Source organism: Tachypleus tridentatus, chromosome 1 (genome assembly GCF_004210375.1).
Source record: "Tachypleus tridentatus isolate NWPU-2018 chromosome 1, ASM421037v1, whole genome shotgun sequence".
NCBI classification, from domain to species: Eukaryota; Metazoa; Arthropoda; class Merostomata; order Xiphosura; family Limulidae; genus Tachypleus; species Tachypleus tridentatus.
In genome coordinates, this window is record NC_134825.1 from 82187053 (window position 1) to 82447577 (window position 260525).

A 260525-nucleotide genomic window follows, 5' to 3' on the forward strand; every position below is an offset into this window, starting at 1 on the left:
AATAGTGGGATTGACCGTAACTTTATATGCCCCCACGGCTGGGAGGGCGAGCATGTTTAGCGCGACGGGGGCGCGAACCCGCGACCCTCGGATTACAAGTCGCACGCCTTACGCGCTTGGCCATGCCAGGCCCCGAAACAAAACAAACCTACGTTTTTATAAGGTAATTTATACATTTATACTTTGTTTCAAGTGATATTTTGCCTTATGTTTGGACAAACAACTATGTACATTTATATAGTTAAAATACACTTTGAGAACATATACATTTTATTTCTAATATTGATGATGAACACCGACTGTTATAAATACTTAAAATAATATTCAGTAAGGAGATAAACCATACTATAAACTCAGAAACATAACTAAAGGGATTATTTTTACATATAATTTATGCAGTTAACTTAGAAACAGGATTGCAGATGAGAATAGAGAACAGCAAGACTTAAATATTACAATTACAACTACGTTTTTCCAGAAGCTTTATTAAAATCGACAAAAAGACAAATGCATAATGATGCACTCACGATCAAAATGTTAAAATATATATCTTACAAATATGAGGGACAACTATCTCAGTGATTTGTGTGGCTACATTTATGAAGAGTCCACTTGTTAGATGTACAAAATTGACAGTTTTGGACACAGGGTATCATCTAACACATAGCTGCAACACTTGAAATGCTAAGAAATGTTACGAGTTAACTTTCAGAAACCCCCAGACAAAAAAAAATGTTCTTTGTAGTTAACATTACTCATAACAATTCTAAACATGGTTTTCTATTATAATTTAATGTATTACTTTACCCAGTTAATATTATGTTGTCACGCTATGAAAGGTACATAAGTACTCTTGCCTCAGATCTTTCATAGCTATGTGTGTCACTGATTTTATTCGAATAAATGGTTTCATAGTTTTCCAGCGAACAATTTATCATTAAAACCAAACAACAGATGCCACTTTTATAATTAAATAATCATTGTTTTTTCTACTTTGATAGATTGTTTAGGCAGAGTATTCATGATGAAACTTTGTAGAACGGACGGTAAATGCCTGTTGTGGAGACACAAGTGTAGAGGACGACGTTTCAGGTGGACCAGAAGACGAAAGGCGGATGACTTTCGAAACGTCGTTCTCTACATTTGTGTCTCCACAACAAACAGTTGTCGTCCATTCTACAAAGTCCTTTCTACTTGTTTATTTGTGTGAAACATTAGACTAATACATATGATTTAATTTGCTATTAAAGGTTTAATTAAAAAAATATAAAGTGTTAATTTTAAGACGTCAAAAACAGTAGTAGGCTAAAAAAAACAAATAACATACAATTTGCTTCTAAAATAATGTGTATTTAATTTATGAATTCCATAAGACAAACACTTGCCCACATGTGAACTTAGTAGTAAAACACGTGAATCAATAAATTTAAAACTTATGTGTTGTTGCTTATTGCAAAACATGAAATAAGAATGTGAAAAGCTGACGTAACCATTCTTATTCTACATTATGAGAAAATTCTTAGAATATCAATTTTCAAGTCTTTCAACTCTGAAAACCAGCAAATTGTTCTCAGTATCAAACAGTTTGTTTGAAGTTATGCACAAAGCTACATAATGGGCTATCTGTGCTCCGTCCATCACGAGCATTGAAACCCGGTGTCTAATGTTGTATATCCACACACGTACCGCTATTTTAACGTAGATAGATTGAGAGAACCTCTATATTGTTATATTCATACACTGTTTCGTTTATAAGTTTTAAGAATGATGAGTTAACTGCATAGCATATCTTTTGTTTAAACGTAATTAAAAGTAATTTTTGTCAGTGACCAGTTATCTGAAAATAAAATTAATAGCTTGTATGAGAGATAAACAAGAGTGCTGTCAGTGCACCTGGTGACATCGTAACTCCACTATTACTTGCATGTGGCTTGTTATAATACTGTTATCCACACATACAGCACTTTCTATTATACGGGTGTAGCATTCTTAAATACATTTATTTTTCTCAGAGTAATTGGATAACCCTCTCCCCAAAAAAAATACAGCACTAACAGAGGATTAAATTAATATTATATCATGGGATATAGATCTCAAAGATTCATGGTAGCAGATTTGAACATATGAAGGTGTCTCTTCTAGTACATCCCCTTAAACATAACTTTCATTAACCTTCTAAAAGCGGCCAGAGTATTACACAGACTGTATTCTATGACTTGGAACTTTGAAACCCCACTTTGAGCACTGAAAGCAGTTTTCGCTTTGTTCTGGTCACCCAGCTTGACTTTCTAGTACCCAGAAGTCAGGTCTAAAGGGCTGAGTTACTGAGCTCCTTCCGGTACATCCAGATATTTGTCTATTAAATGGTAACGGAGCAATGGGTGTCATACATTCACATGACAGATGCCAAAACAGAACATGCTAAGCTATTCATCTTCCTAAAACTTACTATTGGAGATAACCACATATCTTGTCTGTTTCTATCCTTCGATATTCATTGTTTCTTCGTGTTGTCTATATTCCCTGGTGTTGCAAGATAGTCTGCACATTGGTTGTTTAACTGGATGTGCCTCATCTATATCTCTATGATGCAGTGTTACCGTTGTTCTACAAGTCAGCCATCAAGTCCCACAAATACATCATTAAATTTAATTAACCTGTCACTGAAGACCTGTCACTGTGTTGAGTCTACACGACTGGTGACTTTAGATGAGATGACAGCCAAGTACTTGCTTATGGACGTGGTGTGACAGAAGCAACACTAGCATTATCATCAGAATGAGCTGCCTACATTTCGTTCACCGTTTCGATGAAGATTGCAGCGAGAAACTGGATTGCTAATTTTCCATAATTGCATAACAAAATTAGGACCGTCCCTAGATGAACGTCAATGCCATTTATTTTACGAACAGTTTAAGTTCGGCATTGACTCGACAAGCATGCTACACAGCACAATACATTAAATTCTATCTACAGTTAACCAAGGCAACTCACTTATGTACACACACTGTGATCCCCTGTATAAAGTGTGTACAGTTTCTTGGTTTGTATCAGTTGGTATTAGGTGGTTTTTTCCCACAAAAAGTTATCTTATTACAGTTAAAGATGACAGTTTCTGCAGTACATACACCCCGAGATAGTCAATGGTAAAATTAAGGTCTACTATGACACACTTTGGTTTGTGCAACTTAGATGTGTTTCTTGATCCACATCTCTTGTGTCGCCAGAAGAACGTCAGTATTGATTGTCTAGAGTAGTCGTGGTCACTCCTGTACCAACCATGTACTTTTGACAACAGACCTTTAAAGGCACATACTAAGCTTCACTCAGCTGCGGAAGAGCTAGGCTAATCACCACATCCTTTGGTATGGCGCAAGCTGCCTTCTGTGCTCCACCTAGACAGTTGTCATACTTGACTAAGACCCCACTACTTTCTATAAGCTTAAGCGGGAACATCTATAGCTAGTGGCCGTCTGTAATCGGGTGCTTGGTCTACCTTGACTCTCTAAGTTCACAATAAACAATCTGAGTGTCCCCCCCCCCTCCCCCAGTGGCACAGCGGTATATCTGCGGACGTGCAAAGTTAGAAACCGGTTTTTATACCCGTGGTGAGCAGAGCACATATAGCCCATTGTGTAGCTTTGTGGTTAACTATAAACATTCTGAGTTGTGTTATATATAAGGAACGAACCACAAGTACTTGCGTTATAAGACCTAAAGCTTTTATCTGGACCATGGGAGGACCATTTTAAAATATTTTTTTTTTAAATTTAAGAATAAAAGATCAAACTCAAATGCTTAAAAGAGATAATCTGATGATAGTTTTTTCTATACGCGTACACACACAAATTAACTCAGGTTTTACAAGTACTTCTTACATACATTCACATATATATGGCTGTTTGAATCTGACGTTTTCAGTTGTACAGAATCATATTTGTTATTTATGAACTCCTTCAGTTGATTAACAAAGATAGAATACAAATTACTGAATATTGATCATTTAAATATATTAACATAATATTAATAATTATAAGTTATTCTTGCACGAGAAACAACTGATGTGCACTGGTAACGTAGCCAAACCGCAAACCAGGTACGTAAAATGCGCGAAAACATTTTCAATTTTTTAAGTAAAGAAGGAATGAATGGAAATAAATATTATTTATTTATTTAGGATATTATTTCTATTTTTAGTTCTAGTAAATAATTTTTATATAGTTGAGAGCAATGTATTTATATGCGGTCTGTCACTCTTTATGTCTATAGGTTATTCGAGATTAAGTTCTATTTTGTTTGATGAACCTATACTATAAGTTCGTTTGTAATATTGAAATACTGTAGAACCTCTGTCGAGAAAGAAAAAAAAAGATTAGGCTTATGCTTTCGTTAGTAATAATTATTTATTTATTTAATTTTCAAACGATTTAAGAGTAATAACTTAATGAAATATTACAAAAGAAAGTGTATGTCCATGCACGAGGTTTGATTTTTATTGGTAGTCGACTGACTGAGAAATATTTTAATATAAACCGATTTCTTTCTTCAGTGCTATTAGTTGTGAACATGACTAATGTCTGTTAACCAAACACAAAAGAGCAACGTGACATAACTAATGTGACAGTATCTCTTCATGTTGGGTTTATAATTATACCTAATTTAAATTTCACATAACTTCTTCTAGCTTTCTATCTGCCTATTTTTGTTTATAAACAGGGAAGTAAACAAATAAAACAGATTAGATTCCAACTTTCAATGGCTAAATGAAAAGATTTTATTTTTAGAAAGTAAATATATCGTTTCATTTGTTTCAACTTAACACACAGAACGGATAAAATTTATATAACGTAGCTTGAATTAATACTTGTACAAATAGTATGAACTAGTGTAGTAATATAAAGCACTGAACATTATATTCGATCTGTTGGAGGAAGCATAATCTCATATGTAACTTTTAATCCATTTGTTTGTTAGGTTCTTTGCCAAATAGCGTGAAAACGTCAAAGTTCGGGGCAGTGAAAATCTTGTTGTTGAGCCATTCATTATTTTATACATATTTGATAGTCTACCAAGTTTCGCGATCTGGACTAAGAATGAATCAAACCACCAAGTATACAACTATGTGTCACACACCTGCCACTTACAGACTTACACCGTGCTGACTTCAGCAGAATTGAATTAAAACATTGGTATTATTGCTCAGTGGGCGTGCCGATGGTCGGAAACGTTTACGTCGAGACTGGACTATTTGGAGTAAAGACTTTTTCGTTTTCTAAAAATAAAGTCATCAATCAGAACCATGGGTTCTTCAACGATTCATAGCTTAGAAATTCATGATATTGAAATAAAAATAATTCCAGTGCATATCTCTGAGCTTAGTATTGATTATTCAATGTGTTTTATTTTATCCAAATATTCACAGAAACCTGGTAATATTTTTACTTACTAGCTTCTATAAACAAAATCGTTTTTATTTCACACCCGTTGCTAGTGATGTCCAAGCTAATGCAAGTTAAATGTGACAACCTTATTTAAAACAGTAGATCCGATTCGTGTTAAGTGTTATAGCTGATTTTTTCCACATCTAGATATTCCACTACAGTGCATAAGCTCAAAGAAAAAGACATCAAATTATCATTAACAATCATTACATGTTCTAAGCGTGGTTAAGGTCTGTTTCTTCAAGTTCGCTTTCTTTGCTGAATCGGGATTGTATTATCTTAAATCAGTCTGGGTTACAAAAGCGAGCTGAAACATAAAACCATAGATCAAGTCTTCTAAAACCTTTTTTTTTTCTTCTTCTGCAAACGAGCCCCCAGTGGCTCAGAGGTATGTCTGCGGACTTACAACGCTAAAAACTGGGTTTCAGTACCCGTGATGAGCAGAGCACAGATAGCCTATTGTTTAGCTTTGTGCTTAATTCAAAAAGAAAAGAAATAATAACAACATGAGAGTTTTCAGAAAATAATCCATACATTCAAGACTGAATTATTTGCCCCCCGCTAGTACAGCGATATGTCTATGGATTTACAACGCTAAAATCAGGGGTTCGATTCCCCTCGGTGGGCTCAGCAGATAGCACGATGTGGCTTTGCTATAAGAAAAAAACATAAACTTCTGCAAACTGATAAAGAACCTTCCATAAGTCAAAACATTTATGGGTAGCGTTTGCAAAAGTTCGGACAATAAATGACGTTGAATAGTAGTCCACATTAGGCTTAGTATAAATAATGATTATCGCTGTGATTAACAGTAACGGTTTACCAAATGTGTGTTATCCATGTCCCTCATTAATAAATATGGTTTCTTGCGCGCCCTCTATATTCTTTTAATGAGCGAAAAATATATTAAAACGTTTAATTTTACGTTATTGCACTATTGATTCTACCCTAATCGCTTCACCCCAAAAAGAGATCATTTGGGCCCCACACTTTCGAATAAGCTGTCGTAATGCACAAAATTAAAAAATATGTTTATGCATTATCCATAATGAACTTGAGTTTTTGGTATGTTGCAACAACGTTTCTGTAGGTTTATCCTGTGATATGCAGGCTTTCGAATGTTCAATATCTTAGAATTAATAGTACTTATATTTCACTCTATTTTTAAATTATCAGATAGAAGATCTTCTTTTGATAGTTTTGCTTCAGAAAGTACTGATGATTATATTAATATATAGAGTGGTTACATTTTAGTTGCAATCATCCACCTATAGGGGCGCTGCAAACAAAACCTATTCTTTTTTATGTTAATGTCCTTTAATAATCTCTAAGCGTTCAAAACAGTAATTTCTGATAAGATATTTAAAATAGCTCTAACAACATCAGACTAAAATGTTATCCTGGAATTTAAGATATAAGTTTTCGATCTGAACTATTAAAAATTGGAAATATGATATCAGGAAAACCCGATAACAATACAAATTCAGAAAGACACACATTTTCCTAACTGACTATGCACTTAATGTCTTGTGTTTCTGTGATTTTGTTAGGCTCGAATCCCCTCTTAACATATGTCCCCAAAATAAAAACTCATTCACAGTGGTTACAGCTGTAGTTTTCTATATAGCTTACATAGAAAATGAGCGATTTCGCACAACTTAATTTGTTAGTTCCTTACACGGAGTATTGCAACATGCAAAAACAAGATTGCTCTATCTATGTTATATCTGGACCCCAGCGGTAATGAACGATATATAAACACGTGGCTAATTTCAGAGCTAAAAAAGTTTTGAAAAAACAAACAACAAACTGTAACCTTGATTTATACTTTTCACAGAATTTTTTCGACATTTTTTTGTATAAGTATTAGGTGGTGGAAGGGAATTGTTTCTGAAATGGAGCTCTAGATTTTGGACTGGCGAGCAGGGCTCTTACCAGTATGATACCGCAAAATATTCGTCACATTTTACGCTGTGGACACGTTACAAGAGTGGCAGTCAGTTACTAAAGGAACAAAATACAAGTGTGAATGCATAATTTTCGAGGCAGCGCTTAACGTGGATGACCTAGATGCTGGATATTAAGAGCGTCATTCCACGCGCACGGACTAACGGCGCATGTTCGTCCCAATTACTGCGTGCGCCTGCGGCCACTTATCGTTCACTTTCTTGACCGTGCAAAGAGTTGTAACGACGGTGCGATACGCACTCTTCTTGCCATAAGAACCTGATTTACCAGAACGATCACGTATGTGCACAAGAGGTAACTATTGGGGACTGTTTGTAACCGTTATTCAGACATCTAGTATGTCTCATTGGTTCTAGAACTAGAGAGACGGACCGTGTTCCGGAATACCAGTAATGTCTCAGAAATGTTTAGCTATGTCGGTCTGCGCAAAACCCAGCAATAACCTACAGAATCTTTTCTGTTTCTTGTTAGCAGATTACAACGAAGTAAGGCTTCGAAATAGTTGCTACATTTAGCACTATTTATTGTATTGTGAATCAAAGTAGATTACCCGTGGTTATAGCTTCTTTTGTCAGAAGTGAAACACGGAAGTTTGATTTAGCTGCTCAATAATTCTTAATACCTTCCATCCTTATATTAGTTGTTAGTCACGTTTTTATTCAATTTTAAATTAAAGTTTTTGACAAGTTTACTAGTAGTTAAATATGTACTCTGGAATTTCGGTTGTTAGTTTTTAGAAACGTCCGTTGGAAGTTTGTGATTGAATCATAGACAATCGGACGGCTAAAAAGGCCTGATTAGATATAGATGCTTCCTAATTGACACCAGCCAAAAGTTCAACTGTTAAAAGTACTCCTTAAATAATAAGTCATTTATTACTTCGAGTTTGACAGCTTAGATGTATAATACTTAAAAATCAGCCTGCCTGTCAGAATATACTGATATCAACACAAATCTTGAAACGAATATTACGTCCAAGTTAATAGTTACTCTGTGAAGTGGCCAGAGATTTGTTGTTGTTTTTTTACACATGGAACAGATGACGCTAAGATTACTTCAGTTACATAACCTGCACTCTGCTACAATCTCCATGAATTATTAGCTTCAAATGACTTTTCGATAGAGAAACTGTTTGCAGGAGATAGCCAGCAACTGAAACATGAGCAGTGACGAAAGCCAAACGTCGTCTCCTGACCCGGGAAGTAGCAGTGGCGGAGCCAGGATGAAGAAATACTCCTTAATCCGTCTGTCGCATGAACAGGAGGACTCGTTCACAGGTTAGAAATTCCTTCAGTCATATTTTAAAATACGAAAAAGGTTTTCCACTGTTATGCTTATCAACGTCTGTAAGGTGTAAAGATAAACAAATTATTCAAAACAAATGCATCTTAAAAGTATTTATTGAGCAAAGCAGAAAGTGTTTTCAAGGAGATTATCATCTAATTTAGTAACAATGAAGTAAATATTTTCTAGCTGACGCTCTTAATAAGTTCTTTCATTTCTCAAAATTTCGTGAAAGCTAGGATGCGAGTGAAGACTGCGCCTTTATAACTATGATTAAGAATCGAGTCTTCGTCATCGTTTATAAACATGAAACAGGAAATAAAACAGGATATAATTTTTTTTTCTAAACATGAGATGTAGTAATGCATGAGGCAATATCATGCACAGAAATCAGTCATGTCTTCATATTTTGTCACGTCTTCATAAGTCTGTATTTAGTCTGTTAAGAATTCTACCTATTCATATAAATTTCGATAGTGATATTTAATGATATTTTATTGTTTGAATCAAAGTAAATATGTTCAGTTATGTTCACTTTTCAGTTTCTGGCTTTACTTTTCCGTTATGGGGTAGAACACATAAATACATGTATATTAAAAAATTCAGAGTAAACACATGTACACAAACACTCTCGCATCTACGGAGTGAAATAATTATCTATCCAGCTCTTAAAACTTCTGCGAAAATAAAAAGTACACTTCAATCACGACAAAAATAGTTACAGGTATTTAGCTGAGATTTCTGTTAGTGTGCTTTTTCTGCCAATCTCTCAAGTAAATGGAAGCTGCTGGATATACAGAGGCAGATCAACGCAATACTGAACAGTAAAACGTACTGTCTCCGTTTTCACACGATAACTATCTTTTATGTATTAACTCTGGAACACCAACACCGCTATAGGTTGTTTGTTGTTATTAACTGATAATCATAGCCCTAACAAACGTTATAATTAGTTGAAATTTGATTCTTGCGTTACGTAATTCTTGATAGGTTTTGCAGGATTTCGAAATGGCAGTATCTGTGATTTCTCTGATAAATACAGACAAAAACCAAAGCACAAAACATAAGACAGTAGTCGTCAGATTTGTAATCTATTAGTTTAAAGTATCAGTAGCTAGAATAACACATTTATGTATTCATAATTTAGACTTTTACAAAATGTAATATTCGTCGATGTTTGAAATCCACGTTAGGTCTTAAATATATGATATCATCAAAAGGGAAGTAAGATAGTAATCAATAGACGTGATATCCAAATATCAAAATTACTTTGAAGCTTAACATTCAATAACATTACGTGCGTCACCTTGGAAATTTCTCTGAATGTAGGGAGACCGATTTTAATTTTTTTCTTAATCTCAGCCTATCAGACCTATTTATGAATAATTAAAATATTTTCAAGTCATTACATAATATTCAAGTTTACTTATCATACTTATACAGAGAACAAGTACGTTTATTTGCGAAATTCAGTTAATAGTCCTATGTTATTACTTTTATTATTATTTATTATTTTGTGATAAGAAAATAACATATATATCAATATGTGTTTCATTACAATATTTGGTAAATAGACCAAAATGCTTTAAGAAAATATAATCAAAATTGATGTTTGAGCTTCAATGGCTTTTATTTGTTGTTAAAAGTACACGAAAGATCGTTAGTAAATTTTATTCTGGTGGTTTTAGGCATTTAATTTTATATAGCTACTTTTACATTTCCCTATGACCTTTCGAGTTAACGTTAAACTTATATGGGATTGCAAAACGTAGAAGAGATACATTGTACTTGTTATTTACTTTTCTTGCCACAGTCCGGTTTATTAGTTATTATAAAAGCTAATACTTCAAACATTGTAATAAGCCTTTATAATAAAATTTGGAAGTAGCAGATATGAGAGAGCCGCTTTTAGTTTCTCCACATGCAGACCTCCGCAATCACACGTAAGCAAACAAGTTGTCTGGGAAGTAGCTACTTGAAAGCTCCAAAATATGTTTCAGACAAACAACAAAACAAGTGTAAAATCTTAACAGTATAGTCATCTCTTCTGATTCTTTATTATATAGGTACATAGATAAATTAGAAGTTATAGCCATGCATAACAAGAACAGTACTATTTGTTATTTGTTCAACGTGATTATTCTTGAAGATTTAAGGCCCACTGCTTTAACTTATCACATTAACAGATTTTTTTGCACCAAAACTACTAGTTCTAGAATAGCATCTAGAGTTTGCCGTATACCAATACTGTTTGCAGTTAAGACGACCAATATTAGTCCAGCACCTTATCAGTTTTACTACTGTTTCATCAGTACCATTCATAGCTGAGTTCGTAGTCGCCAAAATCTAGCCACTGTTAGGCTCGTCATGAAAGAATAGTTTATTATTAGAACGTATCAAATACAATCGTTTCATTAGTTTTCTCTTCATTGTAAACATATTATTACCAAAACCATACACGTATCAAAATTCTTTCACTACCTGAACCACATCATCACTTTGAACTGATCATTACAATGTCATCACTTCTAAAAACCATCTCGTTCTTAACTCAGAATGTCAACAATAACAAGACAATACCAACATACTCCTCAATACCAGAATTGTATTTTAGCAGGCATTATTTACAAAACTACTCACAAGATTCCCGTCACTATTAGGACTACATTACCATGTAGTAATTTTCATAATAGTAATTTTCACTGCCATCAACATTTTTTAACTACATAAATAATACTGCTATGAATTACTTTCTAAATATACAAGTAGTTATGTTTATTTTTATGATAAACATCCATAGTTATTTTGAAGTGTAATGCAAATATTCAGATAATGTTGAAATTTCATGCAAATACTGTTATGTTAACATGAATTTTAAATACTTACATTTATGTTGACAATTAATATGAATACTCGCTGTTATTTTTTTAGTATTCAATGTGAATACTCAGTTATGTTAACATTCAATGTAAATACTCAGTTGTATTAACTTCAGTGCAAATACTAAGTCATATTGACATTCGATGTAAAAACACAAATTATGTTGACATTAAAAATAAATACTCATTATACTCTGATATGACATCAACAATTGTGTTTTTTGATACAATGTTTACTGTCATCGTCGTTCTAAAATTTACTCTTGTCACGGTGATGTTTATATTAACTCATGTTTATTTCCATATAAATTGTCCTGTCATTTACTCTAAATCTTTTATATAATTTTCCGCTTCGTCTTCTTTTTCTCATAACGCCTCATATTGCTGATGTTTAGTATAACTGCCTTACTATCCAGGCGAAAGCATACTGCACTCATTAGCCTAAGCATTGGTGTATTTTCTCCTAACAATCAATTTCATAGTCTACTTTCTTGAGTTCCAAAACAGTATGTGCGTAGTAGAAAAAATTTTGAAATGTAAATAGAACTTGTAAATGCAGGTTTGGATAAAGCTAATTTTAAAACGAGGCTAAAAATATTATCCAATTTTAAAGTTAAATTTTTCTCTGTTACAAGATAAAATCTCAGGATTTATGTGTCTTATGTACTGGAAGATATAATGTTTATCAAGCTACATTATGTTTATAGAATAAAAATATTCTTGAAGTTCTGGGGACTTCAATGGTTTCTGGATTATAGAGGTGAAGTGAAACCTTTTAAGGATATATAAGTTTCTACTGTCAGATTATTTTTTGTTATAACTAGGTTTGCAGTTGTGTAACAAACAAGTCTTTGGCTTGGCGAACGAAAGCAAACATACACACGTTTCCAAGTGTATGTTGTACACTATTGAATACTATTCAAAAAATACGCGGACTGTTTGAATTGCGCGGCTCCAGTTGGTTCCAGGGGAATCCGCTTGGTGTCGCTAGGTTCGCACAGATCAGCTGATTACGACGCCATTTCCCGATTGCAGATATCTTCATTTGTGTATTAGCTATGCGGTTTTAAGTGAAGTGCGATTTTTTCGTTTGACGGATTTCAGAATGAATGACCTGAAGGAGCAACGACTTGCTGTGAAATTTTGTGTTAAACTTGGAAAATCTGCGACTGAAACTTTTGCTATGCTTAACACGGCTTACGGTGATGTTGCTATGAAGCGTACGGCATGTTTCAAGTAACATGAACGTTTTAAGAATGGTCGACAGTCCATTGAAGATGATGAGCGTCCTTCCACGTCAACTGACGACCCACACGTCGACAAAATCAACACCCTGGTGCGGGCAAATCGACGTCTGACTGTCAGGGAGCTTGCTGAAGAGTGTGGGATATCAGTTGGATCTTGTTACGAGATTTTGACCGAAAAATTGAAGATGCACTGCGTTGCTGCGAAATTCAGCCCTCAGAACTCGTCAGTTTTTGGCCAAACACTCGATCACTGTTCTTCCCCCCCCTCTACTCACCTGACCTTGCTCCTTACGATTTTTTCTTGTTCCCCAAACTCAAAAGACTCTTGAAAGGAAGAAGATTTGAGACGATTCCCGAGATTAAGGCAAATGCGACGAAGGAGCTGGAGGACATTACAAAAGAAGCGTACTAGGACTGTTTCAACAAGTGGAAACACCGTTGGGATAAGTGTGTGCGTTGGGGAGGAGAGTACTTTGAAGGAGTCCCAGATCTGTAACTTCTAAATAAAGTACATTTTGTTTTATGACGTCAGTCCGCGTATTTTTTGAACAGACCTCGTATACACACTACATCTTTTTCAATTATTTTTATAATATCTGGCAATATTTACTCTGATATAATAAAGAACAGATAAATAAAACTGTCACAACCTTCATTAAGACAATGCTGACCTTAAAATTATCACAACTTACCTCAAGCAAGAGTATCAGTCTAAAAATTGCCACACCATTAGTTGAGAAACAGTAGTAACATTAAAAACTGTCATGGTGTTAATTAAAAACAGTAGTAACCTTAAAAACTAATACTGTTAATTAAGAAACAGGACTAATCTTAAAACTTTCTCAGCATTAATTAAGAAACAGTACTAACCTTAAAACTATCACAGTGTTAATTACAAAACAGTACTAACTTTAAAAACTATTACAGTGTTGATTAAGAAACAGTACTAACTTTAAAACTGTCACAGTATTGCTAAGAAACAGTACTAATTTTAAAAACTATTACAGTGTTAATTAAGAAACAGTACTAAATTTAAAAACTGTCACAATGTTATTAACAAACAATATTAACCTTAAAACTGTCACAGTGTTGATTAATAAACAGTACTAACCTTAAAAATTGTCACAAGTTTTATAAGCAAAAGTATCAACCTTATAAACTGTCTCTGTATTAAGAAACAGTACTAACAGGCCCGGCATGGCCAGGTGGTTAAGGCACTCGACTCGTAATCTGAGGGTCGTGGATTCGAATCCCCATCACACCAAACATGCTCGCTCATTCAGTCGTGGGGGCGTTATAATGTGCGGTCAATCCCACTATTCCGTAGTAAAAGAGTATCCCAAGAGTTAGTGGTGGGTTGTGATGATTAACTGCCTTTCCTCTAGTCTTACACTGTTAAATTAGAGACGGCTAGCGCAGATAGCTTTGCGCAAAATCTGAACAAACAGTATTAACTTTAAAAATTGTCGCAGTATTAATTAAAAAGCAGTACTAACTTTGAAAACTGTCACAGTGTTAAATAAGAAACAGTACTAACTATAATAACCGTCATGATGTTAATTAAGAAAGAGTACAAAGCCTAAAAACTGTCACAGTGCTAATTAAGAAAGAGTACTAACATTCAAAGCTATCATGGTGTTAATTATAACCTAGTATTGATTACAAAAATCACAATGTTAATTAAAACAAATTTTAACCATAAAAACTGCGATAATTTTTATTAAATCGTCTCAGTGTCTTTTAAAAAACGATTCTACAATTATGGTGTATCAGAATATTCGTTTGAGAACAATATTAGCTTTAGAAACTTAAGCAATGTTGCTCGAGAAAGAGTAATAAAATTAGAAACTATCATGTGGAACTATTGTTAAGACTAGAAGCTGCCATAATGTTCGTTGTGAAACAGCACTAACGTTAGAATTGTTGTCATATTCACTACTAGCACTTTTGAAACTTTTCCAATATCATTCACTCTTATAATGTTTACACAACACCTCACTCACCCAGATTTGAGAAAAAGAATAAAAAACGAGGTAATAAATTAAAATCCAAAAGTCCTTATTATGACTACATCAAACTACAATTAGAATAAATAATAACAACTAATTGCTTTTTTCTCTTGAATTTGTTGTATAATTGGTAACACACATTCACCCTGATTCTGACTTCATTAACCCCTGAGTGAACAATTCACACAGTTCAGAAGCAATTGTCTATACTATTATTAACATTTTTCATAACTAGACGCTAGTTACTAACTAGTTTTTATCCCATGTTTTGGTTTCTAATATGCTGCCGTCGGCTTCAGAACAATGTTACAACTTTTACGTTCTTTGTGTACCAATGTATGTTTTTGAGAGATCCACCAGGGAATATGTCTGTATGTCAGTTATTTAAACCATGTTAGTTTTTGGTATTTAGCTTCTTTATTAAATGTTATGGGTATCCATTGTTAAGAAGGATTATAGGGACATGTTTTCTTCCAACTTCTTAACTTATTCGGTATAACAAATTGCACGTTGTGGAAACTAGGCAACCTATGATGCTAGTTTTTACCCTGTTGGGATAGTTTGATTTATAGTCGAAGTATCTGCCAGTATCTCTCTGCTTTGTATAAATTTCTGTGGTATATAAGTTAGATACCTTGGTGACTATCACGTCAAGGAATTGGAGTTTGCTATTTTTTCTATTTCCATCGTGAATTAGGGCGTATAGCGCAGCTGTTGTGAGGGCGTTAACTTCGAAATGCTCCATGCAGGGGTTACTGGGTTGTGGTAATAAGGGTTAGCCCATAACTAGGCCTTCTTGTTGTTAGTAATATTTATCTTCAAGTTAGAAGTAGATAGTGAGTTTTGTTATTGTGGAAACCGACTGCCGAGTATGTTACGTGATAGTTCTGTCTTTTTGAAGCTGTTGGCGGAGTTTCTGTGGTGTGTCAACGGCTGGTTGGTAACGCCATAACTGATCATTGTGTCTTGTGAGGTTACCCTGGTTGCTTTAATAACCTTTACAAAATGTACCGAGCTAATGACATGTAAGGGTGTTTTACATGTTAATGATATCTGCATAATGTTTAGTTAAGGGATGAAATAACCAATTTCTACGAGCCGGAAAGAGTATGTAAACCATATACTTGTGTGGTGGTATTACTGTGTATTTTGTCTCGATAGCAAATTATATAATAAAACATAAAATATGCATACTTCGCAATATTTTTGTTTCGAATACTTCCGTTTTAATATTTGTTCAAAATTTATTGATTATTTCATGAAAATTATTTTAAATAAATTTCAAACAACATTAAATGCTACATAACTTCACACACAGAGGAAGTTTAAAACATACATAAAGCTTTAAGAAAAAATAAAACGGGGAAAGTTTTTCATTGTTAAGTCGGTCTTAAGTAAGTCTTATTTCAGAAACTAAAGTATATCCTGGAAGATACGAAACTGGTGTTCGTGATTTTCGTTTACACGTGTGTATTTACTTATCTGTTTTAAACTAAAAATAATAGACAATTTTAAGATATATTTATAGTTTTATTTTTACCAGTCACTTCCTTCAACAAAATAAAATATACTTGATTCTTGTATATACATGTATACACTAACCAATGATTAGATTTTGGTGTTCGTATAAGACATTAATCATGACAAAGATTAACCCTAACTGTCTTAATACTTGTAGCTGAAGTAGTTATGACTTATTCAATTTGCTAAATGTATTTGATGGCTGAATCGTTGCGGTGTATTTAACAACTTTCGCGCAAAGGTATAGGTATAAAAGGCTGTTTGCGCATAACCGTTCCTAATATGGAAATTATGATAAAAGGGCTAACAGATAATCTACAACAATCACTATCACCTTTTGGGTTACTCTTATTTAACCAAATGTGGTATTTAATTGTCAATTTTATCACGCACTGCAGCCCTAAATTGTGAAGCTTGTTTTGATGGTAACGAGACACGAACAGTGAACTACAGGATTTATAGCCTGGAAGTTCTAACCGTAGGCTACACCTGGCTTTGCCGTTAGAGAAAGTTTAGTATTAGTGTTAGCCTCACCTAGCTGCAGCTGGAACTGTTTGTTTAATACGTTAAATTAATTTGAAATATCTCATTTCCTTAGTTTCTTTGGCACAAAAATACTTTTCTACAAGAAGTGACTTATACAGTTTGCGATTTTTCTCTTTTTCACGATTTTCATGGTGCCAGAGTTATCCATGGTGGGATTGTGTGACGGAGACATGTTGCATGAGTGTTCTTTGTTAACCTGAAGATTAACTAGGAAAGTCGAAATGTTGTTTTCAGCTTTATTAGTAAAAATGGTAACACCCATACTAACCTCGAAACGTTGCTCTCCGCTTTATTAGTAAAAGTTTTAATACCCATACCAGCCTCGAAACGTTGTTCTCTGCTTTATTAGTAAAATAAAGGCATTAATACCCATACCAAGCTTGAAACATTGTTCTCTGCTTTATTAGTAAACGTGTTAATATCTATACCAGCCATTCTGAGATACAAATTATTGTTATATTCAGGTTCTTTAATGATAAAAATATTATATTAAACATAACAAAATGGAACAAAGATAAGTTTGTCGCCTTGATATCAATGAGACATTATTATTAAATAAATGTTGAAAATACAATCTGTTTATATAAGTTAAGCACAATGGGCTATCTGAGCTCATCCTACAAATGTATAGGTATAAAAGGCTGTCTACGCATAGCCGTTCCTAATATTGAAATTATGATAAAAGGGCTAACAGATAATCTACAACAATCCCTATCACCTTTTAGGCTACTCTTATTTAACCGAATAAGATTCTAGCGTTGTAATTCCGCAGACATATCACTGAGCCATTGATATTCATTTATCTCACAGCACAAGTTCATTTAACTGCTTAAAGGTCAAAACAAAATAAAAAAATACATATTTAAACTTTGTACAAGAAATGACTTTTAAAATCTCTGTATGATCGTTCTGTATTTTTAATAGAACATGACACCTTTTTACAGAATACAATAAATATGTTAAAAAAACATGTGATAAATAGATAAACCATTAATATACCTGTGATACTCTACCAAGAATAATGCTATAATTTCATGTTTTCTCCTACTTTAACTTGTATCTGTAAAACATATTGCGTTTACCAGTTTGTCATTGTAATGGTTTAGAGATTCATTGATTCATTGATAGCTCTCAACTTATAAGTCTTCTTTCATGGTAGAAACTGTCAGAATATTATCTAAGGAGACATCGCTGAGAATAGCTACTAGTTTACTGTTCGTCTGCAAACATTGAAAGTGAGAATTATCATAATTTTAGATTAAATTGAAATTAGTCATCACTACTGGTAAAGTTCACACACTGAGTAAATTTGTGTGTTTACCTGTTACAAAACTCAGTGTAACACTGATCAAAAACTGTTTGAAGTTATTCATTTTCTAGGTAAATTTCACAGGAAATTCCATCAGCAGTTTTTGGTATTCACTTGTATTTTTTCTTTTACAGTTTTTGTGATCTATAAGCCATTAGAAACCCTGTAAGAAAGCGTCGTGGACCTACAAGCAATTTGGTGCACAAATAGGTTTATTAAATGTGTTTAAAAAGCTGTATTTTGGCTATTATGTGGTATTTACAAAAATACCATTCTTTCTTTCTCTTTTAGCTAAAATAAGAAAACAGATGTAATTCTCCTAATTGAAAAAAATCTTTATAACTACACGTTCTCGGCACACTTATGGTTTAGCAAATACAAAAGCCGACTACTGGATGCATTTTTTTTTTTGTTTCTGAATTCTCCCATAAAAGTTGTCACCAAGAGCTGTCGTGGTCAAATACTCTGTCTCCTAGTAATGGTGATCGCTTGCAGGTTTTCAAATACTAGTGAATTTTTAGTGAGAGTCCCCATTCGTACAAGCATTTAGTAGTTAGTTCTCTCGATCTATATCAAACTTTGGTTAGAGTTTTTGTTGTCTAGAGCTGTCTCTATTCAAAACAGTTGTGAGTCATAGTGCCCCGAAAATTCGTTGTCTTTGAAGAACTTTAAAAGTTTTTGCTGCATACAAATGATTATCACTTCACATTGTCTTACACTTCGTTCATTTTGTTCATCTCAGTTCAGAAATTCTGTTTAACTCCAATTTGATGACAAGGAATCCACGTTGTGACTGTTAAGGTACAGAGATGGTTTGAATAGATAACAAAGAAATAGTTTATATGTTTAATAAATGTACAACGTTTTGACAGGGTTTTGGGTGCTTGATGGTAAAAACTTTGTACGTTTATTATTGTGTTAAACGTGTATTATGATAATAAAGTTTACTTCGTTATTCATTCAAGTCAGTTGTTCTCCGCATTACAGATTTTACTGTTCCTCTAGTTATTTTACTTTATCTACATGAAAAATATCTGTACTCCATAGATGACCACAATTCTGAGGTTAGGCTACTCTTTATGATAGAAAATTACACAGATATTTGTTAAAAAAGGCGCTGGAGGTTGTACTTTCATAATATAGATTAAAGTTGTACTGGAAGTTGTGAGTGTCATCATATTTCTCAAAACAGTTTTGATATTTATAACTGTCATTAGATTTGTTAAAAAACAGTACCAAAAAAAACCTATTATGATATTCATTAACACAAGTAATTGTAAGTCTGATAATATTTATACCAAACACTAGGAGTGTAAGTCTCATGATATTTCTACCAAACACTAGGAGTTGTTAGTCTGATAATATTTATATCAAACACTAGGAGTTGTAAGTCTGATGATATTTATACCAAACAATAGGAGTTATTATTGTGATAATATTTATACCAAACACTAGGAGTTATAAGCCTGATACTTTTTATACCAAACACTAAGAGTTGCTCGTCTGATAATATTTATATCAAACACCAGGAGTTGTAAGTCTGATAACATTTATACCAAACACTAGGAGTTATAAATGTGATAATATTTGTACCAAACACTAGAAGTTGCAAGTCTGATAATATTTATACCAAACACTAGGAGTTATAAATGTGATAATATTTATACCAAGCTACACTGAGAATTGTAACTTTCATAATATTTGCTAACAAATAGCATTGGGCATTGTAACTAATGATGTTTGTCCAAAAATTGTATCTGTATTAAAGATTATTAAAAACAGTCTTATGGTAACTGTATTAATATTAGCTAACAAACATGTTGTGATTGTTTTAATACGTGTAACTAAACAGCAATGGGAATTAGAAATGTCATAATATTTATCAGAAAATAGGATGGGTCTTGAGATTATCTTAATATTTGTCACTGAACAGAAGTGCCAGGCATGGCCAGGTGGTTAAGGCGCTTGACTCGTAATTTGGGGTCGCGGCTTCAAATTCCCGTCACACTAAACACACTCGTCATTTAAGTTGTGGGAGCGTTATAATGTTACGGTGAATCCCACTATTCATTGGCAAAAGAGTAGCTCAAGAGTTGGCGGTGGGTGGTGATGACTAGTTGCCTTCCCTCTAGTCTTACACTACTAAATTAGGGACGGCTAGCGCAGATAGCCCTCGTATAGCTTTGCGTGAAATTAAAAACCCCCAACCAAACAGCATTGACAGTTTTAATTCTCATAATCATCAGAAAGCATCAACGGATCTATCATAATGTTACTCAAGAAGCTCATATGCAGAGAGGTAAACGTTTCACAGCGTTTGTTAAGAAACATTTAAAAAGTTCCCAAAGTTTGTTACGAGACGCAAGAAGAGAAGAAAGGTTCATGACGCTCGTTGCAAAAAATACCAGTGACCAACAACATTTTGTACAATAAAACCAACAGGATTGATCCGTCGCCACCGTTTTTTTTTTATCTTACTTTTATTTACTTCATGAACTCTATAAAACTCTCGTCCTTGGGTTTGTCGAATGTTGATATAATTAAAGTTGTACTACCGCCTAATTACTTGCTTGAATTTTTCAACTATAACTTACAATAGACTGATATATATCATTTTAATAGCTGTGACGTTTATTGGATAAACCGTAACCATCTGGCTGTAGAAATATGTTTCCGTTGGCTCAAGTTGTCATGTGGATACGTGTGATGTTCGCCATTTTTTCGTTTAAATATGAGTATGTGTGTGTAAAAAATATTCCACCATAGTTTTTCTTGTTGTTAAAAAAATAAAAATATTTTATTAGTAACCAACAAGAGAGAAATGCGAAAAATAATGTGTAATTATAAAATCAATTAAGTAGAACATATAATTAGATATATGTAGATGTTTAACGAGCGTTTGAAACGCAAGGTCTATAGTTCTATCTACTGTCTATTATTGATTGTTTAGGTTTAAGGCTGGTCTGGCTAGTCATGTATTTTCAAGTTAATCCATTTTCTCTGCTTGTACCCTTTGAATGTATAAAATTGTTGTTGTATAGCTTCCGTTCAGGAAATAAGCAATAACAGAAAATGTCGCTACGAAACAAATATTTATAAGTTTAATTCTGATAGTTTTTGTATTATGCATAAATGTCCCCCGCCGGTACAGCAGTAAGTCTACGGATTTACAACGCGAAAATCAGGGTTTCGATTCCCCCCGGTGGACTCAGCAGATAGTCCGATGTAGCTTTGCTATAAGAAAGCACACACATTCGTGCTTAAATATAACATACGCGAAACAATAACGGAAGGCAGAATAAACGGTTTCGATATGAATCAGCATATAATGAAAACTATTAACCATGACGCTGATTCATCTGCCTATTGTTATACATGTTTATGTATATAATAGAAAATCATAAATAATGCTTTATTACATAGTGATAAAATATTGTACCAGTTTTAAGTTTGTTTTGTTTATTTATTAAACTATATGTACAAAGTAATAACAAAGTTTTTATTTAAAAGTCTTTTTTTTAAATTTGTTGCATAACTATTAGAAAACTTAAAATAGGAAAAAAAAACAACTGCATCTCAAGTCTTTCCTGTTGACCAAGTTGTTGAAAATAGTCTGAACGTTTATAACAAACAATATAAAGTTTCTGTATGGACTTTAGACTAGGATGACAATTTGTTATCGATTCGAAGAACAAGCGGACAACCTTGGTACTGTGAACTTGAGAAATGTTCTTACAACAAATTAATGGAAGGTTCATTCAATGATATACAAAATAGAAATTTGAATGTCCCAAAAATATTAATTAAATATTAAAATTTTAAATACTTCGTTTTTAAATACCTTCTTATCTTTCTGCTCAAAGCACTATTTACAATAACATCTACAAACGATGTGCAAGTAAAAAGTAAAATATTCCAAAAAACTAATCATAGAATATTAATCAACGGAAAGTTTGCATACTTTCCCATTTACATTTATTTTTTATGTGCATTGAAAAAGGCCAGGTGGTTAAGGTGTTCGACTCGTAATCTGAGGGTCGCGGGTTCGAATCCCTGCCACACCAAACATGCTCAACCTTTCAGCCGTGGGGGCAATATAATGTTAAGTCAATTCTACTAATCGTTGGTAAAAAAGTAACCCAAGAGTTGGCGGTGGGTGGTGATGATTAGCTGCCTTCCGCCCAGTCTTATACTGCTAAATTAGGGATGGCTTTGCGCAAAATTTAAAACAACAAACAAAAACATAAATATTTAATGTAAGTAAGGGAAACGTATCTACCATCATAGTTTATATGTTAAAAATAATTGTTTTTTTGTAGAAATTCTAATGTCCGAAGTAATTCACTGAAGTTCAAAGTTTTGTAATGTTTGAAACCTGTAAACGTTCTTGGTCAAATTATCTCCTTTTCCGATTAACAAACGTTAACTACAATTATAGCTACTTAGGCCTAAAGTACACTGACTGTAGCTGACCAATAACATTCTTCTTCTGTCTCTTGCTAGCTGCTTTTTATATGAATCATGCGAGACTCTAGAACACTCATCAAAGTTCGCTTGACAGTCACTAGTATTATATACACACCTAGTACACAGTTGATTCTTATGCTCAAGAATCTTGCCAGGCATGGCCAAGCGGTTAGGGCGCTTGACTCGTAATCTAAGGGTCGCGGGTTCGAATCCTCGTCACATACAGTATGGTCGCCCTTAAAATCGTGGGGTTTTATAACATGACAATCAATACAATATTCGTTGGTGAAAGAGTAACCCAAGAGTTGGTGGTGGGTGATGAGGGCCAGCTGCTTTCCCTCTGGTCTTACACTGCGAAATTAGGGATGGCTAGTGCAGATATCCATCATGTAGCTTTGCGCGAAATTCTGCAAAAAACAAACAAGTCACTGAAAAAATATCATTTATAATGCATGATCATTTTTGTTCTAAATATTTTACTATACCTAATCAAAATTATTTAGAAGCTAAAAATACCCTAATACTTTTTCAATTTCATTCTGATATTATTCTGGTACATTAATTCTTTATATATCCAATTTTGGCCGAGTGAGGTCTAGTGGTTTGGCTTGCTGGACTGTTGTGGATCGAAGAATTTGGTATTTGAAAAACATTTTCCCAAAATAGTCTCCATATTTTCAGCTGTGGACACTTGTACACCCCTTCTTAAAATAACCAGTCTCAGTTGACTTATAAATAAATGGTTCGCCATGGCTAGGTGGTTAAGACACTCGACTCGTAATCTGAGGGTCGCGGGTTCGAACCCCCGTCACACCAAACATGCTTACCCTTTCAGTCGTGGGAGCGGTATAACATATGACCAATCCAACTATTCGTTGGTAAGAGTAGCCCAACAGTTGGCGGTAGGTGGTAATGACTAGCTGCCTTCACTCTAGTCTTACACTGCTAAATTAGGAACGGCTAGTGAAGATAGCCCTTGTGTAACTTTGCGCGAAATTTAAAAAAATAAACGAAAAATAAACTTATGAATAACAATACACTATGTTACTTACATTTGCAACTAATACTACGTGTTACTTTATTAATGAAGGACACAACTAAAACAGGATTTTTCACTAAACAAAAACTTCTTCATTGTTATTTAATTTTAACCACAAACTTTGAAGCTCTTTAGTTTTCAAAATCTAATCATGGAGAGGCTAGGCTTAACTATTAATAGCATTTACAAGCGATTTTAGTCACAGAAAGTAGATGACAGTTATTTTATTATGTTATTTAGTTACAACTAGAAAATCAAAGAGATATTTCTTATAGCATAAACTACTTAAGTTATTAATTCATAGTGCTTTCTTGTTGCTCGTAAACCTACAAGCAAATGCAAATGCAACTATGGACGTCCGAGGGTCGCGGGTTCGCGCCCGCGTCGCGCTAAACATGCTCGCCCTCCCAGCCGTGGGGGCGTATAATATGACGGTCAATCCCACTATTCGTTGGTAAAAGAGTAGCCCAAGAGTTGGCGGTGGATGGTGATGACTAGCTGCCTTCCCTCTAGTCTTACACTGCTAAATTAGGGACGGCTAGCACAGATAGCCCTCGAGTAGCTTTGTGCGAAATTCCACAAAAACAAACAAACAAACTATGTACGTCATTTTAACCAAAACCTAAGGACTTATTTATTAAAGTCATCGATAAAAACGTCATCTTAAACCAAAATTAATACTTTTGATCAATCTTACTTTATTACATTATTATTGATTTCAAAGAAAAATTTCCACAAAATTATATCATTGATATGATTATTATAATTAATTATATTTGTAGCTTAGAAAGGGCATTCACACGATAAAAATTGTTGTAACAAATGGTCTATTAAAAGTGTTACGTATTGAGCGCGAGGCTCACGCATTTATACATTATGTCAAGGTCTTACGCTGATATATAAATCTCATGTATTTGACGTGAAATATGTCAAAATATTTTTCGTTAATTAAAAGTTCGAGCTTATTTCTTTCATTCGCCACTGTTCTAACAAATTCACTTATTTCCTTAAGCATAAGTCTATGTGCATTTATCGGCCATATTATCTGGTCAGTTATCAACACTTAACCAATCACAGTCTAGTCTTTGTAGGTTGAAATTTCAATATGTCTGACTCGGGGTGAAGCAGATACTTTGTCGCCAGCTGCTAATAAGTAAAAATAATGGGGCGTTGCGAAGTACAAGACCAGATTGAGTTAATAAGAAATTCCACAGATGTTTTGAAGAATTTCGTAATGAAATATTCTTTGAAAATGTTGTATAAATAAAAAAGTCTTAAAATTGCTCAGAATGCACGATGTTGCCTTTAATTTATCGAATTCATAGATAAATGCCTCGTGCCTACCTGTCAACACATAATCCCATTCTTTCCAAGATTAATCGAGAGCAGGGAAAAAATGTTCTGACAACTACAAATAAGATGTATCTCAACGGCTCGAAGAGATTTTTGTTGAGCGAAACGCGTTGTCAGAAATGTACTATCATACATTTTTTCTTAAAAAACTGCAAGGAATTGAATAAACAATTTGGTTCTTAAAATGTAATAGGCCTAATAGTACTGGTGTCTTATAAGTACATGTTAAAATTATTAAATTTAAGGAAACAAAAATGTCGTTAGCAAACAATCGAATATCGATGGCAGTGTAAACCTAACAATCACTAACACTTTTGCTTATGTTTATGTGTTTTTCTTTAGTGGTATTTTACTATAAGTGTAAAATATTTACCACATACCAAAGTTCAACAGCTATAGAAAATGGCGATCTATTTTTAAAATACGTTTACCTTGTCAGTCATCTAAACAGCTGTCACTCAGTTATAATTTTCTTCTGAAAGCTATAGCATAACGGAGCTCTAACGGCTGAAAACTAATAAATTAATAATTGTGACATTGTAGTGTTAAGGAGTACATGGGTGGTAGAAACAAGATGATTTATAACAAAGAAGTTAAATCGTATTTGTAGGTAAAATGCTAATATTTTGTTCTAGAGTTTATAAATAGTTGCTTTGCGTTGTGGTTAATCTGGCTCTACCAAAGTCAGCCAGTGCAGAGAGCTGCATTACAACAAACAAACAAAGCGCAGTGGTAAAAAGAACAAAAAATATTCATAGTAAGCCTTAAATGACGACCACACTTACCACACTGGTACAGCAGTAAGTGCACGGATTTACAACGCTGAAATTAGGGGCTCGGTTCCCTTTGGTGGGCTCATTGGATAGTTTAATGTGGCTTTGCTATAAGAAAACACACAATTACTTGAACTAGCAAATCACGAAACTTAACACCTAGTCATATTTATACGTAGTTTATGTAACAACATAAGATTAAATAAAATATTAATGTTAACTAAAAGGTTACTGTGTCCATTGCGAGGAATCAAACCACGAATGTTAACACTGTAAGTCCGTAGACTTACTATTGTTCCGGACAGATAAAACTCTATAATACATGTTACTTCTACTCAGGGCTTATAATTCACGATACGTTTAAATGCTAATCTGCTCCTGTCTTCAGGAGGACCATTTTTGTGTTTTTAGTGATAAGGATTCTATCCCGGACTTTCTTGTGTAAGTCTGGTGTGCACTTACTTGATAGGGGCTCCACTGTTTAGAGGTTGTTACTTGAATATTTGTTGAAAAACGTATTCAGGCTTTTCTAACTGATGAGCTAGACTGACCCAATGTGTTCGAAAATAGGAGGATTTATTTATTTTTAATTTTTCTTGTGTGTGGTTTGTAGCCTACCATTTTCGTATTATTCCAATTTAGCGTAAGATCTTCTTCTCTGGCATCATGGATTTTTGCAGATAGATCAATATTATCGAGTAGTGTGTGTCGATTACGTTCCTGTATTGTAACTTTTGTTAGCCGTCTTGTATCTTTAGAGTTTGAGGACCCACTTTGTTGTAAATTATTTATTCCGTAGCTACTGGGTATTTAGATGTGTTGATGAGTGAGCTAACTGTCATCGTTACGGCCTATTTTGTAGAGGTTATTATTAAAGCAACTACAATAACCACATAAGAAACAGTGATCAGGTTTTACGTTTCCAACCTATTGACACATTACAAAAACTCCATCATGAGCTTTAAAATGATAGAACAAACTGATATCTTTATGATAATGGAAAATACAGCATTCTGTGTCAATACTTCACACTAGAAGATAAACACTATCAACAGCAAGAAGGCCTATCCATGAACTCACAGGAGTATTAAGTATTCTCTTCAACATGGAACATTTCGAAGTTCACGCTCTCAAAGAAGACGCCCTGTACGCCAGAATTTGATACAGATATGTTGAAAACACATTCAAAATACCAGATATAAGATTCAGGTATGTATGAGCTATTTGAATGAAATAAAATATCTCTCGATACAATTTACAATACAAATAGATTAAGGTAACAAACTTCCATTCCTCGACACATCTCGTATACAACAGGAAACTTACATATATACTAGTAAATAATTAAACCATAAATAAAATCACTCCCAAAACAGTATAAAAACAGGTGTCATACATTTTCTAGTTTCGAGAATCAACAAGAAGTTTAATCCCGAAGATGTTAAGAAGACGGAATAAAAACATGTAGCTACAATCTTTCATAATGGTAAATACCTGAAGTACTTGATAAAGAAAAGCATCCATATTCCCTTATGTCAAAGCTCTCTCTCAAAACACACAGACTATATGTAAACAATATAAAAACAGAACAGTGTTGAGAAACCACAACACAATACGGTCGGTGTTAATAAACACCAAACCATCAACACACGCACCATTAAAAACATTTTCTGTAAATGTGGATTCTAATTTATCAAAGAAACAAATCAAGCTAGAATTCATTGACAACATATATACATGACACAGTAATACCGAGCTATTTGAACAAGACCTTTTGAAAAGTTGTAATAAACTTAAAATGATAGGATATGAATCACAAATGAAATAAAGAAAGGTGAAAATCCTTCTACATGTTTCTAATTAACAACACATTCATTCAACCGAGTAAAGAAACTAGTAAAACCTAAATATTTTTATTGAAAACATTCAAATATTTAAATTATTTAAGTTTAAAATGTAGGAAACCTCAGTCAAATAGATAGAGCAACAAAATTCCACTAAGTTGACCCAAGATTGAATTGCAGTCACTAAGACCTAGTTCATCAAAGAACTTCCTTAAATACGGCAGCACATCAGTATACGAATTGTGTGATAAAACTAGTTAATAATTACTATCTAGTAATGTATGAAAAATAATTACTTATTAATAATTAAATACTGGTGATTATATAGATTAATAATTAAGAGAAGGATCAATATTCCCTCACCATAATCTTATATTTAACTGTATTTGTAGGTATGCTGAAATACTCTTTGATCAAACTTGTAATTAGTGATCAGTGTACAAAGTATTTAGTGCTCTTTTATATGCTCTTGAATGTAGATTAATATAAGTGTTTAGTTGTGATTTTGTTTTATAGCCAGGTTAAAGTTAGCGCTGTGTTATGGTTTGAGGTCTGTTTTCTAGAAAGATTAATATAGTATCTGTAAGCGTATAGCTGTTATTTCGTTTACTATTCAGATTTAGAGTTGGTGTAAATATTGGGTTTTGACAATATTTTTCTAGCCAAATTGGAGTTTGTTGTTAAGTTTTGGCTGTGTTTTCGACAGATAATTAAAGTTTATATAAACTTTAGTTTTGATTGCACTTTCTAGCCACATTAAAAGCGTTTAGTTTTAGCGTGTTTTCTAGGCATATTCTTCTTTACGTAAGCGTTTTTGTATGTGTGTGTGTGTGTTTTCTTATAGCAAAGCCATCTGCTAAACCCACCGAGAGGAAATTGAACTCCCTGATTTTAGTGTTGTAAATCCGTAGACTTACCGCTGTACTAGCGGGAGGCTAATTTTGGATATATTTAATATATACCTAGTGTAAGCATTTACTTATGATTGTGTTTTCTATATTTGTTGTATTTTATAACTAGGCTAGAATTAGAAAAGCGTTTAGTTTTGGCAACATTTTTTATCCAAATTGGATTTAGTATGAGCGTTAACTTTAACCCGTAAGACTAAATCTACTTTATTTTAGGTAGGCCAAAGACAGTACAGTAAGCAAGTGACTTGGGATTTATAAACTGCTAGTGTTAAAGTGGATGACCTAGAAAGTACCGGTCAGTGATAAATGTTGTAGTAAATTTGATAAAAGAAGCTTTGCTAGATTACGTAGTGGAATGTATTATCACAAAAGAAAGCCAATATGGATTCACCAAAGGGAAATTTTACCACGTTAATCTGGTATAATGTTTGAGGATGGTACTTGTTATCTGAATGATAGAAAGGGTATGTACTTGGTGTTTGGATTTTCAAAAAGATTTTGATGAGGTGCGACACAGTTGAGTAGCAAAGAAAATCACATCACTAGAGATTGAGGAAAGCTAGTTAATTGAATTTTAGGATGATCGTATGTGAGTAATATAGGGTTATTATTAATATACCAGGAAGAAAGGGTTATTATTAATATACCAGGAAGAAAGGGTTATTTTAATATACTAGTAAGAAATGGTTATTATTAATGTACTAGTAAGAAAGGGTTACTATTAATATACCAGTAAGAAAGGGTTACTATTAATATACCAGGAATAAAGGGTTATTATTAATATACTAGTAAGAAAGGGTTACTATTAATATACTAGTAAGAAAGGGTTACTATTAATATACCAGGAAGAAAGGGTTATTATTAATATACCAGGAAGAAAGGATTATTATTAATATACCAGGAAGAAAGGATTATTATTAATGTACCAGGAAGAAAGGATTACTATTAATATACCAGGAATAAAGGGTTATTATTAATATACCAGGAAGAAAGGATTATTATTAATGTACCAGGAAGAAAGGATTACTATTAATATACCAGAAAGAAAGGGTTATTATTAATATACCAGGAATAAAGGGTTATTATTAATATACCAGGAAGAAAGGGTTATTATTAATATACCAGGAAGAAAGGGTTATTATTAATATACCAGTAAGAAAGGGTTATTATTAATATACCAGGAATAAAGGGTTATTATTAATATACCAGGAATAAAGGGTTATTATTAATATACCAGGAAGAAAGGATTACTATTAATATACCAGTAAGAAAGGATTATTATTAATATACCAGTAAGAAAGGGTTATTATTAATATACCAGGAAGAAAGGGTTATTATTAATATACCAGGAATAAAGGGTTATTATTAATATACCAGGAAGAAAGGATTACTATTAATATACCAGTAAGAAAGGGTTATTATTAATATACCAGGAAGAAAGGGTTATTATTAATATACCAGGAAGAAAGGGTTATTATTAATATACCAGGAATAAAGGGTTATTATTAATATACCAGGAAGAAAGGATTATTATTAATATACCAGGAAGAAAGGGTTATTATTAATATACCAGGAAGAAAGGGTTATTATTAATATACTAGTAAGAAAGGGTTATTATTAATATACCAGGAAGAAAGTGGTTATTATTAATATACCAGGAAGAAAGGGTTACTATTAATATACCAGGAATAAAGGGTTATTATTAATATACCAGGAAGAAAGGATTACTATTAATATACTAGTAAGAAAGGGTTATTATTAATATACTAGTAAGAAAGGGTTATTATTAATATACCAGGAATAAAGGGTTATTATTAATATACCAGGAATAAAGGGTTATTATTAATATACCAGGAAGAAAGGATTACTATTAATATACTAGTAAGAAAGGGTTATTATTAATGTACTAGTAAGAAATGGTTATTATTAATGTACCAGTAAGAAAGGGTTACTATTAATATACCAGGAATAAAGGGTTACTATTAATATACCAGGAAGAAAGGATTACTATTAATATACTAGTAAGAAAGGATTATTATTAATATACCAGGAAGAAAGGATTACTATTAATATACTAGTAAGAAAGGGTTATTATTAATGTACTAGTAAAAAATGGTTATTATTAATGTACCAGTAAGAAAGGGTTACTATTAATATACCAGGAATAAAGGGTTACTATTAATATACTAGTAAGAAAGGATTATTATTAATATACCAGGAAGAAAGGATTACTATTAATATACTAGTAAGAAAGGGTTATTATTAATGTACTAGTAAGAAATGGTTATTATTAATGTACCAGTAAGAAAGGGTTACTATTAATATACCAGGAATAAAGGGTTACTATTAATATACCAGGAAGAAAGGATTACTATTAATATACTAGTAAGAAAGGGTTATTATTAATATACTAGTAAGAAATGGTTATTATTAATATACCAGGAAGAAAGGGTTATTATTAATATACCAGGAATAAAGGGTTATTATTAATATACCAGGAAGAAAGGATTATTATTAATATACTAGTAAGAAAGGGTTATTATTAATATACTAGTAAGAAAGGGTTATTATTAATATACCAGGAAGAAAGGGTTACTATTAATATACCAGGAAGAAAGGGTTATTATTAATATACCAGGAAGAAAGGGTTACTATTAATATACCAGGAAGAAAGGGTTATTATTAATATACCAGGAAGAAAGGATTATTATTAATATACTAGTAAGAAAGGGTTATTATTAATATACCAGGAATAAAGGGTTATTATTAATATACCAGGAAGAAAGGATTACTATTAATATACTAGTAAGAAAGGGTTACTATTAATATACCAGGAATAAAGGGTTACTATTAATATACCAGGAATAAAGGGTTATTATTAATATACCAGGAAGAAAGGATTACTATTAATATACCAGGAATAAAGGGTTATTATTAATATACCAGGAAGAAAGGATTACTATTAATATACTAGTAAGAAAGGGTTACTATTAATATACCAGGAATAAAGGGTTATTATTAATATACCAGGAATAAAGGGTTATTATTAATATACCAGGAAGAAAGGATTACTATTAATATACTAGTAAGAAAGGGTTACTATTAATATACCAGGAATAAAGGGTTATTATTAATATACCAGGAAGAAAGGGTTACTATTAATATACTAGTAAGAAAGGGTTATTATTAATATACTAGTAAGAAAGGGTTATTATTAATATACCAGTAAGAAAGGGTTATTATTAATATACCAGGATTAAAGGGTTATTATTAATATACCAGTAAGAAAGGGTTATTATTAATATACCAGGAAGAAAGGGTTATTATTAATATACTAATCAAACTGGGCCCTTGTTAGTCATGCACTGCTTCATGAGTTAGTGCTTGGGTTCTTGTTTTTCTTACTCTTATTAAAGATAATGATGGAGACATTTAGTAAATCAGTTTACTGATGATATTAAAACTTATGCGTGTATAACCGCATTGATAGTGTTGAAATATTACAGAATGATTTGGGACGATTGGTAAGATGGACAGATATTTGACAAATGACCTTTAATCACAGTAAGTGTAAAATAATGCACTTAAGTTATCACTACTTAGATCATATGTTTAATGTTCAAAGTATACGATACAACCCTCTCAATAGTATGGCTAAAGAAAATGATAGCATTATAGTAGATAAGTTATTCATGCCACTGGGGTAATTAATATTCCGTTGTTAGTGAAAAAAGTAATAGAAACTAATTTTGTGTGTGTGTGGATATATATATATAGTAATTTTATATTATATAAAAATCATTAGTTAAGCCTAACTTTCACTACTTTATGCAGTTTTGGATATTTACTTATTGGAAAGGACTCAGAATATGAGAGAATGATCCCGGGGAAGGAAGGGTTATCTTATAGGTTATAACCCTTTTATTTGTTTTCAGTACTAGTCTGGAGATCGAGAGGATAAATATTCTGATTTCTTTATGCTATATGAAGAATGCAAATTGGACGAGAACACAAAAGGCTAAGATTTAAAAAGGCACCTTTATTTTTCTAACAGGGCGATTGCATAACATTATGTAACACAAATTTTTTTCCTGGATAATATGTGTTATTTCTTAATTGCTTATGTTGTAAAAGTACAGAAAATGGCCCTTATTCCCTTCAAACTTTGCTTTTGTGACCTGGATAATGAAATTTAGAAATTAACCTATTTTATATGTAAAAACGACCAAATTTTGATATTTTCATTTACATAAGGTCTGAATAAAACAACATATGAATCAATATTTTACATGTATTTATACTAACGATATATGAAAATGAACAAAAATGTTTAAAAGTGAGTAGTTTTCGAGATTTGCAACTGTAATGTAAATCACTTTCACATATCAACCCCCAAATATAATCTTCCATCATGTTTTCTTTATACGCTCCTCGGTAGCAGCATTCACAGTCTAGCATATCTTGGTGGAAGCGCTCGCCTTGCTCCTCTGAGTATGCTCCCATGTTTTTCTTGAATTTATCGAGATGAGCGTCAAGGATATGGACTTTCAGGAACATCCTGCAGCTCATTTTGCCGTAGTTCTTCACCAGAGCCTCAACCAGTTCCACATAATTTTCGGCCTTGTGATTGCCCAAGAAGCCCGAACCACTGCGACAAAGCTTTCCCAAGCTTTCTTCTCTTCCTACTGAACTTCTTGGGGAATTCTGTGCAATCCAGGATCTTGTTTATTTGTGGTCCAACGAAGACACCAGCTTTGACCTTTGCCTCAGACAGCTTAGGGAAAAAGCCTCGAAGGTACTTGAAGGCTGCAGACTCCTTATCAAGAGCTGTGACAAACTGTTTCATAAGACCCAATTTTATGTGCAATGGTGGGAACAACACCTTCTGGAGGTCCACTAGTGGCTCACATTTGATTGTGTCTCCCCACAGAGAACTCGGTCCGTTGTGGCCAGTATTTTCTGTTGTAGTGCGCTGCGGTGTCCCTGCTGTTCCAAAGGCAAAGATAACAAGGAAACTTGATAAAGCCTCCTTAGAGACCCATCAGGAATGCCACCATTTTGAAGTCTCTGATAATCTCCCAGCCATACTCATCATACTTCAAGACTTCTAGCAAGGTCTTGTATATTCCTCTTTCACAGAATACGTTTTCGCTCTTGTCTTGATAAATTGGCCATATACATAGCAGAATGCGTCTGGAGAATGCTTGTAGTTTCTTGATGCCATCTTTAATAAAACCACTTAGGCAGCTAGAACTAAACTGAAGTGGTGAGTGGTAAGCTCTTGTATATATATATATTACTATGGAAAGTTCTAGAACATTCTAAAAGGTTCTACAATACTCTAGAAAATTCTTGTAACTTCTTGAAATTTGTGTGAGTTTAAGAAAATTCTCTATCAGCTACTCAGCACTGAATCAATTTCGAATGTTCTGGAAAATGGGTAAATTTGAAAATTTTATTAACCATGTCACAAAAGCAAAGTTTGAAGAAAAAATAGGTCTTTTCCATTTACTTTAGGCATAAGCAATTGGGAAATAACACTTTCTGTCCAGGAATAATAAAAAGTAAAAATTTTGTTTCATAGTGTTATGAGAGTTACCATTAGAGTTTAGGAAAAGTAGTCTCTGATCTCCCCCCTCCCAAAAGGACGGGTTTAAATTTCGTAGGAGTGGGTACATAAGAAATTTGTTGAATAACGAAATATTCCACTGTTGTCTCTATTTTATGTTTAGTGCGTAATTTGCATGGTGCTTTAGATTCAGATGAGTTGACATATAAAAATATACAGTGGTACGTCGTTTCTCGAACTTAATCCGTTCCAAAACCGATTTATTCGAAAACCGAATCAATTTTTCCCATAAAAAATACTGTAAATTAAATAAACCGTTACAGACCTCCAAAAATTACGGATTATGAAGCATTTTAAATAAAAATATTGCTTATTTATACCTGTATAATAATACTTACATGCATAAAGTCAACCACAAAAACTATAAACACAATAAAAAACAATAAATGAAAATTTAACCACACTTTACCTGTGCTGAGGAGAGCTGATGGCGTAAGTGAAAGGTGGTGAGGAACGTGGAGAGTAGGAGGGTTATTATTGTTTGGACGGGAAGTCGCCTTCCATAAAAACGTCAGGTAACTCTCCTTCTGGGGTTCATTCTCTTTTTGTCTCTTTGCACCGCTATAACCTGCTTGAGACTCACTGGACCTATTTCTCACTAAAACCTTGTCTAATGAGGTTTGTTTCTGCCTGCATTTTCAAATGTTTCTGAAGTAAGACATGGCATTTTCATTGAAAAGGTTTATGCTGCGGTTTGCTACAGCTTTGTCAGGGTGAAATTTTTCCACAAAACTTTGTAACTCTCACCATTTTCCACACATTTCCTTGATTAGTGAACTAGGAGCATCCTCCCTTCCTTCCTCCTCATCTGAAGACACTTCCTCAGTTGCCTTCTGTTGCTACTCCTTCTAGAGGTCTTGGAGTTCTTCCGTGGTGAGCTCAGTGTTGTGGTCTTTCACCAACTCCTCCACATCATCACCACTCACATGCAAGTCCATACACTTCCCTAGTGAGACAATATCCTCGACAACAGGCTCAGCCTCAAAGTCTTCAAAGTCTCTATCTGCTACTGAGTCTGGCCACAATTTATTCAAGGCTGAGTTCATGGTTCTCAAAAACACTTCCCTCCAGGCTTTGTCTATGATCCTCAAGCAATGGAGGATATTAAAGTGATTTTTCCAGAACTCTCTGAGGGTTAACTCTGTGTCAGAGGTCACTTCAAAGCACCTTTAAAACAGTGCTTTGGTGTAGAGTTTCTTAAAGTTTGATATGACCTGTTGGTCCATGGGCTGAATGAGAGGAGTCGTGTTAGGGGGCAAGAGCTTCACCGTAATGAAACTGTACTTCTCCACCAACCTGTTCTCCAAGCCTTGTGGGTGAGTAGGTGCATTGTCCATCACAAGAAGGGCCTTGAGTGGCAACTGTTTTTCCGTGAGGTAATTCTTTACACTTGGGGCAAACACTTCATGGACCCACTACATAAAAAATGCCTGGTTACCCATGCTTTACTGTTAGCTCTTCACATGACATTTAGTTTACTTTTCAGGATGTTATTTTTCTTGAAAACCTTCGGGTTCTCAGAATGTTATACAAGCAAAGGCTTAAGTTTTAAGTCTCCACTTGCATTACTACATAACAATAGAGTTAGCTTGTCCTTCATTGGCTTGTGTCCTAGCAGTGACTCCTCCTCCTCGGTGATGTAGGTCCTCTTTGGCATTTTCTTTCAAATGAGGTCTGTCTCATCACTTGTTGGTGAATAAAACCCTCAACTTCTACATAGTTCTTAAATTCCCTAACAAATTTATCAGCAGTGTCTTTGTTAGAACTGACACCCTCCCCATGTCTCACCACACTATGTATGCCACTTCTCTTTCTAAATTTTTCAAACCACTCCCCACTAGCCTTAAAGGCATCACTTGTATCAGCACTCGTTCCAGGGGTGTTTTTCAGGAGGTCAGTATGCAACTGCTTTGCTTTCTCACAAATGATGGTCTCAGAAATCCTATCATCCTATTTAACTGTTTTTCGTTAACCCATATCAACAACAGTTTTTCTATCTCTTTCATTGTTTGTGAGCTTTGTTTCGTAAGCACTGTCACTACTTTTGCAACATCAGCTCCCTTGATGACCTCTTTATTTTTCAGTATGGTGCAGACTGTAGATTTCGCTATACCAAACTGTGTAGCAAGATCAGACACGCGAACACCACTCTCATACTTCGCTCTATTGTGGCTCTAAGAACTTTTCTTTTTGGTTTGCTGCTTTCATTATTCTTCTTTGACCCCATGGTGGCTTATTTAATCAGAATACTTTGAAAAACAACAAGAAGAAAATCGAGAACGTTCACAGCAGATTTTAGCGGGGGTGTGGACTTAGCGACAGGTGCGGGTAAAATGTTTTGAACAAGCTTGGCGTGGGCCGAAAATGGTCGAAGGGTCGTTCGGGTCATCAGTCGGGTTATTTCGGGGGTTCGGGCCACGACAGCTTGGTTCGGGAACCGAGTTTATGTTCAACAACCGAGGCATTTTTTTCTCAAACAATATGTTCGAAGACCGAATAGTTCGAGAAGGGAGTCGTTCGAGAACCGAGGTACCGCTATATAAGCACTTAGTTCTTCAAGTACTTTCTAGGACTAGTATAAGCACTTAGTTTCGAAAATGTTTTCTAGACAACTTAATATATTATTTTTTATTTTGAGTGTGTATTTTCAGCCAGAGTAGAATTATTATAAATTTTACGTTTTTATATACACGTTTGAATTGATGTAAGAATTTACAGATTAACTTTAACGCAAGCGATTAATTTGTTTTTTCGTTTTGATAAATTAAAGTTTCTAGACGTGTTTACTTTTGTGTTTTTATAAACATATAAACATTTAAGCATTTAGTTTGCATTTATTTACTTGCTGGATTAGGGGTAGTATTAATGTTCAGCTTTTGTTCTTCTCTTTATAACTAGCTTTTTGTCTCTTGCTAGTACAGCGATAAGTCTACGTATTTACAACGCTAAAATCAGGCGTTCTACAGTGTGGCCCGTAAGTCCCTACTCATCCATATGTTATTATGTTATATTCAATTACGCATGTATTATAAATTTGTTTCTTTTTTTCACAGAAATATGGCCAATGTAAGTCCATGTTGAGGAAAATGTCTCACAGAACATGGCGTCGCATGATATTATGCAGCGAGAATGAGGGACAGCACGTAAGATATATGGATGGATAGGGACTTACGAGCCACCCTGTATTCCCCCCATCTTCGGTGGACTCAGCAGATAGCCCATTGTGGCTTTGCTATAAGAAAACGTAGAAACTATATTGTATAAGCGTCTCTGTTCGTAAAGTAATACTGCTAACAAGTAACAAATGAACTGTGTCTTTTCTGCTAATTTTACTGAGGGTATATCCTAAAGGGTAATTTCTGTTTTGTGTTATTTTTTCAGGATTTCGATTACTTTAAGTTGCTTTTTGGTTACTTGCAAGTTTGAATAAACCTAATAGCGGATCCAGAATAACTTAAAGGAATCATTTAGGACATTTATACGTATATATAACATCAGAAATTTGAATATGGATATCCGCTGTTTAAATCTCACAGAATGATGTAATATAAATTCTGGTTCTAAGACATATTAATGTTACTTCAGCCTGTTGACGATGTTGATGGCACAACTTACGTAGTTAATTTTGCATTAAAATTACTTCTCTTTCTGTGTATAGTAATATTAATTAAACCAGTTTTCTGTTCAGTAACTTTCTAGTTTGGTTGTTTAAAAATATTTATATCATCTAAAAAGTTGTTTGGAATTTCGCACAAAGCTACTCGAGGGTTATCTGTGCTAGCCGTCCCTAATTTAGCAGTGTAAGACTAGAGGGAAGACAGCTAGTCATCACCACCCACCGCCAACTCTTGGGCTACTCTTTTACCAACGAATAGTGGGATTGACCGTCACATTATACGCCCCCACGGCTGGGAGGGCGAGCATGTTTAGCGCGACGCGGGCGCGAACCCGCGACCCTCGAATTAGGAGTCGCATGCCAGGCCCACTATCTAAAAGTCAGAAATAACATTGTTTTATATTACAAGTTAAGAAGTCAAGAAGGTCGTGAAATGTTCAGATTTTGTACGTTGATGACAGTGCATTCTCCAAATCTTTTTTGAAAGAATATAGATGCTAATGGATGGAAGTTGGTGAACATGATATTAGAACATGTATTGTTGTAATTCATAAAATTGTTTACACATTACTCATCTTTGGACGTTATGCAATTATTGTCTACGTACCTTCTATAGAATATTGGTTGAATTCATGTGTTTCTGAATCAAATACTTAAGAATTATCATTTCATTATTTGATTTTGATTTAAAAGATCTGTACCCAAGTTTATAGTCTTTTCTAGTGGAATATTGGGATAATAGTGAGAAACTCTTTATCAAAACTTGTGCAGTAAAGATTCAAATATTTTATTTTTTAAGAAAAATCAGATTTATCTGTAATCGAATAATTGTACAAACTTATCGTTCCAAAAAAATTTAACTAGAAAACAAACAAGAACGTGATTATATCTACTAATGTCAGACGTAATCGATTTAATCGGGCAGCCATTCTTGTGAATTTTAAAAACTCTATAGATAAATCATACTAAAATGAAAACCAGATGACGATATATTGATATTCATCTTTTGTCAATAACCTGTTTAAGTCTCAATAAGTACCTTTGTAATTTACGTTCTTTAGTTTTAGATCCATGTAAACTTTTACAATATAGTTTCTGTTTTAAATTTTTTAACTTTACTAATATAGTCTACTTTATTTAACTTTTCTGTACAGTTTTTTTATCTGGCTGTGTTATTACTAGTGATGCGTTTCTCATTATAGTAATCGATTAGATACATATCTAGATATAGAAGTTTCACTAACAGTTTGTCACAAAGTTTGACAGTCTTGTCTGAAAGGTATTACCTATATTACTAACAGTAGTTTATTTCAGTACTTTACAATGTAAATACCTTTTTCAAATTCTCAAATTTGATCAACTAAGTAGTAGCTGGCAAGAAAAGTAAAATAAAAAAGTTGATATCCATCTATTTTGTTATCGTTAATTTATGTTACTCTGCATGTAATGTTTTTCATAAAAGAAATTAAGACAACATGTAGTAATCAATATAATTTGTTAGAAATTCTGTTGTTTTTTTTCTGTACAAAAGACATAATGTGTACTGAAAGCTTACTACAATTTGTGAAGATACTAAATTCATATTGGACAATGTATTAATACAATCATATCTCAGCTACTTGTATTGTATTCGTACAATTGTAATTATTACCATATTTTTATTTTTAGTTACTTTTTATGGCTTGGAATTCTCTCTTTTATGGCCAAAAGTGTGTGAACACGAGACTATCACACCCATATGTACTTGTTGAACATGTTATTTCAAAACCATGGGCATTAATATGGAGTTGGTCACCTCTTTGCTGCTATAACAGCCTCCACTCTTCTGGGAAGGTTATTCACTAGATTTTGGAACATGGTTGCGGGGATCCGATCCTATTCAGTCATAAGAATATAAGTGAGGTTGGGCACTAATGTTGGGCGAGAAGGCCTGGCTCGCAGTAGGCGTTTAATTCATCCCAAAGGTGTTCGATGGGGTTGAGGTCAAGCCTATGTGCAGGCCAGTCAAGTTCTTCCACACCAACCCGGCAAACCATGCCTTTATGGACCTCACTTTGTGCACGGGAGCATTGTCTTGCTAAAAAAAAAAGGGCCTTCCCAAAACTGTTGCCACAAAGTTGGAAGCACACAATTCTCTAGAATGTCATTGTATGCTGTAGCATTAAGATTTCACTTTACTAGAACTAAAGAGCCTAGACCAAACCATGAAAAGCAGTCCAGAACATAATTCCTCTTCCATAAAACTTTACAGTTGGCATTATGCATTCAGGCAGGTAGCGTTCTCCTGGCATTCGCAAAACCCAGATTCGTCCGTCAGACTGCCAGATAGTGAAGCGTGTTCATCACTCCAGAGAACGTGTTTTCACTGCGCTGGAATCCAATGTCGATGTGCTTTACACCACTTCAGCAGACGCTTTATATTGCGCATGGTGATCTTAAGCTTGTGTGCGGCTGCTCGGCCATGGAAACCTATTTTATGAAGCTCCTGACGAACTGTTCATGTGCTGACGTTGCTTACAGATGCAGTTAGGAACTCAGTAGTGAGTGTTGCAACTGTGGACAGACGATGTTTACGCGCTACTCGCTTCAGCACTCGGCGGTTCCGTTCTGTGAGCTTATGTGGCCTACCGCTTCGTGGCTGAGCTGTTGTTGCTTCTTAGACGTTTCCACCTCAAAATAACAGCACTTACAGTTGACCGGAGCAGCTCTACCAGGGTAGAAATTTGACGAACTGACTTGTTGGAAAGGTGGCATCCTTTGAAAGTGCCACGTTAAACGTCAGTGAGCTTTCCAGTACGACCCATTCTACTGCTAATGTTTGTCTATGGAGATTGCATGGTTATATGCTTGATTTTATGCACCTATTAGTAATGGGTGTGGCAAAAATATCCGAACCATCAATTAAAAGGGGTATCCACATACTTTTGGCCATGCAGTGTATATATACGATGGCTCAGCAGTAAGGCTAAAGGCTTATATTGCTAAAAACTGAGATTCAATATTCACGGTGGGTAAAACACAGCCTATTGTAAAGCTTTGCGTTTATAACTAATAAAAACTGTTAAAAATTAAATAGACAATTCTCAACTTTAAATCTTTATTGATTGGTTAGTTCTAAGCCACGAGTCGTAACGTTTCTCCTTGTCATTTAAACGTAATTAGATTACAATTTATATTGCTGAGATGGTGAACAAAACACATTTTTGAAGATTTTTTCAAACTTAATTTTCTATGTGATTTTTGTCTGCATATTAAAAGTATATTATTATGTATCTAGCCAATTAAACAAGTGGACATAATTTTATTTACTGACTTGCTCTTTTGTTAACGAATACATTTCTTCTAATCGTTGTTTTGTTATTTTTACTTTTGTTTGGATTTTTTAAAAAGTTATTTGAAATTTTAATAATTTATTTTTGAATTGCATATGTTGTTTTCTTTATTTTAAATTGTTAAATAAATCTAGATATAAGTGGTTTTAGAATACGTAAAGCGTAATTTTAAAGTCTTTCTAAATAATGATAATGTAATTTGGTTATATCTGTTGGTTATAATAGCATCAAGAGGTTTTTAAGTTCTAATTATGTTAATATAATTTTCAAGTTACGAAGTGAAAAATTAAATTACCACTTCTTCGTATTTTAAGGAAATAATACGTTTATCTTAACAATGGATGCAAAATTTAATGCAGAAGGTACAGAAGACGAATGGACCATGATGCATTTGTGAAAAACTAAAAATATTAATTGTAAAATTTCAAAATATGTGTGAGTAAATCAAAATACTCAAGGAAATTATTTCAAAAATTAATTTTTTTATAAACCTGTGGCTTACATCACCTCATAGTTTTAAGTGTGTTATTATACAAATCGTTTCATAAATACTTTAATTAATTAAGATTATATAAGTGATATTAAAGTCTCCTTTTCTAATTTATATTAGACCTGATGTAAGTTTGTTTTTAGCTGTTTATTGTTATTTATAAACGTTTATTTTCTGTTGGTTTTCTAGCAAGATTGGAGTTAAGGTGAGAATTTCGTTTTGACTGACTTTTGCTGCCCATAATTAAAGTTTGTGTAAATATTTAGTTTTAGTTGTGTTTCCTATCGTGGTTAGAATCTGTACAAGTGTTCAGTGTCAGATATTTTCTACCCAGAATTGAATTAGAATGTAACGCTGCTTTTGGTTGCATTTTCTGTCCTGACTATAATTACTATAAGCATTTGTCTTTGGTTGTATATTCTAGCCAGGCTAGAATTCTATCTAGGGTTAATTAGTATAAGTGTGTAAGAGTTTTCTTGCTATATTATAAACGCTAGTAATTGCGATTACTGCTTAATTATGATTACCTGTGCTAGTAAATTCAAAGTTTTCAAATTTCTACACGCGTTTTTAGATAAAATGTGCAGTAATTGTACGGATGTTTTACCGAACTAAAAAACGTAATTTGCATTTTGAACCTTTTTTGGAAGATGCAGGTCTTCAAGAAGAGTTCCTCTATATTTAGGCTTACTGTGAGAGATATTGCAAATTCTGCTTTAACTGTTGTATGTATGATGTCACTCGTCTAAGCACTTCCATCATGCACGGCTCATCTTCAGTAATTCTCACTTGTAATTGTTTAAGTATTTCAAACTAATTACTATCACTTTCTTATTAAGAGATGGGTAACAACTTATTGTTATTGTAACGTTATCCTTCGAAAACCTCATAAAGATTGAAAGAAGCGATTGCTGAGAGTAAGAACGTTAGGTTATCATTGATCGTTTTCATAAGTACGCTGTTCTACGTCGTGAGCCAAGATTGATAACACTTGAAAAATCGAATGTATTGAACGTAAACTTCCTATTCTCTGAACGTAATTTCTCTGCCTCGAAAGCTCTATTCCAACAGTTTGAGTGATTCATCTATCACACACGCATCTTAAAACTTTATTTTGTTTACAAACGAGAGATTAGTGTCCATTTTGAGGCTGTCTGTTTTAATCTTTTGCTTTTTAACAGTAAACACAATAAATTTTAAACTTCAATCTGTTGAAAAATTCCTACACTGAAAGAAACTCATCGTAGTTAGTGATTTAGCTCAAAATTAAAAAGTGAGCTATATTCCAAACATTGAAAAAATATACAGAGATTAAGTATGTTATATTAAAGCTATTTTGGAACCTATCCACATTGTTACAGTTCATGTCGTCACGTTTGATCTTGCTGTATATGATTACCGTATATATCTACAATAGCCCTGTAACGTAGTTTCAATTGAAAAAAAATTCCATTCTAAAGTTGTATTATACAAAGTACTCTACTAATTTTTTGTTTATTTTCCATAATCCATCTATTACACTGGGATGATGATCTTTCAGTGCTCGTTTCATCAATTCGATTGCATAGAAAATAAAAACATTTCATTCGGTGATTTAACCAGTATATACTCGTATACAATACTTGAGATATGCGACAGTTCGACTGGAGCTGTGACTGGAAGCCTTATGTTGGAGCACCCACATCCTGTTTACCTCGTTTCTAGATGGAAATATTTCTTGTTTATGCTACGTAATCTGGCATGTGACTTTTGACACTGAACTTTACGTTCATGAATTTCCATCTATTGTAAGACACCACACTTTGCTTACTACATTTGGGGCATGACTATTTGCAGATATCTTTCTCGATGGTCTTGGTGACCCCATTTGATCCGTATTCATTTGCTTCCCGCTGCCACTAAATCAAGGGTTATTCCTGTCTTGGTAACTGTAAATTTCCAATGTAATACAGAATTATGATCTGAATGTATCAGAATTTTACATTGGAAATGACTTTTGCATACTCTTTCCGAAATCGGTCAATTTTTGATACCAAGATAACGTTAAACAATGTCAAAATGTAGTCCTGCTACATGTCGTTCCACCAAGACTTTATATCAGCCGTGGCTAACAAGTGTTTTTCTGATTTACATATTCGAAATCTTTTTAATACAATGTACTCACCTTTTGTGCAGTTTATGTCGCGTGTTTGTTAGTTGAGTAGCTTTCATAAAAGTATGTCTCATGTTTAACCCTTTGATTGCGGCTTCTTTGTATGCAAGCTGTGCATCGTATACAGTGCACTCACATTCAGATTTTGGAGCGAACAGTACACTATACGGAAAAATTAGAAATAAATGGGTTACGATTATCCAACTTTTATTGATTTTTATTTATGAAAATGAATAATATAACTCTGATTAAGAAAAAATCAAGCGTTTTAATACTTATTTTCTTAAACAAATTTTATATGTGAGATTTGTAATTCATTTTGTTCTTTATCTAACTTCAGGTAGCTTTAATAGGCATTTAAGTACATTATATGAAATATAAATCGGTCTAAATAAAGTTTTGTTATGACTACTTGAAATTTGTAAGTTTAAGATTTAACATGGTTTTTTTCTATTGACACTTTACATTTATCGAGAAAACTGAATTTAAAATTGATGAAATTACTAGCTTTCATTAACATATCTATACAGTTGGATAATGAACCTACGTTAATGTTGTTTCTTGTGATATTATTTTAGGAGAAACCGTTTGAGACTGACTTTTGTTTTATTTATTGCTTTGAGTTACAGTCACTATACGGGATTCAAAAAATCTTCACAGTGGAATAATAACTTTCTTGTTCTAAGGAACAGTTTTATTAAATTATAGTTAGCTCAGCTGATTGAGTGGTTTAGCTTAGTAAATGTTGTTGTTGTTTAATTCTAGAAGACATTTTCTAGTACTGTGAAGTTTTCGATTATTGGTTACAAGAAAAATATTTAGTTTTACTACATCTGCTGAAGATTAGGGAAAGAAGAAATGATGAGTCAAGGAAACATTGTAGTCACTCAGTACCAAAGAATCTTTAAAGTGGTATCAGAAATTGTTATGGGAAGACACGGCGTCTGTGTGGAAACACAGGTCTACGGTTTGAGTGATGTGTAATCGATTGAACTCGTGCTAGAAGGAGAGTTTTTAGCTTTGCTGGAGCCCGGGGGTTGATTCAGACCCGATGATCCGACAGCTGCTCGTAATCGCTTTAAGGAAAATACATCTTGCGCTCAAGGAGGATCCTAAAAGTCCATATAAGCAAATACCCTACGTTGATGTGCAAATACCTGGTACCACACATTTTTATGTATTAAGCCTGTTCTATGTTTGTTAGTGTGTGTTGTTAAAATGTATTTTATAGCCAAGAACGATTTTGAAAAAAAATGATTTGTTGTAATTAGGAAAAACATAATTAAACACATATGTAAAAATATAATATTAAGGAAAAAGATATTGAATAATTAAAAAAAAGACTAAGAAAGAACGTAAATAAGCACATCCAGAAAACTTTGTCGTTAAGAAAGATTTCATACAATGCTCGTGTACTAAACCTAATAGTTAAGAAGTATCGCAAGAAAACTTGTGTGAAAATTCAAGTTCCATATTATACGTACCGGGTGTTTGGGATGGAAGGACTTTATGTAGGTTTAGTGACACGCAGTTTTTTTGTACTTTTTTACTGCCAGAATATAGTGATTGAATTATCATTTTTAATGTTGTCAAATAAAAGTTTTATCTTTAAAACAGCATCCTTTCTGAAATACTTTATATGAAACCAGAATGGTTTTTATAAACAGAGAAGACATAAAAACGAAGGAATTGCTGACCAGGCATTATACATTCTACGAGCTACGTATGCATAAATGGAAGTTTTTGCTTTCTTCTGCTCTAGATAGTTTTCTAACATAGAGCAAACTGAATTCACACCAAATAAAGCATGAATTGCCTTTAAAATTCGTCTTGAAGAGAAGAATCAAATCTCAAGTAACCACATGATGATGGGATTTATATTTTTTATTAGCAAAGCAAACTAAGCCAGCACTTTTTAGAAACAACTATAGGAGCTTCCATGTATACTACGATATTTAATGGTTCTATAAAAATATTCTAAGCTAGTATTTAGTCGGTTTCAGCTGAGTGAGAAGCAAAAATAACATAACAATATATGTTTCGAAAAGATATAAAAACATGTAGACTAAAAGCAATACTCACTAGATTATAACGTGTATAGATTATAACAGAATATATATATATATTTCAAAGTTCAATTTACTCCCTGTGGAGATATTATAGGAAGTTACTATTAACTACATTCAGTAATTGTTTGTTTGTTTTAGAATTTCGTGCAAAGCTACACGAGGGCTATCTGCGCTAGCCGCCCCTGATTTAGCAGTGTAAGGCTAGAGGAAAGGCAGCTAGTCATCACCACCCACCGTCAACTCTTGGGCTACTCTTTTACCAACAAACAGTGGGATTGACCGTCGCATTATAACGTCCCCACGGCTGAAAGGGCGAGCATGTTTGGTGCGACGGGGATTCGAGCCAGCTACCCTCGGATTGCGAGTCGAACGTCTTAACCAACTTGCCCATGCTGGGCCACACTCAGTAATGTATATAACTATCGTAGCACATACGAAACGCCAACGTGCATCTCTAACTCCTACGTCTAGGTCCCAATTGAATAAAATATCTTTTATTTATTTCTCCGCTTTATTAGTCGATAACGCAACAAAACTGTATATTTAACTATTCAAGCTGGTAGAAATGCTTGGTTTCAATTTTTTTCAAAATTAACGAGCGATATATGGAGATAATGGTGATTAATTCATTTCAATAAATCTCCGATACCAGTATATGTGTGTGTGTTTTCTTACAGCAAAGCCACATCGGGCTATCTGCTGAATCCACCGAGGGGAACCGCCGATACCAGTAAAGACAAAATAAGTATGAGAACTTGGAAATACAGACTTGAGCAAGTCAATTATTAATTTACTAAGAGTGAGCCGATGTATTCCGGAAGGACATCGATCCTAAACTTCACTCGAAAAAAAAAAAAAAAAAACGGCATTGAAGAAAGTTATAGTCAAATAATTTCTAAGGTTCTCCTTCAAACCTAGATATTCACACAGGTATCTGTCTTTCAATAAATTCTTTAACACTGCAAAAAGTTTTCCTAGACACAAATTGCATTGAATGAAATGGATGAGACTGATAGGAAATAGATTGTGTGAATTAACCATCTTGTTATTCATTGTAGTTACTGCAATCAAATCGATTTGGAGATAAAATTAGAGCTTTTCATATTAATTTACACGTAAATGGGATTTTTTAAGAAAAAACTTCATGTAACTGATCAACTGTTCTGAAAATGATTACTGTTCTGCTGTTCTATTGACGAAAAGATTGATAAAACAAGATCTATTAAGAAATACTTTATGTAATTCGCCATACTGTTCTGAAAATAATCACTGTTGACGAAAAGATTGATTAAACAAGATCTATTAAGAAAAACTTTATGGAATTTATTATTGTTCGGAAAATCATCTTTGTTAAGGAGAGATTATATAATCTTAAAATATTGAGGGTAACGCACTGTATATGAATTATTTGTCTGTATTAATCCAATATTGTTTATCACTTTAATATATTTGGTACTAGCAGATTTCCGACTATTCAATAAAACAATGTCGCCTTGGTTAAAACGTTGGAAAAATGTAGTATATTTTCAAGAAATGATGTACATATAGAGAGCGGGAGCACAATTTTCAAACGATACAAAGCCAAGAGAACTTTCAATGTTTTTCAGGAAAACGAAACAAGTCACAGAAAAGTTCATTTAGGAGAACAGTGATCTTCGAAACCACATCAGTCATGAGCTATGCCTTTATCTGCAAAGTGAAGGCTATGGTTATTAAAAATGCCCCTCCAATTTAAAGGTAATTTCACTGAAACAGAACGTGTATCGTAGCACCATTAGCAAGATAATGAATAAAGATTTAAATGTGGTGAAAGCTCACATTAAGCTCCTTTTACAATCTTAACTTCATTATGGAGCCTATGATTTGTACAGATGCTAATGAATAATTCGTTTCACGTGAAGCTTTTAGGTAATCTTATTTGGCAATTCTTTCCGCATCTTCGGCTAAGCTTTCGTCTTTCCTTCTTATCCTGCTACTAAATTTTGCTTTCAAAATTTTCCATTGATGTGGCGCAGCAAGTTTATCTTTATAAGATAGTCGTCAATGACTGATAGTTGTTACAGGCCTCGACTAGAAGATTGCTTAATGTTCTTAAAGCTGGTCGTTTTTTTAATGAGCAACAAGATGAATAACTTGTTGTTCACTATTCTACCAATTATTTTTCAAAATTATTTTGAACTACGCGTGATATGCCTACCTTGGTACCATTTCATCATAGTTGTAGATCTCATGGACTCTTCAATTCTATATTTATTTTAATGGTATTTGAAGTTGGAATTCTTAGGTGGATGCAAAGAGTGGTGTGGTTGGCTTGATCTTTGAATTTTTCAATTCATTATCCTGGAGTTGATATTTTCTATAAATTCTTCAGTTCTGGTGTTATATTTCTTCTGTATTTCATCACTTTTGCTGTTATAATCAATGTATGCTTCCATTTTTACCTCATCGATGCCCCTTGTATTTTTTCAATGTCGTCATTATAGTCTTTTTGCACATTCCTAATAAATTCTTTGATATTACATAAAAATCATTTTTGTTCTTAATACCTTTTTAAATCTTATATCTCTTTATTTAAACTTCTCTTGTAAAATCCTGTCACTTTCTTCTTTTTTTTTTTAATTCTGTCTGTTTCATCTCGTTTTTCTTTAAAACCATCTGCTTCTTTCTGCTTGTTTTTTTCTCAAGTTTCATTACCTCCAGAAAATTTTCGATCTCACTTCGAGCATGCGTCGTCATCTTGAAGTTTCTCTAGTCTGTATTATATTTTCAACAAAATAATCCCAATTCTAAAATGAATTATGAAATAATATAGTATTTATTGCTCCATGAGACCTGTTTTTTCGATCATTTGGTAAACTTAATGTAAAATCAAATTCAATTAACGATTGAGAAATCGATTTATTTTTTGTTTGGTTGGTTTGTTCAATTTCGTGCAAAGCTACACGAGGGCTATCTGCGCTGATCGTTCCTAATCTAGCAGTGTAACATTAGAGAGAAGGCAGCAAGTCATCATCACCGAATAGTAGGATTAATCGTCATATACAACGCTTTCTTGGTTGAATGGGCGAACTACCGCACAATAGGCCTAATTCACATATAAAATTAAACAGCCACTTCATTGTTAAACTTCCTTTTATAACTACAGCACATTTTAAAAACTAGCTGACTAACACATCGAGTAATCATTCGATAATGTTGTAACAAATTTACTGATTACCTATCTGATTATTTTCCATTAAGCAGCCACATACTCGTCTCCAGATGCCATTAAAATATTAAAAATGTCGATATTGAAAAGTAGAAATAATAAGAGGTTGGGTTATTTTGAAAAATAGTAATGTTATAAAGAAAATTGTAACAAACAACATGTTGTAACATTCGGAAAAATACAGTTGATTATGGTTTACTACTTGTTTGTTTTGAATTTCGCGCAAAGCTACTCGAGGGCTATCTACGCTAGCCGTTCCTAATTTAGCAGTGTAAGGCTAGAGGAAAGGCGGCTAGTCATAACCATCCATCGCCAACTATTGGGCGACTCTTTACCAACGAATAGTGGAATTGATCGTTACATTGTAACGCCCCCACGGCTGAGAGGGCGAGCATGTTTAGTGTGGCAGGGATTCGAACTCGCGACACTCGGATTATGAGCCGACTGAGGTAACCACCTGGCCATGCCGGGTCTGGTTAACTGTTTAAATCAGGGTTCCTCTTATTATTGTTTGTTGTTTATTGGTTCTAGAGAGAAAGGAAATTACATCTGGTAGTTTTTTTTTTTTTTTTACTGGATTAGTTATTATTATTTGCAAAACATTTTTGAAATGAAACATATCATAAGGTTTAACATTTATTTCTTGAAGAATCTGTGCATGAGATCGTAAGTGATACAAACATTCTGACAATAGATTATTAATTAATTAAAAATAAAATAGTCTCTTTCCGTATTTTTCTATATTGATATATGGCGTACACACGAATGTTTCATGTGAAAATCAGGACATCTTTGGAAATATCTACTATTATATGGAATGATCTACACTGAATATGATTTAAAACGGTGAGATAACCAGTTGTTAACTATCATACCTAACTTGTTCTACTGAAAAGTAAATATAGCCGTAACAAATATATCTACCCACTATTTGCGTCGTAATAAAAAAAATGAAGGAACTGTTGAGCAGCAGATGGAGAGATTCTTCAAAAAAATATGAAAAATGATATGGATTATTAGAGCAAAATTAATTTATAGCCATTCTGTTTGATCAGTAGACTACGAGTGAAGCATTATAAAGATGCGGAAGGGAGGAAATTTGTACTTAAATTTTATCAAAAAGAAAATACGCTGAAAAGGATTTTCTTTAAAAATGTAAATGCATCAATGCGCAAACTTAATTTACCATTAGCTTTCCTTTCACTAAATAATAGTATCAGTAAGTATCGAAAGTTTCGGTTTTAATAGCATACGTAAATATTTGTTTACAGATGTTATATCTCATACATAATATATATACAGGACACCTATCAATCTCCTTGTATTTGCAATCAGTATCATTGTTCTTGCCTGTATTTTGTATGATGTTTTTGTATTTCATATATATGAAACAATTTTTCACCAGAATACGATTTTCAAGCACCATGAACTATGTGATTCCTTTACAACGTTGGTTAAGATTTTGATGTTTAGATAAAATTCGGGTTTATCGTTGGGTTTCAAACGAAGCTACTTAAAGATTGTACGATTTCCAGACCAAATACCATTTTTCCTTGAGAGGGGGAGTGAGACGTGTTTATGAGTCTTGAATCTGCCGTCTGTATTATTGCTATTTCAGTAACCTGACTTGAGATTTTGTTTGTGGATTTCCAGTATAACAGGAACGGTAAAATATAGGTTTAACTTAGCAAGATACGGAAAACTGTGTTACAGGAAAAGATGAAGAAAACAAGTTATACTTTTGCACAATATTATTCTGTTTGTAATCAATGTGTGATACATCAAAATCAGATTTTTAGATGTTAATATCCCTGACACTTTCGTCACATTGCTTAAGAATTAAGTATAAAGATATTCTAACAAAAACTAAAATAAGAAGGAAGTTTGCTAGCGACGTCAACATTGGAAGCTAGTCTCATGTGAGGGACGTAGTGATTGTTTTACACACATCTGCAACACTGGGTTCTTACTATTAGCGGTTCATAATAGAACGAGATTTTGGGATCGCATTTCATTATTCACAAGTGAACACTAACTAATTTTCAAATGTGTTTAAAATATATGAACTAGCCAAATAACATGATTTCAACCACCACGTGTGTTAACTACAATGCACATTTGTATGTGTGTATTTATTGATTATTTTAGGCCTTACAGTGTCCGTATACAAGTAGATATTGATCGTATCATCTCAAAGGCTGAAGTTTTAACAATAAGTTTCATTCATTGTGCTCACTTTATTATTACTGACTCTATGAAAGCGTATTCCTGGTTTCGAACCTATCATGCTATTAATATTGGGATTTATTGAATAAATAAGTTTAGATATTATTTTATTTTCTTGACTAAGAAAAGCCGTTACTGTTAATTTAAAAAATGCATAGAATCTTTTGTAGCAAAAAAAAAGTTACTTTTTTCAGGTTCGTTATCAAGGACAAATAGTTTATGTGTTTGTTGTCTTCCAAATGAAATTTCTTCTTTACAGTGTGTTGTGCCAACAAACATTTGTATTTCCGTGTATTGTGCTCTTAAGAACAGACATTTATATTAGTAAGTTTGACAAGTAAACAGTACGCGATATCAATCTGATAAATGTTAAATCAAATTTACACGGACGTGTCAGGATTTTTGATGTTTGTATTATCTCCGAAAGAATGGCGCCAGAAAATCTTAGCTGGAGAACTGTTGAGCTTAGATCAGAGAAAATTTCAGATCACTGTATATATTTGTTATATTTTCAATTAAAGACAAACGTAACTGATTTTCTAAGCATTTCACTAGGATCTGTCTCTGATTTTTACAAATTCTGTTCTAATAAAATTATCACTGACTAATTTCCACTGTAGATCTTCCCCAAGGTACACAGCAGCTTAGAATGTTGAAAATAGCATTTCTTACAAAAGCTATAGAATTTAAATATTTTGTAAATGGAAATAGTGATCATTTTGTTGATGAAAACATCATGATTACGCACGAATAAAAATATCTTGTTTTTATAGGACATATAAACCAGTATTGAGTTTAGAAATTTGATGGAAAAACATATTGTAAATAATGAAGAGTGTAATGTATGGTTTGTGAATCCGAGGATTACAGGTTCGCAGCAACCGACTCTGAAATTTGGGACAACTGATACATTGTAAGAGTGACGGTCAAATATTATTACTCTACCTGATAAAAGCAGACCAGGAGATGGCAGTATGTGATTTTGAGCAACTGCCTTCCATCTAATTTACGTGTTCAAAATTACGGATAGCTGTGCACAGAGAGCCCTTTTGAACGAATATTCGGTAACAAACTGAAAGAGATATATAGTCATGTGAAAATGTTAGGACACCCTATGAAAGCCTGTGTATTTTTGTAACATTTTTGGATATATAGATATTTAATCTCAATTTTAACAATACTGAGAGATTATAGGAATATAACTAAACAATTAAAACTGAAGAAAAGACTTTTCAAGTACTTCTGTAAATGTAATTCTACAAAAATGCATATTCCAACTGAGGAAAAAGTTAGGACATCCCCACATTTATTCCACTTAAAATGGCTCAACTCACACACAGGTGTATCACACCAGGTGCACATGATTAGAAGATCGTTACTCAGCGTTTTAAATGAGGCTTGCCCTATTTAAACCTCAGACATTTAGTTTGGCGTGCTCCTGATCGTTGAAGTGAGTGTGAGCACCATGGTGAGAGCAAAAGAGCTGTCTGAGGCCTTCAGAAAGAAAATTTTAGCACCTTATGAGTCTGGAAAGGGATTTAAAACGATCCCAAAAGGTTTTGAAATCAGCCATTTCACTGTCCGGAAAATAGTCAACAAGTGGAGGGCTTTCAAAACAACTGCCAATATGCCCAGGTCTGGTCGTCCAAGCAAGTTGCTAAAAGAGGTCTCCAAACACCCTAAAATGTCATAACGGATCTACAGCAGGCTCTGGCTACTGTTGATGTGAAAGTGCATGACTCTACAATCAGAAAGAGACTGCACAAGTTTAACTTGCATGGGAGGTACGGGAGGAAGAGAAACATCAAGGCCAGACAAAAGTTTGCCAGAGAGAATGTAGACAAAGCTCAGGACCTCTGGAATAATGTTCTTTGGACAGATGAGTCCAAAATTGAATTATTTGGACACTAGAACAGAGGACATGTTTGGCGTAAACCAAATATAGCATTCCAGAAAAAGAACCTCACACCAACTGTGAAGCATGGAGGTGGAAGTGTCATGGTTTGTGGCTGCTTTGTTGCAGCAGGACTTGGCCAGCTCACAATCATAGAATCCACCATAAATTCTACTGTGTATCAGAGGGTGCTTGAGGATCATGTGAGACCATCCGTAAGAAAATTAAAGTTCAAGCGGAACTGGACCCTGCAACACGACAATGGCCCAAAACATACCAGTAAATCCACCAAGGAATGGCTGAAAACTAAGAAATGGAGAGTCCTGGAATGGCCGAGTCAAAGCCCAAATCTTAATCCCATTGAGATGCTGTGGGGTGACTTGAAACGGGCTGTACATGCAAGAAACCCTCAAACATCTCACAGCTGAAAAATTCTGCATTGAGGAGTGGGGCAAAGTTTCTTCAGACCGATCTCAGAGACTAATAGATGGCTACAAGAAGCGTCTCACTGCAGTTATTTCAGCCAAAGGGGGTAACACTAGCTATTAGGGGGTATGGTGTCCTAACTTTTCCTTAGTTAGAATATGCATTTTTGTAGAATTACATTTACAGAAGAGATTGAAAAGTCTTTTCTTCAGTTTTAATTGTTTAGTTATACTCCTATAATTTCTCAGTATTGTTGAAATTAAGATTAAATATCTATATATCCAAAAATGTTACAAAAATACACAGGCTTTCATAGACTGTCCTAACTTTTTCACATGATTGTATTTTACCCAAGAAATGAAACTCAGTGTAATGTTAGCTACTGGTGTTTTTTTTTTCTTTTCAAATTAATTTAGAGATGCTATTCGAAATATATATTTATCATTGATAATATAAGTTCAGCCTTCTTCAGAAAATTATTTATCAATACCAAATTAGTTTGTGTAAAGATGAAGATCCCAAAGCATCAGTAAACAAAGCAAGTGCTGGATAATTTCGTTTTCTTTGTTCTGTTGTAACGTCAAATCTATTCCATCAAATTATAAAAACATGCGAAGACATGCACATCAAAATTTTCATCTCGCTGAAAATCTGACTTAAAACCTTTACCTAAGCTTATGTTTAAATATTAATATAAATGAAGAAATACATCTGCGAAACCTAATATAAAATAAAATTCTCAAAAAAAATTAAATAAACTAGACAGAAAAGTTCATCATTATTGAACTGTGTAATTAAAATATTAACGTATTAATTATTTACTTGAATTATACAGTCCGCCAGCTGTGTGTGTATGTTTGATTCAGAAGTTTGGCACAAAGCTACAACAAAGGCTATTTATGCGTAGACTAAAGGAAAAACAGGCAGTCAACAGCATCCATCGCCAACTCTTGGACTAACCTTGTCTGACCTGCAATCATAAAGTTCGTAGCGCGAGTTTGCCACGACACTTTCGAATCGCAGCCCAGCACGTTAGCCACTGCAGAACTTGTTCTGCTTCTGTGTTTATATGAACAAACAGGTTCGATTTGATGTAGCTTTCAAGACAGTCCACACAAGAATTACTATTCGTCTGCTATCTAAGCTAGCCCACTAAGTTTATTATGTGGTTGGGGTGATTGTACATGGTTTGCAACGCATGACCGCCTCCAATAGTTTTATTCTTTCATACAAACTGATTAATTGTTTGTTGGCAACGTGAACTTGATATTAGATAAAACAAAGAGTTCTGTTCCAGATAAATCATTAACACTTCCTTCTGCTTCCATGAAAACTTGATTACTTTTCTGAAAAAAAAAATCCGATTCTTGATGAAGCTTTATTTGTCGAATGAATGCATTGATTTTGCAACCGATAAAATCCTACATGAGTGTACCTGTCATACATTGGAACCATAATTTATTAGAACCTTGGATTTAAAATTATCTTACGAATGCAGGTCATTTCCACTGAAATATTATATTTTCCCATAAATCGCATTCCTGAGTAAACTTGAAAGGTTTTGGTTTTGTTAATATTCATTGATCTCTTTCTGATAGTAAAATGCTAACTTGTTTTTATCGGGCAGAGGGTATTAGAGCTAAACTTTTTATTATGAGTAAATATTTAATCGTAAATACTGTGATTTATACTTTTAAAATAAAATAAATTATTAGTTTATAAGTGATAAATAAAATAACAGTACTTAACAAGAACTCATTTACAAAAATAACTGTATCTAGCAAGGTTAGGTGTCTATAGCTTTTAATGTAGATATTATTTCAATGTATTTTTCATTTTATTCTACCTATTCATCGAAATAAGAAATATTCCAAACCTGGCAATCTAGTGATCAACCAATAACAGTAAAAACATTTGATCATTTCAAACCGATAATATCCTCGGTGAGCACACATTTACTGAATTAAAAAACATGTTGTAAGCGGATCTTGATTATGATACATTTAACAGAGAGACTTAAAAATCTCTGAAAGAACAGAATTCGATCGAAGCCAGTTAAATTTCAGAATCAGATCAATGTAAGACTCAGTTTTTTATCAGCACCAAGAATATGATTGATTTTCGAGTTATTAATGTTTAAAGAATATTAGTGTTTTTTCTACCATGCTTACTGAATTTCAACGATTTTGTTGATGTACCAAATGTCATATTACTTATACTTACCAAACATATAAGTGATTTTGGTGAATATTGACTTTACTTTAGAATAGCATTAATTTCAACTCATTAAGCATACTTACTAGATGACATTTAATTTACACGATGCTGGTTTGCTCTCGTTACAGAAATACGAACACCAAAGATGACGGATGTTACGGAAACTCGTGAAGTGAAAGACATGAGATACTGGGTGAATAAATGTAAGTTACCGTTTGCCACCAATACTGATGTTTTGGTTTGCATCGTTTCGATTACGGTGGAAATGTTTTAGGTATTTCTCCATTAGTTTCTGTGCCTGGTTGGTAGAATAGTTTACAAACAATAGAGTATAGAAGGCTTCACAGGAACGTTCTGCTACTTTCATTTATTTAGGATTTTAATGTCGATGCGTTTCTAAAAGTTTTTTTTACATGTCTCTTGTATAGCATATCACGATATGTCAGACTTTTTAACAAATTAAAAGTAAGCCTGAAATATGTTTTAATATTTAAATAAAACCCAAATTGCTAGTGTATTAACAAAATAAAAATTTAAAGATTTTCTTTTTCATTGAGTTTGAAATATTTTATAGCAGAATACGCAGTGTATTCTATTCACTTATAGTTCGCCATGCTCTCAGAACCGTCAGGTTTTCGAAGACTCGCAGAAAGCACAGATATGGTTCTATTGCCTCATCTTACGGTAAGGAAAAACCTATCTTTCAAATTAGCGACATCTTGTGGTAAGACTAACAATTTAGAGTAAAATATAAAGGTTAAGATCACTTTTAACGCAATTAAGCGACACCCTTTGGTAAAAGCTGTATTTTTTAATACAACTAAATCAACTTGTGTCACAACACTAGTAACTTCGAATAGGAATTAGTGAGCATGATGTATCTTCCGTTTTATTCTTTTATTGGCCGATTTCGTTTTCTTGATGTAACTTAGACGGTAAACAATTAATTTATATTAAAAGTTTTTATAAAATCTTTCTCGGCCTTGAACTCATATTTTACGGTATTTTATCTTCTCGTATTATGAAATTCCTACAATAAAACTTATTTTAGCAGTATTGTGTTTGGATCATAAAGATCATGAAATTGTCTAAGTAGGAACATAAAAAAGAAAGAAACATCAAAATAAATGTTTGGAGAGTAAACGAAACGTCAATTATTTTAAAATATTTTCCTTTCATAGTTTATTAACAAAGGAACGTTTCATGTAAACTTTACCTTACATTTTGTACTCCTTAATGAGTCACTGAACAATAAATATTGTGCTTCACAATCCGCTGATTATCAATCTTATATTTTTTGCAGTTCACCCACGGGTTTTTGACCAATATTACAATATTTCTGTTGTGATGCGTTTATAACAGATTCACTTTTCTACAGTGTATTTTTGCTTTTCTATTTAACTACTCTGAAAAAACAATTTATAACTTCCTTCAGAAACATTTAATCTATTTTAATTGTGATTTCTTGAAAATGTTATGGACGTAAGTCACATGACTATTTCTTATGGTTATTAGAAACGTATATTTTTATTATGCTACTTTTTCAGATTGAATGATACACGTGGGATTAATCACACTTTATAAAAACTGTGGAACTGGTAGTCACTGCAGTCGAGCAATATCGACTAAACACTTTCATCGGTTTCAGGGTTCTTTAAACTCCGTTCTTGTAAAGTTAGAATTTCTCAGTTACTTACGTAAAGTATATCCAGTCGTTACAACAAAAGTTCTGACCACATTTCAAAAGTGACACCAGAATGTAATAAGCGATTAGAAATACAAATAAACAGTCGTTTCATTCACCAAGTGAAGAATATCTACCTTCAATAGTAGAATCTTAATAACGTTTTTTAAAATTATGAATAGCAGTTTATGTAGTTAAAATTATTGTCGAGCTATTTCTAAGTTGTTCCTCAGATGATGCTCAAACGTTCACACGAAGAATCAAATAATGTACAATCTCACTCCGAGTCCAACTATTCCAGGAAAAATGTGTCGAATTCTAATTTAGACATTTAGGCAGCAAAATCATGGTTGTGACATATTTGATCAACGTTCTAATGAAAACATAAGATTGTTGAATGTTACTTTGTTCCCTTTTCACGGAACATCGTCGTATTTTAGAGAAGTAAAATGTTTCGCTTTGCTCAAAAATCGTGAAATAAGTAGGTCTTTTTAAGGTGTAATAAGTGGTGAAATAAAATAAATTAATTCTTTATGAGTATGTGTTTCACCTGATGTGAAAGATAAATGGTTGGTTTGCTAACTTGACGAAACGTTACACCTAATTCCTTGATATATTATCGCAACGAAAAAGTACATCATCTTTTGAAATAATTAATTAGAAACTTACGTGGAAGTGTGGTCTTTACAAACATGTCAGTATAATTAGTCACATGTCTTGAAAACTGAGTTTGTGTAGTGACTGTCCAGTTTCTGTTTTTTTATCAGGCTAGTCTGCGACAAGATTCGGTTGAGTTTGAAAATCATAGGTTAAACTTACGATCGGATTGAGTATTTTGCCATTAGGTACTTTCTATACTATTTGATCGTTTATACCTTCTATACTATACTGTTTTGTCATTACGTATTTTTTATACTATTTGGTCATTGAGTATCTTCTATGCTAACGGTCATTATGTATCTTCTACTCTGATCATTATGTATTTTTATACTGTTCGGTTATTAGCTATCTTCTACACTCTTTGGTCAGTACCTTCTGTACTGTTTCGTCATTAAGTATTTTCTATATTATTTGGTTATTGAGAACCTTCTATACCGTTTGGCCCTTAAGTATCTTTTGTACTATTTGGTCATTTGGTATCTTCTATACTGTTTGGTAATTAAGTATCTTCTATACTGTTTGGTCATTAAGTACCTTCTACTGACCTAATTACTATGATAACCTCATCTTCCAACATCAAGAATGAAGTTTTTGTTTGTATAATAAATCTAACTTGATCAGCGTGAGAGAAACAAACAAAATCGAACATTTCTTATATCTCTCTTGATTATTTTAACACATTCGATCAGTCTCCCAGCGAGACAGCCGTACGTTTATGGAGTCACGACGCTAAAATATGGAGTTCGGTTCTTCGAGGTGAACACAGTAGATAGCACAGTGTGGTTTTGTCTTAAATCAGACAAACACATTGTATTTTTAATGAAGATTTTGTCTTAAATAAAACTGAAGTGATATAAAAAATGGAATTAGCGTTGAACAGATACTGGAGTTTTTATGCTGTGGAATATTGGATATTCTAGTTTTGATAATGTGGGTAACTAAATACTCGTGTTTTAATACATTGAAATACTTGATACTTGAGTTTTAATACTGTAAAATGCTAAACACTTGAGATTTAATATTATGGAATACCGGATACACGAGTCTCAATACTGTGGAATACTAGATACTTTAGTTTTGATAATGTGGAATGCTTGATACTATATCTGTAATACTTAAGATATAACACTGTGGAATGCTGGATACTTGAGTGTTAATACCGTGGAATATTTGTACTTAAGGTTTAATATTATGGAACAGATACTTGAGTTTTTAAAGCTACTTTCACTTCCCGTCAACATAGAAACAAAAAATGTTATTTGCATTTTGTCCTTAAAAGAGAGAGTAATAGAAAGTTTTATAGATGCTCAGTGTAGATAAAAATATTTCATTATTCCAAAGGTTTAGCTGTGATTATAAACGAGTCGGAGTTAACATTCAGACCTTATACTAGTAATAAGAATGACATTCTCGTCACATCAAACATGCTCGTCCTTTCAGCCGTCAATCCTACTAGTCGTTGGTAAAAGATAAGACCAATAGTTGGTAGTGGGTGGTGATGACTAGCTGCTTTCTCTTTAGTCTTACACTGCACAATTATGGACGGCTAGCGCAGATAGCCCTCAGACAAACAAGAATGACATCAGAGAAAAACAGAGGTTTTAAAATTTCTTTCAACGAAATATCATTTTAGCTACGACGTGTAATTAACAAACATTAACTTAAAACACTGTTTTCTTACACGTCTCTATGACACCCGTTGGTTAAATCCGGATTATTTAAGAGAAACGTATCTACACTTTAATGTGATTTTTGGCCCGGTATGGCCAAGCGTGTTAAGGCGTTCGACTCATAATCTGAGGGTCGCGGGTTCGAATTCTGGTCGCGCCAAACATGCCCGCCCTTTCAGCCGTGGGAGCGTTATATGTACGGTCAATCCCACTATTTGTTGGTAAAAGAGTAGCCCAAGAGTTGGCGGTGGGTGGTGATGACTAGCTGCCTTCCCTCTAGTCTTACACTCTAGTCTGCTAAATTAGGGACGGCTAGCGCAGATATCCCTCGAGTAGCTTTGCGCGAAATTCTAAAAAAACAAACTAAAACAATTAATGTGATTTTTATCTGTAAACAAACACTAGGCCTATTGGTTTCATTGTTTGCCAGCTCTAAGCGTTTAAAGCTGTAAATCTAACTAGAGTAATTTTAGAACGTATTACCAAATCCAAAATCATGGTTCTCGACTAATAAATGCTTTATTAGATTTACTCTCCATTAGTTTAACAATTATTTGTATAGGTACTCCTTCTCACCTTTTTAAACACTGACAGCGTTTACTTTTGATTCAGTGACAACTATAGTGACTTTTCCTAAACAATTACTGAAAAGAATCAGATCTATTATTTTACATTGATGTGTGTGTGTTTCTCTTTTTCTTATAGCAGAACCACATCGGGCCATCTGCTGAGCCCACCGAGGGGATTCGAACCCCTGATTTTATCATTGTAAATCCGTAGACTTACCACTGTACTAGCGGAGAGCATTTTATATTGATAAAGTATTGTTACGTCTGACTAACTCCATTTCATATATCCTACAAATTACGTCTAATTCAATCTGCTCTTAGTTCACACACACAAATGATAAACGTAGGTTTAATTTTAAAAGGAAACCGAGTTATTGGTTTCTTTTGGCAATTCAGTGTACTTCTTCTACACCAATAACTATTTTAAAACCAATCCTTTTTTATGTCTACCTGTAAGATGACACTCCCCTCATGATTAATCACTCTCTTTAAAAATTTTCATCTAGCTTTCTCATGTTTCAAGATAAATTACTTGCGCATAATTTGGTGATGTTGCATAAGTTTTATTGCTTTTAAATTTCTATAGCAACGAGTATTAATAGATGGCTCTGATACATATTGACTCATAAATACGAGTGAACAAAACTTTGTCTAAACTTAACCGAAGTATTTGATACAACAGTATACAATTTCAGACAAAAGAAAACCACAATGAGTGGTTTGGTTCTTTAGGAAACTTCGGTTATGTACCCCCCTTCTCCATAAACCAACATTTAAATATTTAGTTTTTAATACTGCAACTTTACCTATCTGAATAAAAATTGTTAAAACAATACTTGTTGTACAACGCTACAGTTTTCAACTTAAAAATGGTCTGTGAAAGGTATTGACAAAACATAAACACGATTTATTCATTACTCCGTGGGCTTATGGGCAGCTGCTAACTCTCTTGTTTCATTCAGCCTTTAAGCGTCACTCAGGGGTGACGAATTATATAACTCATCAAGTTTTTCACGAAGTGTTTTATTAACAGGACTTGTTGTTACATCAGAAGAAAAAAGCGACTAGTCTTGTAGTTCGGTGTACAATTCAAAAGTACTTAAGTTTAGAATGAGCGATAAATTCTACAAGTGTTTACAATTTGGTTCGGTCTTCTTCCAATGATTTATTTAAGCATGAGCATACTGCTTCCTTGTGCAACAATCATGTTTAGGTTAATGTTATTTTATTTTCACTTTGTTATTTCTTTTAACAAACTCATTGAAAGTAATTTTTAGATGTCAATCAGATAACGCGTACAAGACTAGAATTGGGATATTAAAGGTTCAAGATCATTTAGTCGATACAAGCCTAAAACTTATCCCAGAGTTCAAAGAACAGTTTGGATATAATTCAGGACAATATGTATTCACTTAGAAAGTTAACATGCTTAAGTGCAATAATTATCATTGAATAGCACGGTCTCCACAAACGGGGACGCGCAGTTTGATTATGAAAACAAGCTTATAATAGATTCGTATTTACCTCATTAGGGCAGAGAATCTTCCAAGAGGAAATGAGCGTCGTTGTGAAAGACGTGTAATTAAATTGAAAACCAGCTACAGACTTCGCACTAAAGGTTTTAATCACTGTTGATAAATTAAGATGTGTTGAAAAATGGCAGCAATAATAACTACTTTAAACCTTAAGCAGTAGACTGTCTAAGTTGTAAAATACAATGTACCTATTTAATATCAGTATTGAACAATGGTTTGTTCAAAAAACTACATAACATCATCATTACCCTTAGTCTAGAACAATAGTACTAATCGTAACATTAGAATTAATTTTAACATTGAGAAAGTTATAAATACATGAAAGTAAAGTTTCAATAGTGAAGTACAATTTGCTAACTTAATACTTCTACTAAGTTGAAAAATATTGTTGTAAAAAACTATTGTAAACAATTGTAGGTGATGTTCGAAATAACCGTAATACTAAACGATAAATTACTAAAAGCTGTAGCTAACCTCAGAAATAATCACAGAAACAATAAAATTATTAACAATCTAATTAACATTAAAATAATCTTATTATTGACAGAATGCAGAATTGACAGTTCTAATTAAAATTAAAAATAATTACAGCATTGGAAAATAAAACACTAAAAACATCAGCTAAGGTTAAAAACACGTTCTTGCTTTATTATAGTTTTAATTTATGTAAGTGATAGTAAAACTTAAAAGGTGGACTTCTTCGTTTAGGGACAAATAGTCAATAAGTTCTAAGAGGATTAATGCCAAAACTAGCTTAGAAAAGAATGTTTTTTTATAAAGGAAAGATAAATCCGAAATGCTGTTTTTACATACCTTTTGTTTGAAATACGTAATCTACTAAATAGGAAAACATGGTAAAAAAGTGTAATAAAAGGACTTGTTAATGGATATTGTAGTGACGTATAGGTGATGGACGTGCGTGAATTATGCTTTAAAGTAACGTTTAATAGGAGAACGGATCTGTTTAAATGAGTAGAAGCAAATGCAAGAGAACTGTAGAAAAGATGTTCTAAAGAGAGATGAAATGTGAAAGTACTGTAAATAAGCGACATCTAGAGACGATGTAGGGAGAAAGAGAGGTGAGTGAAAGTTGTGGTGGAGAAAACAAAGAGAATTGAATGAGTTGGGAAAGTAAAATGGAAGATAACGAAGAACAAGCTGTATTAAAATAAATTAAAGAAATATGCAGAAAAGAGAAACTATGGAGAAATAAAACTAGGAAAATAATAAAATGGAATAGAACGTTAGAATACATAGAAAACGTAAATGAAAAAGATAGAACTTAAGCAAGAAAGAATAAAAAAATGAAAAATTAAAACAGAAAAATATTAGAAAAAAACTAAAAAATTGAAATATTAAAAGAGAAAATTTAGAACCAGAAATTCGAAGAAGAGTCAAAGAAAATCAGAAAGGAAATACAGAGTCAGCTAAAATAAGAGTTGAAAAAAACAGGACTAACGTATAATGGTTTTTCTTTACCGTCCGATGAAAAGACAAACGCCTGGTGAATGGCATCACTGGTTCCACTGCTTGGATGTGGAAACCCGTCAAAACCTCTAAAGTCAGACAAGCAGGTCGATACTAGCGGCGCCTGTCTGTGTCATATCCCCTGTTTAGGTTGTAGTAGTTATACAGGTCAAGACAGAAAGTTTCTCATTTCGTTAATCAGTACTTAAATTAATCTGTTCCCTTTAGAGTTTATTTTCGACAGAGATATTTATTTTGCAAATATTTAATCACATTATTATTCTATGTTTAAATGGTCTGTGTAATATACAAATAAGTTCAACATTTATTTATAACTGTACTGCTCTGTTACGAACGAAAGACATTCGTAAGTTGAATCAAAGTAGGATTCTAGAAGATATGAAAAGTTTTAGTTATGAACGAAATACTTCGCTGAGCTGTTTCAACGATGACATTTGTTTATCACGTTCAGTATTCATAACTAACAAGTAGATTTGTGTTATAACTTCATTATAATTGTTAATTTCATCTTTTGTTCTGTATCCTAACATTCTGAATACGAAAGCCTAGTGTGTGTTATGATTTACATGTTATTGTTGTTTTTGTTTCGATACGTTGTTAAATATTTATTGATAACTTGCTGAAGTCTCTTAAAAATGGTGACAAATTGTTTAAGATTCAAGCAAACCTCAGGTCGCAATACATTTTAGATTTCCTGAATTCATTAGTTTAAATCATGAGTTAATAGATCCTACAAAAATCTCAGCTATCAGTTGTGTTAGAATAACTAGGAAATCGATTAAGGAATTATGTGTCAAGCAGTTGGGGCGCTAGCTTCGAACTTTGAGGGTGGCGGGGTCGAATCCCCGTCCTACCAAACATGCTTGCCCTTTCAGCCATGAGAACGTTATAATATGACAGTCAATTCTACTATTCGTCGGTAAAAGAGTAACTTAAGTGTTGGCGGTGGGTGGTGGGTAGTTGATCTTTCCTCTAATCTTTCGCCGCTAGATTGGGGCCGGCTAATGCAGACAGCCCTCGTGTAACTTTGTGCGAAATCCAGATCAATCAAATAGTATGTGTCAAGTGTAGGAAAAACAACTGATTACTGTACAACAATAAGGAAAGACAGAATAAACAAAAATGATGAAAATAGAGGCATAATGATGTTATACAAAACAGATCTCTCAGTAACATAAATCAGTATGAGCTGTAACAACGAACACGTTACCGTGGATATTCTGCTAATAAATAGAACAAAAGTGACAATAACAGGAATACACTGTTCACCATATAAGTAACTAGACTTAACTTTACTCAACAACATCTTTTCCCACAACCAAAACTCTATAACAATTGAAGACCTAAACAGCAAAAACGTCAATTTTGGCTGCAACTATACAAACAACAATGGAAGAAATCTATTACACTTTATAGACGATAATAATATGGCCCTACTGAATGATAATATCTCCACACATACAGCGTATGTCACTAGAATTAGCGACCACCTATTGATAGGTGGTCGCTATCAACATATTTTGTCTTCGATCTCGCCCTCCATAAAAATATAACCTATAAAAAAGAAAAGTTTGATTACAATAAAACAAATTGGCAAGATTATCAAAAGGAATCAGACAATCAGTTACCTAATAATGTTTTATAAGGAGTAAAAAACCATATAGAACTGGTAACTACTGTCAAACATTAACGGAGTGCCTCACAAATAGCGGCAAATAAAACAATACCGAAACAAAACCATAAAACAACAAATAACACATAAAAACCAAAGACCCAAATAATAACCCTAATCTAAAAACAAAGACAGTTCATGATAACAAGAGATAGAGAAAACAAAACACAAATGAACAATATAAGAAATCACATTAGAGCACAAATAAAACTACAAAAAACAAACAAACTAGTAAAACAAGATAAATGGGATAACTTTTGTTCAAAATTAAACGATAAAACTGACGCGAGAAAACTCTGGACACACCTTAGACGACTCATCAATGACAGGTCAGCCACAAGAAACTATCCTACACATGAGTATAATAATATACTTACAAACACCAACTACAAAATACATTTAAAATATATACTGATCCAGATATGAATACGTATTTTACAAGAAAGTCACAAATTATATACTGAACAATAAAGAACAATTTGAACCAGTTTTCCAAACAAGTATATCTGAGACAAATACAAGACCCATAACCAACTACGAAGATACGATGCTAACGACAGAAATATCGATACATGAACTTCACGAAGCAATAAAATACACAGAAAAAACAACAAATCCTCTGGTGAAGATGAGATACAAGCTATCCTCCTCAAAAAGGGCACTCCGAAATTATTCAACCACTTAAAAGCACTTTTCAACTTATCATTATCCTGTGGATACATACCAATTTCTTATTAGTATGCTATACATTAATGTTTTATAAGGAAGGAACGCCAACCAATAAACCTAATAGCTACCGACAAATCAGCCTGACTAGCTGTGTAGGCAAAATTAGTCATAAACTCTCCACATACTTCTAAATTGCCTGAAGAACAAAATGGCTTCGGAAAGTTTAGACAAACAACTGACCACTTAGTCAAACTAACTTAAGAAATAATAGATAGCTTCAAACAACAAAAAAAAGCACTGTCGCCTGCTTTCTTGACATTGAGAAAGCATTTGACACTGTATGACACAATGGTCTACGGTTCCGTATGCGTGAAATGGGGCTACCGCGTGAAATATTTGCTGGTTATCTAACAGAAAATGTAGAATAGATGTAGAGGTAACTTTTTCTGAGTACTTTACTCCAGACTCTGGGGTCCCTCAAGGAGAGGTGGTTAGCCCTATACTCTTTATCATGTGTGTAAACAATATGCTACTGGAGGATCCTAATCAAAGATTTCCTCACAGTTCGCTGATGATGTGGCAATCAGGAAAAGTGCCCCAACACCAGCAATAGCGGCCACAAACATATAACCACAATTAAATATAACGAGTGAATACTGTTAAAAATATAGAATCAAAATAAATACAGCAAAAACACAATTAGTCGTATATACCAAATTGACAAAACACAAAAACTGCAGCCTGAAATGTATATGAATGGAACTTAAATTTAGACTGCCACATCGGCAAAATTCCTCGATCTAATTTATGACTCAAAATTAACATGGATTAACCATTTAAATGTAATAAAAAATAATGTCTGACAGAAAACAAACTATGCTCGGAGTCTAACTGGCAAGAATAGTGGAGCATCAACAGACAATATACTGAAAATTTACAAAACGTACATTAGACCAGTAATTCACTATTCAGCTCCAGTTTCAATTACTGTAAGTGACAAGATAATAAAAACCAAGCTGCAAACAATACAAAACACACTCCTCACAGCAGTATACATAGTTTCCAGAATCACTTAATCTAACTTCATACACAAATATTCAAACATACCAACCATAGGAGATAAACTCTTACATAGTACAATACCGTATTTCGATAAAAATGTCCCTTCGATGGGCTCAGCATATAGCCAGGTGTGGCTTTGCTCTAAGAAAACACACACACTCGATAAAAATTGGATGAAAAATGATTTATTATGTGAACTTATCAGGTACCGTATACATGACAAATATAGTCCTAAACATCTCTCCTTGATCAACATATATTTTAAACACAAAGATAAACCAAAATAAGAAAAGTAAACAAAAGACATATAGAGAGAGAGAGGGAGGAAAAAGGCTATCATTAAACTAGACTTTCTACTGGTAGAGCAAATCATATGGATAAATATATATGTGTGTTTTTGAACTCCTGAGTCAAGTGTTGTAAATCCGTAGACTTACCGCTGTACTAGCGGGAAACGTCGATAAATGTACGAAACTAGTACATGGACATTGCCATAAAAAGAATCGAAGTAAACCCAGACTACTATGACCCTAAATCAGTAGCCATACCAACTTATTCTGCATGACCATGAATGTGAAGGAAGGAGGAAGAGGTCAAGCGCGCCTGACCCTCCAGGGTATACAAATACCCAAACGAGGAGAGAGAGAGAAATGTCGTGAAAAGATCGTATTGAACCTGGCTCTCCCTGGTCGACAAATTTAGAACAAAATCGCAATAAAGAAAGAGAGAATCGTATTTTTAGTTGCTGTTTATAATAATTATAAATGAAAACCTCACACCTTTTATTTGTTATTTAACACTGAGTTGTTTTTTTGTTGATGTTGTCTATCTGTTCTGGAACTTCCCTGATATCTTATCGAGGATTCACAATGAGCCAATTAATTCTGAGTTGACGTAGATGCAATTCACTTAAGAGGTAGCTAACTAACTCTGTTCTTCGCTCGTCACACGCCGATTACAGGTCGAGTTATCCACCACAGAAGTTACATAATGTCTTCGTAAAAATACTAATGTCCGATGTGAATCTCTTGTAGTTAAATGGTTTGTAACGTTCGAAATTTATAAACGTTCTTGGTCAAATATCTAAAGTTCTTAATTAATAAGCGTTAATCACAATTATAGATTCCGAGGTTTACTGCACCCCAACTACAGCAAACCAATAATATATATTGTCCTCTTGCGCATTGCGTTGATTATATATATAGGTGTAAGTATAGTTTCTCGAAACTTTAGCTTAGGCAACAATGTTTACGTACACATATATTGTTGATTCTTACACTGGAGAACCTTCAATAATTTTAGTGAATAGTCGAGAATTTCACAACATATTTAACAATATAAGTTATGTACAATTCTAAATGTAAATTTAACTTAAACAAACATCGATATTAAATTAGATATATGATAGTAAATACGTCACAATATAAATATTATAAATGACAGGTGAGTAAATCATTGATTACTTACAAAGATAATTTGGTTTTTTAAAGCAAAGCCCTATTGGATTATATACTGTGACAACTGAGGGAAATTGAACACCGGATTTTTGCACTGTAAGTGCTCCCCGCCAGTACAGCGGTATGTCTCCGGATTTACAACGCTAAAATCAGGGGTTCGATTCCCCTCGGTGGGCTGCGCAGATAGCCCTTTGTGGCTTTACTATAAGAAAACACACTAACACACACTGTAAGTTTGCAAACGTATCGCTTTCCCACCAGCGAATTACGAAGGCGATTCTTATAATTCATGTGTAGATTAATATACATGAGATCAAACGCGTCTTTTCGTGACGTTAGGTCCAATACTGGCTTAATGTCATAGTAAATTAAGACTGACGTATAACTGTTACTATAAACAATCTAGTACAGACCTACACGGTAAATTAATATTTATAGATAATTGTTGGTATTAACAATATAGATAATAAATCGTAATTTACCGTGTAGGCCACTACTATAGTGTCTATACCAACAATTATTTATAAATCGTAATCTACTGTGTAGGTCACTACTAGATTTTTTTATACGAATAATAATCTCTAAGCCTTAATTTAACGTGACGGTGAACCAGTAATAAGTTATTTATACCAGCAATTATCCGTGACACCGGTAGGCAAGTACCAAGTTTTTAATAATAACAGTTATCCGTAAACTTTGCTAGGCTAGTACCAAACCTTGGATACCAACAACCATGCGTAAAACTTAATTAACTGTGACATTAGATTACAGTTATGGACATTGTGTGTAAGCTGTCTCATATTTCAGTCATACATACACATACATGCATTTCTATTTAAAAAAAAACAACCGAGACAATCTTATTACAGTAGATTATCAACAAATACTTGGCAATTACGAACATGTTCTTTGAGTAAGAAAACGTAGATTTAAAGATAACGCCGCTAATATAATTATCAAAAGTTTGTTTCTTGTTTTAATATTTGGCTGAGTACCTCTGACCTTGGTAACTGCTTGATATATCAGTGGTGTATAGAACACGAGGGATTGAATGTGGGTTAGGGTAAGTTCCTGATGCCACACATAGATTGGGGATTCTTGCAGAACCAGACACTTCTCAGTTTTTTCTCTTGCTTGCACTTTGTTACCTATTACCTACCGGCAGTATTCAACAGGGTTAACATCTGGACTCTTGCCAAGCTAACATAGTGTCTTAATTATCTCCTTCGAAGATACTTATTCGCCTGGAACAGTAAAATAAAACCTAAGATATATTTTCAATACAATGAGAGTGAAATTTCCTCTTTATTTTAAGTTTATTTTATAAAATGTGTGAATATTACAAACCATTTTAGCTCTGTGACATGGAGTAAAGTCATCCTGAAATGTGTACTGGTCATATTCACTGTTGTGATTCTAAATTGTTGACTTTAACTGGGACTTAAGGATCTAGATGATGTACTTGTCAGCATTTTTTACAACGCCTTTCAGAGAACGGAGGAATCTCACACCCTGGCCAGAGATACATTTCCATATTACCTGACTCTTTAGATGCTTCACAGTTGTCTTCAAACACACTGAATGAAACTGTTCTCCACAATGACTTCGTACAACATGCTTTTCAACAGACCTATGCAGATTAAACTTTGATCCATCTGAATATATTACTTTTTACCGCACTGCTTTAGCCCAGTCAACATGTTCTTTGACCCAGTTGAGCCACACCTTCTATACATTGTCCTTAAGGAGATGTTTCTTTCCTGGTCATTTAGCTGGGAGACTGGTTGAATGTGGGTAAGATGGAACTGTGTGCGCGATGACAGCGACCCCTGCCTGCTGTGTTCTTTTGATATCTGTGGACGCTAACCGATGATTCTGCAAGTTTATGCGTTTCTGAAGGCAATCGACAGTTGTTGTGGAAGTTTTTCTCCTTTCTGTCACTTCACAGCCACTTTCTCCATACATGTCTGTATCGAGTGGCTCACAATAGAATGAGAAATTTTAATTATTCCAGCAATATGTATTGTCAAAAGCCCGTCTTTGCTCGAATAAACAATGTTAACACGCAATCCTTGCGTGTTTTTACCTATTGGTAAAAGAATAGCCCAAGAGTTGGCGGTGGGTGGTGATGACTAGATGTCCTCCCTCTAGTCTTACACTGCTAAATTAGGGACAGCTAGCGTAGATAGCCCTTCTGTAGCTTTGCGCGAAATTAAAAAACAAACAAACAAAATGTAAAGAATAGCCTTATCATCAGTCTTACTTATCATCAGGCTTACTTATCCTTCTTCAATTTAAATTACTCGGGGAGGAAATTATAATGTACATTTGTTTTAATCTCTACGCAAATATATGTCAACGTAAGAATTTATATATACAAAATTCCCCAGTACTTGTATATGTATAAATCTCAGTAGCGTAGGCAATTTCGGGGGAGGCTTCTTACGTACCGTATTACTCACTGTGTAAGACGCACCCCTATTTTCAAGGCTATCTTCAGGAAAACAATATTTTTCACAGTTAAAATTTATTTATTTGTTCAATAGCAGCATAATCTTTCCTTATTCTTTAGAATACTTCAAAAGTAGTGTCCATAATAAAATAAAATTTGGTTGTTTCATACATTTAATTAAAACATTGTTCATTCATTATAAAAAAAAAAAACACCTTCAAAATCTTGTGCATCACTGCGTTCACTGTCACTGATTCTAGTATTCTTAGTACAATGCCTAATGTAAGTTAAAGTCTCCCTGACGGAACATTGTTCTACAGTCGTTTCCCATAATAACCCATTTTCTTTAGCCTATAAGAGAAGGAAAACCGGACGAAGAAAGTGTAAAGGTTGATCACGCTAGTATCTAGCCCTTGCTGGACAAGGTACAGTATAGGGAGGCATTAATTTTTTTACTTTCGGTGTATAGGATTGGGGGGGGGAGGGGTTGAAACATCTTTTTCTGGAAAAAAGTGCATCTTCTACATCGAAAAATACGGTGATTACACCACTGATAAACCTGTTCAGTTTATGAGTAAAGGCCCTTAAAGAGAGCAGCTAATTAGAAAAGAAAATCATTCGTTGTCTGAGTTCCCGGCTTTTGAGATTAAAGTTATTCCATTTTAATTTTGAAACGAAACTTGATGTGAGAAAATATGAGAAATGCATTCAACATAAAATATCATATTCCTATAAAAGCACTGCTCTAGGTTTCATGCATAATTTATACATTCACTAATGGTCGTTGAATTAATTATTTAAACTTGCCTCAGTATTACAATTTTGTTAACCTGGATGTAACATATATTTGTTTTAATCGTAAGCTCTTTCATTATTGTTATTTTTGATGTCTTCTTCCCTACACATCTTCAAGCTTTATACGTGTAGCTTAATTTTCGCATGTTTGCAAATACTTACTGGCATATATAATAAAGTGTGCTTGTGAAAATAATATAACAAGTAACATAGTACTGAGTCTTATTTGTAAAAAATTAAAAGTGTTTTCACACACACATTTATACACATACATGTATTTTGGCAGATTTATTTCACCGATTTCGTAGCATTGAAGAACTTTTTGGTCTTAAAATATATTTAAAAAAAGCTGTACGTTAAAACTAAACGAAATCTAAAAACTAAGAAATGAGGCAGCAGGTTTAAAGTTATATTAGAAATGACATTCAAAATCAACTTTAAAAATATCATTATTTTAAAAAGAATTTAAAGACCAATAAATTTATTTCTTATAATTTTAAAGAAAAAGTTAAACTTTATATATATATATAAAATATAATTATCATGTAAAATAAAGATATTGACATTTGAAAATAATTTTTAAATTTTACAAACTCGAAAGTGTTATCCATTGTTGTCAGTGATTCAGCGGTGATCATTAGGCCTTATACCCTTCAAGTAGTTGATATTTGTGGTTAGAGTAGAAAGCAATGCATGAGTGTAGCTTTGCGCTTTAAAACAAACAAACATTATTTAATGAAAAATAACAACAACAACAACACAACCCCATCTAGTGGCACAGCAGTATGTTTGCGGACTAGCACCGCTGCAAACCAAGTTTCGATAACAAGCAGAGCACGGATAGCCCATTACGTAGCTTTGTGCTTAATTATAAGCAAACAAAAACAAAGAAAATTACACACTTTTGATACTTCTATACACAACTCGATGGAATTAAATTTGATACTTTGTACGTAACGCCCTCTATACAATTAATACTGCGTATCCTAATTTCATTTTGCATTAAATTTCGTAATATTCAGATATTCATATAATAACCTATTTTGTTTATTTGTACGAATCAGAATAACGAAGGGCAAAAATGACCCACAAAATTCATACACGAAGTAAAATGTTTACTTACTGAAAAATTGTTTTTGGTTAACAGATATCTCGTTGTGGCATGGCCAGGTGGTTAAAGCACTCGGCTTGTAATCAGAGTGTCGCGGGTTCAAACCGTAGTCACATCAAATATTCTCGCCCTTCAGCCGGGAGGGTGTTATAACGTGACGTTGGTAAAAGAGTAGCGCTGGAGGTGGCGGTTGGTGGTGATGACTAGTTGCCTTCACTCTAGTCTTACGCTTCTAAAGTAGGGATGGCTATCTCAAATAACCCTCGTGTAGCCTTGCGCGAAATTCAAAACAAACAAACAAACAGGAAATCATGAACTTAACAAACTAGCTTTGTCACATTGCAGAGATGTATCACACCAATTTCTTGTTAGATCCCAGTCATTTTCCATTGTTTTATGAAACACATTAACTACGTATTGTTTAAACAAATAAGTTGCAAAAAACTATTTTTGTAAAAATGTTTAATAATTTTTATTTCTAGTTGTTTTAAAAATTAATTCTGGAATCGATCATTTCGGGGAATTTGATTAGGTAACCTTTACCTTTGAAAATAAATTTAAATTACAAAATAGATAATTTTAGTTTAATCATAGATAATGTATTTTATCATACTTTCTTTTAGAGAAAAATAAGTCGCTACTTTTTACTCGTAAGAAGTATTGCATGTTGGAAAAACGAATTGATAACGATTTTTATTTGTGTTCTTAAAAGTATTTATTTTCTAATATCATACGGTGATAAATATTGTTCAGCTAGTTTGTTGCTGTAATTTTTATATTCCTGCAACAGGTTTCTACAATTTATTTGCTTACTGTTTCAGCAATTTTTAGATTTTTTGTCTTTTCTATTGTTAAAGTTCACTGGCAATACCAAAATGGCAGGTTGTTCAGTTGGTTAATTTATTTTTGTTCTAGTTGCTTGCTGTTTTGGATCATTTTCTACATCAGTGTAGCACAAACTTTTTCGTGGTAAACATAACTGTATAGTAGAGGTGTTTAAAATGTTTACAAAAAGCAGGAGATGTCTGCTGGATGTAACCTCTCTAAATTAGTTTATAATGAAAGGACCAACATTGGCATAAAATTTGAACGTGCTCTGAGAGTAGCGACGATATTTCGTTTATAAATAGTAGGTAGCGCTCTCACTTTTAGCAGATTTTATGGCCGGTTGAGTAAGTTATTCGCTATTCTTTATTTAAGGTTACTTTCAATGACATTATTGATTATTACATTTATTATAACTAATCTTAATTTATTTATTTTTATTATAACGATTATTTCACATTTTAATTTAAAATTGGAAGTAGGACTAACCTAAGTATATTAAAATGACTAAGCCGAGTATAACGTTTACCATGTTTGGTAGTTCTTACTTGGACACACAGTGATAATTACAATACTTAATGTATCTGATTTTATTTATTTTGTGTTATTTTTTACAATGACTATTACCTTGATCTAATTATAATGATTATATTGCGCTGTTAGCTTAGTATAAACATTTAGAACGAACTTAAGCCTTCTGGGAGGGCCTAAACTCTTGAGATATTATGGATTTACATCCGAAAATATCGTTAACAGCAAATATATCCACCTGATAAAACCACGCGTTCTAATCACTGTAATTAATATAGTTTGAAGAGTATAGTTAATTATCTGTAGCAATTAATTGGCATGTTTTTGATTCTGAACTATATTGGTAGCTTATCCTGATCATAAATTAAACTTTAATCAAATATAAAGCTCTTTTTAGGTTTGTAATATAAGCTAAATTATAGTGTTATTTTTGTGTTGTTTTATTTATAGTTTTATTACGCAGAAGAAATGCCAAATACGCAAATGTCATCTTTTCTGTACATCAAATTATAAGTCGGTCAAAATTGATATTAGTCAATTTGTTCTTAAGTTTACTCAATAGATGGCGACAGTTTCCTGTGGCATATGTGAAACTTGTAATGCAATTCTGAACAATAGGTTCTGCATTCAATGTACTGCGGGGAATCGAACCTAGAAATTTAGCACAGTAAGTCCATGAAATGGAGGAAGATGACGATAAAATAAAAAGTAAAAAACAAACAAACAACAACTAACTTCTACAAAGCCACTAACAGAACTATACGCGATTATTTTCCAACAAATAAGAGTTTCTAATATGATAATCACAACAAACTGTGAACGAAAAAATAAAAAATAAACTAAATAATATATTCTAATTATCAGTTCATGATGCTATCAGTTAATTACAATAAACAGAAATAAGCTCAAACATTGATAACTTAAATGAGACTTAATGCGCACTGCACTATGAAATTATAATAGACTCTTGTCACTGTTTATCCAGGTTGCTCTCCAACCTCATTTGATTCTAAAATGTTTTACATAATAAAGGTATCTAATAATCTTGGCTTAGTATGGACTAGCGTTTAAAACGTTGGACTGAAACCCGTCGCCGAACACGCTCACTCTTGCAGCCGTGGAAACATTATAATATGACGGGCAATAGTCATATGGTGTTTGTAAAGAGTACTCAAGGAATTGGTAGTGAGTTATATGTTGTTTGTAAAGAGTACTCCAGGAGTTGGTAGTGAGTCATATGTTGTTTGTAAAGTGTACTCCAGGAATTGGTAGTGAGTCATATGTTGTTTGTAAAGAGTACTCCAGGAATTGGTAGTGAGTCATATGGTGTTTGTAAAGAGTACTCCAGGAATTGGTAGTGAGTTATATGGTGTTTGTAAAGCGTACTCCAGGAATTGGTAGTGAGTCATATGGTGTTTGTGAAGAGTACTCCAGGAGTTGGTAGTGAGTCATATGTTGTTTGTAAAGAGTACTCCAGGAGTTGGTAGTGAGTCATATGGTGTTTGTAAAGCGTACTCAGGAATTGGTAGTGAGTCATATGGTGTTTGTAAAGAGTACTCCAGGAATTGGTAGTGAGTCATATGGTGTTTGTAAAGAGTACTCCAGGAATTGGTAGTGAGTCATATGGTGTTTGTAAAGAGTACTCCAGGAATTGGTAGTGAGTCATATGGTGTTTGTAAAGAGTACTCAAGGAATTGGTAGTGAGTCATATGTTGTTTGTAAAGAGTACTCCAGGAATTGGTAGTGAGTCATATGGTGTTTGTAAAGCGTACTCCAGGAATTGGTAGTGAGTCATATGTTGTTTGTAAAGAGTACTCCAGGAATTGGTAGTGAGTCATATGTTGTTTGTAAAGTGTACTCCAGGAATTGGTAGTGAGTCATATGTTGTTTGTAAAGAGTACTCCAGGAATTGGTAGTGAGTCATATGTTGTTTGTAAAGAGTACTCCAGGAGTTGGTAGTGAGTCATATGGTGTTTGTAAAGCGTACTCCAGGAATTGGTAGTGAGTCATATGGTGTTTGTGAAGAGTACTCCAGGAGTTGGTAGTGAGTCATATGGTGTTTGTAAAGAGTACTCCAGGAATTGGTAGTGAGTTATATGGTGTTTGTAAAGAGTACTCCAGGAATTGGTAGTGAGTCATATGGTGTTTGTGAAGAATACTCCAGGAATTGGTAGTGAGTCATATGGTGTTTGTGAAGAATACTCCAGGAATTGGTAGTGAGTCATATGGTGTTTGTGAAGAATACTCCAGGAATTGGTAGTGAGTCTTCTAATCTATCACTTCAAAATTAGGGACAGCTAGCGCAGATAGCCCTCGAGTAGCTTAGTGCGAATCTTAGCAAACAAACAAACTAGCTCTCTCTTTCATAACATCTCTTGGTAAATAAATTAAGATAACAGTTGTTTTAGGTTGTATACTAAGTTGTATTAAAGCGAATTATCGGATAAAGCGCATATGAAGTTGTTTCTGGTGGCTCAGCAATACGTCTGAGAGTTTATATTTACAAAATAATCGGGTTTCGATAACTGCTGTGCAACAGTAGCAGTTGGAATAATTGGCATCTGCTTCAGAGAATGTGGAATATTTACACTAAGATCGCTTCTTACCTGATTCTTAGAAACTTTTTGAAAATTGATTGTTTCTGTTAATGCTGCTTCCCAATTCTCCGTGATTGTTCAGGAATTTTGGAGTTTCTGCGCTGTTTGGTTTAGTTTATTTGACTTTTCAGGAATCTTCATTGGTTGTGAGCATTTTATTTATCGTTGAAGCTTCGAGGACTTTGGGGCCCGGCATGGCCAAGCGTGTTAAGGCGTGCGACTCGTAATCTGAGGGTCGTGGGTTCGCATACCCCTCGCGCCAAACATACTCGCCCTTTCAGCCGTGGGGGCGTTATAATGTGACGGTCAATCCCACTATTCGTTGGTAAAAGAGTAGCCCAAGAGTTGGTGGTGGGTGGTGATGACTAGCTGCCTTCCCTCTAGTCTTACACTGCTAAATTAGGGACGGCTAGCGCAGATAGCCCTCGAGTAGCAAACAAACAAACAATCGTTGTAAATCCGTAGACATACCGCTGTACTAGCGAGGGGCAATATTTACCTCCTAATGTCAGTACATGTTGATTGTATTCGATTATTATTATTATTATTACAATATATATTTCTTTGCGTTGTTAGTCATACTACGTAGTGGACCTCATACCTTTAATAGGTTTCCTAGTTTGTTTGTTTTTTTAATTTAAAGTTGATCTCTATTGGGAGGTTGCACATTAAACACGAATTTTCCATAAACTGTTTAATGTGCTCTTTATTGCCAAAAGCTATAGAAAGCTAAGTTACAAGCCATTAGTGCTCAAAAGATAGCCCGATGTGGCTTTGCTACAAGGAAACACACACACATTTAAAGCTCTGATTTGTTTATTGTGCGTTGTCCTGGATGACTCGAGGAAGTCGACAACGTACGCAAGAAAAGCTTCGGTTTGGTTATCAATAGTTTTTATCGACTTTTATTGTTTACAAAATATACTTAAGATTCCATTAACTTATTTATACCGTAACATGCATACAAGTATATTTACATTTTCTTTAGGAGAGTTACTTTCTCTTCACATGTCCGTAAATATCCTTAATTTTAATACACTGCTGTCAGATAGTTAAGTTACAAGTCATTAGTGCTAAAAAAATAGTTTATTCCTTAGCTTTGGGACACTAGTGTATTTGGGTGCGTCTGCCTTATGTGTGTTAATAACGGTAATTTGTAATAAATCATATTGTTTTCAGAAGTTGAAGACATATTGTATTTGAGTAGATTGTATCAAAATATAATTTACAAGTTAATAATACAAAATCATATGCAAATACTGAATTTGCTGAATAGGGTCTGTCTTTGCAACGGTTGAAGGTTTTAAAATAATATATATTTATATATATATTTTCCTTCGTATAATTTCTTGGTATAATCCACTTGTATAACCAAGTGAAGCTGTTTCTTAGGAAAGCAAGATAATAGCAGTGGCGGTGCCGGGGGGGGGGGCTTGAGCCCTCCCCCAAATGAACCAAGCCCCCTCAGCCCCCCAATATTGTTACCTACATGTATTCATAAAATATGGAAAACACAATCGTCGTTGTTGCTTAACAATTAACATCAAAGAGACATAGATCTGTAGAACTCAACGTCTTCATTAAGACGGAAGTATGTGTCATGCGTCCCATAGCAACGTACTGAATGCACTGAAAATCATGCGCTGTATTGCCGCTCCCTGTGTAATGCCATTGTATCTTGAGCTTTGATGAAGATTAGACAACCACGTTGATTTCAAGTTACAACAGATCATCAGGGATTTTACTTGATAAACCAAAGGTTTCACAACCCATTAATTTCATTTATCTTTTATTGAAAAGTAAAACATAGCATGTATGTATAAGTGTATTGTGTATAGGTCAAAACTATGAAGCATTTAGCTGGTGTTGTGTCCTCTGTGAGATCATTTTGTAATGTGTATCAGCCATCCAAATTTGTACTGTTGATTGTGGCATACACTTAAAATTGTAACTTACAATCCAATTAATGTTATACTTATGATTAGATAATAACCTTACATGTTAACTGACCAAATAATATTTCTAAACAATTCTAAAATAAATTTTGAAATTGTCATTGGGCTATTTAGAAGTGCCTAATTTAATGTAATGTAGTAGTTACATTATTGTAACAGGTGCTTGTCACACTTATGATGATAAGAACAATATCACAATCACAGTTTGGCCTGTATGAATAATGTGAACTTATGAAGAAACCAGCCTTTCTGTGAAGGTCAACTGCAATTTAGACATTTTGTTTTAGTGCTACTATGACCATTCAATATCCAGGCAGCGGGTTTGCTTTGTTCGAGCGCGCGATTACCGCCTAGAACGCCTTAAGCGTATGATCACCGAGCCGCTGATCATGGTGTACGTTCTGCGTACGGCTAACGATCGAACTCAGCCCAATCGAGATCCAGATGCCAGCCACACGCCCCCCGCTCACTCCCATTAGCTGCCCACAGTTTTACAACATGCCCTATCAAAGCTGTGTTTGTGTTTCCTAATTAGCCTTGTATTTTACATTATCACTACCCTCTAATTAAGTACTTGTGCTGTATGGTTAAATATAAACACTTTCTCTAACAGTATTTCACGGATATGTTCTCGATTTTCATGTGCTATTAATATAACTTGGTGATTTCAATGCCTCAGAGCAGTTGTTCGTAATATTGAACTATGTTTGGTTATTATTTGTTCCTTATTCATGAAATGACCCAATAGTATGTATATCTCTTTCCTAAGATTTCGATGTTTAAAATTAATACCCTTTGTAAGCCCTAATGCTAATATAAGGAGAGAAATTCCCATTCGTTTCATATAAACTAACACAACTTGGAAGTAAGAAGTGGTATTAGCAGTCAGCCGGCTCGGGGGTCACTTTGACGTTCGCGCGCTCTATATAAAAGGGAGTTATGTTTGTTTACGTGGCTGTAGCCATTGTGACTATTCAAAAGCTGTACAAATTCTTCTCTACATCGGCTGTGCATGAAAAATTTCTGAAGGCACAGAAGGAGCTTGAACCCGTGAACCAGCACATAGAGTTGAAGCAACTGTCAAGCACAAGATGGGCCTGCCAACATGCTGCTTGTCTGGCTGTGAAAAAAAAACCCTCCCTGCCATTGTGACAACCCTAAAGCGTCTTGTGGAGGGAGACAATGTCCACAGAGCCACTGAATCAAAGGACCTGTGCATCCTCCTAGGTCAGCAGTTCACCTGCTGACGCTATCACACCACCTCAAGTCGCCTGATAATCACATCTAGAAATGAGAACTGGCCAAAGACTTGGAAGAGTCTGCTGAGGATATATGGAAGAAAGTGGGAATACGCACTGAGACATCAAGACACCTGGAGTACTGGCCAAAGATATGAACCAACACCAGATGCCAGGAGACACACCTTCTATGCCATCATAGACAGGATGCTCAACGAGCTGAATACAAGATTTTTCCTCTGATGCCTGCAGTGTTCTGATGGGTGCAACTGCATTGAACCCCAAACACTCCGCATTTCTGAACAAGCAAGCACTCTTAGGAATGGCAGCAAACTATGGTGTGACAGAGGATGGCCTCGCAGTGGAGGTCCATCAGTTGAACCGGCTAATTGCCAGGAAGAAAGACAAGGGGCAGGAAGTATCCACACCATTGAAGCTTGCAACCATGCTGGAGCCATACAAGGATACCTTCACAGATCTCCACAAACTTGTATGCATCGCTGTGACCCTGCCTGTCACTTCAGCTGCCTGTGAGAGAAGTTTCTCATGTCTGAAGCTTCTCAAGACATACTTGCGCAACAGCAGTGGTTACAACCGCACCAGTAACCTTGCTGTCATATAGTAAACTCCAGGAGGGCAACACAACTCGATATTGATACTGTTATAGACACATTTGCTGCCAATCACCAGAACAGGTGCATTGTTTTGAAGTAATATTGACTATAAACACAACATGGTGAAAGATAGTTAGCGTGATAGTGACCTTACTTTTCTTCAAAGTGTATTAACTTCACATGGGATAATTCGTTTCTGTTATGTAAACTATTTATTTATGTTATATTTCTTTTGATTTGTAGCTTTACTCTTAATGGTATATTAAATGTTCAATCTAAGCTAATCTTGATTTTCTTTATTATTATGTATTACCTTGGGTGGAATTTAGGTGAGCTTCCTCTTTTACATATACGCATATTTTCACAAACAGATTATTTCTATTTTGTAATAATGAATTATTAATCAGAGCATGAGTTTCCAATGAAAACTGCATTGAAAACGCAGTTCAAAATAGCACACCTTTCTGAAATGTACCTTGGTATTTACATTATTATAATTTATCATCTGTACTTCATATTGATGGCATTTTGGGAAGCCCCTCCACAGTTTACCTCAGCCCTCCCCCCTTCCCCCAACGAAAATATCCTGACGCTGCCACTGGATAATAGTGTATTGTCTGACAATTCAGTAAAATCGTCAAGTAGACGTAAAAGTCGGTTTACAGGAAGGGCGTGTAAGAAAATCCTACATGAGAAGTTGTATGTGATATGTCATTATGAAGATGTGGCATATTTCGTTTTACTGATAATGTATTTTAAGTTTAGGAACTGAAAAACACATATAAAGGTTTACTAAGTACTGAAATGTTACAATATTATAAAACTTTATTTGTTATTTCTTCCATGTACGATCGATACCAGGGAAATCTAAGGGAAAAAAAACACATATACAAGTTGATTGGGTACTAAAGTGCTACTCATTTGTGTAACTTATTTTTTTGATGTATGATTAATATCAGGAAAATGTAGCGAAAAGAAAATGCTATTTTATTTATATGTAAACACAAATCAGTGAAAGCTGTCACATTAATAAAATTAAAATACCACTGAGACAGAACGTATCTTTCAAAATTACGCATTCTGACACTAGATGTCGACTGCAGATATGAGTTCTTAAATTATTCAGCACGTGAGATAAAACATTTGATTGTTCTATATCCAGCGGTACGAATGGTTAGTCTTGGTATGAAATTTCATTAATATCAGTTTCATTCTTCAGTGGCTTGATTACGTGACAGTGGAATGGACATGAGATAAAAGTAGTCTATGTACACGTGAATTGTGACTTGGTCCTTTTTGGTTATGTTGTGCTCTTTTGCCTGGAACACTTGGACAGCTTTTGCTATTAACCTCTGTCTTTATTGGTTGTCTGTTGTTTCGGTAGCATCACAACACCTATGAAATGACAACCAATGTCAAAAAGGACTTCTTGTACCTGGCATCCAACCGTGACTTTTCATGGCTGTATTTATCACGTAATTTGGTGACTTGCATATTAATAATAGTTTTTATATAACGTACTCAACGCTCTACAAGACCCAAGAAGATTATAAAAGGCAATATATCTTAATTAAAGCGAAATCTACCTACGCCTCTCTCAAAAGAAATCATCTTATTATACTCATGAAATCAGGTACACCATTTATAGAATAAATAACCCACTTTTGATTTTACGTTTAGTTGATTACAATCGCTTCATTATAATTTGAAATACCGTAAACATTCTGTTGGAACTGGCTGATCTGAAATTTATGTAAGCATGTTAAAGCTCGCAACACTGTTTTATCCTCCTTCGAAAAGCATATTTTATGTATCTAAAAAGTATTTAAAATGGAAACATTCATTCTTGAAGTCTATAATAATGCCTTTTCTTGAAAATATCAATTTTAAAAGTCTTTCGAATGTATCATTATATATGTGTGAATTTCTAAAGTCTGTGAAAATGTTTAAAACTGAAATACGTGTATCTTGAAGTTTATATCTGTTTCTATCGTTAAAAAATGTAAATTTTGAAAGTGTGAAAACTGTCCCTTAAAAAAATGTATATTTGTGAAATTTAGAATGTGTCCCGAATTTGAAATAATATTTTCCTGTATGAAGAAAGTTAAAGGTGTTTCCGATAGAAATAACTATTTAAAATGTGTACAATTAATGAGACCACTATAAAACCCCTGTAGGAAAACATATTTTGGTGCACGGAAAAGTGTCATCAAGGGGTATTTCTTCAATGGCAAATGTTACTCTCTGAAGATAGACAAAAATGTACCATGTTAATCTGTCCCTGTCTGAAGTTCGGAAGAAAACAGAAAAGTTGTATATGTTGATAGTTTGTGTAGATATACTAGGATGTTTGATTAAACTAGAGTGCTTAGGTAGTCTAGTGTTTTCACTTAGATTATGATGTTGTAAGTTTATGAGGGGCTTAATTTTTTTGTATTTCAACTATCAGACGATTATAAAAAGGGTTTTCATGAAGTGTCAATCCATTTAAGTTATGCAACAGTATTTATTTTACCTTTAAAAAAATTTAGTTAGTATTTCTACAATAAAAATAATAGATTAATATTTATGACGAAAGTCACGTAGGTTCAAAGAATTTTTTTTCCCCCACATTCTTCGTAATTTGTCCGTTTGAGGTTTCAGATTTATCTGTAGTCTACCACAATACAAGAATTTGATTCTTACTACATGTAATACTGAATATTTTTAGTTATTCTTTCCATGTTACACATTAAAACATTTACCAGGTCAGTACGTTGTTCAACCAATCACTCCTGTTCTTCGATAATTTCGAATGTTTGGCCATCATGAGAAGTAAAGCATTCGGATGTTAGTTAACTCAATGATTCTGAGAAGCTTCATTCCTTACCCTTATGTTAAGCTAAAACAACTGCGCCTGTATATAAGATTTGTAAGTAATCCATTCATGTATTTATCATACTGAAGGTGAAGCAAATAATAAGTACGTTACCCTAAAGTACATTCAACGCATATGGTTACCTTCGTTGAAATCAAACCCGAAATTAAAATGAATTTTACAGAGAAATGTTATAAAATAATTAAAACGTAATTGTAAATGATACTTAATATATTGTACCAACAAGGTAAGTCTCACGAAATTAACCGTTTCTCATATTTGTTTATAAATTTTGTTCGTTTTTCATATTAATATTTTGTGTTAAGTTCTTTATTTTTATGTGAGCCCGGCATGGCCAAGCGCGTTAAGAGGTGCGACTCGTAATCTGAGGGGCGCGCGTTCACATCCCCGTCGCGCCAAACATGCTCGCCCTTTCAGCCGTGGCGACATTATAATGTGACGGTAAATCCCACAATGCGTTGATAAAAGAGTAGCCCAAGAGTTGGCGGTGGGTGGTGATGACTAGCCGCCTTCCCTCTAGTCTTACACTGCAAAATTAGGGACGGCTAGCACAGATAACCCTCGAGTAGCTTTGTGCGAAATTCAAAAACAAACATTTTCATGTAGATGAGTTTAGAAAATAAATTTTTCTCTCATAATTTTTCTAACACAAATATTCTTAAAATATGATTATTCATTTCTCTATGATATATTTATTGGGATTCACTGACTCTTGGAAAGAAAAAGTTCCAAAAATTATTTTAATTTTCTGTTTCACAGGAAGTATATAAGTAAAGAAAATTGAGTGACAGTTGATGCAAAGTTATACAGTAAAAAGTGAATAAGCGGTAAGAAAACTAATTTTAAGTTTCTGTTAAACTAATCTTGGTTGATAATTTTAAAAAATCGAAATTAGATATTGGTTATTGACGTCAAACAGCCGCCTTGGTTCGCATGGATATTAGATTAGTTCCATGGTTGAAATCATGTATTCTCGAGCTATTTTCAGACAGTACTGCTCTTTCCAATGAGTGATTTAAAATTCGATTGAGGTACAGTGTGGTGAATCAATTGCAAATTGCTAATAACTGCACAGAGAGCAGAGAATTTCATTACTTTGAATTACACACGACGTTCGTCAAGAAAGGTGGAGAAGATATTATTTCAAGTCAGAGAAAGTTTGTTGAATGTAGTCATTATTAGACCGTATGTACTAACTACCGAGTACTTCAAATAAACCTAATTTTACATTCTCACATTCATTACTACATATCGCTACTACTGGACGCTTCTAATTATTTGGTCCGATAAACAGCTAATCGATCAAGAAAGAACAAGATAATACGAATTGGTTTGAATTTTGCGCAAAACTGCATGAGGGCTATCTTCGCTATCCATTCCTAATTTAGCAGTGTAAGACTAGAGGGAAGGCAGCTAGTCAGCACCGCCCACTGCCAATTCTTGGGCTACTCTTTTACCAACGAATAGTGGAATTGACCGTCACATAATAATGCCCACATGGCTGAAAAGGCGAGCATGTTTGGTGTGACTGGGATTCGAACCCGTGACCCTCAGATTGCGGTCCGAGCACCTTAACCACCTGGCCATGCCGGGCCACATAATACGGAGTGTCTCTTCTGGATAATACAAAAGAGAACTGTCCAATTTTACATTATCTAAGAAGCTGTATTTCTTTAGTTATGCACTAAAGATCAGTTAGTCAGTAGTCTTGGAAGCATAAGTACAGAATACGCAAAGCAAAGTGCTAGCTAGTATATCGGTAAAGGTATACGAATATCCCTCAGTGCTTCATATGTTGTTTTAACTCATTTAACAGAAAGAAACGAAGCTTGTTTTTCAAAATCAATCTTTCTTTATGTGTTTCATGTTATGTTTGTATTCAATTTGAACATTTACTTACTGGAACGTGTTCCTTAAGAAATATTCTGTATTTTCACCGAAGTTTATATAACAAACACAAATCCAGGATTGCCTCCTCCAATTGTAATACAAAGCTAACGTTGTAAGTCCTCAGACACACCGCTGCGCTACTGGTGGTGGTGGGGGGAGCGAATATTATGGACACACACGCACCGCAGGATTAAGTCCTCAGTTTGATTTGTCATGTGTAAACTAAAGATTTTTACAACTTTTGAAATTTGTTAAAGTAAAGGCAGAATTTCCAATGGTATCGACAAACCACATGGAGCAGAATATTGTTTACTGATTCTTCGTATTGTGTAGTAAAATAACAACACTTTAGTCGGTATAGACGACTACCAAGTTCAGACCGTAAATTCGTGGGATTATATGAAAATATATAATTCTCTATATTGGCCATTTAGAGAAAGATAAATAATCGCTGAAGAAGGTAGACATTTTTACGAGAGTTTTTAGTTATGATTTTAAGCCTCAGATATTAAAGACGGGCATGAACGTGTGAACAAGAGGTTTCTGACACGTTAACTAAAGCGAGCCTTTAATAACGATAAATTACAAAGAAATATAAATCAGTCATATGTACTTAACGAAATGATACATTCAGTATGACCAAAGCGCTAATAACCTCCTCCTTCAGTGAAGCGTAATAATAAGGGTTATAGAAACTATAATTTTGTGTTTTCTACCGAAATTAATTTTTTTCATGCCACTTAAAAAAAGAATGTCTGTTGGATTCATTAGTTCAGCGATAGAGTTTAGAGCTTGACAGCGTCATTACATATGTAATTATGAACGTGAAGGTAATGTTCTGAAAAGAGGAATGTAATTTTGAACATTTTTTAATTGATATAGATATAAAAATTAAGTAACTAACGGAAACAAATGCTGAGAAGGTCGAACTTTGATAACGATTATGAAACCAGAAAGTTTAATACATCCATATTAACGGAGGTCATAATCCAGTAGTTATCAAAAGTCGGAGAGTTTTAAGGGGTTTGGAAAGAAGGTAATTCTTAATGGGCAAAGTATGGAAAGGTGTTTTTTTTTTTAATGGGTGTGAAAAAAGAGAAGAGGGGTCAGTCTTTACTAACGGATCATAAACATAAAGTTATAGTCTTGTAAATACCATAAACATGAGCTTAGAAACACGTGCGAATATAATAAAGCAATGGTCAAAACTCAATAAACAAGAGGGAATCTTCAACAGCCGCGGCACTTGAAATTCTCTTGGGCAGAATTAGAGTACATAAATATGTGAGATTTGGTCTCGCTAATATATGAGAGAGGATGTGAACATGCTTTCAAACACAGTAGTCACAATATTCCGAAATGGTCCGAGAATACAAAAACTCTTGTGCCAGATTCGACGGGTCTGTAAACCTACTCATAGACTTCTATATATACCTGCACCTCAGTGGCACAGCGATATGTCTGCGGACTTACTAGACTAGAATCCAGGTTTCGATACCTGTGGTGGGCATAGCATAGATAACCCATGGCGTTTCTTTGTGCTTAACTTCAAACAAACGAACAAACTATATATATACCTTGGTTGGGGGGAGACTATGCCATATACATAAACGTCCGCCTACTAAGTTTTGTCCTGCTAGTTCCAGAACTGTAAATGTAAGTTGAGGTAAAAAGTTTAATTATGGAGACGCTCTTATGTTGGAGTGATAAGTTCTAGTTTGTAACAAGAATAACGTTTCATAGTTAATAATCTAGAAAACTATTGATTCAATACATTTACAGGAAGGTTTCCAAGAAAATTTAATTTCTGAAATAAAATATTGCTTCTTTAGTCTTAGACATTTTAAAGAAATAAGGAAACGTTTATGTCAATCTGTGTCAGTGTAAAGTTCTATATTTTTGTGTACATTTATGTGTTTTAAATGAATACGAAACATTATAACATTTTAGTTACGATGTTCAAAATCTTATGAAGGTAATAAACTTGCAACTGAAAAGCGTGAGGGAACGTTTACAACCCAATTGAACCAACCTCTAAAGTTAAGATAAATATTCATCTAGTGTAGTTAAGTTGAGAAAAAATCACAAATTCTGTCATTCACTCATTTATTGATAAGTTTTCCAGCAGTCTTTATCATTGAACACGACCATGTTCAGAAAACAAACAGAAAAAAAATGAAGAATAGCAAGATAAACAAACTTCTTTATAATTAAACAGAAGAGAAAGATAAACAGACTTCTATAAAATGTAACAGGATAGCAAGGTAAACATGCTCCTTTTCAATAGCGTGGACAGACGTCAACGTTTAATTAAAACAGGATACAAAGGTACTGTTGTTTCAGGATTTCGTGTACGTCTACATAAGGCCTATCTGCGAAAAACATGTCGGATTTTGAACTGCTAGAAGCGAGAAGACAGCTAGTCTGATCGCATATTAGTATTTGACTGTCACTCTTAGGAACACACCTAAGGCCTCAAAGTGTGGAGGGAATTTTTTGTGGCAAAGAGTAGTAAACTATGAATCCTTAGATTCATGTTCCAGACACGTGGGTTACCAAACTTTCATGGTAGACAACAACATTTTAAATGAATAAGAAACAAAAATTTATTTGTTTGTTTTAAATTTTGCGCAAAACTGCACGAGGGCTATCTGTGCTAGCCGTTCCTAATTTAGCAGGGAAAGACTAGAGGGAAGAAATCTAGTTATCACCACCCACCGCTAACTCTTGGGCTACTTTTTACCTAGCAGTATTGTAATTGACTGTTACATTATTACGCGCCTACGGCTGAAAGGGAGAACATCTTTGGTGTGACCGGCATTCGAACCCGCAACCCTCAGATTGCGGATCAAACTCCCTAAATCCCTGGCCATGCCGGGCAGTAGCAAGTGTTTGGTAGTTTCAACCTCAACAGCATATCAGGCGACACGTGGGCTAAAAAGTTGGGTTATAAACCCCAAATTCAACAATAATATTCCCTCATTTGGAGCTGATGACCAACAGGATGACAATCAGTCAGCAGTGGAACAACATGATTGACTGTTATTATTATAAAGCACACTCGGATGAAATGACAGCGAATGTTTAGCTGTGTGTCGTGCGCTCGAACCTTGGACATCTTGGTATGTATATTGGTGTTTTAGCCACTGTGTCACGTCCGTCCCGACAACGAAGTAAGAATAATTTTTAAATTACAAAATATTGTGAAAAATACCCTCCTTCTTATCATTCAGCAAAAAAGAAGAAAAAATGTTTTTTGTAATAAACATACAAATAGGCGTAATATGCAGGGTAACAATGTAAGATAATCTCTGAATTAGCAAGGTAAATACCCCTCGTTTTATTGAGCAGGGCGCAGTAAAACAACATTGTGTATGTTTCTCAGTAAACAATAACGGAAAGCATAGACTGTTGGTTCAATAGATGGATTCCATTCTTTGAAAATGCTTCTCCTTTCAGATGTGGGAACGTTATAATGTGATAGCCACTCCCACTGTTCGTTAGTAAAAAACTATCAAAGAGTTGGTGATAGGCTGCGTTGACTGACTAGCTACCTTCCCTCTAGTTTATCACTGTTAAATTAAGAACGGCTAACATAGATAGCCTTCGAGTAGTTTTGCGAGAAATTCAAAATAAGTAACGTATTGCGTGCTCTACGATTAAAAAGAATCACTAATCACTCTTTAGTATGAAAAGACTCCAAGGTAAATAGTGTTATTCAAAATTATATAGAATACTTCAGAAAACTAATTATAGTTTTGTTGCTTTAAATAGGACAAGGAAAAAACATCTTTGACAAATAAACGGGACCAAAAGAAAGTTTTTATAATTAATTAAAAAGTATGGATGTCACATTCGTCATTAGGCAACATAACATTAGAACAATATTCTTTATAAATAAACAAAATAGCATGATAAATAGTTTTAAATTTTCCAGCGTAATAGCTAGAAGAACACGGTTTGGTAATTAAAATCGAACCGTTAGCAAGGAAAACATTTTTTTTTTTGTAATTACACAGGATAATAAGATGTTAGGTTTCTTTGTGATTAAACTTAATAGTAAGATAAACAGGTTTCTTTATGACTAAATAGGATAGTAAGATAAACATAATTCTTTATAGTTAAACAGGATAACCAAATAAACCTGCTTATTTGTAATTAAACAATTCAGTAAGATAAAAAAACATATTTATAATTAAAGAGGATAGCAATATTAAACAAGCTTACTTTCAATTAAACAGAGTAGTAAGATGAATAAGCGTCTTTATAATTAAACAGAATATTAACATAAGAGACTTCTTTGCAATTAAACAGAATAGTAAGATAAACAGGTTTTTTGTTACTGAACAGGATACAAGGTAAATAGGCTTTTTTTCAAAATTAAACAGAAAAGTAAGATAAACAAGATTCTATTCTTTGTTAGTAATAAGAATAATAACTTAAGAATTTTTTTGTTATTAAACAGATAGCGAGGTAAACAGGTTTCTTTGTAGCTAGACAGAATAGTAAAATAGACGAGCTTCTTCGTAATTAAGCAGAATAGTGAGATAAACAAGCTTCCTTGTAATTAAAAAGAAGAGTAATAGAATAGGACGTTTTTGGAATTAAACAGATAGCAAAGTAAATATGCTTCTTTGCAACTAAAAACGATAGTAAGGCAAACAGATGTTTATATAATTAAGCAGACTTTTAAGATAGACAGGCTTTTTGTAATCCAACGGAATAGCAAGGTAAACAAGCTTCTATTTAATTAAACGGCAAGGTAAACAAGTGTTTTTGCAATTCAATAGAATAACAAAGTAAACAAGTTTCTTTTTAATTAGACATATAGTGAGGTAAGCATGTTTCTTTAAAATTAAGCAGAATAGGAAGATAAACAAGTTTCTTCGTAACTAAATAGAAGAGTAAAATTAACAGCTTTCTTTGGGATTAAACGAAGTAGGATTGATTGGTTGTTTTTTGAATTTCGCGCAAAGTTACTCAAAGGCTATCTGCACTAGTCGTCCCCAATTTAGCAGTGTAAGACTAAAGGGAAGACAGATAGTCATCACCACCCATCGCCAACTCTTGGGCTACTCTTTTATCAACGAATAGTGGGATTAACCGTCACATTATAACGCCCCCAAGGCTGAAAGGGCCAGCATGTTTAATGTGACGGGGATTCCAACCTGCGACCATCAAATTACGAGTCGAGAGCCTAAACCACCTGGCCAATGAACAAAATAAGAAGGTAAACAAGCTGCTTTTTAATTAAGCAGATAGTGAAGCAGACAGGCTTCTTTCTAATTAAACAGATAGAAAGAAACAGAATAGTAACATAACGAACTTTTTTGTAATTAAGTGGAATAGTAACATAAAAAGCTTCTTTGTAACTAAACTGATAAAAAGATAAACAGGCTTTATTGCAACTAAAGAGGACAGCAAGGTAAACATGCTTCTTCAAAATTAAGCAGAATAGTACGATAAATAAGATTATTTGTAATTAAATATAATAATAAGATAAATAAGCTTCAATTAAAGAAGATAAATATGCTTCATTTTATTAATCAGACAACAAGGTAAATGTATATTTTTTGTAATTATATGAGATTACGAAGTAAATAGACTTCTTTGTAATTATTCAAATCGCGAGATAAATAGGCTTCTTTTTAATTAAACAGGATAGCAAAATAAACATGTTTTGTGTAATTACAAAGAATAACAAGATAAACAGACTTCTTTGAGATTAAAAAGAATAATAAGTTAAACAGGATAGTTTGTAGTTAAGCAGGATAACAAGATAATCAAAATCTGTCTTCAAAACCATTCCGATAAGAACATTCTTTCTTATCTCTAAATAGTATTTTGTACATATAGTATTTGAATGTAATGAATTTTTGAGCTTTTAATACTACAGTGGTTTGTCTGTTCAATCAGCGCACCACGAGCAGTCTACTGTCGTTTGATGCATCAGTTTTTCAATGATAGATAGGAGAACCCTTTATTTTTTAATGGAAATGGTAATATGACAGAAATATGTTGTTTTTCCGATAGTTCAACCACCCCATGTTCAACTCGTAGTTTAGATGAAACAAACAAATAATACATGCTAAAAACAAAACTGATAAAGATAGTTGGTCAGATCTACAACATTATTTATTTTTCTGTTAGCCAATCAACTAACGTTGACTGTTCCATCATAGCATTTTTCTTATGAGTAGCCGTTGAATAAGTATCTAAGTAATTATTTTATTTTAAAAAAAACAACAACACAACAAAACCACAACACGCTAACAATAAGGTAAACATTTTAGTGTGATGTATATTTCGTGGTTGAATTATTGTAGTAAAATTTTGAAATCAAGGCTATTCCAGCAAGGTATGAATCTATTACTTACAGACCTGCAATTCAATACAATAACTTTAACAGGAAGGTTACTGTGGTACCTCTAATAATGCGATGTAATGAAGTACATTTATTTTCAGTTTCTACAATTTTATAGTATAATTCTTATAACAGAGTTCGCGTTGTTATTTTGTTTTCGCAGTTTATGAAATAACTTTGATAGTACGGTTAAAGGTGTTTTTTTTTTCTCTGCAGTGTTGGGATATAACTTTGATAGAAGGGTTAACGTGGTTACTTTTTATTCTCGTTGTCTTGTGATATAACTTTAATTGCAAGGCTCATGTACTTGAATTCGATATTTCCAGGATTAGGATATAGCTTTTATTATAAAAGTATTATATAGGGTAACTCTGTTGTCTATAGTTTTGTGGTATACATTAGCAAGATTAATGTGGTTAACTGTTACATGCATTAGCATGGTATAGCTCTGACAGCAAGGCGAATATGGTTACTTCTAGTGCTTTCGGCATTGTCTTATGATTCTGTTTATAATGAAACATTAGTATAAAAGATTAATGTTATTCAATCTGAAGCATGCAGTAATGATTTATAATGTTGCTATAAGTAAACAACTGCCGCACAATTACTGCTCCACTAACCTTTTCACTCAAAAGGGGAATAAGTTGAAGTACAACTCGATTAAAGGGAATAAGTTGAAGTACAACTCGATGGTATCATAGGTAAACTGTTTTTATTTATTTAACGTTTTATTTATTTATTTCTTACTTATGAATTGCTATAAGCTCGATAACAGTCACATTAGTATGTACCTTATATTGGAAAGTATATAATGCTTTGTGAAATACAAAATCATGGATATTCGATCAGAATCAAGACTGTAGAATCCAGTCAGAAAAATAATTGCATTTTTTATTCAATAATTTCACCGTAAACAATGTTTTCACGTTATCTTGATGACAAAGGATTCTAACAGTTTAGTGGGACTTTTAAGCAGTGGACATGTTTTAATATAAACGTATATTTCATTACTCACAAATAAATAAACATATGAACAAATATTAGCTAGGTTGCACGAACACATAAACAACTGTCTGATTCGCTGTATAAACAACTTCATAAACAACTTCAACGAGATCATGAACGACCTTCTCCACTCTTTGATGTTGCAAATAACATTCTTCTCTGTTGTACAGAGCAAAAACAGTCTTCTGTTCTGCAACACTATTAAAAAACCTGCTTCGTTGTACAGCGGTATAAACAGTCTCCTGATTCGTTGTGCAGTGCTATGAACAACCTTCGATTTCATTCTGTGATAGATATGAAAAACTTGTTATATGTCTCAAGAACAACCTTTTGACCTATCCTACAAAGTATATGACACTCGTATGTCCGTTTTTACCAGCATTTTACAAGTTTTATTTTCACTTCAGAAGCTGTTTAGAAGTAGATCTTGTGTTTTTGTCCATGTCAGTAATATGTCAACATCAGGAATATGACGTAACATACTGTCTGTATTCTCACATAATACACTACAGAGGTCATTCAGTCCTTATTTCTAATACAATACAAACATGACTAGGAAAACAAAATGTTAGTACAAAACCACATCTACTTCAGTGACTGGCATTGTTACTACAGTTTGACTGGTCTGTTACAAACGTTTATCAGAACTGTTACATAGAAATCATTTGTGTACACAGCAATATAAAAAGTTATATCTGAAAATAAATCAGTGGTAGAAAGAGAGTTTGGATCTGCTTGTATGTACGTTAAAGTAGAATCAATATGTCACAAAAAACCTGTAAGTAAAAGATAGTTCAGGTTTTATTTTTCTATTCACTCACAAGAGAACTGTTATATTGGGAAATAAAGTTTGGCTAGAAACTGTTAAAGATTTACTTAAATGCAGGTAATATAATTATTAAACAAATCAAGAAAGGTGAAGTAATTCGTGATGACGAAAAACCCACTTGAAATAAAAATGTGTCTCAAGATGGCTCGTCTGGGTATTAAATCTTTTACTGAAATAAAGGTTTTAATACCCATTTTGAGACACAAATCAAGAAACGTTCTTGACATTTGCCTGCCTGTAAGTTAATTGATTTTTTGTTTGATTGTTTGTTTGTTTGTTTTGGAATTTCGCAAAAAGCTACTCGAGGGCTATCTGTGCTAGCCGTCCCTAATTTAACAGTATAAGACTAGAGGGAAGGCAGCTAGTCATCACCACCCACCGCCAACTCTTGGGCTACTCTTTTACAAACGAATAGTGGGATTGACCGTCACATTATAACGCCCCCACAGCTGAAAGGGCGTGCCTGTTTGGCGCGACCGGGATGCGAAATCGCGACCCTCAGATTACGAGTCGCACGCCTTAACACGCTTGGCCATGCCGGGCCGCTAGTTAATTGATAGTTATAACTAAAATTTAAGGTTAAGTTATGACTAAAATTTAAGATAAACAGTGATACATTTTTTATTAATCTTTCGAAACCTCTGAGATGATTTTTAATGCAATTTGAACCATATGTGTAAAGTTTTGATTAAGTAATCTGAAACAAAATGATCTTTCAGAAACCCTGAACAGACTGTTCATCTTCGCCACTTAATTTTAAAGTTTTATGTGCAAAATAATTTAATTCGATTTAATCTAGAATGTAAAATATATAATATTTTTTACAAATTCTTTGTAGCAGAAAAACATTCGTTTTTATTGAAAAAGTTGCTTAGATTATATTATAGAACTGACAACTTATCATTTTGTAAAGAACATAAAAAACCAGACTATTTAAAAGTGTATATGTCTGCCAAGAATAATTCGGTTAGCTTAGTGCCTACCGAACTGTAAGCATGTTTAATAAAGAGAAAATACTAGTATCCAGTGAAAATTCTTTATTTCTTAAACGTTTTATCCTATGGCTTAACTGAGAGATTGATACCATACTTAACACAATCCCAGGCTTAACTAAATAAACAGCTGATGTGATTCAAAATGGTAATGTTTCTCTTTACTACGTATTTTTCTGCATGTATTTCTACTTATATTTGTGCCAGTTCTCAAAAGATAGATACCGTAATATGTAAGATTAAAGTGCAGTTACATGTTTTGATTTTTCAAAACCTCTGAAGAGCTACGCAAACTGGTGCATATAAATATTTTAAGTCCAATATATACCGACAATAAGACTTGTACTATAGTCCGCCTTGACAGCACTGCGATATAGAGTTACTTGTGGTCACTGAGGAAAATGAATGCCCTGGTTTTTTACTCTTTTTGTCTCGAGTAATTTTGTGAATCTAACTTATGTTGTTTCGTTTTAGCTTGAGTTAAGAGTCGTTTGATTAAAATAAAGGAAATGGTGTTTACTGACCAATGTTTTGAAATAGAATGGATATTTAGTTGCAAGAGGGCACAATGAGACAACTAAGATAATTAAACATTAAAGGGTGGGATAGTTGGAAATATATATTATATAGGTTTAACAAAGGGCATAAAGAATGAAAGAAAATATTAAGAAGGAGACTGAAAAAAATTAAAGAAAGAATTAACAATAAAGATAATGCAAAGAAGTAAGAAAAGATAGATGAGAAACATAAAGTGAAAGAATGATAGCTTGTAGAATATATACAAGTATACAACAGAAAATAGATGAGCCATAAAGATAACAGCGAAAGAATCGAATGAGTATGTGGAATATAAATCTTATGTAAGTGAATGACAACGAATCAATGAGAAGTAAATACAATGAGGGAGAATAGGAAAGAAAGAATAAATGATAAAAATAAGACTGCTCTTCGCAACTATCGACGTAAGATAGGCTTTTAAGGTCGGCTTTACATGGAACTGAGAACGTTACATTAAACTGATTTTGAAATTCTAACTCAACAAATGACATGGAAAACGCAGATGTTACAAACTTGAGATGGAATGAAATGTATAAGAACTATGTTTTGTCATTTCTTGGCGTTATCTGATGCCACTAGAAACTGATTGCTCATTAGAATGGTATGTAATTACTATCTTCCGATGCAAAATATTCATACACCCAGATCATAAAAATGTGGTTCAGATCTGGGATTTAGAATTTTCAAACTGAGACATGGACTGCAAAAGCGTCGTAAAACTCCTAAGTCGTTTTAATATAACATAATCAACATCTGTAATACAACAGTTTACATTAATTTCAGCTGTAAAGAAATTTTTTTGGAAATGAGTCTCAATAACACTCAGTTTAACTGAATTTTACTTCAACAACGTTACTGTGGCTATTTTGTAAAATAAAATACTTAAACTAGAACAACATGGACTTTTTACACTACAGCATTAAGCTTATTGTATTGTATAGAAATAGTATTTTATATACATTTTTGGTTGTCGAAGGTGACGATTCATGATAATTACAGATGTTTTTTGGGTAACAGTTGATGACAATAAAAAATATCTGAAATGCTGTTTTTACCCACCTTTCATTGGAAGTATATAATGAAGTAATCAAAAATCTATAATGGAGTAATTATAAAAGTTGAAGAAAATCATTAATAGTGAAGCTTGATTTAAATTCATTTTCATTTCATCATCGAATCAGATCGAAGTCACATTTATTTTAAAACATATTTTTAAAACTAAAGCCAAATAAGATAATTTTTATTTATTTTAATAATTCTCTATTTCTATCGTCCGGTCCAATATGGCTAGGTGGTTAGGGCGCTTGACTCGTAATCTGAGAGTCACGGGCTCGAATTCTCGTCACTCTTAACTTGCTCGCCTCTTCAGACGTGGGGTCGTTGTAATATTACGGTCAACCTCACTATTCTTTGATAAAGGAGTTGGCGGTAGATAGTGATGATTAACTGCCTTCCCCCTAGTCTTTTACTGCTAAATTAGGGACAGCTAACGCAGATAGTCCTCGTGTAGCTATGCGCAAAATTAAAAAAAACAAAACAAACATTCTATCGTCTTTTTAAACTAATGCCCAATACAATAGGTGTTGTTTATTTTAATTATTTTCTATATACTGCTTTCAGTGAAACTACAAAAACACACGGTGTATATACTATTCAGAGATCTGTTATATGAAGTAGAATGGAGCCACACGAAAGCTGAAAGACAACAAACTCTGGTTCTCGTTTTTAAGGTAACTTACTTGTCAATCTTAACTTAAAAACTTACATTACAACGAGTTTAAAGTCCTCATAGCCGAATCACACTTTGCTTTGACACTTTGCTGTGTGTTATTTGATAATATGTTTTTGCTGCCTTGTTGAAAAAAAAGTTCATGGTATAGTATTAACAAAGTGCTCTCAGATATTATCTAAGAAACAAAATCATCTGACGACGAGGAAGGCTTCTTTGTTGTCAGAGTAATGGAATTTATAAACCTTGCAAGTAACTGGTGGTCTCAGAGCAAGAATGGAAGTGTAAATATTATTGCAACAAATGTTCTCTACACATAAGTTTCTTATTTGAACACATTTCCCAAACATTATCTATCAAACTAAAAGGATGTCAAACTACCCAATTCTGCCAGTCCTTCCTCGGATTTGTCGTATAGTTTGTTTGTTTTACATGTTAACTTGGAAAATGAAACAACTATGTTTTTCTTACTAGGGTGGTGGATAACACACCAAACTTTCCTCACGACACATTTTCTAACACTACACTAAATATCGATACGACATTTAACAGCCGAAACGTATAATATTGTTGTATCGTGTTCTTTAATAATTTTTTAATAATTTGTTACAATATCTCCAGTTAATTCGTGCTGATAAATTTAAGTTCAGATTTTAATTTGTTACAATATCTCCAGTTAATTTGTATTAGTAATTTTAAGTTCAGATTTCAATTTGTTACAGTATCTCCAGTTAATTTGTGCTAGTAAATTTAAGTTCAGATTTCAATTTCTTACAGTATCTCCAATTAATTTCTGCTAGTAAGTTTGAGTTCAGATTTTAATTTGTTACAATATCTCCAGTTAATTTGTGCTAATAAATTTAGGTTCAGATTTTAATTTGTTGCAATATCTCCAGTTAATTTGTATTATTAATTTTAAGTACAGATTTTAATTTGTTACAATATCTCCAGTTAATTTCTGCTAGTAAGTTTAAGTTCAAATTTTAATTTGTTACAATATCTCCAGTTAATTTGTGCTAATAAATTTAAGTTCAGATTTTAATTTGTTACAATATCTCCAATTAATTTGTGCTAGTAAATTTAAGTTCAAATTTCAATTTGTTACAATATCTCCAGTTAATTTGTGCTAATAAATTTAAGTTCAGATTTTAATTTGTTACAATATCTTCAGTTAATTTGTGCTAGTAAATTTAAGTTCAGATTTCAATTTGTTACAATATCTCCAGTTAATTTGTGCTAATAAATTTAAGTTCAGATTTTAATTTGTTACAATATCTCCAGTTAATTTGTGTTAGTAATTTTAAGTTCAGATTTCAATTTGTTACAGTGTCTCCAGTTAATTTGTGCTAGTAAATTTAAGTTCAGTTACATTTGTTAAATGGTAGTAAATTTAAGTTCAGATTTCAATTTCTTACAATATCTCCAGTTAATTTGTGCTAATAAATTTAAGTTCAGATTTCAATTTGTTACAATATCTCCAGTTAATTTCTGCTTGTAAGTTTAAGTTCAGATTTTAATTTGTTACAATATCTCCAGTTAATTTGTGCTAGTAAATTTTAGTTCAGATTTTAAATTTGTTACAATATCTCCAGTTAATTTGTGCTAGTAAATTTAAGTTCAGATTTCAATTTGTTACAATATCTCCAGTTAATTTGTGCTAATAAATTTAAGTTCAGATTTCAATTTGTTACAATTTGTTATATCTCCAGTTAATTTGTGCTAATAAATTTAAGTTGAGATTTTAATTTGTTGCAATATCTCCAGTTAATTTGTGCCAGTAAATTTAAGTTCAGATTTCAATTTGTTACAATATCTCCAGTTAATTTGTGCTAGCACAGTGAAATTTAAATTTTAATTTATTTTGATGTCTTCCAGTAATAACGTTAGAAGTTATTTCAATCTTGGTTATTAATACCAGCAGCACAATAATGAAACTAGAACAGGTACTTAATAAATTGGACATGCAGTTTTCAGTCGCATCTTCTCGGTCTAAACGTGCACGTACTACACTTAACTTCTTAACGTAGAGATTTCGTAACGGAATATTCTTTAATCTGATGCGTAGTTAACTTTTGTATTCTGGTAATTTTATACTGACAGCAAACTTGCTTGTTAAACTTAGATGAACGTAGTTTTCGTATTGTCCGACTGTGCAACTTGGTTTTAAATATCGTAGTTTATATTACACATGGTACTTTTTCCTCCAACAACGTTTCTCGTATTTCTCGTTAAGAATATTGATGAACTCGGCAAGACATTTTTCTTTCTAACGTACTAACTAGAACTAATTTCTGCTTTCAGTGCCCTGCAAACAACCCAGACCTTCGCCCAACGGTCTTTGTGTCTGCTATTCACTCGGCGCAGCGTTAACGAAGGAAATTAAATCGGCGCGAGCAACAGGCTGTATTCATCAATTTCTTCGTGCGCTATATCACGTGCCAGTCGTGAGCTGGTATGCTGCTTATGTTCAAGCTTGTCCGTAACTTTGGAGTTCACGATAGACTCTCGCGTGACAGACCTTACCCTGACTCTAAACCGACAGGGTAAATCAGTTGTCATCCTCAAACAATCTCGCAAGTAAATGGTGTGTACTTACTCAGAGTGAATAAAAAAAGTCGTGTATTAAATTAGTTTAGTAAGTTTAACAAATACTTTGATTGAGGTCTAATCAGAGAATACCAATAACGAATAACACATTCAGTAAATTTCTGCCCTCGGTGTGCGCCCAAGACAACATCTAACTTCTGAAAAATACGAAGGGATTTGTCTCTTGTCTCCAGTCAGAAACATAGCTTTCGTTGCTGTGTGTTACAGTTTCTCCCTATACCATGTATGGGATGGTGTCTGGTCACTCAGATTCTAAAAGTAATACCAACAGAAGTAACCATCACCGCCTCCGAAGCAACGATAATGTTCATCGTTCAGTTTACCGTCGACTGGTCAGTTTCTTCCGTGAGGCGTGGACTGGCATTAAGATGGGTCTAGGTAAGACTTGCCTTGCGGTTGAGCATGCTTGTTTCAATGTTAGATGTGGTGACTGGTGTTCAGAAAGAAACGGTATTTTCATTTTCGTACCCTGTAACTGATGAATAATTATAATAACTGATGAGTTATTTGTTTGTTTTGTTCTATAGAATGGGTTCATGTAGATACTGGTTTAAATATAAATGCATCTGACTCGTGTTCAGAATCGGTATATTTTGATACTGGTTTATACGAGCAAAAGTACCTGCTCTCGGTGAGTGGAAAAGTTTGAGTAACTGTTGCCTAGTGATGGGAACGTTTAAGTTAATCTATCAATTTAAATTATTTCATGGGCTGTAAAAAGGTTAATTGTGTTACACACTTGGTTTCATCCAGATCCAAAGCTCTGAGCTACTCATATCGCTCGTTGTGATAAGTAATTGTTGAGTATTTCAGTCACGCTTAGAAAAACTCAACAATAACATGGTAAATCTACATTTTTATTGTTTAAGTTACGTCACATTTTGAAATGTGAATCATAGTGTGATTAAAGCATAACAATTTAGTGTAGAATATCCTGATAGCAAAATAACATTTGACATCAACATTATATATATATTCATGCCCCTGTTCTCCCGTCATTTCAAAAGTGAATGTTCAGCTTTGCCTGCTTGCACAATATTTCAAACGGGAGACAGACCAATGCTCTGACAAACACCACAGATCGCAGTAGTTTTAAGATGGCTGGCTGTCTTGTTTTCTTTCATTCTTGAGAATGGGATCGTGTATGTACTGGTTGATATACAAATATATATAGCTTGTTTGTTTCATTCTTTAGAATGGGTTCACGTAGATACTGATTTACATATAAACCTATTTAACTTGTTTCTTCAATTACAAACGTTTAGAATGGCTTGTACGTTCATAGTTTCGATATGGACTCATCTTAATGTTGGTTTAAGTATATAGCGTGATCTAATCCGTTTAAATTTATTAGAAAAGCATATATATTTAAATATTCTAATTATTTAATATAGAAACTATCTATTATGTAATTCATATCCATATAGTGCCTGTGGCGGTGACCTGGGGATGAAATTAAAGTTATACTAGTTGAACTATTATTATGTTAAAAGAAAGTCCCTCTTCCCGTTAACTTATAACGCTAAAATACGAGTGCGGAGGAGACAGCGTAAATAGCCATGATTTAGCTTGAAAAGGTATATTTTTATAAGGGGAAGGAATGTCTTAAACTTTTCATTTTGTTTTTTTCAAATGCAACAAGCCGTTTTTATGATAGAATATTGAAGTCGTTGATGTTATTTTTGATCGAAACATGTTTTTTTCAACGTTTTGAGAACCTAGATCGTAATTACTTTAATTCTGCATTAAAAAACCTACTAACTCGCATAATATTGACACATATTGTCACAATGTTTTTGTTATTTTGAGGATCAACAGAATGTTTTTGTGAAAATACAACTACGTTATTGGCACCCCCGTTTTGTGAATGATTTCATAGCTGTGCAACAGATGTTTGATGTGACGATTATCTGTCCTCTATTGTTAACAATATGATGGTATACTTTTGTGTCATCAAGCGTTCTAGTATTTCGTTTCTGGGAACTATTGATCAAATGAGTTAAACCACTTTTTATCAGTTGCTCGTTAACGAAGCCTAATAGAAGACCAATTTAGAATCAGCCATCTTTAAAACTATTATATTACGGCACTTACACCTTGTGTTTGGGAGTTCTAAGATGTTTTTCTTTTTATTTGTTAAAAGACAAAAAAAAAACACAATAAAAACAATGGATATTTTGGCAGTAACTGACAGCGAATTAGGGTCGAGAAGTACCATAATTTACCAGCTAAGAGCAGAATAAAATTATAAACTTAGTTATTAAAAAGGACTGGGAAAATGAATACGAAAATCAAACTTAAGAATTACCATCATCACCATGGTAGTGACAATCTATGTAATTGTCATAAACGATATAAAATACTGATTTTTGAACATTTCTTGACACTATTGTTTGAAGGATGCGGTCATGTAAGTGCCAACAAGATGCTGGGAAAACAACAACAAGAATGGAACCATTTTGTGTGTAATTCGGCTCTAAAGATACCTGTCAGACTCAGCTGAAAGATGACGTGTACGTGGTCTCATGCTTCTGTTGCTTAGTTATTAATTAAATACATTATAAAAAACACGCATGAATGTGGACAATAGTGGATACGAAGTCAAGTCAGCATATGCTTCAAGCAACGAGAAACTGATTTTAATGATGTTACACAACTTATTCATCTTCTACTCTGAATTATCTTATGACAGTTTATGTACGAATAAATATGTTTTATTACCATTTCCTTCATGTTTTCCATCATGCTCTTTTAATTAGCAGTTATTCTTGACTATGACGAAGAAAAGGGGAAAAAATAATTGCTGCTCTTATACTAAACTGTAAAGTGTGTATCTGATGGGCCAATGAGGAGCTGGTAATCTAGTCTGGAAACCAATGAGAGAGTGTGGATGCTCTGAACAATAACCGAGGCTTTTTTTTCATGTTTGCTCAAGCTGTAGGTTACCAGTATTGTATTCAGAAGAATCCTTAAAGTGAACCTTCTAGGAATTTTCTTAGTAACTCAACTGCTGCGTTCATTTGTTTGAGTTGTGGTTTTAGTCTGTTGATATAGAAGATTGTTTTCTTGGAAAACTGTATTCATCTTCGAAAACGAAGCAAAGACTACAAGTTCTTCAAGCATGGCTTATAGAGCTCAAACGCACGCATAGCAGATATGTATTTTAAATAGAATGTTGTTGATACTTTTTTTCTGATATAAAGACAGAATGTTTTCGTCGAAGGCAGTAAGCACGGTGTATTAATTTACATGTTACTCTTGCACAGGAGACTAACCTAGTTTCATAACAATATGGTTCTAAACTAGGGTAAACGAACATGCAAGAATCAAAATGCCTGTTAGATCAAGTGTACTGGAATACGTCTTGGACAAGTGTGATGTAGATGCCCATTCAAATTATTATAAAATCTTAATTACAGTCAATGAAGTACATGATTTCAGTACGAGGAATGTTTGCTTATCAAGAACTGAGTCAAATGAGCTGGGAAGTTAACTTGGTACTCAAATTATAATAAGAGATTGTCCTTTTCTGGTAAGAGGGAATTTGTACAGTTCTTCTGTTGTCCAAGTATTGGAGATAGTTGATGATATTTTCTGTTTCCTTACTATTAAGAAATATATTGATTATTGGTTTCATACTTAGTCTTTAGCTAAGCCCAAAACCAAGAACTTCAAAAAATGTATTTTCTTCTAGTTCTATCAATAAGTCTATCAATAACATTTCAAATTCTCTGACATTTTCTGTTTATTGACTGTCGATTCTTTATTCCTGATTTGACTAAGAGATTAATGTTAATTTTACTTTTCTTGGATAACAAAACGCAAGACCTTTTACTGTAATTGTAAATTTTTATTTGATGCGGTATTGATGGTTGGTAATTTAGATGCGTTAATCAACAGTAGTTTTAGTTTTAAGTTTGTGTTAGATTTCAAATGATACTTTACATGGTTTCACTGAATAACACAGATTTAGTTATTGTTCAAGTAAGTGTCAAAACATTCTGTTAGTAAGAAGATTATATAGGGTACAATGTTTGTTTGTAGTTAAGCGCAAAGTTATAGAATGGGTTATCTGTATTCTGCCCATCACGGTTATCGAAAACCGGTTTTTAGTGTTGTAAGTTCGCTATGCCACGGGAGCGGGGTCACTCAGAAAGGGTTTGTATGCTTGGGTTTATATTTAAAATGGGTTCACGTATAAAAAAGCTTACATATTTAATTTATGTATTCGAATGGGGTTCATTTGTAACGTAGTTATTTGAAGGGGTTCAGTTTATAATGAGCTCATACATAATATGTTTTACACACATAACATATTTGTGTAAGAGAGTTTATAACAGTTTGCGTATCAAATGTGTTTCTTTGAATATTTAGAAGTTACAAATCTGTCAATAGATACTACACCCATGTATATATAGTAGGTAATACCGCATGTATCACACATTTTAATATCTACCAGATGATAATTACAAAGTTATACATTTGAGTCACACGTGCCGCTTTCTGCAACATAACGTTACGCGTGACAAGTTTAAACACGGAGTTTGGAATATGTTTTGAGGTGCATTTCAGCTACCTCGTTTATTAGACACTTTTAAATATATTTTCTACGTACCTTCATATAGATCTAATAATGATTATTTATAGCATAGCTCTAACCGTTTTATTTTGTGATGCGTATTTTCATACACAGAAAACTTGTGCTGGTTCATTTGGTAAAACGTGTTTTGTTTGTTTGTTTGTTTGTTTTTTTTAATTTCGCGCAAAGCTGCACGAGGGCTATCTTCGCTAGCCGTCCCTAATTTAGTAGTGTAATACTGGAGGGAAGACAGCTAGTCATCACCACCCACCGGCAAATCTTGGGCTACTCTTTTACCATCGAATAGTGGGATTGACAATAACGTTATGACGCTCCCACGGCTGAAAGGGCGAGCATGTTTGGTGCGATCGGAATTGAACCCGCGACTCTCAGATTACGTACGAGTCGAACGCTTTAACACACCTGGCCATGCCGGGCCTGAAACGTGTTTTAAATACAGTTGATTTTCACTATCTTACGATTTAGCGTGTATTCCTTTTTATACCATATGATAACACAAGTTTTACGGTAAAATCGATCTTTCCTTTTTCATGTATATTAATAAGATGCAGTTGCTTATTAATATTTCATGCGACGATGTGTGTTTCTCAAGTGCCGTAATGAACATTAATGTTTTATTTAGTAATGTGTATTTTTAGAATAACAGCTGATTCTAACTGATTTGTGCAGTGTGTGAGACGTTTTAAAGTGTAATTAGTGTTTACTGCTTTGTGTGGCAATGCGTATTTTAAAATACAAGGACGTTTCGTAAGATACTCTTTTATGTGGCAACAAGTGCTGTCGTTAAAATATTAACATTGATGTTTATGTGGTAAATGAGTTTGAAAAACAAGTTGGTCCTTGCTGTCAGAACACGTTTGTTTTGGGAAACATTTGATCTATGTGGTAAGAGGTGTTCTAAGTTGAAATCGATCATTACCATTTATGGTAGCAACTTGTATCTTAAGGTAAACTTTCACTTTATTTCTTATTTGAATAACATGTTTTTTTCATTTCTTTTCGTGCAGTTAGTTCTTGCTGTCTCGTGTGGAACTGTGTATTTTGAGATAAAATTGATTCTAAGTTTGGTTATTGTATAGTTAGTTGATAATACTTTACGTAACAAAATATGTCTTAAAATACGGTTGACCTTTACCATAAACATATATGTACACGTTTTATGTAGGTAATGTTTTTGAGATACAATTTATCCTTATTGTTTTAGGTGGTTGCTGTGTTTGAAATATAATTGATCCTTCATTGGTTATATGATTAATATATTTAAGGTCTAATTGATCCTTACAGGTCAATGTGAGAACTATGTTTTTCGACAGAGCTAATTTTCACTTTTTTATGGGTATTTTGTGTTTGAGTTAGCGATTGTTCTTACTGTTGTATTTGAAGATACAGTTGGCCCATACTGTATGTTTAGGTTTTGTCTGTTTTGATGTGATAACGGGAGCTTTAAGCTTCAGGTATCATTACTGCTGTAGTTTGTAACGTATGATTAAGATACAGTTTACTCTTACAACTTTGTTGTACAATGTGTTTTGACGTGTATTTTGACATTTGAAATGAACAATATTTTGTAAAATAAGGACATTTTCTATTCGGGACTATTTGTTTTACGCGTTACTTTAATGCTACAAAATGAGCAAAATATTTTCATGGATATAATGAGAAGAATTACATTTTGTTTTAAGAACGCATTGTATTCTAAGTGATATTGTTTTTCATTGTCATTACACACTTATAAAAAAAAACTTTATTTTAGGACTTATTTTATTTTAATAAGCGTCTCAGCTTGTAATGAACACAAGCTGAATAATACACCGGAAGTTGTGTTTCTTAATACGACTTGAACAGACTGTTACATATTAATTCTAGCTGCAAAACTTATGAACCCTAAAACATTTGTTGCTTATTGTAAAGCATTCTTAACCCCAACCTTATAAATCTTAAAAAAACAAACAATTACCAGTGCAGTAAAGCAGCCATAACTTCTAACCTTATGAATCTTAACGCAAATGTTAGAACTGTAAAGTGATAGTGACTTTTAACCATATGAATCTTTAAAACAGTTGTCCCAAAAAAATTGTAAAATAATCCTGATGTCCTTGCAAACCTTTAAAACAGGTGTGAGTATTGTAGAGTAGATCAGTTTTAAAACCGCTTTGGTAAGATAAAATAGAAAACAAAAAGATGAAAAAATATATACAATGAATTATGGCTTATGTTAAAAATATTTTAATGTACATAGTGTTTCGAGTTAAGACGCCCTTCGTCTGGTGATTTTTTAACATTAATAAAACGGATTGTTTGATATCATAAAGGTTATCAAACGTAGAACGTTCGAACCTATCGTCATGCAACAATAGATCTAAAGTAGCATACACGTGAAACACTGGCAAATAAATGTTTGTTTATTTTACAATAAGTAATATTAGTGTGTATATATATATATCATTACAAATAAAAATAACAATCCAAAAAATAATCAAATATATAATTTGAATTATATTTTAACAAATTTAAACGAATGTCAATAATATTAAGAGTTAATTGGGTGTTTTGCATTGTTACAACAATGTCACGTTCCTATTGTTCTGAAAATAGCTAGTGCTTTGATTCTACAAATAAAAATAAAATAATAATAACAATAGTAGTAAATAATTAATTAATTATTTAAAGGTGAGAAATATAAATGTGTGTGCGCGAGGAAAATATATATATACGAGTTTGTGAATAAATATCTTTATATGCTCGCACATACAAACAGAGGCAGAGTTATAGAAAAGAAAATATTCCATTTACTCCCTCTTGGTTTTATTCTTGATTGTCAATGTATAACCGAGGATCAGAATTCGGAAGTGGCTAATGTTATGGCCTCTAGTATTGAAATGTTTAGCCACGGGTTTGTCTGGATTGTAATTCTGGATGTTACGGATGTATTCGCATGGTCTTTCAGACATCTGACCTATTTCTCCTACATACAGTTGTTTGGTTTGTTTTGAATTTTGCGCAAAGCTACACGAAGGCTATCTGCGCTAGTCATCCCTAATTTAGCAGTGTAAGACTAGAGGGAAGTCAACTAGTCATCGCCACCCACCGCTAACTCTTGGGCTACTCTTTTGCCAACGAATAGTGGGATTGACCGTCACATTATAACGCCCCTACAGCTGAAAGGGCGAGCATATTTGGTGTAACAGGGATTCGAACCCGCGAATTACGAGTCGATTGCCTTAACCACCTGGCCATGCCGAGCCCATACAGTTGTGTACAGTATAACTTAATAACCCATGTGATTTATATCACGTATTCTGTTTCATTAAAATTTAACATCAGCTGTTTTTAGTGATATACGTTTTTTCCTCGTTTTTGTTTTCGAGTACTCTTGAGTAACCTTGGCTTCTTACCGTGTAAATCTGAAAGTGATGAAAGTTAATTTTTGACTTTCCATCATATTATTCAGGTGATGTCAGCATTATATATTAATTTTGACTTCTCACCGTGTATATTTAATACATTTGTTTCTATGCTTAACATTCCAACATTATGTATTTAAAATCGAGACTTTTAACGATTAAAACTGGCATAAAATGATGCTATTATTTTCGCATGACTTTGAATTTTTTCTTATGCACTCACTATTAGATTTGAGAATCCGTATAATATTTAGAACCACTTAATTAATCGATTTTTTGATAACGCGACCTCACTTGCCTATCACTCGTAAAGAAACGTTTATTGTTCTTTACTTTTTACTTCCTACGTCTTTTTTCAGGTATTGACATGGCCGTGACGTTTGGATGTTCTAAGCTTAAATACTCGCTGTGTTTTGCCTGTACAATGTATTCAATAGTTTTGCTTATTTTAAGAGTTTTATTTTTATTTGTGAACTTGTGTTTTGTGTGCATACGTGTTCAATCATTTTTGAACAATAATTTTATCGGAGGTGAATATTTTGTGTGCCCAACTAAATCCACTTCATTGCGACCATTCGTTGAATGGGGATTCTTGTTCAAAGCCACTAATCTTGTTTCGTGTTTCTTTTCCTTCTCCTTCTTAAGTTTGAACTTTTGACAAAGCAAAGATGATGTGATTAACTACGCTTAGTGTCCCCCGCTGGAACGGCGGTAATCTTACGGATTTACAACGCTAAAATTAGGGGTTCGATTCCACTCTGTGGAAACAGCAGATAACTCGATGATGTAGCTTTGCTATAAGAAAACACACACAACCGCAGCTATTTTTTTAGAAACGTAGAAAATATTCAGCAATCAAACAGCTACAGTTGTTGAACTTTATTTCATATTTATTAACAAGATTGGTGCGAGTTTTTCTGTAGTATAAGTATCAACATAGCTATCCCTTGATACGATTGATATCAAGCTATACTTGGTTTCGCTGTATTTAGCAGGATAACAAATGTGAGCTAAACTGAACTACAGAACTGCTGTTACTCTTTATATTAAACATTAAGTGTGTACTTAGGTCAAAATAAAGATATGAAAATAACTTAAAATTTGTAAAGTTAGAGTACGTGAAACGTGTAATCGTAGTTATTTGTTGTTGTTGTTGTTTTTTTTTCATTATGGTATGAATACCTTTTCTAAGCTGACGAAATATGATTATAATTAATTATGCTTGTCGTAAGACATTTGCATTATTTATATTATATATTTTCGTCGCTACATTCTGTATTTAATCCCTCGGAAGATTTAAAAAAAAAGAATTGTGTGGAATAGTATTTCAACCATGCTATGCCCGTCATATCTATTGGCGACAAGATGTTTCGCTCAATAAAAAACTAATTAGGCTGACTGGGACACAACATACTATTTCTCAGCCGAGGAAATTTCTATAAAAGTGTGGATCTGTATCCAGGGCTAAAACCAAATACTCAAACTTAGTTGGAAAACACATTTCAAAACCTGAGGTCAAAACATTTAATTTGTTTAGAAATTTTTCTTATTTATATAATTATATATTGTTAAAAATGTGAATCAGTTGCGTGTGATTATATTATAGTTAATTAGATATATATTATTTTCATAAAAGCGATAATACCAAATAAACAATTTAAAAATAACTTCAAAATAGTAATATTTTTATCAATTTATATTATTTATTTTTTTATAAAGTGCTTGTAGTTTTAGTTTTACTCGTCATTAAATAAAAGATCTATAAGAAGTTATTAGGGTATTTGCCTCAACATAGCTGTTAATAATACTTAGAATTATTCCATGTGCAGGTAGTATTCGGCAGACTTGTTAGTTGTGTATTTCTGAGAGTGTATCTGTGTTACATTCTATTGTTCAAAAATAAATGAATGAATGAATAGCAGAAAATGTTCTATGGCACATTCAATGTAGTAGCTTTGCTGACTTCATCTATGTCATTACATCGTAATTGTAATTATAATGATGTTTATTTCTAATGTATTTCTGCTGCGGACTTCAGAGCAAATAGAAGAAATGAAATGCAAGGGTATAATTGAGGTCGATTCTTTCGAACCGGAAACATTTTTTGCCTGGAAATCGGGAACGTATGGTAATCCTAGATATAAATACGCAAAATTTACTTAGTCAATAATTACAGTATTCATTACGATGTAGGATAATCACCAACTGACGTTTACGACACCTTAAGCGACATGTGCTAATTGGCTTGGATAAAGATTTCAAAGTTTAGGCAAAATGATCGTTAATGTAGAGCTCTTGATCAAAGTGAGATCACCCAATCAGCAGATTCTACCACCGATTGGCAGTATTTACAACCATTTTTATAATGTACCTACAGCTGAAAGTGCTATATAGCATGGACTCGAACCTTGGATAATCTTATCAGCAGTTTGGCACGCTTACCACATTGCCACGTCTGGCCAAAAATGTATTGATAAAAGCGTAAATGTTTAGTTGTTATAAATTGAATATTTCTAGAGATTCAAAGGCTTCATTAAATAGCCATTTCACTAATTTGTACTTGTTTTCTAAATAAATCATCATTATAAGAAAAATTATGAAAGTAGTTCATATTTTTACATCTCAGCATAACATTATTATTATATGCTTGAACAGAACGTGTCTCAAATTGTGATTTCCGTTTCTGTATCTTTACTTACATCTTAAACTATTTTATTATTTATTTTTTACAAAATTTGTGGACAAGATAAACACAATAATCCATTCGTTTAAAACAAAACTCACACACTTATCAATGACAGTCAAATTTATCTACCAAGGTTACGATAATAGCTCATAACTCTCTCTTTTTTTAAGATAAAGTGTTTAACTATTTTTTGCAATTAAGTTGCTATGTTAGATATTGTTGTGTTTTTGAGCATGTGAAACAGTGAGGTGTAACCTGACAACTGAAATCAAAATTAGCTATATTATTCTCTTTTTTTTTTTCTTATCGAGTTGCGGATTTATTGGATTATCTTATTTGAATACGTTTGGTATGATTTGGAAGTGGGATTAAAACTTAAACTCACTTCATTTAATTCGATTGTGTTCTGAACTATTTGCCAGTTTCTATTAATGAATAACAGCAGTCTACCCAGATTACTTTGGACTCCGATAAATCACGTCACGTGTGCCTCCCGTCTTCTCCGTGTCACATTTGTCATACTTTTACAAATTTATCTTCCACGAATACTACCACCAGTTAAATATTATTGCATATTACATTATTTAGCTCTGTGTAATTTGTTTTGCATAAAACAATATAGTTGAAATTAAGATGCTTTCAGTATTATGAATTAATTATCCACTCAAGTTGTTTCTATCAAGAGTTTGTTAAAGATCACACATGCATCAGATTATAGTACATATTATAGCAGAAGCGTCAGTTATGAACACAGGGGTCAGCTGAGTATAATATTATTTTCCACAGTCGTCACTTCAAGAGTTCAGACACAGGATTATGGTTGCCATAGCAACAGATAACTAAACTTGTTATTTTGGAAAACTTAAGTATCTCTGCACGATACATCACTCCACTAGCTGATATTTCGTTATAAAAGAATTAACCACTGGGAGATTAGTTGTGTAAATGTGTCACTGATATGTAAAAACAATTTTGCTTTTATTGTATAGACACACATACACATCTGTTGCTAATAGTATATTACAGTGGTAGGTTTATATGTCTATGCAACCACCTATTTCTGCAGTTCGAAAAGCAGTATGGCAGTTTTTTGCGTGGTTGAATAAATTACACGCCTGTTTTCGTTCTCACAATACAATCACAGATTTGGTTCAGTGAATACACGTGTACATTATTATGAAAAACAGTTCTTAGTCCGTTTGTATAAATTAAACCTTTTGTTGCTATTATAATACCATCGTATATTTGGTTGTTTAAATTGTCATGTGTCACTATTGTGAAAGGAAATTTTTGGTTTTCTTGTATATCGGGACGGATTTAAAATAACCGTATCATGAGGACCAAGAAAAGTGGGTGAAACTGCGAGTTAAATATTTTGGGTGTAGTGAGAAAAATATTGAAGTAATAAATTTTTCATTCAATTTTCAATAATTATTTTCTATACATTCAAAATATCAGATACACACAAAATGAGGATGTTAAATAATGTTTCGTTTTCAGTCTTTATGTTCATGTGAATAACCACGAAGGAAAACATTCATTTCATTCTCTCTGTCTCACTCACCACGCTAGCGAAGCGGCAAACTGTCAACCCATGAATCACAATGCGACAAGCCTCTTTTAAACTGATATTCAAACAGCTTATTGGCGAATGATTTAATTTGCAGCTATTTGTCACATTTGTTCATGACTTTTAGTGGTGCTTGAGTGTAAGAAAACAAAATAAAAAAAAGAACTTGATCTTGTTGGCGGCCCCATGAATTTCACCCTACTTCATAAACGTATAACAGATGCTAATATCTGATGAATATATTATTTCTAGTTCGTTGCATAAAAACACGTATTTTGTTTTTATTAGAATTGTTTTGCATATCTGCGAAAAGCTACACTAAAGCTCTCTAATCGAATAATAAAATCTGGCTGTCATTCTTATAACGTATTTATAGCCCTAGGATGAGGAGTGCAATAAAATATTTTCCGATTCACATCATGGCCCAGTATGGCCAAACGTGTTAAGGCGTGTGACTCGTAATCTGAGGGTCGCGGGTTTACATCCCCGTCGTATCAAACATGCTCGCCCTTTCAGCCGTGGGGGCGTTTCAATCCCACTATTCGTTGGTAAAAGAGTAGCCCAAGAGTGGCGGTGGGTGGTGATGACTAGCTGCCTTCCCTTTAGTCTTACACTGCTAAATTAGGGACGGCTAGCACAGATAGCCCTCGAGTAACTTTGTGCGAAATTCAAAAACAAAACAATCCAACCGATTCCCATCCGTTACGCCAACTACTTAGCCACGCCCTGTCTGTTGTGTTTAGTTGTGTAATCACTCAACTGTCACTGGTGATAAAAAGAAGTAGTTTAATTTGGCTAAATAAACACGTATCTATCACTAATATTAGAACTTAGTTTTGGGTTCGTAGTCTAAACACTTTCACTGCTGAGGGAAGAACTGATTTTAGTGTGGTTGCATAAACAAACACACGTCTGCTACTAGTATTAGAATACAGTCGTATGTTAGTTGTCTAAACACTCATTCACCACTAATGAGAAGAATAATGGATTTGCTTTTTTGTTTTAAAAAGATAAGAACAAGAAAAAATCCAAACATTTACTCTTGTAATAATAACGAGGTCAACTGTTTCATCATGATCCATATTCAGACGTGTAACAGATTTACCGTTATACGTTTATATCAGTGCCTATGTTTGTTTCTGTATAGTTTCTTTTTCGCATGTAACGTACATTCTTGACTATGTGTTGCGCAAGTCTCGCCTGTTCTCGAAATTTATAGAACATTCCTGTGCGTAAGGATTAACAATGTATTAGGTGTGTATGTAATACTAGTGATTGACAGTATCGTCGCGAACTTTGGTGGATGTTCTAGAGTTTCGTATGAGTGATATATAAAAACCCGACGCACCGAGAGACAAATATTATTGTTATTCGTCAGCTACAGTCAGTGTGCTATAGATCTAGGATGCTATAATTGTGATTAACACCTATTACTCGGAAAATTACAGAATTTGACCAGGGACATTGTAGATTTCGAACATTACAAACTATTCAAATTTAAAGTAATACTTCGAACGTTATTATTTCTACGAGGACATTAAATATATTTGCTGGAAGAAGTCAGCTTGTACCCATCGTAAGGCCAAATAAGAAAACGACAGCGTTAGCTTAAACGATGCTTAACAGTATCAACTCAAAATTAATTTATGTCGATTGGTTCTATGTCTTTGACAAATGACATTGCTAATCCCATACAGATGCTAATATCTCTGTATTATGGCTCTGTCATTGTTGTTATAATGTAATTAACCACTTAATTAAAATTTCCAGTTTTTTGAAATAATAATACGTAACATAGCAAATCGGAGACTCGTCCGAAATAAGTTATAATGCGCAAAAGGTGATGAAGAGAAACAAAGAAAAATACCAAACGAATTTCAAACATTTACATTACAAATGATATAATAATGACACTTTCAGCTCTATCCAACATTTTCTAACTCAGTGCTGCAATATTTTTGAAAAATCTCATTGTATTTTCATAAGGCGAAAAACCCTTTGTGAGTTATTCATTAATGTATCAATCTCCCCTTTTGGCGTTCAGATTCACTGAATTAAATAGAAATATAACAAAGCCTCTGAATCATTGATCTCCAAATTCAACTAAAACTTGTCCATAAACCAGAGGGAACACTAAATATTTATGTATTGTGAAAGATAAAACTCACGCTTAAATGTTTTTGTATTGTGTATCAAAAGTATTTTCGTATGACATCTTGGAGAGATAATAAAACATTGTCAACCACCAGATTATCTGGAAATACGATACGATCTTGTGTTATATTTCATTTATTACCCCCAATCAATGACAGCCAGAGAAGACACACACTAGGTTCAGGAAATGTTCTTAACGTAAGCCACAGTTTTTTACGTGAAGAAATTCGTAGAATTTATCTTAATGTTTAAAGTTTTTCTGGATCACGAACCTCACATATTTAATAGAATGAATAACAAAAGCATACAATGAAAATCAAATATATTACTGATAAAGCAGTTAAATCAAGTGCTTCATAAGCGCTCGACTTCGTTTTCACTCCTCTCTTTAAAATACAAACTTTAATCTACCATGAGTTTAGGAATTATGTCCTTTACAGAGATTTTAGTATAAACACTTTGATACAGTGTATGGCCTTAAATTTATTAGAGTTTTTTACTTTATACAATGATGTTCTGTTTAAAATTCCCAGAAGTTACAGCGTTTGTGAGCCATTTAATAACAAATATACAACTTCCTGTTTCCATGAAAACTTGAAAGCTTACGTAAAGTACCATTGACACCACAATTTACGTTTATTTGTTTTATTCAGTAATTACTGTTGTAAGCAGAAACATACCGAAAGCACCTTGATTATTACTGAGCTGTTTTAGAACATTTTCTAACAGAAAATTAACAGTGGAAGTTAATGGTCAACAAGAACTGCTGACTTAGAGAAGCGAAATGTTTGTTTTTCCTGTCGTAAGTGAAAACCTTGAAATGTTTTAAATGTTTCGACAGTCGGTAATATGACTGTGTTAATGTTTACATATCAAAGTTGGGCAAAATATAGAATATAGAATATTACGCATGAGTTACTTAAGAATATGTGACCAAAAATAAAAAGAACATTATTTATTTAAGTCAGGTTTTGCTCTTAAGCTTACATGTTGAAGGGGATTTCTCTCACAAGTTGTTCTGAAACATTTTTTGCGTTCTTATTTTTGTTCTATGATGTAACTCGCTACAAAAGAGCAGACAATTAACAAATTTCCGAATTCGAGTTAAATTGTGAAACGGGTATTTGAAGGTTCTAACAGATAATCATAGGGCCCATTATCAACTCGTTACAAATTTATAAAGTAATTTAATTTTCAACTGTTTCTCTAAAACGAGGTAGTGTATCTAAAAGTCGGACTGTACTGAATTGTTTTGTTTCTTTTGAATTTAGAGCAAAGATACACGAGGGCTCTCTGCGCTAGCCGCTCCTAACTTAGCAATGTGAGACTAGAGGGAAGGTAGCTAGCCATTATCACCCACCATCAACTCTTGGGTTACTCTTTTACCAACGAATAGTAGGATTGTTTATTATAGTACAACGACCCCACGGATGAAAGGACGAGCATGTTTGGTTTGATAAGGATTCGAATCCGCGACTTAAGATTACCAGTAATGCCGGGTCACTATTGGATTGAAACGCACGAGAGTTTTATGTCATATCGTACTCAGTTCATTTACCAATATAACTTAAATTTAATAACTTCACGATAATATATGCATGATATGTCGTTTTCCATAGAAATGTAACTTCAGTAACTGTAGTTTTTGTTATAATAGCATATTGTGTTTTGGATAACATTAGAAACAGTCCTTGAAATTATCGTGTCAAATTTTGTCTTAAAAAAAAAGACATCAGAAGCAAGTTTAACCAGCTTTCAAAGTTTAAAATTTTTTATTGTTTCCATTTGAATTTCTGTTAACTTTGAGGAGTTATGGCTGTTTATCATCTATACGTGTTACTTGTCAGCAACTGCATATAGTAGTGAAAAATCACAACTATACGTATAATTTGTCCCAAATCACTGTATGGGTCTTATAATCCCGACGTAATGATAATTGCTATTCAAAATAATCTACCTAAGGTTCGGAACGGAAAATTCGATAAATCGTTGTTTGTTGGTACTCAGTACACTAATACCAGAAACACATTCCGTGATTTTGAAAATGTTTAAACCACGTTTTTTGTTGTTTTTATTTCGCCACATGTTTCAAAATATATAAGTGGAAATGTTTGACTTGTACTTCGCTAAGGCTGTTCATCGCAGCGCGTACTGTACATATTCGTTTAAAATTCCTGTGGTGCGAATAGTATTAACTACATTTTATTCTTTGAAATGAACAAATATATGATTTAAGTTAGCTTCACTACCGAATAGAATTGTTGCTTTCTGTCTAGGTGTGTGCGTATAATGTTTTCAACGGTTTGTGGAGGAAACTTATTGATGTTGATGAAGTATTGTTTTATTTTTTCTAATTCATCGTTAATTTTATCTGGTGAGCATAGTTTTATGGCTGTGTTTATTTGGTTTCTTAGTATGTTGAGTTTTTGTTTTGTTTCATGTGCTGAGTCCCATGCTGAATCAACCAACAAAAGTAAATATATCTCACAAATAAAAAATCACGAAACCATATACTGCTGCATACCATATATTCCCGATATCAGCAGAAAAATAACCAACATTTGGCAAAAACTAGTAACAAAATATGACATTCCAGTTAATACCAAATTTATTCAAAAACCAGGCACAAAACTGATGTCTATACTATGCAAAAACTACAGTAACAAACACCACACCAACATCACGACTTCTATATTGGAGAAATAAGTAGAAAAATGGAAACCAAATTCAAAGAACGTAAAAAGTCCCCTTCACACGTTTTCGAACACTGCAAGTCAAATAAACATAACATTACCATAGAAAACACTTAAATACTAAATAAATAAACATAAACAAACGCAAAATTAAAGAAGCTTTAATTATACAACAACTTAAACCCAAAATAAACCAATACAAAGGAACACCTTAATACTTATATTAAAAATAATAAAATAAATAATATAAAATTATATATTCATACATCTAACACCGCCCTCTACATTCCGACACTCAGTTACACAATCCTTTTCAGTTACCTCTTTCTTTTTTTGTGAACATGACGATGACCGAAGAAGGTCGAAACGTTGTTCGCTCCTCTACGTAAAATATTTTCTCAACCTAAACAAGCCGTTTTTACATATATAAAGTTATTGTTTATTATTTGAAACTTCAATATCGAATACCTTTACACATTTATTGTCTATCACCTGGAACTTCAATACTAGATACTACTATGAAACCTTTGCTTGCTTCCTGGAACTTCAATACCGAATACCACAACAAACTGATTGTTTATCACCTGAAACTTTAATACCGAATACCTCTTCAAAGTTAATGTTTATCACCTAAAACTTTAATGTCGATTACCTTTATACAGTCACTGTTTATCACATGGTACGTGAATACCGAATACCACAACGAAGTCATTATTTATCACCCAAAATTTCAATATCGAATGCTAGTAGTGGGTCATTGTTTATATCCTGAAACTTCAATACCGAATACAACTAGAAAATATTTGTTTATCACCTGCAACATCAATACCGAATACCACTACAAAGTCATTGTTTGCCATCTTCTATGTAGATTACCTTCACACTGTCATTGTTTTTTTACCTGAAACTTCAATACTGAATATCATGGTAAAGTCGTTGTTTATCTACTGGATCTTCAATAGTGAATGTCTTTACACAGTCATTGTTTATCACCTAAAACTTCGATGTCGAATATCTTTACACTGTCTTTCTTTATCTTGTGGAACGTCAATACCGAATACCAGTATGAACTGATTGTTTATTACCTGAAACGTCAATACTGAATACCGCTACAATCACTGTTTATTACCTGAAACGTCAATACTGAATACCACTACAATCACTGTTTATTACCTGAAACGTCAATACTGAATACCACTACAATCACTGTTTATTACCTGAAACTCTAATCTCGAGTATCACTAAAAAGTCATTGTTTATCTCTTGAAACTTCAGTATTAAATATCTTTACACGGTCATTGTTTTTTACCTAAAATTTCAATATACAATACCTAGACGTAGCCATTGTTTATTACTTGAAACTTCAATACCATGTACCACTACAAAAGCATTGTTTATCACCTAAAACTTCAATGTCGTATACCTTTACACAGTCATTGTTTATTACCTGGAACGTTAATACCGAGTACCACTAAAAATTTATTGTTTATCACTTGAAACCTTTGTAGCGAATACCACCATAAAGTTATTGTTTATCACTTAAAACATCAATAGCAATACCACTATAAAGTCATTGTTTATCACCTGAAACTTAAATTCCGAATACCACTACAAAATCATTGTTTATCACCTGAAACTTTATCACGGAATACCACTAGCAAGCTATTATTTATCACCTGAAATTTTAATACCGAATATCTCTACGAAGTCATTGTTTATCACGTGAAATTTCGATACCGAATACCATAACAAAGTCATTGTTTATCACCTGAAACTTCAATACCGAATGCCACTTGAAAGTCATTGTTTGCCACCTGGAACTTCAATACAGAATACCACTAAAACGTTATTGTTTATCACCTAAACCTTCAGTACTGAATACACTACAAAGTTATTGTTTGTCATCTGACACTTCAATATAGATAACCTTTACACAGCCATTGTTTATTACCTGAAACTTCAATACCGAATACCACACAAAGTCATTGTTTTTCACCTAAAACTTTAATACCGAATGCCACTAGAAAGTTATTGTTTATCACTTGAAAATTCAATGTCGAACACCTTTGCACAGTGATTGTTTGTCTCCTGGATATTTAATACCGAATGCCACTATGTGGTTGTTGTTTGGTATCTAGAACTTCAAAATTGAATACTACCTCAAAGTCGTCGTTATTTGTCATCTGAATCTTCAGTACTGAAAATATTACGTAGTCGTTGTTTGTAACGAAATTAAATAGAAAAAATAATATATCATGGTCAATAACCTCCTCTTAAAATTGTATTCTGCATAGCAGGAAACTCTTTTTTTTTTTTTTTTTAAGCTTGTTGTCTCGCATCCAAATGGTGAGTTATGGAACCAAAGCTCGCATAGGTTTAAATGACAGTTAGTTGTATGTGAGCCATAAGCCGTAATCGATCGAATTTCGTGCACTATCTCGCCATATATCCTAATGCTCTGATGTTATAAAACACAAATGAGTATAGAACATCGTATGAATGGAAGAGGCTATTATCAGTATTTTTAAGACCTGTGATAATATATATTATTTAAATGATACCTCTAAGTGTAGATAATGTAATTGCTAGTATCTAACATGTGACATAATTATTATTGTGTATAGTATTTAACTTAATAGGTTGACATAAATCAGAATTCAGTATAATGTAAAGATACAAGCTCTTAATTTTATTTGTGGATTGTAGAATAAATGAATAATAATCATTAGAACTTGGTAAAGTTTCCTATCATCGTTATTTTTGGTATTTTATTATCATATTGCTACACTTTTGTCTGTCCTGAAAAAGGGCGCGCACTTTATTGTTTAAATGCGCATGCACAACGGGTTTAAAGAATAAGTGGATATAAATATACTTTTGTGGACATTCAGTGCAACAACGACGTATTGAAAGCTTATCACACTTTTTAAAAAGGCCTAACGTTAGGTCGTAAAATACAATTTAAATTTATCTGTTGATAATATTAAGTGCAGCGAAGTTTAACCTTAAGTCAAGTGGACTTTCTGTAGTTATAATTCTTTTGGATTATTATAGAAGTCTTGTATATATTATATTTCAAGAAGTACTGTTGCATTAAAGATAGTAATTTGACAGCAAGCGTTTTGTAGGTCTCTGTTAGTACTAAATATTAACCACCTTTTGGTCAGGATATTAATGAATAATTTTAGTGTTTCACGTTATTGGTGAATTCTAGTGTCTTAGCATTTTCTTCCTCAAAAATACTTCTCCTCATTGTGTTCATTCGGCAGCAGTTTTAACTTACGGCGCCAGAGTATTCTTAGAAGTGAGTATGTTGCTCACTTTATCTAATAGAAAATATTCAATAACGAGCCTCTATGACAAGTATGTAGAGATGACTAAACTGGAAAAATCGAAAATATAAAGAGCTCACAAGGATAACCGCAATGACCAGAATATCTAAAATATGTTCCAAAATGTCACACGATTACGCTAGTTAGGTTAGTTAGACGCTACAGAGAACATTTGTTAGACCTAAGAACTGAATTTTTCGCTTCACTAGCTGTGACTCGTTACGTTAATCAATAAAAATCCTATCTCTCTCAGTCTGTAAAAGCGACCCCAGCTTCGGGAAGCAAGACTTGTATTGAAATACGAATCTGTATAAAAGGGTGAATCAGAAGAAAGAGCTTTTTATCATAAACAATGTTAGATTATTTTATAAATATAGAGATATTCAGAAGCGTAGCCAAGGGGGGGGGGGCTGGCCGCCTGAAAATTTAGGCATATTGATCATATACTATTTTCTAGCTTTTATATATAATAAACTCATTTTGTATAATTTAATAAAATAAACCTTCTATAAACACTATTATATTTGGTTTGGCTTTCTTTAATAACTATTTAATTAAACACTAAAATCAAAATAGGGATCACAAGGGATTGCCCAAAACCCTAATAGAACATTCGGGCAGAAAGCACCTTGAACAGTAAAGATTAGTGTAAACAACACTTTAAAACCTTTACTGTTGTATGCTAAGGCTAAACTCATAAATAATGCGTAATAAAGCATGCATGTTAGATTTAGAAGGAAAGTAAAATCCGCTCAAAACGGCCTGATTATAATAATAATGATTATTTTCTCAAACTACAACAAGAACCTTTTGTCGAATACTAAATAAGGTAGGTACTTCAATGGTCGTAGGAGTATTGAAAAGTCAATTTGTTTGTTTTTTATTTTATGTAATCTAGAAAACATTGTAATTATATTACAAATGACATTATCATTACCTCTTGAGGTTAGCTTTGTTACACAAAGATAAACTATAAATGATCACTACATTTTCAAACAAATTTTCATAACAATCTCCTGCTGCAGCTTAATATTTTACATCTCGAAGTAATGTTGTCAAATAATTAATAGCTATAGTAAATCATTATGAACAATGTCAGCTAACTGTTAGCTTTCTTTATTATCATTACAGTTAGTTATCTACCATATCGGGTAACATAAGAAGCCAACAAATAAGATAACTACAAAATTGATAATTTAAAAACCTGCAAGTATGGAGCGTAAAAAACAAGGCTGGAGATACTGTAGACATTATTTGTTTAAACTACAAATCAAAATTTTAACTCCACCAAATGTAATTATAGGTAACAGCATAGATCCAAAATAGAAATAAATGTCATATTTTCGTAGAACGTGTGTTACAAATGTATGTCGGAAACTTTTAATGTATGTTACTGAAGCTATTTGGAACAGTCGGCAACGTAGGTCTCAAAATTACCTTTCAAAACACAATTCTTTTGCTCTAATGTCAAGTGCCATTGTAATTTCATACAGTTTCAATGTGATTTTAGTTACGTCGATAAAGCTAGCTGTATCACTTTGTCGTCATAAGCAGTTAGTAACGAGGTTAACATATCACATTTGTAATTCAATATGGTATATATGTGAATATATATAATATCGAAATTATATACATTCTGTTTTACGAAGGAGTCTGTCAGGCATTTGGTATGTTTAGGTTAGTTTTCTCATTTCATATACATGTATATATAGCGAAGAAAAATAATTTTCGAGATTTAATTTAAAGAAATGTATTATTGTGATGGCTAAAAGGACTAATATTTGATGCCATTACTTATTAAGTAGATTAGTTTTTCATCTCAGATTATGTATATTATCCAGTAACGATCGGAAATCAGATGGAAACCTACAATGTTTGCAAATAACGTTTTCTTAGTAGCTTGCTTAGTAATGAAAAAACCAGGTCATATATTAATGCGTTCAGCAGTGTCTACAGTAGGACTTCCAATGGGGAGAATGTTAAATAGTCTGTAATACAAAATTCGCTCTTGATTTTCCAGCAATGATAAAAAGCAGAGCATATTCAGTGTATAATAATAAACCTGAAGTCAGCTCCCAAACGAAGAGAAAGTGCTAGTTTAATATGGTAACAGTGAATCTGTGTCATCCCTCTCGGGACGAGAAAGCTCGTGAACTTACTCCGTGTGTATTAATGAACTTAAAATCTACTTTCTGAAAGAAGAACAGCTGGTGCATATCTATCCTTTCTGTTTAATGATGAACCTGAAAATCTTCACTTAACAACCAAAAACAAAAATGCATATTTATAGTGTATAATAATAAACTTCAAGACCGTCCCTTAGCAACGAGAAATGAAATGTATTTCTACAATGTGTAATAATGCATATTTCAGACTGTTTATTAGCAACGAGAAAATAAATGCACGTGTACAATGTGTAACGTGTACGTTGAAGGCCGTTCCTTGGCGACAAAAATATAAATGCATATATATAGTGTTTATTAAAATATCTGGAATACCATCCCTTAGTGACCAGAAAGCGATTACGTAACTATATAACGAATTTACAGCAGATTTACAAAAGGAAGAATTTATTGTTACGTGTTATAATTTATTTCGGAATAGTTTTTGATTTATTATATTACGTACGTTACGTATTACTATTTCAAATAACCAGAAATGTTAAGCTAGTTAGGCTTGTTTGGCCTCATGCCGCTGATTTTTGTCGAAGTATTTCACTGAAGTTGAATGGTTTGTACTTCTTGAAAAGTATAAACCTTCCTGGTCAAATTCTGTAGTTTTCCGATTAAAAGGCGTTGATTACAATTATAGATTCCTAGGCCAATAGCATACTGACTGTAGCTGACCAATAATATTGTTTGTCTGTCTCTTGCTAGCTACTTTCATAAGAATCACGCGATTTTCTTGAAGTTTCAACAATGATCGAGCACGTCAGTGTTTTTGTAAAACAAATATTGTTGATTCTTACTCTCAAGAATCTTTTACAAATTTCGAGGACAGGCGGCACTTGTGCAATGTGCAGTGGACAATATAAGTCACATGCAAAAATGAAATATATAACGAAATAAGCGTAGGCACTAAAATAAACGTATAACAGTAAATCCATTACAGTGTATATTCATAGGTTTTTAAGATGAACTTCTCTAGCGCGAAAAAGACAAGTTGTTATAAAATTTAACAATGGTCCTGCCTCTAATAAATGAGAAGATAATACTTGTTCATTATGTTGTGACTGAAATTTAATACATGGTATTATTCTTTAGTGATGAAAATACCACCCCTAACGGGTGATGAAGCGAGGGCTCAATACAGCAGGCGAGTTATCAGACTAGACATATATATGAAGTGGCAGTCCAACAGGAACAAAATCTAGCATTTACTGAAAGTCCAATGGATGTTTATTAAATGATATTTGAAGTAGAGAGCTAAATGAAGATCTGTCATGTATAGTGAATTATTAAAACTGAAATCGTTCTATTGCGTGGTGGTGAGGATGCTATATGTGTGTCTTCCGTCTCTTTAGTCGTTAAAACGTGATTAAGGCAGTTTAAGGTTTTATAGGGGAGGAGATATTGACTGGAGTTGCCAACCAACGTTTTAGTGATCTATGCCCTCATCCGACAAATTACCAGGGAAAAGGGGACGTACTACATATTACGTGATTACTGTAAGGTGTAGAAAAAAATTATGATCACATAAAGATTATATATACAAAAAATATTATTATTATGATTCCAACAAACCACTACCAGATTAAAATACCACTCGGTAATTATAATTAAATAAACTGATTGAGGTTACAGTTAATTATATGCAAAAATAGAGGTTGTGGGATAAAGAAGGAAAGACCTTAGTATTCAATGGGCCGAAAGGTTTTATGTGAGCACTCGAAGAATTATGATACATGTTGTTGTTTAGTGGAAACTTACAAGCTTGCGTGCTTTTTACATGTAGTATTTGGATCATTTGCACTGAGTATTTATCATTAAATGGCAACCATGGTCGTAAGAAACTTTATTCTAAGATTAACTTCTACTTGCTTTACGAGATTTTTGCGGAAGAAAAGTCACAAGCAGTAGTTCTGGTGAGTTGTTTAAAATACTGAGTCCTTTAAGAACATTATATAGGACAGACCTGTTGAAAATTAAACGTCCTTCGTGTTGCTGCAGGGAAACTAAGATCTACAGTGTTCAGAACTCCTGTTGTGTTGTTTGAATGGAAATGAAAAGAAAGTGTGAGGAACAGGAAAGCTGTTTTAGTTTGTCTGGAAATGTATTAAAACCGTGTAGGAATCTGAAGTAAGTGGTTGCTATCTAGACTTAATATTCAATCTGACATTACGATGCATCCTAATTAAGTTATGTGAGAAACAAAGTAGAATAAAGATAGTAGTGAACCACCCGGTTTTGACAGATTATCATTCAAAAGTTGATATTGTACTGTATAAAAAAATAGGATAATAAAAATATAAAAATAAACAGCGTGAAAAATATCACTTTATTATTTTTTTATTGCATTAACTCTACAAAAGTGTTCCACTGAATATCTAGTAGAAGAGGTTGCTGTTCTTACCCGAAGGCCATCGGCGTGCCATAGAACACGCGATGTCATAAACATATAGGATCCAACATTACCAAATTACCAAGAAAAAACTGGAAAAAACTTTAATAGTATTAGATAACAATTTCAGAAATCTTTGCATAAAATTGCCAGTTTCACCTTTCAAAACATATATAAATATATATGTAAATTATTTGTGCAGAATTTTTGCGCATAGTTATTTATACGAAGCGTTGTGTGCATATGATCGTTCCTTATTTTGAAATGAAAGGTTAAAGGGAAGACGGATAGTTAACAGCACCTACTACACACTTTTGGCCTGCCCATTTTTATATGACCGAATAATAGCACTTGACCGTTACTCTTATAGCACACCCGTGGTCTCGGAGAGTAGTCTTATGGTAACAAAGACTGAATCGATATTCAATCAGTATTCAGTAACCACTGGGCCCCTCCCAGCCTGTACGATATATATTTAATTAGAAGTGGTACATTACACAATTATAAAAATTATGAAAATTTAACAGTGCCATAATACAATACCAAACAAAAACGTCATATAGCAAAATAACAGCCACCTGGTACTGTTAATTTATAGTGTCAAAAATGTGAAGAAAATAAACAGTGTCGTTTCATAAGGATAAAAAGTAATGCATATTGTCATATTATAATAACAGCAAATGCATACAAAAATACTAGTGTAGAGTTATGATATCAAAATATTATTTAAAAAATTCACATTGCCAGTACTAAAGAAAACTAACTCGGCACCTTACAAACTAACAGTGTAACATTACAATACTTATATACTAATAGAGCATTTACAATACAAACTTACAACACCACAAACTACAGAACACTAACAATTTCATCTCACAGAACCAAAGCATCTATGTAGAATATTCACAATGCGTAAAACTATGGGAAACTAACATTGCGACCTTACAGTGCCGAAACATGAATATAGTTATACATAACAATTTTCAGGTACACAACCAATCTACGATAACATAAAAACTATAGAACACTAACAATACTCCCTTACGATACTGAAACATGGAGATATAATTTTAACACTAACAATGTGACCTTACTACACCAAAACATGGATACAGAATATTCACATTGTAAACTTATAATACATAAAACTGTAGAAGACTAATAATGTCACGTTGCGGTACCGAAAAATTAATATATAATGTGTGTTGTCCGTAATTCGTACCCCCAGGTACGATGCAAACAGCACCTGTGGGGTAGATAATTACAGTATTTGTACAGTTATATATTCTACTTTAAAGACATGACTTGTTTGTTTCATTGCTAATAAATATATGTGTGATAAGTTAAGGTAAAAAATGTGGATTATTTCAAACTATGATACAGGTCCAGCTTATTTCTCGTTGGTTAACTTGTGTTTAGGGTTACTGATGAAGAATGAAATTATCCGATACTAGTGTAACCCAATAACACACGTTGACCAAAGTGTAAGTTGAACTGAACCTCTCTTGAACTTAGACTTCGAGATTAGACAAGTTTCGGAACACTGAATTTGTTTATTAGCGAACTATATGTTGGATTACTGTTAGTGTCACAAAATGTAAGCTTTATAAAAACCCAGGGGTGGGAAGTGGCGTTAATTAGGAGCAATCCGGTATTCACATAACCAACCTACAACAATATAAAACGAAAGAATCCTAACAATGCCATCTCACGCTACCAAAACAAGTATACAGAATATTCGCACTTACAGTAACATAAAATTATAAAATATTAACAGTGCCACCTTACTGTATCGAAAATGCTATTATAATAACACTCACTTGTTTTTTGGTTTTTTTTGTGTGTATTGAAAACGCGCTTTCACTTAATTTTAATGCAGTGGTTCCCAACCACTAAGGGGCGCGAGATAGCGTTCCAGGGGGTGCGAGATAACATTTATTTTGGCCATCTTCACCTTTATTCTTAAATAAATAATTACTGTGAGGGGTGCGAGAACATATTAAAATGTTTTAGGGTGCGGGGCATAAAAAAGGTTGGGAACCACTGTTTTAATGGAAGGAAAAAAAAAGGATGTAAATATACTCTGGTGGATATTTCGTTACAAAGTTATACATTTGAGTCGTTGTTGTTTGGAATTTCGCACAAAGCTATTCGAGGGCTATCTGTGCTAGCCGTCCCTAATTTAGCAGTGTAAAACTAGAGGGAAGGCAGCTAGTCATCACCACCCACCGCCAACTCTTGGGCTACTCTTTTACCAACGAATAGTGGGATTGACCGTCACATTATAACGCCCCCACGGCTGGGAGAGCGAGCATATTTAGCGTGACGGGGATGCGAACCCGCGACCCTTAGATTACGAATCGCACGCCTTAACACGCTTGGCCATGCCGGGCCACCTTAACCTTACGTTGTAGAATAACATTATAATGTTATTTTTATTGATAGTATTAAGTAAGTAACGTTTTGTACTAAATAAACTAAAGTACAAATCGTACACAAGTTAACAGTGACAGTTTTATTTCTCTCGAATATACGCTGCACTTAATAAAGACTTATGTAATGTTAGGCATAACAGGTGTGATTTGGTTTAGTTTGATTTGAATTTCGCGCAAAGCTACAAGAGGCCTATCTGCGCTAGCCGTCCCTAATTTAGCAGTGTAAAACTGAAGAGAAGGCAGCTAGTCATCACCACCCACCACCAACTCTTGGGCTACTCTTTCACCAACGAATAGTGGGATTGACCGTCACATTATATCGCCCCCACTGTTGAAAAGGCGAGCATGTTTGGTGTAATGGGGATTCGAACTCGCGATACTCGGATTACAAGTCCAGTGACTTATCCACCTGGCCATGCCGGGCCGAAGAGATGTGGATTTAGAGATTTTGGTGCCTGCAATTGGAATTCTTTTGTATTATTCTAGAAACCCAGTATTTAAAGAAGTATTGTTGCAATAAAGATACTAATTTGACAGCAAATGTTCTTCGGGTCTCTGCTAGTGTACAATAGAATATTAACATCGTACAATACCATAAAAGTAAAAAACAAACTAATAATGCAATATTATAATACAAACACATGTAGTGAAAATTAAAATACAATAAAATTGTGAAAGCAAAAGCAGCATTATTTTATAATGCTAATTTAATTACGACTACACGTTAGATTTTTTGTTGTTGTTATTTTTGGAATTAAACACAAAGCTGCTTTGCTCCTCACGGGTATAGATATTTGTTTGTTTGTTTGTTTGTTTTGAATTTCGCACAAAGCTACTCGAGGGCTATCTGTGCTAGCCGTCCCTAATTTAGCAGTGTAAGACTAGAGGGAAGGCAGCTAGCTAGTCATCACCACCCACCGCCAACTCTTGGGCTACTCTTTTACCAACGAATAGTGGGATTGACCGTAACATTATAACGCCCCCACCGCTGAAAGAGCGAGCATGTTTGGCGCGACGGGGATGCGAACCCGCGACCCTCAGATTACGAGTCGCACGCCTTAACACGCTTGGCCATACCGGGCCCCACGGGTATAGAAACCAGGTTTCTAACTGTACGAGTCTGCAGAAATACCACTGTGCCACTGGGGAGGGGGTGATACATTAAAATATCAGAAAACGAGAATAATAACAGTGCAACAATACAATAACATAAAACTGAATAAAACATGGACATTGCCAAGCATAAAGTCGTAAGCCTGTATAAAATTAGCAGTTTAGCGTAAGTAAAGCTGTAAGCCACATATTATAGTATATAAAAAAATACAGAAAATTAGCAATGTTATGATGAAAAAAAAAAAAGAAAACCAGCTGGACAGAAGTTATATAAATCCATGATTAAGATAACCTTTAAGTTGTTTCCCTTATATACAATTGACAAAAACACTCATCAAACTGTAAAACACAAAATTCAAAACTGAACATTTGTATGTATCTCCGCATGGACCTAATGAACCTCTATACCAATTTTGATGAAGGTCATCCGTTCACACTCTGCGAAGTAAATACATGGACATACAGCATGGAATACTGTTATATTTATATGGATGAACAATGCCAAACTGCAATACTAAAATATATAGAGACAATTAATAATGGTGTTTTAGTAGTTCCAGTTAGTTTGCATATTGATTTAGAGAGATAGAGAGTTGAGTGTACTGTATTAAATCGATTCGAATAAGTAATTAAGCAAGTCTGCCTAGAACGGCATTTATCATTACTGCATGTTGACAGTGCTTCTCTTTTTCTAGATAGTGTCATATCACGCAAAATGTCATACACACAGATCAACAAAATATATTCAGATCGTGATTTATAATCACCAAGACGACGGCTTCCCTTGTACTTACTGGAATTGCAAAGCAACGAAATATAGATCAACTCGGAGAACAAAAACCACTCATAATCGGAAGGTCGCGGGTTGAAACCCCCGTCGCACCAAACATGCTCGCCCTTTCTGCCGCGAGGGCGTTATAATGTGACGCTCAATCACACTATTCGTTGGTAAAAGAGTAGCCCAAGAGTGAATAGGGGGTGGTGATGACTAGCTGCCTTCCCTCTGGTCTTACACTGCTAAATTAGGTACGACTAGCGCAGATAGCCCTCGTGTAGCTTTGCGCGAAATTCAAACAAACAAACTTGTTTATTAAATACTTCTTTTAAATATTGAAGCTCTGTGATGATATTTTTGCATACTGTTAGCATTGCAACAAAGCAGCGAAAACTATACGCCTTATACAAATATTTCATACTGAATATATCTGCCTCAATCATGAATTATTCATCACCAGAGGGAAGCTGTTTTCATTGTTTCGCAAATGCCGCCCCAAGGCCAGTAAGTATGATTTACATATTTTTATTTGAGATCAAAATGGAATTATTTGTTATCCTTTTTTATACTTTTTAATGGTTACAATATTAGCAAACCCAGGCACTTGCTTAACATTCATACATATATATATACTCGTGTTATTTAAATTAGACAAGGATTTATGTCAATATTTAACTGTTACCAAGACAAGATAAAGAAAAAAGTTCGTGGTAAGTGCTGTCATCTATTGAGCCTTAAATATTTTCGAAATTTGTCTTCGCACGTGAAATTGCAATATTAAAGGTTGTAAGATTAGAACAATGGGCTGTATAAATTATTTGAGAGCTGTATGAAAAAAAACTTCGGGTTATATCATAATAATATTACTTGAACTGTATCATTATGTATTGTTTCACACAGAAGAAATAAAGAAGTGAGTAAGATCGCGTGTGTGGAGGGGATAGGACTGAAAATATTCACTGAGGTAACGATACACAGCTTTCTATTTATTTGAAGGTAGACACAAGAATCATACCGTATTATACTTGTTTAAATGCGTTTTAAACAGCGAATCGAAAAGGTTTCGGACATACCGCTAAGTAACATATTGGCCAGCTTGCTCCCATCGAATGAATTCATTTCGTATAACTTAAAAGGAAACGCCAACTCTGCTGAAGCCGGTGAGTTAACTCCGTGGGCTATTCTTGTGACACCTGGTATCATCACATGCAGATAAAATCTATTTCTCTGACTTTCTGTTGCTGTAAATTTGGCTGTAAGTTTATTTTTGTATCACTCTTTCTGGTCCCTTTCATACGTATAATTTTTATTTGTTTTTCTTATTCAAACAAACAAAAGTTGAAAGAACTTGTCTTCATTTTGTTTCTATGTCGTATGTTCAGAAGAGAAAACTACTTTGTTACAGTGTTAAATTTCATCTAAATTTGAAGTTACACATAATTTACGTTGATAATTGGAGCACAACACGTACCGTCACTGTGACATCTATAACCTGAAGGTAATAAAGATCGCCAGAAGCTTACACAACACGTACGTATAAATATTGATATTGATATGGAACTGAAATTATACATACCTTCACCTTGATATATGAGATTACCTGGAACTCAAATTGTAACTATTCTGATAGGTTTAGTCGAAGAGTTAATAAAAATCAGCTTATATAAGACGTACCTGTACACTACTATTTTTAATATAAGGTATGATAAATTTTACTTGGAGCTAAAATACCACGCACAACCACTTTGATGTGCATCGTAAGGGTTAATAGAAGTCACCTGAAGCTGACGTGGCATGTTCCTGCACAATTACATGTGTAATAAATCTCATCTAGAGTAATACGTGCATTCACGTTGATATATATGTTAGTGTTATATTGTTTAAATTTATCTAAAGCTGTGGTATCTCGTACATAAACATGTGTGTAAACTAAACAATAACAGATTAATTAATTATTTTGTTAATGTATAAAGGCACGAATGGCTTTTATGATAATAAGGACGTATTTTAATTATGAAAGTCGTATGGAAGCAAGTATTTTAGCAGAAGTTTTAAAGTTAATTCTCAGAAAAGGTAGTTAATTATATTTAATTAAGCCCTCAACGTAACTGTCACAACTGTTAGCAGAATCCATTCGTTTCGTTAGAGATCACCGTTTCAGGGTGTTTGTACGTTATAATGTAATTCAGCAGTTACATTTTTACATTCAGAGTTCTAGTCTTCATACACTACATTAGGTCATAAGGCTACTAAAACATTATTTCACCTCTACAATATTTACCATTATATCTAACTTTTAAGAAAGAATTATTCACCTATGTAAATTATTGATCGTTCTACTTTTTCTTCTTAATTGATAATAAACTTTGAATGGCAAAACTAATAAATATTTAGAAAAATTAGTTAGAGGTTTTGATAAAATTATCTCAGAAAAAGTTACTAACAAAATGTGATTTGCTTAATACAATCAACAAATATTTATAAAGAGGCTTAAATAAAATTATAACCACATGTATAATATAGGACATGGAAAGGCCAACTTCCAGCAGTTGAATTTTATCAACTAACCTGATTCATACTCGAGAGATATTGTTTAGGATGGTGGATTGGTGCTAAAATATGTAGATAAAGGTTTTACAGTTTTTATTATGTTATAATCATAATTTATGGGTGGAGATTAGGAGTTGCACACTTATAGAAATTAAGGTGTTTTTTTTTATTATCAACAGGTACTTCTATTATAATTCTGAGTTTAACATTACTTTAATCTTATTAAATTAATTATTTTAGATATAATTACCATACACTCACTAGACTATGAACGACTAGTAGCAATAGGTTGTTGTTGTTCTGAATTAAGCACAAAGCTACACAATAGGCTATCTGTGCTCTGCCCACTACGGGTATCGAAACCCGGGTAATAGCGTTGTAAGTCCGCAGACATACCACTTGAGCCACTGGGGGACAGTAGTAATGGGATTTGGGACGTTGTGGGCTCTAGCACTCAAATCCTAACGTTTATTCGCTTTTCTTTGCTACCTGTCTTGTATTTCATCTGCCTTTTTGGATCATGTTATATAGACAGATATCCTCAACACTTTTGAGAACAGTTTCTTTAAAAGAAAACCTTTTGTTCTTTTCTGATAAATGGTGTATTTTGTAATTATATTGTTTTGTGTCTTTGTTGTTTGGCACAATGATGAATCATATTTTATATTTTTTGTCTTTTAGATTTTGTTTCTGCTAATCTCTCTGATATTTTAAGTTATAAAAAAGCATTTTTAAAATTTGTTTTACATTTCGATTTTGAGAACTTAGTTTTGCTTTCTATATTATTTAATACGCCTTGGACAACTCACCAATGAAAATTCAGCCACAAGAAACTATCCTACACTTGAGTATAATAATATAGTAGCTTACACAAATAAAGAAAAAGCCGAAGCTTTCAAACACCAACTACAAAACATTTTAAAACATATACTGATTCAGATATGAATACTTATTTTACAAGAAAGTCACAAATTATATACTAAACAATAAAGAACAATTTGAACCAATATTCCCAGCAAGTATATCTGAGACAAATACAAGACCCATAACCAACTACGAAGATACGATGTTAACGACAAAAATATCGATACATGAACTTCACGAAGCAATAAAATACACAGAAAAAACAACAAATCCTCTGGTGAAGATGAGATACAAGCCATCCTCCTCAAAAAGGGCACTCCGAAATGATTCAACCACTTAAAAGCACTTTTCAACTTATCATTATCCTGTGGATACATACCAATTTCTTAGAAGTATGCTATATATTAATGTTTTATAAGGAAGGAACGCCAACCAATAAACCTAATAGCTACCGACAAATCAGCCTGACTAGCTGTGTAGGCAAAATTAGTCATAAACTCTCCACATACTTGGAAATAACTTCTAAATTGCTTGAAGAACAAAATGGCTTCGGAAGGTTTAGACAAACAACTGACCACTTAGTCAAACTAACTGAAGAAATAATAGATAGCATCAACAAACAAAAAATTCACTGTCGCCTGCTTTCTTGACATTGAGAAAGCATTTGACATGACGCAATGGTCTACGGTTCCGTATGCGTGAAATGGGGCTACCGCGTGAAATATTTGCTGGTTATCTAACAGAAAATGTAGAATAGATGTAGAGGGAACCTTTTCTGAGTACTTTACTCCAGACTCTGGGGTCCCTCAGGGAGAGGTGGTTAGCCCTATACTCTTCATCATGTGTGTAAACAATATGCCACTGGAGGATCCTAATCAAAGATTTCCTCACAGTTCGCTGATGATGTGGCAATCAGGAAACGTGCCCCAACACCAGCAATAGCGGCCACAAACATATAACCACAATTAAATAGAACAAGTGAATACTGTTAAAAATATAGAATCAAAATAAATACAGCAAAAACACAATTAGTCGTATTTACCAAATTGACAAAGCACAAAAACTACAGCCTGAAATGTATATGAATGGAACTTAAATTTAGACTGCCACATCGGCAAAATTTCTCGATCTAATCTATGACTCAAAATTAACATGGATTAACCATTTAAATGGTTTGTTTGTTTTTGAATTTCGCACAAAGCTACTCGAGGGTTATCACTGCTAGCCGTCCCTAATTTAGCAGTGTAAGACTAGAGGGAAGGCAGCTAGTCATCACCACCCACCGCCAACTTTTGGGCTACTCTTTTACCAACGAATAGTCACATTATAACGCCCCACGGCTGAAAGGGCGAGCATGTTTGGCCCCACCGGGATGCGAAACCGCGACCCTCAGATTAGGAGTCGCACGCTTGGCCATGTCGGGCCATTTAGATGGAATAAAAAATAAAGTTTGACAGAAAACAAATTATGCTAAGAGTCTAACTGGCAAGAATAGTGGAGCATCAACAGACAATATACTAAAAATTTACAAAACATTCATTAGACCAGTATTTCACTATTCAGCTCCAGTTTCAATTACTGTAAGTGACAAGATAATAAAAACCAAGCTGCAAACAATACAAAACACACTCCTCACAAAGTTCCTAGAACCACGTAATCTAACTTCATACACAAATATTCAAACATATCAACCATAGTAGATAGATTCCTATATAGTACAATAATGTATTTTGATAAAAACTGGATGAAAAATGAATTATTATGCGAACTAAATAGGTACCGCATACATGATGAAGATAGTCCTAAATATCTCTCACCGATTAATATATATTTTGAACACAAAAATAAATTAAAATAATAAACAAATAATATTAATATATATAAGGGAGAAAGAAAAAGAAGCTACCATCAAACTAGACTTAACACTGATGGGGCAAATAATATTAATATATATAAGGGAGAAAGAAAAAGAAGCTACCGTCAAACTAGACTTAACACTGATGGGGCAAATAATATTAATATATATAAGGGAGAAAGGAAAAGAAGCTACCATCAAACTAGACTTAACACTGATGGGGCAAATAATATTAATATATATAAGGGAGAAAGAAAAGAAGCTACCGTCAAACTAGACTTAACACTGATGGGGCAAATAATATCGATAAATGTACGAAACTGGGACATGGACCCTGAAAATGGTTGGAGTAAACTCAGACCATTCTGACCCTAAAGCAGTAGCCATACCAACCTACACTGCATGATCATGAAATAAAGGAAGGAGAAAGAGGTCAAAGCGTATCTGACCCTCCAGAGTATGTAAGATCACCCAAATCCCAGAGAGAGAGAGAGAGATCCGATCTAAATATTTTTATTTTTACCAAAACTAAATTCGACTTGTATAGTGTGACCTATATTATGTCACAGCATATGACCTATCTTTTTTTGTAACAAGGTAGTATGGTTTTCCTGTCATCTTGACCTTTTGCTTGTGTCTCTTATTAAATCGTAACATTTATCTATCTTTTCTAACAAAATCGTTCGTATGATAATTGGGGATTTAGTACGACAGAATAATTAATATTAAATGTAAAAGCAAAGTGAATTCATTACGTTGAGTTGAGACAAGAAAACTCTTTCTCATAAATTGTTCTTTACTGTTATACCTTCAAAATAACAATATTTACTCAAAAATATAGTTGAAAAGTAAGCAAAGATCTTTAAATACGATGCATCCGTATAAAACACACAGACAGAAAGAAAATATAGATATTTTTAATATTCAGTTAACAGACTTAATATGCTTACATTACCTGAAGAACGCGTCCGCAGATAGAAATTAAAAAAAAATCATAGAAGCATTTAAAGTCACTAGCTGAGAATAATTTTTATTTCTTAAATAACAATAAAAAGGTTACTAGTTGATCGTGCGTGGCAAGCAGTTCTTATCACTCACATATTAGACTGTTTATTTCCTGTTTGTCACTGTAGACAGTGAATACGAAGAAGTTGACGTTCAACAAGACAGATATACTCCTGAAGCTCTGGACACATTATGTGAAATCACTAAGTTTAATAAAAGGGAGTTGCAGCTCATGTATCGAGGTTTTAAACAGGTAAGATATTAAAACCTTAAGTGTACTTCTACACTTGTGTGTTATTCATCAACCCTAGTTTAAAAATTATCCAATAGTAATTTTATCATACGAGTTTAAAAATTTCTATCTTTTTTCGTTGAAGGTTCTTTAATAGCTACATTATACTCACCCACTTATCATTGTAGTATGTGGGTATACTATGTGTTTTCTACGTTCTTATTTAGTATAAAATTTCTGTCACTTCTCTTCATATTGACAATGTGGTCTTCATACACAATATTGGTAAAAAAAAAAAAAAACAGTTGCTTTTTCTTATCACCCTCTACGGAATTAGACCATTCAATTGTGATGTCACATACACTTTCTCGTGGGAGAGATTCTGTTAACGTACAACATAATGCATAGGAATAGATAGTGATCCACTGGTAAGTCGAGTGATATCTCAAAGACAAAATATCCATTATTTTGTAGAGAAAATGACTGTCAATGTTGGATAGCATCTTCACTTTCAGAAAAAAAGCGATGTTGTTTTTCGTGCATAATGCCGTGTATTCTCAGTCTTAAAGATGATTTACGGCTCAGATCAGACTTACAAATGGAATTGATGATATTTGGGTTCACCATTAATAGCGACCACGAGATGTAATTGTTTTTAAGCTCTGACTGTTGTTTATTGGAAATGCGCATTTTTATTCAAATTGTTTAGCTTGTGTAACTCAGCTGAGCTCGAAAAATATCTGAGAATAACACATGAGCAACGATATGTCGTTTCTGTTATCTAATATTCGCGGTGTTTTATTTCTGTTATCAAACATCGCGATGTTTTACCTGTTATCTCTATTAATAGAAACGACGCTTTATTTGTCATATTTTCTAACAGTAGCGATAAATTATTTATGTTATCTAATAATAGTCGTGGTTTATCTGTTATATCTGGTAATGATTTTTTATCAATTACATTAAATTACAGATTATTACAGATTACAATATTTTGACTGCTGTCTTGTACACTAAGAATATGTCACCTGTGGTTTTGTTGGACATAAATGATGTTTTACCATTGTAATGTAACAGCAGCATTGCTGCATTTGTTATTTTATATACTGGCAATGTGTTATTTCTGTTATATAATAGTGATACTTTAGCTATGTCTTCCAATATTATAGCTATAAAGAGTGATTTTGTTATTATAAGTAATGCGACTTTTTTATCCTTAATTACCATAGTGACGAATGTATTGTATAATTATTATTTTTACATTTCTATTATCTAATTAGAGTATTTATCCAATATAATTGCTCATTAAAATGATTAAAGGTAATCTATACAGGAAAATAATTATGATAAAATGAAGTAGGTATACTTTAAAATGTTTTGAACAGGTTTGTTTGTTTTTGGAAATTTCAGTCCATTTAGCTCAACACAATGTATTGTTAATGGTATCACGACTATTTACTGTCTAATTGTGTTGTTAACCAAGTTACCTACAACTCTAATTATACAAAGAAAAAGTTAAAGAAACGTTATGGAAAAACAAACTCAAAAATATTATGGATTAAAGTAAGACTGTGCTAGTTTCGATACTGATAGCAAAACTATTGTAGAATATACTGTGGAAACATTATCATAAGCATACGTCAAAGAACAAAGTTGACTTCTATCTGATGTGAAACATTTTATCTTCGATCCATAAAGAAGTTGCCTTAGAAATGTATTCTCATTATATCATGCTATTCTGGAAAGAACAGATAAAAGGCCATACTTGAACTTGTTCCTTGAAGTCTTTATATAAAATAGAGCTTGTAAATTCCATTGAACTATAACGAAAACCTAAGCTTCTTATTAGAATCCTAGTATAAGCATAAGATATATTCATTGTTTGTTATTAGATTGCCCCAACGAGTTGTTTCTTTTTGCTGCCGTTACTTGTTCTTTCTAACGGTTCTAAACCTTCCTATCATACTAGCTATTTAACGTTAAACCTACTGTTATACGAAAATTAACTGGTCGATGTTACCAAAGAGCTTAATCTTAAAAGAATCCACCATAAAATCGGCAGTGAAAAGCCTTCTTTAATTATCTTTAATTAATAAAGAGCAGATTGTCTAGCCTTTGGTCCAACCGACAATTATTAATTTTGGTACAGATGTGTGTTACAATTATTGATTTTGGTGCAGACGTGTGTGTTACAGTTATTAATTTTGGTACAGACGTCTGTGTTACAGTTATTAATTAAATAATATGTTAATTTTATTCAGCTTTTGTATATCCTTCTTGATGATTGGATTTTCTCGTTGATTTCTCACTGATCTTTTGGGCAGATTAAGCAATAGCCGTTTTTAACAGAATATTCTCAGTGTAAAATATAAAGTGTTTATGAAGTGATACTTAACTTATTTTGTTTTGTCACGTTGAATAAAATATAATGTCTGAAACTTTCCTTGATAAAAGGGATGTGGTGAGTTGTTCGGTAGTGATATATTTAGGTTTCCACTTACAGTTTAAAATTCACTTATTTATAGATGTTCGTATAGTTTCTTGTCCTCTTATCAATCCTTCCACCTGTCCCCCTGTTATACATAATGTCTCTCTGTTATAGATAATGTCCCTCTGTTACACATAAACCATTCTTTATTTGTGTAACCTGCATATTTGTGAGGATGTTGTAAATAGTAACATCCTATATTTCTGTTGTTCTTTGGTATGGTTGAGTCAGACTTGCTGCTTTAGTAACGCCCATCTAATACTTCAGGAATGTCCGTCAGGAATGGTGAAAGAAGAAACCTTCAAAGGAATTTATGCTCAATATTTTCCACGAGGGGGCGACACTAGTCAGTATGCCCACTACGTTTTTAACACGTTTGACCAAGATCACACTGGCTCAATAACATTTACGGTAAGTTTACGGTATTTTTGATGTAACTATACTAAGATTATATTAATATCAACTGTAATATTTACTGTAAATAACTTTGTAATGGATATTGTTATACACGTTTTCTGTACGTTTTTTTTTTTATTCCACCTTCTGTAATTTTGTATACATTCTTTATAGTATTTCCTGTAGCTGAGGTGTTGTGTAGTTTAAGATAACGTTATTCCTAATTAAAGTGTTTTAAGTCATGTTATGCATGTTTTATTTTACTATGAAACAGTTTCAGATACCCAATATACCATTTCAAGCATTAAAAATATAACCCTTAATAATTAAGCGGTTTCCTTTTATGGTTAACTATCATATAGGAAAAGTAATCTAATTTGCTTGAAACGTACACTGAATAAATAAAACGAATAACACTAAATATTGAATTTCACAGTCCAAGAATAATTATGCTCTCACGCAGACACGAAGTACTACCGCCCAGCACAACAACAAGAAAAAAATAATATAGAAATATAGAGGATAGTTCGTATAAAAATCACAATTTATTTAATATATGCATTACACAAGGTTGGTACATTATAGAAAAATGTGTTTGGAGCCTCATCATGTCGTTATCATTACAGTCCATGTTCCTCCGTCTGGTCATACTCTATTTAGCATCCGTGCATCTTGACAATATCTCTGCAACATAGTTTACATTGCTTTTTCTTATATATTTAGTGTATGAAGACGACGGTTTTCCAGTGCTTTTTTCAACACACCAGCCACACAGAACTCTACAGACATGTCTTCTGATTCAATTTCTCTCAGTTTCATCACCCTTTGTTCCAGATGATCAGTTTCATTAGTATTTTAATACGTATATTTTTTTCTTCTCATTTACATGCAGGACTTTGTCATAGGATTATCTGTCTTGTCTCGTGGGTCTGTTCAAGAAAAGCTTAAATGGACCTTTAACTTATACGACATTAATGGTGATGGTTACATCACCAAGGACGAGCTCTCCAGGATTGTCACTTCCATTTATGAACAGATGGGAAAAGCAGTCGATTCTGTTGTTGACGACCATACAACAAAAGAACATGTGGACAGGGTGTTTAAGGTGATAATTATTATAATTTATTTTTAAAATGTTTGGTATTTATTTAGTATACCATGGTGAAAAATATAACATTTTCTGAATATAATTTTTCATCTGAAGTAAAGTGTGTTCATCAAACTAATTTATGAATCTTGCAAATAGTTATTATTGAGTATTTTAATTACGACATCGCGAATTTAAAAGTGGACTTTTTAGTTGGACAAAGTTGCAAAGTGGACGAAATTTCCTGTTTATCTGACTTAAGCGTCGTTACATCCTTCATAATGTCGATGCTATACATGAGTGTTGCTAATTTCATTTCATATTTCTGATGAAACACATGCGTTAGGAAAAAATCGCTAGTCTTACGTATTATCATTCTGAAGTATCCGTATTTTTATGAACAACACATACAGCCCTGAACTTTTAGTGGAGAATGTGCTAGAAATCTGACTAGAAGAATTAAGTAAACAGATTTCATACTATACGCTCCCTAGTGGCACAGTAGCACGTCTACGGACTTACTCTGCTAGAATCTTGGTTTCAATAAACGTATTGGGTAGAGCGGTAGAGCACAGATAGCTATTTGTGCTTAATAACAAACAACAACATTTACTGTAAAAAATGTTTATTACAAAAGTAACAAAACATTTCTGAACATGTACAAATCACTGCTCAGAAGCAATCAAGAGAAAACTCAGTTTTCTATATCATAGCTATAACATTATTAAAGATGTGGCTTAAAAGATAGCTTCTGTCTTTTCTAGAGTGAAATGACTTTTATTCTTCAAGTTGACAAAAGCCTCACTCTGTAAATAGGTTAGGTATGTTGTTATGTGTGCATTTCAGTGCTATTTAAAAAGTAAACACAATTTGTTCTTAGTCAACAGTTTCAGTAATAACAATGTTTGTGTAGAGAAGTACATTGAGAGTGAAACATACCAAAGTCCCAACGAAAACGTCTGGAAGTTTTCATAATGTGTAAAGTAATAGGTCGGCTCGAAGACAATCAAACATGCCAAGTTTCACAGAGTGTGGCTAACAGATTGTGAACACTCTTAGATCAACAATACAGTTGACTGGAGAACTTAGGATATATTTTGCCGTTTCCTTCCAACGAAAGTGGTGTTAACGTGTTCTTAGCAAAAATATTGTGTTCAAAAACTCTCATCAAAAGCATTCTACAGTTTTCGTCACGGCACATCTATAGTTATCCACCTAATGACTAATTTAATCACATACCCACTGAGGGTTTTTACGCCATAGTTCCAACAATATTTGCCTAATATGGCTACAAGATGGCTCAAGTAAGTCCTCCACTTTCATTCTCTAGACTGGGAAACAATCTACCAAGTATAAGTACCTAATCTATCATGTGATAATCAATGTGACAGGAGAATAAGTAAAATAAACTATATTTCTCACAAGCATCTGCTCAGTTTAGAAAGCTGTTACATGTTGATAATTTCGTAAAAGAGCCTCGTGTCTCCAGATACCACAAATACTATGTTTATGGTAAGTAAAGTGAACAAAATCAAATTATAAAACATACAAGTATCATACAAGTATGCAGCAAATATAATAACAAAACAGTTTAGAAGGTTTAGTGTTTCTTTCCCAAACTAGTTATTAACTGAAACTTGTCTGCAGCAAGGACAACGTTTTCCTATCAGCAAAATGTAATATTCATTGGGTATTTCAAACACAACATTTGTGTTATCAACTATACATATTTTCACGAAATGACATTAATTAAACCTCTGTAAAATAAGTTTTTATTACTTCATATCACCTACTAAAACTTCATTTAATGTTTTAACTTTCAGTATATTGGCAAGTTAATTCACTAATAACAAGACATCTGCGGTGCTTAAAAACGATAGCAGTAAGAAAGCTATGACGATTTTCATTTGACCAGTCACCATCCGTTGTACTGATGTATAGCTAACATGGACACATTCAAGGACGCAGAAGAAGGCCAAGAAAGCTCTTGTCAATCATCTAGGATTTACAAGAAATCTAGTCGTAAAACTAGATTGCATTGATTTATGAATCTATACTTAATCAAGACGAAATCCATTCACGTGTAAGATGAGATGAATACCGGGAAAGTGCTAAAGCTTGTTCAATTTACATGGTTCCGGTCGGTACATTACTGAATCACTTCAATGGCACTTGTGAGGTGAGCTTGATGACATCTGCAATAACGCAGGGCTTTGTCCAAAACGCTAAAGATATTTTATAGACAAAAATCGCTTAGACAGTCCAAGAAAATGCTATGTATATTAAATCAGTATTACAAGAGAAATATGATGATAGGTAATCTATTTCATCTGGCACCTGTTTCACGTCTTTGTCTAGCCCTAGGAAGGAACCTAGTTCCAGACACGGCCTCTCTATAAGTACGTCTAGACCTTTCCTTCCTTTCATCTGTATCATGCTCCACAAAAGATACCAAAACATTACTCTTACCCGTATACAATAGAAAGAGCAATTAGTCCAGGCAGACGCAAAAGATGTACAGAAATCATATTACACTTGATTTTAATAAAAATGAATTCAGGAGAGTCACTAACATTATTGAACAACAAGAGTTCTTTGTCATAGCAAGATCATGGAAAACTCCACTTTTTCCCTCAATTGTTTTTAAATAGTACACAAGTGCTTATGTAGAAATAAGAAAATTACTGTCTTTGGAGAAGAAATAGGTATTTAACTTGGTCTATTTTACTTGCAGAAGTTAGACCTCAATCAAGATGGCGTAGTTACAATGGACGAATTTCTTGATTCCTGTACAAGGGTAAGACTAGTTCCTGTATAAAATCAAATATAATGAACAAAAACTTAGCCCTATAGCATTTTTGAAGTTGAGCATTATCTTAATGCGACGGTTGTTGTAAATAATTACAAAAGTAACCTCAGACACTTTATAGCTGTCCTTATATCTAACAAATAGGACCGACCTTGCCACAACATTGGATAGAGAGTGGTGTTTGTAAGCTACATCAAATAAACGTTTAGCTTTAGCCTAATTAAAGCCTTATCTTATCAGTAATGGGCGGTAGTCAGTCAACACTACCTTGCGCCAACTCTTGAGCTACTCCTTTACCAACGAATAGTGGGATTGGCCGTTATTTATAACGTTCTTACGGCTGAAAGGGCGAATATGTTCGGTGAAATGGATTGGAATTAACGACTCTCATATTGCGAGTCGGATGCCTTAACTACCAGGCCATGCCAGGTCCACACATCGGATATCTTTAGTATCATAAATTACTTGAATTTAGGACGGAAATGTTAATAATCATAAGTAGATACGTAAGAAAAGTATATTTAGTTAGCTATACTGATGATCAGGTTGATTTTTAGTTTCGCCTTAAGTATATAGATAACTCTAATCAGAAATTGTCACTGAACTATTTATTAAATTCCTACTAAATCGCTATCATAACTATGTCACGCACATAGTTTGTCTTTTGTCTTATTTTCGATTTTACTTAAGCGCTTACAAACCTTCATCTTCCAACACGATACACACAGGTTAAATTAAACCGGTTGTTGTGGAAATTCATATAAAGCTACTCAACAGCTATCTGCACTAGCCGTCCCTGGTTTCAAAACGATAAATTATAGTAAATACTGCTTGTCAACATCACCTAACTCATTGATTTCTCTGATCGAACAATGGGATTGCACTGTTATTTTTTTAATGCACCCGCAGCCCGAAATTGCGAAACGCAGATTGTTTTAGTGATAGCAGGGCGCGAATCATGTAACCTAAGATCAATAGTTCGGCAAACTAAACATAGGGCCTCGCTGGACCTCTAAACTGTTCTTGCGGTCGTTTATTTTGAGGTACGGTTAGCAACTTGTAAACTTTTCACAGTCAACTTTGAGGTTCTTGTTTCTTTCTTTTGTTATTATGGTGCCAGAAGCTCTACCCAACTTCATTCCAATGTTGTTGTTTTAGTAGAGGTCTTCATTTCACGAATTAAGGCGTGTTTCTCAGTATTGACTTATGTTATGGTGTTGGGTCCTTAAATGTCGAGCTTTACTGGTTTCATGTTTCCATGAAAACCATAAAGGTCAATTTTTTGAAATTTTGTGTTATTTAGTTGATAAGCATGACCTGGTGGTTATGGCGTTCGACCCGCAGTTATCGAACATGCTCATCCTTTTAGACGTCCGACGTTATAATGTAGTGGTCAGTCCCACTATTTGTTAGTAAAAATAACCCAAAAGTTATCAGTGAGCAGTGTTGACTCACTTTTATCACTGCTAAACTAGAGGTAGCTAGAGCAGACAGCCCTCGAGTAGCATTGTGCAAAATTCAAACCAAGCCAGTCTTTGGTTAAACATTGTCAAAAAATATCACAGCTCTACGAATGTTGTCTCTCATAAGGGTTTTGGCATTTTTAATGATGACGAGAAACCCAGTTGAGATAAAAATGTGTTCTCAAGACGACTGGTATGGGTATTAAAACTTTGATCAAAATAAAGTATAAAACAACGTTTTAACCTTCTTAGGTCTTTGGTTTCTTAATATGTTGAGTATTTATTTTGTTTCATGTGTTGAGTCCCAGGGAATGTGTAGTCCAGTATGGGTGATTTTTCTGTGAATTTCTGTTTTGAACTGTGTATCGGTTCTTGTGATTTTGAGGTTAAGAAATGGTATTTGGTTAGTTTTTCCTGTTCACAGGTGAACTTAATGTTAGGGGTGTATGGAATTAAAGTGGTTGAAAAAAACTAAGAGTGTGTCCTGTAGACGTGAATCCAGCAATTGTATCGTCAACATATCTGTATCAATGACCAAAACTACCTACAAATAAATGGCTTAAGTGTGGGCAATCCCGTGTCACCAGTTCTAGCGAACAATTTCATGACACAAATTGAATCTCAGGTGATCATTTCAGCCTTATACCCTCCACTATACTGAGTAAGCATTTCTCAATCTCAAGATCACAAAAACCGATATAGAATTCAAAACAGAAATCCACAGAAAAATCCCCCATACTGGGACTCAGAAAGTGAAACGAAAAAAAACTCAACATATTATTAAACCAAATAAACACAGCCATAAAACTATGTTCACCCGATAAAATGAATGATGAAATCAACAAAATAAAACAACACTTCATCAGAATAAACAGATTCCCTCCAAAACCCGTTGAAAGAAATGTACACACATAAACATTTAGATCAACAACATGGTCAACAGCAAACAAACAATAATAACTCAAGAAACAACAAACTACAAAACTTTACACTGCTGCATACCATATTTTCCCAATATCATCAAAAAATAACCAACATTTGGAGTAAAAAAAACTTATAACAAAGCATAACATTCCAGTAAACACCAAACGTATTCAAAAACCAGGTACAAAACTAAATTCAATACTATGTAAACACTACACTGACTGACAAACACAACACCAACACGACTTCTATACCAGAGAAACAAGCATAAAAATGGAAACTAGATTCAAAGAACAACAACAACAAAATACATGCACACGTTTGTGAACACCGCAACTAAAGTAAACACAACATAACTATAGAAAACACCCAGATACAAAGTAGGGAAACAAATATAAACAAAATCAAAATCAAAGAAGCCTTTCTTATGCAACAACTTAAACCAAAATTGAGCCAATACAAAGGAAAACTTTTATACGCATACTAATTAATAACCTAACATCTAACTGCAACGTCCCCTGCAGTATCGTACCTTTTTATATTTTCGTTCCCATGACATGGGCCTGGCAACGGTTAGTTGCAAACTTTTTTTGTTAACCTGAAGATGAACTAAAAAGGTCGAAACGTTGTTCTGTAGTTTATTTTAATTAAAGTTTTACTACCCATACCAGCCGTCTTGAGAATACATTTTTGGCATTTTTATTCAGCTACAAGTCTGATAGCAATGCACTGTTGAATGGACTTGAATTCACATGAATCAAATATTTTAAGAGTTAAACGTGTAGAACAAGAAAAGGCTGTATGCAAGTGAAATTATCACTTTCTCTGAGAAAGCCAAAAATACTGAGTTATGTACTCCACTCAACAAAGAGCACATGAAAGTATTTGAAACTTTATGATTCAAATAAATCTCAATATATATGTGAACCGTGAGTCTAATTTTGTATCTAATCAACTTTATTTACGTCTTAATTGACTTTAATATTAACTTATGAAAATACTCATTGTCATATCCAAAATCAGACATAAACAATGTGCGTAATATCTTCCAGGGTAGTGGTTCCAAAGTTTTTGTTCGTGAACCATCTGAACGTTTTTGAGGAAGGAATGGCTAAGCGAATCACATAATAACAGCATCATTTCACAAATTAAACGTATAAAGATTACTATACACTGTTAATTAATAATAGTCGCATATTTTCTTCTCTACATTTCAATACAGTTTATGCATCTGGTTTTATAAACAAAGTTGTGTAGTGTTTGGAGTGATGGTTGTCAGCCTTAGCATCGTGTTAGGTTCAGAATTCGTTCTGCTTTTGGATTTGAACTTCAGAGCTTCAGGTGGTGAACATTTTCTTTCTCACGGGTACGTAGTAGTAAATGATATCAGAAAACGAACTGCGTTGTCTGCAAGTTCTAGTAATCCTACGGTTCTCTGAATTCAAAGTTCTAATAACGTATTTCTTTTAAACTCTGACTGTAATGATCCGTCGAAGAAGACTCCAACAATTGTTCTTCTGCTTTTGAAAAAAAAAAAACAAGCAGCAAGCAGATCATTATTTTACAATGCGCGAAAAATTCGAGTGAAGAATCCATATTCACATTTAACTCAGCAGCCATACAAAGTAAAGTTTAGACTTTTCCAATTAATATATACTGATTATTCCAGCTTATATAACTGAAATTATAGATGTCCGGTGCCTTCAGGGATATGAAGATTCTTCCTTTACGTAATTATGAATGCATTTCCATTATCTATATGCCAATATTCGTGTTTCTATTCTTATATTTCTTTTGGTTTTTTCGTTTTTCGCATACCATAACCGTTAATTTTTTACACCAACGCCATGACTTGCTGACAGACGACACTGGAGCACGAGCGTGAAAAAAATATGAAAAATGAGAAATATTTGATAAAATAACTGTAGAGTGATTGAAGTAAAAACTATAATTTACTAATGGGAAGGAAGACTTCAAAATCACTGGAGAAAAAAAGCAGCATTCGAGCGTTTAGTATACAAATGGAAGTATGCCTTGAAACATCATTACTAGTTTTCTAATATCGTTTCTTTTAATTCAGTATATCCCTAGGGAAGTATTTCATGGTAAGTTTCAGAATGTAAAATTACGTTTGTTAGTATTGTTCATAGTGTTTGTAGCGGTAACGTGAAAAACAAATGATTATTCACACAACGAATTTTTTTTCTCCTTAGTCATATTCACAGAACTCTGAGCAATATGCATATTGTTTTGTTTTACATGTTTATATTATTGTATACGTGTAAAAAAAATTATTCGTTAGTAAAAATATAAAAAAACACGAATAAGTAGCCAACTGTATTTTTTTATCTTCCTAAAAAGGGGAGCGTCGCCCCACAGACCCTATATTCTAGCCAAAAATATTTGCACCATTCAGACGGTATTAGTTTATCAGTTAATGTTTGGATTTATTGTAAATCTGATTTTTCTGATATGATGAAGCTAAATTTATTATAGCTTTATAAATTGCAGTTATTTTAATATTACAGATGTAAACAATATTCTAGATGTAAAGTGTGGTGATATTTAGATAAAGTAACAGTTCAAAACCTCTCTTTACATGTTTATGACTTGAAATCGATATTATTATTGAAAACGTCAGTCTACAGTTATATTTCATCACATTATGATTTATTGTATAACCACAATAAACTACAAATTACATTTCGAAATTATGTAATTATAACCCGCCAATCACTGATTTAGGAAAACCAAATACACAAGAAAACAGAACATATATATAATTTCTCACTTATTTTGGTTTTGATTTTCAGGATGAAAATATAACAAAATCAATAGGATTTTTCGACACCGTACTGTGACATTCCAGCATCGATTTATACAAGAGTGCCTAGTGTCGTCTTCAGGTTTCTGTGCAACTGGTACAGCGTCTAACATACAGTGTTGTTCTAGTACCATGATGGAAGTAAGCTGTAAACGCAGCGTCGATGTCAAAATCAGTGTCTTTGTGTATAAGTATACGTGCGCATATATCAAGAATATTTACTTTATTAACATCTTGATCAGAACCACTGCTTCCAGTGAAAACAATGCAGTATTCTTCACTGTCCAAACAAATCATGACATCTTTTCCTACTGACATCAGTTCGGAGAAAATCAAAACAAAGAAAGTTTTAAGAAATTTTTGGTCCTTTTTCCTATTTCCTACAATTAAATAGATAATACAAATAAAATATAGTTCTGAGATAGTTCAATTATAGTATGCTTTGATAGCAAATACTCGTACAGCTGACTAGTACTAATACTTTATTGCCATCTGGCGATCATCTTATTAGTTTAAAAAATTCAATATCTTAGTAAACAATATATAGTTATAATACACGTGAATCTAGGAAGAAGTAAATGCTTAACAAAAAGACTAGGTAGTAATAGTCAATCAAACTGAAAAATGTAATGTTTTCCAAAGTTTTTTTTTAAATAAAATAAGTCGTAGTTTCTAAAATATTCTAAAAATTCGAAGTTATTTATAGATCAAAAGAAATGTACTTATTATGGAGGGGGAGTGAGACGTTAAAGTATGTCTTATAAATTTATATAAAATTGCAAGTAAACTTTTGTTTTTAATTTTTCTTGAATAGCCCAAGCTACATGATGACCGTTCTAAAACTTATTGTTTAGTTTCTCAGACATTAACATTTACTTTTAACACTTGAGCAACGAAAAAAAAGCAAACAATATAGATTTTGTAATTATTTGAAAAATCATGATCAAATGACCGAAAATAAAAACTTTATTAATACGCTTACTTAGTATATATGCATTTGATTACTGGTTTCTCCATTAATTTAATTTTATATTAATTTCCGATTCACAAATCTGAAAGCCGAGACATTCCTTTCCAAGATGATGACATTTGGAAATGGTGGTTGTAGTTCAGTACGGAGCTACACAGTGAGCTAGCTCCCTGTGCTGTTCTCACCCATAATATCGAGGGCATGAGAGAGGCGACTTCAGAACCTAACGCTTAAGTTTAAAATTTTAAAGTGCACACGAAAAATATGTCTCAAAATGACATATTTACCTTGTACCTGTGATTCTCATTCCCTTAAATCGTCATGATTGACAGATGATTAAATCTGGATAAAAGGAAACTTGTTTTTCCCAGTTATGACCAATATTATAAAATATTCCTTGGATAGGTAACTTTTGCGACTGAATAAAAACTTTAACTCAAAAAAAAAATCTTTCTGCTCGGCGAATTTTAGTTTTTTGGTTTTTTTTACTTCTTCGTATCTTTTAAAATTGTAGGAGTAAAATCTCTGCCACAAGTTGAAATTTTATAAAACCTTAATAAATAAGCAAAAATTGTGCGTACAACACAAAATAAAGTTACTCGAAAAGAAAAAAAATTCCGAATTACGGAAATTTATCTGTACCAGTAACATAACTTAGGCTCTTTGGAAAACTAGTAAATTTGTGAAAAGTATGTTCATGGCAATAGTAATTACCACAATAAATAAATATATATAAACTGACATATTATATTGTGATTTAAGTTTCTGTTTACAGTGCGCTTCTATACAAACTGTAGTCAGGAAATATGTTTTTGCTGAGCAAGTTCAAAAAGACAGTAGTTTTGGACTACCATACATATTACCCGATTTGGGTTATTTGATTTTTTAAAAAAAATCTTAATTATTTAACATTGTACTGACTTTACGATCGATCTGGCTTTTAAATATTAATAAATATAAAAATATTTTCGGAATTTCATCCTGTTTGAATTAATCATTATAACATTAGGGATTTGTACTTCGTTACTTGCTTAAAAGATATCATTGTTTATTGTCACTATTATATGTCTGTAGTTTCGTTGCATAAATATTTAAGATGTTTCAAATCAAATTATTTTGGATTTATTGTTGTTTATCGATTTTTTACAGAAAAAATATTAATATTTAACCTTAGCTAATAATTATTGATGCAGTCTTCCTGAAAATAGGACTTAGAATTATTTGTTTTAATAAAACAGTAACATTTAAAAACATTATAAATACGAGTTTCGTATTACTGGACTACATACTTTTCACATAAATATATACACGGTAGTTTCTTTGTTACAACTTAGTGTGAAGTTTTGTCTTAACTATTTCAAAAATAATATGAAATTCATATAGTTTTAGCTAATTTTGTGCAATATGGAAATCTTAGTTGCTGGTACTACAATTTTAGTAGTTAAGATTAACCTAACTTAAGTAAAAACAAAAGAAAAAAAGAGACAATTAGAATATTAAACAATTAATGGAAGATCCTTATACCAGAAACTTCACCATTACACGTTAAAACAATAAAAAGTTTATATGTAAAATCCCAGTTCCACTGATTAGTGCCTCATTTTTAATACCAGTTTTATAATATGCGAGTATAGCTTTTTTTGTTTGTTTTTTTGAATAAAGCACTAATTACACGTTCGTGGTAAGGGTGTAGTTTGAAAAGAGACAAACCTGGAGACTTCTCTCACCCACTAGGGTGTTCAGGAACGTTCTTGTTCCCCTTGAACCCCGCCCGTGGAATTTTGAGTTGACCGCTATGCAATGAAATCGTGACTGGTATTAAGTTTTGAAGGAAAGGCGGCTTTCCAAACTGAAGTCTGGGATGTCGGTGTCCCCTTTCACTCCTCTCGCGATTTGATTTAGGTTGGTTATTTTCCTGGATTATGTTGATTTTTCTTTGATGGTTTTGGAAGTTATTATGAATTACTTGATTAGTTTTGACAAAGCCTGAGCTGTCTGGTCGCTTCAGGGTGACAAAGTAAGGATCAGCAAGGCCGATGGTGTGACGTTGGTTGTGATAGTTAATGATTTCACTGACGAAGGAAGACCAAGAAGCACAAAGTTACACAATGGTCTATTTGTGTTCTGCCAACCATGGGTACAAACCCTGGTTTCTAGCGGTGCGAGTCTGCAGACATATCACTGTCCCACACATATAACTGTTTATTAGAGGTTTCTTTCAGAGTCACTTCAATGAAATTCTACACACTGTAGATACTGTAGTATGAAAATTCTTTATGGATTATTTTTGCCTTCCTCAAATTCTGAAGGCTTCAGTATTTGTTTGTTTGTTTTTGAATCTCACGCATAGCTACACAAGAGCTATCTGCTCTAGCCGTCCCTAATTTAGCAGTGTAAGACTAGAGGAAAGGCAGCTAGTCATCATCACCAACCACCAACTCTTGGGCTACTCTTTTACCAACAAGTAGTGGGATTGACTGACACATTATAATGCCCCCACTGCTGAAAGGGCGAGCATGTTTGGTGTGTGGGGGATTCGAACCCACAACCCTTAGATTACAAGTTAAGTGCCTTAACCACCTGATAATGCCTTAGTATAAAGTTTAAATTGTTCTCTCCAAGTACCAAGAGAAAAGGAGTTCATAAAAACAAAAGACCCCAAATTTAATAATGTTGTAACTTGCTCCTCTGTTTTATTCTTAATATTTGTGTTTCAATTAGAAAAATGTTTTGAAATAGAAACGTTCCTGAAACAAGCAACTTTCTTGTACTGCAGGGACCTAACTAGTGCACAAACTTTTTTTTTGATAAAGAATTTTAACATTAATTATCATCCACAACAACAAAACTAACTGATAAAACTCAGAATTAACAACATGGTGATAACACCAAAACCTAATCTATTTGACTAAACTACCAGAGTTTCTATGACAGTGTTTTCAGGGTAAAATATATACTACTTACAGTAATTTGTAAATAATGCACTTTGAGTGTACTGGAAAAATATAAAAACAACAAAAACTTATTGATAAATATTGCAATTACATTTTAATTAACTTACTACTACTGTGCAGATATTGTGTACAACATGTTGTTAGCCATGTTTGATTAACATTTATGATACTGAAACTCCTTTATTGAAAAACCCCAGCCTCTGAAATACACAAGTTTATCCATATTAACCAATGGAAATCGGTACTTACATGAAGTTGCTCTGCAAGCTTATTCTAAAAGACATATTTGGGTGTTATTATTTCACACTTTGTTCATTAAAAATTCTAACGTTGATAATCTAATTATTTTTTCTTTAAATATGTATACAGAGAATAACATGAATGTGCATATATTATAAATTACATATTATGTAATTACATACTTATAAACAAAACAGTACTCTTTATTCTTCTAGAACACATCATATATTCATAGAATAAGACACAACACAAACTCACCACCTATTGAAATTAAGTACTCATGCAAGGGTGAGAATCCAATAGTCACAGTTCCAATAATTATTATTTCATATACATAACCTGCAATACATTAATCTCTCAAAGTACCAAATACTTTTGCACAAGAAAACACAAAATACTAATACCATCTTTGGTGCATTTAAAACATGTTTCAACAGTTCTACCTAGAGTTAAATCTTTAATATTTCTTGACTTATTTAATAATTTGGGTTTTTCATTTGTTCTACTTAGAAGTACAGTTGCTTTACCAACCACTAATACATTCAACAGAATGTATTACTCACTAGAAATTAAATGATGGAGAAACTATTAAAAACAGGTTATTAATTATCACTTCATCTTCATGTACAATTTTACATATAAATCACACAACATTACATAAGTTCAAACCTTAAAAATTACAGTAACTCTTATCTCATTCTACTGTGGAGATATGAGCCATTAATTAAACATACTTAAATGAAAGTTCACACTAGACCTATCTATAAATTACCAATTTTTCAATGCAAATTTTGTGGCATGTTTCTGGTTAAATATTCTAAAGGTTCTATTTATCATTTCTGAATAAACCATTTTTAATAAACTACATACAAGTACAGCAATATCTGAGTAACTGTTGCAGTGAAGATCATACATGATTAGATCACACAATATTACATTTGTACATCAATTTAGTTAAGAGCAAGATAACTGAAACTACCTCATAACTATTCAGTTTATTTCACACAAATGCCTATGATATTTTTCTCACCTACTACTTAAACACCAGATACTTACTCTAGCTTCACATACTAATCAATCAGGAAGTACCATTTAAATTATAAAGCAAGTCTAAAAAGAGGTAAACATAAAAAACAAATTAATGCTTACACATCACTAAAACAATACCAAGAATAAAACTATTGTTTTGGACAACTGAAAAATATTATACAAGATATATCTGAATATCCATCCCTAATTTTGCACTGATAGACTAAAAGAAAGCAGGTACTCAACAGAACCAACTGCCAACTGAAAACCTTAGTAATGATTCATTACTTAATACAATGTATCAATTTAAATAAAGGTTATTTAAATTGACACATTGTATTAAGTAAGGAATATTGCTAACCTTGTTTTTGTTCTAAGTTATATAACTCCTGGCACTCATGTCTTGACTTAACAAACAGACCATGCCCAGCACCTGAAAATAACATAGTTCATGTAAATGCAAATAATCTAAATATTTCTTACAAAAGTCAAAACTTTAAGATAAAAAGAACTTTGTATCAGTGAATAAACTATGTCTATAACTATAGTAGTAATAAATTAGTTAATGGAATGAAACTCAATTATTTTGGTTCCAAGATGCTTCAGGATACCTATATATCAATCTGTGTTCTTTGTTGGATAGTTCCTAGCTCCAAATATTGTAGTTCCTACACGTACATTTGTACTTCCAAGTTCAATCTATAAAGATTGAAAAGTCATTGTATTAAATTACAATAATATTTGAATATTTGCTGTAAAATAATAAAAGAAAGTAATTATGACTTAATGTAACTAGCCTAATATTTCATAAAGACACATGAAGACTACCATTACCTGTAGAACATATACAGTAAAACCTGTCTAAGCCAGAAATATCAAAATTTTGCAGCATTATCTTAAGATTTCTCTTATAAAAGGCCCTCTATATGGCAGAACCTACATAATGTGGACGAAAAACTATCTTTCACCTATCTCATCTATCAACAAGTAGGATTAGAACCCGAATGACATAGAAAATATGTTTTTGATTAAATATTTATTTAATTAATAAATTTCTTTAAATATTAATATATTCTCAGACATTTTGTTGCAGTAAGCATTGTTTAAAATATATTCTGTTCTTTTTCTGCTGTAATTATATCAGAAGTCACTATTCAATTGATTGATTGATTGATTTAGTGTTTTATGGCACAAAGCAGCGAGGCTATCTGCGCCAGACATTCGGTAAAAATAAAAAAATAAATAAATGCAGTAATAGACATAAATGGAAATGAAGGTAAAACAAAAAAGTATAAAACCAATGTTGACACCTAGTCTACAATGTTAAGATAGAAGGCAGAGTATAAGAAGTTGTAAGGTATTTACTCTAGCAAAAAGGTAATGATCATAACCCACCAGGAAGACTAACAGATAAGTTCAAGAACCACCGTAAGTCACCTGAAGTTGGTCTTTCCAGTCCTGGTTCCGGGTTATGTGTCATAGCAACCAGTATCAAAATGTAAAAGAATAAAAGTTTTAAAAGATACATAGCAAAATTGTAACAATGAGTAGCCAAATGTCCAGTAAAAAGATAAAGTCAAGTAAATGGAGTAAAATTTGTAAAAGTAAATGAAGGTAAAAACAAAACAGCAATTAAAACAGAAAATGGTGTAAAAACCAATGGTGACATCCAGTCTTCAAAGTTATAAAATATTTACTCTAGCAAAATGGTAATGATCATAACCCGCCAGGAAGACTAACAGGTAAGTTCAAGAACCACCGTCAATCACCTGAAGTTGGCCTTTCCAGTCCTGGTTCCGGGTTATGTGTCTTAGCAGCTATTATCAAAATGTAAAAGAATAAAAGTTTTAAAAGACACTCCGCAAAATCGTAATAATGAGTAGCCAAATGTCCAGTAAAAAGATAAAGTCAAGTAAATGGAGTAAAATTTGTAAAAGTAATTGAAGATAAAAGTAAAATGGCAGTTAAAACAGAAAATGGCATAAAAACCAATGTTGACATCCAGTCAACAAAGTTGTAAAGAACTACCTGTAGCAGAATGGTAATGATCATAACCCGCCAGGAAGACTAACAGGTAAGTATAAAAACCACCGTCAGTCACCTGAAGTTGGTCTTTCCAGTCCTGGTTCCAGGTTATGAGTCAATATGGCCAGTACTAAAAAGTTAAGTAGTAAAAGTGTGAAATGATATGCAACAAAAGTATAATAACAACTCGCCAGGACAACTAACGAGTAGTTCAAACAGTAGCGTTAGTCACCTGAAGTTGGCCTTTCCAGTCCTGGTGTCGAGTTATTTAATGTTCTGGCCATTGTCCAATGTCAAATTAAAGGAGAGAGATTAAAACTGTAAAAAAGGAACCACAATTAAAAAGGGGTAATGAATAAATATGCAACACTTAAATGAGATTAAAAAGATTAATGGCCATTAAAAAATTAAAAACATTATCAAGGTGGACAGAGTCACAATCACCAATAACTCTGTCCAATGTTACACTCTGACCCTAGGAAAAAATATGTTTAAAATATTGCCGTCGTTGAGAATTGTAACGATGGCAAGAAAGTAAAACGTGGCTGATAGTGATTTGAGTGTTACACAAACTACACATTGGTGCATCAGTTCCAGATAAAAGAAAATGATGAGTTAAAAAACTGTGACCAATGCATAGCCTAGTGAGAACAACTTCCTCCTTCCAAACTTTACGGAAGCTAGATGGCCAAAGTCCAATTTTGGGTTTGATTTGAAAAAGTTTGTTGTCATGTTGCTCACTCCAAGTGGACTACCAGCTGGCACGGAGCCGAGCCTTGAAGACAACACCATAGTCCATGTACGGAATAGGCATAGGAGTGATGGTGCTGAAGCAGACATATTTAGCTGCCATGTCTGCAAGCTCGTTCCCGCGAATACCAACATGGCCTGGTATCCAGAGAAACTGGATTGAAGTAGCTGCTAATGAGAAATGGGCCAGTCGGTTTCGAATATCAGCGAGAATAGGATGTGAGCTAACGTGTAGCGATTCCAAGGCAAGTATAGAACTAAGCGAATCAGTATAAATAGTGCAGTTGGAGTACTGCTCAGCTACAATATGATCCAGGGCAAGAGATATGGCATACAGTTTAGCAGTGAACACAGAAGCTGTAGAAGGGATTCTGCGTGCAACTACTGACCCATAGCAAACCATAGCAGAGCCCATTGAATTACCTGATTTGGAACTATCTGTATAAATGGGAACTGAATGATTGTTTGAAAGATATTCATTGAATAAAAGATGGTACTACCAATCTGGAGTATCTGCCTTTCTCAGATGACTTAAAGAAAGGTCACATTTGGGGGCTGTAATAAGCCATGGTGGGATGGGCCAACCTGTGGAATCTGCAATGTTATCCAAGGACAGACCCAATTCATCCAATTGCACCCGGATGCAAAGGCCAAACGGAGCAATGACAGATCGTCTGTTCTGAAAAACACCGAGGAAGGAAAACACATTTCCAGGTGGGATGCTTTGGTAAGGAATGAAGTTTCGAAGTATATTGTAAAGATAGTTGCAAACAGCGAAGGTGTAGAGAAGGTTCATGAGATTCAATGTATATACTTTGAACTGGAGAGGTACGGAAAGCCGCAGTGCAGAGTCGAAGTCCTTGGTGATGAATGGGGTCCAGCATCTTTAAGGCCGAGGGTCTGGTAGAGCCATAGACCATTGATCCATAATCGAGTTTCGATCTAATAAGAGCGCGATATACCTTTAACATTGAACAGCGATCTGTCCCCCAACTGGTAGAAGAGAGAACACGGAGGATGTTCAGTGCTCTTGTGCATTTGACCTGAAGCTGCTTTAAGTGTGGTATAAAGGTCAGTTTACGATCAAAGATAAGCCCCAAGAACTTGGTCTCCGGGACCACTGGCAGCAAAACTTCAACGATATGAAGTTCAGGATCAGGGTGAATACCCCGTCGACGGCAAAAGTGCATGCATACAGTTTTGGAGAGAGAGAAATTAAAGCCGTTCCCCAGAGTCCACTTCCGTACACAATTGAGTGCGGTTTGTAGTTGCCGCTCAATATATCTTATGTTTGACGACTGAAATGAGATGTGAAAGTCGTCGACATACAGCCCATTCGCAACAGTGAGAGGGAGTTGTTCAGTGATGGCATTTATCTTTATACTGAAGAGTGTAACACTCAATAAACAGCCTTGAGAGACTCCAAGTTCCTGTACAAAAGAACGGGAAAGTGTCGAACCCACACGAACTTGGAATCTCCTGTCCATAAAAATTTTTTAATAAACATGGGTAGATGGCCACGTAACCCATATGTATGGAGGTCTCACAAAACGCCATACCTCCATGTTGTGTCGTAAGCCTTCTCTATGTCAAAGAATATTGATACAAGATGTTGGCGGTTGAGAAAGGCTTCTCTGATAGATGTTTCAAGACGAATTACGTATTCTGTGGTGGAGTGCTGTCGACGGAACCCACATTGGGTGGGCGACAGGAGGTTGTTTGATTCAAGGAACCAAACAAGACAAGCATTAACCATCCTTTCTAATGTCTTACAGAGACAGCTCGTCAAAGCAATTGGACGGTAGTTTGAAGGAATCTTGGGATCTTTCCCTGGCTTAGTGAAAGGTAAAATAATAGCCTGGTGCTAGGCATCAGGAAAAACATTCTCCTGCCAGATCTGGTTGAAAATAATCAGAAGGACATCAAGAGAAGCAGGAGATAGATGGTGCAGCATGTCATAATGAATATCATCAGGTCCAACAGACGTACTGGCAGACCGATGAAGGGCCATTTTTAGTTCCACCAGGGTAAAGGGACAATTATAGTCAAAGAAACAGTCAGTTCGAAAGGAAAGAGGTGATCGCTCTGCCCGAGTCTTGATGGCCAGGAAGGTGGAGAAACAAGCAGAAGGGCTAGATACCAGGCAAAAGCTTTCACCTAGAGTGTTAGCAATGTTCTGAACATCAGTCACCTCCTGACCATCAGAGAGTAAGATCGAGAGGGGGATAGAATTGTAGTGCCCATTAACCTTTCGAATCCTGTCCCATATGATCTTGAAACTGGTGGTAAAAGATATGCTGGTTGTGAACTTAATCCAAGATTCCTTCTGGCTTTGACGTCTTACCCACCTAGCATGTGCACGGGTCGTTGGAAAGCAACCCGGTTTGAAAGTGTGGGATATCTACGAAAAGTATCCCAGGCCCGCTTTTGAGCCTTCCGTGCTAAGTGGCAACCATGATTCCACCACAGACGAGGATATTGTGGAAAACGTGTCGAGGTTTTAGGAATACACTGAGCAGCTGCATGTGTAATACAGTCAGTTACCGCTGCTACACAGTTGTCTATTGATGGCTGATTTACGATGGCAGGATCAAGTTCTGCGAGAGCAGTGAAAGTGGACCAGTCTGCCTGATCCAGCTTCCACCGGGGCACGCGGGTAGGGTGGCATCGTACACGGGCCAGTCTCTCTCAAAAGGATCGGAAAATGATCACTGCCTAGTGGATTACTGTCAACCCTCCATGAAAAATGGGAGAATAATGAAGGGGAGCAAACTGAGAGATCAATAGCGGTAAAGGACTGACTAGGTGCATGAAAGTAAGTGGAAGAACCAGTATTGAAAAGAGAAAGATTGTGATCAGAGAGCATCCACTCTACAGATCGGCCCCTCCCATCAATAATAGCACTTCCCCAGAGGGGATGATGTCCATTAAAATCCCCTAGGATTAGAAATGGAGATGGCAATTGTTCAACGAGAGCATCAAGATCTGATTGATCATATGTCTCTCCAGGGGACAGGTACAGAGAACAAACAGTGATGGTATGACCCAAAGAAACACGGATGGCTACAGCCTCCAAGGGTGTGTTGAGTGACAAAGACAGAGTGGGCACGTGTTGATCAACCAACAGTGCCACCCCTCCATGTACTCAACCATCACACAACCTGTCATTTCTGTACAGAGAAAACTGCCGAATGGAGACAGTATCAGCAGTTTTGAGAAATGTTTCTTGTAAAGAAAGACAAACAGGATGGTAGGAAGCAATCAGCGTTTTGATATCATCCAGATTAGAACTTAACCTCGACAGTTCCATTGTATCAAGGTGGCCACTTTTAAGAACGGGTAGGTGAAGTGGCTGGAGAACCCTTCAGTTTACGACCACGTCTCTTTTCTTTACTGTCTTTAGTCGGAGGATGTCTATCAACCTCCACGGATCCTGCTCTGGGTCAGGTGGGCAGGTTTTTGTTATTGGCAGGGAAATCCAGTGACTGAGGACGCGAACGAATAATTGTTTTGTCTCTTGTGGTGGGAGAAAAAGATGTATCAGAAGAAATGCCTGTATTTGAAACTGAAGGATGTGGATCTTGAGGTTTGTTGGAAGGTACAGAGGAACAGAGATCGGTGTGGAAGTCGATTCATCAACCTTTTTAACCACGGAGGTCAAAAGGCTTTTCATTTGTTTTGAAAACGATTCTCTTGGAGGCACAGAGAGATCTGTCTGCACTCCCACTGTAGTTGTGGAATGAAGTGCAGCAGCATATGTCCGAGATAGAGTTGTGGACAGCAATTTCCGAGCCTCAGGATAACTAATGTTATGTGTCGTTTTCAAACGCTGCACCTCTTTTTCCTCCAACCATTTTGGGCAAGAATGAAAGTAAGAGGGGTGAGAACCATTGCAGTTTATGCAATGTGGGTTCATGTCACAGTCATAGGCATCGTGGTCCTTGCCTCCACAATGAGCACATGTCAGGGAACCACGACAAGATGTCTTTGAGTGGCCGAATCTCTGACATTGGAAACATCGAAGAGGGTTTGGTATGCATGGCCGAACCCTGCAAATGAGATAACCTACCTTGATGGTGGCAGGTGCACGTGGTGAAGTAAATGTTAAAACGAGGGTATTTGTTGGCAGTGTATTTCCATCTTTGCGAGTGGAGATGAGCCTCACTGCAAAAACTCCTTGAGTGGAGAGACCAGCAAGAATCTCTGACTTGGGAACGTTTTTTCAAATCTCTTTCAACAATAACTCCTCGTGAAGAATTCAAGGTAGCATGGGGTGTAACCTCAATAGGTATATCTCCAATTGCCTTTGAATTCAAGAGGAGTTCTATGTGTTGGGATGTGGATGTTTCAACCAATATGTCACCAGATCAAAGTTTCTTTACTGACTTTGTAGAGCCAGCAAGTCCCTCTAGTCCCTTTTGAATAAAAAAAAGGGGACATTTGCCTTAAAGGTTTTTCCGAAAGAGAATGTAATATAAGAAAATGAGGTACGTGTGTAACTGATGTTGAAGATTGCTGTTCTGAGTATTCAAGACATGGTCGCTTACCCATTGACTGTTTTTTTTTTACAATTTTATATAAATTTTTTAGAGGATCCATAGGAAAAGGAAAAAATTTCGGTACCCACTAACCCCACCAACCATGGAGCCCTACAAGGGGATGCACTACAAAGTCACGCAAGGACAATGCAGCAACGCCAGGGTTTCGTGAGCACTATACCCAAACACCAGCATCAGGCACAATGTCCGCAACACCCGTTGAGAACTTCCAACACTGGTAGTTGGTTGACTCTAGCCCAAGTGGACCAGCCGATTGACCCAAGGGGGGCCAGCCAAAGGCCGCCCGTCTACAGGAATTTGAGGCCAAAGTGGTGTGTTAGGGTTGAACCTCTCAACCACCAGGATCCTCTCCTCCCCTTCACGGGTCGCCACTCACAGCAAACACGTGGGTGGATGTTTAGATCCCAGAGAAGGTAACCAGATAGAACAGAACCTTCCCTGGGAGGTCCCCTCACCACGTACAGGAATCCACACCGAGGGGTCACTATTCAAAAGGATGGTTGACTGTACTTTTGGTTGCATTTGCTGATAGAAAACTAGAAAAACCATAGGTAATAGGCAAAAGAGAAAATTTGTACCATTTCAAAAATTTAAAAGAAAAATCAACCTCCTGTGGAATGGAAAGCAAATAATAAAGTGTGCATGACAAGTGCTATATTCGAGGAATTTTTAAACAAATTAAAGAAAAGAATGGAAAAAAAAGGAATAATCAATTTTTTTGTAGATAAATATAACTTGTTACCAAAAAGTTCAACTTTCAAATGTTTGTTCAGTCTTTCAACCTCCCTGCACAACATCAGTTCTACAGCCACTAGATAATAATAGAATTATACAGTGTATAAAACTGAAATACAGAAAACTGATGCTTCAGCATATTATTGCAAACATGGACGACTGTAAGAAAGCATCTGAAATGACCATGAAAATTGATGTGTTAGATGCAATCGTATTTTTAAGTCATTCAATCAAATGCGTAAAAGATGAATGTGTAATAGAGTGCTTTCAAAAGTGTGGATTTATTGTTGATAATGGTGCAGATTGTGGAGAAGTTGTTTGTTATGATGAGTTTAGTGAAATCCAAACTCTGAAAAGATTGATGCAGATGACTATCATTGCAGAAAGTTTTGGTGATAAGTTATATTAACACTATCAAATTGTATGCAAAAATAAAGAAGGAAAATGAACTTCATGAAAAGGCCATAGAATTGGCATTCTCTTTTAACTGCATGAGAAAGCCCATTAGACAAATGAAACAGTTGAAATTGGACACTTTCTTCAAAAAATTTAAGATTTAGTGTACTTATGTATATTTTTGTTCTTATTCTAATAAATATAGCATAAACAGTATAATAAATTTATTCGCAAATGTCTAACTTCTCGAGTCAAGCAAGTATAACACTCTGCTTAAAAATTATAAATAACTAAGGAAATGCATGTTCACTGTTTAAGCCAGAAAACCTGCTAAAATTGGAGATTTTACTTGGTCCCATGCAATTTTGCCTTAGACAGGTTTTACTGTATATATTCTTATGAACAAAGTTACCAATGATGAAACCTTTATTTCTAATTAATACTGATGACACCAAGCATACAGTACATATACGTTTCTGAAAGGCCATACTGACACAGATCTATTGTATTATGCTAGTTTTCATTGAATATGGTTGAGAATACCTTTATAAAACAAATCAACAAGAGAAAAACTGAGTTTTTCATACACATTTTGTATATAAAACATTTTACAAAACTGAACCTTAGGCTGACATTAAAATACTCATGAGGTAAAACAGTTAATTACAAAACAGTAAAAACTAAGCTAATACAGATGTTGTGTCTTTTTTTAAAACTACTATAAATTTTTGTCCTTGTATTTAATTCTTTAGTGCTAGACTCATCTTAATATCACACTATAATGGAACTATTACTTATATGATACTGGATTTTTTTTTTTTTTTAATTATGCAATGTACAACCCCCAACTATGCAAAATTTTAATCCTGAGTGCATGTAGATTTGCAATAGCGGTCATGATTTTCCAGTTACATTCCTGTTTCCCATCATGGAGAACTTCATTTTTCTCCATTATCTGGGTGCAGGTATGACATGAATATGAAACAAGCAGATCAAATGCACTGGTACCAAGAGTTATTAGAAATAATCTTTCTACTTACGAAAGAGTAGAACTGATCTTCCAAAAAAAACTATTTTTAGACTAATTCGGTAAATCTAGAAATGTCATTACAATCACTTGAAATTTGCTGTGACAAAGAATGTGAAGGTTTTGAACCAAAAACAAATGTTATTTACTTTTATTACGCAAGTAAAAACACGTGAACCTTCTTTATATTAAAGCCTGTAGAATATCTAAGTAAGAGTCAGAACTACTTTGTACCATAATACAACTGTACTGTGATAACAAGTTCATGTCAGCTAATCTATAGATGGTTAACATTATGTTAGATGTTGACTAAAAATGCTCTCAGGCATCATAAATTACCAAAACTAAACAATCACAAATATACTTTATTTCCTAATATAAAAGTGCTTTAGAGTGAGAAAAGTTAAAATAAGACCAAGGAAAGGTAACTTTAATAATGTTTGTATTTAAAAGATAGACAATGCAAACAGAAATTAACAAAAAATAAAATTATTGAATGAGTAAATATCAGTTAAAGACTTAACAAGAGTAACCGTTATGAAATGATAACAAAGTTTAATATTCACTGTAATGATCCATTTTGATACTTTCTGTATATGAAATTACAAAAGTAATTGTGACTGCAAATATTCAACCTTATTGTTCATGTATCTGTGGTACTTCATAATTTATAAAACTGATACTGATAGTGTATGTTTCATACTGAACCAACATGGAATATGCTCTTATCTTCATTAATGTATGACATACTATTTTAAAAACCCAAACTAAGCTGACAGACAACCAAAACTTAACTTTAAAATCACAAGAAGCAGTGATAATTCTGTGGCAACACATTGAATATGTCTAACTTAATAAATTAGACTTAGTAGTACTGGTTTTAATATTTAGAAATTTTGTGAAACTATAACAAGAGCTTTACAGTCTAAATTATAGACTTAGGTATTTCAATTTTTTTGTTTTGATAATTCCAAAGAACAGTTAACTGTTATCTTATTAAGGAAAGCTTGTGTTTGAAGTAAAACAGTGACATACCGCATGTTCAAAATCTCCTGACATTCCCATGCTCAGTTCAATCTTGTTTGGATCCAAACCCAAATGGCTGCATATATCTTGTCTACATTTTACCAGCCTCAGAAAATCAGGAATAGGCCCAGAAGAAATGTAATGGTCAAGTATTCCTATTGTCATTAGACCTGTAAACTCCAGATTCTGGCATTTATCTATGACATGATGAACTAGTGAAGAAGCTCCTTCAAGGTCCACACCACTTTTACCTAGACATAATCTTCAAATTAATACTATTTCTGAATAGAGAATAATGTATTAAGTTAACTACTTCTTTCTTGTTAGAAAATGGGCCACAATTTAATGCAAAAACAAGTGCTATAGAATTTTTTTTTCTTAAACAAAGAGCATAACTGTCTCAGTTACAATACTATCAATTAAGCTTTTACCTTTAATACATAAATATAGATTTATAACACTTTACTAGGTATACACCTGATTATCATTACATGAATTCATGTTATAACATTATCAAATTTAATGAACTTGTTTTCCTTTCTCACTAGTGTTCTTCCATATATTGTCTTCCTCTCACCAGTAGTCATTTCTATATATCTTACCTTTTAACTATATTATCTTTCTCTGTGTGAAGTTTCTTACACATGTACAGCTTCCACATATCTTCCCAGAATTCACTTGATCTCATTCTTATCTCCATATACCCACTTTCATCTCCACCAGTGTTCACCCACACATACTATCACCCTCAGCAGTATTCATTTCTACATATAACTTCTCATTTCCACTAAAGTTCACTTTTATATACTTACTGTCTTCACCACTGGTATTTACTTCAACCATAACTTTAAGCTTCTGGCAGCTATTCAATTTCTCCCAGGCTTTATTAAGAACATCAGCTAATCTCTCTGAATCAACTGTCTCCACCATATACAAGTTGGGAACAGCTAATATGAAAGAACAGCATAGGAAAGAAAAAATAATTCTAAATGTAAGTTGGACAAATATTCTCTATATTGTAACTATTATGTTTAGAATAACCAAAAACTGTTTTAAAATCAGAAATTTTAAATAACTAAAATACAATTGAGAGTACAGATTAGAAAATATAGTTGTCTATAAAATTAATAACCCTTTTCTCCTCACTTCAACATCACTGCATTTTTCTGTTCCTGTAACAAAAAGGTAATTAATGAAATACCATGATAGGCAGCATAGACTCTTAAAATGGAGTTTTCATTTATTGAGTTTTGCTGGTCTTGTATAATAAAAGCACAACTTCAATTAGAAACTGGAAGTCTGGTAACTCCAAAGCAAAATTTCCCATTTCAAAAGAGGTATGTTTGAAAAAAAAAACAAAAAATATTTAATGCAGTCATGAAATAAATGCTTACCACAGATAAAATATCTTTTAACCTTCAACTTGATTTTCTTTCCTTAAGGTACAATGCAATGTTAATAATAACTGAAATTATATTTTGTCTCAAACAAACATTGACTTACAAAATGACAATTTGCACAACTACTAGAACTGGATGATCAGTGGCATTTACTAATAAATTAACCAAAAACTGCATTAATCAATTAGTACAGTGTTCCTCAAACCACAATGTGTACAAGTAAAAATGTTGGCAGCAGTGTGAATGTCACTACCCATTTACTTTCCTTCTAGTCTGTGGTTTAGAATGAGAAAAGAAATAAATTAGTGCCATCCAGTTGCCTTCCCCTTCAATTGGCAGTTCAAAACCAGTGACAGACAGCTTCATAGCTTTAAAATAATTTAATAACAATGAGAATCAATTTGAAGATTATGAATTCTGAACAGATTGATCAGAGCTGAACAAGTTTGAAGAAAAAGATAAGACTAAAACTGGACATAGCACATATTTCTTATGTAGTTTTACAGTAACTCACAAGAGAAACTAACTGCAATAAGTCTTACTGCAATATTTATATTACTTGGATAGTTTGAATAATTGAAAATATTAATAACTTTAAACAGTGACTGACTAATTGAGAGTTAGAATAATTGAATACAATAATAATCGGAATAACCGATTATTTCCATAACAGTCAAATTACTAATTGTATAAATCAATTAGTTGACATGACTAATCAATTTAATTATTACTCATAAGTAACTGATTAACCAATTAAATCACTCAGTTTTTGCTGATAGTTTAAAAAAAAAAAATCTATATTATATTTGGAATATAGGATTTTTCCAAAAACATCAGATTATTTAAGCTACAAGTTTTTACTGTACCACACCTTCTAACATGATTTTAAAAGGCAAGTATAAAACAATCTTGTCTTGCATAAGTTGATGTTATTCAAAAGGTGAGGTCTTTAAGTTAAAAAGCATATAATAGTTGTTTCAAATTATTGGTTAAACTACATACAATTTAGTTATTTCAACCAATTCCAATTGGCCAATATTAACATTCCAAGATAGCCAGACTAACTTTCTCTTGTGTTACCTCCTTTGCACTACATAATCAAAAGACAAGAAACAAATTATAAAAGACAGTTGAACCAATATGGAATTACTAACAGGAAAACTTACATTGTTGAAGTATTAACTTTTGTTGAAGATATTGCTTATCTGGATGATGATGAAAAGTTCATGGATTTGGTGTATTTAGATTTTAATAAAAAGATATCATGTACAAGAAGAAACATTCAATCAGTGGGAGTCACAGTGTATGTTAGGGAAAGTCTAGTTACTTAAATTATGAGTAGTTCTGATGGAATTGAATCAAACTTGACCTTTGTTACCAGTGGCCAGTGTTTAGGCCTTTGCTTTTTCTTATACACATTACCGATATGCTTATAATTATTAAACTACTAATGATTGCTGATGACATTAACTCTCAAGTACACTTAAATAACTTGAGGATGTTAAGATATTACAGAATGACTTGGTAGGTTGGAGAAACAGTTGAAAACTGACTTAACTACATCAAAGAGAAATAAAATTTGGTTATCATAATTTAGATCAGTAATGTAAATGGAGGAAAAGGTGCTAGGTATTACAGAGAGTAAGCCATGCCATAAAAGCAGTGATCATTTGCTAGTAGTAAAGCTAATAAACTTTTAATATGTTTATAAATATATTAATTGCATATAAAAAAAATAAATCTAGTTATACAAGTTGCTAGTTTTGATCTCTTCATGTAAGAAAGGATACCGACTTATTGGAAAGGATTCAAACACAGAGAGGGCTAGTTGAATGTTTCCAGAGATGAAATAATTCTTTTTTCTCAAAAGTTAATGTCTAGGGCAGACTTGAAAATTCACTTAATCTGTTAAGTTACTACCAGTTGGCCATTTTATGTTAATAAGTAAATGCTTCAAACATTTATTGGGTAACTTAAAAACTACATTTCCTCTACCATGAACATCAATTAATATCAAATGAGCTCCTTCAGTTAATTATATATATATATATTCAATAACAATTTAACTTGTCAAACCATTGATGATGCACAAAGGTTAGTGATTGTAATATGAATAAACAATGAAAAATAAGAAGGTTAATACTAACCAACAAGTTTATTGACCTTGTTTCTTTGGAGATGACCTATAAAATGCCATTTAATCTCACTGCATTTCTCCAACACCTGGAAGTTAAAATTAAGAACTATCTTATGACTGATTATACAGTCAAAACTAATCAATGTATGACACCTATAAAAAAAAAACAAAAAACTATACCAGACTTCAAAAATAAAACTAATTTTGATCCTACATTAGTATTCAATGCCTGACAACCTTACACAGAAAGGGTGATTTTTAATTAAATGTGAAACATCTTAATTCACAATGATGAAGTAAAATACACATAGATCAATCTCACCTCAGGGTCATTTGATTTCTCCACTAGCTCTTGAACCTGCATGTATATGAACAAAAAACAGAAATTTATTAATTCACTCTTGAGTGTGCGTGTTTACATATAATACTACATACACATACACATTAATTACAGTGGCTACTCAGAGAACATCATCTTTACAAAACTTTGATAACTTACATAGGACAAAAAGTGTTCAAATACTTTCCTAGAGACTGTAAAACTTATAATGGAGGCAAAATAGTTTATATTTCAATGGCACAATTTTAAATGTCAAATATACATGTAAAAAAAAATTCACATCAAGTAAGACATTTTATTTAATATTTTTCATATTATCTAATAGACATTTATGAATGACATTTAGTTATGTAAACCTCAAACTAAAATTAACGATGAAGAACTTGGAAATATGTTAAACCTAGAATTACCAGTAAAGTGATTTGAGGGTGTACAGCCAAAGTAAATACAGCAATGAGCATGTGTCTAAAGGCTGTGTAAATCAACCTTTACAGAAAGAACTTTCATTACCACACTACTTGACCTATGTTCTCTAACAAAGATTTTTTTAAGCCATAAGCAATCCTAAATTAATAGTGAAAATTGACTTAACACTATAGTCAACAGTGAACATTTAAAATCAATAAATGTAGAATGAATTAATGCTATGCAGTGAAGAGTGACTTAAGGTCTTACAGCTGAACAAAAATCAATGGTAAAAATGACTTAAGGTCATACAATATAACTTGAAATTAATTACAATTAAATGACATAACATTTGGTAAAAACTAAAGCTAACAGTCATGCAGCTAATTAGTTAGAGTAATATACATTCATTTAGTTTACTTACGAAGAAAAAATACATCAGGAACAAAAAATAAAAAATTACTAAATATTTCAGTTATAGTTAATGTTCAGTTACTCATATATTTATTGTTTCAGTTATATAATTTCCTAATGTACAAGAAATGATTAGCTATTGCCTATTACAAAACCTCACATAATTTTCCCCAAAGTGTCTTTGACCCCATTCATAAGCAGCAATAATCATTTCTTTAGACTTTGTTTTACTAGCTGCCACCAGACGAACATCTTCAGCTGAACCCTAAAAGAAAAAGAAGTTGTATAACTTCAAATTTGGTTGACTACTTTTGGCAAGGGAAAAATTATTTCCCATCATTTTTTAATATTAAATATTTATCAACATGCATTATATGTTGATATATTTTAATGAAATGTTGTGACATTTTATAAATAACTTGGTACCCCCAAAGTACTTTCATTACTTATTGTGTTCTCTCATATTATTTTCTTCAGAAATCAGAACAACTAAGCCTATGGACTTTATCCTATTGGTTTCCAGATGATTCTGTATGCTATAATAATACAAAAGTAAGGCCTAGAATTAACCAGAATAATACTTTTTCACTCCTCTTTAGAAAAAGAATTACAATAAGTAAATCCAAGTTTTCTCATTTTCTTTTGAAAAAAGAAAATTAAGAACTGATCTTCTTGGAGTTTATTAAGTATCCAGGTCATTGGTAGAATAAGATAATTTAGTTGTATTCTGAAGGTAATGAGTCAACATGTTTAAAATTTAAGATAGATAGATTAGGCTTTAATTATGGAGGATGTACACAGACAACCTTGAAAGGCTGAATGGTTTCTTATCGTTCACAGGTTATGTTATGTGAATAAACTTCAGAATACTCAGTTTTTCTTATACACATAATATATTTGCAAGTTTCTTAGACAGCTGTTTTTTATGACTTTCTTATAATTTTATTATTATTATTTATGTGTACCTGTGGCTAAACTAGATAAAATCTCACAAGTTATTATAATCCTGACTGTTAAGCATAGAAAGGTCATATTGTAGAGGAAGGGGGAAAAAAATCCATATTTAAAATATCCAAAAAGTAAACCTTTAAGTGAGGCTGGTATTTGAATATGGATTTAATGAAATTAGCAACTTAAAAAAATCTTTAAGTAAGCAAGGTGGGAAGAAACTTAGCTCAGCATTTATACATTGAAAAAACAAACTTTTTTCTTAAAATAAACTAAGAACCAAGAAATATGGTTTTCAATATTTTATTGTTAACATACTAGTTTCTACATGTATGGTTAAGCATGCAAAAGTAATATAGTGTTATCACCAGTTGACCTTTGGACTAGTCTGTTTTCAGTTATAATATATATACTTAGGTTTAAAATTTTATTGGATAGTCAATGGTTTTACCAAGGAAAAAATTGACTTTTTGGCATTCTTTGAAACCATTACTGCTTATGTATATTATGGTAAAGGTGTAGGTTTCTTGTATCTAGATCTTCAGAAAGCATTTAATGAGGTGCTACAAAAAAGGCTTGCAAGAGAAGTTATCTCTATAGATGTGGGGGTGAGTTAATTAAGTGGATAGAAGAGTGGCTTGATCAAAAAGCATGGTTGTTATAAATGGAGGTCAGTCAAACTGGACTAATATCACAAATGGAATAACAGACTTTGCAACATAAATGAAGAAATGGTCAATAAGTTACTTAAATTTGCCAATATCAAGGTCTTGGCTGTTGTTGGCTATGAAGAGGATACTGCTGCTTTACAAAATGATTCAAATTATTTAATGAGTTGGGCAAATAAATTGAAAATGGGATTTAATTGTAATAACTGCAAGACAATGCAGGTTGGTTATAATAATTTGAATTATAACAATACTTTAGAACAACATGGGGATAATTAGTCCATCTCAGCTGTTTTATCTTCTAAACAAAATTATTCATAAATAAATAAAAATAAATTAAAGCCAGCTCTTATCATTTACATACTTAAAGTTTCCTCTTAAACTCACTTTTATTACCTCCACAACATTCAAAGACAACCCATTCTAAAAACCACCCATTATAAAAATAAAACTGTTTTTGCTAAAGATGATTTCTTCTTGAAAGATCATTTCAAGATGATGTATACTTGTGTCCCCTATCTTACTATTTTCATTATTAAGTATGAAACAAAATTATTCATTAATACTATCAAATCTCTGGCCACCCTTAAACATCTTAATCAGAACCCACACTTTGTTTTCTCTTGATGTGAATGGGGGGAAGATTCAGAGGTTTCAACCTCTCTTTATATCACAACTCCCTCCTGGTATAGACAATTCAATGTCTTTCCTAAGGTAAGGAGCCCAAAACTGAACACAATACTTTAAATGCAGCCTAACCAGTGACCTGTGCAATAAAATTGTAGCTTCCTAGTAACATAGACTTGGATTCAATGTTTCTGTAAACAAAACCTAAAATCCTATTTGCCCTACCACTAGCAACAGCATACTGCATGGAAAGCTTAGAAGACTGATCAACCATTACACTAAAATATATTGTTTCAGGACAATGTTGAAATTATTTCCATGCAAATTATAATTCAAATTAAGGTAACTTGCATGCATTATGATGCAGTTAAAAAAAACTCTTGCCATTTATTTACTCAACTCACTAAATGATATATATCCTTTCATAAATCAGTAGCATCCTCTTTACAATTAGAAACACCCATAACCTTAATATATAAAATGGCTGAAAATAATCTGAAAAGTGTTATGAAAGAGAGGATTTTTATGTAGTTGTTGATCAATACATTAAGCCATGCAACTAATGTGCTGTTGCTAGTGGTAGGGTCAAAAGGATTTCAGGTTGTATCTACCAAAATATTAAATACAAATCACTGGTTAAACCACATTTGGAGTATTGTGTTCAGTCTTGGACTCCTTACCACTATCTGGGAAGAGCAGTGAAATGGTGAAAAAGATTCAGAAGGATGTTAAAATGGTGTCTGGGATGGAGCACTGATGCTCTTTGAAATTTTTTCTTAAATGAAAAAAAAAGTAGAGGATTAGCAATACAGGAATCATCATCAGCCAAGTTTTATTTTTATAACAGGGTGATTGACTTTTAAAACAGATTTTGTGGTGTTCGCAAATTTAACCGAGGTTAAGATAAAGCTTGATAACTACATGGATGATAAGGAGTGGCTTTGAGGTTATTGCCGTTCTTTCTATAATTACATTTAATGGTTTTAGAGGTTTTGACAGCATATATGGGCAAGTAGGTCCTTTGTCGGACCTAAACGTTATTCGTTCACTTTTGTAAATATCTCACCGTGGTTCTTTTCTCCTTCGCTTCCCGTATTCTGGCGTAAACACTATTCAGTGCGTCACCTATCTTATCCACCATTCTTATTTCTTTAGTTTAGCGGGTTTACGTTACTTCTGCTGTTCAGTGTTCTAGTCAATCACAATATTAATAAACCTAAGATAGTAAAAAACAGTTTAATTAAGTTACGTATTAGTCAAAACAATGAAAAAAATCATTAAAGTCTTTATTCTACTTTCCATAACTAAACCAATAACGGATCTAAATATCATACTTATCTGTCCTCACCTCTCGCTGCAATATGAAACTTCATAAATCCCAAACTCTATCACATCAATTCAATTGCTAACTACACAGAAATAATTACAACTTTATCAGGTATTGCAATTCCGGATGTTTTGAAATCCTAGCGCCGTGCGCAAAATTCTTAGGAAAATATTGGTAAATCGTATAGTAATCCTAGAATTCCTGAAACACTATAATTTCTTTAAAAAATACTTATATATAAATATACATGTAAGAGCGAAAGTTATATATACATACTTTTCTCTCTCGTTCTCTATTTGAGTAGTGGTAAAACCTATTAAGTTAATTTTTATCATAAGTGAAAAATGTTTGTTATAAAAACTGATAAATATTATAAAATAGTATACAAACAAGATAGCTAGTTAAATCATAAATACTTTAGTCAACAATAAAAATATATTTATTCATAGAGAAAAAATTAAACAACATTTTTTTTTCGGGATTACAAAACAATATATACAGATAACTAAATACATTTTAAGTATCACAGTAATTCATTTAGTAATAATTGCAGTTGTACTATTCTACATGTAAAACCTTAACTTTTACATCGCATTAAAATAAACAAAATTTCTCTTTGTGACAATTGAAATGTTGACATTTCAAGCATTCTCCATGGAGTGTAAACCAATTTAAAATGGGAATTGTCTTATTTAAGTTCCTAAAACGTGTAAGTGTAAGTGTAATCAATGTAAGTGGTATTTCCTTCTTCGTGACGCCCGCCATAGCCTGGTGGTTAAGACACTTGACTGAAAATCTGAGGGTGCCGGATTCGAATCCCCGTCACACCAAACATGCTCACCCTCCCAGCCGTGGGGGCGTTATAAGTACGGTCAGTCCCACTATTCGTTGGTAAAAGAGTAGCCCAAGAGTTAGTGGTGGGTTGTGATGACTAACTGCTTTCCCTCTAGCCTTACACTGCTAAATTAGGGACGTCTAGCGCAGATGGCTCACTTGTATCTTTGCGCGAAATTCAAAAACAAACAAACCTTCTTCATGATTAAATCTTTTTATTATTAGTGCATTACTAACTAAAACCTGTAATAGACTATGTAGCTCCAGCATGGATTAACGTAAGTGAAAAACAAATTACAGTCACTACAAAATACACTACTTACAACAGCATACAGAATACTTAAAACCACCTCTTCAAAGTTTATGCATAAATATTCAAACGCACAAACAATAGCAGATCGACTCCTACATATTACAATAAAACATTTTGATAGAAATTGGAGAAAAAATGAAATATTAAGCGAACTCGACAGACATTGCATATATGATGAAGACAGTCCTAAACACCTCTCTCCGATTAATTTATATATTAGATCACTAAGATAAAATTATTTTAAAAAAGTAATAAAAATAAATAAAATTAAAAATAAATTAAAATATAATTTACATATATAATTATAATAATTAAGTGCTATAATAAAACAGTCCACCTATGAGCTAGACATTAGTGAAGGAGCTGATGGTGCAATATACATGGACATTACCCTGAAAGGGGCCCAAGTAAATGTGAATTACTCTGGCTCTAATGTAATAATTATTAACATACTAAGCAGTTCACACTAACAAGGAAAAGAAATGAGGAAGAGGACAAGTGTACCTGGCATTCCTGGGTAAACACACATATATATCCAAACAACGAGAGAGAGAGATTAAATATTTATTTGCATGAGGATCCACATAAGTACCACATAAGTACGTGCTGGTACATTATTTATTTTCAGTTCATAAAACTGAATGATTGTTTTTTAATGTTAACAGCAGTTATCTGGTGTTACTTCTTCCATAATGTTTGGAGAAAGAAAATTAAAGAGAAAACATTTTATAAGCTTCTGTAAATTAGCAATTAGAAAAAGCGTAGGTTATTTTGACGTTCAGCTTGGACACCTTTGTTGAGCTCAAAAAATTCAGTTTACAGTATGATATTAAATTTTGTACATTGGATTTTTGCATGTAAATGCTAGAAAGATGCAGGACCATAAACGTTTTTCTAAAAATGTACGTCGCATTTTATTTATAATATTGGACGCTACAATATGTAGATTTTATTATCACTAGATGAGATTTTAATAAAAATTTCATGAACATATAATATAACTGGGGGTATATGACTTTGCTAACATTTCATCTTTTGCATCCTCAAAAAAAAAAGATTGACAAAAAAAGTAAAATAATGATCATTGCCCTTTAGAGGACGTTACATTATGAAATACATTTTAACCCATGTTTTGTGCAGTTCTGAAAATTCCTTAAAATAAATAGCTCCTGGCAAAAAACGATAAAAACATACACGTAGAAAAGTGTTTAAAATTATATATTGGCAATATTCAATAGAAGAAATAACATCTACTTTCACATTATCAGGACATTCGACAAAATCATGAGCTCTTCACAATCTTGGCATGCTCGAAGGTTAGGTTATCAAACCAGAAATTCTGTTTTATCTTTAATATGATTTTTTTAGTAAAATTCTCTGGATGGTGATTAGATCTTAGCAATTTCTTCATGAAGCGTAATTTGTTTTCAGGTTTGTCATTGGGACTTGGTTAACATAGCTAAATACATTTTGTTCAAACTACTAACTGGCCCCCCGCTAGTACAGCGGTATGTCTCCGGATTTACAACGCTAGAGTCAGTGGCTCGATTCCCCTCGGTGGGCTGAGCAGATAGCCCTTCGTGGCTTTGCTATACGAAAAACACACATAAACTAATAACTCAATGTATTTCCTTTCATCTAGCGATATGTGTCTTTGATCAACTTAACATACCACAAATTCATGAAATTTTTAACATTTGTTCTGTTTAGTCTATCAATTTATATATACAGTCTGTTGAAAAGCAATATAACACTATGAAAGATAATTTTAATCAAACTAAGAATTTCAATATCTTATTCATAAACTTAAAAAAATCATTTACAGATTTTCTAAATGAGAAGAAACAAGTCTCTTAGTGCATGTAGTGTCTTCAAACATAAGTAACATGCAATCAATTAGAATGCAACCAGAAGCTCAAACAGTGAAAACAAACATTGCTTCCTGGACTACCAGCTGATTTGAGCAGTTGTCAGAATCATATCCATACTAGAGTTTAAAACTGCTATAATTATTTCACAATCTGAAAATTACGAAATTCCTTTAAAAGTTTTTTAGCACTTGGCACTAAGATATGGTTACATAAGCCCCTAAAATGGTCTTGAAGACTGTTAAAAAGCTCTTATTTTTTCAATCATTTGAAACAGCTAAATGCTTTATATGTCAACTACATTAGATGATGCAAACCCATAAAAACATTTCTTTGATCGTAGATTAAACTGAATACTTACATCGTCAGTTAAAACCGATTTTCCGAAAGAATGAAATAGGTAGTTCCTTTATATAATGAAAAGTTTGGCAAGAAATATTGAAACGTAATACTGAACTGGGTATGATGAGTAATACACAATGAAACAATCTTTATTTAGACAACACAAAGTAATAACATGTGTACATCATCTTAGAATAACGGACGACCTTCTTTCTAATCAGGTAGGCTGTATTCTCTCCAGACTTATTTTCAAGCTGAATAAAATAATCAAAATGAAGTTTCAGACTGAGTAAATCCCATACTACTTTGATTAATCGGTAAAGTTCAGACTTATCCAGGATAACTAGCGATAATCACATAACTGAAACTTCTATTCATACATATTATTTGTTTATTTTGAATATCACGCAAACCTACATGAGGGCTATCTAAGCTAGTCGTCACTACTATAGCAGAAAACAGACTAGAAGGAAGTTAACTAATGTAACGAATTTACCGTTGTACATTTATTTTAGTGCCTACGCTTCTTTCAGTACATTCTTCTTCTTTGCCTCTGACGTATATTCTTAACTATGTATTGTGCAAGTCCCGCATGTTCTGGAAGCTTGTAAGGAATTCTTGAGAGTGTAAAAATCAACAATATTTGTTTGACAAAAGCACTCGAAAATATTGATGAAAGTTCTAGAGACTCGCGTGATTTCTATAAAAGTAATGCGCAAAAAAAAAGCATTAATGGACAGCTACAATTAGTATGCTGTAGATCAAGGAAGCTATAATTATGATTAAAGTCTACTAATCGAAATACTACAGAATTGGACCAACAATGTTATAGATTTCGAATCTTACAAAGCATTCAACTTCCATGAATTAATTTGAGCGTTACAATTTCCAGGAGGACATCAAATCTCTTCGCACTAAGGAATCAACTTGTACTCGGTGTGAGGCCAATCAAACCTAACTAGTTTGAGCGAGGTAAAAAAAAGTTTGTTTGTTTTTTGAATTTCGCGCAAAGCTACACGAAGGCTATCTGCGCGGGTAAAACAGCATCAACTCAGACTGAATTTGCTCGGCGCGGACTTGGAGCAACAACAGTTCTAGACTGCATAAAAGACTGTGTTGTCTGTAAGTTAGCAAAACTGTCATAGATAAACCATTATTTGTAATAACTATTAGTAGTAACTGTTATTATAAATTGTATTGTGTTTATGTTTGTATATTAAAATATGTTTGTGTTAAAAAAAAGATATTATATGTATGAATCTAGTTTGCAAATAACATAAATCTGATACATACACTGCTGGCCAAAATCTTAAAGCCAATGAGCATAAAGAAAACATATGTATTTTGCGTTGTTAGACTCAACCACTTATTTGAGTAGAGCTTCGAAAGATGAAAATAAGAAAAGGGAAAATAAAAATACAAACTTTTTTTATCATTTAATAGGGAAAATGTGAACAATATGAAATTAGCCTAAATACCAGCTGGTAAAAAGTTTAACACCATATCAAAAAGAAGTCCTAAACAAGGTAGGAAATGCCCAACAAGAGGTCTCAGTAGTAAGTTGCACGGCCGTCATTGCGAATAACTGCAAACATTTGCTTTGGCATGGTCGATATAAACATTTGCAGAAGGCTGGCTGGAATGTTATTCCAAGTGGTGAAGATGACTTCACGAAGATCATGCACTGTTTGGAATTGACGTCCATTTCTATAGACTTCCCTTGCCACTTACCCCCAAACATTTTCAATGGGGTTCAGTTCGGGCGAACACGTTGGATGGTCTAAAAGAATTATGTTATTCGCCATAAAAAAGTCCTTTGTCCTGCGACATTGTGGATTGCAGCGTTGTCCTGTGAGGGCCTTCAGTCAATAAGGATGCTCTCTCCAATATGCCATTGTAGCCAGCTGCTGTTTGATGCCCATGTATAACCTGAAGCTCCATTGTTCCATGGAAAAAGAAAGCACCCCAGTTCATGAAGGAACCTCATCTACTGTGTCTTGTAGAAAATGTCTCCGATGGGATATCCTTATCGTGTCACTAACGTTGGAGGCCATCTGGACCATCCAGGTTATTTTTTTTCTCATCAGAGAACAAATCCTTTGTCCACTTTTCTACATCCCATGTTTGCTTCTCAGCAAAGTTTAACCAAGCTGTTTGGTGGTGTAGAAGGAGGCGTGGCCTTTGAAGACGTTTACGGTTTTTAAAGTCTTTCTCTCGTAGATGCCGTCTTATTGTTCTTGAGCTACATTCTGCGTCCGTAAGGGCTTTAATCTGGTTCAACGATCGGCTGGTGTCTTGCCGGACAACCCGTCGAATCCACCTGCTCAACGCCGGCGATATTTTCTTGAGCCGATCACTTGAAATTCTCGTTTTGTATCTCTCAGGGTCTTTTAAGAAATTTGCAACAGCAATTTTACTACGCCCAATCTCACCAGCAATGGCACGTTGAGAGAGACCTTGCTTTTGCAGCTCGACAATTCTGCCACGTTCAAACTCTGTCAACCTTTTAGCCTTTGCCATGTCTTTACCCGATGTAACACAGGAGATGTCAGTGGGAGATGTTGACAACGCTAATGCTTGAACACAAATGACTAAATTTCGTTACGTGTTTACCGATTAATGCTTCAGTTCACTATGGTCTTAAACTTTTGATCGGCTAGTATTTAGTCTAATTTCATAGTGTTCACATTTTCCCTATTAAATGCTAAAAACTTTTTTATTTTTATTTTCCCTTTTCTTATTTTCATATTTCGAATCTCTACTCAAATAAATGGTTGAGTCCAACAACGCAAAATGCATATTTTTTCTTTGTATTCATTGGCCTTAAGATTTTGACCAGCAGTGTATTAACATTTGATTAACTACTAAACTCAAATTAGTAGACCCGGCATGGCCAAGTGGTTAAAGCTCTCGACTCGTAATCCGAGAGTCGCAGGTTCACATCAAACATGCTCATTCTTTCAGCCGTGGGGGCGTTATAATGTGTCGGTCAATCCCACTATTCGTTGGTAAAAAAGTAGTCCAGGAGTTGGTGTTGGGTGGTGATGAATAAGTGCCTTCCCTTTAGTCTTACACTGCTAAATTAGGGAAGGCTAGCGCAGATTGTCCTAGTGTAGCTTTGCGCGAAATTCAAAAACAAAGTAATACGTAACGTACATGACAGGATAAATCGAAGACTCTTTCGAAATAAAATTATAAAACGTAACACTAGTCATCACCACTCACCTCCAACTCTTCGGTTACTCTTTTATCAACGAACAGTGGAACTATTCACACACATAACAGACACTACAATTTAAATATACCATTTGACTTAACACACCATCTTACTGACTGTATGGCTTAGGAGACTTATCAACCACAAGAGCAAAGTCCAAAACACTTCTAAGACTATTACTACCAAAACTGTACTAACTATTCAAATTGTGATATCCTACATGTATTACCTTGCACTCATTATAATTAAAAGTTATCTGCCATTTATTCACCAAACTCACTAAAATAATCCAAATGCTGTTGTAAGATGGTAGCATTTTTCTCGTGGCGAGCAGCATTTAAAACTTTAATGTCAACATATTTAAATAATCTGTTTACCATTCGTTCATCTATATTATTGATATAAGTAAAAAAAAAGCATAGGTCCTAACACTAAGCTATTTGTGACATTAATCCAATTTGACAGAACTTCCCAAAAAAGTTAAATTATGTTAAATGACTTTTTGAATTATTTTTTAAATCAAACTTTCAACAGCTTTCCACAGCAATGATGTAAGACTAATTGGTCTGTAATTAGTGGGACAGTTTTTATCACTTATCTTGAAATAGCAGTAACATTTGTGCCTTCTGGCACCTGCCCAATATTCAAGGACTTAGAAAAATAATAGCAAGTGGCTCACATATCCGATTTTTAACCTCTTTTAAAATCATTGGGAAATAATTATCTGGGTGAGGACAATTTTTGTAACAAACTCAGTATTAATATGATCATCTCATTCAATTTAGTTTTCCTTTAGCAACTGTTCAGATAGAGGAATGTTGTTTAAATCTTCATCAGTAAAAATTGAACAGAAAGGTAGAATTTAATAACTCACTCATTGCATAATCAGATGTTAGCCTACTGATATCACCCCTTAAGAAGTAGTACTGAATATCTGAATAACTGAGAAAGGAAGGGACTGGATACAAAATGATGGGCAAAATGATTAAGAAAGTGGGTGTATTTTCTATTACTTGGCGTCGATGGTCCTTTGTATGCTATATCTTATCAGGTCTAAATAATCTACTAGTCTTTGAACTTAATGTTTCTTATTATAAAAAAAATATTGTATTTACCCAGATTGGCTCGCGCTATCCACATAAAAATTATCATGCAAACATACAAGAGACAGTAACTTCAAAATACTGTCTGCTCTACCACTGAAAAACAGGTTATTTTCTCCAGATAATATCAAAGAAACAAAGGTAGCTTCCTCTGTCATGTAATGTGTAAAAGCTACACATATACGGAATAAATGATGAATTTAGAGTAATCCTAAAGCAAAAATGCATCGTATAGTTACATACAACACTTTCCTTTCTCTGTTACAATAGGCTTCTTCTCTAAAATATTAAAGCTAATAGAATTTTAATGCGCGCACTGTTCCAGCAGTGTTAGTTTTTTTTTGTTTTGTTTTTCATTCATATGAATACTTGCACTCAACACAGATGCCACAACCCTTTAGCAATGAAAATATATTACACAGTTAATTCTCTATTAATGAAAATCATAACACATAATTGTACTTGAAAAATATACCCTTTGTCACAGAAATACTATACATAAAAAAGGCATTCTGCATAGTTAACAAGAAACATGATAAAAACAAATATATAGCGAAATCTCCTTCAAAACACACAATTGGCATTTATATATTGAAAAACCAACGCCTTATGACACTTACAAGTAAAATAAGCTACCTAAAATTCACAGTAAAAGGGTTAAAGTACTTTAAAATAACCTATCAGCAAAATGTGCACATTGAAATTCCTTAATTAAAAATACTGAAAAAAAAAAGTAGTAAATAAAGGTCAAATACGTTACGTGGCCTTATAGGTATGTCACTCCACGTACAATCTGTATGTAGCTCGTTCGAATCCTCGTAACCTAAAATGCTCGCCATTTTCGCCGTGGAGGCATTGTAATGTGATGACCAATCCTATTATTCGTTGGTAAAAGAGTAGCCTGAGAGTTAATGGTGAGTGTGTTAACAAGTTGACTTCCTTTCGGTCCATCACTGTTAAATTAGAGATGGCTAGCGGAGCTAGCTATTGTGTAGCTTTGGGCAAAATTCAAAGCAAATCAAATAATTTATAAATAACACAACAAAATAAATACACAGTTATATACCGAAGTTACATTTAAATTAAATTAGTATTGTATTAGACACACATAACTTATTTAATAAAATTAATCATCAAATTAAATTATCTAGTGAAAATAATTCAAAGTTCTGTGTTCTTAAATGATAAAAAATTCCTTAATGTTTGCAAAATTGCCTTCATTGTACACAGCTCTAGTCAAATCACTTTTACAAATTACGCTAAATATACAACAATAACTTGAAAAATAAAGTTATTTCTTGGTTAAAAATTTAAAAAAACAAAACACTGAATAATTTGCCCTGTCAGTTAGAAACGACTCTGCTATCTTGAGACAATTCACTATATTTTTAATTAGCTTTTTAAATCATTTCTCATCTATTATATCGAAACTTCGCTAAATCCTTAATTATCTGTTCTCGGCTGTACTAGAATGTTAAGTGCTGCCACCTGTAGGTAAGAATAACTCAAGGAGAACATTATTCATAACAGGAACAGGAAGTATTGTGATGTCACACTTTGTGTTTTTTGTTTGTTTTTTTTGTATATGTATAATCAATGAATAAACACATATCAACAGGTTATGGGCTCAGGAATGCTCTAATAGTGCTTAAACAGGTGAAACTGTTTTAAAATTGTTAGTACAAGTAACCCAGGAGATACTGAGGATTACTGTAGAACAGTTTTGGATGACAATTTTTGTTGGATGGCACAGGATTTACATGGATACTTTATCACAAGTGCTGGGTGATTCATTTCCTTTGTCTGGAAGCTATTGTGAAATACAAAGATAAACTGTAAGTAAAATATTGATTGACACTATGTTCTCAAGTCATATAAAAGGAGAAATAGATCTAAATCAAAGAAAGGAATATTACAGTTGTGGTTGAAATAGTTTGACAATGGAAGATAAAATATCAATTGATAAGTTGGGAGAAAATAATTGGGCCACATGGAAATTTCAAATGGAACATTTATTGAGAGGAAAAGGCCTATGGGGATTTCAACAGGAAGAGGGAAAGAACATTTTCAACAATTGTTCTGAATATTCAAGGTGCACAACTCTATCTTGTCACCTCATGCACAACTCCTAAGGAAGCATGGAATCTACTGCGTGCTCATTTTGATAGGAACACACTAGCCAATAAACTGTTCCTGAAAAATAAGTATTTTCGATGTAAGATGAAAGGAAGCATGACGGTCCAGGAACATTTGAAACAAATGAAGGAATTAACGGATCAACTTGCTGCGGTTGGGGTGGAAATAGCAGAAGATCAGATTGTTACCTTACTTGGTAGTCTGCCAGCTAGCTATGGTACAATTGTAACAGCTCTGGAAACCAAAATTGGTGATATCTCATTAGAATTTGTGCAACAGGCACTGATTAATGAATAACAAAAGAAGAAAAATACCACATCGAATGAAACATCAACTGCATTAGCCACTCGCAGCAACTTCAAACCACATGGAACACAAGAAACAAAGAAAAGGGGTAGCAGCTTCAAGTGTGGCAGAGAGGGACATATAAAACGCAGTTGTCCAACACTGAAGAAAATGGTCCACAAAGCTAAGAATGCGTATATTAATGTGGCGGAAGATTATACTGATGGAAACAATGATGTTGTCTTTGTAACAAACCAGAATAAAGGAATAGGAAATGGGGAATGGTTGGTGGATTCTGGTGCGTTTAGGCATATGACACACCAGAGGAACATATTATCATATTATCACAAGTTTAGCACACCTCAGCAAGTTAGGATTGGTGATGGAAGAACTGTTGAAGCTCTTGGAGTTGGAAACTGTAAATTAGAAATGATATTTAAAGTCAGTAATTCAAAGCATGTCACAATGCAGAGTGTCCTTCATATAGCAAAATTAGCTAGCAATCTATTTTCAGTAAGAGCTGCTACTAAAAAAGGAAATATTGTGCAGTTTGGAGTTAATCGCTGTTACATACGAGGTAAATCAGGACAACTCCATGGCATGGGTACAAGAAAGGATGATGGTCTATACCAACTGAACTGTAAGACCAGTGTTATTGAGAATGCCTCAGTAGCCTCAATCAGCAGCATGAATGGGTTGGGGAAAAATGGCATCAACGACTAGGGCATGTCAGTGTTTCACAGTTACAAAAGTTTGTCAGGAGTGGAATTGTAACTGGAATCAAATTCCAGAAGTCTGATGAAGCCAGTTTCTGTGAGGGATGCACTGAAGGTAAAATGCACAGGAAACCATTTAAGTCAGTGAGATAAATCAGATCAAAGGGAAGACTGCAATTGGTACACATTGATGTCTGTGGTCCAATGCAGACTCTATCTATTGGAGGTAGCAAGTACTTTGTTACATTTATTGATGATTACTCAAGATGCTGCAGAGTGTATTTCTTGAAACAGAAGTCAGAAGACTTTGAGAAATTAAAGGAATTTGAGAAGTTGTACTTAAATGAATCTGGAGAGCGCATAAAAACCCTGTTCACAAATAATGGCGGAGAATATACGTCAAATAAGTTCCAGAAATATTTGAAGTCATTCATCATGAGATGTCAGTAGCATATTGTTCAGAACAAAATGTTGTCGCTGAGAGAAGGAACAGAACTCGTGTGGAATTAGCAAGAAGCATGCTGTCACATGCTAAGTTACCAAGAATGTACTGGGCGAAAGCTGTAGCTACTGCAGCGTATGTGGGTAACAGAGTATCCACATCGGCAATAAAACATGGTAGTATGCTATATGAGAGATGGTATGGGAAGAAACCAGATGTAGAACACATGAAAGTGTTCGGATGTCTTGCATATGATGAAATAATCACTATAAAGGAAGCACTGAAGGAAAAATTCCGCATGAAAGACCTTGGAAAGCTCCATTACATCCTTGGACTCAGTGTTTTTCAGGATGAAAAGAATGGCTGTGTATGGTTAAATCAAAGACAGTATATCCAAACTATGCTGGTGAAATTTGGAATGAGTAAGTGTAAGGCAGTTGCAACTCCATCACATATAAATGTGAAACTGCAAAAGGATGATGGTGTTAACACTCAGGTTGACCGCAGTTTGTACCAGTCGTTGGTAGGCAGCCTTCTGTATGCTGCAATGGGAACAAGACCAGATATTGCATATGCAGTGGGAGTAATATCGAAATATTGTGCTCAGCCCAATACAGCACATTTGACAGCAGTAAAGAGAATCCTACGTTACTTGAAAGAAACAGCTGATCTTAGTCTTAAGTTTGAAAAGGTACCAGGAGACGTCATTACTGGTTACTAAGATGCAGATTTTGCTGGAGACCTGGATGATAGGAAGTCTACATCATGAAATATCTTCATTCAAGCAGGAGCAGCTGTAAATTGGATTAGTAAGCAAAAAGCAATCCACGGTGGCCCTGTCCACCTCAGAGGCAGAGTATATAGCCTTGAGTCTTGCAGAACAGGAAACAGTATGGTTAAGAAGACTACTGCAAGAAATAGGTTCCGAAGTTGATGACCCTGTTCGTATCATGAAAGATAACCAAGGAACAATCGCAATGGCACAGAATCCAGTGGGTCATGCAAAAACAAAACACATTGATATTCGTTACCACTTCATTCGCCAATATGTGCAGAAAGGATCAGTAAAATTGGAATATTGTCCCACAAACAGTATGACTGGTGACATTCTTACAAAGCCACTTGCTAGAAATGCATTTGAAAGGTTCAGAGATAATGTTGGACTGGCATCAATGGATAAATGAACCAGATAAAGTGACGATTATAACAGATTGAAAGTAATTGTAAAACATTTGGAATAACTGTAAGATTATTGACAGTAATTGTAAGTTTGTGTAAAACTTAAAATTAAGTGGGAGTGTTAAGAATATTGAGATAAGTGCTGCCACCTATAATTAGGAATAACTCAAGGAGAACATTATTCATGACAGAAACAGAAAGTATTGTGATGTCACACTTTGTATTTTTTTGTACAATTGTACTCATTGAATAAACACATATCAACATAGAAAGAATATAATCTTTTACACTTTCTATACCTAATTTACAATCATCACTACAACTTACAGTACCTTTTAAAAAAGGGTATAGTTTTTTATTTTCGTACTCTTTTATTTTCGAACTTGAGTTGACATTGATTACGGTATTAAAAATAGAGCTTACAACACTGCTCCTTACTAGCTTGTGAAGTACCTTGAATATTCCATATATAGAAAAATTAAAATTATGCTAAGCTGTTCATTCAAAAGTCATTTTCATAGTTTTCTCTTGTAAAGTCAATGGTATATAGATAGGATAGTGTCTTGTTTCTTGTTGTCATTGGGCATTTTATAACTAGATTTTCCTGAGTTGGTGGTCGAGTTAATCCATTGACTGATCTGTCCTTGATGGTTCTCTGGAGGAAGTCTAGAGAATAATGTTAGACTTCACAAATTGAGATTCAATTAACATGTTCTTTTCTGGAGTTACCCAATTGGCTGCTCGCTCACCAATGTATTTATAGAAGTTATGGTGGATGATCTTTAACTTGAAACATCCATTCTTTTAAAATCTTTAATCCAAATCATAATTATTTTCAATACAAAATATATTCCCTCTAACGCCTGTATAACTTTGGAGTTTGTAATTTCTTGCGGCGAGGTTTGGATAGTTTTACCATGTCATCTTAATTAAATCCAGTTTTATCGACATTATCAGTGTAGAGAATGTTTGTTTTATCACTAGCTAATTTAAATCTTTCTCTTTAATAATATCATGTGCAGCGTAATGGTGTTCTTTAATTTCTCTATATAGTCTCATTAAGACTCTTTTGAGTGACGTTTTTCAAGACGAGAATATAGAAAGCTCAATGATACTTTAAGTTTTCTCCCAAACATCAGTAATAATAATGTGTCTACTGTAGTTTCATTTACCGCTGAATGATAATTCATCAGTAATAGAAGAATATTTTAGTTCCAAAGTTTTCTGACACTCATACATATATTGATTTAACAATGTGCTGTTATATCTCTCCAACATCGTGTAAAAAGATGGATGAAGGGATGTTGTCCTGGTCTTTTTAACCCCACAAATCTGAAATATATTTGAAAACAAGTTTCATCCAAAGTTCCTTCGCTGATCTAATTGAAAATCCATCGGCACACAAGACCTTGAGACATATTATTTTACAAGTTTCCTTGCCTATATTTCTGCTTCTGGTTAGAAAGAGTATATGCTTTTGATCATTTTGTAAAGTAGTCCATCACAACCATGATGTAGCTATTCCAGTTGACACTCTGTGGCGGACAAACAAGCATACTAACAGCAGCTTTCTCAAGAAATGTTTCAATACAATACTGCTGTTGTTGCCCATGCTATTTCTTTTATGGTCTGAGTTGACAACTGCCATATTATAATAAATCTAAAAAAAACTTCTAGCTTAAGAAAGAAAATTATAAGTTGGTAAAAGACAAAATTCTTAGACGTTAAATTATTATCAGGCCTTCCCATAAGTAATGCCATCTGTAATACTAATATTTAAAAGGATAAAAAAGATCTCAAATAACAACTTTAATCAGTTATGTATTTTCCACCACTTTCAATAACAGTCTGCCAACGTATCAAAATATTTTCAATACCACGCTTATAAAAATCAGGTGGTTTTGAGACAAAAATATACAAAGGCTATTTTGTAACTCATCCATAGAAATAAACTGTTTCTTCATTCAGATGATGTTGGAAGCTTCTGAAAAGATGGTAATCTGAAGGAGCAAGATCAGGAAAATAAGGGGATGGGGAAGTTTCTCTCAGCCAAGCTCTTCAATGTTTCTGGAAGTGATTCTAGCGATATGAGAACGTGCATTGTCACGATGAAAAACAACTCCTTTACGATTCACCAAAGCAATTTTTTTTAGCGCAGTTTTCAATCGATTCAATTGTTGACAGTATCTGTCAGCAGTAATTATCTGGTTTAGTTGTAACGACTCAAAGTGTATTACATCAATTTTATCCCACTAAACTTTTGGCTTTGGTATAGCTTGTTCTCCTGCACTAACCCACTGTCGACCGCGCTTAACATTTTTATAGAGCACCTTTTTCTTAGATATAGTCATTAGGCGTTTCAACAACGAAGCTTGAATTTTACGAGAGTGAAGAGATGTACAGATTTATACTTGTTCTCTCAGATTATCAGCTGGCAACTCATGTGGTACCCATTTTCACAACTCTGAAGCTCTACCAAATGTTGCAAGTGTCGATGGACAGTGGAAGGAGATGAATCGAGTTTCTGGGCTAATTCTTCAAGAGTTACAGCACAATCTTCCTCAAGTGTTGCTAGAAGCAGGTCATTATCAAACTCAACAGGGCGCTCAGTGCGAGTTGCATCTGTCAAACTGCATTCACCAGTTCTAAACTTATTGAACCATCTTTGACACTTCCTCACATTCAAAATGCCGTTGCTGTACACCTTTTGAAAGCTTCGCTTAGCTTCTATAGCACTTCTCCCTTTTCTGAACTCGTAAAACATTATATGTCTTATGTGCTCCTCAGACACCTTCATGATAATTGGGACTTCTAAAATAAATAAAGGAAAACTACTAAAGCAACGAACTAGCTTACACTTAACACTATCCAGTCATTCCATATAACTTATATGACTTTGAGAATAACTTCATTTAGCCAAGAAATGTCCATTTAAACTTTCCTATCCCCAAAAAACGACATCAGTTATGGGATGAGTTGATATGTTTTATCTAACATTGTCATTGGCAGTAACAAATCAATTTTTATTAATTTATTTTCGGGTAAACCACACATACATAAAGTGAACTTACAAGAGAAACGAAAGACACAAGACCAGCTGTTGGTTTATTATTACAATTCCATATAACATACATAGGCAATTTTACATTACATGTGTGTGTGTGTGTTTTTTTATAGCAAAGGCCCATCGGGCTATCTGCTGAGTCTATCAATGGGAATCGAACCTCTGATTTTAGCATTATAAATCCGTATACTTACTGCTGTACTTTATATTAGATTGCTTTTTGTTTTGATTTTGAATTTCGCGCAAAGCTACACGAGGGCTATCTGCGCTAGCCGTCCCTAATTTTACAGTGTAAGATTGGAGGGAAGGCAGCTAGTCATCACCACCCACCTCCAACGCTTTGGCTACTCTTTTACCAACGAATAGTGGGATTGACCGTCACATTATAATGCCCCCACGGCTAAAAGGGCGAGCTTGTTTGGTACGATCAGGATTCGAACCCGCGATCCTCAGATTACGAGTTGAACGTAAATGTACTACGCCTTAGTTACTGAAAATACGACAAGGGGCCAATAAGATAGTCAGTTTATAATTTCTGGCAACTTTACGCGAGAATCTGAATGTTCAATATAACTCAGTATGTAGATTAGGGGATGGAAGACAACCAATCAACAGCACCTTACCACCCGCTTACTGACCCAATGCGTTATATCGATTGATTTTTGTTACCTCATAGGATGGGGATTGAATACCTAGAGGTATACAAGATTACATCATAATTTTTCAATTCAACTTAATATTTCCAAAAATAAATATCACTGTAATTAGGGGTTCGTTTCCTCTCAATGGACACAGTAGATAGCCTGACGTGAGTTTGTTATAAGGAAACACACAAAAAATAAATAATGACAGTATGAGTGTTGTGTAAACTATTCCTTTTTCCCACTATTTCATTCATTTATTTTACAATAATGTTTATTATATTATTCTGTATTTAATAGTCAGTTTAAAAACTAAAAATATCATGACTAAATTTGTTTTGATTAACTTAAAGTATTGTGTACACTTATATATGCGCTGGGTAATAATTTATATTTTTCTTTTCTAACTAATATGAGTAATTATTTAATACTCAGAAATTTTTATTTATCTTAAAATGTATAGTTTATATTCGCCATGTATAATGTTTTAAAGAAATCGTAATTAAAACTTTAAGGATTAATTTAGTCCATTGACTTATGATTTGGTTTCGCAGAGAGGGGCGTAAATTTTATAAGCTCCCTACTGAGCTTATGTAAACGAAAGGTTATAAATTTTTAGTATGTGTTTGTTTTATTTGTTAAGTAAGTATTCAATTTTACGTGAAGTACGAAAATGTTCGTGATGAAATAGTCAAGAAAGATGTTTCATTTACATTCGAACACATGTTTTTAAACAAAATGAATTCAAAGTTAAAGCTACTGGGAGCATATCACTGATATGATTGAAAATAAGACAACGTAAGCATTTCGTTATAAACGTAGTTACTCATTGCTACTGTTGAGAACAATTGATATCACGTTAGTTATCAATTTGTAACGCGTAAAATAGCGATAAAACTATCTGACGGAAGCTAACGGTTATATTTATATATACGCACACTACCACTAGTACTACCCTCGCTTTATGTAAGGTATTAGGTATTTGTTACTAGTATTGTTAATACATTTTATTTTCAGTGTTGAATAGCTGACTTATATCTAGACGTGAGGTTCGGGAAAAACAGGCTATATTTAAATTAAAAATAATACATTCGTAACTGAGAACTGGATCAACAGTTTTTCTACAGGTGCTCAAATATAACTAATTGCTCAAGAAAGACTTGTGTGAATCAGTTTTATAATTACGTATTCGTAGAAAAGTATTTCATTTACGTATGAAATAAGGTTTAAATTTATAAAAAAAAATCAACTATTTATGCTCTAGTATTAGTAATTATAACTTAGCACTATTATTACTATAATTGATGAAATGAGCGTTTTTTATTACATTAATTGTAATCACTGGTACTACTGCTAGTCCTAGTACAAAGATAATGTTTAATTTCTTTTAATTTATGGACTGTTTATGAGCATTAATTAATTTGTAAATTCATTTGAAGATGAAAATAGAATTTATATGTGAATATATATTGTATTTTAGAGTGTTTATTTTTTATTAATTTTGATTTTTAATTAATTGCTGGGATGTGTTTCATATTTTTATAATTCTGGCATTATGTTGGATGATTTTGCATGTACTATTCCTTTGTTTGCCCTAAAAATAAACACTGAAAACAAATTTTAAGTACCACTTTTTGTTGTTAAATGATGTGTTTGCTATATTTTGTAGTATAAACAAAAACTAGATTATATACTTAAAGAGATAGTGGTAGACATATACATTTAATGATATTTTATACTTTTGTTTTGGTGTGTGTTGTTATTTTCTCACTCTCTTAAAATAATGAAATGCTTCAACAGTTATTATTTCAAGTATAAATTTACATACTTCAAAATTATTTTGTAATATCTATTGTGCTATGCTAGGTCAACAGTAAGTTTGAGGGCTGATGATGCAAAAAATCTGATTTTGATACTGGTAGTGGATGCAGCACAGACAGCTTATTGTGCAGCTTTGTGCTTAACAATAAACAAAACATTTTAGCTAGGGTTTCTGTAACAATCTGTGTACTACATTTTATATTTTTAAATGTTGACTTTTACAATGGAAAAAGAAATACAACTCAAGTTATTTGAATATAGTTTGTTTTAGGTTTTTAGTCTGTTAGCATTACTGCAGTAATAAGTTACAGTACTTAATAACAGTCTCATTCACATAATGTTATAAGGTAATAAGTACGATGCACATAATCTCAATTTTAGAAAATGCCAAATTATAGGTTAATAGGCAAACATCACACATATTATAGTTTGTGAATTGTTATTTTCTTAGTAATATTGAATTAGACCTTACTATAAGAACATTTCTGTATGAATCAGAGGTGGTGTTCTTAGCAATTGTAAACTAGGCTTAACTGAAGCTAGGTCTTTGTGAAAATATAACTGTAAATAAATGTGAAGTCATTTACCCTCAAACCTTTGTACATACTGTCTTTTTGTTTGGTTAAACTCCAGAAATATTTAATTCATACATATACAAACTGGTGTATTTTTACTTCGTACTGTAATTGATCTAGTGTGTATATCAGTATCTGTACCAAAACTCCTCTAACATCTACTGAAAGGCATCACAGAAATAAAATCCATAAAAAAATTTCACTCTTTAGGTATTCAGTATTTAGACAATTACAAACATAACTGTGGTGTGTGTAACAACCATTTTTTTATAATAGAACACACTTTTAAATAAAAGTATTCTCCTCACATAAACACACCTAGGACCATACATGAGGGTTTGATCATATCTTTGTTGGTGTAATTTTTACATGTAGTTCTGAGAAAGTGGAGTTCTTAAAATCTTATTTTTCAATAAACAGTACCACTTTTAATATATAAGTATTACAGTTTATATCATGAAGTTTCCTGCTGGGACAGCAGTAAGTTTATGGATTTGTAATGCTAAAATCAGCAGTTCAGTGATGCAGCAGATAACCCAACATAGTTTTGCTATAAGAAAACATACACACACTTCAGTAGAATTTATGAAATTTTGGAATCTGTACATTGAATCACTTTTGTTGTAATGAGTTGCATATGGTTAAAGAGCACAACTTGAACACATTTCCTGTGCAGTAAGAACTTCCCAGAAAAAAAAATCCTTTTTTAGAAAATGTTCACTTTTTTCTAAGTTTATTTTCAATGAGGAATGAATAATACAATTAGTAATTCCTTGAAGAAATAGCTGCCTTTAGAGCAGTGTTTTTACTAGTTTAAATTATTTTCATAATATGTTGTATTTAGATTAAATTGTTGTTTAGTGCTGCTTTTGTAGCAAGTTTTAAAGATTTTAAAATTATAATAGAAAAACGACATTAATTGGAAAATGTTACTTTTGTTTCTTAGAAATGTATCTTAAAGTTAAATGTATTAAAATAAACATTTCAAAAACAGTGTTGTGGTCTGTACTTTATGTTTTAATTGGGATATTTGTTGTATGGTGAATGATGTTAAAATGAAGTAGCTTAGAAACTAGGCCTAGAATATTTTAGATGTCATGAAAATCTAGTAACTTTGAAAACTACTTAGAAAATGTTTGAGTTATAAATATGATAAACAGTTTTGCACTACTTTTAGAAAACAATGAAGAGTGACTGATTATTGAGCTCGTAGAGTGTTGGTCAGTCACTTCAATGTCATAAAGTATTTTTTGAGAAGTAATATATAAGAATCCAGCCAAAAAAAGAACGATGCTATAAATGTTATAATTAAAATGGTGTATGACATTAATGTTCAAATAAGTTTGGAGACTTGTATAATTTAGTGTATTTATTAAAAATATTACTATTTTTATTATACTTTTTGATCAAGCATATCAAACATTACAAAGGCTCCCCTGTGTGTGGCATCTCAAAGTTCAAATGGTGATTGGGATTTGTTTCACATTTTGAATTGTGGAAGAAATTAATGGTTTAAATGTCCTTACTCTCAATTTTTTTTCTGTATGTAGGTTTCTACATTTTAACTAACTCTTTGGCTGCACAAAAAAATTTATTTTCTACCAAAACATATGCTAGTTTCTCATCAAGAACATAATTGTTTTGTAGTGTAACATGATAGATTTTGTCATCTTGAATGGTGTATGTAAAGAGTTAGGACTTGTTATTTTACATTTTTCATAATTATAGATGACATTGAACTGAAGCTTGATGTCTAATTTACTACGAGTGAAGATAATCTGTGTTTAAAATTAAGTTTTTTAGTGTGTAATAAAAGGATCAACAATAAAAATTGTATTTTTGCTTATTTTCAGACATTTTCTATTTGATTTTAACTGGGTGTATATTTTTGCTATAATGCTTGTAAATTATTTATATAGAAAGGTATAAAGGTTTTTAATGATTAGACCTTTATTAAAACAGTGCACATTCTCTGTGCATGCTAAACAGTTGTGGTATGTCTGTGTAATGAAGTAAAATTTACCAAATTTTAAAATGATGCAAGTACTTATGCTTATTGTGGTACCGTATAGTATAGTGTAAAAAAAATTAGAATTACCATTACAGGCTTTATTAAAACTTGCACATAAGATTATGTTCAAATCTTTATCCTTTGAGGTGAATTCCTGTACGTGATGAGGGGACCTCCTGAAGAAGATTCTGTGCTTTCAGTTTACCTCCACTGGTATCTAAATAGCCACCCACCCCTTATAGTGTGTGGCAATCTATGAAGGGGAAAAGAGAATCCTGTTGGTTAAAGGGTCCAACCCCAACACATCACCTTGGCCTTAAATTCCTCTAGATGGGAGGCCTTGGGGTTGTCCTGTCACGGTTAATTGGCTGGTCTATTTGGGCTGGGGTCAACTGAACACCAGGGTTGGACATTCTCAGCAGGTGTGGTGGACATATGCTAGTTTCTCATCAAGAACATAATTGTTTTGTAGTGTGACATGATAGATTTTGTCATCTTGAATGGTGTATGTAAAGAGTTGGGACTTGTTATTTTACATTTTTCATAATTATAGATGACATTGAACTGAAGCTTAGGTTGTTTGGCATTGTAGTGCATCCTGTCATAGGGCTCCATGGTAAGTGAGGTCAGTGGGCACCAAAATGTTTTTTCTTTATTATAGATACTCCAAATAAAAATAAAATAAAAAGCAGACTACAGGTAAATAACCATGTATTGAAGATTCTAAACAGCAGTCTTTAACATCATTGACACCTGTACCTCATTTTCTGATATTACATTCTTTATCAGATTAATTTTTAGGGTAAATGTCTCCCCTTTTTATTCAAAAGGGACTAGAGAGGATTGCTAGCTCTCCTAAATCAGTCAGAAAGCAACATTCTGGAGACATCTTGGTGGAAACATGCACTCCAAAACCCAATGAACTTGCATTCGAAGGCCATTGGGGATATACCTATTGAGGTTACTCCCCATACTACTTTGAATTTGTCTTGAGGAGTTATTGTTGAGAGGGATTTGAAGAACATCTCCAAGTTGGAGATTTTTACTGATTTCTCCACCCAAGGAGTTTTTGCAGTGAGGTGCATCTCCACTCGGAAAGATGGAATTATGCTGCCAACCAGTGTCCTAATTTTGATTTTTACATCACCACGTCCACCAACTACCATCAAGCCAGGTTATCTAACTTGGAAGATATGACCATATATTTCAAACCCTCTCAAATGTTTTTAATATCAGCAGTTCGGTCACTTGAAGACATCATGTCGTGGTTCCTTGATGTATGCTCATTGCAGTGGCAAGGACCATGATGCCTACAAGTGTGAAATAGACTCTCATTGTGTTAATTATAATGGCTCTCATCCCTCTTACTTTTGTTCTTGCCCTAGGTGGGTGGAGGGAAAAGAGATGCAACTTTTGAAAATGGCTCACAACATTTCTTACCCCAAGTCTCGAAAGTTACTGTCCACCATTCTATCTCTAATGAATGCTTCTGCACTTTGTTCCACTGCTACAGTGGGAGTGCAGACATATGGATCTCTTTGTATCTCTGACAGAGTTGTTTTTAAAACACATGAAGAATCTTTTGCCCTCCATGCTTAAGAAAGTTGACGAGTCAATGTGAACACCTGTCTCTTTCCCCACCATTTCTTCCAGTGGGTTTCCAGATCCACTTCCTTTGACTTTGGCTTCTGGTGTTTCCTCAGGTCCATCTCCTTCAGCCCTGAGATCCATAATGATTATTTGTTTATGCCCTCAGTCACTGCAATCTTCATCTACCAACAGAAACCTGCCCACTTGACCCAGGAAAGAATTCATAAAGGTTGATAGACCTTCGAATAAAGAGAAACGATGTGGTCTGAAACAGAAGGGCTTACACCCAATTTTCCTTTACATAATTAAAATGGCTACTTTGATACAATGGAAATGTCAAAGTTTGCATTCTAATTTGGATGGCTTCAAAGTGCTTAATGATTCTTACCATCCTATGTGTCTTTCCTTATAGGAAACATTTCTGAAACCTGCTGATGCAGTCACTTTTCTACAGTTTTATTTGTATAGAAATGACAGGCTGTGTGATGGACAAATGCATGGAGGGGTGGCACTGCTGGTTAGTCAGTATGTGCCCACCCTGTCTTTGCCACTAGACATATTCTTGGAGGCTGCAGCCATCAGTGTTTCCTTGGGTCATACCATCATTGTTTGTTACTCTACCTGTCTCCTGGAGAGACCCATGAAGGGGAGGAAAGGATCCTAGTGGTTGAGGGATCCAACCATAACACACTACTTTGGCCTTGAGTTTCTGTAGTCAGGTAGCTTTGGGGTGGCTCCCCTTGGGTCATTCGGCTGGTCAACTTGGGCTAGGGTCAACCCAAGTACCAATATTGGATGTTCTCAACAGGTATTGTGGACATTGTATCTGATGCTGGTGTTTGGGTATAGTGCTCAAGAAATCCTGGCATTGCTGCAGTGTCCTTGTTTGGCATTGTAGTGCATCCCTTGTAGGGATCCATGGTAGTTTGAGTCAGTCTGCACTGAAATATTTCTTTTTGTATTATGAATCCTCCAAATGAAACCTTAAATAAAATAGTGAAAAAACAGTCCAAAAGTAAACGACCACATCTTGAAGATTCTGAGCAGCAATCTTCAACATCTGTAACACCTGTTGTACCTCATTTTCTGATACTACATTCTCTTTCAGACAAACCTTTAGGGCAGATGTCTCCTTTTTTCATTCATAAAGGACTAGAAGGACTTGCTGGTTCTCCAAAGTCAGTAAAGAAGCTTTGATCTGGTGACGTATTGGTGAAAATATCCACATCTCAACACAGTGAACTCCTTTTGCATTCAAAGGCAATTAATTAGGGATATTCCTATTGGGGTTACACCTTATACTACTTTGAATTAATCACGAAGAGTTATTGTTGAGAGGGATTTGAAGAATATCCCCGAGTCATAGATTCTCGTGGAGGTTTCTCCACTTAAGCCATTTCTGCAGTGAGGCATATCTCCACTAGCAAAGATGGAAATATGATGCCAATCAGTGTCTTCATTCTGATATTTACATCACCATATCTACCCGCCACCATCAAGGGAGGTTATCTTAATTGCACGGTATAGCCAAATATTTCAAACCCTCTTAGATGTTTCCAATGTCAATGGTTTGGTCACTCAAAGATGTCATGGTTACTTGAAAAGTGCACATTGCAGTGGCAAGGACCACGATGCCTGTGAGTGATATGTTCATCTCGGACATATGCTGCTGCACTTTCTTCCATTATTTCAGTGGGAGTGCAGACAGATCTCTCCGTGCCTCCAAAAGAATCGTTCTCAAACCCAGTGAAGTCTTTTGACCTCCATGGTTACAAAAGTTGATGAATCAGTTTCAACACCAGTCTCTGTCCCTGACATACATTCCAGCAAATCCCAAGATCCACTTTCTTTAGTTCCAGGTTCAGACATTTCCTCAGATACACCTTCTTCTCAAACTCCAAGATGCAAAATGATTGTTTGTTCATGGTATCAGTTGCTGAAATCCTCTTCCAACAGCAAAGACCTGCCCAATCAACCCAGGATCCATGGAGGTCAATAGACCTCCCTCGAATAAAGACAGTAAAGAAAAAAGACATAATTGTAAATAGAAGGGTTCTTTACCCAATTCACATACACACAAATAAAAATGTCCACCTTGATACAATGGAACTGTTGAGGTTTGCCTGGAGAGACCTATGATCAATCAGACCTTGATGTTCTCATTGAACAGTTGCTGTGTCCCTTTTAATCCTGGAGGACTTTAATGGACATCAACCCCTCTGGGGTAGTGCTGATATTAATTGGAGGGGTCTTTCTGTGGAGTGTATACTCTCTGGTCACAACTTTTCTCTTTTCAATAGCAGTTCTTCTATTTATTTTCATGCACCTAGTCAGTCCTTTTCTGCTGTTGATCTCTCAATTTGCACCCCTTCACTTGACAATAATCCACAAAGCAGTGATTATTTTCCTATAATTTTGAGAGAGACTGGCCATGGTTGATGCCACCTGACCTATATGTCCTGGTGGAAGCTAAATCAAGGAAACTGGCCCTATTTCACTGCTCTCACAGAACTTGATTTTGCCATTGTCTGTAAGCTGTTAATAGATGACTATGTGGCAGTAGTACTTGAATTTATTATACAAGCAACTGCTCAATGTATTTTTAAAATATCAACATGTTTTCTACAATATCCTTGTCTGTGGTGGAATCCAGCCTGCCATATGGCATGTAAGGCTAAAAAATGGGCCTAGGATACTTTTTGTAGCTATCCCACATTCCCAAACCGTATTTCTTTCCAACAGGTCCATGCACATGCTCTGTGGGTAAGTCATCAAAGCCAGAAGGAATCTTTGATCAAGTTCACAATCAGCATATCTTCTTCCACCAGTTCTAAAGTCATATGGGACAAGATTTGAAAGATTAATGGGCAATGTAATTCTGTCCCTCTCTCGATCTTTCTCTCTGATGGCCAATAAGTATCTGATACCTGGAACATCACCGATACTTTAGGTGAAAGCTTTTGCTGGGTATCTAGCACTCCTGCTTCTTCTTCCACCTTCTTAGCCATCAAGACTCTGGTAGAGCAATCACCTATTTCCTTTCAAGCTGATTGCCTCTATGACTGTAATTGCCCCTTAACATAGGTGGAACTCAAACTGACCTTACATCGGTCTGGCAGTACATTGGTTGGACCTGATGATGTACACTATAAAATGCTGCACCATCTATCTCCTGCTTTTCTTGCTATTCTTCTGATTGTTTTTAACTGGATCTGGCAGGAGAATGTTTTCCCTGATGCCTGGTACTAGGCTATTGTCTTACCTTCCTCTAAGCCTGGGAAGGATCCCAAGATTCCTTCAACCTACCATCCAATTGCTTTGACGAGCTGTCTTTGTAAGACCTTAGAGAGGATGGTTAATGCTTGTCTTGTTTGGTTCAAGGAACCAAACAATCTGTCTCACCCACCTAGTGTGGGTTTCAATGACAGGGCTCCACCATGGACCACCTGATTCAACTTGAAACATCAATCAGAGAAGCCTTTCTCAAATGACAACATCTTGTTTCAATATTCTTTGACATTGAGAAGGCTTATGATACATGGAGGTATGGCATTTTATGAGACCTCCATATATATGGGTTACGTGGCCATTTGCCCATTTTTATTAAACATTTTTTAAATGACAGAAGATTCCAAGTCCATGGGGTTCAACACTTTCCCATTCTTTTCTACAGGAACTTGGAGTCCCTCAGGGCTGTGTTTTGAGTGTCACACTTTTCAGTATAAAGATTAATGCCATCACTGAACAACTCCCTCTTACTCTTACAAATGGGTTCTATGTTAACGACATTCACACCTTATGTTAGTCATTGAACATGAGGTATATTTAGCAGCAGCTACAGACTGCCCTCAATCATTTACTGAAGTGGACCACAGCAAATAGCTTTAACTTCTCTTTTTCTAAAACTGCTTGCATGCACTTTTGCTGCCAATAGGCTATTCTCCCTGATCTTGAACTCCATATCAGTGAAGTTGTATTGCCTGTGGTCCCTGAGACAAAGTTCTTGGGCTTATCTTTGACTGTAAGCTGATCTTTATACCTCGCATCAAGAAGCTATGGGTCAAATGTACAAGAGTGCTGAACATCCTTCGTGTCCTCTCTCCTACCACTTGGGGAGTGGATCGATGTCCTGTGCTAAAGATATATTGTGCTCTTATTCAATCAAAACACGACTATGGATCATTGGTCTATGGCTCTGCCAGGGCCTCAGTCTTAGAGATGCTGGTCCCGCTCATTATCAAGGAATTCGGCTCTGCACTGGGGCTTTCTGCACTTCCCCAGTTCAGGGCTTATACATTGTCTCATGAACCTTCTTTGCACCTTTGCTGTTTGTAACTGTCTTTATTATGTGCTTCAAAACTTCATTCCTTACCAAGGCATCCCACCTGGGGTTGTGTTTTCCTTCCTCAGTGGGCCATACCTTTTCAGAACAGATGATCTATCATTGCTCCTTTTAGCCTTCATATCAAGTCACAGTTGGATGAGTTGGGTCTGTCCTTGGGTAATATTGCTGTATTCACGTACCTCCAAATGTGACCTATCTTTAAGTCATCTGAGAAAAGCAGACACTCCTGATTGGAAATACTGTCTGTTATTTTCTGAACATCCATTGAACCATCCTTCCATTCCTATTTATACAGATGGTTCACAATCAGGTAATTGTGTGGTTTCTGCCATGGTTTGTTGTGGTTTGGTGGTTGCGTGCAGAAAACTCTTTTACAGCTTCTGTGTTCACTGCTTAACTGTACACCATTTCTCTTGTCCTGGATCACATAGAAGCTGGGCAGTACTCAAACTGCAATATTTATACTGACTCAGTTCTCTACTGGCCTTGGAATTGCTTCACATTAGTTCACACACTGTTCTCACCGATATTTAAAATTGACTGGCCCATTTCTCTTTAACATCTACTTCTATTCAGTTTTTCTGGATACTAGACCATGTCGGTATTTGTGGGAACAAGCTCGTACTGAAACTGCAGCCATGGCTATCTGCTCTAGTGCTATCTCTGCCCTGTGTGTTTTGTACATGGACAACAGTCAAGGCTCGGCTCTGCACCAGTTTGCAGTTGACTTAGAGTGAGCAACGTGATAACAAGCTGTTTCAGATCAAACCTTCTGTTGCTGTTAGGCTGTATTGCTTCCACAACAATCAGAAGGAGAAAGTTATTCTGGCTGAGAAAAACATTAGTCAGATTTTTTAACTCATTGCTTTCTTTTATCTGGAACTTTTGCACCAATGTATGGTCTGTGTGACACTCAAATTACAACAGCCCACATTTTATTGTTGTGTCATCATTATAATCATGAGCAACAGCACCATTTTAGACATGTCTTTATCATGGATTCACCCCTGATGTTGGACATCGTCATTGGCAGTGGTGATACTGTCCACCTCAGTTGTGTTTTTAAATTTTTAAGGGCCTTGTCCTTTTTAATTCTATACAAGTTTTTAATTCAAAAATTGGCCTTTATTTTATTTTACCATGATTCCTATTCGTATAATTTTACTTTAATTTTTAATTTTTACTGGTTGTTTGGCACAGATAGCCTAGTTGCTTTGTGCCAGTAAATGCCAACCAATTAGCCAACCAATCAAATCTTTGAAATTACCATTTTTTGCACATTTTGAACAATCCCAAAATATGGAGATAACAAAGTTTGTGATATAAAGTTTTTGAGTACAGCTTTGTTGGGAATAGTGATGCTGGTGTTCATTAATTTGCATTTCTATTTCTTCTGCACTTAAGATATTAGTTCTTGTTTGTTATGCTTAAGTATGAGCAAGAAATCATTCTTTTAAATATTGTTTTACTGTTCTTGTACTTTCTGAAAGCATGTTTACATATATATGTATTGACCTCAGAATTACCTTCAACTTTTTACTTGATTTTTTTACCTTAATTTTTACTATTTTGTTACTTTAACTACTGAAAAACTTACATGTACATGTATTCCACATATTTTACTTGTTTTATTAGTGCAAAACTATAACAACTTTTTTTTCACTGTTGTTCACACATCAGGATATAGTTTTTACGCCCGAGATATTTTATGATTTAATAATAAATCTATAGTTTTCTTTTAAAAGCAGATTGTATGTAGGTATGATAATGTTTATAGCCAAACTGATTTTTTTATTGTTTGTTTTTAGTTAGTGATGGACATTAAGCTGAAGAACTAGATATGCATGCAGAACTGTTTTTCAGAACTACTGATAAATAACTGATTTGGAGTCACTTTTTGTACATTTAATGGTAAGTTTTTGATTCAATAATTTTTTTGTAACTTGTGTTTTCCTACATTGCTGTTCAGAATTCAAAGATATTGATCTCTGTAAATCTACAAAAATAGATGCATTTTACATTTCATTGTGTTTACATATGATATCTTCAGCTATAACCTTACCAATTTTTTAGCTTGGATTTTCCTCATTACATCTCCAGACATTAAAGTATTTTGAAAGAACACTGAAGACTTCATTTAAAAATGTAACATTCTAGGCCCTGCAGTATGGTCCTTGAGTGCTTCAATACAACTATTAATTCACCTTTTCACATTTTGAAGTGTTTTAAAAAGAACAATGAAGCCAATGTATATTTCAGTAATGCTAACTAATAACTTGTTTTGGGACATTGTAAAACTGTTCTAAATAATTCTGAAAATAACAAAGAACCTGATATAGATTTCAATAGCACTATTTGTTGCACCTTACCTTTTATCTGAGCATTTTTAGTAAGGTAAAAAAATATGAGGTAAATGTTTACAGAAAATTTGTATTTGAACTAAGTTGTAAATTAGGTTATGACTTGTCACAAAGGTACAGTAACTAACAAACCTAACAGTAAAGTAATTTATAAAATAGAATTTACTCCACGTAACAGTATAATGGTGAAAGAAGAAAGCTTAAAAATAAACTTAGAAAGCATACTCATAGAAAATTCCTTGTTTTTAAATTTTCTAAATGCCCTAAGAGTTGAAAATTGTAAATCATGAAAATGACCTTGCAATTAGGAAAATGAAAGAAGCCTCAGTAATATATCTCCCTTTATATTTGCAGAAATTGGTCTGGCCCAACAAAACGATCATATCCCACCAGTGGCCACTTCCCATTGGCTTGTTAATTGTCACATAGACACTACAATACAATTGTGCCCTCATAAAATATTTCACATTTTCACTTGAAAATGCTAAGCTGAGTGAAACATCTTCTTTATCAAAATATTGAAAATATGCCTTTTTCTGTTGTCTATTAACAGAGTATTAGTTTCACCACAGAACAAATATGAATTTTGGCTTTCAAAGCTTATTGTTACTTTTAACTGCTAAAATCTTCCAGTCAGAAGGAAACTAACTGGATGTGTATATATCCAGGGTGAAATTCTGCTAGTATTTGTCGGTACTAAATGCTAGAACTTTTTTAAGGCAGTACTAATACCAGGACGTATTTGAGTTGCTTTGTTGTTTATTTATGTTTACAAGTAGATTTTTCTTTCTTTTTCCAAAAAATGTCCACACTGAGCTGACTACCTATATTTTTTCAGAATTGTTTTAGAGAATTTCACCCCTGTATGTGCATCTATAAAAGAAATAATGTACATTAACAAAGACATCCATTTATACAATCGATTAGCAACGCCTGTTGTTTTAAATCTGTACACCAGAAAATTAAAATTCATAATGATTAGGGTACATTGTGTCATCATTTAGGTACCCTCATTATTAACAAAGTTTCAGTAATAGTTCTAAAACCTTTCACAAGGTTTTGACCAGCTTAGGAAATTTACATAAGGTTAATACTATTCACATGTTAAATTAACAATACAAAGGTTTTTTATGACAATAGCTATAAATATAAAAAAAATTCTTCAAATATCTTGAAGTATTATAAAGAATAAAATTAATGTAAAGAAAACTTGATATAGTTTATTAATAAGTAAATATAACACATGATTGATGGCTATATCTACAAACAACTAATACACAGAACATGAATATACTTTAAAACATTAAAGCACCTAGTTGCAATTAGTGGTTGAAAATCATTTGTTTTGGGAGTTTAGAATAAACTACTGCAAATTTGGAAATAAAATTTAAAGTGTGAAATACATAAACAGCACATGCACACAAATGTAAATGAATTATATGGCTAATCCCTCAAGGTTTAAGTACTTTTTACACATTCAAAAACCAGAAGACGTATTTGTTGGGCAAATAGTGAGAATTACTACATCAGTTGTTGCTAAAATGACAACAGTATTGATCAGTCAGTTTATATCACTACTCATTGCAAATGAATGAATGTTTATGGGTAATTTATTAGAATTGACAATTAACATTTAGGTGTTTTCTCTACATTGCTAGTTTCTTTATAGTTTAATATTTATTGTGGAGGCTAGTGTTGCTTTTGTTGTTTTTTTAATTGTTTAGTAGTGGTATTGCAATAATTTACCATCTTAATCAGAAGTCAGTCTTCATCTGAATTAATTGATAAGTTCCTGAATTTTATGCACTACTTCTTAATCTGTTGAATTAGTTGAAGACACTTTCCAGTACAATAAGGAATTATTGCTGGATTCCAAAATTATATCTACTGAACACACAACTTATGCCAACATTGAGCCACTATGGGGAATTACACTCCACAGGATGCTTTGTATGTTGCAAATATCACATATTGGGAAAAGTAGTTATACTTATGTGTGTGTGCATGTGTCACTTAGGATGTATTTTACACAATTATGTGTGTGAATCTGTTAATGCTGTGTAACAGCAAATTTTTTTATCACTGGTTTTTTGGATAAGTATGATGCAAGTAAAAGATCTTTGTATTATTTTCCTATAGAGCAGTAAACAATGATAACTGATTTCTCTACCATCACCACGAGCAACAACATATAGTTCAAAGTCGAAGATAAATGACTTACATTTGCATTTTAACTTAATTTCATCATTCATGTCCAGTATGTCAAAACTCCTAATAAAAGTGAAAAATGAGGCCCAAATCTTTTACAGTTTTAAGGATTTTTAGAAAAAAAAATTATATACAAAAGTTTTAGCATATTTGTGAAGTGTATTGACATTTGATTAAGAACTGCTGATTAAAAGTGAGCTAACTATATAAATCAGAATCAAAATAATGTGATAAAAGTAACTTGTAAATTATGAAGTAATAGTATATAACATTGTCTAGAAGTGATTATTTTTCATAAGTCAGTATACTGAAAACTAAAATTTATGTTTGCATATAACCTATTGTTTACTATATCCAATCACACTTTAGCTCTTAGTAAGTTTGTAAGATGGGCAGAGCTCAGACTGATGATCTCATCAAATGAGAAAATTTGGATTTAATAGTAAAGTAAATTGTATAAAGTGTTTAGTGTACAGAATAAATGGTCAATAAAAGCTGGAATATGTGATTTTGTTTCTCAAGCAAGCACTGTAAAAATTAAAGGATGAGAGAACCAGTTAGTTGCAAAACAATTCTAGTACTTGTTTCACCATTGACTAGTGTTGGTGTTACATTTTTAAGTTTTGGATTTTTATTTTTGGGATAACTGTTTTAATTCTTCATTGTTTTAGTTGTAACATGAAACGAGTTGATATAAAGATTGTGCTGCTTGGAAAGGAGTATGGTGGTAAGACAAGTTTGTTGGAACGATACCTATATGATCGTTTCAATGGGGATCTTCCTTACCAGAATGTAAGTGACTCCTGTATTGTTTGATTTGATTATCAATTTTGATGAAGAAACTCAATATTCTGTGTGAAAATCTTTTTTTTTTTAATTGGTTTTCAGATAATTATCTATATGTCAAATGAAAAAAATGAGTTATAATTATATTGAGACAGGAAATTAATTGTAAATATTATGTAAACTTTTTTACCTGTTTTAAAACTATTTTTGTAGTGCCAATAAAGAATGAATTAATTTGTAAGAATCTACCATATATTGTGCTGTATATTACTGATGTTATTTATGTAATAGATTTAAACAGATGGTATAATTCTTAGAATATTGTCAGAAAACACAGAAGAAGCAAATTAACACCATGTACTTTACACATTTTTGTGTAAAGCCAAATCTGTCTTTATTAGGCTTTTTTTTTCTTGTGAGAATTTTCTGTTCCAGTTTTGTAGAAAATTAATTACATTTGATTGAAGTAACTCAGTGTTTCAAATTCATATTAGAGGAGGGATGCTTCACCTGCATATCATGTTTAATAATTGTTTCAGGCTCAGTAAGATTTTTATAAGAAATACCTTAATGGTCTACAAACTTTCACATTTCTACAGATACTATGAAACTTCACAAAGTATGTTGTTAATATTCTTATGTATTTCTCTGGTGGCCTGTTTATCAGCAGGGCCATAATAAAAGGTAGATTTTGACATTTGGTGGCACTAATTTGCATTACTCACTAATAATTATAACTACTAGTTTATGTCATTGAAAACCTTGATATTTTATACATAGTCCACATATATGAAATAAAACATTCACATTTTATTTTTAAATATGTCATATGTAACAGTATTCATGGTTTTATTATATTTTAAATATAATTTAAAATGCACATTGTTTATGAACATGCATTTGATGGTACATGTGATGTTAGTATAGCTACATACAGTAATCTTGTATTTCAGGAGTATCCTGTTTCAGCCAACTAAAATAAATGAAGCTGAATTAAGCAAAGCAAATTTTTATCCAATAGCATCATTCCAAGGAGGTTAACAATAAATATTTTTAACATAAAATTGATTAAACAAATATAATACATTTTCATAATAGACAATCAACAAAGGAGAAAAGAATAGCATTCACAGCCTAGCTTGAAAATAAATGTGGATCTTCAACTATAAAAAGTTACAAGAAAGTGTTTTATTATCAGGCAATTTTCTTAACAACATTGTTAATTAATTAGACGTATGCCTTGGAGAGGGAAATGTACAGTTACATCTGTGCTCCTTTTCCAACATTAAAATTATAATGTTAGCAAATATTTTTGTTGCATTTAACATTTTAATTTTGTGGGTGGATGTTTTGTGTAATTGACATTATAAAATTAAAAATTGAATTTTTCATGTAACTAGCATTTAATATCTGACTGCGATTCAAATATTGTTAAAATTTCTGTCAACAAGAGAAAAAACAACAAGATCTAACATTGCATGAATATTACCTGATGAACATCAAGCATTTGTAACTATTATTGAATTCCTGGTTGACAAATGAATTTTCAAACACAGGCCTCTTTACCAGTGTATGTTATGTTAGTTTTCCAAAATTGAGTACAAGGTAACATAAGAAAGAATTGAAGAAGAGGATTTTCTAATTAAACAAAAGCCTATTTAATTAAGTAATATTGAATTTTAACCAATAAGCATTTCCACACATTCAAACAAATACATTTAACCCTATAAAATAAGTTATTTAATTTTTCAGTAGCAAATAATAATTATATTTTTCTATCCTTTGAACACAAGATGAAAGTTGAAATTTGTTTGACATAAAGTCAAAGTTGGTTATTTATATTAAAATTCACACATTTTGTTTTTCACAGACTATTGGTGCAGCTTTCGGAGCAAAAAAGATTCAGCTTGATGACAAACAGATAACAATGGGAATTTGGGTAAGTTGAACTCAGGTGCGACATAAGTTGTCTGTTAAAATACAACAAAAACAAATGCAAAATAAAGCATTTATTGATAAATAACTAAATTTTGCAGTAGGAGAGATTGTAAATGCAATATTCTTTAAATAAACAGGCAAAGATTTTTAACCATGAAGACATTTATAGATATGTTAGTTTTTCCTATTTCATAATTTTGTGATACATCAACTGTCATATAATAATTATGTTACTGGATTTAGTTTTTGCTTTACAAATAGCTATGTGTAATGTAAGCAGTTCTGTTCAATTTTATATTTTTTAATATTGCATATTTTGTCAAAATTGTAATAGTGTACAAGGTCTTTAATTCAAATCTTAATTTATAATGAACAAGCTGAGGTACCAGTTTTTTGTCTTAGTTGTTAACTACAAAAATGTGTGGGTGGATTGTGTGATAAATAACAACAAAATCCTAACTTTTACATAATTTATTTACTACATAATGTATTATTACAGTATTATTCATTATCTCACCAAATGTTTTATTTAAACTTTAAGAACTCAACATGTACATGTTTCAAACATGGTATACACTGTGTGATGGTCAGTGTGACTTTGTAGAAAGAGTTAGTGACCAAAGTAGTGATGGTAGGTGTCTGTCTCTTATCTACCTTCAACATTCAACTCTTAATGTCCTGTCACAACGTTTCACGTTATTAGTTATTTCACAGTCATTGACTTCAGAAGTGTCTTATGGGCCAGAGTTGAAAGGTTACAAGCCAAATTAGAAAGTAGGCATAATTCAAGAAATGCTCTTCATATCAGCTTTATTGTGGCTGTTGGAGTAGAAACTTTCAGGTATTATTGCATCACTTGTGGTCATTTTATTCATTGCTCCAAGCAGAGTGCTCACATGCTGTCTGAAATATAACATTTGTGTGGCATTCCCCACTTTGTGTTTATAGAATACCTAATAAAGTTTTTTCTATTTGGCGTCAGTAGTGTAAACTGTAAGTATAGTGAATGTTACCTTAGTCAAAGTTATTGAGTGTTCAGTTAAAGCACTAATAGGAATGGAGAGAGTTGTAAACCCATCATTTTCATATCCCTTGCTCCAAATTATTATTCAAAAAATTCTGCTTGAGATTGGCATAACAATCTAAGAGTAGTCTGATAAGGATCAAACAGATAGATACGTAGAGATTTGTACTTTATATGTAATATATGCAGTGCAGTGTAGCTTCAAATAGAAATTTATTTTGGTGGTGTTAGGATCAGTTTTTGTTTTTTTCTTGCTGTGTTAACATATGTTTTAATTAATTTTGATCTTCCAATTTTAGTCTACTCTCATCAGAATGTTCCATAACTTTGTTTTTCTGTTTCAAAGTCAACTCTGCGAAAGGAGGAAAATATAAGTTCTTCTATTAAGTACTTGCCTAGTGAATTTTTATCTTTTAGTGAAAATGTTATTTACATTGTAACATTATATAATGTGAAAAGTGAGAATAACTTTGGATTTTATCATTTTGACTTTGTTCCATAGATACCATGATAAGATATTTCTTCATTTGTTTATTTCCAAGGATACTGCTGGGAGCGAACGATATGAAGCAATGAGTAAGATATATTATCGAGGTGCCAAGGCAGCTATCGTCTGTTATGACCTCACAGATAGCAGCAGTTTTGAAAGGGTTAAGTTTTGGGTGGAAGAATTAAAGAAATTTGAGGAGGTTTGTATTTACATTATCTTTGCATTTGATGGCAGTAAAACATGGAAGGAATTGTAAATAATCTAAAAAAATATCTAAGGTTTATTACGTTCATACTTTTGCACAAATTTTTGTTTTAATTGGACACCAGAGAGCTATAGTAGTTTGATAGCGGAAATGAATATTTGTCATGAAAGCAAATGAAGATAACATTATAGCCTCCTATAATCTTTGACTCTGAAAAACTTTTAGAGAGTACCTCTCAGAGACTTTTGAATAATGCTTTTTTTTTTCCTCACATTATCCCTTCACCTATTCAGTGTAGGATTCTAACTCTTTATGTGAATGGAAGTAATATATTGTAAACTGAAAATGTTTGTCCAATAGGTACTTACCTATTCTTTCCACTCTTCTTCTTTGCTGAAAACCAGTGCTTTCATTTTTTACCAAAATATAATGTGATAGTTCATATTTTTGGGTGGAATTTACTATAATATGAACTTCAGCACTGAAAAAGAATAGCCATTTATGTGGAAGTAAGTAAGTGCCAATTGAAAATACATTTTCAGTATAAGTGAGTGACAGTTCATACATACACTGGCTGACACTCATTATTCTTTTAACTCCTTTGTTCCTGTCCCAGTTGATTACACCAATCTCATGATCAACCCCAAAATGACCATCAGAGTTAGTATAACTTTTAACATGTTTTATGTATTTTTATGAAAGTTTTCAAGCTTTTAGTAATGGCACAAGTCTTTTGTAGATAAAAATTTGGATTATGTAATTTGTCAGTGAGCATGTGGAATCACAATTTTGACTGCTCTGAGTAAAAACTGATTTTTAAAGGATTTTTCATATCCTTATTCTAAAGTAATAAAAATGTATGAAAATGTTTATTATATGGCTCTTTATAAATTCTGGACCAGTCCAGTAAACTTGTTAGGTATTTGGACTAATTATTTCCCGGGTTCCCTTGGTGTGGATATCTGTACTTGGTGAGGGGACCTGGTGAAGGGTCTGTTCTTTCATTTTTCCTCCTCTGGGATTTAAACATTCACCCACGTGTTTTCTGTGTGTGGTGACCTGTGAAGGGGAGGAGAAGATACTGGTGGTTGAGGGTTTCAACCCTAACATATCACTTTGGCCTTGAATTCCTGCAGACAGGCAGCCTTGAGGTGGCCCCCTTTGGGTCAGTTGGCTGGTCTACTTGGGCTAGGGTCAACCAAGTATCAGTGTTAGACGTTCTCAACAGGTGTTGTGGACATTGAATCTGATGGTGTTTGGGTATGGTGCTCACAAAACCCAGGCATTGCTGCAGTGCCCTTGTTTGACATTGTAGTGCATCCTCTTATAGAGCTCCATGGTAGGTAGGGTCAGTGGCACCAAGATATTCCTTTTTCTATTATGGATCCTCCAAATAAAAGCTTAAATAAAATAATGATAAAACAGTCCATAGGTAAATGACCACGTCTAGAAGATTCTGAGCAGCAATCTACAACATCTATAACACCTGCTGTACCTCATTTTCTTATCCTACATTCTCTTTCAGACAAACCTTCAGGACAAATATCTCCATTTTTCATTCAGAATGGACTAGAGGGACTTGCTGGCTCTTGAAAGTCAGTAAAGAAGCTTCGATCTAGTAACATATTGGTGGAAACATCCACATCTCAACACAGTGAACTCCTCTTCCTACTTTGAATTCATCACGAGAGGGATTTGAAGAACATCCCGAGTCAGAGATTCTCGCTGGTTTCTCCACTCAAGACATTTCTGCAGTGAGGCATATCTCCACTCCCAAAGGTGGAATTACAATGCCGATGAATATCCTCATTCTGACATTTACATCACCACATCCACTTGCCACCTTTCATGGAGGGGTGATAATAATCCATGAGGCAGTGATCATTTTTCCTATAATTTTGAGAGAAACTGGCCATGGTCAGTGCCACATGACCCTCATGCCCAAGTGGAAGCTGGATCACACAAACTGGCCCTCTTTTGCTCTTCTTGCAGAACTTCATCCTGCCATCATCTGTAAGCCATCAATAGATGACTATGTGGCAGTAGTAACTGACTGTATTATACAAGCAGCTGCTCAATGTGTTCCTAAAATCTTGACACATTTTCCACGATATCCAGGTGGAATCCTGCCTGCCACACGGTATGTAAGGCTCCAAAACAGGCCTGGGATACTTTCCATTGATATTCCATACTCTCAAACTGCATCACTTTCCAGCAGGCCTGTGCACATGCTCGGTGGGGCTTATTTTTGACTGTAAGCTGACCTTTATACCACACATCAAGCAACTATGGGTCAAATGTACAAGAGCACTGAACATCCTCCTTGTCATCTCTTCCACCGTTTCAGGAGTGGATCGATGTTCTATGTAAATGATATATCATGCTCTTATTTAATCAAAACATGACTATGGATCACTGGTCTATGGCTCTGCCAGGACCTCAGCCTTAGAGATGCTCGACCCGTTCATTATCAAGGAATTCAGCTCTGCACTGGGGATTTCTGCACTTCCCCAGTTCAGAGCTTATACATTGTCTCATGAACCTTATTTGCACCTCCACTGTTTGTAACTGTCTTTACTATATGCTTCAAAACTTTTTCCTTACCAAAGCATCCCACCTGGGGTTGTGTTTTTCTTCCTCGGTGGGCCATACTTTTTCAAAACAGATGATCTGCCATTGCTTCTTTTAGCCTTCATATCCAGGCGCAGTTGGATGAATTGGATCTGTTTTTGGATGACAATGCTGTATCCACTGGTAAGCCCATCCCACCATAGCTTCTTACAGTCTCCAAATGTGACCTATCTTTAAGTCGTCTGAGAAAAGCAGACACTCCTGATTGGATATACTGTCTGATATTTGCTGAACATCTTTTGAATCATCCTTCCATTCCTATTTGTACAGGTGGTTTGAAATCAGGTGACTGTATGGGCTGTGCTATGGTTTGTTGTCGTTCGGTGGTTGCACGCAGAATCCGCTCTACAACTTCTGTATTCATTGCTGAACTGTATGCCATTTCTCTTGTCCTGGATCACATAGAAGCTAAGCAGTACTCAAACTGCACTATTTATACTGACTTGCTTAGTTCTCTATTGGCTTTGGAATTGCTCCACATTAGTTCACACCCTGTGTTTGCCAGTATTCAAATCAAACTGGCCCATTTCTCTTGAACATCTACTTCCATCCAGTTTTTCTGGATACCAGGCCATGTTGATATATTGGTGGGAATGAGCTTGCCAACACTGCAGCTAAATCTATCTGCTCAGGCACTATCACTGCTGTTCCTGTTCCATACATGTACTATGGTCCTATATTCAAGGCTTGGCTCCATACCAGTTGGCAGTCGACTTGGAGTGAGCAACATGAAAACAGACTTTTCAAAATAAGACCCCATTATTGGATTTGGCTGTCTGGCTTCTGTAAGAATCAGAAAAAGCAAGTTGTTCTACTTAGACTATGCATTGGTCACAGTTTTTTAACTTATCGTTTTCTTTTATCTGGAACTGATGCACTATTGTGTAGCCTGTGAACACTCGGGTCACAATAAGCCACATTTTACTATTTTGCCATTGTTATGACTCTCAACAATGGCACCATTTTAAACATGTTCTGTCCCAAAGTTTGTCCATAACATTAGACAGTGTTATTGGCGATGGTGACACTGTCCACCTTGGAAATGTTTTTGGTGTTTTAAGGTTTATTAATCTTTTTAATGCTATTTAAGTTTTTAATTTATACATTAGACCTTTTTTAATGTGATTCCCTTTTAAGATTCAAAGTCCATCTAGTTTGGTTTGAAATTAGAAAATGGCCGTAACGTCAAAATACTAGAAACCAGGACTGGAAAGGCCAACTTCATGTGACTAACGCTGTTGTTTGAAGTACCTGTTAGTCATCCTGGTGAACTATTTGTAAAATTGTGCTACAAGTCTTTTTAAACTTTTATTACTTTCCTTTTTGAAAATGGCCATGAAGTCAAATAACTCAAAACCAGGACTGGAAAGACCAACTTTAGGTGCCTGATGGTGGTTTTTGTACTTACCTGTTAGTCTTCCTGGCAAGTTATGATAATTACAGTTATGCTACAAAAAGTTTTTTACAATTTGTATTGCTGTAGTTTTTTTCTTAACGTTGTAGACTAGATGTAAACATTGGTTTTATGCCATTTATGTTTTTAAATGCTGTTTTGTTTTACCTTCATTTCCTTTTATGAATTTTACTAAATTTACTTTAATTTTAACTTTTTATTGGATGTTTGGTGCAGATAGCCTAGCTGCTTTGTGCCATAAAACACCAAATCAACCAACCAACCATTTCCCAGGTGTAGTCGGAATTTAGCAGTATAAATGTAAAAAATGTCCAAGAGCAAGAGATATACACATTATTACTGTTTACTCATAAATGCATATTTTTTAGATATTTTTAATAAAACAGCAAACAATAAATAAAAAAATATGTGGGGGAAAAATGTTTTATACTACTTGTAATATTACCAAATTGATTTATACTTGTACATTGTACTGGTTAAACCTTGCCATAAGTCTTGTTTATTCTCTCAAGTGAAGGGAAAGACAAATAAGTTTTGTAGATTTCCAAGATACATTTTTAGAAAACTAAAAAAAAATTATCAAATTGTTATTACTGGTATACATAAGTAAAGAAATAACTCTTTGAAAAAAAGGAGGTAAATGTTGGTATGGCTAATATCAATTTTTCAAAAACAATGTGAACAAGACAGTAGGGATGACATTGCATTATGTGTCTCTTTTGTCTTGTTCACATCATTTTTGAAATAGTGATATTAGTCACACCAACATTTACTTCCTTTTTTGAAAAGCATATTCTTTAAGCATTTACTTGTTTTTTTAATGCAATATTTAAATAGACATGAGAAAGTTCTATTTATAACCAATTTTTAAATACTATACAGATTCCAATTACAACTGTATTATTTATTGCTTACCTATTATTGGCTGGTAATTCCTGCTTCAGCTTGTACTTATGTTTTTAAAGGAATACCAAATTTCTTTTAAGAAAACTAACTTCAAGAGGTAATAACAATAACACAGTTTACACTAGAATCACGATTTAAAAAAAATCAGTACTAGTCACTAATAGTATTTAAAAGAAGCAGATACTCTGATTGAAACTGTGTCACCTTTATGTAATTGGTTGATGTCATTTTGTAGTTTTTGAATTATTGTGTAATAAAAAAAACAAAAAAAACTGACTTTTTGCTATGAAGTTTACAGATATTCCAAGAACTTGTGATTCAGTCATTCCGTATATATTGTTATAAAAGAAAATAGTATGTAGTGTTGTAAAGTTGTAATGACTTATTGAGGAGTTACTTAAAATACCATTTTGATGTACAATCTGTTCCATGTCTACAGAGGCAGTGCTACTGTTTGCTTGTTAAAACCATTGTAATTTAGCTAACCTTTTAATTAAGCTATTTGTGGGATATAAAATATTTTTGTTCATAGCAATGGCTCAGTCAACAGACTTTAACATTTCTAGTAAAATTACAAACTATCTCCTTCAAGATGATTACAAATGACTGTCAGACTTACATAGTTTGGAATGTACTTTTTCTATATCTCTTATAAATGTGTAGGCATGTGTAAACAAAAGAGTCTCAGAAGAATGGAGTAGTGGGAGGGGCTATCCTAGTGGGTTTGTAAGATATGTTGATATTTCAGTAAATCAAAAAGGTTGGAGATTCTAATTTTATATTCTAGCTTGTAAATGTCTGAGTAATTTGTTAACCACTATAAACATTGTGTGGTGATTGGTGAAATATATATTTACTGAGACAAGGAGATATGCCATATGATACATAAAAAAATAATTTTTTAAAAAATATTTTCTTTCAAATTAAAGCACATATTACAATATGAATTATAAGCTACATTGTGTTGGTAATTTTATTGACATGTGTGATGATAGCTATTTTTTTGTTGTTGTTAAGTGCAAGCTAAGTAATGGACTGTCTGTGGTTTGCCAACCACAGCTACTGAAACTCAATTTTTGATTTTGCAATTCTGCATACCTACCACTAAGCTACTGGAGGGTAATTAAATTTTACAAATAGATCTTCAGAATGTCATTACATATACACTTTGACATATCCACAGCCAGAGGGTTATTGCATTGGCTTTTTTCTCTCTCTTTGTGTGTGTGTTTTCTGCAGTTTTATTAATAATGTTTTGCTTACTAGGATTGTATGATTTACCTATGTGGAACAAAAAAAGATTTAGTTCAGGAGGATAGGCAATGCAGGAAGATTGATTACCACACTACTACCGATTATGCTGATGATATTGGTGCTAATCTTTTTGAAACGTCTAGTAAGACAGGGGAATGTGTTCGTAAGTTTTGGTTGAATCCATCAAACAGTTTTTAAGATATCTTTCTTTATGTTTGTAATCAATGGGCAGGAATACTCTGTAGTTTTCTAACACCATCTGGTTTAATAGAAGTTACCATTTACAATTAGCATGTTTTAATGTTGAAGTACATTCAGTTTAACCTTTTCTGTTGCTTTAAAAGTGTTCATCTTGTTTTTAATAGGAATTACGTTAGTTTTACAAATGATTTTTACATTTATTGAACAACTCTTTTGAAACAAACAATAATGCTACAGTTATAATATTTTGTGAATGAGTAATCTGATTTATTTGAAAAAATATTTTTGCTATTCTATTAACTGTAGATATTTGTAATAGATGGTGAGGTTTGATAGTTCCATATTCTTCTGTTCACAGGGGAGCTGTTCATGCAGATAGCTATAGATTTTGTGAAAAAACTTGTACCTTCTCCAAAAGGTATTGATGCAAATGATTTTCACATATTGTAAATAAAATTTGGTTGAATACATAGCAGAAATTTTTGTAAGCATTTGTTTCCTGCTTTGAAGCTCTCTTCCAAACTGTTCTAGGACACTAAATAATTATCCAATAATTTTATGGTTTTGATATAGATATTGAACTTCAGCTGTTATGATTTTGTTCAAGTTGTGGTACTCTAACTCAATAACAGTGGCTGATATTGTGATTAAATTATGGATGATTTGAAGCTATGGAATAATTTTATTCATAGAGTTAAGCTAATAAAACTGATATCATCAATTTTTTACACAAAGTAATTCAGTATTCTATTCATTTTATGTTTAATTTGTTTCCCACTTTAATTAGTTTTTGTTTTTTTTATAACAAATAATAAAAATAAAATGTAACTAAAATTTACACTGTAGTATGTTTTGTGCTTTGGATTTTTGAAAAGTGAATGCCCAATTTATTTAACATAAAATTATCTTTTGCAATAAATTGTGTGACTATGATAGTTCTGGTTTATATTGTACAGACCATTTGAAGTTTAGTGTGTCACTGTTGTAGGAATCATCTGAAATCAACAATGCCACAGCTTATCATGAAACTTTTCAGAAAAAAATGCTACAGTTTAATGTAATTAAAAATAAGTGATCCAGATATTTGCTTGGTGAAGCTGACAGTAAAAATTTATTTTCAATCAATATTTTTAAAAGTTTTGTTTTTCCTTTTTGTTCTTAGAAAAGAATGAGAATTTAATTTTAGAAAGTCCAAGAAAGAAGTCTACATTCTGTTGTTCAAGCTAAGAATATTCTACGTTGGAAGAATAAAGTATTAAACAGTACATATCATTTAAGTTCATGTAAAGAAAGAGAGCATGTTGAAGATCAGGTGTTTGAACAATGAATAGAAATGTCAACATATTACATGTAGGTGGTTACAGAATGTTGATGCCAAGGAGAACTGAAGTCTGCCACTGAAGATCAGATTGAACTGGATTGGATAATTGTGGCAAATGTTGAGCAAGTGCTGTGTAATATTAGTGCCTTGTATTATTTAGTAAATTGAAAATGTTGACTTAAACTACTTGTGAAAATATAATTATTAATATTATAAAATACTGGGATGTCTTGCTGCCATTCTTCATGACATATAAAAAGAAAGTAATTCTTGGAAAATCCAAGTTTGTATAATGTTATTAATCATTGTAGAAATATGCAATTTGAGAGATTTTTTTTTACCTACAATTTGGAGTGATTTATTTTACACACACACACACATGCATCTTTCATTATTTCTAATCTTAAGGGAGTAGTGATTAAAATCTTCAGGGAATCTGTGTTCATTTTTGACATAAAAAAGATATAGTGCAATAACTTAATGAGTGTGTGTGTGTCTCTGTATCTGCCAGTACCTTATTCCTTTGCTTGTTCTGTAAGTTAATTTGAAGTTGGATTTATTTTTCCCCAACAACTTTTCCAACAACCACTTAATTAGAAATGGATTTGAGATCTCTTTTGCTTAGAGAGGATGGGTGTTTATGTTAGATCTTACAGAGAGAAACATGGTTCTAAATTGAGGGGTGAATACTGGTAGTGGTAACCTCTATGAATATATTTTATGTACCATATCAACTATTAAACGTTTTTCTACTTTTTAAACAAATTATCTATGCAAAATTGTAAACAAAATAATTAAACATTTCAACAATACTTGTGGACAATAATAAGTTAGTGGTAGAATTATTTAAAATAATATTTAACTTGTTGCTCATGAAAAGTTAAGTTTTTGTTATTTTTTCCTCATATATTGTATGAATAAGAATGTTTATCGTAACTTTATAGAAACATCATTGTTAGAAATGAATTTTCTTCTTGTCTTGACTTTTTTGTAATCTCTGAAAATGAAGGTTCTCTCTAGGTTTTGTTTTATTAATGGGAAATGTTATAAGCTAAGAACACGAAGCCATTAGTGGATAAAATGAAGTTGGTATTTTCTCAGTTGTACAAATAAACACAGCTGCAATAAAAGGTTATTTGGGTTCAGGTGTTTTTTTAGTTGCGTCTGTTTGTAATGAATGAAACCTAGTTAGAACATTAATAAAAATATTTTTGGCTAATAAGTTGAATATTTAATGTCAATTTCTTTCAGAAACAACCACTGAATTTTTTAGATGTGATTGGTTTGATGACAAAAGTTAAAAGCTGAAAGTATTTTTGATCATATTCATTTAAATTTACTGTTTTTTTGTCATGATTATGTAAGACAAAAATGTGAGACTAACTTATTTTCTACAGATATGAAGGTTATGGTTATTTTAAATCATTCAACTATTGTACTTATTGTCCAAACACATCTTCCAGAAATTAACTCATTTTTGTTTTTCTTGCAGAATACATTCACTACTTGAAAGATGTCCATCACCTCATTATTTGCTATTTGCTAACATATTTTAAAATACATCTATTAATTAAGCTTCTACCATGTATAGTCTAGTTACAATAGTAGCTTTTAGATGTTCAAGTCTTTTTACAGCTTTAATCTATAACTTTTATTATCAGGTTTATTTTAGGCTGTAGCAATGATTACAAAATACTGCAGTTTGACCAAGATGTAAGATGAAGACATTTGATAACAGAGAAAGCTAGTATTAACTAATTTCTGCTCACCTTATATCTGTGTAGATATCCAATTATTCCTCATTCCATTCAGTGCTTAAAGGTACTGTGTAAGCTGTTAATTGACACTTAAATAATCTGTTGATTATTGAGAAAAACCCATACCGGTCAGTGTAACTGTATTCATACTTTGTAGGATTTGTCAGTTACCTAAGGAACACTTATTATCTTTAGTCTTATGTTACTGCTGCATAAAAATACATCTGTTACTTAGAGAGAGCCATTTTTTTGTACCTAATGTATAAAGTAGTGTTGTATGTCTCAGTGGACTAAACACAATTAATTCAGGTTTATTCAAAGTCAAAGTTAAAACTAACTTTGTGGGAACTACCATAATTGACTAAGCATAGTGATCACATGTTTGACATTGATAATTAGTCTAAAAAGTATTATTTAAGAATATTTTATATTCACAGTAGTCAAGAATAGTTCTCAAGTGAATGAAGTAATGAAGGATAATTTTTGGTACAATCATTTATGACATTATCATCACTTTCTGGACTTATAGAAGTTATATATGTCTTATTTGTTGATCACTTGCTAATATTTTTAATGAAATCATGTATTTGCTATTTTTACTAAATTTTTATTGTTTATTAAAATGAAAGGATGATAACTTGATGTTGAGTTTTAGAGATTTATTACAAGGGTCGTTTGCAATTTACCCCTGTGGGAGGAAAATCTACTGTCTAAAAGTGCTTGTGATAATTTAATATCAACCAAAGGTTTGATTTGTTTTGAATTTTGTGCAAAGCTACACAAGGGCTATCTGCACTAGCCTTCCCTATTTTAGCAGTGTAAGACTAGAGGGAAAGCAGCTAGTCATCACCATCCACTGCCAACTCTTGGGCTACTTTTTTACCAACAAATAGTGGGATTGACCATCACATTATAATGTACCCAAGATTTGAAAGGATGAGCATGTTTGGTGTGACGGGGATTCGAACCCATGACCCTTGGATTACGAGTTGAGTGCCTTAACCACCTGGCCATGCCGGGCCAACAACCAAAGGTACTGAGCACTATTCACTTGTTTGCCATTTACCCTTTTCCCTGTCTTATGTCTTGGAATGGTTTACATAGACGTGCTTAATTGACTTCTTAACCTCTCAATTATCAAACACTTTGGGTGTCACGTAATATCATATGAAGCTCTTCGAATCTCATACATTAAATCAAAACAGCCAGTTCCTATTGCCCAATGCATAAGTATTACCTACATGTCATATAAATGTGGCTGTAGATCACATATGATACTCAGTAGCTTTTGTATTATGTCGTATGAATCACATGTGATGCATAGGACAGGGATATGGCTAAAGTTAGAATGTTACTCTTAGGTTTCATTGAGGTTCTATCATAGAGTTCCGTTCAATAACATTTTACCATAGATTTGTTTCAAAAGTGAATTAGTGAAAAAAATGTCCAGATAAAATTGTTTCTTGTTAATTGAATTAACGTTCATTTTTAACAGTGGAACACATTCCAAAAAGGGTGGTCTAGTCATCACTACTTCTGGCTAGTAAAAAGTTTAGAATACTAGTCATTCTTCAGATAGAGGTTACATAAAGGAGACAGTGTTTGACAGCTATATACTGAAGTAGCAGTCAATGAACCTAAGATTATTTTTATGCCAGAATTATTTCGATATAGATAATTATTTCATATTGTTTTAAATGACCTCATAACGTTGAACCAAGTTTTTATAAATAGATAGTGAAACTACACGTTAATTATTATTAATAATTTTCTCCCTGCAATTAAATAAAACATTATTATTGCATATTTTTATACGGGGATATGAAGTTATGTTTGTTTAAAAACTGTAGTCTAAGATATTGTACCTAAAACTTGTTCCAGACAGAAGTTCCATAGTATTGGTTAAATCTGTATGATACGTACGGTAAACGAGAACAAGGAAGATAAGTGTCAACTAATTGGCCCGGCATGGCCAAGCGCGTAAGGCGTGCGACTCGTAATCTGAGGGTCGGGGGTTCGCATCCCCTTCGCGTCAAACATGCTCGCCTTTTCAGTCGTGGGGGCGTTACAATGTTACGGTCAATCCCACTATTCGGTGGTAAAAGAGTAGCCCAAGAGTTGGCGGTGGGTGGTGATGACTAGCTGCCTTCCCTCTAGTCTTACACTGCAAAATTAGGGACGGCTAGCACAGATAGCCCTCGAGTTGCTTTGTGCGAAATTCAAAAACTAACAAGTCAACTGATAAATATGTCTGTGTGTGTGTGTGTGTGTATAACGCCTAATATGTGACAAAATAGCCATCTTGTATAAAAGGACAAAATCTTTAAAACTGTAGTAGAGAATAATTTAAACAAGAAATTGTTTTGAATCTTGACAACTTTTTTTTATTGCAACTGGAACGAATAGTGTTTAGTTCTGTTAACGAACATAAAAATATGATTTTCCAACATTAGGAGCAACAGTAACAAAACATGGCCAAAAATTCAGTCCTTTAGACAGTGTTACTTAATTTACTTACTTGGCTGAAGTCTTATAATGACTGTGGATGAAAGTAAACATCTTTTACAAAACAGTTCAGGTCCTGAGCACTGTAATTTATGTTAAGTGAAATTGTGCCGTGACCTTTTAACAGTAGCAACTTAGATAATTATTACACAATGAGACAATCCTTTGTAGTAAAGTGTTACCAAGTGAACGCATGTATGTATCGAGTATGGGATATTTTATAGACCACTGACCTCTTAAACTAAATTTCTTTATTTTGTTCATTCAATGAAAACAAAATTAGCTATTGTTTCTAAAACAGCATGTAGTGTTACATGCGTATCCGTTGATTGTTTCATCTGAAGGAAACAATTGTACAGATACTTGCCAATGCTTTGTGGAAGGTAAATCAAGTTGAACATTTCTTTTGATGTTCTTCGTGGGCTTTCTGTTATACAAGTACGTCAGTTTTTATTATCTTTCTGATCGCTAACAACTAGTTGTAATAGTTTATCTGTGTAAAGTTATATAAGTAAGTGTTGTTAAAGGCACACTCTGACAAGTACCGTTCTATCATGCATGTTTTCCTCCACTGGGTGCGAAAACCATTTAAATATCCTACACAGTCGTTTTAAATGGCGTAGAGAAGAAAATGCGAAAGTATTATTGTGACCTTACGTGGGCAACTACTTTCTACAAGTAATAAACCAGGGATAAAGGAGCGTTTATTTACATCTAGGAAAAACAAACTTTTAGTTACATCATCTTAGTTTATAATAAATAAGTAAACTTCAAATCAGGCTACTAAAGCTTACTAGCCAAATTCACAAAAGTCACATTAACCGGTTTATCGTCAAGAATAAAGTACATTTATAATTATGTATGCTTTGAGGAAAAACAAGTTTCTCTTTAACTTTAGGTGGTTGGGGTTCTCGACTCGCAATCTGAAGGTCGCGAGTTTAATTCTCTACTCCACCAAACATTCTCGCCCTTTTAGGCGTGAGGGCATTATAAAGTTCCATCAATCCCACTATTCGTTGGTAGAAGAGTTAGCGGTGCATGGTGATAACTACCTGCCTTTCTGCTAGCCTGTCAATGCTAAATTAGGGACGACTAGTGCAGATAACCCACGTGTAGTTTTGAGCGAAATTCAAAATCAAAAATAAACTTCACCATGTGTTTACTGTCATGGGCCATTTCTTTTATAATATACCTGAGAGAGTAAGTAGCAAAAAAACACCAAAAAAACATCCTCATAAAGTTACTGAGGCCTAAACGTATAGAAAACAATATTTCCTAATGTTTTTAGGATCTACCTACCATTGAGTAGTAGTGTTTCAGCACATTTGCAATACTTTTTAACTTCCTGTCCATCCAACGGTGAATTACCTAGAAAACTTAAAACCAATAAGTGTTATTGATGAAACGATATCAAACATTACCTGTAAGGTATAAGATGATTTGCCTTTTCAACATTTCTCCGCACAAATATAATAAACAGGTTTCTTAATAAAACTTGTTATGAGAAGAATAAGATAATGCTATGATTTTGAGATTTAAGGACCTTTAAACCAAAGTTATAAATAATGTTTAAAACTATCCCAGCTTTTAAATGGTGCAACCAGGAGACTTAGTTAACTTATCAACAAGATATTAAGGTAATTTTGGGGATCTGTGACCTTTTGGAAGAATGCTAACGGTTCATATTTCGTTGAGCGATTACACGGTCAAGAAGAAGTCACTTATGGGTTGAAGAGATAACTAACATTTTAAATCGACCATGGAAATAACATGAATTACATTCTATATAAAAAAAAAAAAGCAAAAAACGTATAGAGTTTTCGAGGTATTATGTTCAATTCACTTTTGGCTCTCTGCCAGTTTTATAAAAACAATAAATATTAACATATTTTTATACACACAAAATTTATGAAAAAATGTACTTTTTCATAACTTCGTAAGAAGCACTTTCGTAAGAACTAGGTTTTAGAATTTGGTTGGACGATTCGTTATGACTGGTAGTGAGCCTCAGCTGCGTGTCGGTTGGTTATATTAAATGGGTCAGTGTGACTTAGTGTGGCAGTTGGAGAGAGTGCCAAAGACGTGTTTCTCAGTGCTGTCTCAATCGTCACGTGAACATGAACCTACTGGAATTTGCGTCCAATTTTCTCGTTTGTTTTCTTTTTTTCATATCAGCAGGTAAGTGATTATTTTCGGTCTAGTCGGACTTCAGACATTCTTTTTAGAGTTAGGCTGTAATACGATGTAGTCTACTAGGTAAAAATCTGAATTTTCCTAACATGTTATTTTACATTATTGATTCCTGTTCTCTATGTATAGGAGCGAATGAATTCCCATCATAAAATGTTTAATGTAGTTTTGAGTTGAGATTTGTGTGCCCAGAGCTAGAGCTAAGTACCCTGGTGGGACAGCGGTAAGTCTTTAGACTTATAACGCTAAAATTAAGGGTTCGATTTTTTGTTGTGGATACAGCAGATAACCCAAGAAGGCTTTGCCCTAAAAACACAACAGCTAGAACTACTGTTTTTGTAACATGCATCTGAGAAACTTATGTTAAACACTCTAGTAAAGTTATTGTTTTGTTTGAAAAACAGAGTTAAAGCTTTTGAAAGAAAGGGAGTTTTTGTGTTCAATCAGAATCTTTCAGGGCGTTAGAAAATAATTAACAATGACATAATATTTAGGTGTAGTCAGTAATAAAAGTAGGTTTATTGTGGTTCTACCTTTCTACCTACGCGTAACTGACTTGTGTACAAATACTGTTGTTGAATTTGTTACATGGGGTTGAAATCTGCAAATGAAGAAAACATCTGGCACGTTAAAGATCACCAAAGTAAAACTTGACAAGAAAACAGAAGCTACTAGAGATAATTAACAGTCATGTCATTTAAAGATTAAAGAAGGCAATAAATTAATGACCAGTAGATTCAATGAATGGAATTATCAGCAGTTTAAGTAACCGGAAATGTTAAAGTAACTAAAATCGGAAAAAAAATTCATGGAAAAAGATAAAATTAAGAGATAATGGAGAACACGTCAAATACCAAAACTAGCATTGTAAGTAGAAAAAATTACCTAATTTCAAAGCTGCTTGATGGAAAAAAAATATATATTTTATTGAATGTGTAACAATAAACTAATGGAAATTAATCAGGAGTTTTAATATCACTGGACGTTAACAACATATTAGGCATTACCTTTATAGATTTACGATAAAAACGACTTCCCTTTTAAATGTTCTGGGAGTTAATAGCGTATCAGGCATTACTTTTAGGGGCTTAGAGTAACGATGCTGGTCTCTAGTGCCACCAGAAGTGGAAAAGTACATGACAAGTGTTCGAATATCTTAGAGTGTTGGGGGGGGGGGAATTACTTTTCAGGTCACCAGAAGAAAAATTCATGCATTATCACTGCAAGTGAAAGAAGATGGCCTACATATTTAATCTCTCTGGCAGCGTCAAAGATATATATAGATTTTGGGTCACTATCTAACCAAAATTCATATTTTAAATAACAGAAACCTATTGAATTTATATTTTTATTCTTCTAACAATTTATTTGTAGAAATATTACAAAAAATTTCCCACGATCTCTGTAGGAAGAGTAAATGTTACAGACCACTAGCATTTCTAAAAGGAGTAAAACATTTGATTGTATTTCCTCTTTCATCAATACATTCCTAAAGTTGGTTTGAAACATTGATGATCTCTGTATTGAATTACTTAGTATCTTGAAAGATTCTGAAACTCGTTATAACTATTAAAACATTGCCCGTTCTTTTTTTCAGTTCAAATATTTAGAGAACATTCATTAACTGACTAGCATATTTCACTAAGTGTTTTCATATTTTGACAAAGATACACCAACTGTCTAAGTGTATAGAAGAGGATTGTACTATTGACAAGGTTTTAAAAATTAGATTTAATATGATAAAAAAGGGAATTCAAAATTGATTAACTTGTTGATCTAACAAACTTTAACTTCATAAAACACTGAACAGTATTTCCATTTGTCCCTCAAAATATTGTAATATATAACCTTTTCTTTCGCTAATACTAATGTACCTGGAACGATTTAAACATTAGAACTATAATTTTTATAAATATTAACAATTTTAAAATAATTGAAATATTTATGTAAAACTCGTATAAACTTGTAGACAATTGGTACATTGATTAACCTTTCTTCTACCAATTGTGTGCCCCACAGTGGAATGTTTGCGGACTTACAAAGCTAGAAATAGGGTTTCGATAATGTGTTGTGCGGCTTTGTGCTTAACTACAAACCAACCAACCAATTTTATACGAGTAAAAATACTTAACGTTTAGCAGGTTTAAAATCTCGAGTACTGTTAAGTACTAAACCAACATTTTTGTCTGTTTTCAATGTCGACCTTTCTTCATTTCTTGAGAAAATTATAAAATATCTTTAAACACTTCATTTTCATACCTGATTCATTTAGCTGTTACAAGTAGAAAGTAAAATAGCATTTCAACAACATCCGTATTTGCCTTTTTCGTTGATGACGATTCTTACACAGTGCAAGCTGAGTTTAATCCTTTTGTTTCAATTGAAACAATATTGATGTTGTCTTCAATGGCTCAGCGGTAAGTTTCAGAACTTTTAACAGTAAAAAATAATGTTTTGATACCTAGGCAGAGCACAAGATAGCTTATTGTGTAGTTTTTTTCGTTTAAGAACGAATAAATATCTATAATATTCACCATGTATCTTATACAGGTATTTGTTAACCAGTAACCATTCTGCTGATTTGAAATTTTAATGGTATCAAATATAAGTAACATAGGAATAAATTAAGACAAGGTAATATATCTAATACTATTATAAAAACTCTAACATAATCCCTACAACATACGTTAAGTCACACACCAGTTCACATATTCTGAATTACCTTAGAAGTATGAATATCTTGCATCTCATCTTTTTTACAGCAACTGTCATCATCTCTGTCACCGCAGGTTACTTTTTAACATCTGTATGTGTAATTGTCAGCAAGATTCTGAAAATTGAATGGATAAATGTAGAATATTATATCTTATTTTTCTGGCATAATTGGTTTGTGTATATTGATAATGATAGACATACGGGTACATTTTCGTATTTTTTGAGAATAGAGTATGATAATGCTGAGTGGCCTAGGTATTCTCTCTACCGTGTATCCCCGTAGATACACCATGCATGTATGGTTTTTCATGCAAATAAAAAGTGAAGATTATCAGAATTAATTTTTCGGTTTCGTGTTGTTTGGAGGCTTTCTAAGATTTATTGGAAAGTTCTTTTGATAAATTTTTTCTTAGATATTTTTTCATTCATATTCTCTATTTTTAAGGTGTACAAATAGACCACTTTTTGTTTATACTGTATTATATTTTTGTGATATGTCTGTTCGTTTGACATTGATTAAAATATAAGAATAATTTCTATGCACCTTTTGGGGCGTCAAAAGTAACCTCAAGGACTTACAGCTCTAAAATTCGAGGTTCAATTTCCTAAGTTAATTAGAGCGCTGATGAATTTCATCTTGAACGCTCACTGCATCACTGATAGAACTATAAATATATTCAAACGAGAAGTGTGGCTAATCGATCGCATTTAGGACGACCACAAAATGCTGCTGATGAAATTCACCAGGGCGTTTCTGTTGCTGCAGTAGTTTCTGTAGATACGACAGCTGTCCACACTCAAAATGGACATGTTATGCTACAAGTATGGTCAGATATTTGGAGGTTAATAATTTCCATCAATGTAAGTGTCAAATTCATTAAAGAACTTGGGAATTGTGACCCAAGATGAATTTTGTGAAATATTCATGACGCCGAATCACAACGACAATGTGGCAGGGTGCATTTGCTTCTCCGACTAAATATTTTCATTTTGAAAGAGAGAAAAGTATCGATATAATAGGCATGAGATGGAATGTGACCAAACGCAAAATCTCCGTAATTTAAGTCATGGTTGATCTAAAATAGCACGTGAAAATACTGTTAGCCCTTTTCTTAAACTTTTAAGAATAACTTAAATTAATCGAAATATTTATAGACGCTTCAAGATGAAATTGGCTCTGCTTTAAACACCATTTATCCTGATTCTTTCCGAACATGGATTTTATTTCCAATAAAACTATGCTCTTACTCATTACAATAGGAAGGTTCAAGATTTTCTTAATAATGTAGTCCCTAGTGGACAGATTGGCTTCCATATTCTCATGACCTCACCTCTCTCAATGTGTTGTGGGTATGTGTAAATAAACGACAATAAGGGCTGTTTATTGCACAAACAGAACAATATTGGAGAATTAGCAAACAAAATGGTTGCAGAATGCATCAGTATTATAACACATCAGTTAAGGCTCAGCATGGCCAGGTGGTGAAGGCGATCGACTCGTTATCTGAGCGTCGTGGGTTTGAATCCTCATCGCATCAAACATACTCGCCCTTTCAGCTATGGTGGAGTTATAATGTTACGGTCAGTCGTTAGTAAAAGAGCAGCCCAAAAATTGGCGGTGGGGGTGATGTCTAGCTGCCTTCCCTCTAAACTTATACTGATAATTTAGGAACGACTAGCGCAGATGGACCTCGTGTAGCTTTGTGAGAAATTCAAAAAACAAACAAACATAAACATCAGTTAAGAAAAGTTGGACTTCAATGACAACTACATTTGTAAAAGTTTATTCAAAATTACAAAGATCAATATCATATATACATACACTGCTGGCCAAAATCTTAAGGCCAATGAACATAAAGAAAAAATATGTTGTTATACTCAACCACTTATTTGAGTAGAGCTTCGGAAGATGAAAATAAGAAAAGGGAAAATAAAAATAAATAATTTTTTTGCATTTAATAGGGAAAATGTGAACACTATGAAATTAGCCTAAATACTAACTGGTCAAAAGTATAAGACTATACCAAAAGGAAGTCCTAAGCAGGGTAGGAAATGCCCAACAAGATGTCTCAGTAGTAAGTTGCGCGGCCGTCATTGCGAATAACTGCAAACATTCGCTTTGGCATAGTCGATATAAGCGTTTGCAGAAGGCTGGCTGGAATGTTATTTTAAATGGTGAAGATGACTTCACGAAGATCATGCACTGTTTGAAATTGACGTCCATTTTTATAGATTTCCCTTGCCATCCACCCCCAAACATTTTCAATTGGGTTCAGTTCGAGCGAACACGTTGGATGTTCCAAAAGAATCACGTTTTTTGCCATGAAAAAGTCCTTTGTTCTGCGGGCATTGTAGATTGCAGCGTTGTCCTGTGAGGGCCTTCAGTCAATAAGGATGCTCTCTTCGACATGCCAGTGTAGCCAGCTGCTGTTTGATGCCCATGTATAACCTGAAGCTCCATTGTTCCATGGAAGAAGAAAGCACCCCAGATCATGATGGAACCTCCTCCACTGTGTCGTGTAGAAAATGTTTTCTGTGGGGTGTCCTTATCGTGCCAGTAACGTTGAAAGCCATCTGGACTATCCAGGTTAAATTTTTTCTCATCAGAGAATAAAACCTTCGTCCACTTTTCTACATCCCCTATTTGGTGCTTCTCAGCAAAGATTAACCGAGCTGTTTGGTGTTGTGGAAGGAGGCATGGCCTTTGGAGACGTTTACGGTTTTTAAAGTCTTTCTCTCGTAGATGCCGTCTTATTGTTCTTGAGCTACATTCTGCGTCCGTAAGGGCCTTAATCTGGTTCGATGATCGGCTGATGTCTTGCCGGACCACCCGTCGAATCCTTCTGCTCAACGCCGGCGAAATTTTCTTAGGCCAACTACTTGAAATTCTCGTTCCGTATCCCTCAAGGTCTTTTAAGAAATTTGCAACAGCAGTTTTACTACGCTCAATCTCACTAGCGATGGCACGTTGAGAGAGACCTTGCTTTTGCAGCTCAACAATTCTGCCACGTTCAAACTCTGTCAACCTCATAGCCTTTGCCATGTTTTTACCCGATGTAACACAGGATATGTCAGTAAGACATGTTGACAACGCTAATGCTTGAACACAAATGACTAAATTTCGTTACGTGTTTACCGATTAATGCTTTAGTTCAGTATGGTCTTAAACTTTTGACCAGCTAGTATTCAGACTAATTTCATAGTGTTCACATTTTCCCTATTAAATGCTAAAAGTTTAATTTTATTTTCCCTTTTCTTATTGTCATCTTTCGAAGTTCTACTCATATAAGTGGTCGAGTCTAACAACACAAAATGCATATTTTTCTTTATGTTCATTGGCCTTAAGATTTTGGCCAGCAGTGTATGTATAAAATATAGCCAAATATAACTGAACAATACAGTATTGTGACATGATAATTATGTAGGTGAGATTTTAAAAAAATGTATTTGGTTGAAATAATCCAAAGTCTAGTCCCCATGATGATAACGACTTTATTTATTTCTTCAAAATAGGGTATGTTCACTTTGACCCAAGTTCAAGGTTTAAGTTCATGAACTACTTTTCAACAATGGGTCTGAAATCACTCTAGGCCTAACTTTTAACAGAAATTTATTCAAATGATTACAAAATTGATTAATTTAATGATTATTTTTGTTCGGTCAGTCATTTCTCGCTATTTTATGCTTTGAAATACTTCATTGAATTATCTATCACTATTTCACTGACGTCTAATTCATTAGTAACTTGTCTTTATAAATTATCTATGCTTATTTAGATATGATTCGAAGTCATTAGTTTATTGCATCATCAATATAAGCTCCTTCTAGCAAACATCTTAATCAAACACTGAAAATATATCTTGCAACACTACCCCATTGTCACTTATAAAGTCCTTTGAATAATTATAATACAAAAGCAAAACACTACACTAAACTGTCCATTAACGAAGTCGAGGAAAAACTTTGGTTTGGATTGCCTGCCCCTCTGGATTCTGTAAAACACATCATTGATTCTTTTTCAATACATTGTATAACCCTTCTCATCACCCAGTTAATTTTGGAGTTTGTCCATTCTTGCAACGGGAAGTGTACAGCTACTTCACGTCAGTTCGGTGAAATTCAGTCTTAACAACATCACGGCGAATATCACAATATCAATTGTGTATTTAGATATGGGCTAAAGAAAGCTCAGACCCACGGCCCATTGATAATTTTATTCAATGTAAAATTACGTACGGTGTAGGGCCCACAAAAATTATTAGCCCCTGGGACCACACAACCTTAAATCCGCCACTGACAATAACGTTAATTATTCTCCCTGTTGTCATTGGAAGTTCAACCTTTGGTGTGGTGATTACCATCCAGTATACTGGAATTTCCTGACCATATACTGATAACAAGCCTAACCAACTTACTTATCAATATTACTTGTTTAATCTTTGCTTGATGAACAACTATTTAGTAGTTCAATCTTCTCAATCAGTAACTCACTAACTCTTCATCTGTTGATTCCTCGTATTTGTAGCCACGTATCCATTTTTCATCTCCAGTCACTAACCTTTCCAAAAAAAGGTGAGTTACGTTCACGAGAGGAAAGAGAAGTGCAAATGTCCACTCTTGCTCTTAGGTTGGCTTCTATCAAATCACGGGTGACCCATTTTAAAAGTTTTGAAACCTTTTCAAGCGGTTGCAGATGATGGTGAACTGTTGAATGGGTTGAATTAAGCTTTTATGCTCGTTCTTCAACTGTTACAGCACAATCTTCATCAAGTTCAGCCAGCAGCAAGTCATCATTAAACTCAACAGGACGATCTGAACGTAACGTATCACTTAAGCTCTAGTCACCTGATCTGAACTTCTGAAACCACCTTCGACATTTTCTTTCATTGAGAGACCCTGCACCATAAACACCTTGAATGTTTCGTGTAGTTTCTGCTGCACTATTGTCTTTATTAAACTCGTAAAGCATTATATGCCTAATGTGCTTCTTCGACACATACATCTTCATAAAGGCTTTTTTGATTAACGAGCTGAAAAAGTGGAGTTGGGTTTGTTTGTTTTATTTGTTTGAACATTTTTATATACGTCCTACTACATATTTTGGTCATTAAAGCATTCTACGAAGACAGAAATGATGATGGACTTTCTGTATTAAATTTTCGGACATTACTTATGGGATGACCTGAAAAATACGAGTCACAAATACAATATTATTACATTTCATCTAGCAAACATATAAATTAAAAATTTATTTTACACTAGTAGCTTGTCGTAAGATATCTTTAACGAAAGTACACATTCAACAAAATAAACAAAGTGAATAAATAAAAGTCATAAAACAGTAATATCTCATCAACATGAAAACAAGTTGGAATCCCCAGTATCCTCGAAACTGACAATTCTCTTTGGCAGGATTAGAACAAATAAATCTACGAGATCTTTTTCTCCTTTATATTAAGTATGTTTTTGCGCGTCAGTAATACCAACCGTAGTTGCGCATATATCTGATTCGAGCTTATTACTTGTAAGGATCTATAGCATCCTACCGTGAAATTCGAATTATTTTACTTAGGACAAATAAAATATAGTAAATTATTCCATGAGACCTTTGGCATGTTCAAATGCATCAATCGAAAGGGTTTGACCTCACGAATCCAAAAATGTTATTAGATTTTACATTGGTTAAGAAATGACAAAACTATGAGCTAAAAGTTTGTACTTTTAAAAACTAAGTCATTCTGTGATCTCCAATGCAGTAGCTATATATACTCGGAAATTGGTATTTACTTATATTATGTGCATAACACTTACTCTCTCACAGTATATCCTTGATTAAAACAGAAGGTTTAATAAACAAGAAGAGTGAAAAGTTCTATTATTATTATAAGTTACTTATTTTTGAATTCTGCTGGAAAATAACTTGATAATTATAAAAACGACGTGAGTAAAATATTGATTATTTGAAATATCTATGTAGCCGAATGCCTAAAATATAGCTGTATTCTCCTTGATTGAATAATTTTTTATTAGAGTGAGAATGTTTGTATAAAATTACTGAGGCATTGTTGTTACTCTTTTGTGACCGATTTCAACAGTGTTGGTATATTTTCTACAGTCCGGGATGGTCAGGTGATTATGGAGCTCGCCTCGTAATCTAAGAGTCGCAGGTACGAATTCCTGTTGCACCAAACATGCTCGCCATTTCAGCCGTGGGGGCGTTATAATGTTACGGCCAATACCACTATTCGTTGGTAAAAAGTAGTCTAAGAGTTGGCGGTGGGTGGTGATGACTAGCTGCTTTCCCTCTAGTCTTACACTGCTAAATTAGGGCCAGCTAACGCAGATAGCCCTCATGTAGCTTCTGAGCGAAATTCAAAACAAACAAATATTCTCCTGCTAGGTTTTCTGAATTTTTTCTTCGACAATTTGTTGCCCACAGAGTAACGTCGAAGCCTTTAACTGGAGCTTACCGATCAATAAGAAACGCCCTTGCCCTCTAGTGAGACCAACGTTTTGGAACAAGTTTTTTTTTTTTTAGGTAAGGGGAATGGGTGTGCACATTCAGAACTGTACAGAAATAAACTCTACACCTCTTTTAGGATATGTTTTTCTCAAAAGTTGTTTCTCTAATAACACGCTGTGTTTCCAATGTTGGCAAATATTAAATCATTACCACTTAGAGATGTGTTTCACATTTTTGAATAATCTATTCAGAGTTTCGAAACATGAGCAAGTATAAAATTAAATATGATTATATTCGACTCTTGTAACGAATATAGCTTCTCAACAGAGACATATGTTATAAGTAAAAGAATTGTAAATTTAAAAGTTTGTTTTTGTGTCAGGTTAACTTTGTCGAGATTGCTATTGCTGTTACACAAACAATCAAAGAGATGATATATTGTTCATTATTTTTAGAATACATCAAAGACACACGCGCATTTGTCTTTCGATAAATTTGTAACTAAATGTAAAGAACGTCATAATTTAAACATATTTTTCGTTATGACACTATTATTGTTATTATTGAACTCTTGGGAATATCATAATTCTTTTTTCTTTTTAGTCTTCCTGTGCTAATGTTGACTTGTTGTATTAAATTTATTGAGACTACTATATGTTACAATTTTAAATAGTCTGAAACTGAGTTAAATAATAATTTAGATTTAGAAGTTAAATAGATGTCTATATGTATCCAATTCATGATACTTGCCAACAAAATTGACACACACAATATATATTTTAATATACAAAGAATAACACAGTTTACAATAACGGTTATTATAAATAACAACTTGTGTACAAAGTTTTACAAACTTGCAAATAGTATCGAGTCTTCTTTCTGGTCTGGAGCTTTCTTGATGTCTTATCGAGGGTTGACGATGAGTGAATTATTTTCGAATTGATACAAGCACAATTCATCTAATAGGGAGTTAGCTAGCTCTACGTTCTTTGATGATCCCATTAGAATTTTTCACATCTGAAGTTATACAATGCCTTCGTAAAAATACTAATGTCCGATGTAGATCCGCTGAAGTTAAACGGTTTGTAATGTTCGAAATTTATAAACGTTAATGGTCAAATATCTGAAATTCCTGATTAATAAGCCTTAATCACAGTTATAGCTCCCGTGGTTTAGTGTATACCGATTATAGTAAATCAGTAATTCATGCTCTCTGTTAGCGTGTCCTGTTAGTTATATTTATAGGCGGAAGAGGGCTTCCGGTAATATAAAGAATACACTGATGTTTACGTACGCATATATATTGTTGATTCTTACACTAGAGAATCTTCTAGAACTTTAATGAGTAGGTAAGAATTTCGCAATACGTTATGAACATTTCTAAATACAAATTTAAGTTAAACATTATAATTAAACTAGATATAGTATAGTAAATCCGTCACAAGACACATAAAAATGTTTTTGTATATTACTGTGCTAATTGTTACATAGCAGTCGAAGACATTTTGGTATAGTGTCATAGAAATGCAGGGAAGATCTATTTGAATGTACTGACACACTTTATAGCCTGGTTGTTGACCTGGAGAAGTCCTTAGGCCTACAGTCTCCCACCACGTTGTTCTTGTCTTTCCATAAGCACTTAAGGCGGCTTGCATTACTTAAATCTAGGTTGCATGTTTGTTTGTTTCTTTTTTTTTAATTCTTTTTTTGTTCTTCTTGATGTTAAGGAAATAAATATATTTTAATTATCGCACATAAACAGTTGTTGCAGAATTTGTAATGAAAACGTCATTGTAATAGTATTAGCTCTTGTTTTAAATTTGCTTAAACGCATAATTCAATTTTTCTTTCACACAACTCGTTGCTTTATTAGGTGGTATGTGCAAGCAATACCCTACCTAGTTATTGAAAATTTCCCTAATGGCTCGGCTAAAATACAAACAATTGCTCTTTTAGTTGAAACTAGAAGTCACAAAAGTGTTTCCTTGATGTATGTAAACAATGAGTGTAATGTTTAATAGTGTATCCAGCGAGTTGAGTAGGATGCATTTAAAGGATCTTGAATATGCAAATCTGTAATCCAAATGGAAAAACCACAACATATACAAAGTCGTAGTGCAACAGGTGATCAGATACTGAATGGCGTTTTTAGTTAGTGTTATACCATCGAGAATTGACCCTTTTGGAAATGATATATAATAGCCTTTTCCGACATAAAAATATTTATATGCTCAGATAATAATAATGTGTTCAAATCATGATTTAGAGTTTCCAGAATAATGATATCCCTTGTATTTTTAATTATATTGCAAAATAAAGGAATGCAAATCAATCTGAGATACCAGAACTGTTAAGAAAGATACCTGCAACAAGTCATACTCTGAGGTAAGCAAAGTGCGGCGTATTGTATCACGAACCTAAAAGTCTGTCGCAAAAGTCTTCAATGTATCACAAGCGAAAGCAAGTAGGATAACCAAGAAGGATTTTTTTTTTGTGTGCAAAAGGACTTTGCTTGATACATCGCTTAGTAAATAAATTACTGCCATAGTTTTAAATGTTTTCTCTAAAAGTTTAATGTCTTCATCTATTAGATACATTATAGAAAGCAAGCAGAGACAGATGATGCGCTTTGGCAATACAAAGCTGACAACGGAGACTTTTGCAATGGAAACTGTTAGAGTAATACTGTCTAGATGCACGATCACAATATAGAGCATGCCTAAACATGGCAATGTGGCGTGGCTCCAATTCATTTTAAGTTAATGTATTTAACCACCTGTATTCTTCTTTGTATACTTGGATATTTACTTGAGCTATTGTTTCTTTTAAAGCAAAGCTACATTGGATTATCTGCTGTAAACACTCTAAAGAAACAAACCCTGGATCTTATCGTTACAAGTCCGTAAATTTACCTGTGCCCTTAGAGACTAGTTGAAGTATAATATATATATATATATATATATGCAATTAAAATCGCTATTTTCATTCTCTTTGAAAAGTTTTCGGTATAAGCCTATATAGTTTAAGAAAAATAAAAGTTTTATTTTTTACAGAAGAAGCAACATTCTTGTAGAGTTAGTTTTATAATATTGATAACATTTGTCATCTCATGAGTTTAAATGAACCTCCGATCACAATGGTTAGACCAATTCAGTAAAATTTGTAATCTCTAATTTGATTTTAAATTCCCCTTTTAACCCTTAAGTTTGCTGTTAACATCAAGTTTTGTGCGCTACCTTATGAATAGAAAAAATATGTATAATTATGTTTATATTGTTTATGTGGTATTTTCGATATTTTCAGTTTTGTTAATATTGAAAAATAAAAATAGAGAGAGAAAGAGAGAAGCGTATAGCACAAACAACTTTCTGAGTTTGAGTGATTTTAGTTGTGTGTGTGTTTTTTTATATCAAAAGTGACATTTGCAAGGAGGGATCTTGTAACTAACAGGTATACAACTCAAAAACCTGAGCTTCTTTATGTCATAGTTAGACAGGAATAATTTAAAGTTGACAGTTTGTCAAATATGGAAATGATGCAGTGAAACAGTAATTAAAAGTAACTTCACCCATTTATACCTGTGTAGGAGTTGCACACAGCTAGATCCTACTGTGTATAGAAACTTTAAACAGCTAAACTAGTAAAATAACTTCACATAGATACACTCTATAAAACAACTCCCCTTAATTGCACCTCGTAAAATTGCTCATAATATTTGCATCTAACACTCGTAAAGTACTAATAGAACATTATAAATAAAATAGAAAAGCTATTTTCTAGCATTGCATCTAGGCTGACAAAAATAATACTGTGTAATGTTTCTGTTATTTGGTAGATTATTTCTGATTATTCGGTAAAGAAAAAAAATCCCAGTTCACATGATGATAAAAAATTGTTTTATTGCTATTACTGCAGCATCTTCAGTTATCTTAACTACCGCTTACTAATTTCTCAGTAGGTACTAATACAAAAATTACACTTATTTGCTAATTTTGTCTTTCGCTGTATACAATTTACAACGTATGTTTTATTAAGTCGTTGAAACATAAGTTTAGTATCCACACATAATGAACTAACTCTGGCTGATACTAACAGTTACACTAACATATTCTCTAACTCCATAATAATTCACCATCTACTTTGGCCTATCTCGTATGTTTACGCCTATTAAACTATTCGAAAACGTAGAGGATATTGCACAGAAATGGCTCGATATGACCAGGTGGTTAGGGCACTTGACTAATATTCAGATTGAAGGTCGCTGGTTCGAATTCCAGTCACATCAAGCATGGTCGTCCTTTCATTCCTGAGGGCGTTATTATGATATCATCAATCCCACTATTTGTTGATAAAACAATAGCCACAAAGTTGGCGGTAGGTGGTGATAACTAGCTGCCTTCCCTCTAGGCTTACGCTGCTAAATCAGGGACGGCTATCGCCAACAGCTCTCGTGTAGCTTTGAGAGAAATTCAAAAAACAAACATAAAAGCATTTTCTGACGTCTAAAATAAACATGTAATGTACGTAATAAGTTAATGAAAACAGTAAATATATGAGTGATCCTCATTTATTTCTGCTTGTTTTTGTTACAAGCTACACAATGGAGTGTCTGTGCTCACTACACGTATCGAATCCCGATGTTTAGTGTTATAAGTCAACAGACTTACCGCTAAGCCACTGGGAAGCATTTATTTCTCTAAGGTAACCTTTCATGTAAAGCAAGTTTGTTTTCAAATTGTCTGAAAATTATGCATCCGCAATATAAATTTTATATAAAGTATGACTACAATGAATAAAATATCATTACTGTTGTTGGACTGGTTTAGTTTTATTACTGAAACACAACATTCTCCACAGCGAAAAGTAAAGTGTTTTATTTATTCAACTAAAAATTTTACATCTTGCGATTTCATGAAATTACGATGGTCAAAGGGCAAACTTAATTCACAATTGTAACTTGATAAGACGTTATAAATTTCTACTTCTATCTACGGCATAAACTCAATAAAAATGTTCAGCATTTGGTAGTTGAACAATCGATCGATAACGCTGAAAAACACTCAACAAATAGATTACTGACTAACAAAGTGATGTTTATGATATTAACATTATTTTTTCAAGTTTCCATACAATTCGAGACGTCAAGTTAGAAACACATTCAATTTCTAGACATCACTCATCATAAATATGTCAAGCCAAATTTCCTCTAGCAAACAGTTGATACAAAACGTCCAAGTCAAAATATCAAAAATATGACTTACGACAGTCACCAATATTTAATGAGATTATGGCAGTTGGCGTATATGTGATATTTCACTGCTATTTATCAATTAATATTTACTGTGGTTTTGAGATTTATGCAATCATTTATAACAGATTTATTGTTGTACATTTATTTTCATGCCTACGTTTGTTTCTGTATAGTTTTATTGTTTGCTTGAGACATATATTCATGATTATGTATTGCGCCAATCCTGCTCGTTTTCCAAATTTGCAGAACAACAATTTTTGTTTACGAAAACGCGCTATAATATTGTTGAAGCGTCAGGAAAATAGCGTGATTCTTATAAAAAGCGGGTGGCCGAGGGACAAAGAGAATATTATTGAACAACTAGAGTCGGTGTGCTACAGGCTTAGGAAGCTAAAATTGTGATTAGTGTCTATTAATCGGAAAATTACAGAATGACCAGAAACGTTTATAGATTTCAAACATTACAAACCGTTCAACTTTAGTGAGTTACCTCGGACGTTATTCTTTCTATGAGAGCATTAAATATCTTCCCTGAAAGGTGTCAGCGTGTACCTTGGTGTGAAGCTAGCCGAAATAAGACGTCGTTAGCTTAAGCGAGATGAAACAATATCAACTCAGAATTAATTTTCTCGTCGTGAACTTGGATCTTTAACAAAATATTTAGTTCTGGACCGGCTGTAATAGGCCCCAGAGCCGTCTGAAAGTTTGTTAAAAACTATTAGTAATAATTTTGTATTTAAATGAAATTGCCATTTAAATCCATTAATGAATGGATTAACGAGATTCCCACTGTCCGATCTACTATCTAGCGAAACCACAGCCAGGGGAACGAGCTTGGAGAAATCAGGACTAGAAACGTCTTTTCGTAGGAGTGTTAATAAAATATTTAGTTCTGGACCGGCTGTAATACTCAGTACCGTCTGTAAGTCTGTAAAAAACTATTAGTAATACCAGTTTTTTATAAACTGTATTGTTTTCATGTTTGTATATTAAAATATATTTGGGTTAAAAAAAAGGATATTGTGTGTATGAACCTTTCAGCAAATATTATAAACTTGGTACATATTAACAGTTAATTAACTTTTAAATTCAAATTTCCGGTTATTTGAGATAGTAATATGTAACCGACGTAATGTAATAAATCGGAGACTCGTGCGAAATAAATTATAATACGTAACACATTAATCCCACAAACTACAACGTTTGGTATCAGATAATTGTGTTTGAGTAGCTCGTATTGCAATCTGTGTGAATCAGCTATGGATAAAAGAATTATTCATCTTGATTTTGTAAATTTTTGACATCTGAATAAACGATTGAAGAATTCATGAAATAAAGGACGTGGGCATACTTGTTTGCAACGAAAGAGGTTTACTAATTATACTCGGGACACTGAAAATACAATCATGTTCAGATAGAGGTAAAAATAAATTCATAATATCTTTTCACTATTAAAATGTGAAGGCCGAAACGTATGAGTATACAACCTTGTTTTTATGTCGTGGTGTACTGATCTAAGTTCGTAATATAATAAAGTGGTGTCACAAAAAGTGAGTCTGACGATGACCGAAGAAGGTCGAAACGTTGTTCGCTCTTCTACATAAAAATTTTCTCAACCCAAACCAGCCGTTTTTACATACATAGGAATTATAATTATTTTGTCCAGTTCTCCATGTTTATTTTTTATGCTACTTCTATTGACCTGTACAAAAAAAGTAGAAACATGAAAGCTGTGTCCATCAGTTAAATTTATCAGCGATTAAATATTCGAATTCGTTTTTACGCTTCTGTGTGTTAAGAAGTTATTGAAGACCTGGCTCAAAACGTGCTAATGATGATGTCATAATAAATTAACGGACGCTCCCCAAGTTAATACCAGAATTATGAGGAAAATTAACAAAACAAATTATGATATAAAGTGATATCATTACGAATGTTCCTGTTAGATGATGTAATACATTTCAGTCAAAGTTAAGCTAGGTTCCAAAAACAAGAGCTGAAGTTGCAGTACCATGCATCTTGCACGGTTAAAATATTAGGTTATAGCCTACTTAGGAAATGACGATCAATTCATAGCACGTAAAATCAGTCACGATATATGACTCAAAAAGGTTTAAGGTGATACCTGTACTTTTCGCGTTCGCATATGCCGATGCTTATGTTTAAAACTTGCTCAGCGAGTTCTGTTATAGATATCACTGTATTTACGCGCATGTTTTCAATATTTAATAAAAACAATTTGATACTTTAAAAATATACTAGTGTGAGGTTTAAATAATCATAATTCAGCATTTTAAATACTGAATAGAAATGAAATAAACTGAAACAAAAAGGATTGTATTGATATATTATAACTTGTAAATATGTGATTTAGAGCCAGTTTGCATGGTATTGACTTACACTCACGTCAACATTCGTTATTTTATATTTCTGTAATATATAAACAACACCCTGTGTATTTAAAAATACATTTATAACGATACGTCAATGTATAAATACAAAGCGATTCACGAAGTTCTAGAGCCATACTACTGATCTTGTTTCTCACGTACAAACCAATAAAGTAGTAATCACACTTGACTCTCTGAAACATCTTCCAGCAAGTACAATAATAAATTCGTATCTTGTACGTTTGATTGAACTAGTTTTGTTGTTGTTTTTGCTTAACCTTAACCATCCCTTCAACCACTTTACTAGACAACAACCAAATCTTCTTTTTCTGTTAACAAAACCATTAAGTTTTGGTAAAAGAAATCATTGTTTTCATCATGAGTTATAGCTTTGCGCAATGTTTAGTTTTTTTTTAAGCGTGGAGTACTTTTTTGTGTTTTTTCTTATAGCAAAGCGTGGAGCCCACCGAGGGGACTTTGATTTTAGCGTTGTAAATCAATAGCTGTGACTTTCCAAAGTGTGATAAACAATGCCTGAGAGCAACGTGCACTGAAATTCTCTCACTGTACTAACCACATCAAATTTATGTAAATTAGATTCAATAAATAAATATATATACATTTCAATATATTGGTAACCTTATTTGATAACCCGTTTATATGATCGTATATTACACAACTTACTTAGTCTAATATATTACAATGATATCAGCTCGGCTCACGTGCCGAGTCATACTGATATGAAACCTTACAATTAGTGTTACATAGTACTTATATGTACACCTTCTTTCCATTTTATCCAGTTTCCATGAACGAATTACTTCAGAATAGTATTTGTCTTTAATTGTTGAGGACTGGTAAAAACTACAAATGCTTCGGAATGTTTTTATGTGTACATTTATAAGAAGTGGATTTTCCAGAAATGTTTTCACGGTAAAGCTTCTGTATACACTGTTATTTTATTGCATGTAATACACCCTCTCTATGGAGAGCGTAGGTCAAGGGTCATGTATTTTTTTAGGTTTATAAAAATGTATCAAATATCATGACTACAACACGAAGATATCGTGAAGCACTTCTTCGATCAGTTTCATAAAATGAAAACAGTCCACTTGTTAGAGAATCATGGAAGTCTCCCTTTTCCAACCCTCTGGCAATAAATAGGCTTGATTCCACCGTGGGCTGAGCAGTACGACTGGGGGCTTATAACGCTAAAATCAGGTTTCGATACCCGGGGTGGGTACAATACAGATAGCCCATTAAAGAGAGTGGGCATATGTGTTAAACTAGATAAAAATAGTGTCGCTGTGTGTAACATAAAATTGACATATATTTTTATGTGTGATAGTACGTACGATTTCTAATGAAATGTCTGAGATATTCAAGAATTGTCTGCCCTATTCGTGCCTAATTTTTAGCAAAAAACTAGATATAAGTGCGGTATTTCAGCTAATAAACAGCGTTCGCTCTTGGGCTATTCTAATTGCATAGTGGAATTTGACCAAAAATCCTATAATGCGTATACGGCCCCAAGACTACAGTACGATATTGCGATAACGGGACATGAGCCATGTCCCCTCAGACTCACAGTTTGAAAGCTAACCAGTAGCTACACTCAGCCCGTATCAAACCTATTTAGAATTTAAAATTCTACTGAAATGCTATTTTTGTTAATTGTTTTCTCCCATTCATATTGATGGATATTATTATAACGATTTTGGATATAGTTGTAACTACGATTTATTTCCTTATTTTGAAGTTTGCCTAAATACTGATTTCAAATAACGTCGTACTGTGGTCTACGATTCAGTAATTACAGTAGCCTTAAAATTATTTTTTCTTTGTAATCATGAATCAAAGTTTTTAACCGCTAAACTAATTAAATCGGCACTGGTACTCATGCGCGTCAGAATCGATACAGGGGACAAGTGCTCGTTTGTAACATCTTCCTCATACATTCTACGGGGTTTACGTTTTTCTTTGCAAATTGCTACTATGATGGTTGAAACGTTTTATACGAGCGGGCTTAAGAGACCCGTACGTTTCGTACACATAACTGTCGTTTAAATATCACACGTGTTATTTATATTTTGAATTTTAATAATATACTTTATTACATTCTCTAATAAGAAAGGCACTAAAATGTATAAGTTTTGATGTTGTTTGACTCAAGGGGGGGGGAAGAAATGATGTATACGTTAATAAAGTAAAAAAGAAAATAGTCACATCTAAAGGCACATTAAAAAGGCAACAGAAGAATTTTGGGGTGAAAAGGGCAAAGCAATTTTAATGTAAACTGTAGATATTGTTAGACTACTACCAAAAACCTAAATTTTAAAACCTAAAAAAATTCAAGGTTTTCTGACGCTTGAGGCGTGCCAAATTTTAATAAAGATATATAATATGAAAGTGTTAAGGAAACCTGATTAGAATAACAGACGACGATTAGATGTACTGCTAATCTCAGTGTCTTGTGGGGAATTCTGAAACCAAGATATTGTGAAACACGATACAGCGAAAAAAAATGTGTAACCTTGAGGAGAAACAACACGCAATTACAATAAACAACGCTCATGCACATCTACAGAATATGTTGACCACACACCTGCTGGAATATGCGGTGCACGTGATACAGTATGCGACGAATCAGTGCTCGAATTTTAATCGCTGAAGGGAAAACTTAATAGATATCACGGGTATCATTTGTTTATGGAGATAGTATTTGCCACATGGAAAATCACTGCGGTTGTAGATGTACATGCATACTTTTACTGAAGTTATATCTGCCATGAGTATTATTTTGTTAACAAGAGATGAAAAAGTGATATTTATTATAACAATTGGAACTTTCTGAGTTCCATCTCAGTTCGAACGCTATAGTACACGTGCCAGAACACATTTGTACGAAGAACCTAGAATACGTACGATATTAAATATACATTTAATACGATATATATCTAGTGTGCATTGTATAGAAAACATATTTATATAAGGGGTTATATGGCTCTTGTCTTATTCTGTATATGCAGAGAATACAGATCTATGGAGATACGTAAATTTTTCAACTTTAAAAAAAAACTGTCAGAAACGAATACTATATTGTATTATAATGGATAAAAAAAATGATATCTTTGTTCCACTTATCTATTCCGACGTGACTGATTGTGACAACGACATTGAATGTAAGCTATCGTTAAAAATATAACTTCTTTATTCCTGTTGTTATTCGATTTTTGTTTATTTATAACATGTGTAATGAGGATGTTGAGACTCAATGGGGGTTGTGAAATGTGTTGAAAAGCAATGAATAAATATAACCAAGGTGAATCAGTTTAAATAAGATTAACTTAACATGTTTGTTTAACTTAGAATGAGTTTTGTTTAATAAGAAAACTCTGTTGTGATTGTTTGTCCAGTTTTCTCACCTCGGCTGGGATATAACTTTTTGAAAGCCTTTCTGGATGGTTTTGATGTTCCAAGTTGATTCATATTTGTTTTGCAATGTCTTTAAGCACGAGTAACATTCTAGTTTTGAAAATTCTAAATTGTTGATCTGAACACATCTTTATAACCTGAATGTACCAATATTTTGGGTCAGAAAGGCTGTTACCTACAAAATCAATCAGGTCTCGATATCATGCCAGTGTCAAAATGTAGTTCTGTTACATGTCTTTTTACCACTACCTAATATCGGCTGTGGTGATTTGATTATTATCGAAAATCGTCTTCATATAATGTACTTAACCTTCTGTATTATCACTCCAAGAACATACAGATAGAAAACATTTTATACGTCGTAGAAAATTTGAATGAAAAGAAAAAAACAACAACGCATAAAGCTGACTATTTAACATGATTTGATTTTAGCGTTGTAAGTCCGTAGACATGCCACTGTGACATTACGGAGCAACAGAATTTGAAGTAAGACCAAACTAAAATAAATTTCTGGAGCTATCCTGAAAAATAAATCTATATATATATATATATATATATAGAAATAAACAAACCTATAAATTTAAAATTAAGACCCATTGTGGCGGGGCCTAATTCAGTAATATATTCTTTAGCCTGTTTTGTGTTTTTTTCTTTTAGCAAAGCCACAAAGGCTATCTGCTCAGCCCACCGAGGGGAATCGAACCCCTGATTTTAGCGTTGTAAATCCGGAGACATACCGCTGTACTAGCGGGGGGCATTCTTTAGCCAATTTTATTAACATTAAAATATTTTTGCCTGAAATTACTTTTATCGCAAATAATTTTTACGCAATAAGTCCTTATACCAATACTTTCACTGTAGCTAATTTAAAGGTTGTTTCTTTTTAGATTTAGAAATACCAGGAGCTATTACACAAGACAATAACATGTTTTATAGTACACAATTTGGAAATTATACTGTGTACTATAACTAATTTAAGCATTGTTTGTTTTTGGATTTAGAAACACCAAGAGCTATTTCCTAAGATGATAACATTTTTATAGCACACAGATTATAAATTATACTACAAAATAATTCTGTTTCAAAAGTTAACCCATCTTCAAATCAAGGGAAAAGCAATGTAACCAGCCGTTTATGCTGCCTGGTGATGGGATAGTTGGGAAAATATAAAACCTAGAGAAAAAAAACGTGAAATTAATTAGTATAAGAGTTAAGACACAATTAAAAGTGTTTTCCAGATGATTGTTTTGTATTTTGGAACAAATGAATGTTTGGTCAACAATCGATAAATATATACAAGTTCTTTCTCTACACAAATGTCCCAAGCTAGTGCAGCGGTAAGTCTACGGATTTACAACGCTAAAATCAGGGTTTCGATTCCTCTCGGTAAGCTAAGCAAATAACCCGATGTGGCTTTGCTGAAAGAAAAACAAACACACTCTACACAACTCTATGAAACCTACAACGCATATAAAACACAGTAAACAACCATTTCCTGGTATACTAACAAATAAATTCGGCAAATAGATCCCTATAGACATATAATATAAAAACATCGATGCTTATCAGTATTTAAACTCTTATTCACACCAGTTACGCTATACAAAAAGAGTTTTTTGTTGTTTTTCAAATTTCGCGCAAAGCTACATGAGGGTTATCTGCTCTAGCCGTCCCTACTTTAACAGTGTAAGACCAGAGGGAAAGGCAGCTAGTCATCACCATCCACTGACAACTCTTGGGCAACGCTTTTACCAACGAATATTTGGATTGACTGTCACGTTATAACGCCCCTACAGCTAAAAGAGCGAGCGTGTTTGGTGTGGCGGGGATTCGAATCCGCGACCCTCAGATTACGATTTGAGCGCCCTAACAAAGAGAGACGTTACGTACAACATGGCTTGAAGGATATATACAATTTTCTGAGAACGAAACAATAACTTCAAAGGTTTTCTAATAAAATAGCGCCATCCTACGAACTTATTAAATAGCGGTATTTCTAAAACGAAGAGAATTCAACGAAAAGAATCGCAAAAACCCAAATTATGAAAATGAACAAGTAATTTCAACATAATGAACGCATTTCGCACAAATACTGATTTATTATTTAAAATAAAATCGTAATCTGAAGCATTTTGTAAATGCAAAAAGTATAATACATAGTCGAGGGCATTCAAAAAACTTGAAAAAACGATAATAATAATAAAAATGTTAACATACTAAGGGTTTATGAGTGTAAAAAAAAAGGCCTGACGGTTTGTTTGGAGTTCAGCAAAAGCTAGCACAGATAGTTTATTGTGCGGCTTTGTGCTCAATTTTTAATAAACATATCAAAACTTTTATATTATATAATATGTTCCAACTACCTCGAATATTACACAGTTCATATTGGAAATAAACTGTGAGAGAGAGCAATAATTTACCGAAAACAAATGCGTAATCCATCAACACATGACTTTCCATTACATGAACATTTATACAACTTGCAATGAACAAGTTTGTAAACATTCCATTTCACAACAACAACAAAAGTATTTAATCAATGAAACAGAGCGGAAAGAAAAAGAATTCGTAAAATTATTCTAGCGAAAATTTAATTAAATATATCAGGACATCCATTAAGTAATGTCCGATTTTAGGTTCAGAAAAAGAGAAAGGATTTCAAACGATTTTAATAATATTTAATCAATAATGTATGTTCCATTATTATTAATTACTTCCTGCCAACTATTCACAAGCTTCTGAATGCCACTTCTAGAAAATTCTTGTGGTTTGGAGGAAAAAAATGTAGAGAAGGTAGTTTTGATATCTTCACGTGTTCGTAGCTTTTTTCTATGAAGATAGTTCTGTAAACTTCGAAATAGATGAAAATCAGATGGGACAAGGTCTGGCGAATAAGGAGGATGTGGAAGTTTTCCCCTGTCAAGCTCTTCAGTCTTTGCAGATGTGATCCTTGCTGTATGGGCATTGCATTATCCTGGTGTAACACAACACCTTTACGATTGATCAAAGCAGCCATCTTTTCTTTCAGTGCAACATTTAAGCGCTCTAACTGTTGGTAATAGAAGTCTGATGTAATTGTTACATTGAGTGGCAGCAACTCAAAGTGAATCACATCAACAATCTTTCACCAAACACTTAACAAGACTTTCCAAGGGTGGAAGTCCATTTTGGGCTGTGCTTTAGCTAGTTTGCCTGCACTGAGCCATTGTCTACGGCGCTTAACATTTTTATAAAATATTCATTTTTCATCTCCATCACTATCCTTTCCAAAAAAAGGTGAGTTACGTTCACGAGAGGAAAGAGAAGTGCAAATGTCCACTCTTGCTCTTAGGTTGGCTTCTGTTAAATCATGAGGGACCCATTTTCAAAGTTTTGACATCTTTTAAAGTTGTTGCAGATGACCGTGAACTGTTGAATGGGTTAAATTAAGCTTCTGTACTAGTTCAACTGTTACAGCACAATCTTCATCAAGTGCAGCCAGCAGCAAGTCATCATTAAACTCAACAGGACGATATAAACGTGGAGCATAACTTAGACTGTAGTCACCTGATCTGAACTTCTGAAACCACCTTCGACATTTTCTTTCATTGAGAGACCCTGCACCATAAACACCTTGAATGTTTCGTGTAGTTTCTGCTGCACTATTGTCTTTCTTAAACTCCTAAAGCATTATACTCCTAATGTGCTCCTTCGACACATCCATCTTTATAAGGGCTTTTTTGATTAATGATCTGAGAAAGTGGAGTTGGGTTAGTTTGTTTTATTTGTTTGAACATTTTTATATACGTCCTACTACATATTTTGGTCATTAAAGCATTCTACGAAGACAGAAATGATTATGCACTTTGTGTATTAAATTTTTGGACATTACTTATGGAATGACCTGAAAAATTAAGTTGGTAAATGTTTTGTTTTTCAAATTGTTATCTTTATTTTAATTGCAACTTTATCCACCACATCATATCCAGAACTGTTATTAATGTCTGAAAAGTTACCTTCTAGCGAGAGTGCTTGTATAAAATAAGGAAATAATTCACTCATAAAGTAAGTTATTCTTACACATATATTTAATTTGTATTAGTCTATAAGTATTCGGAACTTACGGCTGAGGCCCGGCATGGCCAGATTGTTAACGCGTTCGACTTGTAATCTGAGGGTTGCGGGTGTGTTATAATGTGATGGGCAATCCAACTATTCGTTGGTAAAAGAGCAGCCCAAGAGTTGGCGGTGGACGGTGAGGACTAGCTGCCTTCCATCTAGTCTTACACTGCTAAATTAGGAACGGCTAGTGCAGATAGCCCTCGTGTAGCTTTGCGCGAAATTAAAAACAAACAAACAAATAAACAAATAATTATGGCTGTCATAAAATATTTGATAAAAATCTGTGGTTTATATCATGCAAAATTACTTTTTAATTCTAATTTGGAACACAATAAATAGGGTCGAATTTCTCTGCTAATTTAACACTAGGTGGTACTTCCTGCATTACGTTGTGCATTTGTTTGTTTGGAAATTTCGCACAAAGCTACTCGAGGGCTATCTGGGCTAGCCGTCCCTAATTTAGCAGTGTAAGACTAGAGGGAAGGCAGCTAGTGATCACCACCCACCGCCAACTCTTGGGCTACTCTTTACCAACGAATAGTGGGATTGACCGTCACATTATACACCCCCATGGCTGGGAGGGCGAGCATGTTTAGCGCGACGCGGGCGCGAACCCGCGACCCTCGGATTACGAGTCGCACGCCTTACGCGCTAGGCCATGCCGGGCCTACATTGTGCATATCGGAATGTTTTATAACTCGCACGGAGGATAGATACAGACGCGGCGATTGGTGATTAGAGTAAAATATATATGTAAAAACGGCTGGTATGGATAGAGAAAACTCTATGTAGAGGAGCGAACAAGTTTCGACCTTCTTCGGTCATTGTCAGGTTCACAACGAAAAAAAGAGTAACTGACCGATAGCTGACCACATGTTTGAAGGCAGTTGTGTAATTGAGTGTAGGGCGCCTTCTACATTCCTTTTTAACAACTGTTGTTATCCATCCATTCTTTTCTTTCTTGTGTCTTTAGTAAGTATTTTTTTCATTTTAACCATACCACCTCTCATTATAGCTGTAACCACTCGTTACATTAAATGCTTCAGATGTTACGTATAGAAATCTGTTGTCCTGAAGATTAGGTGATTGTGTGTTGTTTTTCTTTTTATCCTTGGAACACTCCAGTTAATTTCGACCAAAACAAATCGTTGTTGTTTTTGTAACCTAGTCATTTTTTCCCAATGATCATAGTGAAATGTCATTTAAGTAATATTGTGATCCAGTAGAACTAAAGGTAAAGAAGTTTTGTGCTGAACACAAAGTACTCTCTGGCACTTTAGCAAGCATATCAGTTGTTTGCTGTGTTTCTTCCTCTAAGATAACTGAATCAAAGCCAGGTCCATCCAGTACTGTTGATAATGTAGTCATTCTCATGTGAGATCAGTTAAGGCTGAGGGCATTTGTAGAAATACACCAAGAAAGTGTAATTAACCATGATCATGCTGTGGTCCCTTAGATGGTCTATACAGGTCATATAGGTCAAAATCCGGTGCTCTAGCAGTTCCTCATTGGATTAACGCTCTTTGATATATGTAAGAGATGAGCTGTGATGATTGAATGATGTTAATCTACTTAATTGTCATTAGCTTGGTTATAATGCACTCTAGACTAACCAGGAACCTTTCTGTGATGAGAGGTTAAGTATTAATACCACATGCCAATACAAATATCACATTTAAGAAACCTCACGCAGTGATACTGTTTTGATCGTGACACTTACAAATACGATTGGAGGTTTAACTTTTAGTAGAATGTAAAAACAAAAGAACCGTTATATTTTTAAGAAATTATATTTTTATTAGATTTAAACTATACATTGGTATGGGCAGAAAAATTCTCAAAAATCTATAAATGTTTCAGCTTGATTCACGCAAATCCCATTCAGTGTTAGTATATAGTTTTTCTCATTTACTTTGAGTACAGTTTATTATGTTATCTTAATTTATCATGACGCGTCAACGATCAGCTATGTTACTGTGTCGTCTTTCTTTGGTAAATAGTGGTTATTTCCATTTAAGTCGAACTGAGTAAAATGAGAGGTTAACTGTGCACTAAAATGAACAACTTATCATTTTTAGGTATACTCGATATCAGTTAGCTTACAAGTTGTTTTTCTTTCTTTCTGTAGGCCCGGCATGGCCAAGCGCGTTAAGGCATGCGACTCGTAATCTGAGGGTAGCGGGTTTGCATCCGCGTCGCGCCAAACATGCTCGCCCTCCCAGCCGTGGGGCGTTATAATGTGACGGTCAATTCCACTATTAGTTAGTATAAGAGTAGCCCAAGAGTTGGCGGTGGGTGGTGATGACTAGCTGCCTTCCCTCTAGTCTTACACTGCTAAATTAGGGACGGCTAGCACAGATAGCCCTCGAGTAGCTTTGTGCGAAATTCCAAAACAAAGAATCAATTCTTTCTGTAGCTTCTTTGGTGACAGTTTCTTGCTTAAAATAGTGTCAAAACAAAACGTTTTAATTTATTGATATGTTTCTTTATCGATTACGTTTCAAAATACTTGTTTCACATATACATGTAACTTCAAATGTTTTGGATTTCAAACTCGAGAAAAACTTTTATGTTGAAATATTGTATGAACCTAGCCATGATCTATTTACAAAACGATTAAACAATGCCATGGAACAATACCAAAATACCAATGTTTAATTTAAAAATGAAAGAATACTTTTCTGTGAACAGTAAAAGTTTGTGAAAAAATCTTATCTATCTGAGCTAAAACATTACTTCTAAGGACAGAACGTGTACATTTTGTTATTTTGAAAGTCGGCCAATAATGTATCTCTGTAACGTATTTTCAATTACGGTGAAGACTCCAACTCTCAATATTAGTTTTTGAGTTGTGTTGGTAGCTGAGATAGGCACTATAAAAACTGTGAAAAAGGTGAAATTAGAATTGAAATTTTATAGCAGATATTTTTTGAATTTTTCAATTTATAACGGCTGAATTTCAAATAAAAATAACAGTGGAAGTACAATCATCACATTGTTTTTTGACGGTTTTAAAGGCTATATATTATGTGTATAATCTGTATAAATAAATTATTTAATACTTTTATCTTAAACTTATAGCGCCATTCATTTATTTTTAAAATTGCTTTGTCTTTATTTATATATTACAAGTAAAAAAATTAACAGTTGAGATCCTATACTTATTTGTATTGTATTTCGCACAAAGCTACGATGGCTATCTGTGTTAGCCGTCCCTAATTTAGCAGTGTAAGACTAGAGAGAAGGCAGCTAGTCATCACCACCCACCGCCAACGCTTGGGCTACTCTTTTACTAAAGAATAGTGGGATTAATCGTGACATTATAACGCCCCTACGCCTGAAATGGCGAATATGTTTGGTGCGACGAGGATTTGAACCCACGACCCTCAGATTACGAGTCGATCACCCTAACCCACCCAGCCATGCCGGGCTGCTTATTTATTTTAAAAAAAAGTAAAGTTGGGACGTTTTCCTTTAATATAACTGTTGTATCTTTTGCAAATTAGCAAGAAATTTATATGCATTGTATATTTAAAAACAAATGATAACACAGTTCGGTGTATAGTTTGAGAAAATTTTGTCCCAACTATTATAACTTTTGTTTTTCTTTCTACTTCACCTACAACTTCCGTTACAAAAGAATAAAATATAAACAGGATGTTCAACCTTTGTCATAGTTATCTTCAGACTTAAATTCCCATTCCGTAAGAATACTGCGAAAGATGATAGATAAGACATGAAGCCGGTCTAACGGGTAGAAAAACAAGATCCAATACTTCAGTGACCCTATTTCTTCCAACATCCGCCATTTTCATATAATCCACACTGGTACACGTTTTATGTGGTTGGGGAACAACACCGTTTGACCTTCACGTTTTACATAAGCCACAGTTACTTGGAATGTTTACTTTTTTTATATTATTGTTATTCAAAACCTGTTCATTCAACTTGATTAACAGGTTTCCATCATGATTACAACGCCTCAATGATTTTACCATAATGCTTGCTTTTCGAAAGATGTTATAAACGTGATGAGAAGAAATCAAACTAAATGTACTCCACTGCTACAGTTTTCATTGTTTACTAAAACTGGTGATTCCAATGACCTTGCACAAGTTCACAGCCAATCATATCCAAGATTAAGCATCTTGTTGGGAAAAAATAGTCAAAGTTTTCTGTAAATTGCGTTTATTTTTTTTTTACTTTGAAACGCACGAACTGCGAATCACACTTTCTTTCTAATGTTGATTTTTCTAAAGAATAAATTCGTTACTAGGGTCTCAGTCGTGGGGGCGTTATAATGTTCGTTCAATCCCACTATTCGTTGGTAAAAGAGTAGCTCAAGAGTTGGCGATGGGTGGTGATGACTAGCCGTCTTCTCTCTAGTCTTACACTGCTAAATTAGGGACGGCTAACGCAGATAGCCATCGTGTAGCTTTGTGCGAAATAAAAAACCAACAAACAATAACCTTTTACGTGTACATCCTTTTTAAAACCTCACGTAAGATATCAGCACAAGAATAACTTGAGCTTTCAATGCATGTTTATAAGTCTTATTTTCACTTAGGTTTAGTCAGTGTTCCAGTTTAATTTTAAATGTCTAATTGTGAGTACGTAAAGGGAAAGCGTTATGAAACAAACAACCGTTGATAATGTTAAACTAGACATATTTCTATAAATAAGGTAAATTTTCAATATATTTAATGTGTATATAGATATCTACGTTCACATGCTTAAGTACCTACAGAAGAGCAGAAAAACAGTAATATGAAACCACCAAATATCAAATATTGTCAATGTCTATAATAGTTTATATGTCATACCAATAAATCAAAATGCGAATTCAAAAATACTTTAACTTACGTTTCGTAGTAAACCAAACTTATTTCGATACTAGATTCTCATGCTTATTAGCAGATTAGACAATTATTTACTGACAATATCTACTTTCTGCTGTAATATTAAATTTTAATGCGAATATTCCTAATATCTGAGTTAATCTTAGAATGATAACGTATGGAGTTTACGTTTTTCTGCTCATATTATTTGTTTGTGACTGTGTATATATGTACGTTTCTAGCAGTTGGTAAAAGCAGGGGGTAGCTTTTAAAATGTCTTCAGATATCTTATACTTCCAGTTCTCTCCGCGTAGTGGTGCAGGTATTTTTCGCCAAATTAGGTCGAAAATTATTCATTGGATCGAGTTCTATCCTCCCGAAGAAATGGAGGATTTTAAAATGGCATTCCACTTGTCTGGAACTTGATTCAGTGGATATTTTCAGACAAAATTTTGCTGACACTACTTGCGATGCTACGCGAAGAATCTGTAGGAATATGAAAAAGACATTCTGTTTGTAGACATTTTAAAAATTACCGCAGTCTTTTATTCACAAGTACGTTTGTCTTATTTCACACATATAATAATAATTTTATCATAATTTATCTTAGATGTTCAGTCCTTTGGAAACAAGAAAAAAAAACACTTTTTTATAACCTTGACGGTAAGCTATCGTTAAGAAGGTTACTGGTAATTATTATAACTATTATAAGGCTAGCTTGTTTATTAATTTCGCGCAAAGATACACGAGGGCTATCTGCGCAAGCAGTGTAAAACTAGAAGGAAGGTAGATAGCACCACTTACCGCCAACTTTTAGGCTACTATTTTACCAACAAATAGTGGGATTGGCCAAGCATGATTAATGTGATGAGGATTCGAACCCACGACCCTCAGACTAGGAGTCGAGCGCTATAACTACAGGGCCAAAATTGTTTTTATAAAGTCCATTCGTAATTTTAATAGTCAAAAACTCTGGCCCTTTGAATTGTGAATAAAAGGCAACGATTATCAGCATTACATTATGTATGAAACATGTGAAGCCAAAAAAAACTTAACATGTAATTTGTAGAGGTTATTTGCGTAAGAAGAAAAATATATAGTACATCATTTCTAAATGGTGAAGGTTTTATATTCATTTAGAGCACTGCAAAGAACTACTAGATTTTCAACAAACTTTTATAATGATATAAAAACTGGAAAAATTACATAAGAAGGGACAAGCAGAAGTAGTTTAAATAAAACTTCTTTTTTAGCTACATATGATTACCTTTAATATTCAAAATAGGTCTCAGCTAATGGTTGTTGTAATTAATTTTTAGGATGGGATTCTTCTTATATTTGTTTTCAACTTTAAAAACTGAAGCTTTTTACATTGATCACATGCATCTGGTTTAATTGATTTTGTGTCTATCTATATATTCAATGGCTCAAGGCTGATAAAGTAATGGTGTTACAGATGCTTCATACATTCAGCTGTGGATTCTTTACACAGTGATAGTTAATTTGTTACTTGGTTCTAAGAGCCAGGTAGAGGCTTAGTGATGGCTATAATTTAGTTAGGGGGTCTCTGACTTAGTTGTTTAGCTAATATGTGCATAAGGTGTTATTCAGGATGAAGTTTCTACTTATATTCCAACATATTTTAATAATTCTTTACAGCTTTAGTGAATAAATCAGTTATGAGAAAGTGTAATATAAATCTGCAAGTTAAACAAAATTATATCATGTAGCAATGGTTATCCTTTTTTTTCTGATAGTTTAAGTTTATTGTTTGTTTGTTTTGTTAAGTAAATCAATTACTACACAGTTTCTGACCTTTTCATTATGTATTATTAAATAAAGTTTGTCACTCTACTCTTAAGCTAAGTTTTTGTCTATTTTAGTATGCCAAGAGTCTAAGAGAACTGAGAGTTTGGTTGCAGTCATAAATGCTGGTGGAATACGTGGAAATGTAGATTTTATTCCTGGAAATTCTTCTGCAAAAGGTACAATAATCCGTGTGAGCCTACGTGGTGGAAGTTACAGTGAGCAGTTCCGCTGGAAAATTCATGAACTACCAGCCATTCTTGCAACCAAGGATCCGTGTAAAGAAGAAAAGCTAGGACAAGTGTAAGTGGTGAACAATTCTCACCTTATACAGTGGTGTTCTGTATTAGATGGAACATAAAAAGACAAAAGAAATATTTGATATAGAAACTTACTTCTTATTTTATAAAATTTTATTTTGTAAACAATCTTGATTGTTGCCATAAATAATGTTATTGCATTACTTGATACATAAATTATTCTGTAGATATAATTTTAAAGGAAAAAAAACTATTAATTTAATACATGGGAAATTTTTGTAAAATGTTGATGTCAATACATAAAATTCCTCATGACAACACTTCTAATTATGAACATTAAACAGCACTAGTTGCTAACTCACAAAACGTTCAGCTTGTAGTAATACACCATAAATATCTAATGTTCTTTGCTACAATCATTAAGACTTGTAGTTACACACAACCAATGTTCCTATTTGCAAAGTAATACTTCTTCAAGACTCAAATGCTCTTAATAATGTGAATATCCAAATGGCTGTAGCTGCAATTATTTCGTACTCTAAGCTACAATCATTTGTCATAGTAAGTTCCTAGTTTAAGCCTTTCAGTATTATTAGCTACAATTATCCTAAATCCTTAGTTGCATTTATCCAACATTTCTATCTGCAACAGTCCCTAACTGTTTATTATACTATTGTAAGTCATAAGCTACAGTTATTAAAGATTTTTGGCTATGGTCATTTACATCTATAGCTGCAATTAATTAGTATTTGTAGCTATAATCATTCTAAATCCCCAGTTGCACTTTCTTTGTAAAATCATGTTGCATGTTTTTAAATGGCTTATTACTTTCAGATTGTATTTTATTTGGAAAATCTTAATTTTACATGTGTTATAATTTCTCAAGATCATTATGCTATACATATAAATATGTAGTACACCTTCAAATAAATTTCTCAGTAAAATTATACTGCTTGTACCTAAGTGTTTCACTATTTAATATATTTCTCAATCTAAACATGCATAACCGGTTCATTTTCTGTTGGATTTCTTGGTGAAAGGTCATATCACATATATATTTCATGTGCTCCTCTCCACGATGGTTTTAAATTTCCTGATCACTATATACTTCAAATTGATTTTGTGATAAAAACAGATGATTTACATTCTTATTGAGAAATAGAAGTTTGATAATCTGTTGAAGACATGCAAATACTTAAAAGTGTAACAATTTGCTTGTTGTACATAGCTTAAAAATTTCCTTTTTGACATTCCTATATATATATATAAAACACTTCTGATTTAGTATTTTTGTTAATTCAAAGAAAATCACGGTCTAAACTAGACTAAAGACTTACATGTATTGTACAAATTCCTTAGAAAGAAAAACTACAATACACTCATATTAAAGAACAAACTAACAGCATTTTTGTAAAGTTTATCACAATAAACTATTTATGAAATATAGTAACACATTTGTGAAGTGGTTCCCAACCATCTTCCATCAAGAACTCATTTTATTATTAATTTATTTCCCCACAGACCCCATTCCATGCCCTTCTGTGCTTAAAGAAAAGAGCTCACAAACCCCCATGGGTCTAAGGATCCTCATTTGGGAACCATTGCATTAGTGTGTCACATAATTTAACGGGAAACTGAAACATTTTAACTATAGAATGTCTTATGAGCAATTTTACTCTATATGTTTATATTAATATATTTCTACACACCGCAGATCTCAGTTTTTAACTCTATACTACTAAACTTGTGTACTTGATATAAACGTACAATCAAACATGTTCCCTCTCATCATGTTTGCATTTCAATAATCACTAAATATCTAAATGTTCATGGTTTTCATATAATACTTGTCTTCTGTCTCTATAGATTTAGATTTTTAAATCAAAGACACCGATGTAAAATTACATTTGGGGGAAAAAATAAGAATCAAGTAGTTTTACAGAAAGCTACTACTGCATTTTCCACATTTACCAACATAGGGTGTGAAATATTTGTAATTTATTACCATATATTCATGTTAAAAAAACAAACTTGTATGGTTTCTAAAAATTATTAACATGATGCTTATTCAGTTTTGAAGTTTTTTTTATCTAAAGAAGTTTTAAATTTTCTTTTTAAATCAAAGCTTTAATGAAGTATGTTTTCATTATAGGTCTTTGTAAATTACACTTTATTAACAGTTGAAACTACAACGTAGTAATAAAATGACTGTTTTACAGCTATGCTGATCTGACTGTGGAACACGGATTATTAACATCTGGCGAAGATGCCACGATAGTGGCTAATCTCAAACTCAGTGGCCCTGAATCCATTCTTGGGCGTACTATTGTCCTAAGAGGGATAGAGACTGCTAGGTCTGTTTGCGCAGTGATTCAACCCACATCACGGGTACGGACCTTTCGTTCTAAGCTCCACACACTAGTGGCTGGAGAGGTTGTATTTAGACAAAGTGAACAAGATATTGGGCTATTTTCTCACCTTTATTTCACTGATGGCACAAGAAAAGACACTCTTCATCGCTGGGCACTACTGACTGGTAAACAAACTGACACTATGAATGAATATTTTCAGAATGAAGTAAGTCAGTGTGCCAGTCTCCATGGTGCAGTGCCACTTATTCAGGGTTCCAATATGTTAGCAGTAGGAAAAGAGCCAATTAGTGCATATAGCAGTACCTATCATGTCATTCAGAACCTCCCCCCACTAGAGAAATTGATTGGTGGACTTTATTTTGTCATTTACTCCAGCAGCAGTCCTGCTGATATTCTTGCCTGTGCTCCACTATTGGCTGTTGAACCAAAAGAAGCTGTGGCCATGTTCAAAAATGAAGTTACTGGACAGGTGACATTCCGTCAAGAATCACCCTTTGACCCAACTTTAGTTACAGTAGACTTGGATAATCTGCAACAAAAAGCATACAGTTATGGAATTGATGAATATCCCTTAATCTATAGGTGGAACAGTTCTGAACACTGTCCCAATATCAGGGGTGCTATATACAATCCCTTCAAAGCAGAGCCTTATGCTGTGCCTGAGCCTGGGAAAGGAAGTGCTGATCTTTATGCTACAGGTGATTTAAGTGGCAAGTATGGCACCTTGCACAACAAAAACCAAGTCTTCCAACAAGTTCGAGACCAGTCTCTTTCTCTTTTTGGAATCCACAGTGTGGTGGGGCGTGCACTGGTCATCTACAGCCCTAATGGTCAGCCCTTGACATGTGCAAACATTGAACTCAGTGGAAAGCGAATAATGACTGCTTACTCAACTTTTGACATTCCTGTCCAAGGTCAGGTTATCTTTAAACAAGATGCTACAGATCCAACAGCAGATACATCAGTCTATATAGAGATTTCCTACCCAACAGGGACACCAAACATTCAAGAAAATACGTACAACCATCCTTGGCATGTTCATATTAACCCTGTTTCTACAGGAAGTAGGTATAGTACCACACAGTGTGCAGTTGCTGGTCCTCATTATAACCCCTACAATGTCAGCACTGAGGGAATCTATTTTTGCCACTGTTCTGGTAACATACCTTCCAGGTGTGAGCTGGGAGACAGTTCTGGAAAACTGGGTTATCTAGATATCCCTGTATTTAAGGTTCTAGAGAATGGTCAAACAGAACTAGCAAAATACTATTTTACTGACCCTAACCTTCCTTTATCTGGACCAACATCAGTCAGTGGAAGGTCTGTTGTGGTTAACAAACCAGATTTTGGAAATGATCGTATGGTGTGTTCTAATATTATTCAACATGGAGTTACTCAAAAGTGAGATCCATCAAACTTTATGGACAACAAACCAAAAGATGAATCATGATGTTTAAAGCTTTTGAAACACTTTGAATATCAGTTAACTGGTGGTAGGAATTTAAATTCATGAGAGTATGGCATAAAAGCAATTTTTTTTCTGAAAGTTTTTTACAAAAGCATTTGTATGTAAAAATGTTTTCCATACTTGTGCTATATCTAATATACAGTGTTTTATTCAAAGAAATGTCTGTAAAACATTGTTACAGTATTCTGATAAAACAACCATGAGTAGATATTCTTGAATTGATCTCTTCCTTAGCAACCTAAAATACACTGAGGCAGGATATCTATTATAGAATGGAACATATTCATTCCTACTGAATAGCAAAACTGGTATCATGGATAGCTGAAGACGTTTAATTTCTGGCAGTATTAGATGTCCTCTATCTGGTTAAGATGAGTAAAATTATTACATTGACTGGTAATTTATATGTCCTTTGAAAGGAAAGAATTTGCTAATAAGTACATGAAAAAGTAGAAAATATCCCATAGTTCAAGTCCTAAAAGAAAATGTTCCCAACTTAAATTTTGTTCTAGAAAAAATACAAATAAGAAACTTCCATATCTTGTGTTTATTTGCATATATGTATATTTCAAAACTTAATATTTCTAGAAATGTGCAACACATTTTGTAGTAAGCTATCTTTCTGCAGCAAATTCTAAACTTCAAGAACAGTCATGAAGCAAAACAGGAATTTACATTGCTTTGATGAAACTTCAATCTTTATAAGTTTGTTTTTATTTAACTATAACCATATTTTTATTTGTGTAGACATTTGAAATACAGGAACAAATATAAATGATGTAAGTATAACAAATACAAAAACAAACAATAAAACTGTACCCTTTCATAATCCAATTCTAGGTTAATAAAACACTTTCACTGATGTTTCTTGACCTAATACACTTAAAACATCTTGCACCCAGTGCTTAGTATAATTTGTTTATAATTTGACCATGTTGTCGCTGCTTCCTTAGAAACACCTATTATGAAGTTGTTTTATAATCAGTTAACTTACTATTTCAAAATAATTCCTTTTGTTACTTAATAAATAAAGTAATTTTTATTATCAAGATTTAAAATCAAAACTTGTAAGCATTTGAAGTATATTGTTAAAAAAAGTCTTTATATAAATATATATATATATTCATTCTATACATAGAATCAAGTCAAGTTTTAAAACTTGTTTGTTTAAATATAATGAAATGAAGTTTGAATATAAAAGCATATGTAAACCCCTGTCTATGATACTTGACAACAATATAATTGTTCTGTTTTTAATGTACATATATTTCATATATTCCAAACTATATTAATGTTTGCAATTTATTATCTAAATGGAGCTAGTTAGTATAACTTGGAACACTGAGAAATTGTATCTTTACCTAGTGTGCAGATAGGTCTCTGACTTTAATTAGAAATATGAAGGAGTCACATTACAGTATGGTTATTCTTACAAACCTAATGCAGTTTTTAAGCTAGAATTAATAAAGTGTCTTAACAGAAATACTGTGATATTTAGTTTGGTTTATTCTCTGGAAAACTAGTATAAACTACAAAAAACAAATACTGAATAAAACATAGCAGATAGTTACGAGTGTAAAATGTCTTCTACTGTAGTGATATTTATATAAAACAAAACAGCTGATGTTGGTTACTGGTGCTGAAGGCATGCTAGTGTTTGACTAAAAATGGTATAGAAAATTCAGTTATTTTAAGATACGTGGAATATATTACTTGGCATTTACTGTTACAGAATGCATTTTAATTATTAGTATTGACTAAGAAGATTTTATATATAACAAATATATAATATACAGGTGGGTGGACAACAAAAAGTGGTACTCCTGATAATGTTGTTAATTTGTTATACCTTTCATTAGATAACAAAAACACATGCATAACTATACAGTTTTAGAATGCACTCGATGAGATCTGTTCAAATATGATCTCAAATCCTAATTTTAATACAGGCTTTTATATATACCTGAACTTTTCATGAATTTAGTTACATTTTTCTAATAAAAGGTGTTGTGCACCTGCAACAGTTTCTTAGATCTTTTTCCAACTAGCCTACAAGATGCTCAAACAAGAGTCTCTGCAACTGTGGAGTAATTAAAAGATATCTTAGAAATAGGAGAAATGGTATTAAGCAGCAGCCAAGTCAATCACCTGAAAATTTATGGCCAGAGTTAAACTGATTAATGAAAGATCACAATCCAAACATGGAATTTGAACTTTTTGAAGTACTCAGTTACTCATATATATCTGCAAAAACCCATTAAAACCATGCCACACTGATGTGAAACAGAACACAAATTTATGGGAATTCCAACTAAATATTAACTTGTGAAAATGATTTGTGTTATTTGAGTTTTATTTTCACATTTTCTTATTGCAGAGAAACTTATTTGATCATTCTGTAGGCTAATTGGAAGATGGAGATCTAAGAAACTACAACAGGTGCACAACACTTTTTATGAGAAAATGCAACTTAAAATCATGAAAAGTTCAGGTTTTTATGAAAGTCAGTGTTAAAATTAGGATTTGAGATCACATTTGAACAGATATCATTAAGTGCATTCTAAACACATTTAGTTTTACATATTTTTCTGTTTTCTAATAACAGATGTAACAAATTAACAACACTTCAAGATGGACCACTTTTTTGTCCACCCCTGTATAAAAATATATAATATATATTGTTTCGACATCTATAAAAAATACACAATGACTTTGACTGTCCATATGGTTGATAAATAAAACACCCATATACCAGGTGATAACTGTTACAGTATAATCAGTAAAAATTAATGATGTTTTTCATTGAAGTGAACCATTTTAGATCTAGAACAATCTAAAATATCCTTGTAACGTGTTCAAAGTATTTCCCAGCTTCAAGAGCTTTGCTTCTGTATGACTCAAATGTTGGTGAATTTGACCAGTTTCATCCTGAATCCAAAATATATTTAAATCAGAATGTTCAATAAACAAAATGTTTGACCTTGCTTGGCCAGTATAAATAATGGCATACTGAGATACTAATAAATGTTAATCAATGAACCATAACAGCTTAAAATAACTAACTGTATTGCATATGTTTGATATTGGACATATCCATATTTAATGGATTTTGTATAAATATGAACTGAAGATGACAAACAATAAATATTTAACACACAGAGGTAGTTTTCCCTTTCTCATTCAGAATATTCACTCTAATATCTATCCAGCTAAAAGCAATGCTCAACTTCTCTTTTTTTGGCAATCAATACATTTTTAGTGTAAAGGCATAAAATATTAAAAGCACAAACAGACATTTATAGTATAGTCTTTATAAAAAACAAACTACTATGACATACTGAACTGGTTCAGATTTTCCACAGCTAGAGTTTTGATATTCTTCATTGATCATGAAGACACAACAGGTGTGTCAACTTGGAAGTGTCTAAGAACATTGGGAACATTAGCTGTGATAATTTTAAATTTGGTATAAAATGATTTCATCTTCAAGATTATTTTGGTCTTTACATATGATAGGTACACTTCAACCTCTGGAGAACTGTAGTTCCAAAAATGTTTTCTTTTTAAATTTGTAATTGCTAACTGCTAATTTTTAAACATATCTTGTAGATAAATTTTCAGCTTTTGAAAGATAATTTTAGAATAAGGTGGAATCAGAAATGAAAGTGTTAAGTTTATTTCCCTGTAATACATACTCTTTTTGTGTCCTTTGTAGGTAGTGCAAGAGATTTGAAAATAGTAAGGAGATATTAGTCACAATGTGAAAAAAAGGGCAGGGTTAAATATATATACAATACTGTACATATGTAATGTTAGAATTACAGGTATGAAGAAAAATTATTTGAATGCAAGTACTAAGTTAGGTGATACATTTAAGAATGATATTTTACATCACGCAATAGAAAAAGTATTTCAAAATATTCTCACAATACGACTTATAATACACAATTAATAATTTGTAAACTTTCAAGGTCTTTATTGTCATCATGATGCAACTTCTGTTGTATTCCAATAACATTCAGTTGCTGAATTTAAACTTTAACAATAACTAATAATCTGCCTTGATTGGTTTGACAACGAATTATTAAATTGGCTATTAATAAAAATAGTCTAGCCCTCATAGAAGAACATTGGCCAGCTGAGCCTGAAATTAATTATTGAGTGAGTGAGTGAGTAAAGTAATATAGCTTGTACTAACAATTAATTTCCATGCTTTTTTACATTTTTACCTTTATTTCATGTGCAGATTTTGGTTTGAAATTTTGCCCAAAGCTACATGAGTACTATCTGCATTAGCTGTCCCTCCTTTAGTAGCGTAAGACTAGAGGGAAGGCAGCTAGTCATCATCACCCACTACAAACTCTTTTGCCAATGAATAGTGAGATTGACTGTCACATTATAATGGCCCCACAGCTGAAAGGGTAAACATGTTTGGTATGATGGATTCGAACCTGCAACTCTCAGATTACGAGTCAAATCCCTTAACCATGTGGAGCCTCATGTGCAGATATAGAATGCTTTTTAATATATATTTAATTTTTTCGTATAAAGCTCACATTCCTTTACTTCAAAATAACTATTATATAATAATTTACAAAGACGCAATTCTGCCTTTATTAGTTAACCATGTTTGAAATATGATTTCTAAAGGTGGTAACACATGGATTTTGGG

The 260525-nt window shown here is 33.5% G+C and overlaps 4 protein-coding genes across 19 annotated transcripts; 3 read left to right on the forward strand and 1 right to left on the reverse strand.

The window, feature by feature from the left end:
* Window positions 1-7601: 7601 nt before the first annotated feature.
* LOC143253644 (A-type potassium channel modulatory protein KCNIP1-like) lies at window positions 7602-148959 on the forward strand. Of its 3 annotated transcripts, none has more exons than XM_076507838.1 (8): window positions 7602-8686; window positions 55979-56053; window positions 56457-56534; window positions 135011-135135; window positions 137834-138013; window positions 138891-139103; window positions 141820-141882; window positions 147095-148959. In XM_076507838.1, exons 1-8 carry the CDS (start codon window positions 8569-8571, stop codon window positions 147140-147142), a joined length of 900 nt encoding a protein of 299 aa, XP_076363953.1. In that variant the 5' UTR covers window positions 7602-8568; the 3' UTR covers window positions 147143-148959. The 3 variants fall into 3 exon arrangements, with proteins under 3 accessions (XP_076363953.1, XP_076363962.1, XP_076363971.1); XM_076507847.1 differs by having other exon boundaries at window positions 7604-8686; window positions 137870-138013; XM_076507856.1 differs by lacking the exons at window positions 7602-8686; window positions 55979-56053; window positions 56457-56534 and adding exons at window positions 96579-96680; window positions 98981-99664 and having other exon boundaries at window positions 137870-138013.
* A 2230-nt stretch (window positions 148960-151189) lies between these two features.
* Window positions 151190-171390, reverse strand: LOC143253659 (pyridoxal phosphate homeostasis protein). 8 transcript variants are annotated; one of them, XM_076507909.1, is made up of 9 exons: window positions 171359-171389; window positions 170822-170971; window positions 167673-167777; window positions 166676-166711; window positions 166364-166439; window positions 163629-163763; window positions 162826-163067; window positions 152910-152997; window positions 151190-152731 (listed from the first exon to the last, which is right to left on the reverse strand). In XM_076507909.1, the coding sequence occupies exons 2-8, from the start codon at window positions 170894-170896 to the stop codon at window positions 152917-152919; spliced, it is 750 nt and encodes a 249-aa protein (XP_076364024.1). In that variant the 5' UTR covers window positions 170897-170971; window positions 171359-171389; the 3' UTR covers window positions 151190-152731; window positions 152910-152916. The 8 variants fall into 8 exon arrangements, with proteins under 8 accessions (XP_076364024.1, XP_076364013.1, XP_076363994.1 ...); XM_076507898.1 differs by having other exon boundaries at window positions 171104-171384; XM_076507879.1 differs by lacking the exon at window positions 171359-171389 and adding an exon at window positions 171090-171242.
* A 16360-nt stretch (window positions 171391-187750) lies between these two features.
* LOC143253685 (ras-related protein Rab-24-like) lies at window positions 187751-216697 on the forward strand. Of its 7 annotated transcripts, none has more exons than XM_076507972.1 (8): window positions 187751-187864; window positions 199373-199475; window positions 202804-202924; window positions 204789-204857; window positions 206423-206569; window positions 212793-212943; window positions 213340-213399; window positions 214144-216697. In XM_076507972.1, the coding sequence occupies exons 3-8, from the start codon at window positions 202811-202813 to the stop codon at window positions 214206-214208; spliced, it is 606 nt and encodes a 201-aa protein (XP_076364087.1). In that variant the 5' UTR covers window positions 187751-187864; window positions 199373-199475; window positions 202804-202810; the 3' UTR covers window positions 214209-216697. The 7 variants fall into 7 exon arrangements, with proteins under 7 accessions (XP_076364087.1, XP_076364053.1, XP_076364062.1 ...); XM_076507938.1 differs by having other exon boundaries at window positions 187752-188020; XM_076507947.1 differs by lacking the exon at window positions 187751-187864 and adding an exon at window positions 188043-188193.
* Window positions 216698-220582: 3885 nt separating this feature from the next.
* LOC143253711 (uncharacterized) lies at window positions 220583-257336 on the forward strand. Its single transcript, XM_076507990.1, has 3 exons — window positions 220583-220742; window positions 251831-252056; window positions 254233-257336. Exons 1-3 carry the CDS (start codon window positions 220682-220684, stop codon window positions 255788-255790), a joined length of 1845 nt encoding a protein of 614 aa, XP_076364105.1. The 5' UTR covers window positions 220583-220681; the 3' UTR covers window positions 255791-257336.
* The last annotated feature ends 3189 nt before the right edge of the window (window positions 257337-260525 follow it).

Bases quoted from the DNA above. Each gene is read 5' to 3' on its own strand.
- LOC143253659 (XM_076507889.1), bottom strand. From the start codon at position 170,896: ATGGTGGATAAGATAGGTGACGCACTGAATAGTGTTTACGCCAGAATA. The intron at 167,778-170,821 runs GTGAGATATTTA...TTTTTCTTTTAG, and splicing joins CGAAGGAGAAAAGAACCACG to GGTTCAGCTGAAGATGTTCG. The intron at 163,764-166,363 runs GTTAGTATTAAC...CTTTCATATTAG, and splicing joins CAAGGTCAATAAACTTGTTG to CTGTTCCCAACTTGTATATG.
- LOC143253644 (XM_076507838.1), top strand. From the start codon at position 8,569: ATGAGCAGTGACGAAAGCCAAACGTCGTCTCCTGACCCGGGAAGTAGC. The intron at 56,054-56,456 runs GTAAGTTACCGT...ATTCACTTATAG, and splicing joins GAGATACTGGGTGAATAAAT to TTCGCCATGCTCTCAGAACC. The intron at 135,136-137,833 runs GTAAGATATTAA...TGGTTGAGTCAG, and splicing joins TGTATCGAGGTTTTAAACAG to ACTTGCTGCTTTAGTAACGC.
- LOC143253685 (XM_076507972.1), top strand. From the start codon at position 202,811: ATGAAACGAGTTGATATAAAGATTGTGCTGCTTGGAAAGGAGTATGGT. The intron at 202,925-204,788 runs GTAAGTGACTCC...TGTTTTTCACAG, and splicing joins GGGATCTTCCTTACCAGAAT to ACTATTGGTGCAGCTTTCGG. The intron at 204,858-206,422 runs GTAAGTTGAACT...TTTATTTCCAAG, and splicing joins AGATAACAATGGGAATTTGG to GATACTGCTGGGAGCGAACG.
- LOC143253711 (XM_076507990.1), top strand. From the start codon at position 220,682: ATGAACCTACTGGAATTTGCGTCCAATTTTCTCGTTTGTTTTCTTTTT. The intron at 220,743-251,830 runs GTAAGTGATTAT...TGTCTATTTTAG, and splicing joins TCTTTTTTTCATATCAGCAG to TATGCCAAGAGTCTAAGAGA. The intron at 252,057-254,232 runs GTAAGTGGTGAA...ACTGTTTTACAG, and splicing joins GAAGAAAAGCTAGGACAAGT to CTATGCTGATCTGACTGTGG.